Raw genomic sequence first — 288358 nt, 5'->3', positions numbered from 1 at the left:
TCTCAAATAATTCATAATTGTCTAGGAAGTATAAATAGATGATTGTCTTCACCATCGATGAAGCAGGAAAGAGCGCAGTAAACATAAGAAACATACATGATAAAAAAAAATATACTTTTGGCTTCCCATACTTAAACCACAACTTTAAACCTGAGTTTAAGTTAAACCGGACTTCAGAATACGGGCCAAAATATCTTATTATACCAAGTATGTATAATCTTTATCTGTACTGCATGCAGGTTACTATCTGGTAATGGACTCTAGTCAGCAAGGTTTGTCAGAAGGAGATAAAGCAAGATTGTTCAGTCCAGCTTATCAACAAGTCAACCAGAACAGATACTGCAGGGTAAGACTTGGGAAGTGTTTCATGTAGCATCTTGTTAAGGATTTTTCAGTGGGAAACTTGCTCTGAGCCAATCGGATGTAAGGATTTCAGTAGCTTGTAACAAATAGTCAGTGATAACCACGTACTTCATGTTTTGTGACAAGGTCTCCTTAGATGATGTTACTTCATTTCATTAACAGTTTGAAGTAGTTTTATTTCTTTGGTAGAAACACTGTAAGCTTCTTTGAAATTTCTGCTTTTTGTCAAAGTATGATGATTTGTAGTGTTTACCGGTAATAAGATTTGGATGTTGCATTAATACCAGCATGTTCCACTGATACTTCTATTTGGCTTGAAATTTGAAAAAAATTTTTTTTTTTTTCAATTTGTGAGACTCCTCAACTTCTTTCTGGTATTTCGTCGTCATCAAATTTAATGGCCATACTGCAGAAAGTTTTTTGAAAACAAGTCAATGTAATTTCCTCTCAAACTGATGGATATCAATTATTTTTTAGTCATCCCGCCCATTTAGATATAGCGTTGCACACCTCCCATTTGTAAATAAATATGCTTTGTAGACTTCAACTCTCAAATCAAATCAACTTCTCATATTTGGAAAGCCTTGAAGCTTTGTCACCAATCCACTTGATGGTGTTGTTGATAATTCTGTCCATGAAGTCCTATAAATTGTTTCAAATTGTGTTTTATGCCATTTTTGTAAAGCACTTTACTGGTCTAGATATTTCTGTTCCCTATTATTCTAACAAAGATCATGTTGAAATTAATTTCATACAAGATATGGTGCTCATATTGTTTTTTACATTGTGGAAGCGCCGTGGTGTAGCGGCCCTGACTCACACCTTGTAATCAGAGGGTCGTGTGTTCGAATCCCACCACGGCATAGCCTCCTTTGGCAAGGCATCAATCCACATATTGCCACCCTCACCCAGGTGCTTATTGGGTACCGGTAGGAAATAACTGTCATTGTGGTTGGTTTCGCAAGTGTGCACCTAACAGGCTTCTTGAAAATGCTATGAATCCAGTGACCGGGTAATAATAATTTGAAGCGCTTCGAACAGTCGTAGATTGATAAAGTGCTATATAAATGCCAATTATTATTATCATTACTCAACCTGTTACTCAAATTTGTCAAATCTTTGAAATATTTATTTCATCTCTCATTAGTTCCGTGTGTGGTACCACATGTTTGGGAGTGACCTTGGAACCTTTAACATTTACTACCGGGTCGGCATTGGAGCCTATCTCACACCCCTCTTCTCAAAGACTGGACACTCTAATGACTACTGGGAGCTTGCAGATGTTGAAGTTACATCAGACCTTAATTTCCAGGTAATATTCTTTTATATATCACAGGTATCACTCTTTATCAATCTAATGACTACTGGGAGCGTGCTGTTGTTGATGGTATATCAGATATAATTTTCAGGTGATATTTATTGCTATATCACAGATAAAATTTTGTATCACTCTAATGAATATTGGGAGCTTACAGATGTTGAAGTCATGACAGATCTGAATGTCATGGTAATATTTAATGTTATATCACAGAGCAATTCCTCTGCTAAATAAACATGTATGTAAATACTTGCTATCTGCTTAAGGATGTTACAAAAATTGCCTGACTCCAATGCATTTTATTGAGCTTTCTGCTTTATGAACTAATTTCATTTAAAGTTGTAGATACATGTATTGCAGAAGTCATAAGAAAATTCTAGGAATAATCCAAAAGATGTTTTCTACTTTAATTGAAGTAGTAATACATGTATCTTTTTTTTGTCCCTGTTGAATGTGAAAATGTTGTTTTACCCCCAGAAATGGTGAATTATGCTTCCTTCAACATACTCCACACAAATATTTTTTAAGTCTTTGTTTTGTGTTATGTTTTTCCTAAGATTGCTATTGAAGATGTAAGAAAAAAGAGTCCAGTTGGCATTCTCTTCATATGTTGCTATTCTTTTCTTTTCTCAGATTGTCATTGAAGCTCTAAGAGGCAATGGTCCAGCTGGTGATATAGCAATTGATGACACATCTATAACATCAGATTGCATCAGATCACCATGTGAGTTCAAACCCTAGCAATCTAAAATCAAGTTAACCACAGATATTATGTGCATACCGGGTGTCCGCCTCCGTCTAAAAATATCCTGTTATTATCAACACTTCTCAACAACAATGCTGATTTTTCTCACAAAAAGTGGATGAAATGCTTTTATGTTGCATGCATATAATATTAAACATATCCAATAGATAAACTTCTTGTTCCATTGATAGTGTTCTGACCTTCAGATTCAAGGACACAAGAAAACTCATATCTAATATTTTGGTAATTTTTTAGATTATTTTTACTTGTCTATGTATCTTTACATTCTGTAATCTCTTCAACCAAGTATGTTCATTTTGATGTTTAACACTTGCTTTAATTCTGTCTCTTTTTTTTCCTAACATCTTTTCCAGCTGAGCTACCACCAGGTGCAACGTCGCCTCCTATAGTTACATATGGTCCATGTGGGCAGGGCAAATGGCAATGTGCTGATCTTAGCTGTATTGACTTGGATCTCTACTGTAACTATGAGGCTGATTGCTTGGGAGGGGAAGATGAGGCTTCGTGTGGTAAGAATATGAAGAGGGGCATATCTAGGGTGGAATGGAAGAGGGGGCATAGAAAGTGGGGCTAAATTCTGTATAATATTACATGAAACATGCTCTCCCCCCAAAAAAAAAATAAATTGCATATTTGGCAAAATGACAAGGACGAAAAGGGAGTTCTTCCCATGAGGGGAGGTATAATGCACCATTTTGGGTGAAAGGGGCATTGTGCTCTCTCACCCCCCTCCCCACCCCTTCCTTTGTCCAACATTCATCCTATTGTCTTGAATGAAGTAGTCTGAATATGTAGCCTAACTGCCCTGATAGGGACGTTTGCATAGTATGTCCCTCTCAACAAGTAGTATTTGTACTAGTCTTGTATCAGGACCAACTATTTGATTAAGTTTATCTGTCATTGAACTATTTTGATTAATTTATGTTGCTAATTGTTTGCATGCCTGATGTATCATGTGTGATAGGTATGTTTATGGTAACATATTCAAATTATAAAAATGTTACTCTCAACAACCTGAAAGCTTCCTGTACTGACTGCACAGAAACGTTTTAAGCACTAACAGAGGACCTTTTACAATCAGTAATATGGTAGCGAGGCCTAATTTTCAATCAATGCATTACTTATTCATTGAAATGTTTTGACTTCACAATCCAAAAGATGTGACTAGGCTTACTTTTAACGCTCTGTTAGCCTAACAACATTTCTGTGCAACTGGGACATGGAGACTGCCAGGCATGTAGCAACAACAGGTGGGAGCCAACTAGATTCTATGCATTGTAGTTTATTCATTACTAACAGGTGAAAGAAATGCATTTAATAAATGTGGGTCGGTCAATTGGAGGTGCACACCAGTTTTGATTATTGGTGTAGCTGCATTAGCTGTGTCATTTTCCCCTGCCCCTTTTTTTATTTCTTTCTTACTTTTCTTTAAATCCCAAGTACAAACCATAAACAGAACACAGTGCACTTAGAAACATCAGTATTAAGCACCTTATAAATGTTATGTATTATTAGTAGTAGAAGCAGACAGAACTATAATCATTATGTAATATTTTTTTAGGATCGTGTGACTTTGAGAGTGGTCTGTGTGGATACCAGGATGATAGCTACGGAAGCTTTGCTTGGAGTAGAGACCAGGGGAGTCTGATCAGAGATGCTGGAGGTAAGATGATTTGATATGATTGCAATTTAGGTACGAAAGATAGGGAAGGTGGTGATGAAGAAGCAAAAGAAGAAAAATAAAAGAGAGAAGGAAGAAGAAAGAAAACAAGATGAGGAAGAGGAAGAAAAGAAGGGGAAGAAGAAGTTATCAAAAAAAGGAAAGGTGGTGAAGAAGAAGCAAAAGAAAAAGAAGAAGATGAGGAAGAGGAAGAGAAGAAGAAAAGATAGGAGGAAGAAGAAAAGAAAAGGAAGAGAAAGAAAAAGAAGAAGAGGGAGAAAAAGATGTAAAGGAAGAAGAACAGGAAGAAACAACAGGAGACAAGAGAAGGAAGCAAAGAGGGAGAAGAAAAGAAAAGAAGAAAAAGGAGTGTGGTAAAGAGAAAAATAAGAAAACTAGATGAAAAAGAGAAGGGAGAAAAATATATCTAAAAAGAGAGGTGAGGAAAAAATTGAAAGGGATACAGAAGAAAAAAATGGAAGATCATTTTTAAAGAAGAACAAGAAAAATGATCAAAAGTTTCTAATCATCAAATTTAAAACCAAATTATTCCAATAAGGAACTATTCTATGGGCCATTCATTTTTTAGAGTCCTTTCCAAGATGCAGCTTTGATGGTTGCTGGCGACCATCTTTGATGGTTGCTGGCGACCATCTGGTGTATAAGGCATGACAAGGTCTTTTCAATATTTTGTCACCATTCCATTTACAGCTATCCATTTAAGAACTTTATTATGTGTCATTTTTTGTATCAAGGTTCCTACATGACAGTTGGCAGTGGCAATGGACAGTTCAATGAACCAGCTAGACTTGTGAGTACAGTCCTCCCTGACACTGCACCAGCTTGTACCCTGACATTCTGGTACACTTATCAGGTAAGAGACTGTATATTAAGGCTATTCTTTCAAACACTTACTCGAAATTCTAAAAGCTTTACTTTAACTACAGACTGTTGAAAATAATATAAATTAGAACTGTGATAATAATTATTTGTTGAAGTAATTACTGCAACATAAATAACCTACCTTCAGTATAGCAATATAAAAAGAGCAGATCAAAACAACTACCCCTCCCCCACCCCAAAGGGACAGCAATGGTTAATGAATGGTAATATTTTAGGAGAGGTTTGTAATTATGGTGTATTGCGGAAAATTGCAGCTCCAAAAATTTTCAGAATTGCATATTTGGGATTGCTTTCGATTTCTTGAGTTGTATTCAAATGCAATGTTTTCTATAACTGACCCAGATTAGTTTGAGTTGGATTGCAATATAGATATAACATGGTTTCTCAGGGAGCATTTCACGAAACAAAATTGATTTTTCTGACTTGTTAACACCTTCTTTGAATCCTTTATTCTGATTGGATAAGCGCAAATTATGAACTTTTTTATTTTATGAAATACCCTCTTTTTCCTTTCTAAGGTGTCAACTGCTGCTAATGTCCCTCTCACTGAGTTCTACATGCAAGTTGTAAATGCTAGTGATTCTGCAGATTCTGCTGATTTATGGAGGGCTCCCTCAACGGCAGTTGCAACATGGACTCAAGCTACAGTTGGACTAGGAAGACAAATATCAAGCTATCAGGTAAGAAATGTCTTAATGGTACAAGGTAATATGGCAATACACTCCCACCCCCCTTCCCCCACAAAAGAATTATGATGAATGAATGTATAAATTGATTAATAATTGAATAAATATATTTGAAAAAATATCCCACAAAAATCAAAACAAAGTAGAAATAGAGTCCAGGGTCCCGTAACACAAAGATTAGCGATTGATTTCAAAGAACAATTCTGATTGGTTCATAATCAGTCTACTGAGCAAGATGCGCATGCAACGAGGATCTTGATTGGTCATTTCATTTAGCGAGTAATCGCTAACCTTTATGTTACGGCGCCCTGTTCCAGAATTCTTACCATTTCTTTTCAGTATACACTCATAGAATTTCTTATTAACCAACTCAAAAGTTGGATAAAATACCTTGTATGAACTGACCAAGTATTGATTACAAAAATCCTTATGTAATTTTGAATACAACTTTGTTTAATCAAGTAACTAGGCATTTTAAAAGAGTGCATTCATGAGTCGAGGGTGTGAAACCTTCAAAAGGCCTGTTGCTCAGCAATTGTGAGACAGAATTTTCGATCGCATATTTATTTCTTTCATAATTCAATAATCAGAGCCGCCAAGTAGTACTGAAAAATTAAATAGATATTGATGGTTTATACAAACGTGTGATTTCTAAAGTTTCATTTTCATGTGTTGCCTTTTTTATTTCTTGGAAAATACTGATTTCCTCATCAAAATGCTGATTTTCAGTTTCAAAGCTACTAAAATGTTCTTGTTCATGTTGCTAGCTCTTAATTAGGCATAATTTTTGCATAGTATCTAGTGTGCATTTTATTTGTTCAGTCTTTGATAGGTTCAACCAAGCGTGGTTTACTCATGCTACATGTACTTTCTCCTCCCCAGATCAAATTTGTTGTAGTCATGTCGGACGATGATGATGTCGTTGCTGTCGATGACATCATGCTCACTGGATGCAAGGTGGAATCCTATAGCCCGTGTGAGGTTCAATGCGATAATCTTCTGTGTGTTCCATTCTCCAAGAAATGTGACTACTCCGATGATTGCACGGACGGGACGGATGAAAGGACATGTGGTGAGAAAAAAAATCAGTATTTTACTGGAGTAGTATTCTGGGGCCATTTCATAAAGTTGTTTGAAGGTTAACAGCGTCTTTAAGAATGAACCTTTTTCTACGTGCTAAATCATCACCAATGAACGTTTGGTGTATACCATTTACCACAATAAATAAGGGTGACCAGTTGTTCTTAAGGTCGCTCCTGACTTGTGTAACAGCTTTACGAAACACCCACCTGGGCCCGTAACACAAAGGTTAGTAAATGATCATAGAACATTTTCCTGCGATTGATTGCATTGACAGAAATGTACAATCAATCGTAAAAATCAAGCATACGATCAATTGCTAACCTCTGTGTTACGGGACCCTGGTATCAGAAATTGCCAAACATGAGGTTGAATATAACTTTTCATTTCCCCTCAGAGAGAGTTATGTTTTGCCCAAAGCTCGAAGTGCTGAGAGAAAATATTTTTTTGGGGGGGAGAAATATAGCTTTAGAGGGAGTTGAGATGTTATTTGCATCTTTCCAGTCAATATCTGTTATGTATCATATATGTACATTCAGATTTTCCATTTGCTTTATGGTAATTTTTTTGCAGCTCTGATCCATCTGAATAATATTTTTTTTAACACAGCTAACATGTGCTTCAAGTAATCAATGTGTACACTGTAGTGCATACATCAAGCAAACTTTCAGCTTTTAAGCAGTGAGCGATGTCACCTCAGTATATATACAGTCGCCATTTACAACGCAGTTATATTCACCGTGGTGACATCAAAACTTGGAATAAAACAATTGCTCTCCTTGCAGCTATGATCATGTGATGGCATATTGACCTATCACTGATATGAATCTGAACAAGCATCTATTGATTCCTTGAATATTGGATCCCATAATTTCCATGTATAAAAGGTTTGAACATGCACCCTCAGGGTTAACAAGAAAGAAAAAAGTAATTTTTATAAAAGAGATACATAGTAATGAGTTTGTACAATCTCTAGTAGATATGAACCAATTTCTCTATACATGAGCAAAGCATGAAGCATCAGTGAGTGTTGGCTATACACATCCATATTAACTAACTACATGTATTTACATAAATAGTCTTAAAAATTATGGAGACGATCTAGGTCAAAATGAAGGATAATGGTAAAATATTATTCAAGAATTGCCAATTTGCACTTTTCAATAGTGATGATATATTTTTCATTGCATTGCAAAATTTGTAATAATGACTAGGGTAAGTCATATGGTTTTTATTTAGGAATGGCTAAAAAATTATGTATTTAAAATAAAAGATATATATCTCTTTCCGATGATGTACATCTATTAAGTGTCTTATCTGATTGTTTAAACTTTATGCTTCTAAGTACAAGCCAGTGCAAGGTGCACATAGTGTAATATCCTCAATGGTTTTTTTTTGTTGTTCTCAGATTTATATCAGAGATGTGACTTTGAAGCTAATCTTTGTGACTGGAGCCAGAACAGAGAAGATGATCTTGACTGGTTGTGGATGACGGGTAATCAAGGGGCGCAGGGTGGTGCCCCTGGTGTTGACCACACCCTAAATACTCCCTCAGGTGAGTGTTCATTGGTGATTGGTTGTGAATGAAGGGTAATTAGAGGGGGCAGGGTGGTCGCTCTCGTGTTGCCAACACACTAAATATTCCATTAGGGGAGTGGTTATTAAAGATGATCTTGATTGGTTGAGGATGAAGGGAAACCAAGGGGTGCAGGATTGCACCCCTGGTGTTGACCACACCCTAAATACTCCATTTGGGGAGTGGTTATTAGAGATGATCTTGATTGGTTGAGGATGAAGGGAAACCAAGGAGTGCAGGATTGCGTCCCTGGTGTTGATAACATCCTAAATACCCCATCAGGTGAGTGTTTAATTGTGATTGGTTGTGAATGAAGGGTAATCAACAGGGACGGGTGGCAGCCAACTGGCGCCAATCTCACCCTGAATAATCATAATGGATCTCTTGTAAAAAAGTACCATACAGTACAGTATTACAGTATTACTATGGTATTACCATAGTATTACCATAGTATCCATGGTATTCATTAGTACTATAGTACTACCACAGAAGTACCATACGGAATCGGAAAGTACTATTTGAAAATACAGAAGTACCATAGTAATACCATATGAATACCATAGTAATACCATAGTAATGTACCATAGTAATACCATGATACTGTATGGGGTTTTTTTAACAAGGGATAAGAGAGTGTAATGGAGGTGATCTTGATTGGTTGTGGATTCTGGGTAGTCGAGGGGTGCAGGGTGGCGCCCCTGGTGTTGACCACACCCTAAATACTTCTTCAGGTAAGTGTTTATAGGAGCCTATCTTGAAGGTTGTTGATACCGGTATTCAAGGGATGCCGATTGGTGCCCCTGGTGTTGACCACACCCTAAATACTCCATTGGGTGAGATACTGACAGCAGTTGCTTACACTTCAAACTTACCATTGTAACTTGCTAGGTTTCTCAACAGGTTTCCCTTTATTCTCTTTGTTATTATTTTCTTATTCTGTTTTTTCTCCCTCTTCCTCTTCTTGTTCTTTATCTTTTCCTCATTCTTCTTCTTTTCCTTCTCATCTTCTATTCTTCTGCTTCTCATATACTGTTTCTCTTTCTCTTCTCTTCCTTTTCCTTTTTTCTTTCTCAATTTTTTGTCCTTCTCCTCTTCCTCCTTCTATGATGTGAAATGGGACTAATATAAATTATCCTCTTTCATGATTGATCTTCTTTACAGGACACTATCTCTACCTCTATACCTACGACACTGATGTCAATAAGAGAGCAAGACTTGATGGTCTTGTTTATTCTCGGCCGAATACTGCTGGTGATTGCCAGGTGAGATATATTTTATGTTTCATTACTTACTTTTGAAATTCGTTCTTACCATGAGGAAATATTTTAATGGTTTCCTTAATTTTTGTCCGTAATCATGGCAATCACATAGTGGATTTCATTAAAATTGAGCCTCTTCCTGATTATGAACTGTTTATCATAATCTAATCTATTGCATCACAGTGAAACAAGAACAAAAAATACTGCTGAAAAAATGATTTGTTTTTTTTAAATGAATCTTTTTAAAATGAATTATGTAATTGAATTTTGAATTGAACTTCTTTCGTCAAGGACAAGCACACCAACGTTATGACAAAGGGCAGGGGTTGCCTTTCATAGCACCAGTCAGTAGGTGTGTAAGGTGATGACATGTCTTGCATGATTTACTTTTGCCTGAATGCTCCTGGTCAAATGAGACTAAACGAAGAAATGATTCCAACAATCAAAATATCCAACCTTTATTAGCAACATGGTGTTATCATCATTATCATAAAGCCATCTGTATCATCGATATGTGGAGCGTTGTGGCCCAGTGGATTAGTCTTCAGACTTTGAAACAGAGGGTCGTGGGTTCGAATCCCAGCCAGGGCATAATTTCCTTCAGCAAGAAATTTATCCATATTGTGCTGCACTCGACCCAGGTGAGATGGATGGGTACCCGGTAGGATTTATTCCTTGAACGCTTCAGCGCCTATTAATACGGTGTCTCAGCTACAGCCAGGGTGATAATCTGATACCAAGTATCAAGGCGCAGTTGAGTATATGCACATAGTAACTGCTCTATATAAATAGATATTTTGTTATTATTGTTATTATCCATATCATCTGTCGTTATCAATATCGATCTATGATTTTGTTTTCATCTTCCACACAGATGAGGTTTTGGTACCACATGAACGGTGCTAACGTCGGTACACTGAGGGTCATGACCCTAATATCCCTCTCTGATTACCCACAATCCATCTGGTCAAAATCAGGCCCACAGGGAGATGTATGGCTGAGAGGTATCGTTGACCTTGACTCAGGAAGTAAATTCCAGGTAAGAAATTTGTGATTTTGTTGCCCGTTGCATAAAAGTTACTATTATGGTAACTTTGTCATTCAATGGTAACCACTATGCTGCCCAATTTTGGCAAAAGGAAGCAAATGACACATCAGTTAAATTTGAGTTATTGTTGTTTCTGAAACACCCTTTGTATGTTGCACATTCAGACAAATTTCGAGGAAGAGATGATCGTTCTATGGAAAGATATTGAAGAAAATATGCTGTTAAATTGCATTGACGCCTATGTAATGACAAACACATATTGCTCATTTGCAACAAATGATACTTTTGCAACTTGCTTCCTCTTGCCAAAGCATGGTAATGATGATCAACAGCCAATCAGAATCAAGGATTTCATGCAAGTTACCAATGGATGGTAAAGTTAACATAATGGTAACTTTCATGCAACGGGCCTCGGGCCAGTATTCAATTTGATACTTAAACAAAAAATTTGAATATTTTACCCGGTATTTCGCTCAAGTAAAATACTGTACCATTTTTGGTATTTAATTGCATTGTTTTGAGTGATATATTTTGTTGGAATGGGTGAATGTATGTTCAAGTGAGATTTTCATTTATTTTGTTTTTCCCTTTAGGTTCTAATAGAGGGTGTGGCAGGTGGCAGTGATGACCACATGAGTCTTGATGATATATCATTTACACCTGGATGTGTAGTCTCACCAGACCAGACCCTCCCCATAAAGGTTACTCCTTCAAGTAAGTACTGCCATCAATTTTACAACACAATGGTGCATTACTAGATACATGTATGCGCAACTTTATGTTTGCCACTAATGTGTTTCTGAATGTTAAATTAAGATTTAGTTTGCACAGGATGTGTAGTCACACCAAATGAGACCCTACTTTTTCGAATGAATATATCCATGGATTGTACAACAATACAACGTTGTATAACTAGATATGCATATTTATGCTCTGAATGAAAAAAATATTTTTAAATGTTGAAAAGTGTGAAGTGTGCATCGGATGAGTAGTCTCACCCGATCAGACCCTACACACTCCTGCCAATAAATGTATCCATGGATTGTACAACAACACAGGCATTTCTGCTCTAAAAAAGAATTGTGAATGTTTAAAGATAAATTCCAGTTTTGGTAACGATCTCAAAATGACTTTTTGCAGAATCTAATATAATGACCACCCAAGTGTCTGTTTGTATGAATAAAAAATATGTGCCAAAGGATTCTGGAAGAAATTGTGTAATTGCTGAGAAATAAGCAAAATAAGCGCGGATTCGGCCACTTCCGTCGGGTCTTTATTCCAGCAATAATAATACACTGTCCCACGTGTGCCTATCTGTGTTGGTGATGTTCAGTGTGAACGTTTTTCAGCGTAGATTTCAAGATTTCACAAAGTTCAGTTTATGTAACTGTACCAGATCTAGATCCTCGATGATATTCTGACAATTAAGCTTGGTTTTACAGACTTTCTCATGAAATCAGCATTTACTGCAACTACTGGAATTTCTCTTTAACAATGATGAAATTTGAAGGATGAACAAGAAAAATATTATTTCTTGTTCTCTCTGTTTCAAGGTGCCCCTCACTGCAACACAGGTGAACGATCTTGTGATGATGGATCCTGCATTGCTATTACTAAATTCTGTGACTTCAAGTTTGATTGCGATGATGGCAGTGATGAAAAAGAATGTCGTAAGTTGGCAAAGTATCATTTTAGGTTAATTTGTATATTTTGTAATGTTTGTAGCTTGTTTTATATACATAAAACCTGATATTCAGTTAGCGCCATAAGTGTCACTCGACAGGATGTTCACTCTTTAAATCTGCGCCACTATTATTAATAATTTTTTTTTTCTATTGAAATCGAGTAATGTAAGCTATATAAAGAAATATATTTATTGAATTCATCATTGTTCATTCACTTTTGTTTTTATTTTTTACAGCCTTGGTGTGTAGATTTGAACATGATCATATGTAAAAATTTATTTGTTATTTATTATTGTTTTCCAATCTTGTTCATTGTCGAAGAGTAGAAGAAAAATATATACCCAAATTCAATTTTGTTTTGATCTTTACAGCTTCAGTATGTACATTTGAAAATGATATGTGCTCCTGGGAGCAATCTATAAAGAATCATTTTAATTGGCTAAAACACAATGACTACACTATAAGTATAAGGAAACAAAGTCAACCCAAATTTTTGTTTTGATCTTTTACAGCTTCAGTATGTACATTTGAAAATGATATGTGCTCATGGGAGCAATCTCTTAACGATGATTTTGATTGGCTGAAACACAACGATTCTGATTCGTTGGAATACCTTGGACCGGATACAGATCACACAATGAATAGTCCTAATGGTGAGTTATTAAATCTCTCTCATTCTCTCCCTCCCTTCCTCCCCAAACCTAGCCTTTTGACAAGGCCCTCGCAACTTTGCTCTATTACTCGTCAGGATACCCGAGTGAACGCGCGAGCCAAACGACTTGTCGTGAGGGCAATTTAGAACATGACTTGCACCGCTTGTCACCGCTATAAATTATTCATGAGTATGCTAGTTAGTCACCCTCCGAATATTCCCCAATCAGAACAGCAGCTTCGCATTGCCTTTCCTCGTGGTTCGTTCGCTAACGGGATCGGAGGTGTGAAGTCTGTGTATGGTGCCTGCGACCTGCATGCGAAGATCTTTACACACCTATGGCATACACACTGGGATGCTCACGTTATGCAAGATACGTTCGCTGATTCCGGCTCGGAAACAATGGTTAACATAAGAAATCAAAGTCAGGTTCCCAAAAGCCCAGTGGCCGTGGCTGAGCGCCGAATCCTCGCACTCACTCGGCTTCTTGCGATTAGTCTTTTCTCCAGTCGTATAGGAATGTGATGTAAATATCACAACAGACACAGGGCCTTGTTTAAAGGCTACCCTAAACCTGTCTCTTTCTCTCTCCAAAATCAAATGTGTTATCTCAAAAACAAAATTGTTGTGCTCAAACTTATGATATTCCAACACTCCTACCACAGAATGATGTCACAGACTTGGTGGGGTTTTTTACCTGATTGCTATAAGAAAGCATGAATGTTCGTAAGAAAGCAACTAGAGGATTGACAGCTTAAGGTCCTCTCAGAGTGACCTGGTAATGAGGATTAATGCCTTACCAAAGGGTACTAGTGCACCAGGTGGGAATCAATCTCAGGTCATCAGAATCTGAAGTCCCCTCTCTACCAACAGAGCTGTATACCTCAATAAATGCCAGCTATATAGTGAAAACCCTAATTTCGAAACATGCTTCTTTGAGTTATTATCAAGTAAAAGACCTTGCATTCATTATTATATTTTGTAACTTATAAAACAGCCCATAAACTTAATTGGTATATGATTTGTCATTTACACATTATATTGCTTAAATTAGGAACCTGGGCCCGTATTCCATAAACGAGATAAGCATGCTTAAGTCAAAAATCTAAGCATTTTGTCTTATTTTTCTGTCTAAGATAAAAATCTTAGCCAAAACGCGTATTCCATAAAGAATTGGCTAAGAATTTTGTCTTAGAATTTGGCTAAGAGGTTTTGCACAACTAAGACAGATATAGGATGAATGGCTAAGTAACTTTTCTTAAAACTGCAGATTCTGTATTCCATAAATACAACATGGCTAAGAATTTAGCCCTAACTTTAAGACAGCTGTGAGTTGTCTTAAGTGTATTAGTTTCAAGGTAATTCAGCCAACAAAATTTTATAATTTATACCTATATTGCATTTCGAGCTCCTACCTCATTTTTTAAACCGATTTTCATGAAATTTTGAACACACATCGGTCTTAAGGTAAGGAGGTGGAAGATGTTTTTCTTTTTCAGAAATTATGTTGCCATGGTAACAGTATATTATGGCCAAAATTTTGCCGTTTAAAATACTTCATTAATTTTCTACCAATACTCATGAAAGTTGGCTCACACATTGGATTTGAGGAAAAGAAGTGCAAGACACATTTATGCAAGTGTCGGAAATTGTGTTTCCATGGTAACGGTATATATTGGCAAGAATTATGTATAATTCTTGCAGTTCTAACTACTTCCTCAGTTTTTAACCAATTTTCATTAAATGTGGCACAAACATTAGTCTTGATGTGAAGATGTGCAAAACATATTTTATGCCTACATAAAAAATTGTGTTGCCATGGTAACAAAAAAAATACCAAAAATAAATGAAAATCTTATGATTGAAATACTTTATCAGTTTTCAACTGGTCTATTCTCCTAAAAACTTGGCATACACATTAGTCTTGAGTTGCAGCTGTCTAAGACATATTTTTGCCTGTATCAAAAATCATGTTGCCATGGTAACGAAATATTATATAACGAAAATCTTGTAGTTCAAACTCTTTCATCTTTTTCAACCAATGCTCATGAAATTTGGCACACACATCAGCCTTGAGTTGAAAATGTGCAAGAATATTTTTTGTCTGTATCAGAAATCGTGTTGCCAAGGTAACAACATATTATATAATGAAATTAGGTGAAAATCTTGTGGTCTGAAACCCTTTTTAGTTTTCAACCAATTCTTATAAAAGTTGGCTCACACATTGATTTTGAGGTATAGATCTGCAAGACATAGTCTATATTGGAAAATTTGTTACGTGAACCAATTTTTCTGTGGCCGGTCGAGACAAGTATTTCCTAATAAAACCAATGTTTCGCAATTGGTAGCAAACTGATCTACAAATAAAAGAAATGTGATTAGACATGTGAGAATCAAAAACTATACCGAGATTGCGACAAGAACTTGACAGATTTACAGTGAGGCCAGAAAATGAGATTGAGTCGATGTGGATTTTACTAAGATGTACCAGCACTTTGGAGCTAAAAAGAAGAAATTCACATTTGGCTGGATTCAACTTAATGCTAGATCCCTAGCCTGCTTCCTTTTTCAGGCCTACTGTAAGATGAATAGATCTAGACTATCCTACATTTACTATTTTTTAGAACTAGAATCTATATTTTGATAGAGTCTACAAGTCTCTACTTTAGATCTCGACCTATAACTATTAACACCTAGATTGTTATAGTTCTACTTCTACTAGATCTAGATAGGGTCTAGCTTTTAGTCTTATTTTTCTTCTAGATCTAGGCCTACGTTAGAGATTCTAGATCAAACAGTAGACTAGTCTGACTAGATCAGCCAGTCCTAACGTTAGGGCTACCGGCTAGGCTAGAAATAGAATCTAGAATGAATAGAAGAAAGTATAGCCATAATACTATAGGCTAGGTTGCCTAGACCTAAAGTAAATTTTTATATAAATGTGGGCCTAGGCCCCAGTCTAGACTGAGCTATTGGTCTAGGCTTTACTTTAGGCCTGTTTTCTAGAAACCTAGATCTAAACAAACTCCCCAAAATATATAAATTAAGAACTCCTCCAAACAAACATAAGGACCTAAAAGAAAAGTAGACCTAGATCTACTTAGAATCTACATAGGCCTAGATGTCTAGGTCAGGACTAGGCCTAGATCTAACTTTAGGCGTAGACCGTAGTTGGCAAGCAATGCATATGCCATAGCGATAGGCCTAGCAGTAGCACTGTAGACAGGAATAACCGTCGTTTCTGGGAATTTATTTAAAAGTTTCTGACAATTTTTACTGTCATAGGTATCACATTGGTGAGATTAGGGTCTAGTCCAACTTAATGTTGTTAGACTGTCGAGTGTCGTACTCGTAGTTTAGCAGAAAAAACAAAATAGGCCTACAGTCGGAGACAGAAGCTTTTGGTCTAGGGCTAGATCTAGGCCTAACTCTAAGTCAGATCTATTCTAGTCCTACATGTAAATCTATCCCTGTCCTAAGTAAGGCTAAGCCAGGCTAAGTCCTGAATGTTGTTCTAGGCCTAGACCAATACTAATATAGGTCTAGGCCTATATGATGTATTATATAGATTCAGTCTCGGTTGCTCGATCCACTATGGGCTATGGCATGCCACTACTATTAGACTAACGAAGGTCAAAGTTACGTTTTGCAGCCTTCATGAAACTAGTAAAAAAAAGTAAAAAACAATGACAATGTTTAATACTCCTGCAAACAGACGAATATTATAGATCTAATTGGGCCTAGGCTAGATCTAGGCCTAATGTTAGACCCAAGACTAGTCTCAAAAGTTACAAAAGTTTTCCCTTAGGGGGCCTAGGTCTACTTAAACTGAAGATAGAGTAAAGATGTCGAGAGGAATATATTCAATTTATATTTTGACAAACAATACATGAAAAGTAATATATGGGACTGATACACAAAAAAACTGTGCAAGTCACTCGGTTTGGGATTGAAATGTTTTGGTAATTAACAAAAATATAGATAAGTTGAATTAAAAATGCTTACCTTATATGTGTGATGAATGCTCTTCTCTTACTATAATAGTTGTAATTAGTTTCAATAAAATCCAAATTTTTAAGAAAAAACAACTTTAGTCACATTTTTGCAAGTTTGTTGCAGTGACCTCTGCAGCAATTTATCATTAAGAAGGTCACTGAAGGTCATAGAATTTGAGACTTTGGCTTAGCCATATTGCCTGACTTGAGACAAATGTCTTAAAGTTTATAGAATATTGTTAGGGAAGATTTCTTAGACAAGCAAAATGCTAAGACAAATTGCTAAGACTTAAGCAAAAAGCTTATCTTGTTTATGGAATACGGGCCCAGTTTCCCCCAAAATTATGGTTGTTCAGTAATGAGCTGAAAAGCTGCGGGAGGTGTTGACTTTATGGAGGTGACGGCAGAAACTGATATAAAGATTTTACCCGCCCGGAACCGACCCGACCAGAAGTTGCGCGATCAAAAAAAAAGGATAACTTCATATACTTCGGCCTAACCTTACTCTAAATCCATGCCCTATATACATTTGAACTTTAACTGGTAAGAAATACATATAGCAGATTTAAAAAAATAGGGTTAGAGAAAGGGTAGGGGGAAGAAATTGCGAACTTCAATATTGTCATTTAACCACGCACAGCGCGGAAGCAAATTTCATATAAAAATATAGAGCAAGAAGGAAGGAGTTTCTCTTTTGAGAAGAAAAAAAATAAAAAGGGAAAAAAAACACAAAGCTACCTTTCCTCCCTTTTCCTTTCCTTCTCTCTTTTTCCCTTCTTTTTTTTTGGGGGGGAGGCACCCACCCCCCCTGACTACGCGCCTCTCTGCCTCATAATAAAACTATTAGCCTTGCTCTATTATTTGTTTTCCTTTTTTTCTGCTTATCGTCTTGTATATAAGTTATATTATTTTGATATGCTGTCTGTATTTTTAACAGATGTGAAATAAACTGAATTAATTAAATTGATATGATTTGTCTATTTCACATTTGACTTCAGTTGTTGTCTTAGGTTTTTTGGCACAGCTATTGAATATGTGTTCTGTTTAAACTGTTTTAATCTTTTAAAGGAATTTACTACTTTGTGGATGGAGCTCAACAGGCCAGCGCACAATCAGCCAACCTATTCGCAACCCTGGTTGGCCCCAGGTTCAGCCAGGCCGGTCGTATGTGTACCGCATCGGTGTGGTATTACTCGTATGGTGTGGAGTATGGTTCGCTTGCTCTGAAGCGCAAGGTGCTGACTGACGAGAGGACGCTGATGGTTGTGGATGCCGGGAATACTGTGGAGAGCATGTGGATGAAAGCAGAAATTCAGATCCCGCAATGTCTTGTGGACTTCCAGGTATGGTGTCTTCAGGAGATGATCCAAATTTAAATGAAATGATTATGAGAATAACAGTATTAGCAATGATCAAATTACAATTTCTACTACTACTAAAAATTAAAAAAATCATAGTGATGGTGATTACAGATAACAACGAGGTTGAAGATTGCAATTATAATGCATGAAAAAAGCAAGGGAGGGAGGAAGGAAAGAAAGAAGAAGAGGGAGAAAGAAAATAAGAGGAATGATATGAAAGATCGAAAGAAAAAAGATTAGGAGAAGAGGAAGAGTGAAGGAAGAAAAAAAGAAGAAAGAAAAACAAAAATGAAGAGAAATAATAGTAAGAAAAAGAAGAGGAACCAGAAGGAAGAGTGAGATCTTGTTGTAATTATTTCATCATTTTTTTCCTTTTGAATTTAGTGGATAAATAATTTCTGAATGTGTTATAATAATTATACATGCTTATATAGTGCTTAACATGAAGGTGTTATGCTGACTGATGTCACTATCTTAACATCTTTCTTTCTCTCTCATACTTTTTAATCATGTCTCTTTCTTTCTCTCTTTATCCTTCTTATCGTAGTTCCTTATCACTGCAGAGAACCGCCAAACCCAACCCTACGCTGGAGGCTTTGCCATCGATGACATACGATTTGATAATTGCGCATACGACACATATACTCCTGTTACATGCGAGGTCGGGGAAGCGAAGTGTGGTACCGGCCAGTGTTATCCAGCTGATAACAAGTGTGATTTTACAAAGGACTGTTGTCTTGATAATACGGATGAATCAGATTGCTGTAAGTTGATTAATTAACTTAATTGAGTAAGTTTATTGAAAATATATAAATTGCTTAATAAAATGGAAAGTTGATGAAGCATATGTAAACCAAGTGGCAGTCTGCCCTTCTGAGCATGCTCAGATCAGTTCACATCTACTATAGATCCAGAGCATTGTGACATCATTACCTTTGTATGTATAGAGGGCACCCTACTGGGCATGCTCAGTTCAATTCTACTGTAGATCCACAGCATTGTGACATCATCTCTGTATACGTGTGTGTCTGTCTATGTGTATATCATCATTCTTATGAAGAATTTTCTCTTGATATTCTTTTTGAAATACATTTTTTTTCTTCAGCTCCAGACAACAGTTAAGGTATCTAAGAGTTGAATAATAGTGTATGTAAATGCAAGTATATTTGTATTTCTTTAACTGCATGCAACAGATATGATTTCCCAGAGTTGAATAATAGTGCAAAAAATACAATTCTATTTTGTTTTTTCTTTAGCCGCCTACAATAGATGTGATTTTGAGAGTGGTCTATGTGATTGGGATCAGATGACAGAAGATGATCTAGACTGGGCTACAGTCCAGGCCTCTACATCACCCTATCTCTCTTTTGATCATACGTTAGACAGCAATAGTGGTAAGGAAAGAGATGAAATACACAATGAGGAATATTGTATTCGCTGTTGTTGTTTCTTTGTTGTTTATTTGTAGTCATTGTTTGTTACTTTTATATGTATGTATGTATCTTTTTGTGCTGTGTCCTAAGTAAAACAGTGTTTGATTTACTCACGGGGCCACCCTGAGTAAACAAAACATATAGATAATGAAATAAATAAACAACAGTTCTATTTACTCCAATTCGAAAGGCCTTAATTTTCTTCAAACTTAGGCTTTGAAATTTTCTCTTCATCTTGTCACACCCATAAAACATCTTTCTTTCTTGATTCTCTCTCATTTACTCACAATTATTATATTTTGCTTGCTCCCACATTTTTTCCTCTATCTCTCACTTTATCCCTCTCTCATTCTCTCTCACTATCTACTTTTTTCTATCCCCTCACGCATTATTTTTTCTCTATCCCTCTTTCTCTCCCTCTCACATGTTTATGTCTCTCTCTCTCTCTCTCTCTCTTTACATCACTCTCATCCTCTCAGGTTATTTCTTGGTAGTCAGCCAGTACCAGCAATCATCACCAGGTTCATCTGCTCAACTTGGTAGTTTCATTATCAGTCCAGTGACGACAGGATGCTCGGTAAGTCTTCATCCTCTACCTAAGTAAAAACAAACATCCCTACACCCTCACCCTCTCTCACACACACACTCACACACACATCGTGACAAGTTGCTATGCTTAGCATTGCATTAAGATAATTTATAAAATCATAATTGTGGATTTTATCTGGATAATAGAGGAGGAAAAGCCACATAATTGGAAGTTATCGTCATAGTGCTTGTAGCAAGATAAATCTTGTTGAGATAATATTACACGTTGTTGTAACAAGATCAATAATGGTGGAAGTGTTTGAATCATTGTAGCAGGAGTAGAGATTGTAGTGATTGTGACAGTATAAGTAGCAGTGCACATTGTAGAAATAGTAACAGGAGCAGGTTTAAAATAGAAGTAGTGCTAGAAAAGGTATTAATTGTATTATAAGTAGTTGCAGTATAAGTAGTAGTAGTTGTAGTAGTAGTAGTAGTAGTAGTAGTAGTAGTAGTAGTAGTAGTAGTAGCATTAGTAGTAGTAGTAGTAGTAGTAGTAGTAGTAGTAGTAGAAGTAGTAGTAATAGCAGTAGTAGTAGTAGTAGTAGTAGTAGTAGTAGTAGTAGGGATAGAAGTAGTAATTGAAGTCATTATATTACTAATAGTATTAGTGATAGGAGTTAAAATAGTACTAATAGTATTAGTAATACATTGTTGTAGTAGAGATAGTAATAGAGGTCAAAGTAGTCATACCAGAATGAATAGTTGGTCATTTCCCAGATACTGATACATAACATCTTTCACACACCCTATCATATAGATGAGGTTCTACTACTTCATGAGTGGAAGCGATGCATCCATAGCCATTAAGACTAGGACTCTAATAGGAGGTCACATGACCGAGCAATGGGGAATGTCAGGTGACCAAGGATTGACATGGAATCGAGGATCACTCCCTCTTGTCAGTGATGATGCATTCCAGGTAAAAAGATGCTGCTGTGTCTTGAAAATGTGTGTGTTTTATTATATATGTGCCAATAACGTTGATAACTTTATCCCAAGACATAGAAGATAGCATAGGCCATTAGTAAAAATAGCCTCAATCAATCTTTAGTAGATGTGTACACGTTGGATTTTTTATATGTAATATAATATAATAATTTGTATAGTACAGAAACTATGTGCATGTATTCTTTTGCACTCAATAATGCAGTTAAATCTGTCTATTATGTCTACCCAAAAGAAACACAAGAATGGCAATTGTAGACAGGTGACCTTTACAGACAGATACTAAAGTTTGTATTACTTTCAAATGGATGACAATTTTGGTGGCTACTATAGAATGGTGTTTACTAAAGACAATTGGCCACTAAGACATGTTTGACTGTACATTTGCCACCAATATCTATCATCATGAGAGGCATATGGGTCGAAAAGTTTCTCATAAAACGTACAAGATAGCACAGCCTAAACGTTGAAGGGTAAAATTGATACCCCGCAGGATGTAAAAGCCTATGTAGTAAGCCTATGAATTGAGTCTTGGAAACCTGGTTAGAATGCTCCCCAGGGAGTGGAGAAAGTGGATCCATTGTGTGCGGGTATGCCAGGGTCTGATGGCTGGGATGGTAATAATTGCAATGTAAACTGCATAGAAACAAAGTGTAATATATGCGCTTTATAAATGAAACTGTTATTTGTTATTTTTAAAATATAGTTGATTGAATGAATCCCATTGGCAAGGAAGAATGAGGATTAAATAATACATGTAGATGTTAGATTCCATTAAGTGTTTAAGTGAGGATTGTAATCACTCTGAAAGCATGGTATTGAGTCCTCAGTGATGACCAGTTGTTCAGCAGTGGCATCACAATAAAGGCTCAACTTTTATTATTAGAAGCATGAAAGGAAGTTCTTCTGAAATAATTTAGGTCAGTTTTTTAAAGGCCACAGATTTCTTTCATTTTTTAAAGACCACAGGTGTTTCTTTTTTTTTCTAACTTTAGAGAAATTAATAGATACAAAAAATGTCTTGACCCGGGCAAATATTTGTTAAGGAATGCTAGTTTACCAGTAATTGAATGTATCAGTGTATTCTTCTTGGAGATCATTCCTCATTTCTCTTCCCTCTTACAGGTTATCTTTGAAGCAACTAAAGGCGTAGATACCAATGCCTTTGTAGCTCTTGATGATATTTCATTCACACCTGAGTGTGTCCAGTCTAGCACCCCTCTACCAAGAAGTACTACCACCCCTCCATCAACCACACCCACTACCAGAGGTATTTTTATTACCCCTCAGTTTCATGTTTACAATCCTATATTACCTTTAAAATCAAACACATCTATTACCAAGAGTATGCTTTACCACTTAGTTCCATTAGTGCTATTTAGTTATTCTTGATGGTTATCATTCACACCTGAGTGTGTTAAATCTAGTACCCCTCTAACAACCACACCCGCTACCAAAGGTAATATGATTGCATCGTTAAAATCCCCATTTTTTATGAAGGGTTATAGTCTAGTACCCCTCTAACAAGAAGTACTACCACCCCTCTACCAACCCCACCCTCTACTATAGGTATGCTATTACCCTTAATTCCTTCCCTACAATTTTCTTCAGACTATGTTTTATAAATGGATAATCTAATACCCCTCTACCAAAAAAAGTATAACCCCTCTACTGACCACACCCACTACCAGAGGCATATGATATTACCCCTTTTTTAATGCTATCTTCAAATTCCTCTCCGTACTGGTTTCAATATTGTACCCATCCACCAGTACTACCTTACCTCTGCTTACCATGCCTACTACACGTGGTATGCTATTACCCCTCAATTCCATCTATAATCCTCTTATTATCAGATTAAATGCTAAATATTTAAATTCTTACCATATTGGCATTCAAATGGTCATTCCAAGTCCAGGGTTGGGCTATACATCCGCAGAGCACCTACATAAGAATGACACTGGTATTTCAACAACTCTCACATAATGGTGAGCTATCAATAATGTGGTTTAGACCATGTTAGTGAAGTCAGATTAATGTGCGTCCCACGCCAACACCTTAACCAAATTAGAAGCTTTATTGGTAGTCAATTTATATTGCGCTTCCAACACCAGTACAACCACCATATTTGAAATCACCAAACATCAATTACTTGAACCTTTTCTGATTGAAAAAAGCAGTTATAAAAAGGCATAAATTTCTGATGATTTTCTTTTTGATATTGTCTGTGCAGTGACGTCTCCACGCCAGATTGAGACAACAGTGACATCAACTACCCCTAGAGAAAAGCCTACACCAGATAGTCAGACAGGAGGAAATTCAGGTTAGTTCTGCTAAACCCCTAGAGGTGCTCGTCTTCCATTAGGCGACACTTTAGTTGCAGTATCTCTTTTCTAGGATGCTAGCCATAAATGGTGATGAGAAAGACAAAGAGCATACTGAAAATGTTGATACCAATTCCAGTTTAATAGATGGTGCCGCTTATGAGTAAAGCCAATTATTTTCAGCTGATCCTTGAAAAAAGGTCATTGACATGATAAAAACATTAAAATCACAGTTTAAAAATTTGCAAGTTGGCAACTTTTTATTATGTATTTGCCATCATCACACAATTTGACTGATGTTTTATCAATATTTCAATGTTTTCCTTGAAAATTAATTAAAATTTTTTTTGTTGCCAATTCAAGGAGCAAATTAATTTTGATCTCATGAAAGCTTTACTCTTCTCCATCCTCTTGCAGAAACGGTTTACATTGCAGTTGGTGTTATCTCTGGGATCTTAATTATTCTTATCTTCCTTGTTTTGGCCTACCTACTAGTATCAAAGAAAAGGGGGTAAGTTAGTCACACAACTAGCATGAAATTGATCTCACCAAAGTTTAGACATCTCTTAAAAGGCAAGAGTTGTGGATGTTAGCAGGAATCTTGCAAGTATCTTCTATTTGTTTATTTATTTATTCATAAATCATTGTATTACATCTCAGATAAAAGTAAGGATTGAAAGAAAGCTATCTTTAAAGAAGCTTTGCAGGATTTCTACTATAAGACATGGCACTGACTTGTGATACAGTGCTTTCCTTGGGCCTGTTGCATAAAACTTTTGCCATAAAAAACTGGCAAATAAACAAAAACTCTGGCAAACAAATTTATGCTGTTGAAAATTACACATTAAAAACTGTGGCAACATATTTGCAAATTTTTTTATGTCAAAGGTTTTACGCAATGGGCCCCTTAAATCACACTTAACTCTTGGTGAGCATTTCATGAATCAAGTAATGGTTTTCACTGACCAATGTAATAAGCTAATGAATAGGATCCTTGCATCTGATTGGCTGAGAACGAATCAGTCAGTGAAACAGTCCCCTGATGTGACTTTTGGTGGCAGCGGTGGGATAGCATACCTGGGTCCTATGAACATAAAGCTTAGTGGTTGACTATGAGGCTAATTTCTAATTTATAGGGTCCTGATGGAGTTTAGACCTTAGCTCCACATTTCTTCTTCATGTTCAATTCTAGACTCTAAGATTTCAATTCCAACCCCACCTCCAACAAACAGATTGATCAAGAGGGAGGCCAAGGATTGAGAGAGGAGGGGGAGAAAGAGAGAAATAGATTGAGAATGACAGAGAGAGAGACAAAGTGGGCATTAGAAGAGTGTGAGAGGAAAAGAAAGACATAGAGAGTGAGAGAGAAAAGAAAAGAGACTGATAATCATGATATAACTTCCGAATCCCGTGATACACAACATAACATCATGCCATCATACTGATACAGTTAGAACAAAACGGTAAGCACTTTAAGTTAACATTCCCATCATTGTCTGTTTTTCAGAATTAAGCAACCGGTAGATGAAGTGAATATACCTGGCGCTATGGAGAACCAAGGATATGATACTGATCTTAACATCACGGCTGTAAGTATGCTAATCAGTGAATGAATAACGTGAGGGAAACGGGTCCTTTCAACCTCGTGACAGCCATAATCGCTCCTGAAATTCCTAAACTGGAATGCTTTGGGGCAACCATCTTTTCTACAGTTAACCCAAAATCTGCTACATGACCAAGCATAATTCAAAAACATTTAGAAAATAAATATTTTTCATACTGCTGAACAATAAGATATGCATTTGAAGCGTAATGACTTGTTGAGGAAAAAAAAAAGACATTGAGTGAATAGACCTAAAAATTCAGCTTTTGACCCCATGTGGCAAAAATAGCCCTTAAAAATAGAAATCTTTTCCTAGCCTGATACTAATCCAAGTAGGGGGTCGGGCAAGGGGGGGCTCATCACACTGAATTCATCTCAGTTGGTTAATTAATAGCATGCATCCTCCTGTTCTGAGGTGGGTCTGTAAAGGTTTTTCATATTGTAAGTCACTACTAAAATATGGTCATGGAAGTGCTGAAATGCAAAAGAAAATGGTGATATCATACTTCAATCATTTACCATAGAAATTGTAGAACAGTACATTATTTTGTAACAATCAATAGATGACAAATTCATTGTCATCATTGCAATTTCATTATTCCTTTAAAAGTAATATATGTGTGAATATTTATGATTTTTCCTCCAGTTTGCAATGCATGATATTGATACCAATATGTTTGGAGCAAGTGGAACATACAACTCAACTGTAAGTATAGATGAAGACGACAAGAATTAAATTCAGAATTCCCTAATTTCGTTTTTTTAAAGGGTGCCATTTCATAAGAAGTTGCTATGATAGCAAGCAAGTCTTGCTAGAATGTCTACTACCACGACAACATTGAAAATTCTCCTGGGGGCCACTTCCATTCACGAGTGGATACCATGCGCGACCATGGGGTCTCGAAAAGCACCCTAAACATGTATTTTCCATATTCTATACCCCTTAAAATGTACCCCTTAACAAGTATTGGCATGTGAAAACATACCCTTAACAAGTATTGGAAACAAAACGATATTCTTTTTTTTTTCCTGAAATGAACCCCTAAACAGGTACAGCGATATTTTATTGGTATCTCAATTGTTACGTCGGTCGTCAGTTTTACCTTTACCCTTTACATACCACACCTTGCGCACCTCATATTCTGAACACGTATCTTTTAATTTTGTTTTATCATCCCAGCAAATTTGACCCTAAACATGTAACTTTCCTAGCAAAAAAGATGCCCATTTTTTATTATATTAGTATTTTTGACACCCTTATCACGCTACGCACGTATCATGCCTTATCTTGAAAAGACATCTTTTTTACATGGTTTTTGGTCGCGCATGGTATCCACTCGTCAATGTAAGTGGCCCTCCCTAGGATATTTCCTCAGTTATTAGGGACAAGTACATTTTCACATCTTTCATAGTAATTATAACAATATGCAGCACATATATATCACTTAGAAGAGTATTTCTAAGTATTTCATGAAACAATTTTCACTGACTCAGTATAAGCTATCTGATTGGCTAAGAGCAATTTAGTCGGTGAAAATCAATGACCAGATAATTTATGAATGACTCTCCATTCTCTTCATTGACATCTATAGCTTTGGGGAGCCGGAGGGAATGATATTTTGGAACTTACATCCAACTAAGGGGAGTTGGCCTGCATAGGTATTTGGCCTTTGCCAATCCCCTACATCCACTGCATTTTGGTTTTACCATTTTCTTTTGTCATATTTCTTTTTTTATGTATTGATCAATTTTTTAATTGTTTATATTATTATTGATGTTTTTTTAATGGTCAATAAATTGAATCGAATTGAATTGAAATTGTACATATTATTGTACCTTTTAAATGGATGTGAGTAAAGTGAATTTGAATAAACCACCCTCCTTAGTCATGTATTTTAAGTTCACTAGTGATTATTCCTAAATCTTGTTTTCTTTCTTAAATTTGCAGACATCTGGAAAAGAAGGCTTCTCAAATCCTACTTATTCAAACCCATCAACGGATTATCCAATCAATAACGATACAACAGCGTAACCTTTCAAAAACCGGCACATGTCTTTTCTTATGCATCTTATGCATCAATTAAATTACTTATTAATAAGTTGCCTACTGAATTGTCCAATTTTCAAAGCTTTTGTACAGAGGCAATCTAGTTTTAGTACGCGAAGGGTTAAAAATACAATTTTTAATGACACAAAAGTGTAACCCTTCATTTACTATTATCCTATTGACTATGGAATTCTCTGACAATCTTGTGATTGTAGGCAAAGGGGTAAAAATTCCTTTACATTTTTGTTATATTTCAAGATGTGCTTCAGCCATCAAAAGCTTTTCTACCTTTTACATTGTCATTTTTTTATAGTACCCATGTACGTTTAGTATAATAATATGATAGAGATTTCTTTCACGAATCGAATCCTGGACAAATTTTTGATAATGATATTGCATGTATTTGTACAAGGGAAACTTGTTATACTCTGATGAATAACATGTCAAAGTTTATGTGTCTATATCAGTAAGTAGCCCTTAAAACAATGTAAACAACTCTGATTTTTTTTCATTTTATATGTATTTAATTAATAATTCCAGTTTGAATGTGATTGTTTCATGAAATTGCAATACGTTATGTCAATAATGATTCATAATAATTATCAAAATTGAAATTATGACATGTATGTACATTATATTTTGTATATAATAAAGCTATCATTATCATGCACAAGGCTGTATATTTTGATGTAGGTTGTATGTACTAAAAGAGAAAAGAATATGTGTGCTTTATATATTTTCATTTTCATTAGAAATTGGGCATTGCACGTATAAAAATACCAATAAAACGTTTAACGTTGACAATAAATATGTATTAATGTTCTGGGGGTATGCATACATGTATATGCGTGCTATTTTTTCATGTGCTAGATATTGATATGATTTTGATTTATAATACTTGATTTATGAAAAAAATGTAAAGATTATATGTACTCATCTAATTTCATGTAGCGATAATAGCAGCTCGCCATGGGATTTGACATTGGCAGTTCTTGTTAAAAGTACTCACCATGGAGAGGAGAAAGTGCATGATCTTGTTCAGGAGAGCAAGGATCTGATATCCAGCATAATACTTGATCTGTAAAGGGCTTATTAAAAAGATATTCCACTGCTTTAAGCAGTTTATCGTTTCTTATTCAATATCTACATTGTTGTTATTTTTGTTGTCCAGGTTACATGAATATTTACGACTATAGATTATTGATATTCTATTTTTCTATCAAGGAAATAATGATCGAATTTTCCCACTAATAAAAACCTTATTTCCATTATTTTATGTTTTTTTACAACTGTGAAATGAGAGTAAATATCAAAATAAATTTGAATATGAATAAAGTTAAGCCATCAACTAAGTTATGCACTCGGGATATGTGTCTGTTTAGAATCTACATAACTGGCTTCATATTCTATTCGGTCTAATATTCTTTGAATGTGACATCCCCCCCCCCTTTGTGGCCATGGGGGTTGGTTGGATGGTTGGTTGGTTGGTTGGTTGGTTGTGAAAGAGAGGTTTAGAAAAAAAAAGATGAGAACAAGTTAGATTAAGAATAACTGGATGAAAATCTTAGAAATCAATTGATTTGCAATTCCTGTAATTTTAATTTGAAGATAAAAATGTTTGGGTACACATTTCTTATTTTTTCAAATTTGTTTCAGTGTCGCTTTTATTCAAATGATCCACCTATAAAAAAAATCACATTTTAGAATATCAGAAGTTGACGTTTTGCAATTTATTACCGTCCATTGCCACTCGACAACAAAAAATGGGGAAATGGAGATGGTGTATGATTAGGTTTATAGCTCATGTGTAGGCCTAGGTTATTTAAAAAAGAAAATAGTGCGTGTTGGTTCAAGCTCGCATAGGCCTACTGTCGATCCCTGCTCTTGTCAATATTTTTTCCTTTAGTTAGTATCCAAAATATTGTGTGATAGATGTGAAATTGAAATCAATATCGAAAATACTGTGTTATTGATGTGGAATTCCATGAATGATGTGAAATTGCTGGAAATGTCAAGAAAAATCAGTGGCATACAGATGGGGCGGGGGGCTTGGGGCGCTTGCCCCCAACATTTTTCACGACTAAAAAAAATATAAAAGGAAAGACAGAAGAAAGAAATGTGAAATTTTCTGAATATGATGTCAAAATCTACCACCAAAAAGTCTTTCATTAATGAAAATGTTGGATATTTTGCTTGCTGATCGCTTCCTTCGCTCTCAACATTTGGTAAATTTGGTCCGATCGTTACGTTCGCCATATCTCGCCCCCTAAAAAAATATCTATCATTAATCATGTGTTACTAGATACACTGTTTTAAAAAATGATAAGGCAGGGGAAAAAAGAACATTCTGCAGAAAGCAATAACAGAATCATTCTGGAAATTCATAAAACAGGATTTTTTTTCTGCAATATCAAAACAGGTCTGTTTAAAAAGGGGAAAATTTGTAAGGTTCCATACACAAAATATCAATTAGATTAGATTAATTGATTTATTTCATTTCTTTTCTTTCCATTTTTGACATACAAGTCAAAAATACATAATTACAAATACATAAATACAATTACAAAAATGAACAAAAGTAACGACCTTACATTTGCAAAGATTGGGCAATTATACAAACAAAATACGATACTTATATCATCATTTCATATAACTTAACATTCTTAAAACCATGGGTATTCGTGTGTTTGTAAAAAAAAAAAAAAGAAAGGGATGAAATGAAATTTTCCTGTAAGATTACGCAATCTGGTACGATTACAGATGTTCTTGAGCATGGGTGTCGATCGGTATTCTTGGTTGGGGGGATGATTGACACAAATGTTCTTGTGGATGGGGATATTTCAACATTACCCCCACTTAAATCACAAGTTAGGACATTTGGGAGTGGTTGATATGCATGGTGTTCTTGGAAATCCCTTCAATTTGTTGTAGTGTACTATACTTGTATAATTTTTTTTGAAATTTCAATTTGTGTTACAAGTAAGCCTATTCTAAACTCATACCGAGAAAAAATGACAAAAATTGACTGGACCATGTACATAGTGATCTGTTTGTTGAGCATGATGTATACACAGGGGCGTCGATCCATTTTTTCAGATGGGGGGGGGGCAAAATTATGAATCAACGTTCCAAAGGCGCTCGATCACAAATATATATATATATATATAAGTAGTGAACACAATGGGCAAACGGCCCCTCATTCACTACACTGTGTGAAAGGTCTGGATTTAGAATATTTTTAATTGACTCGTGTACAAATAATTTAACTTAGTTTTTTTCTGATAAAAGTTGAATTATAACACGTATGTCTATGGGGTTTTTCAGTAATGAATTTTATTTAGGAGATATTTGTAAGGACTTTATTATTTTTCAGTAATGAATTTTATTTAGGAGATATTTGTAAGGACTTCATTATTTTTCAGTAATGAATTTTATTTAGGAGATATTTGTAAGGACTTTATTATTTTTCAGTAATGAATTTTATTTAGGAGATATTTGTAAGGACTTTATTATTTTTTTAAGACTTTCACGACTTTCATCCTCTTTCATCTTTACAACTTTCATCTTCTACTTTACAGTCAGACCGCAGGTCCCTATGCTAATGAGCAAAAAAGCCAGATTCATCCAAATCATCTCGTGGCTGAATCCTCCTCCTTGCAAAATCTCGTGATTCGTGAGATTTTGTTTCTCTAAGAATTTACCTGTTTTAACCTCAAGTTATATGAAATATTATTGCACCATCAGATAGAGTAAAAGTTACTCTTTCATATTGGTCATTTATTTTGTATACAATATTTTGTTAAATAAGTAAATTTCTGGCCTGAAAGTGTGCCTCAAAACTGAATTTTCTTCCTCTGTTTTCTTCTGTACTTTCTCACAATGGCACTCTTGATATGCGGCACCTTTTAATCGGGTCAAGATCACACTTTTCCCACCAAGGTACAAGACGAGATTTCTGAAATTTTGTACTTGCATGAAATGCAGAGTCCTGATTGGCTGGATAAGGTTCACAGAACAACAGGCGCGGGGTATTTGAGATTACCACATGGGAAGTGTGACCTTCCCACGAACCCAGGCACTGGAACCGTTGGAATTTGCCACTGGGTGGTCTCTTTGACCAATCAGAGTGCAGTATTCTTGTTTTCAAACTGCTTTATGTACTTGGCAAATGAAAAGTGTGATCTTGACCCGATTAAACCAATTCTTATTTTGAAACCTATATCATTTCAAAGCATACATATTCAGCTTTATCATGATATAAAAATCATTTGGGCTCAAACATAAATAAAGTGTGAAAATAGCAGCTTTTGTCAGGTGAAAATATTTATTTTGTAGCATATTTTAGATCAAACTTTTAACCTATGTTACAAAATCCTTGAATAAATCCAAACACATGACCTGAAAGAATGATTCTTCTTCTTTACAATGGTACCAAATTCATGAAATTCGATGCATAATTAGAGTAGCAATGACCGAATGAAAAGAGGTGTTTTGGTCCGCATCAAGCTCATTAAATATGCAAAACAACTCAGTCATGAATATCACTTGGATGAAAGAAGCCACTTTTTGGGGACCTGCAGTCTGACTGTTTACGCATTTCATCATCACTTTCACGACTTTCACATCATCATCATCATCCTCTTTCAACTTCTATATTACGACTTTCATCTTCTACTTTACGACTTTCATCCTCTTTCAACTTCTACATTACGATTTTCACATCATCATCCTCTTTCAACTTCTACATTACGACTTTCATCATTTTTCAACTTCTACATTACGACTTTCATCATTTTTCAACTTCTACATTACGACTTTCATCCTCTTTCAACTTCTACATTACGATTTTCACATCATCATCCTCTTTCAACTTCTACATTACGACTTTCATCATTTTTCAACTTCTACATTACGACTTTCATCATTTTTCAACTTCTACATTACGACTTTCACATCCTCTTTCATCTTCTACATTACGACTTTCACAACTTCTACATTACGACTTTCATCCTCTTTCATCTTTACGTCTTTCATGACATATTTTTACTCTTTTCCAAACAATGTAAAATTGATACAGACTAATACTGTAAGAAACAACACATACAATATTATTATTTTGTTTTTCATGATTTGTTATTAATAAGAATGATCAGTCATATATACATCACAATCTTAAATAACATTAGGATTCATAACACAGCATTCATATGTACATCACAATCTTAAATAACATTAGGATTCATAACACAGCATTCATATATACATCACATTATTACATATGGTTATTTACTGCATTACAAGATTCTTGATTATTATGTGAAATACTGGAAAAATTTATTTTCTCGGTATTTTTGTAGTTAAGCGTTATACCTCTGACTTTACAGGTACCTGGAACCTCTTTATTCTGTTTGGTGGACCTCAAGAGAGCAAATTATGAATTAAAATCCATATGGAATGGTATCAAAATCATCCAATAGAACACGTTTGTCGTAAACAAGATGTGTCTTGCGAACTTCAATAAAAACAGGATGTTTTCCAGATGCTTTAAAGATTGCTAAAGTCTTACCTATATACAAGAAGGGGGACAAGTCTTTGTGTACAAATTATCGTCCTGTATCCCTACTTTCAGTTTTTGATAAATTATTTGAAAAATTGATGTATGCAAAGATAATATCTTATATATCTAAATGTAATATTTTATACACTAGACAGTTCGGTTTTCGTTCTGGCCATTCTACATCTATGGCCCTTCTCGAATTTGTTAATTACATTACTACAGCTTTTGAAAATAAGAATATTGGTCTTGGAATATATCTAGATTTGTCGAAAGCGTTCAACTCAATAAATCACCATATTTTATTACGGAACTTGCCATTTTATGGGTTTAGAGGAATTTCTTTAGCATGGATACAGAGTTATTTATATAATAGAAAACAATTTGTATGCATAGATGGTATTAATTCTAGATTGCTAACACTTAATGCAGGAGTTCCGCAAGGATCCATTTTAGGCCCGTTATTTTTTCTATTATATGTTAACGATATGCAATATGTAACCCCAAACTTTCGTCCAATCATATTCGCAGATGACACAAACCTTTTTGTATCTGGTAAAAATGCCCATGAAATATCTAATATAATTACTTTGGAACTACCAAAATTGGAGATGTGGTTTTTGGCTAATAAATTACTGGTTAATTCTCAAAAAACTAATTATATGATATTCAAACCAAAAAATAAAAAACTCTCTGAACAAATCTGCGATGTTACAATCAATAATTTTAATATACAACAGGTATCAAACACCACATTTCTTGGAGTGACAATTGATGAAAATCTTACTTGGACTCCACATATTAATATCATCCTGCGAAAGATCTCGTATGCAATTGCTATATTATACAAACTAAGACACTTTGTTCCTTTGAAAATATTGATTAATATATATAATGCTATTATCCTTCCCCATCTGTCTTACTGTATTGTAACTTGGGGGCATTGTGCTAAAATTCTTCTAAATAAATTGTATGTTCTACAAAAAAGAGCACTACATGCAATTACAAACTCTCATCCGAGAACTCCATCTGGACCTCTTTTTAGAAAATTTAATATTTCAATTCTTTTTTTTTATTTCAATTCAATTAATATGCTAACTATTAATTTATATGCTAACTATATTTCAAATACATGAACTGCAAGTTGGATCATTTATGTACATGTATAATAAAAACTTGCTTCCCCATATTTTTTATGATATGTTTAAAATGACAAAGGATGTCCATACACTTAATACAAGACATGCTAATAACATGTATATTCCTCTGTTGAAATATCAAACTTCACGTAAATCTGTAAAATATTCTGGAGTAATTACTTGGAATGCAATACCTGCTAATACAAGATTCTTGATTATCAATCATATGTGAAATACTGGAATCGTAAGGAACAATAGACTTGTACTGACATGTCTGTGACGTCATCCCTTTTGTCTTCGTAAGGAACAATAGACTTGTACTGACATGTCGTGACAAATCAATATCTATCTCTTTTTACATATGATGTCAACAGTTAAGTATTAACTCTTACAACATAGTTATTTTTATCAACCAATCAGTTCAATATCTACGTGTAAAAGAAGTGTATATAAGGGATAAAGACCATCTTTAACCTTCATTAGTTACGATCACGTACACTGAGTTGAGTTCGTACGAAAATACTTTGCAATCTTAACGGAGGAATGGAAATTGCTATCAAAAATGCTATGGCTTTGGCACGTTCTACTCTGTCACCTTTTGAGAGGAAAGACGGTTGGGATGTAGATTTCTCGGATCGGGAAAACAGTATCTATTTCCACAATCATCGGACGAATAAGACGCATTGGGAAAGTCCGACCAGTGGTGTAAAATTTCCAGTTCCTAGAGGTTATGATGAAGCTGGTTGTGGTAGATTAGCAAGGAAGTACCAGGTTCCAATCATCCCCAACTTTCCTAAAGGATTGAAGAGACCCAGAACACCTGAAGCAGCAACATTCACGAAGGACATCAAGAGAGGTGAAGATAGACAGGACACATCGAAGGATGTCAAGAAGGGAGGAGATACCCAGGAAACGTTGCAGATTGATGAAGAAGAAAAGTTCAGAGGACCATTTGGGGTGAGTACTCATCTATTAAATAAATGAAAAAGAATAATAAACAGAAATAAGTTATCTATTTAATTAAATTCAACAGAACAAAGTTAATTCTTATGAAATGTTATACGAAAGGATCTAATTAAAATTCTTTTATCTCATTATTTATCACGTTATCATTAAGAAATATTTTCATATTTTTATCTTAATGTAGACTATACATGATACATCGGAAGAAGAACCTCCGAGGAAAATACAGAAGAAAGATCATGAAATGAAGTTGGATAACATCTCACTCGATGATTCAACAACCAAAACCAAGAAAGATAACATTCAGAACAACGAGAAGGAAGTACAAAACAAGTCAGAAGAGATGTTTGAATTCCCCGATGATGTCTGGTATTATCGAAATATCGGAGGTGGGCTTAAAAATGGCAGAGGTAATAATGTTGGGTTTGTATGTAAAGCGTTGTTCTGCTTACGAGCTTAAGATCCTTTCATCATACAGTCACTAATTGAAATCATTTTGGCAAGAAAATGCTTGAGTTTAGTCATATAAATGACAGAGTATAGATCTTTAATGACAAAAAACAACATAATATTTCATCAGTTTTTATAGCCCATTTCGTCGACAAAAGTCCGGTCATGGATGATATTATTATGATGTAGCCTATCTTTATCATCTTTACCTCTGCCATTATTACCTCTGCCATTATTACCTCTGCCATTTTTACCTCTGCCATTTTACCTCTGCCATTTTTACCTCTGCCATTTTTACCTTTGCCATTTTTACCTCTGCCATTATTACCTCTGCCATTTTTACCTCTGCCATTTTTACCTCTGCCATTTTTACCTTTGCCATTTTTACCTCTGCCATTATTACCTCTGCCATTATTACCTCTGCCATTTTTACCTCTGCCATTTTACCTGGCACCGTTCACAGATAGTTCATCTTGGAAAACAGATATATCCACATAAAGTAAAATATCTTCAAGAGGCTTATCACGATGCAACTTCAAAACCTTACGGATATCTTCTTATTGATCTTAAACCAGATACAGATGAACGTCTACGAACAGAGATATTTCCAGGAGAAGGACATTATGTTTATGTTATGAAATAATCGACAGAAGGATAAATACTATAAAATCATTGACACATCCTTAAGGACTTCATTTCATGTATAAATACCAACAGAGTACGACATTAAAGCTCATTCGTCATGTCTCAGAGGTTAAGGAAGAACGTACCATATTTACACGTATTGGCTCGTGGAAACATCGCTCAGAGACAAGGAATACTAAAAGGGGCAAACTCAGACTTAGTTAAATGTATCTGTGAATGTGCTCTCAATGTACTGAAAGGGAACGTACCATTATCATCACATCATAAATCTAAACTCAAAGGACATAAGAAATCATTAAGGTTTCTAACAGATAAGAAGGTGACACTCCCACGTAAAAAGAAACTGATTCAACAGAATGGTGGATTTATCGCTGCCTTAGCTGCACCTGTACTTGGAATTCTTGGCGATCTTATCATCGGTGGAATAAGGAGAGGAATTGCAAAGAGGAAACAGAGAAAACAGAGGAAAATATCATAGATACTCAACGATGGAACATACTCGAAAAATGGTACTTATTCCCCAGGAATTAGCCCATCAAGTTCAGACAAATCACTATCATGCACAAGCTCCTACCTATCAAGGTTTGAATGGCCTGGATGAGGAGATGCAAACAATACTTCGACGTCGTGATATACCTAAAGATGAGAGAGTAAAACTATATCAACAAGCATTGATATGTCTGTGAAAGTGGAGACAGAATCGACGCTAGAAGAAAATACACCAAGTATGAAGTTATGGAATTCAAGAGTGATAGATAGTGTTCCCAAAACATTAAAGAAAAAGGCCGAACAATTGATGTCATTCATCGAACAAGCACCAAATAATATTTTACACTTCAACCAAAAAGGTGAACTTGTATCACATGAAAAAACTGTGGAAGGATCTCATATAATTGATTTGGTGAACGATACTTTAAGATTAAGAAAAAACTTTAATCCAAAAGGATGGCAAGAGTTTGTAAATGCTCTCGCTCAGATACATCCACCGCAAGAACTTATAGGGAATCCCGATCGATGGAGATATATAGAAAGTCGCAGACAGAATCGATTGTTCAACAAAGAATCCAGAGACGATGTTCCATTGTTTGATGAAAAGACCGAGGACAAAAATATGTATGCCAAAACCACACACATTCCCAGACGAAAACAACGTATGTCTAGAAAGCAGAAAAACAACGCATGGGAATCTTATTAATACAGAGGTAATTGACCATAATTAATCATTTCACGTTAAAACATTGTGACATACAACATGGGTTGTGGACCACCATCCTTTGGTTTGGAATTGAAACGAATCAGATGTGTATTTGCATGTTGTAAAGCCAACGTGAATATTAATTCGAGAGATAACACAGATGGAGAAACTGTTAAAAGAGGTGTACTACGATCCAAATCATCCAGCAGGATTCGGTGGAATCGATGTTGTTTTCCAAGCCGTAAAATCCCTCAATCAAGGGAAAGTAACGAAGAACAGAGTGAAAACATGGTTAAGAGAACAACCGACGTACACATTACATAAACCTTTAAAAAAAAACGGTTTAAACGTAATCGTGTTATTACATATGGTATCGATCATCAATGGCAGGTAGATCTGGTCGATTTACAAGCATTTGCACGTGAAAACAATGGTTACAAGTATCTTTTGACATGTATTGACGTCTTTTCTAAATATGCATGGGTTGTCCCTCTTAAAAACAAACAAGGTCGAACTTTGGTGGATGCCTTCCAACAAATATTGAGAGATGGACGATCACCCAGTAAATTACAGTCAGATAAAGGAACAGAATTTACCAACAAATACTTCCAAGAACTCCTAAAGGACAATGATATCTATTTTTCACCACGGACAACGAACCTAAAGCACAAATCGTCGAAAGATTCAACAGATCTTTAAAGGAACGTATGTGGAAATATTTCACAAGTAAAAACACGAGGAAATGCATAGATGTTCTCGATGGTATGGTGACAGCATACAACCATAAACATCATTCAAGTATCAACAGACCACCCGGGGGGCCACTTACATTGACGAGTGGATACCATGCGCGACCAAAAAACACGTAAAAAGGATGTCTTTTTCACGATAGGGCACGTTACGTACGTAACGTGATAAGGGTGTCAAAAACACGAAAATAATGAAAAAAGGGTATCTATTTCGCTAGGAAAATTACGTGTTTAGGGTCGAATTTGCGGGGATGATAAAACAAAATTAAAATGTTTTAAAAAGGATGTCCTTTTTGCCCCAAAACTTCGTGTTTAGAGTCCGATTTGCGCGAGGTGTAGAAGGTGGGGTCGTATACTAAACCAAATAAGGTTAAGCCGACGACCGAAAGACCCGTAACAATAAAACATTCCTGTACTTGTTTAGGGGTTCATTTCAGGGAATATTTGCCAAGAGTATCGTTTTGTGTCCAATACTTGTTAAGGGTAGGGTTTCACACGCCAATACTTGTTAAGGGTGCATTTTCAGAATATGGAAATTACGTGTTTAGGGTGCTTTTCGAGACCCCATGGTCGCGCATGGTATCCACTCGTGAATGGAAGTGCCCCCCCCCCCCGGGACAGATCACCGATTCAAGTAAATACAACTAATGAGAAGGAAGTATGGAATACACTGTATAAAGAAAAGTCAAACGAAATTCCATACGATCAACGTTTCAAAGTTGGCGATAAAGTGAGACTAGCAATGACAACACGTCCATTCAGAAAGGGTTATTTGCCTAAATGGACTGAGGAGATATTTACTATTGATCGTGTAATCAAACGGAAACCAATCGTGTACAAGGTTATAGATTATGAAGGCGAGGAAATAAAAGGAACCTTCTACAACGAAGAACTTCAGAAGGTGATAACACCTCGAGATGACATCTACAAAATTGAACGTGTACTAGGGAAGAGAAAACGAGGAAAAGTGACGGAATACCTGGTCAAGTGGCAAGGATACCCCGATAAATTTAATAGTTACGTTCAGAATATACAAACGATTGTTTGATCATGGCTGTTACATCTTTAAAATCGTTTTACGTTACTCTACCGAGTAATAGTTCAATGCTTGACTATCCAGATAACACACTGACATCATACAAAGTACAACTTCCACAAACGATCATTCTCGATGGGGATTGGCTCTGTGGAATATCTGAAATATTTTACCCTAGAAATTGGTTGACATACAGAGCGGAAGATAATAATTCCCAAATGTGGTACTCCTTCGATAGCGGAGAAACATGGACACAACATCAAATGACGGATGGTTATTATTCCAACATTAACGATTTTCTAGAAAGATTGTTATCGGGTAGAATGGGAAATAAATTGAAATTAGACTTCGACGAAACATCTCATAAAATTTCAGCACACATTATCGATCCCTACTTCGCAGTGAAATTTACTGGAAGAATGGCAAGTATGTTAGGGTTCAAAGATGGGGAAGTACTGACAGGGACCTCTGGAGCTTCGTATCCTGTTGATATGGGCTATTCCACGGTTACTCACGTTACATTTGGAGACACCTTGACTAATACTTGGAGCTGTAACTCCATTATTATTGATAGGAACTAAACATCTCCTTTAGTTATCACAACAAAGTACACAGTCTGACTATCCTTTGTGTAAAAACAAAACTTGGGAAATTATTATGCTCCTGGCAAATCTTTGGAATGTGTCGGTTACTCACGTTACATGATTTGGACCAACCTGTGGAATTGCCCATATGTCAAGAACGCATGCTCTTTTCGTATACTCTGATATAGTGGAATATCAAATCGTTGGAAATGTTAGAGCTCCTTTACTTCGTACTGTCACAGTTAAAGAAAAACATGGACGTGATGTTAGCGTAATATACGAACAACCACACTATATACCAGTCAACAAAAAATTAATCGATACCATTGAAATCAATATAAGAGATGCCATTGGAGAGAAAATACCATTTCAACGTGGGTTAGTGGTGGTGAAACTACACTTTAAGAAAGTAGCTCCTTCCATTCTTGATCAATAAAAAGTGAAGTAGATTCAACATGGTACAAACACGATTTGTGTCACCAAAATCTTACAACGATTATTATCTACACCAAGTTGGACATGGTACACCAGTATTTTCAGGAGGTATAATACAACAAGGATATGGAATAGGTGGTTTATTAGCCAGAGGTCTTCGTGCTGCACTACCTATATTCAAACCCCTAATCAAACGTGGAGGTCAAACACTTGTCAAGAGAGCCATGAAACACGGTGCTAAAGAAGCGGTTCAAAGCACTCATTCAATGAACAAGGTTATGATATAACCTTGTTCTCACTTATATCTCCATGTGTGGCAAAATAAGGGTGGCAAAGTTTGGCTTATTTTCTCTTTTTCTTTGGGGCAAATGCTTGATTTTTTTACACCGACAGTTTCCATTACACCTATTATTCATACAACTTGGCTCTTATTTGAATTTGATTCTTTAAATTATTTTTTTCTTAATTAAAAATAGAGATCAAAAAATGAAAATTTTCTTGCCATATTACTTTCCACCAATAGAGGGCGTACAAAAAATATGCCCAAAATTCAAGTTTTTGAGTGCTCTGGTGAATACAAAAATTATTCCCAAGTTACTAATGAAAAATAAATTGCAACTGTATGGAAATTAGTAATTTTGGTCACAAAAGTGATATTTTAATGATTTTTTAAAGTGTGTGCTCTGTACAACATTGGCATACCATAGTCCTACCTGTAGATTCCCCACAGGCAGGGTGGTAGCAGTGAACAAGTGGTTCAAAGTGCTCTTGGAGCTGGGGTAGACTTTGCGGCTGATGCCATTCAAAAACGTTTAACTGGGAAATCAAATAGAAAAACGAAAAGGAGACAAACAAACAAACGGAATACAAAAAATCGAAGAATTACTATAAAACAACATAAAAGGAAACAACGTCCAAGGATAACTACCAGTCGTGCTAGAACCAGGACAGTGTTAAGATCTAGAGCTCCAGATATTTTCGACGAATAAGTCACCTCACTAAAACATGGCATTTGTACATAACGATTCTTGTGAATGTGTGAAGTCTGAATTGGACCTTTTCACCATACCTCCCACACAAACAAGTATTGAACAAGGACAGTGGATTGAATATCATCCTATAGCACAATTTTTTCGACAATGGACCGATTGAATTCCACATTTCGGGATCAGGAGGGGAATACCTGGATTTTTCTCAAAGTCAGATCTACACGAAGGTTAAGGTGACAAAGTCAGACGGTTCAAATCTTTCTGAAACAGATGAGGTGGGACCTGTGAATCTATTTCTTCATTCCCTATTCTCACAAGTGGATGTTAGTCTCAATGATCGTATCATTACACCATCCACCCCAACTTACCCATACCGTGCTATGATCGAAACCCTTCTTCAGTATGGTCCAGAGGCAAAGCAGACACAGTTAACATCCTCCATTTTTTACAAAGACACAGCAGGGGAAATGGACAATGCTAATCCTCTTGCTACAGATAATACAAACATAGGTTTACAGAAAAGACATTCATACATCAAGGGTTCCCAAACTGTGTTTAAATTATAGTCTGATCCTTGGATACACGTCGTCAACGACGCTCTATTTAGATCAATACTAAATTCCAATGGCATCTTAATAATAACTTCACATCGGTATATTCTGTAGTGTTCAGTGAAGTAGATAAATGTAACATCATTATATATATACATAGATGGTTTTTATTATACTTGTGTAGTATTTAATGATTGTAAATTCTTATTCATATTGTTTTAGGATCATTCAAAGAGTAACGATATGGAACGAGGTGGAGCATTACACCCTTCGTCTTCAACGGTTGAACACACACTCAATCAATATCAAGATGAATAGCCGATCTCTTTGGAGGTAGGTTTCACTTTTGTTTGTGTTATGTAAGAACTTGTCTTTTATTTCTGAAAATAACTTTGTTCTTTCGTGCGATGTTTCTCTGAATAAAACATCAATATGTTAACAAACTTAAATTTATGTACATCTATGTTGTTTCTGACAATAAAATTCTTGTTGAAATACTAGGGTTACATTCTTAAATCTAGTTACTAACTACTCATTTAATATAATCCACTTGATTTATTTATGATCGTTGAAAAACAAAACGTAGCTTTGTAAAAAACGATTGTGTAGTACAGTTTTTATCATTCTATATTGTACAATTTATATTCCACATATTTCAGGAGCTCATCGTGGACTATTTTACGATTCGTGATGCTGTAAATAAGAGAGTGATCAAGAAATTTGCAACAGAGGCTTCGGAATATAAAGTAGATATTAAAAGTTTGGAACCTCTTCTTCAAGAGCACCCAGCAGATAGAGTGGTCAGTGTACTTCTCCAACGGATCCTGGATCGTTTGACGGAACATTGTGAGGATCAAGATAGGGTAGGAATTACCATTTCCTCATCTGGTCTTGAGCGGGACATAGGAATACCTCTTACTCGAACGGTATTGTGATACGAATATTACGGGTAAAGATGCCAAGGGGTGGTGTGCGATCAGAAACATCTCTCCCACATAAGAAAATGGTTTTAAAAAAACACCGATTTATTGAGATTAAAAACAAGGACAATATGTGTTGTGCACGTGCATTGGTAATTGCAATGGCACGTGAACATAAAGATAAAAATACAAAACATAAGTCTCGTTTTGAAACTTTACGGAGACAAAAATAAAGGTTTACTGGAGGTGAAGGCTAAACGTTTATGTAAAAAAGTAGGGCATGATCATACGAAACAAGTAGAACTCGAGGATCTACAAAAATTCCAAAACTGTTTAGTGAAAAAGAACTTTCAAATATTGGTATATTCAAATAATATGGAGTTAAGAGAACCCATATTTAAAGGACCTCCAAAGAAGCACACCATCGCCTTAGTGTACCACAATAACCATTACGATGTTATTACTAAATTACATTCATTCATGCGAAGTAATGCATATTGTTTTACTTGTAATAAGTCTTATGAATGGACATTAAGACATCGATGTAAAGGTGATTGTGTCTGTTGTAGATTAAAAGGAGCCAAGTGTAAAATCGAGTCATCTGGTAAATGGAGATTCTGCAAAAAGTGTAGACGATACTTTAAGAATAAGGATTGTTTTCGCAATCATCTTAAACCTCAAGGGAAAAAAACCCGTTGTCAACCTGTGAAAGAGTATATAAATGTAAGAAATGTCATACATTGATAGATACCAGTAAAAGTAAGAAACGTGTATGTGGTATGATTTATTGTGCTAGATGTAAGATAACTGATACAAAGAATCATAAATGTTACATGTTATCCTTGAATGAAAAAGTGAAGAAAGAGATGTAAAGACGAAAGGTAGAAAAGTAGGTCGACCTAAAAAGAGGGATTCTCAAGATGAGATAACTAACGATAATGACAAGAAACATGACATGTTTATCTTTTACGATTTTGAATGTCGTCAGGATGAAAAAAGGGTGAAAATAAAAATGGTACTGTGTATTCACATATTCCGAATCTTTGCATTGCTTACAAAGTTTGTAAATTTTGTTGGGATAGTAAATCAAGTTGTGACAACTGTGGAGAAAGAGAAACTATTTTTAGAGGTGATAACACTTTAGATACTTTTGCGGGATGGTTGTTTACAGAACATAGTGATTGCAAAATTACTGCAATAGCCCACAATGCTTCGGGTTACGATGCACACTTCCTTTTAAATTATGTTGAATCTAAAGCTATTAAGAACAAAGTTATTCTGAATGGTAAAAAGATACTTTCATTGAAGGTTAATAATGTACATGTGATTGATTCTTTGAACTTTATCCTAATGCCTCTAAGTAACTTTCCGAGTACCTTCGGGTTTTCTGAACTCAAGAAGGGATTTTTTCCTCATCTTTTCAATCGTAAAGAAAATCAGAATTATATTGGACCTTTGCCAGATTCAAAGTATTACGATCCAGCTGGTATGACACCGTCCAAACGGACTAAATTTCAAAAGTGGTACGACACTCAAAAGGACAAAACATTTGATTTTCAAAAGGAAATTACTGAATATTGTCGAAGTGATGTTGACATACTCATGAATGGTTGTATGACACTCAGGAATATTTTTATAGATATTACCAACATTGATCCCTTTCATCAGATAACTATCGCTTCGACATGTTCAGTGATCTTCCGTAGGTTATTTCTTAAGCAAGATACAATAGGTTTAATTCCAAATGGTGGATATCGATCCAATGACAAACACTCAGAAATAGCTATGAAATGGTTAATGTGGATGATGCATACAGAGAATGTAGATTTAAAACATGCTAGGAATGGTGGTGAAAAAAAGGATAGGACCTTATATGGTAGATGGTTACGATGAACGTACAAATACCATTTATGAATTCAATGGGTGTTTATGGCATGGTTGTCCTCGATGTTACGTTCGTCGAAATACCCTCGTTCCTGGAAGTACCAACACTGTTCAAGAGGTTTACGAAAGTACTTTACAAAGGGGATACTTTTTCAGAACTGGTCATTATAATGTCGTTTCTCAATGGGAATGTGACTTCATGAAAGAAATGAATGAAAATGATGAATTACGAATGTTCATTAACAAAATAAAACACGTCGAACCTCTGAATCCTAGGGATGCCTACTATGGTGGTCGAACAAATGCTACCCAACTAGTCAGGGAAGTAGAAGAGAATGATAAAATAAGATATGTTGATGTATGTAGTTTGTACCCTTGGGTATGTAAATATAAAGAATTTCCCATTGGCCATCCACGAATCATTATGGAAAACTTCGAATCACCTGAGAATTATTTTGGTTTAATTCATTGTACCGTATCCCCTCCTAGAGGTCTTTACAATCCTGTTTCGTGCAAACAATAAATTGCTATTTCCTTTGTGTCGTAGCTGTAGTGTGAACAAATTAAGACATTGTTCACATTCAGAAGAAGAACGTTACCTGACGGCTACATGGGTAACGGAAGAACTAAAAAAAGCGCTTTCCTTGGGTTATCGTATTGTCACAATATTTGAAGTGTGGCATTACAATGAATCCTCCCAATATGATGTAGAACAAAACGAAGGTGGTTTATTCACAGAATATGTGAATACGTTTCTAAAATTAAAACAGGAGGCGAGTGGATGGCCTTCAAATTGTATACCAAACGAGGATCAATCTCTGGAATCTCCTGAAATAAAAGAAGCACGTAGGACATACATTGAATCGTATCATAAACATGAAGGTGTACTCCTCAATCCAAGTAACATCAGGGTTAATAAAGGATTAAGGACTGTTTCGAAATATTGCCTCAATTCCTTTTACGGTAAATTTGGGCAAAGAAGTAATTTACCCCAAACTGAATACATTGCAGACTCTTCCGTCTTCTTTCAAAGAATGACCGATCAGTCTATAATCATCAAAGACATCCACTTTGTGTCAGATCAGCTGGTTCGTATTCAATACGATTCTGATGAACCATTTATAGATATTCTACCAAATACTAATGTTGTGATTGCAGCGTTTACGACATGTTATGCTCGTTTAAAACTTTATTCGTATTTAGAAAACTTACAACGTAATGTTTTATATTACGATACTGATTCCATCATTTACCTCGACGATGGTACCGTTCCTAGTGTACCGACTGGAAATTACCTCGGTGATATGACCGACGAACTCGAAAAAGACTTTGGTTCTGGTAGTTATATCACAAGGTTTGTCAGTGGTGGACCTAAACAATACAGTTACAAAGTATGGTCCACCAAACAGAATAAAGAGGTTCCAGGTACCTGTAAAGTCAGAGGTATAACGCTTAACTACAAAAATACTGAGAAAATAAATTTTTCCAGTATTTCACATATGATTGATAATCAAGAATCTTGTAATGTAGTAAATAACCATCATAAAATTGCTCGGGAGAAATTAGGTTCTATTGTAACATGTAATGAAGTAAAGACACATCGTTTTGTTTACGACAAACGTGTTCTATTGGATGATTTTGATACCATTCCATATGGATTTTAGTTCATAATTTGCTCTCTTGAGGTCCACCAAACAGAATAAAGAGGTTCCAGGTACCTGTAAACATTGGCGGCGGAAGCCACAAATTTTAGGAGGGGACAACCCAACAAATTTTGACAAGCAAAAAAAAAAAAAAAAAAAAAAAAAAAAGGTTTTCAACCCCAAAATTTTAAGGGGGACGTACGAAAATAAATTGACAAGCAACAAAAAAAAAAAAAAAAAAAAAAAAAAGGTCATCAACAACAAATTTAGGGGGGGGACCGTCCCCCCCTCCTCAAATTTAGGGGGGACACGTCCCCCCTGTCCCCCCCGCTTCCGCCGCCTATGCCTGTAAAGTCAGAGGTATCACGCTTAACTACAAAAATACCGAGAAAATAAATTTTTCCAGTATTTCACATAATAATCAAGAATCGTGTAATGTAGTAAATAACCATATGTAATAATGTGATGTATATATGAATGCTGTGTTATGAATCCTAATGTTATTTAAGATTCTGATGTACATATGAATGCTGTGATATGAATCCTAATGTTATTTAAGATTGTGATGTATATATGACTGATCATTCTTTTTAATAACAAATCATGAAAAACAAAATAATAATATTGTATGTGTTGTTTCTTACAGTATTAGTCTGTATCAATATTACATTGTTTGGAAAAGAGTAAAAATATGTCATGAAAGACGTAAAGATGAAAGAGGATGAAAGTCGTAATGTAGAAGTTGTGAAAGTCGTGAAAGTCGTAATGTAGAAGATGAAAGAGGATGATGATGTGAAAGTCGTAATGTAGAAGATGAAAGAGGATGAAAGTCGTAATGTAGAAGATGAAAGAGGATGTGAAAGTCGTAATGTAGAAGTTGAAAAATGATGAAAGTCGTAATGTAGAAGTTGAAAAATGATGAAAGTCGTAATGTAGAAGTTGAAAGAGAATGATGAAAGTCGTAATGTAGAAGTTGAAAAATGATGAAAGTCGTAATGTAGAAGTTGAAAGAGAATGATGATGTGAAAGTCGTAATGTAGAAGATGAAAGAGGATGTGAAAGTCGTAATGTAGAAGTTGAAAAATGATGAAAGTCGTAATGTAGAAGTTGAAAAATGATGAAAGTCGTAATGTAGAAGTTGAAAAATGATGAAAGTCGTAATGTAGAAGTTGAAAACAACAAAACGATGTTTGCCCCCCAATATTTTCATTGGTAGGGCGATCGCCCCCCCCCCCCACCCAGGATCGACGCCTCTGTGTAAACAACTTCTCTCGTAAATCTAACCTGACTGGCAATATCTTTATTCTTCTTAATGCATGATGAAATGCAGATTCGGACCAAATAAGACTAGCACAAATTGCAACCTGCGTGGCTTCTCGTGCGCCATCGGGCTTACCGTCATTCCTTTATTTATCTTGCCACCCTTTTACTCCCTTTTATTTTCCACCCTTTTGAGTTAATGATTTATCTAAATTAATTTATTCACCACTGGTGGGATGGAACACCCTATCAACAAAAGTTGATTTTCGTTGGGGTCCTTTTATGGGTCCTTTTATGTCATGTGTTAAAAATATCAGATACATAAACATTTCATTCTTTTTCATCTTGAACCTCCACCCATCTGTTTAATAGTCCTGAAAAAGAATATTTTTATTTAATAACAATATACACAAATTGCGAGGGAAACAAACTGATTGATGGCATACTATAATCATCATGATCAAACTTTTCATTTTTTCATCATCATTATTTTAATTTTTCTACCCTATATTATTGGGGGGGGGGGGGGTGATAATACAGGCCATCCCCCCACTTGAAATATTGGGGGGATATATCCCCATATCCCCCCCCCCCCCGTGATCGACACCCATGAAATTATATGTTCCATTCACATTTTTAGAAAATGAGCAAAATGCGCTTTGTTCCAAAATCGGATCGCGAACAGTCGTAAGGTGTGCGGGCGCGGATGGATGTCAGACAATTTCAAAATGTTTGCTTGACCAAAAAGAATCTAATCCGTGTTCAAATGAGTTGAAATGAGTATTGCTCCTTATTATGTTCGTGTTACCCTATACTAGCTGGTAATAAACTAATTTTTTATTTATGAGTTACCAATAAAACTTTTATTGGTTCTAATCTCCCACTAATGATAAAAAAACCCCTTAATTTCACACAGTCCTTCAAATCATACACCGAAAGCCTGTCATTCTGAAATTCTGAGACCAATGAAAGAATCTTGAATACCAACTAATTTTGCTGTCACACAAAATAGCTACCGAAATCAAAGTGGATTAGCGCCAGCTCTTGTCGATGTGCAGCAAGGTTAATTGCGAAACTTCGTAGGCCTAGATTGTTGCAATTGTACGCTGCTTGTGTTCTGATTGGGATTCATTTGGCAATTGGATCTTGACGCACTCGCTACGGACGTGTCATTATTACTTTGGTGAGTTACTACTTAATTCTAAAAGTATGTCGTTTGTGTATAAAACAGAAGATTGTGTGTTTATGTTCTGCGTTATAAAATAAATGGGTGGCAAATATTTCCATTGTCCTGGAACTGGGACTCCTGCCCTGCAAAAGCCAGAGCCCAGACGGGTCACTGTCCCCGCTCTGCCCGGGGAAGTCCCGGGGACATGGGGGAGCGATCCGTCGTCTGCAGACTGACGTTACTTTTCATCCTGATTTCAGTTCACTCCAAATCCATCCTCCGGTTAGCCTAAGAATTGGTGAGTTAGAGCCAACATCGAGTTCCTCACACGTATAGATAATTCACTGCTGATTTAAAAACATCACATGCACCAGGGTCTGAGCTCGGATCCTCGCCGCTCGCGTATGCGTGATGAAAATTAAGAAAAAGTAAGAAATTAAGCATCTTACTATTCTTTTTAAGCTAGTTTTGGTGTAGGATTTTTACAATAAATATGCATTTTTCCCACCTTTGCCACTCGGAGTGTCAGAGCGAGTTTTGGACCTTGATGTTCGGGTAGGTGCACTCATTCAATGAACAAGGTTATGGGTATAGGTGGAGCGTAGTGTAGCGGTAGTTAAGTGGAGTGGAGCCTGCATGAAAATCACTTGAGGTAGTGAATACCTTATTTGTTGTGGATGACTCTGTTTTCTGGTGGCAACATGAATGGCACCTGTATCATTTTTCAAATAATTGTAAAAACCATTAATATCTGCCATAATCTCCATTTTCCATGGCTATTACTATTTGGCATTAGGCATATATAATAGTCAGATGTTTAACGTTAGTTAACTATACGGACTCATAATATAAAGGAACAATCTGAATCATTACAGGATCACCTACTTCCTCCTTATGATGATGATGATGGTGATGATGATGATGGTGATGGTGATGATGATGGTGATGGTGATGATGAGGGTGATGATGGTGATGGTGATGATGATGGTGGTGATGATGAGGATGATGATAATGATGATGATCATCATCCTGATCATGATGATGGTGATGATGACGAGGATGATGATAATGATGGTGATGTTGATGATGGTGATTGATGATGAAAGGAGAGGAAAGGCAAAGTGTGTTTTAAAAAACAAAGCAAACCAAATCAATGTCACAGAAGTGAGTGAGAGAAGTGAGAAGAGCTAACATTAGAGGAAACTGTTGGCTGCCCAAGATTAAAATTGTTTTTCTTTTTTGTAAGCCTTTTCTGCATTATATTTTTGTTTAAAACTTTCTTTTTCAAATCAATATTTCCATCAATGTTTCAATTTTCTATTTATATATTGCAATGTTTTATTTCAACCTTTATCTCAACAGATGGTGCTCTTGATTTCATTTTCAAAAGAAGTCTTTCTCAATCATATAGAATTAAATTGTTATCGCTTTTGTTGAATAGGTGAAATATTTTATTCATTATTTGCTGCCCTCATTGTTACAGGAAACCGTTGTGAACTATCATTCAAATCCTTAAATTCTCATCATCATCATGGGTGGTTTATTCTCATCTGAAGAGGTCAACATGGACGGCAAAGAAGCTACTTTCATAAGAGGTAAGAAAAGTAGTACAATAATAGTAGCACTCATTCAATGAACAGGTTAAAACCTTGTTTTTAGTTACATTTCTATGTGAGGGCAAAATGAGGTTGACAATGTTTGGATTATTTTCTCTTTTTCTATGGGACAAATGCTTGATTTTCTTACACTGTCAGTTTCAATTACAGCTATTCATCATATAGCTTGGCTCTTATGTAAATTTAAAAATTATTTTTTCTTAATTAAAAGTAGAGATTGAAAAATGACAATTTTCTTGGCATATTACTTTCCACCAATAGAGGGTGTACACCAAAAAAATTTGAGCGCTCTGGTGAATGCAAAAATTGTTCCCAAGTCACTAATGAAAAATAGATTGCAACTGTATGGAAATTAGTAATTTTGGTCACAAAAGTGATATTTTAATGATTTTTAAAGTGTGTGGTATGTAGGCTACAGTATAGGCATACCATAGTCCATACTTGTGAATACACAAGTGGATGTTTAGGTGTTGATCAGGTTCCTGTTAAAATAAATCTTCCTGTAAGAATGTTAACTGTCCACACATTACGGTTTCCAGACATATGTGTGTTCTGAAGTATGAACTGAAACAGTTGCAAACATTTTAAACAGATTTTACTGAAAAATCTTAAGGTGTTTTGGTTTTTTTTTTACATTATTAGGGACAGTGATTTTCCGTTTCTAAAAATTGCCTTTTCCGTTTCAGAAAATCTCAAATTCCGTTTCAGCATGTCTGAAAACGGAAATTCCGTTTCCCCATAGACTTTGTGTACAAGAAAAATTGACAATTCCGTTTACATAGAAAACCAATACGCAGCGAGTAGCGATGTCAAAATGCTAGCGCTGCTCAAAATTTGCATCTACCAATGTACTAACATCGCTTTAAAATCCATATTAATCGAAGAGATTCGAGCTCATAAAATTTTTAGGGAAACATAATCAACATGAATATATTCTCACCTTTCATATTATTAGCATTATTTTATTGTTAAATGGGATTTTATCGCTGATTTGGGGACTTTTCGGACATCGTTTTGAGCAGTCGACGACTTCCGAATATCCGCCATTTTGGATTTGATGAATCACCCGTGATCATTATACTATGACCGAACGTAGAGGGCAGCAACACACGGCCCGATTCTGCCTTCTATGCGGACGTAAGTGTAAACTAATTTGGATACGATCGAGAGGCTCGAGTGTAGTTACGATGTGTTGATTGTCATGATTGTTGTTGCAAAGTGAGATCGTGTTTTTTCAGTTGATATTCGTATTTTGTTGAGGATTTGGGATTAATTTCTGTTGCTTTTTTGTGCATTTTGAGAAAAAAACATGTTTTCCGTGATTTTCCGTTTGAAAAGCCACTTTCCGTTTCAAACAGCCGATTCCGTGAATTCCGTCCGTTTTCCGCGATCGCGGAAAATCACTGTCCCTACATTATTGGGTACTCGAAAACTGATAATAAAAGCAAACGTTTGAAAATGCTTCATTCATTAGTAAAAACGTTAAGTTGGGGCCGGGGGGGGTGTTTACATCAGAACTAAAGAATGAGACAGTTATTATTTTCTGTATATCTATATTATCAATATAGCAATATAGGCTCTGTTATGTATTATACTTTTTTATGAAACAGGAATCACACATGACAAATGTGTGGTAGTCTTCTCCAAGACTCACTGTCCATTTTGTCACAAGGTCAAGAAAATCTTCGAGGACTATGACGCTAATTATGAAGTTGTCGAGCTGGACAAACGTTCTGATACAAGTGCAATGCAAGCTGTCCTTGGGAAAATGACTGGTGCTTCTACGGTAAGAACATGCTGATCAAAAATTGGCGACCTTAATATTCTGTTGTATTTCAAGTTTCCTTTTTGAAATCACTGTTTGAATTAAAAAAAGGGAATGATAAAATGAGATTATGCAAGCCATACTTGGGAAAATGAGAGGTGCATAAATGATATTATTTTTTACTGATTCTGAATTTATTTTAATCACCTTTTACCTTTCAAATCTTCAACATGAATAAACAATTTGGGATAGTTAATTAAATGTACAAAAAAAGCCTCATTATTTCAATGGTCCCTTTGACATGCTTTATGTGTAGAGTACGTGCAATATGTTCTGTTAAAGGGATGCTCCGCGCTGAAAATTTAATCAAAATCTGATAACAAATAGCCAGATTATTGAATTTCAACGTTTAGCAATATATTGTGAAAACAGTTATATGCACGTCGTCATGAATATTTATTAGATGGGCTGATGATGTCACATCCCCACTTTCCTTATTCAGAGGTGGCGTGCATCTGTCGTCTGTCTTCCGTCCACAATTTCAAAATGCTTCTTCGGCATTTCAAGTCCAATTTCAATTCTGTTTGCTTTATATGATAGCACTAGGTGGGGGATTCAAAACTTTTACACAGAATTTTTAAACTCATTGAATATGCTAATTCATGCATATTTTTCAAAATTCACATAATGCTTCTTCTTCATTTGATGACCGATGTTGATTTTTTTCTTCCATCTGGTAGAGTTCATGAGGTTCACCAAACTTTTATATCAGATTTTGACTAGAAAATTATTTATGCGAAATTTTATAATTCACAAAAAATACTTTTCTTATGCTTTTCTCCTTCATTTGTTGATCGATTTCATTTTGTTTGCTTTATACATGTATGATAGCTCTAGGTGGGGATACAAAACTTCTACACAGAAGTTTGAAACTGCATTTTTTTTTTAATTTATGCATATTTTTCAAAACTCACAAAAAATGCTTATAATATTTAATATTTGTTGACCGATTTTGATTTTTTTTTTCCATCTGAGAGCTACATAAGATTCACCAAGGTTCTACACAGAATCTAGAAATTTTGACTAGAAAATTATGCTAATTTATACAAAATTTATTCATAAATCACAAAAATTGCTTTTTCTCTGTCATATCTTCATCAATTTCAATTCTGTTTCCTCAGTTTATTTTACCAATAATTCACTACAGTGTCAACTGGGCTGAAATTAAAAATTGTAAGATGCCGGATCAGCACCACATCATAGATGTGCTAGTCTTACATGTACATTTAGTTATTCCATGTACATGAAATCATAATCGTTTTATTTTTTCATACATGTGTGAATGAATGTATGTCTCCTGTATAATAAAAAAAGTTGAAGCAATGAATATCTAATGCACTTAATCAGTTAAATTCCAATATTTTGGGTTCTTGAAGGAAAAAATTTGAATAAACCTAATTTCATATACATGTATACGTAATAAAATATGAAAGAACAAGTGAGAATATGACATCATCAGTTTGCTCATTGATATTCATGAAGACATTCCAAGAACTGTATCACCGGAATAACGCAAATCTTCAAATACCATAACTTTGTTATTCCTTGTCTGATTTTGATCAAATTTCCAAAGTTTTGATTGTTTGATTTTACTTAATCTGTTAAAATGATATTATTTTCTGTCTGAAGTACCCCTTTAACACATCATGTGTCTCTACTTCACCAAATCACTAAAAGATGGGGGGGTACTCGACCAAAAAAGTAGTAGGTATGTGCCGCGGGCGAGACAAAAAACGGGGCCTTGGAGTGGGCTTATTTTAAAAAGGAGGGTCCTCGGAACGGGCTCGTAAAATGGGGGTCCTTGGAACGGGTCGCCTGCATGTGATCGTGCGTATGCATCCCTATGGAACGTGCATGCAGCAATCCCAGCGGCATGGGCGCCGGGTGCGCTATTACATAGGCGATGGTCGGACAGTGCTCTGCGGACGCTTTTCACCAAAATTAGGTTCATTGTAGCAGATCAATGCAGCCGGAACGGCGTAACAGAAAATGTGCGAAGCTTTGGAGTAGATTTCTTTCTTCTTTTTTCTCGATAAGAAGAAAGTGCTATGCTTTGGAGCTGCTTTCTTTGTTCTTTTTCTCAATAAGACAAAAAATGCTATGCCTCGGAACGGAAATTTGAGTGTAAAAATGGGGGTCCCCTCCGCGGCACATACCCACTATGCATTATAAATTGAGTGTGTCCCCCCCCCTCCCGTGACTCATCCTACATGTAGCCAAAAGATCACTTAATAAATGTGTACGAAAATGATCATTATTTCATTGCACTTATCGGTAACGTTACAAAATATCAAGTACCACTGCTGCATAACTGAAGATCAATATATTTTTTCAAGTATCGTAACCGTATATGCGTAGGTATATTGTTTACATACCAGTACATCTATGAATAGGACTGTGAATATTTAAAGTTTTGATAAGTGTTTGAGGAAAGATATTTTCACCATGAGTGATGTGTTTAAGGGAGAGTTTATGATCAAAATGTAGATTTAGATAAATTGAAATGAATAAAGCAAGAAAAACAATGAAAATTTTCATTAAATTCAGATACATGTTCGGATGTAAAATACATGTATGGAAGTTAAATGGCATTTCATGTAATGTATGGAGTTTTGCTAAATTTCAGTAAAACAGTTTATACACAAATGATTTTCCGAGGGGAGGAGGGGGTTAAAGTTGAATATCCAGGAGCTCTGCCCTTGAGCCTAGCCGGGTTGTTATCCTGGTCCCTGGCCATTTCATTAAATAGTTGTCCAGATTCTGCGCTTATAAATGTTGGCAGGTATGAATATCAGGGGCCTGTTTCATAAAACTTCAATTTGCAATAATAGTTAAAAGCTACTGAAAACATACAATTTGATTGGTTAGTTGTATTGAAATTGTGCACTTTTTTAAAGTCTTTGTGAAACATGAACCTGATATTTTTTCTTCTTACTGTGTACATGTATGTACATGTACATGTAGGTTCCACGAGTATTCATCAAGGGAAAATGCGTCGGTGGCTACGACGACACGAAGAGACTTCAAGACTCTGGTCGGCTGGAGGAAATGCTTCGAGATTGTAATGCCATAGAATAGCCCTGCCACGACATCCCTCAAAATGATTGTACGGCACCGACACACGAAGATAAGAACTTTTGATGATTGTATTTATGCATATTGATGGTAAAGATGTTGTTTTTTCCAGGGGAACTCCCTCAAAATTGTCGTCCAGGACTCCAGGTCCCCGTTGCATAGAAGTTACTATTTCAGAGCTGCCAAGTAGAACAGATTTTCAGGACTTACTGAAAAATGAGAAGAATACCATGGTTTCATGCAAAATATTGATTTCTCAAGTTCCAGTTTTATGTGTTGTCCTACGGTATTTCTTTAAAATACTGATTTCCTCACCTAAATACTAATTTTCAGCTTTTATTAACTGAAATGTTCCTTTTCATATTGGCAGCTCTGCTATTATATATGTAGTAACTTTGCCATTCAATGGTAATACCATGGTAAAAATGCTTACAGCCTTTCAGAATCAAGGATTTCAGGGAAGCTACCATTGGATGACAAAGTTAATATCCCAGGGGGGGAAGTGCCAGTCAAGTACAATGTATATTGATGTACACCTGCATGACCAAGGAATTTCCAAACACCTCCTAACCGAGTTTTTCTCTGAGTGCAAAATAACCCCCTAAACAAGTTTTTCGCGGGCTTTATTTACACATTTTGGCCCCTATTAAGTTGTCGCCAAAATATGACCTCGGGGGGGGGGGGGAAAGCTCAGGGGAAAAAAACATAGCTTAAACACGTTTGACCCCGCAATTGACCATTGACCAGTGTTTCAAACCACACTTTTTCTTGAAATAAGTGTTTTTGATACCATTAACGAGTCCACGCGTGGACCACGTCCAAATTTGGAAAAACACCCCTTTAAACGCATTTTTGGGGTCTCTCGTGTGTACAGCAATATATTTGACTGCCCCCTCCCCCCCCCCCAAGTTATTAGAATTGTAACTTTTATGCAATGCGGCCCAGTAAATGGCAAGCAAAGATAGATGATAGTATTATTGAAATCAACCATGGAATATATTGATGGAATTTTTTTCTGGGGATATTTTTAAATTGACATACCGCCAGTCACAATTCTTTGACTACCTCCGTTTCAATCAGAGAACAGTAGATTCATTGGACCGAATCTATTGTTCTTTGGTTGAAACAGGTAATAGTGAGTCAAAAAATTGTGACTGGTTGTGTAGTCAATTGCATTGTATAAGGTCCGTATTCTGAAGTCGGGTTTAACTTTAGCTCAGGTTTAAAGTTGTGGTTTAAGTATGGAGAGCCAATTGTTACATAAATCACTAACAGTAGAGATATCATACTTCAGCTCATTTGGCTCTCAAATCATTCATAATTGTCTAGGAAGTATGAATCAGGAAAGAGCACAGTAAACATAAGAAACATTAAACTTTTTAATAATAAAAAATATATACTTTTGGCTTCCCATACTTAAACCACAACTTTAAACCTTAGTTTACCTTGGACTCCATGGCCTGAATTCTGAAGCCAGGTTTCATTCAAACTCTGGTTTAAAGTTGTGGTTTAACTATGGATAGCCAATTGTGACATAAATCTCTAACAGTAGAGGTTCATACATGTACATGTAGTATCAGCTCATTTAACTCTCAAATCATTCTTAACTGTCCGGGAGAGTTATAAAATCAGTTTAACGTCACTGTTAAGAAATTAGGGACGAGCACAATAAACATAAGAAATAAGCAATGTAAACACATTTTTGATATGTTTGGCTTCCCACAATTTTAGCACAGAGTTAGACAGTGGTCTTTATTAAAGTTAAACCCAACTTCTGAATAATGGCCTATGGAAGCATAAAAATATAGAATACATGTACTGTATGAACAATTATATACATATATGTCCATGAGTGAAGCCAAATGAGTCAATGTCCCAGCAATATAGCACTTTTTTCATCTTTATTATCTTCAGCTACTTTGAGCTCTTAAGAGTGGGTTAATTGACTTTTCCAATATGAGGCAATTAACTGCATTACATAACATTTGTTTGTACCCTGTACAGATGGTTTCATTGTCAATTACTTCCCTACATTTATACCGCCAAATGTAATATTTTAAATTGTGTTTACTCACTTACTTGCATTTTAATTCCTGCAAAGTGGTTTTGCATGTTAAGTAATGCAGGGTACTTTTATAGAACATGGTCCACTGCTAGTATCATATTAAAAGAAAAACAAGTCATATTAATAAACTTTTTGAGTACCGTAACTTGAAGAATTTGCCTTTATTATACCAGTGAGTACATGAAAATACCACAGATATTTAAGAAAAACATGTATTGGTAGTTTAAGTATATAGCCTACACTATATCAAAGGTATACAAGTTTAAAGTGCACATTCTTTATGCTTTTTCTCTGAAATATGATTTTTAATATTTATGTTTGTATCTTGTCAATTTTCAGATTTTTTTTTCTGTATGCTTATTGCTAATACTATGTCTTTCTTGCCTTCATCTGATTTCAGTTCCTATAGTCTTTTCTAGTCAAGTTGTGTTGATTTTACATCTTCATACATGTACATGTAGCCGTATGTGGGCTGACCTTGTGATATCATGGACCTAGATCCATAGTAGAGGTGCCATGGCCGAGTGGTCTAAGGCGCCTGGCTATACGTGGAAAGTCAGGGGTTCGTTCCCAGCCGCGGCACCTATGCCCGTGAGCAAGGCATTTAATCTACAAATGCTCTTTCATCCTGCTTTCAAATAAATGGAAATGCTGTATTCATTATTGGTGACCAGGTGTGCACTTGTTTTAAAAAATAAGAAAATAAATAAATAGTTCGATCACTGTGATAGATCCATGGTACATAGGAGGTGGGAAGTGAGCACAATCAAATTGTGCAAGCTACATGTACACAGTGTCACTGCACAAAAAAGGAGAAAAATCATAGAGCACTGTCTAATGATTAATTAGGTTTTGTGTTGGTGGAGGACCCTATGGGGTGTTGCAAGAAACTTGCAATCGATCACAAGTAAATTTTGAGTCTCCATATCAATCATAAGTCATGCAATTAATTGCAACTTTTCAATTGATCCCTGGTCTGCCTCTTAGATATCAAACAATTATATTGATTTGCATAAACAAAAATGATCCAGTTAATCTGTAAATTTGTTTGCGAAATGATTTTTTTTGCAATTGGTTGCAAGTATTTTTTGCAACTTCTCTATAAAGATGTTGCCACTATAAACTAGGCTTCCCTAGCTTAAAAAAATGCTTTGCATGTCTCATACATTAGATGAAATATAATGCAATGCAGTTATTAAAAATTATTAATATGTAACGTATCCACACATGCTGGTTTGTTATTTTCCATATCTGTATCCAATATTGTAAATGTATAGGTCAATATATTTTTATGGGTTGCTCATGTTCATGTATGCCTTTATCAATTGTTTTTAGATCCTTGGCCTCATTGCCTGCTAATCTTTAATTGGCCTTGTCAGCCATCTGGCATTGGATTGTTTGTAAATCTATTTTAAACCTCATTTTATTGGCCTTAGATATAAAAGATGGGTAATATTTCAAAGTATGATAATGGTTTACAATATAAAGCCGGTCAAGGTTTAATTGTGTTACATACGTAGGTACATGTATGTTCAACTATGCTCAACACCAATGTTGGTTTGTATTATGCATGATGATACCAGTGATAATAATAATGATAGTAATAATAATAATAATAGTAATGATAACTAGAATGATGATAATAATTATAATAATAATAGTAAAATATATTTTGATCTTGGACATTAGTAGTGTAAAATTCCTAGTTGCACTTGAAATCTGTGCTTTTTGTTAGAGTTATTCAAGAAAAAATATGGACTTGATCCTGTTTAGAGGAATAATAATAATAATGAACTTGATGATATAATAATTATAAAAATAATAGTTATGTTTCTCTTTACATTTTAATGATCATAACCCGCTCATAGGATCCATCACTGTTTTACCCATTAAGTGCACCGTCTCCACTCCCTGGGGAGTATCCTGGCCAGGCAATCCTTTTGTTGGTGCACACATGCCAAGCTAATCACAGTGATTATGGTTTACATGTAGTGTTTTGTAAAGTATGTATGGTGGACAAGGATGCTAAATGTGCTGACATTATCGATAGTGGCTGATTTTTTTTAACATAACCCTTTCCCCTTGCCAAAGACACTTTCCTGTTTTTTTTTTATTATTATTGATTCAAATCGACTTATATTTTAAGTGATAACATTGGCCCATAACTAGTTTTCTACAAAGAAAGTTGACAAAGGTGTTCAAAGCTAATGAATTACAAACTACTCTAGATACATGTACATGTACATTGATCTAGTCATGTGACCTCATCATGTGACCACAGTATCAATAACATAACATGTGACAGGATGAACAGCGCTTCTGGCAGAAATCAAATCTGAGGTTTTCCTTTTAGTTTCATTTAAAAACAAGAATACAAGCTGGTAGACTCATTCATTCAATGTTTCATGAATCAGATGATAATATTGTTGGCAAATAAAGCAAATATTGATTGTTTTTCACACATGTATCAGTGATACCTTATTAAACTAATCAGATGTAAAAATTGTGTAATACTGTGTCATAGAGACAGAACTTTGTCTTTAAAATATAATTTCTTAAATTGCTTTCTAGGGTTGTCGTGTAGTCAAGCTACGCTTAAAGTGGCAATCCCTGAAATCTTTTTTGAAAAAAACCAGTGATATTCTTGTACATTAGATAACTTTTCAATTTGTATTCTTTGGAAAATACACTGTATAAATCCAGCTATTATAGTATTTTTAGGTGTTCCATACATTTTATATACATGTTTTCTAGTGGTAAACTATGACAAGCTATCTGTCACATTTGTTTTATGCCAGTATTCAGATTTTGGTGCATTACTGTACATGTACAGCAAACCCAAAAGGATTTTTTTTTATAAATGGGGTGAATAAAAAAACAATATTTCAAATAAGGATCATTTCAGATACACATGTTGTATAATGTGAAACATATAATTGGATTTGTTCCTGAAAGTTACAATCTTTCTTTCGGACAAAGTGTGCTTTCAAATTTGGTGATTGTGTGCTGGAGTTGGTGTTTGAAAATAAAAATAGAGTGCCTTGAATAACAACAATACCTAACTTATCTGAGTTTAAATAGATTCAAATCTCATAATTCATAGATTATTTCATAAAAAATGTTATGTCAAATTTGCAATAACAGTTAAAAGCTACTGAAATCCCTTAATCAGATTGGTTGATACTACGAGAATCATTTTTATAGCATGTTTAGTGGGGAAGGTCACCTGACAAAATGTTTAATGTTAAAGCCTGTGTATAGCTTTGGTAAAGGGTCAATAATGTGATTGATAATCGAATATCATCTAATATGACAGTCTTAGTGACCGTTAGATATTTTTCCAACTGCACTTCTCTGAGGAAATTTCAAATATTCAAATCTTGGATATATAGCGCCCTCTCTCGGCGATGCTTGTTTTAAATTTAAAAAATGGGCATTCAAGCACTTATCTTATAAATTTAGTGATTAGATATCTAAAAGTTACAGACAAAGAACATATCTTGAAAGTTTCAGCCCATTCCATGATTTGGAATAGGATTTAATTGAAAGACAAAAACACACAGATATTTTAATTTGATCGGGTGACCCGATCAAGTTAAATTTCCATGTAAAATCGCAAAATTTATCCTGTAAAACACATTTTCATTTCATATCCTCCACATCATAACTGTTATAGGGCATATCCATTCATATTAGCTAGCAATGAATTGGAATAGTGATAGGTGCATTTTGGTTGATTTACCAAAACTATACACAAGCTTTAAAATGTTTAAAAATGTTTTTAAAAATATTGATGAAGGTTTGAGGGAAATCCATCAAAGATTAAGAAAGTTATTAGAATTTGAAGTTCTTGATCTGTGACGTCATATACGAGCAGCTGTCCCATATATGTTATTAAGCAAAATTCATGAATTTTATTTTTTCAATAGTCCATGATGACTAATTTTTTTTTCTGCCAGAGCAAGTGTGAAATGAGTTGTCTGATGATTTACTGAATGTACAACAAAAGCCATTTTTTTAGAAAATAACATTTCATTGATTTTTGTTTTAATTCACAAGACATGGAAAGCTGCTCTCATATATGATACCACAAATTTGAAAAATCCATCTTCAAATAACTTTTTTAATTTTTGATGGTTTTCCTCACACCTTCACCAATATTTTATTTTAATTTTTTGCTACTTTTACTATAAACTTGATGTCAGGGTGATATTTCCCTTTAATTTGATACTCCATGTATATTTACAATAAAGGGGGATGATTGTCTTAGTATACTATGAATCTGACAAGTCTGTACATGTATGTACTACTTGGTATTAATGTTCTAAAGTTATATTGCTATTTATATAATCTGCATGTTATATTGGATATCCTGTATGTTATGATGTATATTTGCAATAAATTTGGTACTAACAGTATAACACAACTTAGCAGACTCATTTGTTTACTTTTTACGTGAAGTAAAGATTAACCACCAGTCCCCTCTTGCATTGTTAGGCCAGGGAAGTCTGGTTAGGCAATAATATCCCTAAGAATGGAGGTATTATTTTTCACCATTACTAATATTTCCTAAGTTACACCTAATCATGATCATACCTTTAATGTACCCCACCCCCCTTGCACCTTTCAGTCAATATCATTCCTGAAATTAGAAACGGATGCGTACTTAAAGGGGAAGTTCACCTTGACTAAAAGTTTATTGTAAAAATAGCAGAAAAAGTAATCAAAAATATTGCCGAAGGTTTGAGAAAATTCATCGAATAATTAAAAAGTTATTAGAATTTCAATTATTTGATTTGTGACGTCATATGCGAGCAGCATTTCTACATAGCGAATGGTAAAAAATCAATGAAATGTCATTTTCTCAGAAAATTGAAAATGGTTTTCACTGTAACTTTTGTATATCAATAGACAAATCATTTCATACCCGATCATAAAAAGAAAACAAAATTAAGTCATCAGGAACCATACAAAATTTGAAATTCATACATTTTATATTACATACATAACACATGGGGCAGCTGCTCATTTATGACGTCACAAATCCAAAATTTTGAACTCTAATAACTTTCTTACTCTTTAACGGATTTTCCTCAAACCTTCACCAATATTTTTTCTGCTATTTTCACAACAAAGTTTTCTTCAGGGTGAACTTCCCCTTTAAGCACATAGCCTATATCGATACTAATAATATTACCATGTTTTTCTTGTTCAGATTAACCAAAAAAAACCTACAAAATACATGGTATCAGAAATGAACACTATAGATACTAATACAACTTTATACAAATTATCTTGTTCAGATTAACCAAAAAACACACAATACATGGTACTATGAATTGACTATATGAATGTGTAGGCTGTTTTCAAAATGGTAACATCTAAAAGTGTATCATGGGCACCAGCTGTGTATTTAAGTTATTATAATCCCATTGACCTTCAGTCACTGAGGCCTTGTGATTTTTTTTTATAAGTCTCTATTGTTAAAAGCTTGGGAAGGTTATGATGAATTCCCTATTGTTGTTTATTCATGGTATGATGAAACACTTTTTGTGTTAAAGGGAGAGTTTACCCTGAAGAAAAGTTTGCTGTAAAACTACCAGAAAAAAATCATAATTGGTAAAGGTTTGAGGAATTAAAATCCATAAAAGATTGAGATAGTTATCACAGTTTCAATTTATTGATTTGTGACATCATAAACGAGCAGCTACCCTAATGTTATGAAATACAAAATGCAAAAATTTTTTCTTTTTTTTATAATATGCAGTTCATGATTTTTTTTTCATCATGAGGGGGGTGAAATAATTTGATAAAGTGAAGGTACAATAAAAATCTTTTTTTTTTAGAAAAGGACATTTCATTGTTTTTGACTGCGTGATGGGGAAGCTGCTCGCATATGATATCACAAATTAAATTCTAATAACTTTTTAAATCTTTGATGGATTTCCTTGAACCTTCTTTAATGTCTTCTAATATGTTTTCTGTTATTTTTGGAATAAACTTCTGGTTAAGGTGAACTTCCCCTTTAAATACTCTACTATTTTTCTCTTTTTTGGGGGGGGTGCTGGCCACCATACTCTTACATGAACATTCAAAATGAACCCCAATACATGTATGTGTGATCATCCATCGATCTCAAACAGAGAACTGTAAACAAGTATTTTATCATGTTGTCCCGACCCCTACCCTAAACAATGCCGCAATATTTCATGATGGGGGCTGGGGGGGGGGGTGACAAATACATGTACAAGGCCTACCCCATTATCCACTCTACTGACTATAGATAGTTCCAGTCATTTCTATACATGATGGCAGATGATGGAAAAATGTCAGAAATTGATATTTAAATCCAATATCAGAGAGTTATTGTCATATGTTGAAACAGTTTTTGCCTTTGTTTACTTGCAATTGGTATTTTCACAATGCGTTTGAGCTTTAATCATGATTATTTTTTTCACTATTGTTAAGGGCCTGTGAATGTTTCAATACCTTATTGGGTTTTTTGTTCATAGGTATGTTGGTTCAGGTCTGTGTTTATAAATAGACTTTGCTCTTTGCTTGTGTTTACTGGAATGGAATGCAGTATTGCATTTGCTAGCAACACCTGTTATGACCTTGGTGTGTCTCTTTCAATCTTTCTCTTTTTTCTATTTCTACTTCACTCTCTCTATTTGTCTCTCCCTCTTTCTTTCCTTTTCTCTTCCCCTCTCTCTCTAAATCTCTTCCTCTCCCCTTTCTCTGTGAATATGAAACATTTTGCATTTGCTTGGTCTCTTCCTTTCTCCCACCCCCCCCTCCCTCTCTCGCACTTCCTCTCCCATTCTCACATTTACATATGAAAGATTTTTCTTTTATTTCCCCCCCCCCACTCTCTCCCTCTCTACCTCTTCCTATCCGAGACCCCCCCCCCCTTTCTCTATCTTGTAATAAGAAACATTTTTTCTCTATGTATCTCCCTCTCTCGATCTCTTTCACTCTCATTTATTCATGTAAGAAGACTACATTTTTGTCTGTGATGCGTCTTTTCCCCTTTCTCCCCACCCCCCCTCTCTATCTTCTTTGTATATCATCATAACTCCGCATCCCCCATCCATGATTGTTCTAAAATCGCCCCTCCAACAAACGCATCTTACTCCAAGCCCCCTCCCCCTTTACCTCCAAATCAAACTCCAAGTTTGATACTCATAATACAATTTATTTTACAAGTAATCATACAATTTATTGTTTGATGTTTACAGTCATTTATCTTTCTCTCTTGTCATTTACACAGCTAAGCAATATACATTTACAAATATTAGGCTGTATAATGAGTCTAATAATAATTAATACATTTTTATACACTGTTATATACCATACACTTTCTCCTGTATGCTTTCAACATATTTTTTTGGTGTTTTCTCTAAAATTTATGTCTCTTTTTGTAATAAAAACATACAGGATATAATTCATATACAATACATATTGATCCTCGATTTTCTACAGCTACATTGTATGCTACTGAATGTTGCCTGGACTTGATAAACTGATCGCGATTCTTGCAGCTCCGGCAAGATCCCTACATGGTAGAGAGATGAATATCCACTAGTCTCAGAAACTGCCTCACAAGGCGGTGCTGCACCAGCCCAAGTTTGCTCAATCTTGAGATTAGCCCGATCGGCCATAATCGCGATTAATTTCGAGATTCAAGAAACCCAGTCTCCGCCAGCCTAAGAGCAATTTGTGCTCGAGTGAGGCATTAACTCTTAACATGCCACGCACACTACTAAGCCAATGCCACAGTGCTAATCCGATGCTAATCCCCTGTGCCAGCCACAAAACCCCCCTGTGCCACATTGATTTTGGGATCGCGAGTCGTATTCACTCCTTCCAATAGTCATGATTACAATTGCTTGTAACTCTCTAACGATTATTTTATCCACGAAATATTGTGTAGTAAAGTTGTAGGAAATTTCATACCCCTTATAATGATGTCCTCATTATGTGGATTGGTTATTATCTTTACCGCTAAAATATGAGTTGTATCAAGTAGTTCCATTTTGTGGAGTGTTTTGTATGGATCAAAAACCTAGGTCTCTTCTCTCTCAGAGGCGGAGCCATATCTTGTAAAAAATGTAGAAATACTCGAAAAAGTTGAATGTAAACCACGTGAGTAAGTTTATCTATCAGAAAGCAGAGTTCACACTGCACACAATAGTGCTAATTACGGCGTGCATGCGATGCGCAATACAATGCAAAACGGCGTAACAATGATTGTTATTCCGAATGTGCGCAGTCATGCACGAAGCAGGCGAGGGTAGGAAACAATGCAAGCACAAAGCAATCAATAGTAGGCGTGCGAGCACGAGTGTGGCACGTTATAGTAGGATACGTAGCGTGCACGAAGCACTCAATGAGTTAATGTATTATGAAGTGACGTCGTGAATGAATAATCCCGAGTGCGTCTGCACCTGCGAATTGGCGGGATAAATCGTAAATATCGCACTATTTTTCAAATAATCCAAAGTTGACTCGGATTTCAAGATGAATCCAGTGACCTATCCCGATGATTGTGTCTCCATTACAAATAATCTCAAAATTGTTCAGCTCGGGATAATTTGCCGGAACAGAAAAAGCACGCTAATTTGAAAACTTGGGCTGGTGCAGACGGCTCTAAAGAGTTGTGATTGTTTTTTATTAATCACAACTAAAGCAAGCCAGCAACCCAAACACCTAAACTGCATACAGATGTGCTCAAGTTAGTGAATCCCACCACAAAATGCACTCCTTCATGCTGAGTGTTGAATGGAGACAATGACACTAAAATATTTGGAGAGCCCAGAGAAGCAAACTTTATTGACTGTAATATTTTATACTTCACAATTGAATATCTAAAACATGGCAGAATTGAACACTTTCAATATGTTCATTTTATGGTGGGCTTTACTAATTTTTTGGGCACCACTGTATGTGTGTTCAAAATATTTTCTACATGACATATATTCATACTTTAACATGGTCTTGAAAATTCAGTGTGTTCCACTATGTTTCCAAAGAGATGTCTTGGAATTTCCTGAATGGATAATTATGACATTAATGGGTTTTCATAGCTGAAGTTGATCAGAACAATCATAATTCTTTGTAAGACTGGAATGAGCTGTTTCAAGGAGTTCATACTTGGTGCGACCGGTGACCATACCCAGGCAACTTTCACATGGAATGAAGTTTAGACCAAATTATACACAAAGAAAAAAAACATGAAAAAGAATAGATAATATGCATAAATCTATATTGTATGGTAGAGTTTAGCCAGACCTTTTCTTCGTATCCCTGGTTAAATGTGATAGTATGAGCTGGATTTTGACAGTGAAGTTGACTTAAGGCTTTGATTGCTTTTTTTCTTAATTATGGAAAAGGGATAAAATAAGTGGATAATAATATTAGAAATATTGATAACACCATTTTTAGGGTGCTTTCAATGGGCATTTCAAAATAACGAACTCGGCTTCAATAGAAGTTTAGTAACCCAATACCCTTTCCTCGCGACACTTTCTTAATCTGGACTACCGTAATAACCCAATACTACCCCTAACACGTATTATAATTTGTTTCTTTTTCTCATTGGCCAAATAGGCCTAACCCCAGCTAATGAAGGAGAATGCTGCTATTCTCAAACAAATATCAGTACTCACAGAGTAGTAGTAGCCATTTATTACCACTTATGTCTCATCGGTCAACAGCACTGGCTCTGGTGTGAGCTCAATAACTTAATCCAACACTATAGGTGGGGCTAACTTGTCATTTAGTCCCACCTATAGAACGGGGTTTAGGGAAATTTAGCCATGTTGCATGAGACAACATGGAAAATAGACAAATCGGGTGTATAAACATTATACAGTAACCTAACAAAAACATGAAATTATGATCTAACAATGTTAAACCACCAAATCAGGAGCACAGAACTTGTATGAAAGTGCAAAAACAACTTAATATTATTGAAGAAAAGATAGATTACATCTTTAAAACCACACAATAGAATTTTGATGGTATTCTTTTCAAATACAGATTCTGTGTGTAAGAAAATGTGATTGTATTATAATGTACATGAGTGATCTTATTCCAATATGTACATGAATATCATATGATAACCTAGATTGTAAGAATGAAGGTCAGCTTTATGCCCATAAAATACAAAAATGTTCCTTTTCTATATATATACTGTTTTATTGTCTGCTTTCAAGTATCAATATCCTTTTAATTTGTAAGATTGTTGCTATGCCAGGCAGGGGTAGTGTCAGTGTATTTTGGTAGGGAGGCAAGGTGAACTATATCCTTAAAGGTATTGTTTAACTTTGTGAGCAGCCGATTTAAAAAATTCTCAAACCAATATGAAACATGTGTACAAGTGCATGTATTACAACTAATAAACCTTGAAAACAACCATTATTGTGAATGAAAAGCTATAACTACAAGGCAAACCCCGATTTTGTAAGTAGGCGTCTTATAAACGCCTAAATAGTACACATAAGTGTATGGGATGAAATTAAGATGGTGTTTCTGGTCACTTTATATTTCAATTTTTAAAGCACTAAATAATTATTTTCGAACACAATTTTTTCTGGGCTTCATATCACAGACACAGGTGACAAGGGTGACCTTCTAGCTCAGATTTTTTAAAAGTCAAACCAATTTTATCCAATCACTTTAAGATGAATGTTTAATAAAGAAGAATGGGATGCATTGATTTACCTTCGACTCTCACTCTTATAGATCTTTCTCCTTTGAATTCTTTTCCTCCCTATACTCCTTGGGCCATATTCTGAACCATGGTTTAAAGTTGTGGTTTAGCTATGGAAAGCCAATTGGGGCACAAATCTCTAACAGTACACATTCAATATTAACTCATATGACACCCAAATTGTCTGGAAATGATAACTGAAGTATTTTTCATCATTATGAAAGCAAACGGAAACAAAATAGTAAACATATCAAATATACAATATAAACAGAATGTTAGAATTTTCGGCTCCCATAATTTTAGCACAGACTTAGACCATGTTCTAAGTTAAACCTGACTTCAGAATACAGGCCCATGTAATCGACATAAGAAGAATACAGGAAAGGCTTACAATGGACCACACTGCGCATCATGGGTTACATAATACATACATGCAGAAAATCAGATTTTTTGTTTTACTAAAAATATGTATGCAGTTACGGTTAAATATTTCTCTTATTCAAAATGTGCACATTAAACCAAACATAAACCCAACCTTCTTACCTAAATCCTAATCCTAAGAGCATTTTGAACTATAAACCCTCACTTTATATGTTTTCAGACGAATAAGCAGAGGAGCATTTGTTATATAAAGAGTGAATGTCAAGTTACCTAAAGATTAACTGAATTCAGTCAATATAAAATGATGCCTTGCCTAACATAGCATGGAAGGTATACATGGATGCTACAATTTGACCAACAAGAACAACACATTTGGTTAATCATAAATATATCAGCAAATCAATGAACTGATTGATATACAGTTATGCTCTTTTTGCCTACGTAATGCAGAATACCAAAGGCATTGAAAATAAATAGCATTTAGAACAGCGTCATATAATTTGTAACATTTGGAAACATGTACAATACAATGTACAGTAAATGTTGCAGACAGGCCCATGTTTCAGATATCAGGGCCCTGTCTCACAAAGCGTTGCTATTGATCCAATCAACCACAACTATGGAGAGCCAGCAATATCAACATCTAAAATGCATGTTTGTTCAAAAATGTTATCTTGATAATGCAAGTTTAGGTGTTCATTATTGTTTTGACAATTCACTGTGCTTCTCTTTGTTTACAAAGGACAAATTTCCCTGTAGGACAAATTATGACATTGATGGATTTCCATATATACGATCATGAAAGTTCATGAAAGATCATGAAATTCATGAAAGTTTAGATTGGAGAAACAGAACCTTCCCTTAGGACCAGATTCCTTGAACGCCAACGCCCTAGCTCCACTTCTTCTGAAGAATCGCAGCACATTCACATCGAATAACCTGGACATCACGTGGACATCAGCAAGGTACAATTGCTAGAGAGGGAGCGGCGGTACGTTGAAAGAGGTGTGAAAGAAGCGATTTACATCCAAGAAGTCAAACCTTCTCTAAACAGGGATGGAGGGCGATACAAGCTTCCAAGTGTCTACGACCCGATTATTGATCGCTATGTCACTATGTCGAATCGGGTCACTTCGGTTATCGCTGAAGAAGGCAGCAGTTAGCAGCCGAAAATTTCTAGGTAATTCTTCTAATTTTCTTTTGTGTTGTTTTAATAGCAAAAGGTTAACTTTTACTGGATTTCCAATTGAGATAGATCAAATCAATCGTAACTCTTTGTAAGACGGGACCAAGATGCAAGACTATGTGTGGACTAAAACTTTACTGACAAGCCTTGCTTTGAAGCCCCATACATGTAAAGTATTTCATAATCTATGATTTTATTAATTATATGTAGTCACTTTATTTGTATGGTACTTTGCTTATCTATATAAATCCTTTATCTTCATATTTTGTTGTTGTTACTGAGCAGATGGATATAAGTTCAATGAAAATGAAATCAAATAAAATCATGTCAAACATATTGCCCGAATCCTTCTAATAACATTTCTCTCTGCAGTTAGACCCAAGAGCTATAATACATTTACTATCACAAAGATATATTTCAACTCGAAACACATTATTCACATAGGTCTATCTAACACGGACCGAAAACACACATTTGATGTGGAGAAATTAGACAAATATATCAAAAAATATTATTTTCATTCACATAGATGAACAGAAATACAAACTAATGCTAATAGTACCCCACATGTGGCAATAGTCGAACTAAGAAATATATTTCAAAATATTTCTTTCAAGAAACCATGTTTTCCCCCGATGAAAGGTCATTCCCTCTACCCCTGTTTTTAGTCTTGAAATCAGGCTGCTTTACACAGCTTTAAAATAGCGATGAATGTGGATTTCCAAGGCTCGTGGGGGGGGGGATTTCAGGGACTAAATCCCCCACCCCCTTGTAATTTTTTCCCCTGCTTTAAATTGAAAGCCTAAAGAATGTTATGTCTTTCATAATGTAGTCTAAAACTGTAAGTCCACTATCATAATAATATCAGTAATAATAATATCAGAAATAATAATAACAGTAACATTTATATCGCGCTTTATTGTTTGTTTTTCTAAGCGCTTTACATGTAACTATTATTATTACAGTCATAAATAATTTTCTGCTATTTTCATACATTATTTACTAAGAAACAGAAAAGAATATAGAGAACTTTTCCAAGCATCCTTTTCAATGATGAAGATCAAATAGTATTCATCATCTTTTCAATCAAAATGTAAATAAATTTCCCATAGATTTACGAAAGGGTATAGGTATCAAGACTAGGCTATAAATGTACATGACTCTACGGCAAGAGGTTACTGTGTACTGGGTCTCCTTAGGTTTGTAATTCAGTCCCCATTGAAGACAACAGGGGTCCAGTTTCATAAAACTTGTTATGATAACAAATTTGCCATAACAGTTTGAAGCTACTGAAATCCTTCAATCTCATTGGCTGATGGAAAATTAATTATTATAAAAAGTTTTCATGAAACGGAACCCTTTTCTTTAGCTTCATTAGGAAAAGATTTTAATTTGCCGACCCCAAGCTGGTGAAAAGAACTAAACTAGAGGTAACAGTGTTGGGGTTACATTAATGGAGCCAGCGAAAATTGCTGTCCAGGCGAAAGCATCTCTTTAGCATTCATGGGAAGATAACATTAATTTGCTGATCCCATACAGGTGAAAAGAACTGAACAAGAGATAACATTTTAGAGTAACGTTAATGGAGCCAGCTAAAACTGATATCCTAGTGACAGATATTCATCACCTATCACTTAGAAATGATTAGAATTTGCCAACTCCATAATGTTGAAAAGACCTGATCTAAAGTTAACAGTTTTAGGGTTACATTAATGGAGCCAGCGAAAATTGCTGTCCAGGCGAAAAAAGCATTTCTTCGGTTTTCGCTGAGAAATGATCAGAATTTGCTGGCCATATACTACTAATGGAAAAAAAAAGGTTTAACAATGGGAACCAGCTAATCTTGCTGCCTCATCTAAGGCCAGCTTTCACTGTAGTCCAAGCTATTTGTTACAAGCTACTGAAATCTTTGCATCTGACTGGCTGAGAGCAAATTAGTCATGAATAACATTAGATGTGTCATGGAATGCTCCCTTGACCTGCTCTCCTCGAGAGATGTCAATAATACCCCGGTCACATTTGCTCTACGGCGGACGTATGGCAAGTCGAAGACAGCCGATTCATTCATCTTAATTCAGATCCCCTACATGTATAAGTAGCTGGTACAAAAAGTGTTAAAACGGCTGTTTTCGACTTGCCGTACGACCGTTGTAGATCAAATGCAACCCAGGTATAAGTATAAGGTGAAATACTTGGCAAATTTATTGAAATTAATTCCAAAATCGGCCAAATATCTTATCAAAGCCCAAAATCAAAGTGAGATACTAATTTGCCTGATAAAGCAATGAATGGGATACCCGCCCAGAACAGTACCAAAGCCCCCATGAATGCTTTCATACAATCATATTGCTCAAATGTCTGGTCAAATAAATGCACTCTTTATGTACAAATTTCATAAAAGATATTCATCTCGGCTTGATATTTCAATCTTGATTATGGCTCGTCGTGAAGAAATAAAAACAATATATGATTCCACGACGGTCCTCGTACCTCACGCGGGATTCTGAACAAACAAAAAACGAAAACATGAAAATAACTCTAGTTACTCTGATTATTTTGTACACTTGTTAGGCTCATCCACCTCACCATTGCAAATATAAAATCTGTTAAAAGCGCATCATGGTACACGATTCTTTCGATACAAATAATTGCCTGGCTAGACAACGACAGTAGAGGGCACTATGCTACTCGTCTGAGTTGGCTTCTGGTTTGCTGTTTTGCGACGGCGAGACAAAGTGTTGCATCTGTTGTTTCTGCATTTGGAGGGGCTTCTTGACCTTGTCCGCTTTTCGCCACAGGGTCACTTCCTGTGAACAAAAAAAAGCCCGAGGGGGGGGGGCAGAGTAAAAATTGTAAACATTGCTAACATTATTCAAGCCAAGATTAAATTTGTACCTAGATAGCATTATAATCACTAAAAAAAAACTGAAACCAACAAAGAACGAGATGGAGCCAAGTGGCCAAGATCTAGGGTTCAAATCCTGGTTCGAGGTAGTGTAATTTTCTCAAATTATTTATGAATGAATTTATTTATTATCCAATGCAATGATAATACCAATTTACAAGTTTACAGACAATCAGTTATGAATACATAAAAAAGCAAGAATAATAGGAACCAGAAAATAGCATGAATGCTAGTCAAGTCTAGCCCCTTCTAGTCTAGATAGATAGAAACTTATTATTTAAGAATGACCAATCTTGAGTCTACTAAATATACTTTGTAATATATAAACAATGACTACATAACAATTAATCTGTGATTATTTTCAATCCTACTATTCATACCAAGTTATTTGAAGCATACTCTTATCACAAGCTATCTTTCTACAGCCTGTCTGTCTGTCTATCTCTAAATCATTCATAGATTTTTTTTTCTTAAGTTTAATTTACATTTGTTCACCAGCAGGTACTAGGTTTGAAGACCAATATTTTTCCTCATTTGTCATTTACCCTTCCTTGTACTTCTCTTACTTCTCTTGACTTTTATGCTTTGCTCTCTTCTACATGTAAGTGCCTTGAGCATTTAATAAAAATGGAATAGGCACTATATAACTCATATTATTATTTCCTGCATCTGAGCAGTTTAACTAAAACAGCAAGGAGTATATTTAGGTTCAATTCCTGCTCGTGATGGTGATATTTTCTCACATTTTTTATTTTCTATAAAAGATGGAAGAAGACAAGCATTACAGAAGAACAAAAGGAAGAGTCACAGAAAGAGAGAGAGAAAGATAGACTGACGGACAGAAAAATACAGACACAAAGACAGACGGACAGGGGGAAAAACAGAGAGACAGACAGACAGAGATACAGACAGGGAGAGAAGGGAAGTTTAGATGACCACATTATTTTTTCTGACCTGCTGTTTGAAGTACCGTCTCTCCTCCTCATCAACAAGTACAAGGTTAAGGTAATAGCGAACAGAGAACTTCTTGTTGACGTCTCTCATCGTTGGCGTCAGCTCGTACCCCGACAGGAACAGCCTGATGGGTATTGATTCACCTGAGGTCAAAAAGATATTTCAGTTCCATTGACCAGTCATAGTTGTGAGATGAGAATGGTTTATCAAATAAGAAGGATCCATATCACTATCATCTACATGTGTGGAACCATGGTAACCAGGCATAAGTAATTACCGATGCATGGTCAGCCATGCATCGGTAATTGCTTATGCATGGCAAATTTTCCAGATGCATCGGGAATTATTTACGCATGGTTGTAAAAAAAATTCCATCGTTCTATAGAACAAAGGATACACAGGATTGTTTGCACATTGGTAGGACAAGTGAGCATGCAGTAACATTGGAATCTAGCCTAGACCCTCACGGTTGCACCTTGTGGGTTTAACAGTTCCATAGTTTCCTTATGCTAACAAAACCTACCAATGTATGATGGTGGTATCCAAGTCTGCGCACTTAACAACTTGAGTTAAGATTTCACATGAATTTCTTCTTATTTCACAAAGTCTTTCAGATAATGATGTTCCTTATATTATCATGAGTAAGTGTACCAAATATTTGAAAGAAATATAGTATTTTCTTCGAAAAAATCTCAGGCAGTCATCAGATTGAAAAAAAATGGTACCCCATGTCTGCGCACCCATTCATTTGCACACAGTTCGGGGATTTTGATGAGAAAGGCTGCATTTTGAGACCGTCACATGATATGCCCAAAATTAATTATTTTTTCCACCATTTTGAGTCGGTTTTTTAAATGAATACATGTCTACATATTGCATGTGTAATGTCTGTGTTCGTTGAGTATCTTCTTTTACTAGAATCGGGCAGATACGCTTGTGTGCAGACAAGGGGGACCGCGCAGACTTGGGGGAACTTGCCATAGTCACATCTGTGCATCCTTTGTAGAATAAAACATATAATACACATCATTTTGCTGGTGCCTTAGAAAAATGACCCACATTTGTAAGACCACAGCCTCCAGAGTACCAAAGCGATGACGTCAGTTGCCATGGTGTCATGGCAGCCAGGTTCTAAACAAATGAACCAAGCGGGTGTTTCACGCAAGACTGGAACATCTTCTTAGGTCATAAATCAATTATATAGGGATATCACATAGCACAAGAAAGGATCACACGTCATGCATAAAGGCATTTGTATCGTACGAACAGCTTTATGGAACACCCACCCGGAGCGTGTTTCTGATAGGAGAAAATGGCTACTATCAGAATTTCATCATTTGCAACCTCAGAATGATGGTAATTTTTGCAAAGAAACATGTATATAGACGATCGTCAGCTGCGACTTTGTTTAGAACCAGCCGGTTCGTTGTCATGACAGTGACGTCACACTTCGTTACTCTATACACCCTTGACTAAGTCTCAGGCGTGTTAGAACTGTTCCAAAGGTACCTCATGGGCATAATTATTACTAATGCCCTAAATGATGTGCATTATTTTATACTATTACATATCAATGCAAAGCAGACACATACCTCTGACTGGAGCACCGTCCATGATTTCATATTTTGCTATGGTTTCATTTTCATTGAATGTGTTGGGACCTGAAAGATAAACAAAAGAAAATATCAAAATTGTATATCTGTCTCTGATTCTGATTGAAACCTCGGATGAATTTGTTTGGGAAGTCATGCAAGTGATGCTCAAATAAATGTTCATGTTGCATTTCTACATGTCATAATATTATAGGGTAGTGTTTATCCTCCATCTTGAATATTCATGACACTTTACAGATGTAATGTAACAAATAATTCAGCAAAACATTTTATTCCATAATAACGAATAATAATATTAATAAATAGTTCTTGTTCTGGGCATTTCATGTATAATTAAACCTCTCCTTCTCTATGTGGGAGCCTGGTTTAGTTGGTCTGACTTTTCTTTAAATGAGAAGGTCATGGGTTCCATTCCCAGCTATGGCATATTTTCCTTCAGCAATAAATTTACCCACATTGTGCTGCACTCGACCCAGGTGAGTTGAATGGGTACCCAACAGGATTCATTCCTTGACAGGATTCATTCCTCGAATGCACTAGGCACTGAAAACAGCAATTCAAGCGAAAGCTGGGGTAATACATGCCCCGGGGACCTCGACACGAACGTGTGCGGGCTGCCGCAGTAAGGGTAATACATGACAGTGCATCTCATGAAAGATTAGTGATAGATCTATGGTGCATTATCATTACAACGACGCATTTCCAAAAGGTCTTGAATATTATCATCCTATTGCACCACAAAAGAATTTGAAGGAATGAATTCCTTTCAGGTACCGAGTTACCTCAACTTGGATGAGAGCAGCGCAATCTATCATACCATCAGTTTCCTCTGACATAGCTCTGACATCTTTCCTTGATTCTGATTGGCTGAGAGGCACTGTTACTTTGGTAACTGTCGGATAAAACGTCCGACAAGTCCTTTCATGGAACGCCCCACTGATTTCATAATCCTTTTTTTGCTGCAGGATTTAAGTAAATCTGAGATACCAACGAATAGCCTTCCACAAATGTATGGACTAAGTTAACCTATAGATCTAGTGGTTCTGACTCTCTCTTTTCAAACAGAGTGTCGTGGGTTCAAATCCTAGCTATGGCATGTTTTCATTCAGCAAGAAATTTATACACATTGTGCTGCACTCAACCCAGGTGAGGTGAATGGATGACCTGCAGGATTAATTCCTTGAATGCATTGAGCACCGGTGATTGTAGCTCGAGCTAAAGCCAGGGTAATTATAGCAGCGCTTTGTATCCTCAGGCAAATAGCACTATATAAATCCAGCTATTATTATAATTATTGTACAACGCCTACTTAGCTTGTACGCGATCAAATGGGAGGCTGAATGTCACACATTCGTAACGTTGCACACAAGACGTACCATCCAAAATGTACCATTGTACAGCTTTAGGTGAAGTCACAATGCGATTTCATTGAATAAGGTGACAATGCGCGTACAACCCGCTGGCTAAATGCGCAATGCTGTCTAAGATCATGTGCGCTTGTGGGCAGCCCGGCTTGTGGGATTTTGCTTTTCGCTTTCAATATTTTTGCTCCCTTTTCATAGATTACTGGAGAGAAAAACTCTTGTTTTTTCCTATTTTCGCTACATTCCGAGGCGTTGTACAACACAAATAGCGAATATTCTTATTTGTGCAATGGTGCAAGATTTCGCACCATCGCATTCATGCCTATTCGCTTTTTGTATATTACTAGTTTTAATTAAAACATAGTTATGGGAATACCTCTGAGTTTTCACAGGAAATATCAATTTACCTGATCCAGTTGTTTCTCTTTTGATGATAGCTAGTTCCATGTGTTTGATCTTAATCCTTACTAGAAGGAAATAGATTTTACCAACGATAACATCTTTGAGATGGTATCTGTAAATGAAGAAACAGATGAGAAAGAAAATAGCAAAATTGAATTGACAATCATTTATATTGATTAGCTTGTAATGCCTTTGTTTTCTGTCTGGATGCTGCCATATATATTTTGAAAAGTGTAGCCGTGTCTTGGTTCCATACCACAAGATGGCACTATCACAAAAAGCAACATTATTGGCTGTTGATATACTGAAGTACAATAAAAGATTTTGTTTTCTCTCATTTTTTTTAAATGGGATTTTTATTGACTTAGTTTTAATTCATGATAGTTGATGTATGCAAAGCTGCTCGCATATGATGCCACACATAAAAAAATTAAACTTCTTATAAATTTTATAATCTTTGATGTGTTTTCCTCAAACCTTCCAAAATATTTTTTTAATCATTTTTTCTTCAGAATGAACTTCCTAATTAAGAAAAGGGACTTTTTCATTTGCGTGTTCACTAGTTGAATGCCATATAACTGTGAACGCCACAATATTCTATTTTGTGTTTGCAACATACAAAGTCTGAAGAGTGAGGCAAGACAAGACACTGGAAAAAACACTGCCTGACATATCAACTTGAAGAGACAGCATGTATTTCTCCTTAATCAAGTATATCACAAGGATACTGGACAGGAAGTGTTGAGTAGCTACTAATACTCCTACATTGCCATAGTCCTCAAAGAACCATTATCATTCCCATGCATGTTTTTTTTTTGCCATGGCAATTCCACTCACTGTCCAGTTCTTGTTATAAAATAGGTGTATTATTTCAAGCATTGCGATTGGTCAATATGCATCACATGACATCCAACTTTTTTCGTGCACTGCACAGCAGTGCAAAAGGTTCGCAACGAAAATTGACATTGCATGCTCAAGGAAACCAGGGGCGGTATTCTGAAAACGTTCTTATCTTAATTTTGTTCTTATCTACGTCACTTTTTTAAATTGGTATTCTGAAAACGTTCTTATCTTTTTCTTATCTTTTGTTCTTATCTTTGTTCTTATCTTGCTCTCCACCCCCAATGCTGAGCGCGTAAATTTACAACTCGCGCATATAATACCAAAGCGGGCTAAAAGATAAGAACAGAATGTAGATAAGTGGTATTCTGAAAACGTTCTTATCTTTTTTCTTTCTTATCTTTCACGATATTTAAGATAATATTTAAGATAGCTAGAGGGTTATCACATCTCACAATGTCCGCGTTTTTTCTTGCTCAAAATCGATGGCCTCTAGTAGTAACAAGTACCCACAAGTATTCCTCCCACCATTTGTTTCATTCACCCTTTATTTTGCCCGTCTCTTTTTTCTATCCCTTCTTTCTTTTCCATTTTTTATTCCTTTCTATCTGTCTGTCTTTCTTCCTTTCTATCTGTCTGTCTTTTGTCCTTTATATCTGTCTGTCTTTCTTCCTTTCTATCTGTCTGTCTTTCTTTCTTCCTTTCTATCTGTCTGTCTTTCTTCCTTTCTATCTGTCTGTCTTTCTTCCTTTCTATCTGTCTTTCTCCCTTTCTATCTGCCTGTCTTTCTGTCTTTCTTCCTTTCTATCTGTTTGTCTTTCTTCCTTTCTATCTGTCTGTCTTTCTTCCTATCTGTTTCATTCTTAATTTATGTCTTTACTTTTGTTCTGTTTGAATCTTTTAATTTCTTTTTTTCTTTTGCTTTGTTTCATTTATACTTCATCTTTCTTCCTTTTTATTTTCCCTTTTCGTTTTATCCCTTTTTTTTCTTTACTGAGTCTTTTTTCTGCTTTCCCCCCGTTTCTTTTCCTTTTCTTTTTTCTTTCTTTCTTCCTTCACTTGTTTGTAATCTTTATTTTTCTTCCATTCTTTCGTTTTTATACATGCTTTTCCTTTTTTAATCATTCATTTCATTTTCCCCCTTTTTCTTCCTTCCCTTTAATAATTCTTAAATTTTCTTATTTTTTTTATTTCTGCTTTCTGACACTTTTGTGTCTTTTTTTACTTTCTTTCTTTTTTTTCTTTATTTTGCTCATCCTTTTTTCGTTCGTTCTTTAGTTACTCTTTTTCTTTACTTTCTTTCTTCTCTCTGTATTTCTTCTATTAACTTTTTCTTTATTCTTTCCATTGATTTTTTTTTCGTTTTTTTTTCCCAACTTTTTATTTTCCCTTTCGTTTTCTCTTTCTTTCTTTCTTTCTTTCTTTCCTTCTTTCTTTTATTCTTTCTTTCTTTCCTTATTTCTTTTTTCTATGAATTTACCTTTCTTTCTTTATCTTTTTGTAGTCTTTATATTTGCGTCAAATTTCCTTTCATTTTTTTTCTTTCATCCTTATTTCTTTGTTTAATTTTCTTTTTTTTTTCTCTCTTCCTTCACTTTTTACATTTTTATTCCCTTTTTTCTCTTTCGTTTTATTTCTTTCTAACTTTCTTTCAGTCGTTTTTTTTTAGCCTTTTTTTTCTTTTTCGGTTCCTTGTTAATTTATTTTATCTTATATTAGTTTGACCTTTTTCTATTTTTGTGTGTATTCCTTTTAGTTAATTTCTTTTTTTTTCTTCATTTTTGTTCCTTCACTTTATCATGGATAATTGTTCTATTTTCTTTCTTCCTTTTCATTCTTTTATTCATTCTATTTTCTTTCTTTTTTATTTTTGAATTCTTTTTGCTTGCTTTCTTTCGTTTACTCCTTATTTTTTCATTTATTTTCTGCTTTGTCCCTTTCATCTTTTTTTTCTGCTTCATTCTGACTCTTTTCTGTCTTCTTTCTTTCATACCTACTTACTTTCTTTCTTCATATTTTGTTCTTTATTCGTACCTGCTTTATTTACTTTTCTTACTTTTTTTTGCACGTGGACGTCTAGAAATAATAAAATCAGTCAGTGCGTATAAAATGCCTATTTCGCGCAATGCGCCAGAAACGGTGAACGCGCAGCGCCCATGATATTCTCTTCACATAAGGAACGCTTCTATTGGTTAAACTGCCAATATAAAGCGCATTTTGATTGGTAAAATCTTAAAAATGGGCGTGTTGGAGATAAGAAGGGGGCAGTCCTTACAAAGATAAGAACGCGTTAAGAAGATTTTCAGAATACCGATTTGCAATGATTTTAGCGTCTTCTTATCTCAGTGAGATAAGATAAAAGATAAGAACAAAGATAAGAACGTTTTCAGAATACCACCCCTGTGCGGTATCCTGGGAGAAGTCCAACAAGCTGTACTGTAACTTTTTAAGAATTTGTTTCTGCGTTGCTATTTTAGAAAACAAATAATGCACTTGCTCGTGCACAGTGTGGCACCTATCTAAAGAAACCTTGCGTGCTCTGCATTTCCACTAACGCACTCAGCTGCATGCATTATTTGTATGATATATTCTATCCATCCTGTCTTCCTCAAACCTGGCTTGGCCTTTCCGTCTACTTCTCCCTTCAACAGTCATTTGGACTAAGCAAAATAAATTGGCCTATCACGATCATCGTTCCATGCGCACTTTGGTCAGTAGACTGGCTAGGAACCAATCAGAATTGCTCTTTCAAATTAGCGATTAATTGCCAACCTTTGTGTTATGGGACCCCTGCAGCTTGATGCATAAAACTTTTTACCTGAGAAAACTCTGGTAAAAACTGAAAACCAAGGTTAGTCTGATTTCTGCCATTGACTTTAACACAGGGCAAAAACTGCGGTAAAAACAACCTGAGTTTTCTCAGGTAAAAAGTTTTATGCAACGGGCCCCTGGTCGCCTTTTCCAATGGCTGTATTTAGAGATTTCTCTTCTTCAGCTGCATGAGTAGGCCTTCACCTTCGGGAACTCTTGACTTTCAAACTCAAGGCCACACAACAAATAGCATACTATAACAAAACACTACAGTAGTCAACTGGTGAACATGCAAATTGACGAGTCCCTAGTGACCCCCAAGAACTCACTTTGATTTGTTGTATTCAAATTCTATATGGAGGCAGTCTTCAATACCAACTTCCATCTTGATGGATGAGTTGACCTCGGGGTAGTGTGACAGGGTGTGAACGACGAGATCCATCTCACGCACCGTGTCTGTCAATCTCTTGGTGATAGTTACTCGTAGAAAGTATCTGCAAAGGGTCAAAGGTCGCAAGTAAAAAGTGCAAAAGCATATTAGTTTGAAAGTTAAATCATGAGAATCTTATTAAGGATTTGGTTTATGATAGGGCACAGATCCATCTCATGCACTGTGTAAATCTCTTGGTGGTAGTTACTCGTAGAAAGTATCTGCAAAAGGTCAAAGGTCACAGGTCAAGTTTCAAAGTTTAATCCTAAAACAATTAGAAAGGTTTAGTAGGCAGAATCTGCAGGTAAGTTTTCAGATCTACACAAAAGTGTTAAGGAGTTTTACAGTGTCATCATTTTTAAACATGTTTAGACAATAGCTGGTTAAGTGATATGAGGGAAGTGGATAATATTTTAAACAATTTCCAACCAATTTTATGATTGTCACTCTTAGAATGCCTCTACACAATGTTAACGGTCAAATATTAACAATCCAAAGAAAATAAAGCTCCATTGGCCCATATCCTAAACTCAGGTCTAATTAAAATCCTGATCTAACATTGTAGTTATACTATGGAAAACAACTGTGATGCCAATATCTTCTAGCAGAGGTTACTGAGGTTAACTTTATTAGCTCATTTAATACCTAATTTATAATCATTAAAAACTCTCTGAATAACCTGTTTCTTCACCATTAAAACATCAGTATACACGTCATTGGATTTATGAGCATACAGTGTAACTACATTTCGTGTATTTTTTTTAATCCAAGAAATGGCCTATTGAGAGAAATGTGTGCCACAGCTAAAACCTGATCAAACAAAGTGTATAATTTATATGAATGTAAAATAGAAAATGAAATGATACTTTAAATTATATTGCACACTGGTGAAGTGAAAACAGACAGAAGTAGAACACAATGGTGGACTTACCTTAACCTGACATTAGCACCTGTGTATGACTCGTATGGTTTTTCTACATTGAGGAATTCAAAGGGATAACTGGTTGATTGCGTGAGCTCTCCTGGCCTAGCAAGCTCTTTGACAAGCGATGTGAATTCATGATGGTTACCTCTGTCGTAATACAGCTCTACAAAAATAAAATGATTTTGAACAGCGAAAACAAATAAGAAAGTTACAAACCTAAAAGTAGTAAATACCAATAGGTACATTTGACAAGAGATGTGAATTAACGATTGTTACCGCTGTCATAATACAGCTCGACAAAACTCAAAATATTGTGAGAAAAAAATTGAAAGTTAAAGAAAGTGACAGCAACAAAGAAGTGAACGTTCTAACACACAATCTTGTTTATACTTTTAAGATGAATGCATTTGCACTAAACACTGACCTCATGAGAAAGTCTATATACATATAGTGGTGTGACCTTAATTCGCGGGTTACCTAATTTTGCTCATGGTTGAATATCTCTTTATCTAATAGATATCTTGAAAATTTTATCACCAACAGAATGAGCGACTCAAAATTATTCAGTATAGTAATTTTCTTGAAGGTAAGGTCTCAATTTGTGAAAATATTGGCAATACATTGGCAAATTTTGTAACCTTTTGTGTCCACTCCGGGGAAAATCCAATCTTCTCGACAAGCATCAAGAAATCACCAGTTTGCAAGCAGAGGTCTCCAAATAAGTAAAATGTGATACCAACCAGATTTATGGCATTTTAGCCTCCATCTGATACAATATCTTACCTTTGTCGGCTTGATTTCTTTTCTAAAGCTTTGCAAAGTGATCGTGCGCAAATTAAGGTCACACTTTTTTATGACACTTTTTCAGCCGAGTGCGCACTAGTCGATCGCCATGGAATTTTGAGATCGCGATACCAGCGAAACCCTTGACTTACTTTGTAATTCTGTCAAGCGAATTTGACTTTGGGATCTTTCCTTCCATTTGGTATTTATGATTTTGATATAATTTTGTGATAACTGTAAGAACGTTTTTATTGAAAATCAACTTCATAGCAATTTTTAAAATGTGTGCAAACTATGGCCACCCCATCATAGAACAAAGGTTTATTGTCACTATATCTGGCTGGGATTCCATGCTTATTAAGCTTTCTTGCTGCAAATCGCTATTGTTTTATCCATGGACCTATGGAGAGATAGACGATGAACATGAGCATTTCTTCGATCCATTGATAGTCACCGTCACCTGGCTATGTGCATCTTAATAATAATAACAATAATCCGCTTTTATATAGCGCTTAATCCATCGGAACGACGTTTCTAAGCGCTTTACAGATATATTATTACCCCGGTCATCGGATTCAATCAGTCATTCCCGCACACAATGTGTGCACATCCTCCACTCCCTGGGGAGTATTCCAGTCAGTCGCCTGTGAGGCGCACACAATACTGGACAAGCTACAATGACTTTCACATCCTACCGGGTACCCATTTAGCACCTGGGTCGAGAGTGGCAAAGTGTGGATTAACGCCTTGCTAAAGGACGCCAGACCGCGGTGGGATTCGAACACACGACCCTCTGTTTACAAGGCGAGAGTCAGAACCACTACACCACGGCTCCTCCTTAATAACATACATGTGTTGTGACAATAGCAATTACCATGACTACCAAGACGTATCTGATCACTTAAAGACGGAACAGTTTCCCGGTCTTAGTTTTGTTGGCTGACACCTTGTTTCGGCATGTTCCTTTCAATCAACATGCTCCATATGTGGAGCAGCATCAATTTTCCATGATTAAAGTGATTTGTTATCAACTTCGCATACAATCTCTGAAATATAAAGTTCCAATCATGAACTGCTTCAGGCCCTTCTCACGGTAACAATCATAGGACCAAAGTAGACAAGGATGAAGAGAATGTTATTCAGATGACGATAACAGTAACCTGTTAGTGACTTGACTATTAAAGCGATGAATGTCCATCCCTTCATAGGTCCATGCTTTATCTATGGTGACTGTGATAACTTGTAATGGAAAGGTGCTTGCAGGAAAGAAGCTACTCTTACTTTTGACAAGGTGTCTTATTCATTTAACCAGACCTTCATTTTTGAGGAGCGCGATTGCGCTGGCGCTCCTACCGAGCTCCTAAAAAAAAGTTTAGGAGTGAATGAAGATTATTCACCTCTTTCCGACTCTGATTTGATTTGATGTAGATTTTCATGGCAATAAGTAGAGTGAAATTACAAACGTGAAGGACTGTTTAACATGTTATATGTTCTTGTCTTCTTACCTATTTGACCAACAAACTCAATTCGGATGCCTTGATGTTCAAGTTTCTTGCCTTTAAGAGTGACATTGACCTTCAAAATGAAAGAAATTATAAAGAATAGTTCATTTATTTAAATTGAAAGGTCATATCAAGGGAATGAAATGGTTCAATTAAAATTCAATTCAATTTACTATTATCCTTTTGATTTACGCAATCATGATGTAAATATTTACAATCGTACGTATACCTGGAGTATTCAGGGGCCTCAGATCAGTTTTGAGAGTAGGTAGGCCGACAATGCAAAACATAGAATCAGATGGTAATTTATATGTTTCTGTACATGGCCTCCCCTTTCCCACAGCCCCTTGTATTCATGTTTACATATTTCTAATAAACACAATGTCAGTAAGCAACATGTACAATGTAAGACTATCAACTATTTGAAAATACTAAAACTTTTTCAGATAAAGGCTCGAACAAAACTCAATTCTATGTGAACATCTCTATAGCATGCAGCTGAAGGGCAAACCTTACCAAAGATAAGAAAATCAACACGAGTCACATAAAGCATATTGCTTAACGTCTCAACACCCAAGTAAGTAAGAGCAAATGCGATTCTTCAACTTTTTTATTTTCTATGTATTCTATAAACAATAAATATGCAAATTGACAACTATTTTGTTAAAAAGTGTTCTTTTATCATCATTGAGTTCCCTGTCATTTTCAAGTCTAAATTTCATTTCCCTATGATCTAATTTTCATAAATTATGCAAATGAATCTAGAAAATTAATGGCCGTTGCCAATTAAAGGAACAAAATCAGATTAAATTCGATTCCATAAAAGCAACTATCTTACCCTTCCTGTTAAGCTCTCTCCGTCATAGAAGAGATAGAGTTTCTCTTTCCTGCCATCATCTGTCTTGATCTCAGCTTGCTTTCTCGTCGCGGCATCGTCGAGCGCGATGTCAATGTCGGCCCCTTGGCCAAGCCCAAAAAAGCTCTACACATTACACAGAAAAATACAAACAAAATAATCCAAACTTTAGTGAAAAGTCAGGCAGTATACCAGAAATACATGTAGCAGAATTTGAATACATAGTTTGACTGAAAGAATTATAAAAGTTCAAAAAGCTCTACACTATAAGAAAAAACACAAATAAAACAATCCGAACTCTAACGAAAAGCCGAATAGTCCGGCAGTATACATGTACTACAATTACCTTGACTGAAAAGAATTATAGAAAATTCGCTCCCAATTCATTTGGCCGATTAAGGGGTAAAATGCAATAATCAGATTTTTTTCCTGAAATTGATAATATCCGCTCTTAATCAGCTATATGTATAGAGACCCCTATGTGTAAGTAAAAAGTGCTTTGCTTTTAACTTACCCGTCCGAATTTTACATGTTTTTTAAATGGCATGATTATTCCTGAATAAACCAATTCCACACTTTTCAGAAGAATTACTAAATGTAAGAATGATGTATATGCCAACAGTTAAATAAGCGAGAATGAAACAGAAGGAAATGAAATTGTTTCAGTATAAACCACTACCAGTAGAAGTTCCACAAGTACGTCATTAATCATATTATAATAAATTAGCTCAAAATTATTAAATATATAATATCTCATATTACATGGCATTATTTAATTTGGGACAGTAATTTATACTATCATTTGTCTTTATCTTTATTGATAAAATTTTGTTGAAGTTCAATTGACAACAAAAATATTTCTCAACTCTTGTCATACGTAGTTCAAGTTCAGTTTACGGGAGGGAATTAGTAAGCTATTTTAAGAGGAAAAAGATAGCGTTGACTATTTAAAAGCACTCATTGAAATTGGCAATATCGCCCTACTGTAAGCTTGTGTGGAAAAAAAAATCTTTATTTCTAATTCTAGTGCACCTTACGTACATTAGCCCCATGGGCTTAGCTTAGCTCTTAGGGGGTGTTGCAAGAAAATATTTGCGATCAATTGCAAATATTATGTTGCAATTTTACAACTGATAGATCAATGTTAGATGTAGCAAATCAGATTACACTGCTTGTTTCAAAGAGCAAATTAGCTATCAATCATAAATTTGCGATTAACTGCATGACATACGATTGATTTAGGTACCGAAAATAGACTTGCAATTGATTGCAAGTTTCTTGCAACACCCCATTAGACTGACATAGCCAAGGTTTTTTTTAACACTCTGATTTCCTTTTGTCCTCCTACACAGATGGATGTCTGCCATTGAGCTTGTGATGGTGGAGGTTGGACCAACGCTTAAAGGACAAGTCCACCCCAACAAAATCTTGATTTGAATAAGAAGAGAAAAACTCAATAAGCATAACACTAAAAGTTTTATCAAAATCGGATGTAAAATAAGAAAGTTATGACATTTCAAAGTTTCGCTTCATTTCACAAAAACAGTTATATGAACGAGCCAGCTACATCCAAATGAGAGAGTCGATGATGTCATTCACTCACTATTTCTTTTGTTTTTTATTGTTTGAAATACATGTATGAAATATTTTGATTTTCTCGTCATTGTCATGTGAAATGAAGTTTCATTCCTCCCTGAACACGTGGAATTCCATTATTTTAACATTTTGTGCTTCAGGCAAGGAGGTCCCAATCGTCAAATTCGTAAAAATTGAAATATTGTACAATTCAAACAATAAAAAACAAAAGAAATTGTGAGTGAGTGATATCATCAACTCTCTCATTTGGATGTAACTGGCTCGTTAATATAACTATTTTGTTGAAAATAAGCGAAACTTTGAAATGTCATAACTTTCATATTTTACATCCGATTTTGATGAAATCTTCAGCATTGTGCTTGTCTGATTATTCTCTATTGATTCAAATCAACATTTTTCTGAGGTGGACTTGACCTTTAACTAACACAAGGTGCTACATAAGCAATTGCCCTATTGCCCGGGGCAAGTAAAATTATCACAGCAGAATGACCAAAATTAGGGCCGATATAATATTGACCCTAATTATGGTCATGGCAGGCAAGATAAAATCACTTTGGAAAAAGAAATGCAACAACAAAGTAGATTCATCATCATCATCATATCAGCCATGTTCAGCCCACTGCAGGGCGAAGGCCTCCTCAAGTTGGTGCCAAAGGTGCTTGTCTTGTGCTGACATAATCCAATTTATACCAATGAATTTTGTGAGCTCGTCACTCCATCTCAATTTCTGTCTACCCCGATTTCGTGATCCTACATGTAGCCATGGTCTCCATTCTGTGATGCGTTTGGTCCACCTATTATCATGTGATCTTGCAAGGTGGCCAGCCCATCTCCATTTCATTGATTTAATTGCTTTGATTATGTCTATTACTTTAGTCTGGTTCCTAATCCATTGTATGGTTTTCCTATCACGTTTTGATATCCCTAGCATTATACGTTCCATACTGTGTTGAGTGGTTTTTAATTTCTGTTCCATTTTCTTTGTTACAGACCAGGTTTCGGAACCATAGGTCATTGCCGGTATAACACATTGATTAAAGACTTTTCTTTTAAGGCAAATTGGCATATTGCTCTTCATAAAGTCATTGAAATTCCCAAAAGCGATCCATCCAGCTCTTGTCCTCCTTTTAACTTCTTCCAGTTGTTCATGATCCATTCTGACATGTTGCCCAAGGTAGATATAATGATCTACTCTCTCGATTTCAGAATTATCCATTATGATTCTTTGCTCTGTAGCAAATTTGTTGAACATTACTTTTGTCTTTTTCATTTTGATCTTCAGCCCTACTTTGTTACTTTCAGTGTTGAGATCGTTAAGCATATTTTCTAGCTTGAGGCCATCATCAGTGATTAGAATGATATCATCGGCAAACCTTAGGTGATGGAGACACTCGCCATCAATGTTTAGCCCTGTACTTTCCCAGTCTATTTTACGTATTATTTCCTCCAGTGCAGCGTTGAACAGTTTGGGTGAAATAGTATCTCCCTGTCGCACTCCTCTGTTAATGGGGAATTCATCACTGTCTTTGTGCAGTTGAATGGTTGCAGTTGCTTGGCTATACATTTCCTGAATTAGTTTAATGTAGCTATGGTGCACACCTTGTACCTGTAAGGCTGTTATTACTGCCTGAAATTCTACACTATCAAAAGCTTGTGCAAAGTCTACAAATGCCACACACAAGGGTTGTCTGTATTCGCAAGTCTTCTCTAATAATTGGTTTAGTGTGTGGAGATGGTCTGTAGTAGAGAAACCACTTCTGAATCCGGCTTGTTCCCTCGGTTGATTAAAATCTAGAGTTCCAGTGATTCTGTTTGTTAGAACTTTTGTAAATAATTTGTAGGTGTTTGAAAGTAAGCTAATTGGCCTATAGTTTTTAATATCCTTTGTCTCCTTTCTTGTGGATGAGGATTATGATTGCATTGTTCCAGCTGTCTGGTGTTTGTGTTTTTACTAAACAGAGTGTAAACAGCTTGGCCAACTGTTCTAAGATGACATCGCCTCCATAAAGTAGATTAGTTCATGTCAAAAGAGAGAAAAGGGTCAATGGTTTATAAAACCGCAAAACTCTCTTTTGGAGAGGTAAAACTTTTTTTCAATGTTTCTTCGGGCAAGTGAAATAGATTTTTGGACAAATATATTCCAACTGTTTAAAACTTTACTTGCCAGACTTGGCAAGTGCTTCTAAAAAGTTATGTAGCACCCTATTAACAGTGTCTATGGAGAAAAGGGTGCGCTAGCGGACCCTCCTGGCAAACGCGCCAGCCAATCACATTCTCGAATGACTGGTGCATTCAAACACTCAGCTGTATTACAAACATGACGGCAAATGATCGAAAAATAACCTGGCTGAACATGAATGTTTGTCATAAAAATTCTGTATTTCCCAGCATATATTTCAGAAAGATGGTAAGCTGATTTTTTTTAACACTTTCTGATTTTTTTGTCCTCCTACACAGATGGATGTCTGCCATTGGGGTTGTAATGGTGGAGGCTGGACCTTTCAAGCTGAAGGTGCAGTGTTTTTAAAGCTTCGTTTTTAAAAGCTTCAGTCTGGTTTTTAGCTGCACATAGAGTCCATTGTAGAAATTTTTTACTTGCACTGTACACTCAACACTTGACAAGCACAAGATACGATAATACGTCAGTGGTGGACTGTACCAGACTGGAAGAAGATGCTTAAAGGACAAGTCCACCACAACAAAGAGTTGATTTGAAAAAAGGAGAAAAATCCAACAAGCAAAGCACTGAAAATTTCATCAAAATCGAATGTAAAATATGAAAGTTATGACATTTTAAAGTTTCGCTTTAATTTCACAAAAAAGTTTTATGCACATCTAGGTCAGTATGCAAATTGGCACACTGATGATGTCACCAACTATTTCTTTTGTATTTCATTATATGAATTATGAAATATTCTAATTTTTTTCACCTTGTCAAGTGAAACAAAGTTTTATTTTTCCCTGAACATGTGGGATTACCATTATCTTAAGTTTAATGTTAGGTTAATTTGGTCCTTATTGCCAAATCTGTAAAAATTGAAATATTATATTATTCAAACAATAAAAAACAAAACAAATAGTGAGTGATGGACATCATCGACTCTCTCATTTTTATATTGCTGAGTTGTGCATTTTAACTGTTTTATGAAGTATTTAAGAGAAACCTAAAAATGTCATAACTTTCTTATTTTACATCCGATTTTGATGAAATTTCAGTCATATGCTTGTTTTTGTTGGGGTGGACTTGTCATCTAAGTACATGTAAGTGTCTATTGCCCCTCTTTACCCATCAAAAGGAGGAATTAAGCAGTAATCATGGAGAGTGTGGCACCCTTTTCTCCATAGACGCTGTAGTTAAGCATCAGTTGAACCTCCACCATAACAAGCCGAATGGCCGTCATAGGTCTATTGATGGAAGGGATACTGCAGAGTCAAACGAAGTCTAAGCGGAGCATATCTATCCCTGACAAATAGGTCATTTCAATCAGGGATATGCTCCGCTGAGACTTCGTCTAGCTCCTGGACATCCCCTCCGTAAACAGACCGATGATGGCCAATGGGCTCGTAATGGTGGAGCTTGGCGACGGCACGCAAATCGCGCGATATGCGTGAAAAACAATGAAATCAAGATGGCGACGTAAACACGGTGGCAAGTTTTCCATTGTGTTTTCATAACATTTTTCTTGTTTCTTGAATGAATTAATATCGTAGAAATGTCGGAAATGAAGTTGTTTCCCATCTCTACATGATTTAGGGCTAGATCTTTTAGAAGGAAAGTACATGTAGAAATCTCGGGGGCGAAAGTTTCAGGTTTTTTGTACAAGATGAACGGGAAGGAATCCCTGGCTCCGTTGAGAGTACACAAATGTTAGTAAATGATTTTTACTCTCAAGGAGCCTCCTGGCTAATCACACTTTGATTCTTGAGGCTCCTAGAGAGTAAAAATCGTTTACTAATGTATGCTTACTCTCCACAGAGCCAGGGATTCTATTGCATTCATCTACACGTATACCCAGTTGTTTTGTGTCCAAACAGGTTGTGTGTCCGGATGATCAATTTTAGAAAGTCATTTGGAAAAATTTACAAGGGAAGTTTCATCAATTTTTAGTACAAAATGATAGGAAATATCATAGACAACAAAATGGGAGATGATTACAAGTATTGAATTCATATTTTTAGTGTAATCCAAAGACAAAAAAAGAAGGCTTCAAAAGGATAAAGTGTCCGGACACCCGACCCCCATCCTACCGCCAAAAAACCTCAAACTTTCGCCCCCGAGATTTCTACTATCCTTCTAAAAGATCTAGCCCTAAATTATGTAAATGGGATACAACTTCATTTCTGACATTTCTACGCTATCGATTACATTTTTAAAAAAGAATTCATTTAAAAAATGAGAAATATATTATGAAAAGACGGGAGACTTGCCCAAATGTTTACGCTGCCATCTTGTTTGTCATTGTTGATCGCTAACGTTATAGCCTACATGTACGAAGCTCCAAACGCGGTGTCCGTAACGTTGGCGATCAACAATGAGGAACAAGATAGCGACGTAAACATTCGGCAAAGTCTCCGTCTTTTCGTAATATTTTTCTCATTTTTTTAAAGAATTCTTTTTTAAAAATTAATTCGATAGCGTAGAGACTGAGAAATGTTGGAAATAAAGTTGTATCCTATTATTTTTAGGCCTAGATCTAGATGATCTTTCTAGAAAGAAAGTAGACCAAAAGCTTCAGTCTCTATATATTGGTTGTTCCGCTGAACTTCGTTGGCTCCACTCACCATACATAGACTGAAGTGGTTGGGGGTCCGTGGCTCCAGACAACGTATAGTGAACTAGCATTTTATAGATCGCGATTTAAAACTGTTTTTTGAGCGAAATTTAATGACATTCAGGGAAATACAAATAATATAAGTAATTGCATACCCTGGACCGGATTTATTGAAAAAAAATCCACTGGATGATTGAGAAATCTGTCATCTAAGCCATTTTCTCCTGACCTGACGGTTTATCTTGCAAGTTGCCATCTTGAATGACGTCATTATCGTTAATGTCTCGATATATCGCGATTATTTCTCTATTATCGTTTGTCTTCGCGAGTGTATCGTATATTGCCTTGTACTGTAGGTGTGCTGGTGGAATGCAATATCGATATCACATTCGTACATTGTTGACGCCCTCTCCGTTCGTTTGTAAATATTTCATAGTTTGGCTGCCATTTTGACCTGTTTTCCTGTGTCGTACCCAACTAAACATCGGTAAAGTATAATTTTCAAGAATTTTCATCTATATCGTTTAAAGTATTATAAAATTGAATAATTAAATATTTTGAATTTGTAAATTACATATCCTTATATTGTAACCTCGATGTGTTATAGAACCTCAAACTTTGGACTCTGGTCGGACAAAGGTGCTGGTGTTATAACAAATGGGAGCCCACACTGACACCTTACCGTCGGTGAATGGGGATTACAGTAAAATGTCAGAAATTGTTGAATAAATCCCCAGAAACGACGGTTATTCCTGTCTAGAAAGAAAGTAGAAATCTCGATTCTCAATCTCGAGGGCGAAAGTTTGATGTTTTTTGGCAATAGGCCTACATGTACATGTAGACCCCTGCATAGATGAATGCAATAGAATCCCTAGCTCCGTGGAAAGCATACGATAGTGATTTTTACTTTCTAACGTTACTTAGAGCCTCCTACCCTGGCCTGGCTACTCTTAGTAACTTTCTCAATCTCAATCGGACATCACAGTCTCACAAACTCAATTCCATCTGCAATTGCACAACGCGCAACGGCAGTCAAGTCAAACGTAACACTTCATTCAATTCACTCAGCTCACATCAAATCCATTTCTCAAGCTAAAATTCTCACAACCAAATTTTAATTGTCAGTGATACTTACCATTGTTCTATAACCAGAAAGTGCGTCTCACAGTTGTTTGGTAGTGATTTTATTGTATTTACCCTCGTTTTTCCGCGAACAGTCTTGCAAAAATGGGTGGATATTTTTTGGTCACGCGAAGTCTATAGAGAGATTGTTATCACGTCTATAAATAACTGTGACATCGTATTTCACACAATCCGCTCCCAAGATCTCATACAAACCATCGAGAGAAATGCTTACTTACCACTCTTTTTATTTTCGCCACTAGTTTACGAGCGCCATCTACGTTAATCGTTATCTATGTGTCGCGAACGATTTTGCGTAGAAAACACCAATAGAAAATGCTTCAATCCAAGGAAACGATGTCCAAATCTAATTATTTGTGATTTGTAAGTTATTCTTTGTTATGAACTCCATTATCTTCAGTTGATTTCAAGTGATAAAATATTACTGATCTGTTATGTTTTAACGTGTTTTATGTTTATTAGATATCGAGCAAAGCTCGCCAGCATTTTTTGTTTTGGATGGGACTGAAGTGAAATGGGTCGGAATTGTGTTGCGTGAACTAAAGAAGCGTGTGTGATATTTATTATGTGTGTGTGTGGACAGTGGAGATTTTATTAAAAAACACATCACATGCTACAAATGTAGTCTAATGTTAGGCCTTGTCTAGACTCCAGTCCAAGTGTTCTCGCCAGGATTTTTCACATGCCATGCCCATGGTTATCAATATCAGTAGAGGCGCACGGCCAATATCATGAATATTGGAGACTGTCTCCCATGAGAGAGATTATCTCCAATATGATATCAGAGACTTTCATAAAGAATTTTGGTATCCAATTTCAGAGACAGTTTCCAGTTTTGGAGACCAATTTTCTTTGTTTACATTTGCTTAAAAAGGATTACCTTGTTACCCCTTTTCACCGTCTACTTTAAAAGGTTCCCCCTTTAAAAATCCACCGTCTACTTTTGTTTTTATAAGGATTTTTGTTGTCATCCACACACAAAACAAATGGGCTTCTGACCTTAGTGGGACAAAAGTTTGGGTGGAAAAAATCATGCTTTTGTTGGTGTTTCTTTTGTTCTTTTGCAAAGCAAGTCTCCAATATGGGAGATTGTCTCCCTTATTGGAGAGAGTCTCCCATATTGGCCGTGCGCCTCTACTGGTTATGCGTGTAAATAACCGTGTTGGAAACCTGCCGATTCGTAGGACAAGAATAACCGTCGTTTCTGGGGATTTATTCAACGATTTCTGACATTTTACTGTAGATCTAATCCCCATTCACCGACGTTAAAGTGTCCGTGTGGGCTCGCATTTATCACACCCTCACTTTTGTCAATCCACAGTCCACAGTTTGGTGTAATTTTACACATTGAATTTAAAGATAAACTACAAACTATGAATGCATGATTATTCATTATGAAAATACTTTAAACGATATAGATGAAAATGCATGAAAAGTATACTTTACCGATGTTTAGTTGGGTAGGACACAGGAAAATAGATCAAAATGGCAGCCAAACTATGAAATATTTACAAACGAACGGAGAGGGCGACAACAATTTATGAATGTGATATTGATATTGCATTCCACCAGCACACCTACAAGGCAATATACGAATACAATAATACGATACGATACACTACACAAAGACAAACGATACCAGTTATAGTCGCAATATATCGAGACATTTATAAAGTTAAAGGGGAATGAAACCTTTGGAACAAATAGGCTTGTGTAGAAACAGAAAAATCAAAGAATAAGACTAAAGAAAGTTTGAGAAAAATCGGACAAATAATGAGAAAGTTATGAGCATTTGAATATTGCAATCACTAATGCTATGGAGATACCCCCATTGGCAATGCGACAAAGATGTGTGATGTCACTGATGAACAACTTTCCCTTTGGTGGACTATAAAATACCCTCAAAATGTCTCTTTTTGCTTTTTCTTTGATGATACAAACTCTCCATCCCTGATGTATTCTAAAAAAATTATATTCATAGTTTATTTATTCGAAAAAACAATACACATTGGCAGCCAATGGCTGAAAAAAAATGTGTTTACAAATGGTTCACATATATATACATAAAAAAAAAGATACAAATTTAAAATGATACATGTATTAGACCTCGTAGACTTAAAATTGTTGATATGATGACAATGTTGGGTCCGTTGAAAGTAGTGAATATATTAATCATAATTTGCCACAAATCCTTCAAAAGGAAATGCTAATTAAACACCAGTACAATAAATACAAAATTCAGTAATCAATGCCCTCATGTAGAAAGAACACATGATCTATGGATAGATGTGATAAAAGAGGCAATTCAAGTGAAATATATATTAAAGTAATGGTGAGAGTTGTTCACAAGTGACATCACACATCTTTGTCGCATTGCCAATTTGCTATCTCCATAGCATTAGTGATCGCAATATTCAAATGCTCATAACTTTGTCATTATTTGTCCGATTTTTCTAAAACTTTTGTTGATCTGTTTCTTTGATTTTTCTGTTTTCACACAAGCTATCTTGATCCAATGGTTTCATTCTCCTTTAATGATATTGACGTCATTCAAGATGGCAACTTGCAAGAAAAACCGTCAGGTCAGGTGAAAATGTCTTAGATGACAGATTTCTCAATCGTCCAGTGGATTTTTTTCAATAACTCCGGTCCAAGGTATGCAATTACTTAAGTTATTTATATTTCCCTGATAATGGAAACCATGAAACTGTAAATTTCGCTCAAAAAACAGTTTTAAATCACAATCTATAAAACGCTAGTTCACTATACATTGTCTGTAGCCACGGGCCCCCAAGCTCTTCAGTCTATGTATGGTGAGTGGAGCCAATGTAGTTCAGTGGAACAACCAAAATACAGAGACTGAAGCTTTTGGTCTAGCCGATTTGGTGTTGGCCAAAGTCCAGTTTCATTGCCAATCCATAAATTTCAATTTCCCGTATGGGCACTAGTATTCAACCCGGCATAATTAAAAGATTTTGACATATTCCCGAAAATATTTAGAAATAGGGAATTTATCTTAATTTTATTTCCAGGGTAATCTGTTGTCGGTATATTCTTTATAAATCTGTCGACTGTATGCGCGGATGATCAGATTATGCCGCGATGGCCTTTTGTACTGAATGGCATAGTATTCAACCTAGTGAGAATACTATAGCAAATCTCGGAAGGGTTTAGATTGCTAAATTAGATCTAGATCTATGCAAGACTCTGGCTTTGATTAATTCCCTGTTTGGTCTCCTCTCAAATGGTCTAGTCCATAGTCGGATGGGACAAGGGCAGAAATCTCGAGAGACAGGGCCATCTTTCATCGCTAGATTGAATACAAGTGCCGATGGATTGAATACTAGTGTCAAAAACCATCGCCGTATAATTTGATCGCCCGTGCACGCAGTCGACTGATTGAAGAAAACAAAAACGGAAAAAGAATAACCAGCATTTGCTCTTCAAAATAAGTCGGGTCTGAAATTCAGGAAAATTCTATATTTCTATATATTTGAGGAAACTCTCCAAACGGGTTAAATACTAGTGCCCTTACAGTACCATAGACCTAATGCTGTTTTGGTATCGTCAAAAATATTGGAATGTAAAGTTGTTGTTTATCTCAAAATTTAGGTTTTGTCTTATGTCTTGACATGTTTTAACACAGTGAACAATTGTGTACAAAGGATAGCGGAGCATGAACGCTAGCGGTTGTGTACATTTTTGCTTATTGCATGACGTCATCCAGCAACTGCCGGGAGCCGATTTATGAATGAAAATATAGTAAGCATGCGCAGTACAAGCCTTCCATTTCCCCACACAATATTCCACCAAAACAAGTGTGCAATTCTCTATCACCTCGTACCAAAATCGACCTAGAATTTCACTTTCCTATATTTTATATGAATTATGAAAGGTATTTTCGGAGGATCTATTTTCTCACCGATACCGCAGAGTTAAGCGATTTTCGATTACTTCTTGCTCTTACGAATGAGTGTCTATATGGCATCGTGTTCGTTGGAATTGTAGAGTCTATCGCAACATGCACAAAGTCAATTGGCTTCTGGGTTTCGGAGCGTCGCGTGAATATGCATGAAATTGCAGAGTTTTGATAATTTTTGTCGATATTGGAGCGTTCCGATCATGAACCAAGACCATTTCCCGCGTACACAACGTAACAGGATATCGTTATCGCTATCGATACTTCTGCACGCAGCCGAAGGAATTATTTTGTGGACCACGTGGTCATGACGTGATCTGCACGATTGACCAATCAGCGATCTTCAAATCGCTGTGTGGAGAGGATTTATCCATTGTACACAGTCTATGGACAATTGTTGTGTTTAAAGTGTTTTGAGGTGTTAATGAGCATCTATCTTTTGTAATGGACCCCCCGTTCTCCAACAAGAAATATGAATGACGCATTATTCTGACATTGGCGGAAAAGAAAATAAAACAAAATAGAAGTCAATTTGGAGTGTTTTAAAATTGTTTTGAGGAGCTAACGAGTTAAAATATGCTTTATATACCTTTTGCTATGAACTCTCTAATACCTTGGTCACATTTGTTCTATGGCGGCCGTACGGCGAGTCGAAAACAGTCGTTTTATTCATTTTTATTCAAACCAAATATAGCCGTACGGCCGCCGTAGAACAAATGTGACCAAGCCATTATCGATATCGCTAAGTGGTAAAAACAAGTAATTATCGACATGACTATCGATAAAGACGATATCGATAACAGCCCTAGTGCCCATTGACTTTCATTGCAGCCTGAAAATAAGATAAAAAGACCATTTCAGCAATCTGATTTTTAACCTTTCTCAATTTTTACCCAGATTTACTCTCCAGGCCAAGAGTCAGTTTCTGGAAACTAACCTTCAGACAAGCCTGTTCACCACAGAGTCAGCTCCAATCTCCCTTCCATCACTCCCGGCTGACCTTTGACCTGATCCCCCGGTGAACTCCGTCCTCTTGTGAAGTAACGTACCACACCTGAAGAGCCAGCATGACTAGTCGAGGGAGCAAAGGGGTGGAGAGGGTTCCTATCCAGAGCACAGCAGGTGCTATACCCGTAAAAAATGACAAAGGTAAGTTCTGGGCCCCGTCTTACAAAGTATTGCATTTGATCCAAGCAACCACATCTATGGAAAGCCAGTGACGTCAACATCTAGCTTGTTTGTTGTTGTTTTTTAATAATATTTTCTAGATCTGATGTATATTCATGCATTCACTGTTCTCTTGACGATTCAGTGTGCTTCTCTTTGTTTTCAAAGGGCATTGTGCAAATTTCCTCAAGAAAAAAATTATGACATTGATGGATTTCGATATACGTGAGGTTGATCGGATCAATTGTACATGTAACTCTATGTAAGACAGGGGGGCCCTTGGCAGGTTGCATGAAGCTTAGTGATTGATTGTTGGGTTGATTTTTACAATTGATCATACACAATAATCAGTACAATTAATTGTAGAATTAGCCCTAAGATCAATTGCTATACTTAAATAAAGGTCATGTCCACCTCAGAAAAATGTTGATTTGAATCAATAGAAAAAAATCAGACAAGCACAATGCTGAAAATTTCATCAAAATCGGATGTAAAATAAGAAAGTTATGACATTTCAAAGTTTCGCTTATTTTCAACAAAATAGTTATATGAACGAGCCAGTTATATCTAAATGAGAGAGTCGATGATGTCACTCACTATTTCTTTTGTTTTTTATTGTTTGAATTATACAATATTTTAATTTTTACGAATTTGACGATTAGGACCTCCTTGCCTGAAGCACAAAATGTTCAAATAATGGAATTCCACGTGTTCAGGGAGGAATGAAGCTTCATTTCTCATGACAATGATGAGAAAATAAAAATATTTCATATTTCATATAATAAAATACAAAAGAAATAGTGAGTGAGTGATGTCATCAACTCTCTCATTTGGATGTAACTGGCTCGTTCATACAACTATTTTGTTGAAAATAAGCAAAATTTTAAAATGCCATAACTTTCTTATTTTACATCTGATTTTGATGAAATTTTCAGTGTTAATGCTTGTTGAATTTTTTCTTTTTTTATTCAAATCAAGTTTTTGTTGGGGTGGACTTGTCCTTTAATGTAACGGCCTATTTTTTCCCTCTAAATTCAACCATATCAGAATGAGACAAAGGCACTAAAAGATTTAAGTCTGAATAAATATTTGCAGGCAACTGACAAAGACGGGGTGCATGTGGTACACAGAGCTGCCAAGTAGTACGATTTTTCCGTATTTCATACGGAAATCAATTTAAAATACGGCAGTACGCTTTTTCATGATAAAATACGGGAAATAACAAATTAGAGAAGAAAAGGTATTCCGTGTGTTGCTGCCCTCTACGTTCAATGAGTTATGCTTTCATCAAGGCTTTCCGATTAGAATTTTCGATATCCTGGCGAATCAATGCGGGTGACAAGTTCCGAGCGCACGCACGTAGTTTACAAGCGCAAAGCAGCGGCTCAAATCGCGATATTTTGCGACTGGTAAATACGTCTGTAAGGATGATGACGTCATCCAAGATGGCAACTTACGTTGACCGACGGAAGGATCGAAGATGACGATGTTTCCGAGTCGATCATAATTTGTAACGGATTAGCCGTAACTGCGGTCTAAGGTACGATATTTCTGAATTTCATATATTTTTTCGTAAATATGGATGCAATTTCTTTTTCATAATGTGATATTTTATGATTTTATGTGCAAAAAACGATCGGAAAAAACCCAGGTTACCGTCGAATGTTCGATCTAACGTTACTGCTAGTGCTAATACGTTGACTGTACTTACGGGCCTCCAAATTCTTCAGTCTATGTATTGGTGAGTCAGCCAACGCAGTTCAGCGGAACAACCAAAATCTAGACTGAAGCTTTCGGTCTCGTGTGCGACGGTGTGGGGCGCAAAATAATGTAAGACTAAGAAGTGATCGAACTTTGCCATTATGCATGCATATTTATCTCATGGTAAAAATACGGATTTTTTGGTCAAAATACTGATTTTGGGGGATCAGAATACTGAAAATGCAAAATACAACTTGGCAGCTCCATGGGTACATGTAATTAACTTATTGTCACAACGGTCGTACCATGTTTCATAGTATGGGTTGCACTTGAGCATGATTTTCACTCTGACTAAACAAACTAGTATCATGATTAAAGAGAAATGCCAGTAGTTGCAGTAAACACTGATTTCATGAGAAAGTCTGTAAAACCAGGCTTAATTGTCAGAATATCATCGAGGATCTAGATCTGGCACAGTTACATAAACTTAAAGAGAAATTCCAGTAGTTGCAGTTAACACTGATTTCATGAGAAAGTCTGTAAAACAAGGCTTAATTGCCAGTATATCATCGAGGATCTAGATCTGGTACAGTTACATTAAGTGGACTTTGTGAAATCTTGAAATCTACGCTGAAAAATATTCACACCGAAAATCCCCAACACAGATAAGCGCACGTGGGACAATGTATAATTATTGCTTAGGGCGTCGGGCCGACGCCCTACCCGAATCCCGTGCTTATTTGCTGATTTCTCAGCAATTACACAATTTCTTCCAGAATCCTTTGGCACATGCGTTTTATTTATACAAACAGACACTTTAGTGGTCATTTCATTGGATTCTGTACGAACTCATTTTGATATCGTTACCAAAACTAGCATTTACCTTTAACTTTGTGAAATCTTGAAATCCACGCTGAAAAATGTTCACACTGAAGATCACCAACACAGATAGGCACACGTGGGACAGTGTATTATTATTGCTGGAATAAAGACCCGACGGAAGTGATCGAATCCGCGCTTATTTTGCTTATTTCTCAGCAATTACACAATTTCTTCCAGAATCCTTTGGCACATATTTTTTATTCATACAAACAGACACTTGGGTGGTCATTTTATTAGATTCTGTCAGAAGTCATTTTGAGATCGTTACCAAAACTGGAATTTATCTTCAACATTTTTTTTTTCATTTTTTTTATTATTCAGGTCAAATTAGTATGCAGAAGGTAAAAGTCAAGAGATATGTGCCTGGTAAAAGGTAAGCAAGAGTTATTTTTTGTGGGGGGGAGTTCTATATCATATGAGTTCTGTCAAAGTAATGATGATCTTTAGAAATACCAAGTTGTTAAACCTATCGCATACTGTTTCTGTTCTGTTTCTGTTTATGGTATCTCCCATAGGCACTTGGCAGGGCAGCGTTTTGCTGGTAAACGCCAAGCTGGTATATAGCAAATTACCTAGGAAACATTTTATGTCTAGGTTAATAAGTCATAATGGCTAACCTTATAGACGACAGATATTACTCTCGGGCCTTTTTATCAAGATGGAGACAATGACAGAGTGGGGATTCAAACTCACAACCTTGCAATTATGAGTCCATTGCTCTAACCGCTGGACCACACTGGTACCATGTTGACAATGTGCAATGCCTTTGGAGATCACAGAACTCAGTAGTCAGTAATAAGTAGTCAGTGGATTAATTACCTCTTTTTATTCAATTTTTGTTTAACCTATATCATACTGGTACCATATGGGCCATGTGCAATGCCTTTGGAGATCACAGAACTCGGTAGTCAGTGGATTAATTACCTCTTTTTAATTCAATTTTTTATTTCCAGACCTGACTTTGCACCTCAGTTTAGTAGTGATGAGGATGAGGAGGCCGAGGGACCCTTCATTGGGAGACGCAAACAACATTATCAGTCGTCAAGGCTCGATGCTGAAGACGCGAGAATCAGAAGGTTACGCGTCAGGCAGGAAGATGATAGCGATGACGAAGAAGATGAGAGGTTAGTGCATATGGTTGGAAAGATGAAAGAGTACTTTAAAAATTGATACCATTCCAGAAACTGTATGAGGTGCCGTTCCAGATAAAAGCCAAGTAATTTGAGATAATCATTACACACTTTAAATTGGCAACATGATAAAAAAATCACTGTCTAAAAATTCAAATTCGCAACTCTTCAATACATGTATCCCTTCATAATTTCATGTTCAAAATATAATGAATAGGAAATTCACGATTGTTGCAAATTTAATGAGCAGAGGAAGCTTAGTTTTGATCTTATGAAAGCTGTGTTGCTCTAGGAGTCTGGAACCGATAACTAACTATATTGCTCAATCTGTGTAGGATTGCACGTCACAGGCATATCCACGGTCCAGAGATTCTTGACGAAGTCAATGAGGAGGAAGAAGAGAACGATCTCAGTCATCGAAGCCGGGACCGTGGTCGCAGGCTACACGAGCGGCGTGAGGAGAGCTCCGACGATGAAATTGTCGCGGAAAGAGAAACTGAGGTGTATTCGAGAAGCTTCCGGGAAGTGGACCGCCGAGAAGCAGCACCCAGCAAGGTGTATCGGATGGAGGTGGAGGAGAGTTCTTCTGACGAGGAGGAACTCGATGAGGAGGAGATCGAGAGGAGGAGAGCGGCGATGAGGGCTCGAGCTAGACAACGTGTCCAGGAAGAAGAGGAGGTAGGATTAAGGGGTAGTCACTGACCAACATGCATTTTTTTTCAGGGGCCACTTTGCATGACCTACTACCTGATTTGCTATAGGATAAGCTTTGAAATTAAAGTAAATCATTGTTTTCTTTTAAATATCTATTCATTTTGATGCTTTAGGAGTTTAGAATAATTTTCTTCTGGGAACTTATGAATACAAGCTATGCTTTTTAATACGTTCTTTGTATTTCACGCTACTCAATTTAATAACTTTGTTAAACAGTGAATGTAATTACTTTCATTTTGTTCTTAATTTGTTCAAGATGTAAGTATTGTGTGGAATGTGCATCAAATCAAACCAGAATTTCTAAGAGTTCATCTCGACATCACAGTGTTCTTTTCGCTCCAAGCCTCATGTAATTTTTTCCCTGCAGACCAACAATGAGTTTTGTCTTATATGGACTGTGTGTTATTCATAATTAGTCTGGAAGATACCATTCGAGATTACTTTTAATGATACAGAGAATGAATTAGCCTATAATTTCATATGTAGAGAGAAATTGGAATATTGTTTTGAGAGGAGAAGTACTTGTTTAGGTAATTGGTAGCATAATTATTAACTAATGATTATTCTGGTATGAATGCATTGAGTAATGAATTACTGTGCTATCATTGAAGCGGGACTGTATACATTGTTCAGAATGATGCATTATGGATTGGAACCAGGCCAAATATGAGATGGTGCTATGCAAAGCTGCTGGTTGTATTAACTTTAAACTTCCTTTAAAGATTTGTTAACTCATAGGCCCAAATTCACAAAAGTGGTTTTTAAAACCATCGGTTGAACCCATGGTTTATGCAGATTTCCTGTATAAATTACTATTATTTACCGCGTATATTAAGAAATGTCTAATGCTGATGAGCGCTTTTGTCATATTGCGCCAAATTGATGCCTGTTGCCGTGGCTATCCACGCTATTTTATTCATGAATCCACTGTTTGAAGAGTGGACTGATTAATTAAAAACAATGGACTTATAAATAAACACAGCACCAGGCGTCAATTTGGCGCAACATGACAGAAGCGCATCAGCATTGGACATTTATTTGATATACATGGTAAATAATAGTAATTTATACAGGAAATCTGCATCAACCAAGGGTTCAACCGATGGTTTTAAAAACCACCTCTGTGAATTCAGGCCATAACCTTTCAACTTTGACCCTTTTAGGTGCTTGGGGTGGACGATGAGATCAAGAAGGAGAAAGTAGATTCAGAAGAAGAGGAATCGTCAGAATATGAGGAGTATACAGACTCGGAAGAAGAGGATGGACCAAGGTTAAAACCGGTATTTGTTGCCAAGTAAGTGATTTCAATTCAATAGCACGTATTCTGAAGTCAGGTTTGATCTAAACTCTGTGCCCCGTCTTACAGAGAGCTGCGATTGATCCGATCAATTACAACTATGGAAATCCTGGAACGTCAACACCTAAAATGCATGTTCAAAATATTCTCTAGATGTTGTTTATCCATACATTCATTGCTTTCTTGAAAAGTGAAGGTGCTACTCTTTGTTTACATAGGACATCATGCAAATTCCCTTTAGAAAAAAAATATGACACTGATGGATTTGAGGTCGATTGGATCAACCATAACTATTAGTGAGACAGGGCCCTGGTCTAAAGTTATAGTGTAACTATTGACAGCCAATAGTGACATACATAAAAGTGTTTCAATGTATCAGCTCATTTCACTTTCGATTCACCCTTCTTTGTCTGGAAGGATGAATAATATAGTTGTCTTCACCATAAAAAGAGCACGGCAAACAAAAAAATACCATGTGAGCATTTTTTTGTCATATTTTGGCTTCCCATAATTTCAGAATATTTAGACATAAACCATGGTCTAAATCAACCCTAACTTACCCCGAGGGCTTTCAGTCGGGTACAATGCATCGAAGACATGCATTTTATGTACCTAAGCGCTTCACAGATATATTATTACCACAATCATCTGATTCAATCAGTCATTCCCGCACACAATGTATGCACATCCTCCACTCCCTGGGGAGTATTCCAGTCAGTCACCGGTGAGGCACACACAGTACTGGACAAGCTACAATGACTTTCACATCCTACCTGGTACCCTTTTAGCAGCTGGGTGGAGAGTGGCAAAATGTGGATTAACACCTTGCCAAAGGACACTTGGCCGCAAATTCACATAAAATCATATGTTTATGAGCTACTTTACCATTCTATCACGATTTTGTAATTTTATTGTTTTCAGGAAAGATCGTGTCACCATTCAAGAAAAGGAAATAGCTGCCATGAAAGAGCAGGAACTAGAACAAGATGCCAAGCGCAAGGCCGAGGAAAGGAAAAGAGAAACGATAAGAGTAAGTGTCATTCTTTCAAACGTTTATCAATCCAATCCAAAAACTCTGGCATCAGCGTTTATGTGAATTCAACGTCATTTACCCGGTACAAGTAGGCATCTACCCTGCGTAGAAACCAGGCCAATAATACATTGACTTCAATGGGGCTTATTAGGAATTTGTGTGGTCATATATCAGACATTGTACCGACTCCCACCGAGCTCATGTGTGATGTCATCAATTTGTTTGGTTCTCTATTATTTTTATTATAAGTAATAGTAGTAGTAGTAGTAGTAGTAGTAGTAGTAGTAGTAGTGGTGTGGTAGTGGTGGTGGTGGTGGTGGTGGTAGTAGTAGTAGTAGTAGTAGTAGTAGTAGTAGTAGTAGTAGTAGTAGTAGTAGTAGTAGTAGAAGTAGTGGTAGTAGTAGTGGTAGTAGTAGTAGTAGTAGTAGTAGTAGCAGTAGCAGTAGCAGTAATAATAATAATAATAATAGGCATTTATATAGCGCCATCTATCTAGAAATATTCTATTCCGAGGCGCGTTATTATTATTATTACCCCGGCTTTAGCTCGAGCTGCCTCTCAGCGCTCATGCATTCAAGGAATTAATCCTGCCGGGTACCCATTCACCTCACCTGGGTCTAGTGCAGCACAATGTGGATAAATTTCTTGCTGAAGGAAATTACGCCATGGCTGGGATTCGAACCCACGACCCTCTGTTTCAAAGTCAGAAGACTTATCCACTGGGCCACAACGCTCCAGTAGAAGTAGTATTAGTAGTAGTACTAGTAGTAGTCGTAGTACTTGTAGTAATAGTAGTAGAAGTAGTAGTAATAGTAGTAGAAGTAGTAGTAGTATGATTATTATTATTAATATTATCTTTATTATTATTATTATTATTGTTGCTGTTGATGCTGCTGTTGTCAGTATTATTCTTGTCATCATCGTTACCATCATCACCATCATCATCATAGTAATGACGATGTCATAATCATCATAATCATCGTCCTCATCCTCATTATCACCATTATTGATATGATTATAATTAATTTTTGTCATTGTCATTGTAGATGGTGGAGTTAGATGCAAGGCAGATCCAGCAAGCGGAGGAGGACGTTGGTTCCAACGAGCCCAACCTCTTGACGGTAAACACCGACGACGAGAACGATGAAGTCGAGTACGAGGCTTGGAAGGTTCGCGAACTCCGCAGGATCAAACGGGACAGGGACGAACGTGAACAGTGAGTAGAGTTTCTTGGGCCTCGTCACAATAACATTAGTCATTGATCGTTGGTTTGATTTTTACAATTGATCGTACACAATAATCAATGCAATTAATTGTAGAATCAGTACTAAGATAAATTCCTATGCTTTATGTAAATAGTCCCTGGTATATGTATGTGTCTTGTTCTACAGTTGCATGTCATCATTGGTAGAGTGCAATAGAACCAGGTCGGTGTTTCATAAAGCTGTTCGTAAAGTTACGCACAACTTTACGAGGGACTGCAATATGTTCTTAGGTCCTAAATCGTTTACATATTGACATCACATAACACAAGAAAGGATCACCATTCGTGCGTGAAGTCATTTGTATCTTCGAACAGCTTTATGAAACACCCACCTGCACAGGCCTCTGGCAGTCACTCGCCAGTTTAAAATCCTCTCAATTTTAGTGAAAAGAAATGAAATAGGTGAGAATGTTTTCAAACACTTGATGCATAAGTCAAGAAGATCATGAAGATGACATCTGCCAAACAAAATTGAATTTGGGTGTTTAATATTAAAATATTTCTTACATATGAATTTACATTATTCATGTTAAAGAGCGAGTAGCAAGTATTCAATTCATCATTTTACTCTGTAATTTATGATATTAGGAGTTAATGAAAAAAAAATCTTATGCCTTGTTCCCACTGCCATGTGATCCTCTACAAAAGCCACGATTGGCCTTTTGTAACTGCAAAAATTTTTGGACCATTCAAAATTTTTCTACGATCAGTATGATTGCCACAACTGCTCTGATATGAACTGATACAATCTGATATGACCTGATATGATCACTACGATTGTGCTACGATTAAGAGGACATTTTTAATCATTGTGCGAATCATGAAAGTGGGAACTAGGTATTCTAGGTATTAGCCAGAAAACAGTGACCTAGCCCCTTCCTCCAAAATAGCCCAATTAGGGTAAAACTTATCTTCTTTTTATTATGTGATTCCAGGATTGAGAAGGACAGACTCGAGACGGAGAGATTGAGAAACATGACGGAGGAAGAGAGAAGAGAAGAACTAAGGGTGAATCCCAAACAGATAACCAACAAACAGAGTAAAGGAAGATACAAGTTCTTACAGAAGTATTATCACCGTGGAGCTTTCTATCTGGTGAGTTTTAAACATATCCAGCCTGGGAGGAGGCTTGTTTAACCCCCCCCCCTCAACATTTTTAGCAAAAAATCTTTAATGCAAGATGACTGTGTTGCGATGTCTCATTAGTTTGTTTGTTTTGGGGGTTTAGCCATCTTTTCAAAACAAATTTACAATGCCCTGTTACATGTTTTTAAATTGATGCTAAAAACATGAAATATAAAATAATAAGAAAAAAATGGTATTACTGGCATTCATTAATGAACATTTGATAATGATCCTAAAAAGAGTGTCCATAGTCTATTTAGTAGTTTTGTAGCTTTATTTATAGATTAACACCTGAATTCAGATTTTTATGCATTGATAAGCATAATTCAATTCAATTCAATCATGGTTTACTTCATATAAAAAACAATACATGTTACAAAGCCAGAAGGCTGAAATTAACATGTTTACAATAAAACATTCACAAGTCACGGATAAAAGCAAACATTTACAATTTACGATGTACAAAGATAATAAATAAATTTCAAAGAGCAAGTGTACATAAAAATTCATTAAATATAATAAAATAGAATGAAAAAGGAAATACAATATTAAAAAGTGAGGAATATTAGACAATTAAAAATTCAAATATCAATTGGATTGAAATGGAGACTAAAACAATGGCAAACATTTGAGTTGATTTAGTTGATTTCAAAATATGAAAGAAAAAATTATTTAGAATTTAGTAAGTCAATGAAATATGGTATTGCACTTTTTCTAAAGCGATCTGTTTTGAATTTTAACTGAGCAAGGTTTGGACCACTCCTTAATGAGACTAAGACATTTTTCCTTTTTGGTAGCCAGTTATTACAGTGAGGGTTTTTTTAAAGAGATTTAGCAAACTCCAAACACAGTCTTTTTTGTCTTTTTTCAAGACATTCTAATCCAAATTTTGTTAATGCATTTTCATAGTCTATAAAATCTGAGCCAAGAATTATTTTGCAAACTCTTTTTTGCATTTTTTCTAAGTCTTTAACCTGTTTAGCAGTTAGTGCTCCATTAAAAACCGGTACACAATACTCAAAAATTGGATGAATATATCCAATGTAAATTTGAACAAGGTCTGACATAGGGAGTTTATATTGTTTGACAAGTCTGAACATATACAATTTTCTGTTACACCTTTTTATAATATCTGAAATTTGTTTATCCCATTTTAAGTTTGACTGAATATAAACACCAAGTATTTTAACAGTTTCTGAATATTGCAGAGAAGTGTCACCAAAATGCAAAAGATTAGGTAATGGTGGATTTTTAGAAAAAGTAACTCTGATTACATTGCATTTATTCGGATTTAGTTTCATATGATTGTTAGATGACCAGGTAATGAGTGCATTTAGATGACATTGTAACACAGGAGGAGTTTCTATTGAACGATTCTCAACTATAGTAAGATCGTCAAAATATTTAAAGTGCGGTAAAGAATCATTCTGACACGCATCATTAAACATGATGAAAAATAATATCGGGCCTAATTTTGTTTCTTGCGGCACTCCAGCATGATTTGTAATATACGAAGACAATACGCCCTGATATCTAACAGATTGTCAACAATTTTCTAAAAAACTAACAATCCACTCAATTATGCAAGGTCTTACGTTATATCCAATTAATTTTCGAATTGAGTATTATGGTCAAGTCTATCAAAGGCTTTGGAAAAGTCTGTGGAAACTATGGTGGATACTGATTTAGATTTTTCACAGTTGTCCAATACACAATGCAATAATTTTACCAAATAATAGGTAGTTGACAGACCTTGTCTGTTTCCGTATTGATGAATGTCAATATATTTAGAAATATCTTCCAGTAACCATTTTGTAATGAATGATTCTGCAATTTTAGCAAATTGACACGTAAGAGATATAGGTCGAAGTTCTTTAATATTCGGTGGTTGTGACTTGGGAATGGGAACAACCATTTAGTTTATAATTAAAATAAATTTGAGAAATTTTGGTCTAGTTCCCTTTCCAATTTTGGATATTACTTTGCAGGTGACATGCCTGCCGATTTTCGTCGCAGTCGACAGGCATGATCATTTCTTTGTAGATTTGACTGAGTAGTTTATATATATAAATGGGCCAGATGTAGATATATGATGATTTGGTGACGATTGACGTTGATTTTGAAGAATTTCTTATGAAAATATTGTTTGCTGAGACTACATTAGTTAAGATCTAAATTGTTTTCTTTGACGTTTCCTTACAGGACGATGAGAAGGAAGTTCTTAAAAGAGATGTTTCAGGAGCCACACTGGAAGATCACTTTGATAAGACTGTCTTGCCTAAAGTCATGCAGGTAAAATAACTTTTGACCCCAACTTGTCTTGAAGTTAAATAAAACATTTTGAAAGCTTTTGTTACTTAAGGAGTATCCTATAGATTTAACTTTGTATCATTATGTTATGTATACAAATTGATATATTTGTTAAAAAGAAATGGAAGAAGAAAAAGAAGAAAAAAAAGTATGAGAAGGAACAGAAGGGGATCAGGAGGGAAAGAAGCATTAGAATAAAAGAAGTGAAAGGAGAAGGATGGGGAGATTAGGCAAAAATGAGAAAGTAAGGAAAGAGGACAAAAAGGGTGATAATGAAAAAAGGAAAGAATGAAAATTTGTAGAAGCAAAAGAAGAAAGAAAAGCAGGAGGAAATGAAAATGAGCCAAGCAGAAAATGACGCATTGCAATATTTCTAATAAGATACATCAAACTGTACCAAAGACAGCGAGAAACCATACCAAATTTTGATGATCCAAAGGACTTTACCAACGTCAGTAGGGTGTCCGCTTTTGATATAATTTACACATGGTAGAGCCCTCGTAGATCAGGATTTGTGACGAGCAGACATTATGCAATGCCACTAGAAAATAAGTTATGGTAAAGTCATCATCTCACTTTCTGTCACCCCGACACTTGCCCAAGACTTGGCTGACAATATCTTGTTGGCACTCTGAGTTTGCTTTCCCCAAAAGATATCTTTGCTACTGAGTATTTCCAATATTATTTCACAAAGTCAGGGGTCAGCAAAAGACAATCCATTTCCTATGAAAGCTAATGCCCCATTGACTTTAATAAATTTCCATTTTCTTAACCTACTGGTACAAATATTTTGTCTCTTGCTCTTCAGGTCAAGAACTTTGGACGGTCTGGTCGCACCAAGTACACCCATCTTGTTGATCAAGACACCACCTCCATGGACTCACCGTGGACCAACGAAACGGCCCTCTCCAGGAAGTTCCAGACCTCTGTCGCCGGAGGCATGAAGCAAACCTTCGAGAAACCTACCGCAAGGAAATCAAGAAAGGCTCCGATGCAATGAGATTGGCCACTCTAGAAGAATGGCTGTCGTTACAGCTGAAAAATACATTTACTTTACAGTGGTAAGTTTCCTCAAGAATGTTTCAGACCACTATTACAAGGGCATGAAGCAAACCTTTGAGAAACCTTCCCACCACCACAAAGAAATCAAGAATGGCTCCAATGCAATGTGCTTGGAAAAATCAGGAAAACTGGCTATAGTTACAGCTGGAAATTCATGTACTCTACAAGTGAAAGACTTCCCAATGACATTCCTGGCCACTATCTCTGGCACTATGAAAATGTCTTTAAAGAACATATGAGGAGAAAGACTGAAAAGGAGTCAATGCGGTGAAATTGGAAAATAAAAAATTGGCTGTGGTTACCTCAAGCCGTGTGCTTTACAATTGAAAGATTTCTCAAGGAAATTCCAAGCCATTGCCTACATCAGGAAATGCTCGAAAGACTCTAAATGCAATGAGGGCCCCATAACAGAAAGGTTAACCATTCCAGACCATTTTCTCTTGCTGCTTGAAAGTTAAACAACAAAGTCTTGAAAATTATAGTTGCTTTACTGGGAGACATTGTAAGGAAAAGGTATAACAGGAATAATGTGAGTGCACCTGGTGGTTAGAGATATGACGGGAGCAACCGAGCTGCCAAATAGTACGGATTATCCTTATTTAGTACTGAAAAATGAAAAGAATACTGATGGTTTCATGCAAAATACTGATTTCTTTAGTTTCTGTTTTATGTGTTGTCCATTGTTATTTCTTTGAAATTGCTGATTTCCTCACCAAAATACAGATTTTCACCATGAAAAATAACTGACATGTTCTTGTTCAGGTTGGCACCTCTGGAGCAGAAGCATTTTTAAGTTTCTGGAGTTTGAATTAATGATCCTGGGGAAGATTGAACGAAAGAGAATTGCCAAAATCGAGGAAAGAAGGAAATAAAGCGTGAACCAATTTTTCTGTTTTAATCAAACCGAGTAAAGATAAACTTCAAGATATCCTGGAATAGATTTGTATTGCAAGTTAATCTTGATGTACTGCTGGGTTCGTTGAGATTCCTTCATTATGAAAAATAGATATCAAATATTTGTGGTTACTTTAACTCACAGCCTATACATGGGTCTGAAATTTAAAACTACATGTATTATCATTCATGTGCTAGCACAATGGGCACATGAGCAGTCTTAAAAGCAAACAGTGTCATTGGGCTGTATGGCTTATTCATATCCTGAACGATAGAATAAGGTCATGTTGGGGAATTAGTATTGTAAAGGAACTCTGAACTGAGTTCTAGTCTAACCTTGGTGTGTATCGTCTAGGTTTATATCCAATTAGTGTACAATCAGATATTGCTAATACTCTTGAACACCATTTTGGCTAAACCCACTGGCCCGTATTCTGAAGTCGGGTTTAACTTAAACTCGGGTTTAAAGTAATGGTTTAAATATGGAGAGCCAATTGTTACATAATTCACCAACGGTAGCGATATCATATTTCAGCTCATTTCGCTCTCCAATCATTCATAAATGTCTAGGAAGTATAAATAGATTAGTATCTTCACCATCCATGAATTAGGAAAGAGCATAGCGAACATAAGAAACATACAACGTAATAAAAATTTTGACACTTTTGGCTTCCCATAATTTTAGCACAGAGTTAGACCATGGTCTAAGTTAAACCAGACTTCAGAATACGGGCCACTTGGTCTATTATCAGTTTGGTCTTTGAACTTTGGTCCCACCATCACATGGTATGAATGTCATTTACAGGGATGTGAAATTTCAGCTACTTTTTCTTTTGATTTTCAACCTTAATTTCAGCTTATATTAGTTTTCCTCTTTATGGGAGCTCTTTCAATTTCAGCTTTTTTCAGCTTGAAGAATTTGTGATCACCCAGACTCCTGCATTTATACCTCAATCACATTTGCTCTACGGGGAGTCGAAAACAACCGTTTTAACAGTTTCTGTACCAGCTGCATAGGAGGTTTGAATAAATATGAATAAAAGTTAAAAAACAACTGTTTTTTACTCACCGTACGGCTGCCATAGTGCAAATGGGACTGAGGTATTAGTCTCATAGTCCAATTCCCACTTTGTCTATTATTTTTCACTTTGTCAAATGAAAATTTTGTTAATTTGTTCATTCATCTATTTGCACAGACAAAGTGATGTTATCCCAAGTGGCTTTTAGATGAATTGGTATAGCCTTGACGGAAATTAGACAAAGTGGTTTATAAGTAAATGGCACTTAATCAAGGTATTGATGTAGAACGTTCATTGATCATGTATGTTGAGTGCTCCAGACTTTTCTGTAAACTCCTTGAAATAAGAGATATGATTCAATTTTGTGCAACAAAATTGTTGCAAGGTGTATATATAGCTGTATTGAAATAATCAAGACTTGTAAATAAATTCATATTAAGACAAAACCTGTCTTTTGTATTTCTGTGTGTCAGTGTGTGTGTGTGTTGGGTACTTGGTTGATTGTTCCTCTAAAGGGGAGTTTTAACTGGAGATTGTTTTGATTTGAAATCAAGTGTTTTTAGACTTAAAATAAAATTGAGGAAGCTTAGTAAAGAGAATACGACAGCCGAAAAAGAAGTAGATATTAGAGTGAATGAATGAGTGAGAGAGACAAATAGCGAGCGAGTGCATGAGTGAGAGAAAGAGCGAGTGAGTGAATGGGTGGGTGAGTGAATGAGTGGGTGAGTGAGTGAGTGGGTGAGTGAGTGGGTGGGTGGGTGTGTGAGTGAGTGGGTGGGTGGGTGGGTGAGTGTGTGGGTGGGTGGGTGAGTGAGTGAAGGGTGAGTGAGTGGGTGGGTGGGTGAGTGAGTGGATGGGTGAGTGGGTGGGTGAGTGAGTGGGTGGGTGGGTGAGTGTGTGGGTGGGTGGGTGGGTGAGTGTGTGGGTGGATGGGTGGGTGAGTGAGTGAGTGAGTGAGTGAGTGGGTGGGTGAGTGAGTGAGTGGATGGGTGAGTGAGGGAGTAGGTGGGTGAGTGAGTGAGTGGGTGAGTAAGTGAGTAGTGAGTGAAAAAGAAGACTGGAATGAAAAAAATAGCAAAATGATGAGAATGATGTACATGATACATGAGAGAAAACAAGCATCAAGAAAACTAGTATGGCTAAAAAAATCAACAAGAGACATTTAATGTACATATAGGGAATAAACATAAAAACATGGGTGGAATTGAAATTAAATGAAAGAAAATATAAAGTGGGAGAATTTCTCGAAACTATAATAAAAGAAATACAATAAACTCCCTACAACCCAAATGGATGCTATTGCCTAAGTGAAAATTAAAAAGAGGCTCCAAAACAAGGCCACAATATTGAATAGTACTTAATTCCCCCGCCTCCGATACGGTCATTCCTAGTTTCTTTAATGAATGAACGATGCAATATATTTCGGTGGATATATTTCGTTATCAGACGATTGATGCAGTCATTCATGTCGGCATTTATGTATGATTACGACCGTTGATTAGGGGAGAGATCTGCATTTATGTATGATTACGACCGTTGTATGAGAAACTGTGCTGTTTATTGTCACTAGATGGCGCTTCAACCTATGGTCTAGTGGCTCTCGTCGACCATGAGCGCATGCCATATGCTAGACAGCTGAAATCAGCCTGTTTTGGAGGAGGCTAGCCAGGAACGGAACATCAAAATAGTATTAGAATAAATTGTTGTTAAAATGACCCACATACAATTAATTCATCTTATTTTCAAGGATTAGAAGAGAAGCAATCTTGTTTGATAAAGCGTGGACCTATCACAAATAGGTCCATGGATAGAGTAAACTGAGCCGGACGAACAATTTATGGACGTTTAAAAAGTCTTTTAAAGTACTTTCCATTGGGATCCTCAAATTGGCACACGTGCTTCGGAATCGCAAGCGACAACTCTTCTTTTGTTTTGTACACAAATTGTCAGATTTTCCCCAATAATCTTTCAGAAGCATCTTTCCTCCTTCTGAGCATAAAATATGTCATGGGGAAAATATCAAGGTCAGGAGGATGTAATGTGAACCTATTTTTTATGAAGTTTGTTTTAAATTGTTCCTCTCATTTTACTCTATCCAATTAAGATTGCTTCTCTTCTTGTGTTTGGTGGAAAATCTTTAATTTGAACCAGAAGAAAAAAAATCAGAGAGCGGTGTTGGCTCAGTCGGTAAAGCGTCTGCCTGTCGAACCAAAGATCGTGGATTCGAGTCCACCCCGGGAGGATGACTGAAGCCAGTGCGTTGTGTGTAAACGTCTCTCCCATGTTTCATAGATGCAGGCTATGTTACAATGGAAAACACTCCGTCACTCGGATAGGACGTTAAATGGAGGCCCCGTGTAGAGGAGAGTCACCTTTGCACGTTAAGAACCCACTGCTCTATTAGAGTAGGGGGAACCCCGGTGTAGTGGTCCTCCTGCATTCTCCAATCAATTATCAGGAGGAGAGACCTGCGGGTCATAGTCATTCAGTTTGCTTTTCGCCTCCCAGGCACAGGTAACACCAAACAAATAATAATAATAATAATCAAACTAACGAAACATTAAAACTTTCATCATAATTGATGATGTATGGTTATTTCGTCTTTTTTGTGTAACTAACTTGTGTTTATGTGATTTCCAATCACCTAATATTCATTTGTAAATTTTGTGATTTATTCTAATTTGCTATAATAAAAACAGAAATAAAAAAAATGACAGGAAATACCAATGTTATAACAATAAAGTTAATGCATGTCTTCATGAATATGCAACTAAACTGGTTAAAAGACAAGTCCAACCCAACAACAATTTAATTTGAATAAAAAGAGGAGAATCAACAAGTGTGGTACTGAAAATTTCATCAAAACTGGATGTAAAATAAGAAAGTTTTGACATTTTAAAGTTAAGCTAAATTTCACAAAACAGTCATATGTACATCCTGTTCGCTATACATTATGAGGAGACTGATGACGTCATCCATCACTCACGATTTCTCTTGTATTTTATTATATGAAATATTATAATTTTCACCTCATTGTCAAGGGAAAGAAAGATTAATACCTCCCTGAACAAGTGGAATGAATATATATTGGTTCAGTCAAGTTGGTCCTTATTGTAAAATCTGTGAAAAAAATGAAATATTTTGTAATTCAAACAATAGAAAACAAAAGAAATAGTGAGTGAGTGACATCGACCGTCCCATTTGCATTGACACTGAGTTATGCATATCACTGTTTTGTGAAAAAAAATAAGCGATGTTTTAAAATATCAGAATTTTCTTATTTTACATCCGATTTATCAGCGCTATGCTTCTTTTATTTTTCTCTATCGATTCAAATCAACATTTTTTCTGGGCTGGACTTTACCTTTAATGATGTCATGTCCCCATTTCTACTTTGTGCTTAAAATTCACACTTTCTCCTTCAAGCATGTAAATTACAGCATGATTGACTTCTGAGTAACTGTGTAAGATAATATTATTGCTGAAACTTATTTTTTTCCGAGAGACAATTAATGTTTCATGAATTTTGTAATAAATAAGAAAAGGGACACTGCCTTCAGAAGGTACATATTTCCGGGATTGTCAAAATTGTCAGATTTTGATGGAGTATCCAGTATGTTGCTTATTATCCTTAGTATTTTGTTGATACCTCTTTTTGTTTCTCTCCTCTTATTTAAGGGGTTTGGTGTTATTCCTATTTGTTGTACTGTACACCCCCTCTCTTTCTGTCTCTCTCTCTCTCTCTTGCTCTCTTTCTTTGCTGTCTCGACAAAAGTTTCTCCTTTGTATATAAACCCTTTTCCTCATTATTATTATTATTACTATTATTACCTATTATTTTTACTGCGCTTTTCCCATTAGACACAAAGCGCTTACAATGAATTGATAAAATGTAATATATAAAAAAAATTACAAAGTATGAAACAGATGAGTTTTTAATGACTTTTTGAAGATTGCTAATGATGGAGACTGTCTAATTATTAGTGGCAGGCCATTCCAGGATTTTGAAGCCGACACCGTAAAAGTTCCGTCACCAGCTAATGTTTTCCGAGAGATAATTAATGTTTCACGAATCTCTTTTTCATAATCTCTACCTTTTCTTTCCTTTTCATAGCTGTCATTTCATTTTGTATATAAATTCTTACTCTATCTCCATTTTTTTTCATTCACTGGCTCTTTAAATAATTTATTTGTGTAATTCATTCTTTCCTTCTCTTTCCATATGTTCATTTAGTTTTGTAGTCTTATCCAATGTAATATATTGAAATATTATTCAAAATATCTATAGTATAGATAGTGGGGACCTTGTCTTGACAAGCCTATGTTTTTAAAGGTCTCCCTTTTCTCTTAAAATGTAAATTTTGTGTATCTTTTGCGTGCGAAATCCTACTCTTTAATGTAAACATGATTTATGTAACGACTTAAAGCTCGAAGATAGTTTTCGTGAAGGGTTCACAAAATCCAGTTTTATGGGTCATTATTGTTTGAATAAGAAGAACTGATCATAATGCAATATGAGAGTGACAATCTATTTTTTTATCTTTATTTTTAGCTACTATTATTTTTTATGAAAGAAATAAATGAACATTAAATTTTATTTCATATATCTATATACTGTTATTTTCATACTGGTGTACCTCTTTGATCCTACAATATAACATAAGTTATGTTATTCCAAATCCCGGGTTCTGAATGTCTATTGTACTGGACGAATTTTCCGAACAACTATATAGCGTTTAACTTTATTTTACCGTTTATCAATACCCAATGTGTTTTTCCATGAAAGTTGCCTCACTCAAAAGGATAAGTGCCAAATTTCTAAGTCCTCCCCCCCTCCCATCTCTATAAATGTCATGTTCAACTTCCCTTACCTACATGCTTGAACAAATTTATGTATATACAGCCACTGATCTCTCCCCTAACTGGATATGCGGGGAGGGTCCTTTGTTTGAAGCCCGCGAGTTCTATTGTCCGCCATACCAGTTCCCCCAAAAGGAACGCGATCGCTCCATTAGCATGTGCATTGTGAGCGATATGCTAGCTGTCTGCACACTGAAGCACTCATTGCTTTTTATACAAAACTTCATATATTTAAGGTGCCAGAATTCGCAATTTTCTTGAAACCATGGTACTTTCCCAGTATACAATTCGGAAACATAATTTTGAAGGGGTTGGTGTTTTTCTCATCTACGGAAGAATGGATGAAATCCTTGACTTGTCTAGGGGTATTTTGGAGGTTTTCCAGATAACCATCTTAGGATCGATATGGCGAGGACTTTCTAGGTTATGAAGGCTTATAACACTGGGCTTGAACCCCCCTTTAATTTAAGTCTACCCCACCCCCCAAAAAAAAAATCAAACAAGTGTAACACCGAAAAATTCATCGCTTAAGTGAAACTTTAAAAATATAACTTTCATATTTTATTTCTGATTTTGATTAAATTTTGAGCATTATTGTGTGTTTTTCTCTCTATTCAAATAATCATTTCATGAGGTGGACTCGCCCTTTAAAGAACAAGTCCACCCAACAAAAACTTGATTTGAATAAAAAGAAAAAAAATCAACCATGAGCATAACCCTGAAAATTTCATCAAAATCGGATGTAATATGAAAGTTATGGCATTTTAAAGTTTCGCTTCATTTCACAAAACAGTTATATGCACATTTCGGTTGGTATTCCATTATTTCAACATTTTGTGCTTCCGGCAAGGAGGTCCAAAACGTCAAATTCGTAAAAATTGAAATATTGTATAATTCAAACTATAAAACACAAAAGAAATAGTGAGTAAAATCAATGACTCTTTCATTTGGATGTAACTGGCTCGTTCATATCACTATTTTTTTTAAAATATGCGAAACTTTGAAATGTCATAACTTTTTATTTTACATCCGATTTTTATGAAATTTTTAGCATTGTGCTTGTCTGATTTTTCTCTATTGATTCAAATCAACATTTTTCTGAGGTGGACTTGACCTTCTCTCTCTCTTTCCTTCTGTCACAACGATCGACCCTCTTCAATTATCCTCTACCCAGTTTGTTCATATACTGTATAGGCAGCGGAAGCGGGGGGGGGGGGGGGGGTTCCTGGTCCCCTAAATTTTAGGTGGGGGACTGACCCCCCAAAATTTATGTTGACAACTTTTTTTTGTTCTTTTTGCCTGTCAATTGTTTTCCTGCATCCCGTAAATTCAGATGGACCCCCCTAAAATCATTGTGGTCCGCCCTGAAATTCTGGTTGATAACCCTTTTTTGATACTTGTCAGATTATTTCTTTTGTTTTGCATCCCTTCCTAAATATGGGTTGATAACCTTTTTTTTGCTTGTCAGATTATTTTCATTGCGTCACCCCCTAAATTTCTGGTTAATAACCCCCCCCCCTTTTTTTAATTGCTCCACCCCACCGAGACATTTTTTCTTTGAAGACATTCGGCATCTCAAAATAAGTTCTGTGAAATTTCTGAAGTCTGTAAATCCGTCTCTGTAGCTTAATGTCTTTTTTACGTACTTAAAAAAAGAGTTCTTGGAAAAAATAATTCGATCTATTGTTGACAGAGAAATATCACAAATTCACATGCCACAAGTTACATAAGCCCCCTAAAGTCCTAGTCCTATACTGTACATGTACCTATAGCTTGTAAATTTTATTGTCCTTTCACAAATAAAAGATAAATAATTTTCAGAATACCTTGTAGATCCAGTCCTTGTCCCAAAAATCAGTCTATTTCGGTCAGGATCTATGCTTTGCAAAAAATATTTTTGTTTAACTCCTCCGAAACGGCAGATTTTCAGTCTTAACTTAAGTTTCACAATACATGCTATACACGGTCAGTATTTTCGTGTCTCAGTCGTGATATTCTTCTGTCCAAACATGATTGATAAACTCATAAAACTTGGTGACATTTGTGAATATTAATAAACTGAATATTTATTTGAATCATGGTTTGAATTCATCACGCTTCCAGAGAAATCACAACAATCGATAACCCCCCCCCCCCCCCACTACGACGAAGGTCTAATAACGCTTGCGGAGTTTACCCCCCCCCCAAAAAAAAGATAACTTATCGTGACATCAGTGCCGGATCTACGGGAGCGGGGATGTTAGAGGGTTTAGCCACCCCTCCCCCTGGGCTGGCAAGTAAAAAAAAAAAGGGCCAACATTTTGGAGTGAGCCCCAAATTACCTTCGGTTTATTGATTGTATATTCATGTCATTCGTTGCATAGTCATGACGTTATATACGAACAACTGTGTTATAACTGAGATTTGTTCCTTTTCTTTCAATGTGATTTTTTTCTTCTTCATCTCAACGGACCACACGGGTCGTGTGGTCCAGTGGTTAGAGCATTGGACTCATAATCGCAAGGTTGTGAGTTCGAATCCCAACTCTGCCATTGTCTCCACTTTGATAAAAATGCCCGTGAGTGATATATGTCGAATATAACGTCAGCCACTATGATTGAATAACCTAGACGTAAAATGTTAATTTGTTATATTATAGACCAGCTTATAGCATTTACCAGCAAAATGCTGTCATGCCGAGTTCCTACGGGAGTTACCACAAATTAATGGAAACAGAAACCCATCACGGGGAATTTTATTATTTTGTAAACCGTGACTGGGCTGATAAAACCTCGTGTCTAAAAAAAAAAGAGGACAGCTTAGAAAAGACCGTATAGGCAGTCTTATATTGTCTGAAAACAGTCTTAAAAGAAAATCATGCATGGGCCATGATTTGTTTGCTGTATCATTTGATTTCTTATTTCATTACGATTTTTCTCAAACTTTGGTCGTTGTCATTCCGCTTCTACAGTCAACGTATTTCCTTTCTTAATCATAGCATACTACAATCGGGGGATTTTACTCCAATAGATTTTACGGATTACTATCGCCTATTTAATATCTAAAAGGTAATTCGATCATGTAGAGTTAAATTACCTGATTATTTTTTTTCTAATTTCCCTGTTTAGTTCCACTTCTCTATTTTCAAATCATGATGATTTAAGAAAGTCAAGGAAAATTAAGATAAACATCCAATCCGTATTATGAAACTCAATTGTGGTTTCAAAGCTTACAATGTTGAGGCTAATAAGACCGCTTTCATTAAAAAATACAACATACACGGAAATAGCAGTTCGAAACCTGTCACAATTCCAAAACCAAAACAAACAAACGACGAAATTGCGAAAATAATGGGCCAACATGCCAAAATTTCGCTTGCTACAGTCGCAAAAGAAAATCGCGGAAATAATAAAGCCTATGTATCTTATCAATCATAAATCACTTCATAAAGGCTTTGCTCAACATAATTACTACAAAACACGTCAACTATTTCACGTAGCTGATGATCTCATCATGCTCATGGTATGTATCCGTTTGCACCAAAATGCCCATTTCGACATGATATACATAATATGTGCCCATTTTTGGTTTTGCCCCCTAACGAAAATACGTTTCGCCATCTTTGCCTAATGGTATCAGTTTTAAAACTCCCAGATTTTAAGGTGTAAAATGAAACTGTAATTTATTTCTCCTGAGTTTAATTATACCTGACTCTTTACCTGGTTTTGATAGTTCGTTTTGTCGATGGCGGCGAAATTCTGTTTTCGAATAATTCTGTACTGGATAAAAGAGTACGAAGTTTTTTTTCTCCATTTGTAGCGATTATTAGAATTCGAAAACAGAATTTCTCCTCTGTCTAAAGAACATTATTATTTTCCATCCGAGTATTCTTGGCATTCGAACAAATGACATTTTCATTTAATTTGAAGTAAAACTAATTTTACTATTAAAGCATTGGAATTAGTCCCATATATAGTTTTGAATATAATTGTACGAGTTTGCTGAAAGATAATTGAACACTTAATAATATTATTATTATTCGAGCATCACTTGAGGATTTGGATTAAAAGAAAACACTTCTTAATTGAGGGGGGGAACCTGGGCCTTCATTATCGATTGAACCCCTTTTTTTGCTTTTCAAATTTATCGGCACCAATTTTTATCTTCATCTTGTAGTGACCCCCTTTTTTTGTTTTTTCTTTACGTCAGCACCCCTAGTCCAAAAATCATTCCCACGGCCCTGGGAGGGGGGGGGGGGGTAGAAAGAACAAAAACCCTGCGCATATCTTAATGCCATATTAATGGTAAAAAGACATAGAATTTCATGCAAATATATTTGCTTTAAAATTTCAGATTAGGTTAAAAGCTACCAATTTCGGATGAACCGGTAAGGGATCAAGGATTTCTTAATGATGAGGGTGGGGTGACTGTGGATCCCCCTCATTTCCATTTCAATTTATGATCTATATGATTATACTGTTGTGGTTTTTTTTACGAAGTAAGAATGCCCTTCTGTAAAATTGTATTTGATTTGGATTGTTTTATATTACTTTGTATTATGTTTTGAATGGAAATGAAATAAAAAGAATTGAAAAAGAATTGACTGTTTCCCCTACTTGTAAAGGGAGGGGTGGGGTGAGATAAAATAACATTTACATGGGGAAACGGGTTGAGAATCTAGGGGTCGCACCCCCCGATACCATTACCATATAGTATAGGCCTGTCCTCGGTGGTACCTCCAACCATCAAACCAATTTGGACCCCAAATAGTTTCAGGGGGTAGGGGTGAAGAAAGTATACACTTTGCCCTCATGTGCAAAGTTTGCAAGTAAGGGCAAAGTGAACCCCCCTCGATCTTAACTCCGGCTTGCAAGTGTATAGATAATGTCCGTTGCGGACTGCTTAGTAATATTCGTCGAATATGTTCCAAGGAGTGGACTTAAAAATCGTCCGTCAACTGTTTTTATTTTACTTGTGTCAACATGTATGAAATTTCGATTATTAACATGGACACATTTTTAAATGGCCCTATAGTTCCTTGTCTTGATAAAGTTGGCATCACTTGAAATAATTTATTACGGCGGTAGTGTTGCGTTTCCTTATCTCATTATCTCACATTGTTTATGCGTTACTTTTTTTCTAGAAATGCCAAATTGTGTGGATAGTTTGAAGCGAAAACAACAAATAATAGGCGGCGGCGATGTGCGAAATTTTCAAGAAAGTTTGCAAGTGCCCCACCCCTTTCTAAAATCCGACAGAGGCCTCGAGATGGCGCTAGTTTACAAGGTCCCTTTTCGCTGTTACTCTCCCTATTGTATTTCAAGGCTTACAGTTCAATAGAGATTGCGCCCTATTCCCGTTAATCGCAGCGAATGAAAGCCCGCTATGGCAAAACTGTGTTGAAATTTTACCACTCAATTTTGTACGCCCAATGCGAGACGCCGTGTGTTGCATGCATTGCAATGTTGGATAGTTATTTTTAATTTGTTTCCGTGATTATTTGATAAGGATAGTTTGCTGACAGTTCGGATTATAAGTACTGGCAGTTCTTATGAGGTAAGTGAAATTATTTAAATTTAGTTTTTGTTCATTGGAAGAATGAAATTCACCTGAATAGGAAGTTGGTTCTCGATCATGTCGATCTCTCTTCTCGCAGTCGCACTGTGTCTTTACTTTTTTAGTACCGGTACGGTACCGTACTGTCTCAGTCTCGATCGACACCTCACCTGAAATCGAGAGAGATTGAGAGTTGACTTCTCAAACTCATCTGATTGTGTTTGCGAGTGTGCCGATGTTTTTCATGTGAGATTGATAATCATGGTAATATCAAACAATTAAGAAATACCAGGAATACATGTCCAGTTGACAAGCCGTGCGTTTAACTATTTTGTTTGAACTGTTTCACAGCATGTTGATGTTCAGCTGACCTGGCCTGGTAGTAACTCAGTCAGACTCAGAGTCCGCGCCCGGGTGTGCAAAAAATGAAATGCAAGTTGAAGTGGACGGTGGTGTACGTGTATCAGTTGCGTGTGGATGTCGTCTACACTCTAGAGTATTTAGAACATGACAATGTATGTCAGACTTGTGCAAATGTGCATTTTTGGAATTATGATTTTGCTAATTTTGTCCACTCAGAATTTATTCACTTTGCCGAACAATGTCAATGTTCATTGTTTGAGCTTAAAAGCTCGAGGAGCTGTGCCACCTAATGAGTGTTTTTAAACTTCTATGGCATTGAATCATCATCTTCTGTCTCACCATCATCATCTTCACTCACTTCAGCATCATCACCATCACTACATCATACATGTATCATCATCACCATCTTCAGCATCATCGTCATCATCATCATTATCATCACCATCTCCATCATCATCATCACTATCATCAGTATCATCTCCATCATCATCATCATCATCCTACATGTATCATCATCATCATCAGTATCCTCTCACCATCATCACCATCATCATCATCACTACATGTATCATCATCATCATCATCATCTTCATCCGATTTTGATGAGATTTTCAGCATTATGTTAGTTTGGTTTTTCTCTTTTTATTTAAATCAACATTTTTCTGGGGTGGCTGGACCTTTAAAATCAACTAGAAGTCAACTTTAAAGGACAAGTCCACCCCAACAAAAACTTGATTTGAATAAAAAGAGAAAAAATCAACAAGCATTACACTGAAAATTTCATCAAAATCGGATGTAAAATAAGAAAGTTATGACATTTTAAAGTTACGCTTCATTTCACAAATCAGTTATATGCACATCTCGGTAGGTATGCAAATGAGGGAACTGATGACATCACTCACTCACTATTTCTTTTGTATTTTATTATATGAAATACGAAATATTTTGATTTTCTCGTCATTGTCATGTGAAGTGAAGTCTCGTTCTTTCCTGAACACGTGAAATTCCATTATTTTTACATTTTGTGCTTCAGGCAAGGAGGTCCTAATCATCAAATTCGTAAAAATTGAAATATTGTATAATTCAAAAAATAAAAACAAAAGAAATACTGAGTGAGTGACATCATCGACTCTCTCATTTGGATGTAACTGGCTCGTTCATATAACTATTTTGTTAAAAATAAGCGAATATTTGAAATGTCATAACTATCTTATTTTACATCCGATTTTGATGAAATTTTCAGCATTTTGCTTGTCTGATTTTTCTCTATTGAGTCAAATCAACATTTTGCTGGGGTGGACTTGACACAAAACTCTCTGTAGGTGTGTACGTACATGTACATGTGCATATTGTATGTGATCACTTTTATAATGAACATATATTCACAGTGGAGTCATGTGTAGTCTACACTCTGCAAAAACAGACCCTTACTATCAATTACTGTAAAATCGGTCTTTGATAATAGATTTCTTGAATAAACTTTTGATATCTGGGCCCCGTCTTACAAAGAGTTGTGATTGATTCGATCAACCGCAACTCGGTAATTCCATGTCAATTCACCCAACGAGTTAAATCGCACCGTCTCAGAATTCGTTCATTTTTGGTATATAGGGAGTTTGACATGGCCCATGTCCACATATTTTTTTTTAGCGCAATCGGATGCACGGTTTTCCCGTTATGACACGCCCAATTTTGTTGATTTGGCCGAAAATGGGCGTGGCCGCCAAGTTTTAAGCGACCATAGCTCGGTAACTGATGGACCAAAATCAGTAAAAAAAGGTATCAGTGGATAGAAAATTGAATGAACTATCTGAAAAATGTGATATCTTTTATGTAGGGGTAATATAATGAGTGATGACCTTTTGACCTTTGCATTGACCTTGAATTTGACCCCCGGGGTCACACTATTTTTAGTCAATATTTTTATATCTGAATTCCTAACATTATTTTTACACAATATCAAAAAATTGGAAGTGTATTATTTTTTCTCTGTCTTAAAACCACTCTCAAAATATGCTTTCTTACTGCAAAAATTCTCATTACAGTCCCACACATATCTATTTGTGCTGGGTCAGTGAACGTGCATTCAATACTTGTGATGCAATAAGGGATGGATGCACTCTTTTACTGAAGCTGTACAATTCATGTCTTTCCACTGTTCTTAAACATATAGTTTATGTCCAGCCAAACTCAGTAAACAGTAATAACATGTTTTATCATGGAGGAATAGTTCCCTGCCCATAATTACCATATGAGGCAGATACATGTATGACCCACTGTAATTTCTTTGTAATGTAAACAAATTTTCACTGTGTGGGTTTCATGTACTGGATTGTTCCCAAAGTGTACAATGTATACAAATTGATCCATTGAGCTGAGCCCCTCCCCCCCCCCCACCAAAAAGGCATTTCATAAATTGTAATGTATGTAGAATTACATGTAACCAGATTCACTGATAAGATAAGACACTTGTTCCTGCTGAACCAGCTCTTTCCTCAACTTACAGCAGTTTATTTGTTTTTTGCTTTTTTTTTGCTTGGACACTTGCCTAGATATCTTATGCTATAGATGTACCATTTCATGAGTGACTATTCAGATAGCACATGTTTTGTACGTAATTTGTCCAACTTATCGAGGGAACACATTGGTTAGTGATCAGAAGTTAGACGGGGGGGGGGGGGGGGGGGGGGACTTCCATTGACAAGTAGATAACATGCGCAACCAAAAAACGTAAAAAAATATAGATCTCTTTTTCAAGATATTGCATGTTACTTACATGAGTAATAAGGGTGTCAAAAACACTTAAATAACGAAAACAGGGTACATGTATTTATTTCGCTAGGAAAGCTACGTGTTTACAGTCCAATTTGCGAGGGTATAAAACATTATAATAGTTAAAATGATTAACCCTGGATTAGTACGGTAGATGAGATCTCCAAAGAGTTTGGAGACTATCCTGTCAAATTTATGCATCCTCATGGGCTAGCAAAGGAAGATATGTGTTGGGTCGGAGAAGAAAACATTGTGCTAGATTAATGCTCTGTCTTTTCATCATCATCTCAGAAATATGTCATCTCAGAAACTTATATTGCAAAAATATACCCACATTGGACACATTCTCTTGAGCTCTGATCAGTACAAGATTGGTCCTGGGGTAGGGGGGGGGGGCAGTCAAATGTAGCACTGTACAGTTACACACGCGAGGCCAAATTATTTCCAAACACCACCTAAACGAGTTTTTCTCTGTGTGCAAAATAACCCCGTAAACAAGTTTTTCACGGGCTTTATTTACTATTTACACTTTTGGCCCCTAAACAAGTCGTCGCCAGAATATGACCTCGGGGAAAAAAAACATACCCTAAACACGTTTGGCCAGTCTAATAACAAAGCTTTGGGAAAATAATACCCTAAATGCGCTTCACCCTGCAATTGACCATTGACCAGTCTTTCAAAACTACCCCTTTTTTTAAAATTGGTGTTTTTGACATCCTTAACGAGTGCATGCGTGGCTTGCATCCAAAACTGTAAAACCACACCTTTAAATGCATTTTTTTGTCACACGTGTGTACAGCAATATATTTGACTGCCCCCCGGAAGATTGGTAAAATGTATTAAGGTAGTGTAATTCATGTTTCTCATGGACCTACCTCATAATGCTGATTTGCAGGCATGCACATCATTACATACAAGTTTTGAGATACTTCGTATCAACATACATTATGTGTATTCACTATACAATACAGAAATTAGTATGTGTGGGACTGTAGTAAAAATATTTGCAAAAAGTATGCCTTCTTCGAGAGAAGTTGGAACAAAAACAAAAAATAATACACCTCCAGTTTTTTAATATTATATAGAAATAATGTAAGGTATTCATATATTGAAATATTTACTCAAAATAGTGTGACCCCGGGGGTCAAATTCAAGGTCAATGCAAAGGTCAAAAGGTCATCACTCATTATATTGCCCCTACATAAAAAATAACACATTTTTCATATAGTTCATTCAATTTCCTATCCAATGATACCATTTTTACTGATTTTGGTGCATCGGTTACCGAGCCACGGTCATTTAAAACTTGGCGGCCGCGCCCATTTTCGGTCAAATCACCGAAATTGGGCGTGTCATAACGGGAAAACCGTGCATCCGATTGCGCTAAAAAAAAATATGTGGACATGGGCCATGTCAAACTCCCTATATACCAAAAATGAACGAATTCTGAGATGGTGCGATTTAATTTTAATTTATTTTTGGGTGATTTGACACGGAATGACCCAACTATGGAAAGCCAGCTATTAAAGTCAACAAATAAAATGCATGTTTGCTCAAAACTTTTTCTAGATATGAATGTATATCCATAAATTAATTGATTTCTTGACAATTTGGTGTGTTCCCCTTTGTTTACAAAGGACATTTTGCAAAGAAGAAAAAAAATGACACTGATCTGGATTTCCATACAGTTACGATTAATTGGATCAATTGTAACTCTTTGTAAGACGGGGTCCTGGTATACCAATTTTAGACCTGGCTTTAAGGCAACATGTACAGTACACAATCCCCATTCAAGTCCAGTAATTTTGAAAATTCTGACCACTGTAATATGTTTCAGCAAACTAGGGTTTGTGCCTGTAGACTAGTTCGGTCATCCACTATTCAGCTGTCGTACTGTCTGCTCAGATGGTGTGTTAGGCTCATTAGAAGGAACAGATAAACATTCCAACCTATTAAACAGGGCCTGATTGCACCAAGATAAAATCATGTTCTCAGATTCTACATGTATGGCAAGTTCCCCCAAGTCTGCGCAGTCCCCCTTGTCTTTGCACACACGTATCTGCGCAATTCTAGTAAAATGAAATACGCAACAAACACAAACTTTACATTATAAGCACCACATAGACAGATATTCATGAAAAAATCTGACTGTAAATGATGGAAAAATAATGAATTTTGGGCATTTCATGTGACGGCCTCAAAATGCAGCCTTTCTCATCAAAATACTGAATTGTGTGCAAAGTGAATGGGTGCACAGATATGGGGTACCATTTTTTTTTCAATCTGAAAATGACTGCCCAAGGTTTTTTCAAAGAAAATCCTATATATTTTTTTCAAATTTTAATGAGATACATGTATTTGGTAAACTTGCTCATGATAATATAGTAAGGAACATTAATAACAGAAAGATTTTGTGAAATAAAAAGAAGTTCATGTTAAATCTTAACTCAAGGTGTGCAGACTTGGGGACCACCATCATACATGTACAATGTATGTTGAAGGGAAAAAAAATCATGGGGGCTGGGGGGGGGGGCGATTCAGACCCTGAAAGTGGTCCAAAGATCCCTGGAAAAGAATAAAAAAAGGGAACTACTTGTACACCCTGTAGAAATTTCCATGCATTGCAATGTTAAAAGCTTATGCAATGTTGCAAATTGAGGCAGGACACATTAGTTGTGTAAAGTAGTCCCTTGATAAAAAATATCATTATTTGGCTGCTACATAAAGTACATCCTGTTCTCAGTACACTTTTTCTTGAACAAAGACCCTGTTCTCATTACATTTTCTAAAACTACTTCTGCATGTACATGTTGATGTAGTTTACTGGAAACCTGTTCAGGAAAACAGTTTGGAAGATCGCTTTGCTAGCGTTCCTATTTGATCACCCGAAAGTGGTTTTCGAAAACCATTTCAATGTAAACTGATCATGTTGCTATGGGAATGCTCTCAGTGGGGTGACATGTTTCATGCAAAATTTGAAACTGCAGCATTGGCATTCTACATGCAGTGTGTGGAGTAGTGTGTTCAAAATGTGCAAAGATCGCTTCCTGAAGAACTGCTGTGTTTTCATTTATGCTAAAATCAGTTTAACAAGGCAAAGCGATCTTCAAAACTACATAGCGAGGTGGTTTTCTGAACCGGTTTGGAAAATCCCTTCAAAGACCGCTTCTACCATTCTCATTGCACGTTAAACTAGTTTCCACTAAACTAGTTTCCAGTTTTAGGACAGTAGTGAGAACATTGTCTTTATACAGTGCGTCCCAAAAAAAACTATACACTTTTGAAATGGCTGCCAAATAAGAAACGTAGCACTTTGGGGGAAAAGACTTATAGATATGGAAAGCCAATAAAGTCAACTTTCAAATGACACCAAAAAGTTGGAAAATTATTCATGCTTGAGCGAGCACTGCCCACTGAAACAGAGGGTATGCAAATTAGGGTGGGCTGGAATTAGCCTTCAAATTTCTTTCAGATTTTTTGTTTGGTACTTGCAAAGTTGAAGGTTATTTGGTGAGTTAAAGATCAGATGTTATCAGTTTGTTGTTTGTGAAAATTCATACGTTATTAAATTGAAATTTAATGCATGAGTGATCATGAATTGCAATTTTTAGTGCAGCTTTATCATGTGGATCATGTGGATCTTAACAATGTGTTCATGACACTGGGTCATGACAGTCAGGAGAAGAGGGGGTAATATGACTTAGGTAGGTGAAGTAAGTTGATGGGCTTATAAAAGGTCAACAGAACATTTAGCAACCCCTCCCTCCATCTCTACCCCCTCCCCCCACTTCTCTCCTCCTGGGAGACTAAGCTTGGCTAGGCTGGGCAGGAATTAGCCATACAGTTTTTTGAGAGGTTAGTCCTTTTGAACTTACAAAGCTAAGGGTGTTCTGCTATTCATGAGTGGGATTAGTTTTGGTTTTAATAGGCAAATTTCATGAATTTCTCAATTGAAATGTACTGCATGAGTGAACAGGAATTGCAATTTTAGTGTAGCATATTCATCTTGTGGACATCAGAAGTGTGTTCATGAGAGTCAGAGTAATGTGATGGTACATGTACCTGTTACAAGCAAGAGGTCGAGGTATGCTAAGACTTGGTTAAAAGGGCATTCCTCTTCATTTTGTCCTTTTACAAATTAAAATTCATAGGTACCCTCCCCTCTTCACCTCCATTTTCCAGCCCCCCCCTCTCTCTCTGTCTCATCTCCTGGATTGTAGCCTTTTCAAAACTTAACTGCCAAGTGACCGGTGGCTGATGGTCAGTTTGAATGATTACCAAAAAAATTTAATGATTATAATGATTAATGAAATAATTTATTGGAAAAAAATGAATGTTTTATTGATCACATTGCACATTGAATGAGTTAATGTACTGATAAATAATTGTTGATTGAATGATTGATAGGAAAAAGTTGATGCCCTAATTCAGAATTAATCATTAAACCAACATTCTGCTCTGGACTTCACGCGTACATAATAGCCATCAGTCTCTCAACAGGAGGGGAGGGTGGGAAAGAGGGAGGGGGTGGGGCTGAATGTTCTGTTGACCCTTATTCCATCAACCTACTTCTCCCACTTAAGCCCTATCTCACCCCCTATTCTCCCGACTGGCCGACTCCCATGAACACATTGCTGAGATCGCCATGATAAAGTTGAAATGCTGCCCCAAAAGAGATCCAAATGATAAAGCTGAAATGCTGCTCCAAAAGTGTAATTTGTGTTCACTCATGCATAAAAGTTCAATTTAATAACTTAAAAAAATTTGCTTAAGCTATCAAAACTGATCAAGGCTGATCATTAATTTATCACAACGCCCTTAACTTTGCAAGTTCGAAATGATTTGCCTCTCAACAACTGAAATAAATTGGAAGGCTAATTCCAGCCCACCCTAATTTTCATACCCTTTGTTTCAGTGGGCAGTGCTCGCTCAAGCATTAATATTTTTCCAACTTTTTGGTGTCATTTGAAAGTTGACTTCATTGGCTTTCCATATATGAGAGTCTTTTTCCCCAAAGTGCTAGATTTTTTATTTGGCGGCCATTTCAAAAGTGTATAGTTTTTTTTTGGGACGCGCTGTAGTTTCCAATAAAAACAGATTTCCAGTAAAATGATTTTAGTACTGTAACGAGAACGAGGTACATGTAGAAATAGAAGGAAAGGTGAACTGTTCTTCAAAAAGGTCTAGCATAGAGCAAATCTCCTACAGGTACATGTAGGCCCATTTGTTTTGGGAGTCTTAAAGGTCAAGTTCACCAAAACAAAAGTTGATTTGAATTTTGAATGAAGAGAGAGATAGAGAGAGAGGAAAATGCACATGTTTGTAAGGCTGATAATTTCTTCAAATCGGATGTGAGAAAGTTATTACTTTAAAAATGTTGCTTTATTTCACACAACAGTTAAATATATTATGCACATACTGGTGTACATGTATGCAAGTGACCCACTCCCATTCTCTATTTGAATATAAAATATTTATAAATCACGTTTTAAACAAAGTTTTATTCATCCCTGAACATCTGGCATTACCATTGATTGATTTAACATTTTGTGGTTCAATCAAGAGACTAACCAAGTACATGTATTTTCAAATCTGTAAAATTCAAATATTGTTAATTCAAAGTTAAAAAAAAAATATTGAGTGAGTGACATCATTGGCTTTCAGGATTTGCAATTTTGCATCATCAAGTTGTGCATTTTACCATTTTGTGAAAAGAAAAACAAGCAAAATTGTAAAATGTTAACATAAAATCTTCATCCCATTTTGATGAAATTTTATTCCTATTTTGATTTGTATTTTTCAGGATTTAAATCAACTTCTATTTTCTTGGGTGGATTTGTTTAAAGCTTTTGAGAGCTTGAGCTGTAGGGTGTTTAAAAAGTGAAACTGTACATGTATGTTCATTGTATGTTATACACACACTGTACGTTGTACATTGCATTTGTAAATGTGCATGTACAAGCGGTGGATGTTACAATTGTACATCCACTGATGAAATAGTTTATTGTACAGGTATCATTCATTTTCATTCTATTTCACCTCTTTTATTTACTGTGGATGTGTACTTATCATTGGTCCTATCATTAGTGCTGTTGTCGATAGGCCTCATATCGACATTGATGTCGACATACGAAGGATTTTCAATGTTTCCGACATGTCGACATGCACGCACCCACATCGACATGCAAACATAAAATAAAAAGGGGTCTAGCCGAAAGTCACGAGTATAAAGCTTAGCTGAAAAGTTGGAATCTTTTATCCACAGTAAGTGGCGCGATTAAAAGGTTTATTCAGCAATAAAGCGGCACATTAAATGAAAAAAGAATACCTGCGAGCTGCGCGGCAGCAAAAATACGTCAGTGCCTGAGCTGAGTCGAGTGTGGGCCGGCCTGCCCGATCGAGCTGCCGCGCCCCTCGACGATCGCGAGCGTAGCGTAGCCGTAGTACTAGTAGCATTCACGGTATACCCATCCATATGTACCCATCACTATTCACCGTGCTTGATAATACGTTGCTCCTCAATGCATTACTTTTCACATAAACGTTTTTGTCAAAGTTGTGACCGCCGCAATTGAGCGCTTAATTCAAATCACGAAGTCACAGAAAACTTCCTTCGTTTGGAGATCGTTGCACGGATCGCCGCGGAATTGATACTGAAATTATCGGTCGATTTTTATTATTTTTTACTGTCAATTTGAGGAGCTTGCGTTTGCAGCACATGTGTACCAGCGTATAATACGCAATGATCACTATTGTAATTGGTGATTCTCAAATCGGCTCCGAGTGTTATTGCGCAATGCTTTCGAGACCGGATCGTGGTACAAAACTTGATTCTCCAGAAAAAGATGTGGATTAAATCGGTGATTTTGAAAGTGAATTCACTCTAGCTTAGTGAAAATATGTTTTCCCGAACTGAGCCTGTATTAATGTATATAGATCTAGATCTAGTGTGGGGATATTCTTCGTGTCAAGGTGAATACGTTTGATTGAGAGTGTTATGTTCCACGATCGAATGATTTTTTTTGTTAGGGAGCCTAGGCTAAATTACGGTCCCTTTTTCATGTCGACATTGTCGATGTCGGGATTAATTTTTAAGCGACATGTCGACATGGATTTTTGTTCCCGACAACAGCACTACATATCATCATCATCATCCTCATCAACTTCATCATCATCATCTTCATCATCATCTTCATCATCATCATCATCAATTCAAATCATTATCATCGCCATCATCATTATCATCATCATCATCAATACAAATCATCAACATCATCATCATCACCATCATCATTATCATCATCCTCATCAACATCATCGTCATCGCTATCATCATCATCACCATCACCATCACCACCACCACCAATACCGTCATCAGCATTACCATTTTAACCCCCACTACCACAAAAGGGTATTTGCAAGGACGTGTACATGTACATGTACTTGTATCTTCCACATATGGGTATAAAATAAAAGTCTAATAGTGGAAACATCATCGTCATCATCGCTATCATCAATGATCATCACCACCAATACCATCATCATCATTTATCATTTTTACCCCCATTACCAAAAAAGGGTCTATGCAAGAACGTGTACTTGTATCTTCCACATACACATGTATTGGTATTAGAAGTATAGTCTGATCAGGGAAGTGTTATGTAGAAGGAAATGAAACTCGAAAAGTTCCCTTTGTAGCATGCGCGGAGCCGATGTTATTCTCCATAATTGTCTTAATCTCAAAGCTCGTAAAATGATCCCCTCCGGTCGGTCGTAAAGTCCGCTCACGGTCGCGACAGCTGGGGGAAGAACAGGACCCGCGCAGTGCAATATGGGATAGGCTTATGTGCTAAGATGGACGCCAAACATAAACACAGTGACATTGACGATATTCTCGACGAAGAATTGCTGTTGGAGCCCTCCGTTTGGGAAGTCAGCGACTTGGGGTCCATCGTTTGTACATGTGACATTCCGTCTACAGAAAATTTAATTCAATGTCGCGGACCAAGCTGTCCAATTGCTTGGTTTCACCGGCAATGTGTCGGACTCGGAGTAGACTTAACCAAGCCAGGTGTAGATCTAGCCTCATCGTCGACTGACTCGCCGGCCGAGAGTCACGGGGATCAGGTAGTAGGAGAAGAATGTACAAGAAGGTAGCTGTGCAGCCTGAGCCGCACGCAAAATACGGTAGTTCCCATCGAAACTGAACTTAAAATGAAACTTCCCAAAGCCCACCAAACACAGCATTTAATGATTTAATAATGGAACATAAACTGAAATATATAAATCATGGTCATTTCCATGCAATCCTTTACCATTATTCAGCTGCACGAAAGTCGCTTCCCAGGGGGGGGCACTTCCATTCACGAGTGGATACCATGCGCGACCATGGGGTCTCGAAAAGCACCCTAAACACGTAATTTCCATCTTCTGAAAATGCACCCCTTAACAAGTATTGGCGTGTGAAACCCTACCCTTAACAAGTATTGGAAACAAAACGATACTCTTGGCAAATATTCCCTGAAATGAACCCCTAAACAAGTACAGGAATGTTTTATTGTTAGGGTCCTTCGGTCGTCGGCTTAACCTTATTTGGTTTAGTATACGACCCCACCTTCTACACCTCGCGCAAATCGGACTCTAAAAACTTTTGGGGCAAAAAGGACATCCTTTTTAAAACATTTTAATTTTGTTTTATAATCCCCGCAAATTCGACCCTAAACACGTAATTTTCCTAGCGAAATAGATACCCTTTTTTCATTATTTTCGTGTTTTTGACACCCTTATCACGTTACGTACGTAACGTGCCCTATCGTGAAAAAGACATCCTTTTTACGTGTTTTTTTTGGTCGCGCATGGTATCCACTCGCCAATGTAAGTGCCCCCCCCCCGGGAGTCGCTTTCCATGCACGCTTGGCGCTCGAATCAAGTCGATCGTCGGCCAAACTGGAGATTTCAACCAACTTTGAAGGACCATAACTTTTAGGCACGCGAGAACACGCCAATGAGACAACTACTATCAGAAAGATTTTTTATTCCTCTTCAATTACATATAACAGAAGATTAGCCAAGATTAGCGGGTCATACAATGAAATCTATATATCATATTATATACAAAAATGTAAACAAATAGATAACAAACCTTGTTACTCCGGTATACGAAGGGTGAATTTGATGAATGAAATACCGGCTGAATCGTTAGAATACACTGGGTGCGAATGTGATAACTGCGCATGTCTCCAGCAATCAACAGGGTAGTGCGCAGCCAAAACGTGTACATATAACTTTTCACTCTGAACTCTGCTATTCAGAAATCATGTAAATGACGTCATGTTAGCGGCTCCGAGGTAGTGAGATCAAAAGACGAAGTCGTTTGGCTAGGAGAGCAGAGATTAGAGAGCGAGGCAGGGAAAGCGATAAAAGTAAGCCTTAGTTGCGTAATCATCGCGGCCTCCGGGGGTAATTTGGGGGCTGGTGAGAGAGTTATCAGCAATTATCAACAGGGTGTCCCCTCTCAATTTCACTTCGGATTTATCTGAAGGGGGCAATAAAATCTTACTTTTCGAGTTTCATTTCCTTCTACATAACACTTCCCTGGTCTGATAGTGAAGACTAGCTGTACATATTAATGGTGGCTGGTAGTGACAGCCAGGCATCAAGTAAAAGCCTGTATGATCAAGTCTAAAACATGCATGTGGCCTGAAACACCTGTAGACCTGTTCATCTTGCACTCAAGGGGATTTCCCTGGTGAGGAACCATCCGCATTCCATGTTCCTTTCATGCTAAACATTTCCCCCAAAACAATGTCTCAGATATCAGGAACGATTCTGCTGAAAGGAGATGGACGGGCCAACAAAACCCCACAGCTATTTTGAACTGCACCTGGGGCCTGTTTCATATTATAAAGGACTTGCAACTGTTGTAACTTTGCCATAGTGGCAACTACATGTACAGTTGGTAACAGGGCTTAGCAGCCTATCAGAATCAAGGTTTCCATGGTAGTTGCCATAATGGCAAAGTTACAACAGTTGCAAGTCCTTTTAATATGAAATGGGCCCCAGCTGAAGTCCCAAACTACATGTACATGTACTCGACTCATAGGCCCGAATTCACAAAGGTGGTTTTTGTCTCACCTGCGAAGCAGAGTGAGACTATAGGCGCTGCTTTTACGACAGCGGCGACGGCGGCGGCGTCAACATCAAATCTTAACCTGAGGTTAAGTTTTTGAAATGACATCATAACTTAGAAAGTATATGGACCTAGTTCATGAAACTTGGCCATAAGGTTAATCAAGTATTACTGAACATCCTATTAAAGTTTCATGTCACATGACCAAGGTCAAAGGTCATTTAGGGTCAATGAACTTAGACCATGTTGGAGGAATCAACATTGAAATCTTAACCTGAGGTTAAGTTTTTGAAATGTCATCATAACTTAGAAAATATATGGACCTAGTTCATTAAACTTGGACATATGAGTAATCAAATATCACTGAACATCCTGTGCGCATTTCAGGTCACATGACCAAGGTCAAAGGTCAATGAACTTTGGCCGAATTGGGTGTATCAGTTGAATTACCATCAAAACTTTGAAAGTTTATGGATCTGATTCATTAAACTTGTACATAAGAGTAATCAAGTATCACTGAACATCCTGTGCGAGTTTCAGGTCACATGATCAAGGTCAAAGGTCATGTAAGGTCAATGAACTTTGGCCATGTTGGGGTTTTTTGTTGAATAACCATCATATCTCTGTAAGTCTATTGGTCTAGTTCATAAAAAGTGGACATAAGAGTAACCATGTATCACTGAACATCTTGTGCGAGTTAGAGTAGTATTCAAAGACAGCACTGCTGCTACATGTATATTGAACCGCGTGATGCAGGTGAGACGGCCAGAGGCATTCCACTTGGTTTTTGATTTCCTGTATCAATTACGTTTGATCGAGCACGTATCAGGCCCGTGTGTATAAACAATGTCCAATGCCGATGCGCGCTTTTGTCATAGTGCGCCAAATTGATGCCTGTTGCCATGGTTATCCACGCTATTTTATTAATGAGAATGTGTTGAAGAATACATACATGTACATGTAGTTTATAAAGACGAACCAACTCAACCAAGTACTTCAGCTTGTAATTGATTTATTTGATTAATGATATAATGGTTTACATGAATTTTGGAAAGAATGTACACAGTGTGTACATGTACATGTACAGTAGATACAGTATTCATCAGACCACCAATTGATATGAAACTGAAAATTTTGAAGAACAACTAGAATTCTGTACAATTTTAAAGCCCTTGTATTCAAGCAGTTTTGAAGAACAACTTGAGTATATCTACATGTATAGAGCCTGCTATTGAAGGCTTCCAAATGTTTTGTTTGTAATTTTTTGCTGGTATTTTTATGTATGCAGTCGGGACAGAGCTTATCCTCCCTCCCGGAAAAAAATTTACATGGGAGGGGGGCGGGGCTTATGGCAATTTTGTCGGAGAATTGCTTGAAAGAGCCCTGGAAGATCCCCATTATCTGATATTGCAGATTTAGGCATTAATTTGTGAAAAGTAACCTCCAAAAATAAAAATTCATTTTTTTTGCCTGTCTTCCCCCCAATTGGCAACATTTATAATTTTTCTTGTTGCTGCATTAAATGGGAGATGATCCTAGAAATATGATTTGTATGAAAAAAGTGAAATTTTCATCATAGATAATCCCAACTTCCCAAGAGATCCCAGCTACTACGAACTTAAACTTAATTTTTCATTCTATAAATAGTCTTTTTGGTTTTACGTTGTGAAAATAATACCTGCATATTTTATACGAGAGTAATTTCAATCTGACACTGACAGTGAATTCGCAGACTGACTACTACTACTACCCGCATACATTCAATGGTTCAGAAATTCAGATTTCCAGTGAGCACGATACTGTACATACATGTATGTGTACATGTACGTACAGTACCGTTTTTACCTGGATACCAAAATAATATATAAACCACAACTTAAAGGGATGATCCAGGCTGGAAATATTTGTATCTCAATAAATAGAGTAAAATTCACAGAGCAAAACGCTGAAAATTTGATCAAAATCGGATAAACAAATGTTAAAAGTTATTGAATTTGCATTATTCCGGTGAACCAGTTCTAGGCATGTCTTTATGAATATTCATTAGCTGGGCTGATGATGTCATATCCCCACTTGTTCTTTTGTATTTTATTATATGAAATTTATAGGTTTATTCAAAAATTTTCTACCAAGAACTATTAAACAACTTGATTGACAACTGACACTGCATTTATGATTTTTTAGTTATTTTATTGCCACAACTTATCTCATCATAATGGCGACACATCATTTACACAATACACAGCATGAAAAAATGAAACATTTTGATTTCATGTAATGACATACATGTACATGTAATAAAGGAAAGTGGGGATGTGATATCATCATCAGCCCACCTAATGAATATTCATGATGATGTCTGATGTGCATAGTATATTCTGTTTTCACAAAATATTGATAAACCTTTAATAAAATTCAATAACTTAACTTTGTTATTTGTTATCCGTTTTTGATGAAATTTTCAGCATTTTCCTCTGTGAATTTTAGTCTATTTATTTAGATATAAATATTTTAAGCTTGGACCATCCTTTTAACGCGGGCCCATGGTTTTAGACATGGGTTTCAGTGCCACATGTATACATGTACTTGTATTCACTGTAATGCAAATATGGTTTCGTATTTTGGTTTTGGTTTTTATATCTTTTGTTGTATGTAGGCTAATGGCACTGAGCACAGTATTAACACTTGAGATGAGAGACAATCAAATTTTCTGAGCTATTCTTAAAATAATTGTCAAGAACTTCTTTCTTTTTTTTTTCAAACTCTTGTGAGAGCCAGTTTCTGCCATTGTTTGTTTTGGACAACTTCCATATTCATACACATACAGAATACAGTGTGTGCCGTATTTTATAGAATCTAATTTTGAGAAATGCATACATGGCAAGTTCCCCCAAGTCTGCGCAGCCCCCCTTGTCTGCGCACATGCGTATCTGTGCGATTCTAGTAAAAGAGGATATGCAACAAACAGATACTTTTTACATACATGTACAATACATAGACAGATGTTCATTTAAAAATCGGGACTGGAAACTGTGGAAAATAATTTAATTTTGGGCATTTCATTTGACTGCCTCAAAATTCCCGAATCACCTGCAGACATGGGATGGGGTACCATTTTTTTTTCAATCTGAAAATTACTGCTTGAGGTTTTTTCCAAGAAAATCCTTTATTTCTGTTAAATTTTTATGAGATTTGGTACACTTACTCATAATAATACAAGGAACATCATTTTTTCTTTGTAAAATAAAAATAAATTCATAAATCTTAACTCAAATTATGAGGACTTGGGAACCACCATCATACTGTAATTCTCAATCACTGGACAGGAACATAATATACCTGTACCAGTCTTGCCAATCATGTACATGTACATATTGTACAGTGTTGGCCTACATGTACATCATGTTTCTCATGAATTTGTAAGAATTGGAGAATTTATAACAGAAGCTGATACAATTTAAAAGCAAAAGAGAAAAATCAACAAGCCTTGAGCCTGGGTACATGTACTGTACATCGTACATGTATACATGTAATGTTGAAACATATTCAGAAATGAAAATTATGATATTATTGAGCTGAAAATTTGTTTACAAATTGCTTTGAGAATATTTCATATTTGCACACAACAGACTAGCTTTAGTCACCGTGTTGTGTTTACACAGAAGTAGTGTACATGTAGAACCCTATTTCTAGTTCATTCCTGACCTTGCTGGTCAGTCTTTCCATATTGCATGTTGGCCTTTATATACACTGTACAGTAGGCCAAACTGTACTGTGGTGTAGGCCTATTTGTGTATAAACCATCAGTTAAGGTGTAGGCTAGAGCATTACTCTTGAAATTGCATGTAAACCCATTGGGACTACAAACGGAACTGAAAGTGAAATGGGCATTGTTTATCAGCCTGGATCTCTAGTCATATCCTGGGCTATTATGATTTCCTCATCATACATGTACACTGTAAGTGGCCTGATTGCCACTCATGCAAGGTACTTGTTAGTGTTGATTGATTGATAAATGTGTCCTTACCTGTTTGCCACTACTTGGCCTCGTCTTACAAAGAAGGTGGTTTCAAACCGCCTCGATCATACATGTACATGTAAGAATCCCCGTTAAATTACGAGAATTTTTTTTAGGCTAAAAAATACCCATTAATTATTCCTGCATTCACACCGCCCCGAAACATATCCTTTGGGATAAATTCCTAAAGTTACGAGCATGCGCAGTATGGTCTGATAAGCAGGCAAGGCGCAAGGTTCAAAATCACTAGCCCAGCAGTCACCCACGGCGCCCGCGCCCAACGACACGCTGGGCTGAAAGTTCCTGTAAATTGCTTTCAAATTGCCAAAATACCTGCGACCTTGGAAAAATCCGCGCGAAAGTTCTCGTAATTTCGCCAAGTACCTACTATTCAGCGGGTATAACTTTTTCGGGGATATTATGCGTAGTTTGCTTTCACATTACCAGAATACCTGGAACTGACGAACTTCGAGGCGGTCTGAAACCACCTAGAGTTCAGTAGATTGATCTGATCAACCTCGAATATGAAAATCCATCCATGACATAATTTTTTAACAGGAAATTTTATACACAATTGTCTTTTTAACAAAGAGAAACACGAAGTTGAATTTTTAAGAAAGAGATGGATTGCTTTTAGATATTTTAAATAAACATGCATTTTAGATTGTTTTGACATTGCTGGTTTTCCATACAGTACATGTACATGTATTTGTGATTGATTGGATCAATCGCAACTCTGTGTATTACAGGGCTCTGGGCTATTATATTTCCTCATCATAAATGGCCTGATTGCTAGGTATTAGTGTTGATTGATTGATAGAAATGTGTGTATACCTGTATGTCAGTTTCTGGTTTTGATTGGATTGCTCAACAATGCTTTTCTCAAGATTCAGTGAAGAGCCTTATTCAAGTTTGATTGTTTTGTTTTCATTCAGGTATTTATATAGAGATCTGTAAAATTATATTTTCATGTACATGTACATGTAGGATTTTGTATGGATGAGATGAATTCACAAAGGGTGTACGGGACATGACTGTCGTAGAGATTGGGAGGGGGGGTGAGGGTATGGTCTCCCAAAGTTCCATGACCAAGAAAAATAAAGTTGTGCCCCTCAACGTATTGGGCTCAATTGGTATTCAATACACATGTGCAAAATGACAAAGAAGTGGACATTTCATTGAAAATTTTTAAACAAATTTCAGCTTCTACACTACAGTATGTACACTCATTCTCACTAGTGCCTTCCTAAAACTGCATTTAGTGGAAAATAGATTAACGTGTAAGTAGAACGGTTGAAGGGATTTTGGAAGCGATCTTCCAAACCGGTTCATACAGTTGTACATGTAGAACAACCTCGTGATGTACATGTGTAGTTTTCAACATCGCTTTGCCTCATTAAACTGGTTATAGCGTACAAGTGAGGACACAACCACTCTTCTGGAAACAATCTTTGCACATTTTTGAGTGGGCTACTCTACACACTGTGTGTAGATCATGCTTACGATGCGGTTTGGAATTTCGCAATACCGGTATGTGAAATGTTTTTGAAAACCATTTTCAGTTGATCAAATGGGAATGATAGCAACGTGATCTTCCAAACTGGTTTCCTGAACCGATTTCCAGCAGGGCCTGTCACATCCCTGTTTCCAGTAAACTAGTTTTGGAAAGTGTAATGAGAATGGGGTCTTAGTTCTACTGTTTAATAAGAGATTTATGCCACTATTGGCTATCCATAGTTAAACCACAACTTTAAACCAGAGTGTAAATTAAACCCGACTTCAGAATACTGGCCTCGTTGTTCAAGGCCTGTAGAAGGCAGGTTGTTTTATCAGACCAGGGACCAGACCATGCTGAGCTTGTTGCTCATGTATTGTACACTGTTGTACAGGTACAGTGTATTTATATTTGATGTGTTTTACATGATGTACTGTACATTGTACATTGCCAATATGATACAGGATATGGTAGGCCTATACATTTGTCTTCTACTGTAGGCCACAAGTAGGCCTACACTGTCCATGATGCCCAGCAAATTCTGTATGCAGGTGCAGTTGCTGTCAATTCTGTGTCCTAAACACCCAGTAAATACCTGTTATGATGCAAAGCGAGAGGGAAAGAAAGGAAGGAAAAAGCGAATAACCGTTAAAGATGAGGTGTGTAATTGTCCAATATCCTTGACATTAGTTTGGTGTGCAAACAAGCATCGGAAGAGTTTGGTCATTTACAATGGACTCTTTCCAGTCTTGCTCATTTTTTGTTGTTGATACACTGTACATGCACTTGGTGGGTGCAAAAAGCTTATTTTAGTTTACAATTGGATAAAAATGCATGACTGATGACCCTGTTCTTGCACTACATGATCTATATATGTACATGTATGTAAAGTATGTCACTCTCAGATTTACATGTAGCATGTTAGAACATGTTCCAGTCTTTCTTGACTTGTACAGTTGTAACTTTACATGTAGGAACAGCTTTACGGACAGCGTTGTGAAACTCCCACCAGGGGCCCGTAACACAAAGTTTAGCAATGATCGTAAATCTACGATTGATTCCATTGACTACAATGTACAATCAGTCGTGAAAATCAAGTGTACGATTAATCGCTAACCTTTGTGTTTTGGGACCCAGGTGACTGTTTCATAAAGCAGTTTGTATTTAATATAGTTACAAGCAACTTTACAATGTTGTGGTCATGTAGGTGTATACCTGTACTAGGTGCTCGTCTACATGTAGGTTGATTTTAGTTCCTGACAAAGGGTTCATATGTCGTTCTTAAAGTTGCATACCAACAGCTAATCTGAAACCCGGAGGGGCCACTAACATTGACGAGTGGATACCATGCGCGACCAAAAAAACACGTAAAAAGGATGTCTTTTTCACGATAGGGCACGTTACGTACGTAACGTGATAAGGGTGTCAAAAACACAAAAATAATGAAAAAAGGGTATCTATTTCGCTAGGAAAATTACGTGTTTAGGGTCGAATTTGCGGGGATGATAAAACAAAATTAAAATGTTTTATAAAGGATGTCCTTTTTGCCCCAACACTTTGTGTTTAGAGTCCGATTTGCGCGAGGTGTAGAAGATGGGGTCGTACTAAACCAAATAAGGTAAAGCCGACGACCGAAGGACCCGTAACAATAAAACATTACTGTACTTGTTTAGGGGTTCATTTCAGGGAATATTTGCCAAGAGAATATCGTTTTGTTTCCAATACTTGTTAAGGGTAGGGTTTCACACGCCAATACTTGTTAAGGGGTGCATTTTCAGAATATGGAAATTACGTGTTTAGGGTGCTTTTCGAGACCCCATGGTCACGCATGGTATCCACTTGTGAATGGAAGTGGCCCCCCCCCCCCCCCCGGGTCTGCAACACCCACCAGGCCGTTGTATAGTAGTCATGGAAATAATGTACTGTACAGTATAAATGGCTATGTATGTGACAGCATGTGACATTACTACACACAGACTGTACACATACATACATGTATGTACATGTACGTGTGCATACATGGAGAAAACCCGGCTTCTGTACAGGAACAAACTCACACATTACATGTACAATGTACATGTACATGTATGTACCCAGACGTCTGGCAGAAAGGGGGAAATCCCCTATTGTTTTTTGGACATTCCCAAAAGGTCAGCACAAGGCAAGGGGGTAGGCTTGGGAAAACGATAGGGGGCGAAAACATGAATAATGCCTACTGTTACATTTGCATACTTATGAATGTGCACACCATTACAATGTACAAGGCAGGCTACATTACCGTGAAGGATATGTTGCACACATTTCTACACCAAACGTGTATCAACAGTGTTCTTGTTTGAACAAGTGGTGTACCATAGTGTGTAGATTATGAGTTTATTTGCTAACCTTCATGCTTTTGTAATGATGATTCACATGTATAGTGTTGACTACTGTTTGAAAACCTTGGATGATTGATTCTACAGGAGCTACATGTACATATACATGTAGGCCTACATTGTAGATACCATATCAAGTATGGCAGTGAATGTACATGTACATCAGTGTTCACTACTACACTGTAGGATGTGCAATGTACATGTACCCCAAATAAATGGGTATTTTGTTGTTAACCCTATTGTTGTACAGCCTATTACTCCAGAATACAGGCTTCAAACATTTTGCATGCTTTGATTGATTGATTGGTGGTGATTTTTTACCTGATTGCTAAGAAAGCATGAATGCTTTAAAGCAGGCAACCAGAGGACCGACGACTTAACTTCCTTAAGGTCCTCTCCGAAGGACCTGGTACTCAGGATTAATGCCTTACCAAAGGGCACTAGCGCAACAAGTGGGAATCTAACCCGGGTCACCGGAATACGAATCCCCCGCTGTACCGACTGAGCTATTGCGCCTCCATGTATACATGTAGGTGACCATTTTCTTCAAAATCATTCGCCAGTTTTAGATTTTGTGCTACATGTATATGTACAGTGTGCAAACAAGTCTGTACCCCAGAAAGCATGTATATTTTAAATTTTTTTATTAATTTATTTACATGTATTTTGTGTTGTTTGTTCGTTCGTTCATTTATTTGCTTATTTAATGAAGAATAAAATTAATAGGCAAAGCTTTTTTCAAAACTACATTGTGAGGTGGTTTTTTGAACCGGTTGATGAAGATTGCTTCAAAGACCGTTCCCATTAAACGTTAAAATAAATTTATTTGTTTTATTTTTTTATAAAGAAAAAAATTAATAAGGGGGGGAGGGAGCTTTCAGTGGTCATGTACTTTGCAGGAGGATACAGTCATGCAATTGTACATGTAGGAGTGTAGGACCCACATGTAGTACATGTACCGTACAAGATTAGTGTCATTTGTTTTTTACCATCTGTACCAACTGTTAAATTTTAGTCCTTGAACATTTGATTTTGTGACAGTCGTTATAGTATTACACTGTAGGCTGTCTATTAAATTTACTTTAGTTTTTTTTTCTTTTTCTTTTTTCAGAATCCCTTGACATCTTTGAAGTTGTGAAAGTTTTTATGTAAGTATTGAATGTACATGTACAGCAATGTTACACATTTGTATTTTATTTTTGTTATAAAATACTACCTGTATTTGGAAAAAAAGATATTTTGGCAGAATATAAGAAACTCATTTTTTTCCAAAATTATTTTTTTACTCATAGTTTAAAGTAAAGAACATGTATCATGCAGTTGTATCAGTTATCATTGACCAAGTAAAAGATATACATGTTCCTTTTTAACATTGGTTTATTTCCAATTCGTCTAATGCCAATTCGTCCAATTGCCAACTCGTCTACTATCTTTCATCAGTTTGTCTACTCACCACATGGTCTACTTTCATTTATAGTCTAATGCCGTTCAGTTTAATAACCAGTTGGTCCAATAGCCATTTCGTCCATATACCATTTGGCCTAATTGAACTTAAGTGTTAATTGTGCAAAATGAATGAAAAGAAAATGGGTGTTAGACCAACTGGTTATTAGATGAAATGGTGATTAGACAAAGTGACGATTAGACCAAATGGTTGTTAGACGAAATGTTGATGGACGGAATGGCATAAGACTATGACGGTAGACCATGTGGTGAGTGGACGAATTGGCAATTTACCTTTTTATAGCGACCCATTTCATCACAAGTAATTAATTAAATGATGGCATGGTATTTGGTGATACTCGGCAAATGGACTCTCGTAAATTTGCGCCGATCTCCAACGAGTTGCAGATGAATGATGTGTCATGGGGGAATAAGGAATAGAATTGAGCCCTTTAAAAACATGGACAGATTAAATTGAAGTCTCCTTTCTTGAGATTCTTTGGCTTCCCATTTGGTACTGTACATTGTACATGTAGCTCTCCATGGGTCCGTTGCAGAAAGAGTTGCAATCATCGCAACTCTAAAAAATCATGCGCAACTCTAAAAAATCATGCGCAACTTGACTTTCAACCAATCAACAGCACGCATTTGGGACTTGCGATGGATTTTTTTTACTTGTGTTTAAATGCAACTATTTCTGCAATGGGCCCCATTTTAGGGTTTTCAGGTCTAAAGGAAGGTTTGCAAAGTTTTCTTTGCTTTGGAAATGTACATACATACATGTACATGTACATATACGTGTTCATGTACCTCGTCATCACATGGCAATAGAAAGCATGTTACACTAAAGTGTCTAGTGGGCTTTCTGTTAATGATTAAAAATTATCATACCTACAAAATCAAGAAAATTTAAAGTAGATAAACAAATGAATAACCATATGGATCATTGGCTATTAAGAAATAACCTGGTTTTATAGGGGAAGTTCACCCCTGAAGAAAACTTTGTTGTAAAAATAGTAGAAAAAAATAGTAAAAAATATTGGTGAAGGTTTGAGGAAAATCCGTTAAAGAGTAAGAAAGTTTAATATTAAAGTTCAAAGTTTTGGATTTGTGACATCATATACGAGCAGCTGCCCCATGTGTTATGTAATATAAAATGCATGAATTTCAAATTTTGTATGGTTCCTGATGACTTAATTTTGTTTTCTATTCATGATCGGGTGTAAAATGATTGATAAACAAAAGGTACAGTGAAAACCATTTTCAATTTTCTGAGAAAATGACATTTCATTGATTTTTTTACCATTCGCTATGTAGAAATGCTGCTCGCATATGACGTCACAAATCAAATAATTGAAATTCTAATAACTTTTTAATTATTTGATGAATTTTTCTCAAACCTTCGGCAATATTTTTAATGATTTTTTCTGCTATTTTTACAATAAACTTTTTGTCAGGGTGAACTTCCCCTTTAATGTGTATTGTTGAGTACACATTGTGCTGAAAAAGTCATGAAAATAACATTTTAAATGTTGTAATCGAACATTGTACCCAAACTTCCAAGCCATCCACTTGTATTTTCATGGACTATTAAAAGTTGGCCTCAAGCACATGGAGTCATGAACATAGGCCTACATGTAAATGTAGCAAGACCAATTGTGAAGTTGGTGAAATTTATTGTAATCTGTCATTCAGTGACAAATCTCAATGATTTCACAATCATGTGAAAAGCCTGTACAGTCTATCCACATGTAAGCTGTATCAAACTCCAGGGGGTGTTTCACAAAGATTTAAGTAATAAGTCACTCTTAAATGTTGAAGGGTACATGATATGCAACGTGCGATCTTATTGATAGATACGCAGTAGTGCACGTCCGCATGACATGATCTGACCAATGCGGTCAAGCCTTTCATTCCGAACGCAACTCGGTATAATTTACATGTTAAAGTGTGACTCTAAGGCATATAAATCTTTGTGAAACACCCCCCCAAGCTTCCCTGGCATCACTCTCTCTGGCCCTCTTTCTTCTGAAATTTGTTTTCATTGCTTTTAAATCCATAAAATTCATCATTGGCTTTCTCTGGGATCACTAGTCTCTAGTGGGCAACAGGTATATAATGTATATATTTCGTTCGTGAGCAAAGTCGTGACATGGGCAGGGAAGGGATGGTTGCATTGAAAATTCTTCATTCTCCGTTGCAATAATGTGTCCATTGATGATACAAGTAATATCTTGAAAAGATGAAGTAATCAATTATAAAAGGCAATTAATATGTGGGTAGATTACACAGATGAGATGACTCATGAATGGAGTCATAGTTGTAAAGGGCTTTCACATGGTTTATTAGGCTGCGTTTTGATCTTTATTGCTATAAAGCTTTATGTTCAAATCCCAGCCATGGCGTAATTTCCTTCAGCAAGAAATTCATCCACAGTGTGCTGCACTCGACCCAGGTGAGGTATTTAAAATGGGTGCCGGCAGGAAGTAATTTCTCAAAAGCTGTGTGCACCTGAATAGGTAGCCTAGCTTAGCCGGTAATAATAATCTCAGGGTACGCTGGGAGAACAGTTTTCAGAACTAAATTGGTGGTGATTTTTTACCTGGCTGCTAAGAAAGCATGAATGCTTGTAAGCAAGCAACCAGAGGACCGACGGCTTTAGGTCCTCTCCGAAGGACCTGGTATTGAGGATTAATGCCTTACCAAAGGGCACTAGCGCACCAAGTGGGAATCGAACCCGGGTCACCGGAATACGAATCCCCCGCTCTACCGACTGAGCTATCGTGCCTCCTGAAGTAGTTTCCCTGGGTAAAAATACTGTTTATTATTATTATTTCCATTGTCCACAACTTGATGTTCTGTTGTTATATTAAACAGCAACCAGACTTATTCCAGAAATCTATTATTACTACTATTATTATTATTATTATGTTGTTTTAGGTCACAAGAATTATTGATTTTGAAGAATAAAGATAGGATGATCTGATATTCTGTCATCTCAAGGCTTCTGAAATTACATGTATATGTACTGGGATCTCTATGTTACATTTTCCTGATATTTTCTTGTTGGGGTCAGAATTCCTGATCAGGGGCCCATTGCAGAAAGAGTTGCAATCAAACGCATCTCTAAAAATCATGCGCAACTTCATTTTCAACCAATCAACAGCGCGACTTGCGATTGATTTTTTGACTTGCGTTTAAACGCAACTCTTTCTGTGCACAATGGATCCCAGAATATGACAGTGATCTGGTACATGTAGTGTGGATGTGAAGTCGTCATTATAGTCTCTACAATGAACTTGACAACCTTTAAACATTCTCCTTTATTATTTTCTCCAAATACAATCTATCAAGGAAAGTACTTTCAGTTCAGTGTCCATCTGTCAAGTCCACCCCAGAAAATGTTGATTTGAATCAATAGAGAAAATCAAACAAGTATAATGCTGAAATTGTCATCAAATCAGAATTCATATGCCTTTTTTGAATTTTCGCTTTATTATTTTTCAACAGTTTATAGCATGACTCAGTGACCTTCAAATAAGAGAGTCAATGATGTCCCTCACTCACAATTTCTTTTGTTTTTTGTTTGAAATTTAATCAATATATTTAATTTGTTACACAATTGACAATAAGGACCGACTTGACTATTAAACTTAAAATTATAAAACACTGGTAGTTCCATGTGTTCAGGGAAGAGTGAAATATTGTTTCACAGGAAAATAGGGAGAAAAGTGGAATATTTCATATAATGAAATAGAAAAGAATTACATACATGTAATGAGTGAGTGATGTCATCAGTCCCCTCATTTGCATACAGACCAGGTTGTGCATATAACACATGTATTTAGTGAAATTACATGTAAGCTAAACTTGAAAATGTCAAAACTTTTCTTATATTTTACAACTGATTTTGATTAAATTTTCAGTTTTATGCTGGTTGGATAATTTCTCTTTTTATTCAAATCAACTCAATAGGGCCGTCTTCACCATCCCGAGTTTTCAAATTAGCGCGCTATTTCGTAGGATTAATCTGGAGATTGCAATCCCAAGTCAACTTGGGATTATTTGCAAAATAGCACGCTATTTCACGAATTATCGCGCTAATTCGTAGGTGCAGACACACTCGGGATTATTTATGCACGGCAATGCATCGATGCCTCGCTCGAGCAGGAATTGCTCTTCTTGCGATGGTTGAGACGGGGTTTCTTGAATCTCGAGATTAATCGCGAAGAGGGCCGATCGGGCTAAAATCTCGAGATTGAGCAAACTCGGGATGGTGCAGCACCGCCTTTTGTAGAGGTGGACTATAAAGAACATACATATACATACTGTATGTACATACATGTATGTAGTCTACACATTTGAACGAGCAGATTCTACAACATGTTGTAGCATGTTAAAAATGAGTGTAAAATTACCTTTATTTCTGTAAATACTATATTAATATTAAAGCCTGTGTATAGCTTTGGTAAAGGGTCAATAATGTGATTGATAAACGAATATCATCTAATATGACAGTCTTACAAAAGCGTAGAGACCGTAAGATATTTTTCCAACTGCACTTCTCTGAGAAAATGTCAAATATTCAAATCTTGGATATATAGCGCCCTCTCTCGGCGATGCTTGTTTTAAATTAAAAGAATGGGCATTCAAGCGCTTATCTTATAAATTTAGTGATTAGATATATCCAAAAGTTACAGACAAAGAACATATCTTGAAAGTTTCAGCACATTCCATGATTTGGAATAGGATTTAATTGAAAGACAAAAACACACCTGATATTTTAATTTGATCGGGTGACCCGATCAAGTTGAATTTCCATGTAAAATTGCAAAATTTATCCTGTAAAACACATTTTCATTTCATATCCTCCACATCATAACTGTTATAGGGCATATCCATTCATATTAGCTAGCAATGAATTGGAATAGTGATAGGTGCATTTTGGTGGATTTACCAAAACTATACACAAGCTTTAATATTCTTCTTCCTTGCTTTAGTACATTTGAAACATGTACATTTATGAGATCCCGCCCAATACTGTAGGGGCCTTACAGTACATGTGTGCCTATGAACATGAAACATGTTGCAGTGTATTAATGTACATCATGTACAATGTAAGCAATGCGCATGGTATGTATATTCGTCATCAATAGCAATTAATATACCATGTAGATAATGGATTGTCTGTGAGCAGATGGGGCTTGGCAGACGCTCCCGTTCGCATGTTGGAAACTCATTGTAGGTTCTGCTTCGTTGGTTGCCCCTCCCCCTTTCACTCTGACCTGGGCAAGCATAAAGATGTTTGGCATTGATTATGGGCAACTACACATGCACATTTACAGTATCTGTGTATGTTTTATGACTTACACTGTAGCAGGGGCGGATCCAGGATTTTCCAAATGGGGGGGGGGCACATTTTCCCCGAGGAAAATTTGACAAGCAAAAAAAAGGTTCCCATATTCCTATTAAAAATATAAGCGGTGACTTTCAAAAGCAGGGGCACTTGTGTTTAGAATGGCATATTTGCATTGATTATGGCTCTCAAGAGGGGGGGGGGGGGGGGGCATGGGCCCCCTTGTATCTGACACTGCACTGTAGAGTATACATGATGTGGTGAAGTAAATTTAGCCACCCCCAAACGAAAATCACTCCAAAATTGATTGGGATTGCCCCCCCCACCATTAGACAAAGAAAAAAATGCAAGGGGGGGGGTACCATTTGTAATAAAACTGCCTGGACCCCGCCTGCATGGTCGACACTGACATTCATTCTGAAGAAATGCAGGTTTACATGTAGACATGAATAAGCCCTACACATACATGTACATGTACAGTGTATGTAACACACAATGTAAATACAGGGAAGTGGTACATGTAGTTTGCAAGCAAAGACTCTCTGTTTGAGACAAAATTGTGAAATCTTGAATGGATGAAATTACATGTACAGTACATGTACATGTAGACCACTTGGATAGTGGACGAACTGATGGTAGACCAAATGATAGTAGACGAGTAACGAGTTGGTAATGGATGAATTGGTATTACATGTAGACCAACCAGTTAGGCCTCTCTCCGTATACATGTACATGTTGGTACAGAAATGACAGTTATCAGCACTGCAGATAAATTTGATGATACTTCATGTCGATCAAGGAGTTAACGTAATGCATGCAAAACATTGTACACTGCATACACCCTACGGCTTACCTATACTAGCCTCCTAATGTAAAACGCGATGAGGAGGGCCATGGATGGAAATAAGAAAAAAAAAGTGATTTTCCATACCTTCTCCTAGCCCCATGACATTAAAGCTTGATGTTTCGTACAGCTTTTACCCCCCATCAGATTGCCTACACAGATGCTATTTAGGAAGTAATATTAAACACAGTCAGCTATTTAGCCAATAGGAGAGTTCTTGGTGTAGAGTGTATAAAGGAATAGTGAAAACGATGTCAGTTTTGAAGTTATTTTCAAGATATTACTTGTAGGCAGATAAATGGTCCGTGAAAAAGGCTTGTTCTTCGGAAGCTCAATTGTAGTCAGTTCAATGGACTGTACAGTACATACATGTACATGTAGATATGCTTTTCACACTGCACTTTTTGTCCTAAATTGGTGGGGCTAAGGGGGGGGTCTTAGCCCCACCAATTTCCCGGGGATTAAGCTTAGCCCACTTCGTTTTCACACTACGTTTTAATAGCAAAGTGGGCTAGCACGGTGAATAGTACGGTACTATCTGGCCCTGCAAAAAAGCAGGGTTAGCCGGCTTATTGTGGTGCTAGCACCACAGTTGCGGTGCTAAGAGATGCAGTGTGAAAACGAAACGGCTATTATTATCAAAGGAAAGTGGGGCTAAACATTAGCCAGTCACAGAAGTAAAATTGCATGTTAATCGCGCTCTCTATGGTAAAATCATCAATTTTCATGAGCTGACTGATAGTCCGGGTTAAAGGATAGTATGGGGTTAACGAAATGCAGTGTGAAAAGCATATTAGAGATGCCTATTAATGGATAGTACATTTTGGCCAAACAGTTGTGTGTAGTGCATGTGACTTAACATTATATTTCTCATCATTTTGTGATACTCCAGCGTGTATTATCACAAGACTTTTAAAATTTTTATCTTACCTGCATTTCCTAATCACTTTTTGCTTTAATTTCGATCTCGTGACGAGACATTGCATTTCTTTTGTCAATAACTACAGTATGAGTTCAGACAGGTTGTGATCTTTCTGAAATTTAAAGATAAATGCCAATTTTGGTAACGATCTCAAAATGAGTTCAAATAGAATCCAATAATATGACCACTCAGGTGTTTAGATATAGAATATGTACCAAATACCTCTGGAAAAAATTCTGTAATTGCTGAGAAATGAGCTAAATGAGTACGGAATTACATAAAATGTCAGGTATTATTCCAAGCAACATTAATACACTGTCCCATGTATGCCTTTTTGTGTTAGTGATCATCAGAATTATTGGTTTTCAGTTAAGATTTCATGATTTCATATTAAAAAAGAAAAGTTGATTTTTAATGTACCAGATCTAGATTTATGATACATGTTCTGTAGTGGCAATTAACCATGATTTTAAAGACTTTCTCAAGAATAATTGTTTGTGCTACAACTTTTTTCTTTCACATTTAATGCTTCTTCCCCCACCTGAAGAGTCAAGAAGTTTGAAGTGCAGGTTGGGACCTTCTTGAAATTTAATACTTGTTTCTTGAATCTGAAGAAGTCAAGAATATCTGTAATGATTTTGGTCAACATATAAAGCACTTTCACAGTGCTACATCTCAAGAATCATTAAAAGTGTAGGCTACTCATTGAATTTTTTGCATGTGCAACAACCTGAACAAAGTTACATTGCATCATTATCACACTGTTTGAAAATATTCATTAATAATCGATTCCTATTATTAAAGGCGTTACACTAATTTATTTCTTGGTGGCCCGATCGTTCCAAAAAATTAACAATTTTATATTTTTGATGGCCCGCAAAGCAAATATGGTGGCCCTAAACAATAGAAACATTGCAATTTATGAAAACTTTGGTAGACAAACTGGGCTACCAAGTGTGGGCTTTTTAATACTGAAACTTGGTGGCTCGACTCTATTTTTTGATTGCCCTGGGCCTGGGTCACTGATAATGTCGAGCCCTGCCTTATAGCTCAGATTTTATTCATGTTATTTTTTTTCGTGCTAATGTTCATCAAGGAATATTGTTTGAATATTGTTTATTTGCTCTCAAAATGTGAAAAGTTCCATACACGCACAGAGTGCGTTTATCTTCATCATTTTGAAGCAGCACTTTACTCTGGAAGAAGAAAATATATCTCCTCTACCACTTATCTTTGTTTAGTTTAGTTTTACTCCAACGATGTTATAGGACTACCCTGTTCATCGATCAAAGTAGAATGTCTATTGCTGCTCTCCTTCAGACAAAACTAGATGTGTTACTTATGTTGGCACTTGGCAGGGAGGGGTGGCAGGGGTATCGTAGCCAGCAAAAACTTCCATGAAAACACACGAGAATAGAAAATCTCTCAAAATAATAAGCAATCTTCTCCCAATGCTTGTAATTTCCTTTATTTTTTGCTTCTCTTTTCTAATGGGGCAGATGTTTTGCAATATGAACGTACATGTATATGTACATACAAACTCAACAAGTGTGGTGTAATTGGATTGAAGTTTATAAAGTGCAGGACCAGGTAACACAAAACCTAGTGATTGATTGTATGGCTGATTTCTGGGATTGATTGCATTGGGTATTGTGTATAATCAATCATAAGAATCACCTCAATGATCAATTGCCAAGCATTGTGATACAGGGTCCAGAACTTCTTTTGTCCTTTTGTGAGGTGCAAGCCATCCCCTGTCAAGCAGAGCTGCCGCCAATTGTACGTTTTGTTTGGCAATTGTGTACGTTTGTGAAGAAATCCAATGTTTGCTTGTTTGATCTTTATTGTATTGGGTCTGGGAGGCGCGTTCAGACATGCCACTTAACCTTGAAGATGATGAAGCCTGTTTTTAGGAGGTAGGGATAGAATCCTAACAAATCCCTTGTTGTATTCTTGGTACATGCACATGTATAGGCCTCTTGACCCTGTTTAAGATTCTGTATAAAAGATTCCAAGGAAAAATTGTTTTTTCTGAAAGGAATTGTATCTTCTTTTTGGAACAGTAAATGGTGAGAATGGATTTTTTTCTTTGTATTAGCCCTGAAGGGTTTTTGTCCTTGTGTATTATTACGGGGGGGGGGGGGGGGGGGGGGGGGGGGGGAGGAGAAGAGTTTTCCATCTTAAATCAAGTATTATTGACTTTAAACCTAAATTAAATGTTTTTTTCACCTCCAAAATGGAAAATGGAAAAAAAAACTCATTTCTCTGCAAAGTTTAGAAGTTATTCCAAAGTTGCAGATTTATACAATACTGTACAATGTAGGTTGCGATAAATATGGGTAGCCCCCGAAAATGAAAATGTATTTTTTGCTTGGACTAGTTTTATTTTCTTTCCATGAGTAGTCTGCTCAGACAGTGGTACTTACTCTGGCCCTTCCCCCACACACTATCTGGCAAAAAATCTTTTTTTTTTTGGGGGGGGGGGACTTTTTCACAAAAATTGCTGCCTAAATCGTCAAAATCTGTAATAATTACAGATTTTGACATTGCAGTGAATGTTTTTTTTTCCATGGTTCTTGTCTTTGAGCCTTTGGGGGCAAAATCACCTCAAGCCCTCTTGTAATTTTGCCCCTCAACTAAAAATGTGACCTGTAGTACGTACATGTAGTCTGCAGGCACAGACCCTGATTGAAACTATGATCAACAAGTGGGTCTCCATGCAAAGACTAGCACATGCAAAACTTATAAGAGGCCTTCAGTACATAAGGCATTTATTGTAGGCTGTACATCCAGACCCTTGATTCGAGTGAAGGGTTTTCACAGCAGACTAGGACAAACCTATAGAACTTGCAGGAATTAAAAGCGTGTTTGAATGTGTCTTGTGAACACACCACTTCTTAATAGCACCAGGTGGCAGCCTATGACTACACTGGGACAATAGATGTCATATTTTTGCCTTCAATATCTCTATCAATCTTACCAATGTTTATTACCCATTTAAACCAGCAATCTTCTGTTTGCTGCGTTCGATCACTCGTGACTGGTCAAAGTTTATGAGTCTAGTCAAAGTCTGGGAAAACTATTCAATTGGAACGTTGGGCCATCATACATGTATGTAGCCTACATGTACATACAGAATTCATTTGATTTGGGGAATTGCCTCTACGTCTGATGCCATTTCGTTCAATGACCATGTCGTCTAATGCTGTTTGGTCCATAATGATTTTGTTTATTTTTAATAGCCATTTTGTATAGCAGCCAGTTAGTCTAAAGAGCCTCCTCGTCCAATAGGCACTTCGTCTATTAAAGAGCCATTTTTCCCAATAGCCACTTCGTCTAAGGTTTTGAAATTTTAACTGTCAGAAATTGCATTCTAAATGGGAAAAATAAAAAAAAAGTGCAACACATCAAGGGATAATCATCAGGCCTATGATGGTTTGGATAGCTTTTGGCCTGGTGAAAAGATGATGATGATGATGATGGTGTTGATGATAATGGTGTTGATGATGATGAGGATGATGATGGGGTTGTTGATGAGGATGATGATGGTGTTGATGATGATTATGATGAGCATGATGATGAGGATGATGATGGGGTTGTTGATGAGGGTAATGATGTTGATGGTGGTGATGATATGATGATGATGAGGATGATGATGATGACAATGACAATGATGATGGTTTGTTGATGAGGATGGTGACGGTGGGGATGATGATGATTATTTGGGCGGTGGTGATGATGGTTATGGTGATGATGATGGTGATGATAATGACGCTGGTGATTATAGCCTACATGTACTGTTTATGTACGTGTACTGTAAAGCCTTCTGTGATGATGTTGATTGACATAGTAAAAATAATGATAATAAAAACACAACTAAAAAAAAAAAATAATGAAAATGATAATACATGTACATGCCTAGACAGCCCTAGACAATAGATACAATAATGTACATACGTTTCTCACGGAAACAGATATTGTATATTTCGTATGCGTAGCATTCATGAATGAGTAAAAAAACACAATTTCTATGAAGGTTATCGATCATTAGTTCAGCCAGTCATCCGTACATTTAACTATGTTTTACAATCAGTTCAAAGTGTACACCATAGTCACACATTGTGCACAATGTCAAAAGACCTTGATCCTGTTACACAAAGGTTACCGATTAATCGTACGCATGATTTTCATGACTAATTGTACATTGTAATCAGTGAAATCAATCGTAGGAAAATTCTCTATGATAGTATGATGATTGCTATACCTTTTTGTTACGTGCCCATCCTTTTTGTTTAACTTTGTGAGTAGCCGATTTGAAAAATCCTCAAACCAAGAAGAAACGTGTGTACAATGTACATGTATTAGAACTAATAAACCCTGAAAACAACCATTATTGAGAATGAAAAGCTAAAACTACAAGGCAAACCCAGATTTTGTAAATAGGCATCTTATAATAGTAAACATAAGTGTATGGGATGAAATTAAGATGGTGTTTCTGGTCACTTTATATTTCAATTTTTGAAGCACTAAATAATTATTTTCGAACGCTATTTTTTTTGGGCTTCATTTTTGTAACATATCGCAGACACAGGTGACAAGTGTGACCTTCTAGCTCAGATTTTTTAAAAGACAAACCAATGTTAACCAAATAATAGTAGCGGATAGGGGTGAGTGGGGGTGAGTTGACCCCTGACGTAATGTTAAGGGCTTGTCATTTTTTTTTTTGGGGGGGGGGAATTTTATGTGTCAGTTCAGATATTGTGGCTATTTTATTACCTCTAACCTATTCTTTTATTTTTTGTTTGGTACAAATTTCACAGCATAATTGCTTGAGTGAAAAAAAATCAACTGTGAAATGAAAGAAAGCCCCCTTTATAAAAGTGATGCTCAATGTACACGTACTGTATGAACCATGGATCCAGTAATAGGGGCACATCTGGCCATGCACCGCTTTTGAGAGCCATAACAGATATTTGTTAGGGGAATATGTTGTGAATATGCAAACGAGGACATTGTTTTAGCTTGTCAAAGTTTTCCCGACATACGCCCCATTATTTACATAGGAGTGAAGAACTCTTTTGGGATGCCTGTTACAATGTACTTTATTTTATTTTTTATTTATTTATTTCATTTATTTATTTATTTATTTATTTATTTATTTATTTATTTATTTATTCATTCATTCATTCATTCATTCATTCATTCATTCATTCATTCATTCATTCATTCATTCATTCATTCATTCATTCATTCATTCATTCATTTTTTATTTATTTATTATTATCATTATCTTTTTTTGGGAGGGGGGGTAAAAAATGCCCCCTTCCCCCTTTAGGAAAATCCTTGAACTGCCCCTAGTATGAACAGTCTTGTTGATACTGTACATGTATTCTTGTGTTGAGGGGTCTGATTGAATTATCACTGCATGTATTATTGACTCTGTCATGATGGGTCTATATCATGTTCGACTTCTCCTTGTATTCCAAAATTCAATGATGACTCATGCATGCTTGTAGTACAGAGAACTGCGAACGGGGTAAAAAAAAATCAAGCTAGCGATCAAGACAAGGGGTGGGAATACGTGAACAAAAGCGCCAGATTCCAGTCGTTAACGACCCAAAATTAGGCGTGCAAATTACCCACGCTTTTCACTCAAAATGTTCGACACTGTTGGCGGTGTTTTCCCTGGAGTGAGATTTGTGACGGGATGACCCGATAAGTATGGAAATTGCTTTGCATACAGTCTGTCTGACAATGTAGTGATCTCAATTTCTCAAGTACATGTATATTGTTGGTGGTTGGTGTCTGGGGAAGTATACATGATCCACCATTTATGATACCAAACCTAGAATATTGTTACATGTACACTGCAAAAACCGCTGTGTTAAAACTGACACCAATTGATGTTTATAATAGAAGACCCCACCCTGAGGTGTTAAAATTACACCCTAGAGATTAAACATAACACCAAAGAGTGTAAATGTAACAACAAAAGGTGTTGTAATAACACCTATAGGTGTAAAACTAACACCACCAATTTAACACCGGTGTAAAATAACTGGTGTGGTCTTCTATGTACACCGGTTAACACCACAGTTTTTGCTGTGTACATTCAGATACATTATCATTGCTGGGCAGATAAAAACTTGTATATCAAAATTTAAAAATGTTCAGGGCAGCTTTAATAGAAAAGGCTGTATTTCAAAAATAAAGCAATGGTGGCAGTCTCATATTGCTTGAAAACAGTTAATCCCACCAATTTCCCGGGGTTAAGCTTTAATTGCCCACTTCGGTTTTACACTATGTTTTAGCAAGGTGGACTAGCACAGTATAGTACGGTGCTATCTGGCCCTGCAAAAAAGCAGGGTTAGCCGGCTTATTGCGGTGCTAAGAGAAGCAGTGTGAAACGAAACCGGGCTATTGTGGGGCTAAATATAAGCCAATCACAGAAGTCCAAATTGCACGTCAATCACCCTCTGTGTGGCAAAATCATCAATATTCATGAGCTGTGCGATAGTCCGGAGTTAAGGTGTTAACCCCGGCAAAGCAAATAGTATGGGGTTAAGAAAGACAGTGTGAAACCAAAAAAAGATGGTGTGGGGTTAACGATAGTCCAGGGGCAAGGATAGTATAGGGTTAAAGCCAAGGAAATGCAGCGTGAAAAGCATAATAGAGTTTGCTTTTGAGAAACAGAAAACTGGAGACAAGCCTGTATTTGATACTGCATGTACATGTATTTTCTTTATGACCCAACTTCAATTCATAGAATTTCTGAAAATGAAAACCCTTGAGAATGTGACATTCTTGCACGTAGGAAGCAGGTGATCTGTTCATACTAATTCTTTAATCACAAATGTATCATGTTTAATGACGTAAATACTTTGACCCCACCCCGATAAATTGTTTGAACACACTGCTTATTTGTTGTTAAAAGAGGAATGAGGAATATATATTTATTCTTAATCTGACCTTTATAGCCTATTTCAAAGGCCATTCCAGTGATGATTTTGATTTTTAATCATTAATCTACTAGTGTCTTTGAAAATCATTACTTACATGTACTTTTGACTTCAAATTATTATACATGTATGAACACAACATGAGCTAAAAGAGGAATTAGGAAGATATTAATTTATAATTCCAGCTTGAAGTCAGAGACATGTTCTTACAAAGGTCATATCAATAATGAAATGAATTTTCAATCATTAATCCAGTGTGATGATAACAAAAGCTTGTTTTCTCGTACAATTCTTTTTACAAATCCCCTTCATATTAGGGGGAAAATCATGGTAAATCATGATGAACTTCGGGTGCGTTTATGCACCACTTTTTACCTTAGAATCATGATTAGAAAGACGTTTCTGCAGAATCATATAAAAATGAGCATACTATACATACATTTAATAGCACTATAATCAGTGATTTGAATCTTGATTCTGTGACATCAGTGTATAGGAGACCAAATACCAAGTAGAGCCAGAAAAATGGTCGCCAAAAGGATCCTGATGCATGCTGGATACCTGATCTCTCTCGCTATAATTCTGGTAGTGGTAAAAGGAAATAATATTAACAGTTCACTGCCCTTTCTGTAAAGTGTAAAGTACAGTAATATGAAATCAGGGCAAGAGAAAATATTTTGACGAGGAAATTAAGATTTTATTGAGTCCTGACATAGTAATGTACAAGTACTGAACATCCTTCCTTTCCCCATGAAGCCCCAAAATGTACTTTACATTATTTATTTTGACAGTAATTCAATTTAGCTCAGTGCCTACGTAAACCCGGACATTGTGTCTTGCCCCTGTGGGGAGAAACCTATTCAGGAAACAACAATTCAAAACACATGAGGGGTATTATCAGGGGCTTTTTGCCTAGAAAATTGAATGAAAATCTGGTTTCCCAGTAGAAGCTTTTTATAGAGGATTTCAAAGTTCAGTCAATATATAAATGGAATACACAAGTACAGTGTGCTGTGGAAGCGATCAATGTCTGCTACTTGTTTGTTAGAAATTATGTGTTATTATGATATTGTTTCTTTGAAATTTAGATTTGTTTCCTGATTTTTATTTGCAAGTGAGAGATTCAAACTGAAACTGAAAGGAATGTTTTGATCATTATAACTGCCAATTTTGTTGGTGTTTGAATTTTCTTTTTCACTGTTGTTGCTTGTGTGCGTTTGAATATAGGCCTATATTATTTTTTCAGGATTATTTGTTTCCCTGTATGAAGCCAGGCAAAAAGTATGCTCGAAGAATTTTAAATAGTAAAAATTATTGTAAAGGCTAAATTCCAAAAAGACCACTACAAGTTGATTTGCAAAATTGCATGTATATATATATATAAAAAAGTACCACAAAGTCAATTGAACATTAATGCTGACCAGTAATTGATGGAAGTGTAATGTGCATGGAATAAGCCATAGGATTTTGAAGTTTCACAAGATATGACGAAATATGTAGGGCCTACATGTATGTAAATTAGGGAGGTGATGATGATATTTCTTTCATATTTTATCATTTAGAAATAAAATATTTTGTATCACATTGGCAAACATACACATTTATGAAGGGCATAGACCAGGGTGAATTTCCTAATCAATGAATGCCTGGTATTGTCATTTCTTTTCTAGTTTATCTGAAAGCAACACTACTGTATTTTGCATATTCTCATTGCTTCTTAGATTGTGTGTCAGGTGTGGCATTTTGAAAGAGACAAAGATCAGGGGCCCGTCTTATAAAGAGTTGCGATTGATCCAATCAATCACAACTATGGAAAGCCAGCAAAGTCAACATATAAAATGAATGTTTGTTCGAACATTGTTCTACATGTAGATAAGATATGAATGCATATCCGTTAATTGATTGATTTCTTGATGATTTGGCGTGTTCTCCTTTGTTTAAGAAGGACACTGCAAATTTCCGGTAGAAAAAATTATGGCACTGATGGATTTCCGTAGAGGTACGATTGATTGGATCAATCGTAACTCTTTATAAGACGGGGCCTAGAAGAGTCCCGTCTTAAAAAGAGTTATCACTGTCCCTAGGTGTCTATGTTTACAAAAAGACATTGCACCAATTTCTTGTACACTGTAGGAAAAATTATGACATTTACATGGCTTTCCATACAGTTGGGTAAAGACAGGACCAAGCCCCTCAGAATGAATCCTGTATCTATTTTTCATCTGTAGAGCAAGAGATGATTGAATCATATTCCATCGGGTTGACAAATTATCATTCCATGCTAAAAGCCTCCAATTCTTACTGATTATTTTGATAAATTATCCCGCCATTTAGGCCCCTTTCATCTGAAAGTGACACCCATACTTCTTGAAGCGGAGGATCTCATTAATGAGTTTAGCATCTTGCTAGAGAAATGCATGCACAATTCCATGTGTATTTTTCACATTGATTCTTGGACATGGGTGTGTTTATACATGACTTTAAATGCATAATTCCCTGTGTCATTTTTCATATTGATTCTTGGATATGGGTGTGTTCATACATGAACTTTAATGCACATTTCCCTTTGTTACTGTATTTTCTTGATTCATCAATATGGGTGTGTTCATACATGTACATGACCTGTAATTCACTCTTTTCTTGATTCTTAGATATGGAGGTGTTCATACATGAATTTTAATGCACTCTTCCCTGTGTTATTTTCTTGATTCTTCAATATGGGTTGTTCATACATGAAATTTAATGCACAGTTACCTGTGTTATGTTCCTGATTCTTGGATATGGAGTTGTTCATACATGAATTGTAATGCAGTCTTCCTTGTGTTATTTTCTTGATTCTTGGATATGGCTGTGTTCATACATGAATTTTAAAGCACAGTATTATTTTCTTGATTCTTGGATATGGCTTTGTTTATACAGGTATGTATGTATGCCAATCCCTTTTGATTTCCGATTTGTGCAATATTCATGGGAGGATTGCACAAATGTACAGTAGGCCTACATGCATGTAAATTGCTCTATCAGTCAGAATACTGCAGGAGCTACTGCTACATAATAGACATTTTCAGGACTGCAAAACTTGCTGAAACGATTTCATGAATTCATGGATTTCAACTTGGAAATACCATGTAAACCTGTATACCTGTACATGTATGTACTGTAGGCCTACATGTACATGTTCATACAGTTGAGGCCAGAAGTTTACGTACACTCAGGAAATTCAAAGAAAAGTTGACACTTGCCAAACATAAAATTTACTGTATGTTATATAAATAATATTTGTGCTATCATGACTAATTTGATATCAAACAAATGAGTATATCATGCCCCTTTATCACATTGCTTTGTCATCAGGAGCTTAAAACAAACTTTAGGCGTCATTTTCCCCCAAACATCTTAACAAAACTTGACAAAACATTTCATATTTGTGCTACATGTAGTTACTTTTCATTACAAACATTTCAGATTACACTTTTTTGGTTCAGTGGTGACACACTGTAAAACGATAGAAAATGTATGGATCTGACATTTGTGTATTTCTATTTAATAAAACGATGTTTGAAAATATAGTGATTTCACCAGTCACTCTTAAAGTCGCTCTGAACTTATGAACAGCTTTATGAAACACCCACCTTGTAAAAGAATATTCTAGATTGATGCAGATTTCTGATAGACGTTTCTAAAACTACCAGAGATCGCTCTTAAAGATGAATTTTTCCGATATGATTTCCATTTTGCTATTATTTTTGAGGAGGGAGCAATCTTGGAGGTTATTAATGCGTTACCCATCTGCTGTGACACTGATGTATATGATGGTGTCATCTTACATGTGCTCCTAAGGCTGATAAGGGTTTATACCCCTAAGCCAATTCATTCACTTAATGAGGTTGCTAGTCTTGCCACTTCAGACCCAACCCTGCACCATTATTATTCATCATGAGCGTTTCTATACCTTGGTCACATTTCCCCTACGGCGGCTGTACGGCCATTCAAAGACAGCCGTTTTAACATTTTTTGCACCAGCTACATATGCGTGGTTTGAATAAAAATGAATAAAACAGCTGTTTACAACTTGCAGTACAGTCACTGTAGAGCAAATCGAAATGTGACTGAGTTATTAGTCTACAGGCACAGACCCTGATTGAAACTTTTATAAAAAAAGTGTGTCTCCACGCAAAGACTAGCACATACAAAGCTTGTGCGAGAGGGCCTTCAGCACACAAGGCATTAAAGGCTGCACATTCAGACCCTTACACTCGAGTGAAGAATCTCGGTAATAGTGTGGGGTTGAGAAAGACAGTCTGACTCCCTCCTCCTCCTCTTCCATTAAGAAAGAGAAGATAATATAAAGGGTATTTTTGGTTTGGAACAGTTCAGGGCTAATCTGAAAAGCATAAATGAATGAAAGTTTTTTTAACTGTGTAGAGTCAAGCATGAACCAGGAGTTGAGGCAGACTTGTTGAAAATGGTAAAGAAGAAGTCTGTTCAATCGAACAAGGAAGGAAGGAAGGAAAGAGAAAAAATGTTTAATAGTGTGTAGGCTTTTGCTATTTTAAGCAAACAATGTACATTGATTTAATACAGTTATATGTAGAACACAGCCTTTTACATACATTGGATTATCATTACTCATCATTATTGTTTACATTGAAAATAGGTTTTGATAACCAATTTACAAAGGGGCGTTGGTAATTACATCATTTGTTTTTATGAAACCAAAATGAAAAGTGTGGTTTGCAAATACTGTACACATAGCAAGAAAATTATTTTAAGCACTGTTTGCAGAAAATGATAAATTTATTTTTTCTTGGGGGAAGGGGTGGAGGCACACTGTCCTTGATTCAAATCAAATAATAATGATAATGTTTATGATGGATGATAAATTCTATTCTATAGACTTTATGGTACATCATGTATTCTTTTTAATATGGGCATGTTTCTGATCCTGAAAAGATCATCTAAACCCATCACTTCAACAAGTACTCTACATGTATGTCTTCACGAGAATGATTCAAAGTTTATTTTGACACGTTTGTATACCGTAGTCATCAATTTTTATCAGGGGCCCGTAACACAAAGATTAGCAATTGATCGTTAAACATTTTCTACGATTAATTACATTGACTACAGTGTACAATCAATCATAAAAAGTAAGTGTACGATCAATCGCTAACCTTTGTGTTACGGTACCCTGGTCTCATAATGTCATGTACATGTACCGGTATGCATCGTGACTGCAAAATATGGTCTTGACATCCTTCAAAAAGTTTTTATTAATTTGCAAGAACAGATGTGATTTCTTATTTTGAATATTAGATGACAAAAAAAGAAACATTTAAATGCAAATTTGATACTGGATTTATTGATAGTAATTATCTTTCTTTTTCTCTTTTTTTTACCCAGATTGTTCCAGTTTTCCATGGTGAAGAAGCAAATCCTTTGATTATTCCACATCCTTAAATTGGCAACATTCCTATGCGAGTGCATCGTCCATCCAATCTCTGGTAACCTGCGAAAATGATCACGTAGAGCTACTCGACTAGCACTACAAATTTGGCTTGGAACATATTCCTGGAGGGTGTGCTTTTGTGTGTTCAGTCGGACTTCCTTATATGGACTTGACAATAGTTTATAGAAGGAATAGGCAGTATCATTTCAAGCGTCAAGAAATAGATTGTTAGAGTGCTACATCCTGCGTTGTTTCAGTGTTTACGCTTGCATTTCGCCTGAAAAAAACCTTGTAGACATATTGTATACCTCTGCACCGAGAGTACTGTACAGATTGAAATAGCAGTGTATTTCCATCAGACAACCTCAGTACAGATATCCTTGTTCGCTTTGAGGAGGTGCACTCTGGACATCTAGGACACCTGAAGTCCTCAGGACACCTGAAGACATTAAGGACATCTGAAGACATTTAGGACACCTAAAGGATCAGAGAGAACCCCTAATTATGTTCTTCAAGTTGTTGTGAAACTCTTCCCGATACCACACCAACCCTTGATGCAGAGCATCTGAGATAGAACCGCCGAGAACGAAAAGAGGACAATGGCGCGCCAGAAACCGGAGAAGATCTACCACATAGCCGTGGTCGGGATGTCGGGGACAGAGACCGAGCGTGGCGCTACGGGAGTCGGCAAATCTTGCCTCTGCAACCGCTTCATGAATCCCCATCAGGACAAGTATTACACAGACCACATCTCCGTCATCAGTTCAAGCGATTTCAGCGGGCGCATCGTGAACAACGACCACTTCCTCTACTGGGGTGAGAATATAAATCTTTTATTTTTTAATTCTTAGGTTGAAAATAATCATTGTTTGCTCCTCAAATTGGAAAAAATCAATTTTTGTATTCATTTTCATACTTTGAAAAACAAATGTACATGTACTGTGAGTCAAAATGATTACAAATTTAAAAAATGTCAATTTGAATTTTTAAACTTTTATTTTTGAACAGTTTTCATCAGATTGCCAATTTAGAGTTCATACTGGTGTATTTTGCAAAAAAAGCAACATTTTTATTCTATTCTTGATTATTTAAATTTTTCAGTAAATACACATTAGTTTTCTTTCTTTTTAATTCATTTTAAGTGTGATTGATAGTACTCAAGAGAAATGTCAATAGTATCTCCTAAAATGAAAAATAATTAAAAACTGTTTAAAAAAAATTGAATTTTGTATCCTTACATTTGATGTCTTTTCAATTGTCTTTTATAGGAGAATGCACAAAGAAGTATGATGGTGATACCATGACTTTCCGAGTGGTGGAACAGACTGAGTTTATAGACGATTCATCGTTCTCACCGTTAAGAGGGTCTAACACTCATCCGTACTATAAAAGGGCTGCGGTAACCAAGCTCCAATCGGCAGAAAAGGTCATGTATATATGCAAAGATCAAGTGGGTAAGTGTTATACATTGGGTGACTTCAAGCTTTAAACACTTTTAGTGCTGTGTTAAAGCTTTACATACTTTATAGTTTTGGTGTTTTAAGCTTAATACACTTGATGTTGTTTCTAGCTTTAAACACTTTTAGTTCTCTGGTACAGCTTTAATACACACTCAGGTTTGGTGTTTTAAGCTTGATACACTTGATATTGTTGTTTCTAGCTTAAACACTTTTAGTTCTGTTACACATTTAGGTTTGGTGTTTTAAGCTTGATGCACTTGATATTGTTGTTTATAGCTTAAACACTTTTAGTTCTGTGTTAAAGCTTTATTACACATTTAGGTTTGGTGTTTTAGGCTTGATACACTTGATGTTGTTGTTTATAGCTTTAATACTTTTAGTTCTGTATTAAAGCTTTAGTACACATTAACAGACCTGCCAAGTAGTACTGATTTTCCGTATTTAGTACTGAAAATGGAGAAGAATACTGATGGTTTCATGCAAAATACTGATTTCTTCAGTTTCAGTTTTTGTCTTGTCCTATGGTATTCCTGTGAAAATACTAATTTCCTCACCAAAATACTGATTTTTCAGCCTTGAAAATACTGAAATGTTCTTGTTCAGGTTATCAATTCTGCACATTAAGGTTCGGTGTTTTAAGCTTGATACACTTGATGTTGTTTGAAGCTTCAAACACTCAAGCTCAGTGTTTAAAATTTTAAAGTTTTGAAGTTCAGTGTTTAAGCTTGAAGCACTTACATTTGGTGTTTTAAACATTATATCTTGTTCCTGAAGCTTTGGGCACTGACACCATAGACTTTATACACATGAATTGACCTGAGGCCTGCAAAATGTGACCTTGTGGCTGGTCTTTACTACATCCCTGATAGACAGTCACAGAATGTGTCGTCAAGGACAAGGAGGCACAATAAGGCACAATGCCTCTAAAGTTGGTCAAGTACAGGGGCAAACTGCCGATTCGTCTATTGCCAACTCTTCTACTCATCACGTAGTCTACCTTCATTAAGTTTAATGCCATTCTGTCCAACATTTCGTCTAACAACCATTTGGTCCAATAACCATTAGGTCCAATAATTACTTTGTCTAATCACCAGTTCGTCGATTACCACTTCGTCTAATAACCAGTTGGTCTAATACCCATTTTCTTTTCATTCATTTAACTCCCAATTAACACTTATCCTCTTATACCAATTAGTTTATGGACTAAATGGCTATTGGACCTACTGATTATTAGATGAAATGGTGATTGGATGTAATGGCAATTAGACCATATGTGAAAGTGGACGAACTGATCAATAGACCAAATGATAGTAGATGAGTTGATAATTAGACGAATTGTCATTGGACCAATTGGATATAAACCTGTACAAGTGGGTGTTGCATAAAGCTGTTAGTAAGTTGTGAGCGACTTTGCCAATGATTGGTGATCCTTTCTTGTGGTAAATGATTTATACTGCAAATTCTAATTGGTTTTGATTATAAGAAGGGATCACAAGTAGTTTGTAAAGTTGCTCATAACTTACAAACAGCTTTATGAAACATCCATCCATTCTTGGATATGGAAACCAAGGTTGAAACAAAGTCATGGTGCCATTGACATAATAAATCATGGATTCTAATTGTCAGGTTCCTCAGTAAGGAAGTAAAACAGTTGGTCTTTCTAGTGTTGTACTCTCTAACCTACATTTTCAATAGATTATTAACTATTCATTTTGATTTTGACTGTTTGAAATTAAAGCAAACTTCTGGTTTCATGGCGAATTGTTATTACCCAAAGTTTATTTTTATGAAGGTCTATTGCATCTCCAGAAGAATAGCAAAAGAGAGAAAAAAAAGGCTTTTTCTAATAGCAAATTTGATCTTTATAAATCTTCCTTTCCTTGAAGGTGATGAAACTAACTTCCCTCAAAAAATCCTCCCCGATGGAAAATTCCCTGTGGACGGATACTTGATCATCTACGACGTTTCACGATCACCCGGACACGAGAAACAAATTGAATGGCTCACAAAACTCCAGAGTCAACTCCACAAGGCGAAGCGACCAGTCGTCGTTGTCGCGGCCAAGTTCGACGAGGCCTGGGACCAGTACGTGCGGGACGCCAAGGCCTTCGCGATGAAGATCAAAGCCCCGCTCATCGAGACGTCTTCGCAGGAGGGAGTCAACGTGGATCTGGCGTTCGCGACCATCGCGAGCAAGATCGACAAGCGGGGTGGGCCAAAGGAGCTGCCATTCACAGCTGGCAACGAACAGCGGCAGAAGGTGATCACACGGGCAGTGGATGAGTATGAATCGATGCTGAAACTCGAGGTGACCAACTACCATGATCTGTGGACGTCGAGAAAGAAACAATACCAGAATAGGGATGTCTTTCGAAAGGTTAGATACACTCTTTAAGCAGCACATTTAAAAGTCTATTCACTGATTTGTTTCATTGGCCCCAAATCGACAGAGGAAGTTTTGAATCATCGGTTTGAAATTGTGGGTTTCATGCCTTGATTATGCTTAATTCTAGGGCTGAGTCAATGGCCCGTATTCTGAAGTCAGGTTTAACATAGACCCTGGTCTAACTCTGTTAAAATTATGGAAAGCCAAAAATGTCAAAATTGTCCTTACATTGTATGTTTCTTATGTTTAACTGTGCTCTTGTTAAAATTTGTGAATGGTGAAGAAAGCTATCTTAATTATTCTACCGAAACAGTTAAGAATTATTTGAGAGAATAAGGAGCTGATACATTGAAATTCTGCTGTTAGAGATCTTTGCCACTATTGGCCATCCATACTTAAACCACATATTTAAACGAGACTTCAGAATACGGGTCAATATGTTTAAATGCCGTTCAAAAAACATATTCCAGGTGGTATTCTGATAATTAACCTGAGTCTAAACTAGAATTTTAAAACACACTTCTATGGAATGCTCGGCTTTATTTTTTTCCATATTCAATACAATAAAAAGTTTTCAATTCCTTAAAGTTTTTTTTTCATATTCTTCCCATTTCACGTCTCAATTATTCATTTTTTTACAACTTTTTGTACCAGGCTAACAATGATTTTAATTGGTGAATGAGTCGACAATTGGCACTCCATAAAAGAGTGGTCTAAGTTAACCCAGCTAAACTAAACCAGAATACCACTTTTGTTATCACGACTGGTGATCCTTTCTTACGTGTTAAATAATCACCAATTAACATTTCAATGGTGAATATCATTTACCACAATAAAGGATCACCAGTCATTCTGAAAGTCGCTCTTAACTTATGAACAGCTTTATGAAACAGTCCCCTGATATGATAACAAAAAACTGCATTTGAAAAGTGAGACTCGGTACTTACCACAAATATGAAACTTACATTAACGGGCACCCAAAGCACTTTAATATGCAGTTAACAGGTACATATATTTACGTTCTTTTGTGTTAGTGGGTAAGCTTATATGAGCTTCTTCCTATTGCATTTTTATGATAGTACATCTGTAGCAGTGAAAGTTGATTTATGAAGCGCATCGTTGACAGCAATCTCTCTATGCCCTTTACAGAGTTAAGATATTTCATACATGTACTTTGTGTGTATTAAAAACAAATATTTGCAATTATTACAAAAACCATTGTTAAAGGTACAGTCCCGGTGGGGTCACTCAATATGACTTGGGGACCGCATGACCGTTACCAAAATCGCGGGAAAAGGGGTCAATTTCATGGAACGTCCGCGGACAGAACACTCCTCGAAGTAGTGAAAATAGGGGTGCTCACCAGGTGCTTTCCGTCCTCGATCTGATGGAAATAGGGGTCAGGAAAAGGGGGAGCCCCGATCACGGGAAGTAAAATCCGTCGCCGATACACCGGCCGCTGAGGGCGCGCTCATATTAATGTCATCATTATGAGAACAAAATGGAGAACAATGTTTCGATATAAAGAGGTAATTTCTCTGGTCCCAAAGACCTCATTATAACAAGGTTCAATTGTATTTGGTCATGGTCTGACAAAATGCTCCTAACTGATCATGCTCTGTATCTTTATGTGGACAACTCTACATTTATTTTTACAAAGAAGTATACTTTTCTTCATTTTCAAGAAAAATAAAAGTTCTTTTGGATTACTGTATCAGTATGACATTGATCTTGGTCATCTATAAGGACTGAGCACTCTGATGCCTGTGTTGCAATTTCCCCTAATGAGGAAAGGGTATAAATGCCCTGTCCTTTAAATGTGGTAAATAGGGGTAAATTTGCGAAATGGGCAAAAGTGTCCTTACAATCTTATAATTAGGGGTGTTTCAAGGTACCATTTTACCGCAATTTTGTCCTTGTTTTGCATGAAAATAGGGGGGTAAATTTCACAAAATGTCCTTGAAATCGACTGAAATAGGGGGTCACTTGCATTTGTGGTAACGGTCATACGCGTCCCCCTCTGTGGGTGAGTGACCCCACCGGGGGTACAATGTGGATGATCACTGATGGTGAAACATAATTGAACAAAGGATAATTGAATTTAAGTTGGGAACCCAATGCTAATTCATTTTTACAACATCTTTTATAACATCTTTATTAACACCGGGGGGGGGGGGGTGTTTCACAAAGATTTAAGTATATGTATATGACTTATAGTCGCACTTAAATACCGAGTTGCAGGCGGTATGATAGGCTTGACCGTATCGGTCAGCTCGTGTCATGAGGACGCGCACAACTGCGTATCAATAAGATGGCGTGTTGCATATCATGTACGCGTTGGCATTTAAGTGTGGCTTAAGAAGTCATACTAAAATCTTTGTGAAACACCCCCCATGGTGTGTGTAACATGATGATCAATGCAATTGATCAAACATAAAAATCAGCCATCCGATATAAATCGATCGTAAAAATTAGCAATCCGTTAAATCTCAAAACTTTGTGACAATAGTGGGTCCAGACCATGAATACATGTACCTAGCCAGAGTGCTTTAATTATTCATTGATAGTACCATTGTTATGTCCGATGTTATTGTTCTTTGAAAAGGAAACCCGATGTCTTATATTATTGTTCTTAGAATTCTATATCCGATCATATCAATATAAGTTCACCGCAGGGTATTGTATAATTTCATTCATATCATTTACAATACTGTAACATGATAGATGAGTGTACTTTCTGGGTCGTGAATTATCAGACCGATTAGATGACATATGTACCAGCAAAAAAAAAATGTCAATTTCTGACAGGAATTAAACTCTCACATTACAAAATCTCACCATTGATAAAAATAGTATCATGGTATGTGCATTATATCTTCTTCTTCTTCTCCCTAATCTCCTTCTTCTTCTTCCTCTTTGTCTTCTTTTTCCTTCTTTCAATTCATCTTTTTCTTCCTTCTTTTGTCTTCTGCTCCTCTACCTCTTCCACTCCACTCCTCTCCTCCCATCTCCTTTTCTTTTTTTTCTTCCAATTTCTTATTTTCTGTAATATTCACTGTAAATTGCACTGTTCTATTGACAGATGCATACAATTAAGTTTCTACAAAAGCTTCAGCCCATGTGGCTAAGAACCGTTTTTCACTCGTCTTTGTCATATCGATCCACAATTATTGTGTTAATTGTAAAATAACTAGCAATAACTAATTTATGAAATTACGTATTTTCTCTTCACCAAAATTCAGGTTGTTGAACTAATTGGCACAAAGAACGCAAAGAACTACTTCACTCGGCACACGCAACGTCTTCGCCAAAACCACCAGCAGAATAAGATGAAACTCTACCTAGGAAGGCTTCCAGATGCGCTGGAGACTATATTCCCAGATTTAAACTCCATCAGTGGAAGGTAAGCTTACTCCCCCCACAGCAGCAATGGAATATGTCCAATTTTGAAGCAGTTGCAAGAATCTAGGGCCTGTTTCATATTAAAAAGACTTGCAACTGTTGTAACTTTGCCGTTATGGTAACTACCATGGAAACCTTGATTCTGATTGGCTGCTGAGCTCTGTTACCATGGTAGTTGCCATAATGGCAAAGTTACAACAGTTGCAAGTCCTTTATGAAAACGGGCCCCTGGTGGATAAGTTAATGACAGGATGCAATGTCGTGTTTGAACAAAAACCACTACAAAACCCCACTAATCCTTGCTGTAATCCACAACATGTACCTTTCTCCAAGCACTTACAGACTCTCTAAAAGTTTCCCTGAAGTGCTGTGGCATAAACCCTGACACCTGGGAAGAATTACCCAAGGACCGTTCTGCCTGGCGCACCAAGGTTGGGGCGGGTGGATCTGGCTACAAGAAATCACAAAAACACCAGTGTCGAAAGACGGAGCAAGCACCATTGCTGTGCCTGCCCCAATGCCGCCTCTTGTTTGCCCACACTGCAACAGACTTTTTTGGCGAAGATTGGTTTATTCGGCCCTCTTCATACCCACAGAAATTTTTGAAGTTGTGGTCATCTTAAACACGATGCAACGCGATTGCACCAAAATCCAATTCAACAAAATTAGAGTGTGTGCCAACCTACAACGTGCTGTAACTGTGATCTGCTATGTTGCAGTAGGATCGCAGAACGAATCTCTGACATTTGACTTGTCAGATCTTGCTGCGATGTCTCTGCGATTTTGCTAATTTCAGCTGATCGGATTTGTCCTAGATGATGACGTCATGGCCAATGTTCTGCGCTGCTCCAGCGCAGACAACACACTCGCCAAAGAAGAGGCACCATGAGATGCAGAGTGCTGGGTTTAGGATGGTTGGGTCTCAACAAAAGCATGGAAGGATTATTTGACATAAAAAACCACTACCCTTTCCATACTACACCACAAAACCCCTTCAGATAATTGTATACCAAATTAACACCTTTTAAACTGTCAAATCACTGTGAATGCGGTCGATAGTGATACGGTTACGATTTATCATGAAGTCAGACATTTCCTGAAAGTGAGCAATATGATATTAACATTTATAGTTCATTAGTTTTTATTGACCATAAAACCACTTCATTGCTCCTGGGCAGTAAATCAATCATGCACGAAAGTGAAACAAGGAGTTAAGATTTGGATTTATGTTTTGAAGAGTCTCAACTTTATTTGTGTTTTATAGAAAGATAGTTTTGGGAGAAAGAAGAGTTCCTGGAAAAAAAATGTTCAAAATGAAATATAGCTTTTTGGAGACAAGTGCTTGTTTTTATTGTAATCTAGAAACATGACCTTGGTGGGAAAATACATTGTGTGGGGTGAAGGGTTGTTATTCTGATGAGGGTAATTCCCCTTCTCCCTTGAGTCACAATGGAATATGCCTGCTTTTTAAGCAGTTCCAGTGTAGAGGAGACCATTCCATTAGAATTGTAGGGATATTTAGCTAAATTTTAGTGGGGGGGGGGGGACTCTCCTCCTCCCTATAGTCTTAATGGACTATGCCTGCTTGTGAACCAGTTGCTGTGTAGAGGAGATCATTCCATTATAATATGTAGGGGTGTTGAGTTTTATTTGCATATAATTTGCAAGAAAGCCCCTGTACATTGCTTTATTTTTGGATTGAATATTTTTATATGAAATCTTGTGTCCCCAGTTACGCAAAGCTAACAGAAATTTAAAAAAAAATTCATTCAGACTATGGATTTTCCAGAATTTCACAGAAAACACATTTTTTTTATGCCCAAATACTTGAATTATTAAAAAAGAGTGACAAAACGCATGAAAATAAAAACACAATTCATGTCAATGAACTTTGCATATTAGTATTGTGTTGGCATGTTGATGGATGAAATGTAAAAAATAAAATGTGTCTCATATTAGTTCATTGATTTTTCACACATATAACTTCATAGATGTTCAAATATTATAAAGGTCTGAAAAACTAATCATTATTGATTTCGGTTTCTTTGATTTCTTTGCAATCTCAAAAAAGCATCAATAAAATTGCACATGTGGAACTGAAGAATAATGAATGAGTCTCTAGTGTACATGTACCTGTAGTCCCTCACTTACTCTTTTAATATTACTAGTCCATGTTAATTTCAGCATATCCCAACCACTTTGCAGTCTTTGCTACAGACCACTTTGAGACAATTTCCTACACAAATCCATCTTTTTCATAAAATTATTTAAAGGACAAGTCCACCCCAACAAAAACTTGATTGGAATAAAAAGAGAAAAATCCAACAAGCGCAACACTGAAAATTTCATCAAAATTGGATGTAAAATAAGAAAGTTATGACATGTCAAAGTTTTGCTTATTTTCAACAAAAATAGTTATATGAACGAGCCAGTTACATCCAAATGAGAGAGTCGATGATGTCACTCACTATTTCTTTTGTTTATTATTGTTTGAATTATACAATATTTCAATCTTACGAATTTGATGATTAGGACCTCATTGCCTGAAGCACAAAATGTTAAAATAATGGAATTCCACGTGTACAGGGAGGAATGAAACTTCGTTTCACATGACAATGACAAGAAAATAAAAATATTTCATATTTCATGTGATAAAATACAAAAATAGTGAGTGATGTCATCAACTCTCTCATTTGGATGTAACTGGCTCGTTCATACAACTATTTTGTTGAAAATAAGCAAAACTTTAAAATGCCATAACTTTTTTATTTTACATCCGATTTTGATGAAATTTTCAGTGCTATACTTGTTGAATTTTTCTCTTTTTTTTCAAATCAAGTTTTTGTTGGGGTGGACTTGTCCTTTAAATAAACAATTTAACTGTAACAGTTAAAAGCTACTGAAATCATTCATTCTGATTGGCTGAGAGTAAAGTTCGTTGATATAGAAATGCATATTATAATCAAGCCTATATAGAATGGGACCAAGAACCTATTTTATCTTTAAAACCAATTGACTATATGATATCATGCCATTAATCACCCACCTGACTTTTAACTTCTATAATTGATTATTTCATCATTTTTCTATGAGGAAGTGTAATACTCAAATATCAGTTTACATACCACTTTAATATCATCTTGAGACCTGAAAACACTTAGGTAGGAAATCCACTCTTGACTGATGTTTACACCAGGACAAATTGTCTTTAAAACAAAACTGTAAGATTGTTTTTACACAGTGTGAACGTACACTTCCTTGTCAGCTATAGCTTTTTTCCTATAACTAAGGATGTAATATACAAATATAAATGTTTATGAGTGCAATGGACAGAATACTTCATGAGGTGAAAGATGAAATGATCCATTCAACGCGGCGTAGCTGAGTTGAATGGATCATTATTCCACCTTTCACTAAATGAGGTATTCTGTCCATTGCATGAATGAAAAAAAAATCATTATTTGGTTTATATGACACCTCCAAATTGATTTTTTTTTCATATTAAATTTATGAATCTCTACATGTATGCAAAACATGCTTGTGCAGTGCGCGTTTGGTCTCTTGATTGTTACGTCATTACAACATGCGCACTGCTGGTGCCTGCAGCTGCAGTCTCGGTGCGCGCGTGCAATGGACATAAAAGTGGATCCAAAATTGAACGATGAATGGATAATGCATTTCATACATGTTGACTTTGCTTGCTTTCCATAGTTGCGATTGTTCGTATCAATCACAGCTGTTTGTAAGAAGGACCCATGGTGTGTACCGTTAAAGCCTGTGTATAGCTTTGGTAAAGGGTCAATAATGTGATTGATAATCGAATATCATCTAATATGACAGTCTTACTGAAGCGTAGAGACCGTTAGATATTTTTCCAACTGCACTTCTCTGAGAAAATTTCAAGTATTCAAATCTTGGATATATAGCGCCCTCTCTCGGCGATGCTTGTTTTAAATTTAAAAAATGGGCATTCAAGCACTTATCTTATAAATTTAGTGATTAGATATCCAAAAGTTACAGACATAACATATCTTGAAAGTTTCAGCCCATTCCATGATTTGGAATAGGATTTGATTGAAAGACAAAAACACACTGATATTTTAATTTGATCGGGTGACCCGATCAAGTTAAATTTCCATGTAAAATTGCAAAATTTATCCTGTAAAACACATTTTCAGTTCATATCCTCCACATCATAACTGTTATAGGGCATATCCATTCATATTAGCTAGCAATGAATTTGAATAGTGATAGGTGCATTTTGGTGGATTTACCAAAACTATACACAATCTTTTTTTTTTGTGCAATTGTTCTTATCACCATGCAGACTTTCAAGCATTTCACAATTTAAATAAAGTTCATTTTGAGACAATATTTAAAAACAATATTATACAAATAATGCATGCAGCCGAGTGCGTGAGTGGAAATGCAGAGCACGCGAGGATTCTTTAGATAGGTGCGGCACTGTGGCGGCGAGTGCCCAGTGTGCACCATCTGAAGAAACCAAGCTTTCTCTGCATTTACTTTTACGCATGACAGACCAAGTGCATTATTTGTTTTATGAAATAGCAACACAAAAAACAAAGTCCTAAAAAGTTACAGTAGTTTTATTGGACTTCTTCCGGAACTTCTACCGCACTACTCTGCTTGAGCGTGCAGTGTCAATTTTCGTTGCGCACCTTGTGTGCTGCAGTGCAGTGCACAAAAAATTTGGATGTCATGTGATGCATATTGGCCAATCGCGATGCTTGAAATAATGACTTCTGGTTCCTGTTTAGTTTGTCTTCAATTTCCTTGTCAGATTGTATTCTTTGGCTCGTATTCTGAACTTGTTTTTTTTTTAAACTCTGGGCCCCGTCTTACAAAGGGTTACCATTGATCTGATCAACCACAACTATGGAAAGCCAGCAACATCAACATCTGAAATGCACGTTCATAATATTTTCTAGATATGATGTATATTATTCATACATACATGTACATGATTTGTTTGAGAATTTAGTATGCTTCTCTTTGTTTATAAAGGACATTGTGCAAATATCCTGTATAAAGAAAATATGTTATTGATGGATTTCCATAGAGTTGATGGTGATAGGATCAATTGTAACTCTTTGTAAGATGGGCTCCGGTCTATTGGGTAATGGAAAGCCAACTGTTACATACATTTGTAAATGTGTAGCAGAACAGGCTTTGTTCATCAACTCAATTGTCATATTATTCATTCATAATTTTCTAGGAACCTTAATTAGTTTTCCTCACTTTTCTTAAAACATCACAAAAGAGCGCATTTGATATAAGAACAATTTTTCCCTTGATACATAGATTTAAAATCTGGTATTTGATCACATAGCTGATACTATTTTAACTGTATCTTTTCTCTTCTTCGTCTCTTTCTCTCATTGTCTCTCTTTGTCTCTGTTCATCTGTCTCTCATTATGTTTTGTGTCTTCACCACTCTCTCATCTATCATTCTCTGTCCTCCTCTCTCTGTATCATTTTCATCTTCTCTCTGTCTCCACTACTCTTTCACTGTCTGTCTGTCTGTCTCCCTCTCTCTCTGTCAGGGACTGGACCGAGTGTCGTATGCTACTGCCTCAGATGGCCCACTTTGACGAGTGGTTCATCATCCTACCCCAAGATCAGACCTGGAGGGAGAGCGAATACATCGATACGGACGAGCTCCGCATCCCTTACGACCTTCTCGAAGGCTACGAAGTGGAGTGTGAGAATTGCTTCCAGGATCACGTCAATAGGCTCAATGCTGCGAAGAGGAAAGAGAGGTAAGTCTTAGGGGGAAATGCATGTTTGGGGGAAACAGAGATGAGTGCGAGGAGGGAGGGAATACATCGATACGGACGAGCTCCGCATCCGTTACGACCTCCTCGAAGGCTACGGAGTGGAGTGTGAGAATTGCTTCCAGGATCACGTCAATAGGCTCAATGCTGCAAAGAGGAAAGAGAGGTAAGTCTTAGGGGGAAATGCGTGTTTGGGGGAAACAGAGATGAGTGCGAGGAGGTGCGAATACATTGATACGGATGAGCTCCACATCCTGTAAGACCTCCTGGAAGGCAACGAGATGGAGTGTAAGAATTGCTTCCAGGATCACGTCAATAGGCTCAATGCTGCGAAGAGGAAAGAGAGATGAGTCTTAGGGGGAAATACGTGTTAAGGGGAAGGAGTGGTGTCTGCTAGGGGTAATTGTGCATTAGGGAGAAAGTAGATTGAGTGTTTTGGGGAACGTGAACTGAGTGCTCTGGGGAAATTGAGATGAGTCCAAGGGGTAAAAAATGTCTATAGGAAGATAGACCTTTTCTTTCATTCTGAAAAGCGCTGAAAGGCAGCTCAAGCTAAATCCGGGGTAATAATAATTACAACAATGTGACGTGGAATAGATTATTTCTAGATAGATGGCTCTAAATAAATGCCTATTATTATTCTGCTAAAGATGACAAGAACAAACTTGCCAAAACAAGTTTGTATACAGTGCGTCCCAGAAAAAACGAAACCGAGATTTAGCGATCATTTATCATTACTTAATCATAAATAAAATAGCCAAATGACCTACCAATTTAAAGCTTAGAATCTCCTCTTTCATCTGATATTACTTAGATTATTTCTCATTCACGCATGAGTGAGCAAATGCAATTTGAAGAAAGGATATCAAAATCTCATTTGGCGGGGGGTATCTGCGTTTCAAAAAGAAACCCACATTTTTGAAAAGTTCAATATCTCCTCTTTAATTTGATACCTAAATTACAGAAAATGGTCACGAAATAACAAAGTTCTGGTCATTTGAAATAAGGCTTGAATTTCAATAATTTCATAAAATGAAGAGGTTCTCCAGGATGGCTTTCAAACTCTCTCGACACTCTGTTTTGTTGACGATCAGCCATGCATTAAATCTTTTGTTCACCATCGAAAGCTTCTGTGGGAAACCGGTGAAAACACGTTTATCTCATGAAATTATGGAAATACAAGCCTTATTTCAAATGAACAGAACTTTTTTATTTCTTGACCATTTTTTGTAATTTTGGTACCAAATTAAAGAGCAGATATTGAACTTTTCAGAAATGTGGTTTTCTTTTTGAAACCCAGATAACCCCCGCCAAATGAGTTTTCGGTATCCTTTCTTCAAATTGTTTTTGCTCGCTCATGCGTGAATAAGAAATAACCTAAGTAATATCAGATGAAAGAGGAGATTCTAAGCTTTAAATTGGTAGGTCATTTGTCTATTCTATTTATGATTAAGTTATGATAAATGATCGCTAAATCTCGGTTTCGTTTATTCTGGGACGCACGGTATAATGGTCTTTACTGGCATCAAACATGTTCCCTTGGATAAAACATACACGATGTACCACAAAACCTCTGTTTTTATTCATTGATCATCTTTCCCCATGCCATCTCGTTTTAGAATGAAAGCGGAATTCAAGAAGCTCCTGGAATCTCTCCCAAACATCGTCCTCCCTTTCCGTTCCATGGATGAAGACGTTGTCATGGAAGCAATCTCCAACCACGAAAGCTACAAGGAGCTGGACGAAAGCACAAAGATAGCCATTTATAATGTACATCAAGAGGACATTCAGGCGAGGGCACAGTCTGACTTTATTGAGCTACTCATGGAGAAATATGCTCTGCTTGCGGGTGTGGATATCACGCAAAAACCAAGCAGAGAGGTGGAGAAATTGGTCAAACAACTGGAGCATGAACCTAGGTGAGATATTGCTTTGAATCTTAATTAATAGTATGGAGTTTTGAATTCACGTCGTATGGAGGATTCAAGGACATGGGCCCGTATTCTGAAGTCTGGTTTAATGTAAACTCAGGTTTAAAGTTGTGGTTTAAGTATGGATGGCCAATTGTTACATAAACCCCTAACAGCAGAGATATCATATTTCAGCTCATTTGGCTCTTAAATCATTCAGTATAAATAGATGATTGTCTCTACCATCTATGAATCAGGAAAGAGCACAGTAAACATAAGAAGCATACAACTTAATAAAAATGTTGACACTTTTGGCTTCCCATAATTTTAGCACAGAGTTAGACCATGGTCTAAGTTAAACCCGTGTTCAGAATACGGACCAGTAAATGTATTGCAAAATACCTGTCAAATGACAAAGTACAGCTGAAAGGTCTTTGTCGAATATTGGTGAACCAGAGCAGCAGTTCCGTCTTGCGTTTCTGAGCTGACCAAGCAATTAATAAGTCGTTTGTCCACAGTGAGGGACTAAATCAATCTTTTGATTCACCAATTTTTGTCTCACCTGCGAAGCAGAGTGAGACTATAGGCGCCGCTTTTCCGACGGTGACGGCGTCAACATCAAATCTTAACCTGAGGTTAAGTTTTTGAAATGACATCAAAACTTAGAAAGTATATGGACCTAGTTCATGAAACTTGGCCACAAGGTTAATCAAGTATTACTGAACATCCTATTAGAGTTTCATGTCACATGACCAAGGTCAAAGGTCATTTAGGGTCAATGAACTTAGACCATGTTGGAGGAATCAACATCGAAATCTTAACCTGAGGTTAAGTTTTTGAAATGTCATCATAACTTAGAAAATATATGGACCTAGTTCATGAAACTTGGACATAATAGTAATCAAGCATCACTGAACATTTTGTGCAAGTTTCAGGTCTCATGATTAAGGTCAAAGGTCATTTAGGGTCAATGAACTTTGGCCGAATTGGGGGTATCTGTTGAATTACCATCATAACTTTGAATGTTTATTGGTCTAGTTCATTAAACTTGGACATTAGAGTAATCAAGTATCACTGAACATCCTGTGTGCATTTCAGGTCACATGACCAAGGTCAAAGGTCAATGAACTTTGGCCGAATTGGGTGTATCTGTTAAATTACCATCATAACTTTAAAAGTTTATGGATCTGATTCATGAAACTTGGACATAAGAGTAATCAAGTATCACTGAACATCCTGTGCGAGTTTCAGGTCACATGATCAAGGTCAAAGGTCATGTAAGGTCAATGAACTTTGGCCATGTTGAGGTTTTTTGTTGAATAACCATCATATCTCTGTAAGTTTATTGGTCTCGTTCATAAAAAGTGGACATAAGAGTAACCATGTATCACTGAACATCTTGTGCGAGTTAGAGTAGTATTCAAAGTCAGCACTGCTGCTATATTGAACCGCATGATGCAGGTGAGACGGCCAGAGGCATTCCACTTGTTATCAATACATGAAAACTGATTACTCACGAGAATGTGTCCTTTATTGCTTTCACTTTGAAATTATTGTAGACAATATGAAATTTATAAGTAGTTAAACTGCTTTTCTTGTGAACTATGGAAGAGCCGTGGTGTAGTGGTTGAGATTTTCAGCTTGTAAGCCGAGGGTCTTGTGTAGGATATGAAACTCAGTGTAGCCAGAACTGATTGTAGCTTGTCCAGTACTACGTGTGCCTCACCGGCGGCTGACTGGAATACACTCCAGGGAGTGGAGGAAGTGCACACATTTTGATTTGTGTGAGGGAATGACTAATTGAATCTGATGTAAATATATCTGGAAGCGCTTAGACATGTTCTGATTTATTAAGCGCCATATAAAAGCGGCATATTATTTTGTAAACAAATTTTCGGCATTACTCCTAAGTGTTTGAGATTGCATGCTCGATCTGTAATGAAAATCATAAGTCAGAAAAAATTGGAACCAGTTGTATTAGAACCTGCCATCTACTGCTTTCCGGGCAACGACTTAAACACCAGGCTATTCTGGTTCAAATCACCTGGCTAAATCACGATGAACTGCAATTCAAATACCCTCGATCCTCTTCTCTCTGACTCATTAACATGCAAATGCTGTCTGCCGTGGACAATAGTAAATAAAGAGGCTTTAATAGGAGGAAATTATGATTTGTAAATTTTCGGCACTACTCCTATGTGAATATTATTAATATCAAACTTCATCAATTTTTCTCCCTTTCTCTTCCAGGTGGCAGAAGCTATCGGAGATGAGTCTCGAGCGATATATCATGTTGATAAAGCAGCTTGCTTTTGTACATAATCCTACCACAGACAGCTGCTACTATGGGGAAAAGTGTATGGAAAAACTAACGCAATCCTGTATAGAACGAACAGTACAAAAGTGAGATTATTTCAACTTTCATTTGAAGACTCCTTAATATAGCTTTAAATATAAGTCTCATTATTTTAAGGAGTGTTAGGAAATACTGACCCAATCCTTTCAATTTAAGCTGCCTTTAATATAGCGTTAAATATTAGTCTCCGCTTTAAAGGGGGAAGTGAACTGAATGTGGTCTCTCATTGGCAGTGTGTTAAAAATACATAGTCTTAAAATACATGTTTTCAGATATCTACTATTAATACTACAGAGAATAAATTGACCTAAAATTTTATTTGTAGAGAAAAACTAAAATGATTTGAGAGAGAAACTAAAATGATTTGAGAGGAAAAGTAATTGTGTATTGCAGTATAAAGTAGATGATTAGCATGTTATCATTCAAGGTCTATACTACTCGACTGCACTAGCATTATGGGTCAGGAAACTGGCCCCGGGTCCTCAACTACTCATACTTGGTGGCTGTTTCATAAAGCTGTTCGTAAGATAAGAGCTACTTTAAGAACGACTGGTGATGCTTTCTTATGCGCTTAACCATGGCCAGTGAATATATCATTTACCACAAGAAAGGATCACCAGTCGTTCTTAAAGTCGCTCTTAACTTACGAACAGCTTTATGAAACACCCGCCACGTATGAGTAGTTGAGGACTCGAGATGTCGCTATTGGTTCGTATCTGCTTTAAGGTCATCTCAAAGGAACCAGGGGCCGATTGCACGAAAGGGTCTGTCCAAGGACCGTCTTTCGTGTCGCCCATCTTTTATGATACGCAATAAGCGGGGTGTTTCTGAAATTTATGATGAAGAATAAGATTCGTTAGCTTGCTTTTAAATCAAATTTTATACAATTTCATGATATATCACATCATTTTATAAACAAATATATTTTTTATTTTAACGGACGAATGAAATATGTTTGCAGGTAATTTATTTAAAATGCATTCACATGGCGCATCATAAAAGATGGGCGACACGAAAGACGGTCCTTGCAAAGACCCTTTCGTGCAATCGAGCCCAGAGATCTTCAACCATGTATATTTTTCTTCGCAGGTCACCAATCAAAGAACTGGGCACGTGGGATGACTCAAGTAACCGACTCAATATAGTGGTAATAGGCGAAGATGGATTAGCTGATGAGCTAGACACAGAAATCAAGGTATGGGACTGCACATTAACAGTATAGGCAATGTATATGTTTGCACCCTACGTGGTAATAAAACTTTTGTTAAAAAAAACCTAGTGTACTATGGAATGTTCGTTTCTAACTTGTGAGAAAAATGAAAGGTCACCTGGGCCCCGTTGCATAAAAGGTACTATTATGGTAACTTTGCCATCCACTGGTAACTACCATGGTTACGATGATTAACGGCCAATCAAAATCAAGGATTCCATGCAAGTTACTATTGCATGACAAAGTTACCATAATTGTAAGTTTAATGCAACAGGGACCGAGACTGAATCATATGAAGCGAAAATATCCAAGTGAAATCTTGCAGGAATAACTGACAAATGTAATGTTTAAATGAAGCTTTGATTTTTGAGAGATTTGGAATCTGAAATTGCATCGTGATCAAAAGCTCCATGTAGACAAAATCTGAAGAGCCTTTAAAAAAATATATGTATACTGTATTTTGGTATTTTTCAAATGAATCAATTTCAAATGATACAACTCCTTGGGATACAAAACTCATGTAGGTTGTATGTAAATGTTTTGTTGAGTGAAATTATATTGCAGCAATAAACCTATATTAAATAGGATAATCTTCCCCTTTAGATAGGATCAATCACTTCTAGATAGGGAACTTGAATAAGAGAGGATATATAACTTAACTAATTATTTAGTAAATGTAATTAACCCTAACCCCCACCCCCGGGGGGAGGGGGATATGAAAATAATAAAAATTCAAATAAAGAAAGGTAACTACATTTATATATCTTTATTCCTTCAACCAAATTTTTGTTCAAACAGATCAGTTGTTTTTTGTTTTATTTCATTCATTTTTCTTTATAAAGATACAGTGTTTCTTGTTCTTAACAAATATTTATCTGTATTGCAATCTTTTCTGGTTTTTCTAAACTTTATTGAAATACTGAACCCTTGCATGCCTTTTGTAGAATTCACAGGCTAAACAGGGCAGTGGAAGAAACCTTTCCCAGGTACGCGTATGATGCACACCCTCAAGAATTTGCTAACAGATCTCATTAATATTCACCAATATTCTATCAAATGTCATGGTATAAACTGACTGATTATGCTATCTTTTGATGAATTTACTCATAATTCCACATTATTCATTTATTTTCCATGATAATATTCTTTAACAATTTCATTTAAATAATAATTTGAATAATTCAATAATTGACAGATTATATGGGATATATACCTCATTATATTCAATGGTTGAATTATGATTGGAATAAATATTCAATGGAAACTCATAATTGATAATATTAATATAGGAAATAAACAGTGTGTGTTTTTGTGATTTGTTGCATATATATCTTATTATTTTCAAAAAATTAGTTTATTTTTTGTTTTTTCTGGATCACCAAGATCAAAAAATTTAATTCAAGTTTGCTGTGAGGCACACGCACTGCACACACAAATATTTCACTTGTTTTTGTTTGTCCTATTTTGAATGTCAGGGAATAAAGGGAAATTATGGATGGTAAAAGATACAAGATATTCTATTGTGTCTTTGCAACATGATAATTACAAATCAGTTTGTGTTCCTCTGGAATAATGTAAGATTATAGACATGCTTGAACAAAACAAAACATAAACAGTTACACGGGTATGAGTAAATCAAGCAGATATAATGATTGTACATCTATGAAAGTTTGAGTCGTCCAAAATACTTATTATTAACATCATTTTTGTTTATGAAGCCTTGAATACTCTTATAGCAAAGGAGACTTCCCTGCAAAAGCAGGGATCCCGTCCAAAAGTGACCAGCTACTTGTCGACCGAGTCAAAATGGACCATACTAAGACTGGTTTATTTTTCAATTGGTGTACTGCCAGTTCGTCCAATTGCCAGCTCATCTACTATCAGTTTGTCCATGATCCCCATGGGCTAATTGCCATTGCCTCCACTCACCATTTTGCCTAATTATCAGTTGGTCCAATAGCCATTTAGTCCATATGCCATTTGGTCTAATCGGACTAAGCAAAATTAATGAAAATGAAATGATATTAGACCAACACATAATGAGACGAAATGGTCATAGACGAATTTGTGATTAGACAAATTGATGATGGGACCAAATGGTTATTGGATGGTTGTTAGACGCAGTGTTGATTGACGGAATGGTCTTAGACTAAATGAAGTAAGACCATTTAGGGACTGGACTGGTTTACCCTAAAACCCTTTCTAGTAATGGAAATATGCTGTGATGTGTTTGCACCTTTTCACATCTTAAATATAATATCAACTGTCATCTTTATTTTGAATCCACTCTTTCCAACCAATAATTTTATTAGGCCCATAACAACAATGTATATTTTTAATTTTCTAATATGTCATGCATGTACACAAATATTGTTTAAAACATCAACTTAATTAAAATCCATACAATTCAATTTTCTGTAAAGTCAAATACTAAAATTTTATTATTTACATGTAGTTATTCAATTTCAAAAGTATTGATTTTTTATCATTCATATTCCCACTCCATGGTGCCCAAGTAATATTTCTAAATTAACAATCATACTGTATTTCAGTTCTACAGTTTTAAGTAATAGCAATATTTTTGTTTCTTTATTATGAGATATACAGGGAATAATTTTCCTGTTTTTGCATCGCAATTTGCTCCAAATTTTCGAAAGTCTGCTATACATTACGTCATTAGCATGATGTCAGGGACTTTTGCTGACAAATTGTGTTTCTAAGCCAATCACATTGCAAGGATCTTAGTATGGGGGAAGGTTTCATAAAGCATCATGCGAATGATTTTTACGGACAAACCGTTTCAAAGCCAAACAGATACGGTGATTTCAGATTGGAGGAGGGTTTCATAAGGAATCACATCTGGGATTTTTTTTCCCAAAGTTGTCTCTCAAGCGGTCAGATAAAGGTTAACATTGGGAAAATTACTCATAAAAAGTATGATAAAATAATCTGCAGGTCATTTGTTTCATGACGGCAAGACCCCTGAGACATGAAAAAAAATGTGGGATACTGTGAGAAAAGGAAGAATTAGAGCAGTACCTCCAGCCAACTGCAAAGTGGTGGGAATTGACTCTAAAATGTCCTATTGTATTGAGCTCTCTCAACCGTTAAAGGCCTGGTCACACCGCCCGAGCGTCGTTGGAGCGGTCGTGGAACGGAGAGAAAAAATCATCAAGACCAGGAACTCAATGGCCCAAATTCACAAAGGTGGTTTTGAAAACCCAGGGTTGAGTCCATGATTTATGCAGATTTCCTGTATAAATTATGCTTAATTTAGCGATTATATTAGAAAATGTCCAATGCTGATGCGCGCTTTTGTCACAGTGCGTCAAATTAACGCCTGTTGCCGTGGTTATCCACGCTCTTTTATTTATGAGTCCACTGTTCTTATTCATGAGTCCACTCTTCAAACAGTGGACTCGTGAATAAAATAGTGTATCTAACCATGGTAACAGGCGTCAATTTGGCGCACTGTGACAAAAGCACGCATCAGCATTGGAATTTTTTGCACACACGCCCGATATGCATTAAATCAAGCGTTATTTTAAAGGGAAATCTGAATAAACCATGGATTCAACCATGGGTTTTCAAAACCACCTTGGTGAATTTGGGCCAATAGATTCAGATACATAAGAATAGTTCTAATCTTATATATCTCCCATCCTTTGCAGTCGCAATCATATGACGGTGACTACACGTTGGATAAGGTATTATACAGTCTTGATCTGAAGACTATAGAGGGCGACATAACTCATCCTGGTAATCAACTCCAAACGGAAAGCTTCACTCCGCAAGGTAAGAAAAGTGGCTTGTCATTGGGCGATTTCATGTCAGGTGTTGGTGTTGGAAGGACATTTTGGTTAGCACTAACACCTATCCTTAGTTTACACATAAACATGTAATCTAGATCACAATATTGACAGCTCAATACCTAGTGAGTGACTTTTCAGGACCATATTCATTTTTTGATTGGTGTTATACTCATGTGAAAACTGACCACCAACACCAAAAGGTCAACACTGAACTTGAAATCACCCAATTTGCCCTGTGACATTATCTTATAATCTTTGGCAATTCTATTGCATTTGTAAGAAAAAGGATAACAATCGATTGAATAATTGAGTGTAATTGTAAGTCTATGGAAAGCCCTGTACAAAAATATACAATCAGTTATAACTATCAATCGCATCTCTTTGCATTAACCCCCACCCCCCAGGTTGCATATGTGTCTTCACGTCACTAGAGGGTTTCCAGTACGTCAGAGATTGCCTGGAACGTACCATTCTCTCTGATAGGGAGGAGTACAACTCATCTACCCTGAGGGACCTGGCCGTGGTGCTAATGTTCGGTCGGAGTACCAGTCCGGAGGCAGACACGGCCCAAGTCAGGGAGCAAGCCGATAGGTTAAGTAACAGGTATGGTGTCTTTGAAATACCTCAAGTAAAATTTGAAAAGAAAATTATCATATCATGGGCTAAGAAGAATTTTGGAATTAATATAAGGTAATAATAATGGAAAAATTCTACTGTTATAGTAGAATAATAATAATAGTGATGTTGAGTGCACACACCGTCCAGAGACGCTCATGGCGCTAGCGCAGCAACAGTTTCTTTGGATACAAAATTTTATACATGTACATTACAAACAGCTACTTAAAGGGGAAGTTCACCCTGAAGAAAACTTTCTTGTAAAAATAGCAGAAAAAATAGTAAAAAATATTGGTGAAGGTTTGAGGAAAATCCGTTAAAGAGTAAGAAAGTTATTAGAGTTCAAAGTTTTGGATTTGTGACGTCATAACCGAGCAGCTGTCCCATGTGTTATGTAATATAAAATGCATAAATTTTAAATTTTGTATGGTTCCTGATGACTTAATTTTGTTTTCTTTTCATGATCGGGTGTGAAACGATTTGTCTATTGATATACAAAAGTTACAGTGAAAACCATTTTCAATTTTCTGAGAAAATGACATTTCATTGATTTTTTACCATTCGCTATGTAGGAATGCTGCTCGCATATGACGTCACAAATCAAATAATTGAAATTCTAATAACTTTTAATTATTTGATGAATTTTTCTCAAACCTTCGGCAATATTTTTCATTAATTTTTCTGCTATTTTTACAATAAACTTTTTGTCAGGGTGAACTTCCCCTTTAAATATCAAAAGAAATCTTGTATCACTACAAGTACCATCCTGCATCTCTTTGCGAACAATACTGTCACTGTCTGGTAATTTGTAAATATTTCATCTCCTATGCTGACAAGGTATGGCGTCTTATTGCTAACTGCATCTCACAGAATTGGCGCTTTATAAATATGAACTATTATTATTATTATCGGAACAACGTCGCTAAGCACGTTATAGATATATCATTACCCTGATCATTGGGTTTTGGCAGAGATGCCAAGTTCAAAGACCAGCTATGCATGAGATTTTCTGTGAATCTGAGTGAGATCACAGACATTGTGTACAATGTATATGGGGATAGGCTGTGATAGTTGCGTGAGACAGAGATTTGAGGGGATGAATAACAGTCTAAAATGCTCGAGTCTTACGCATAATGCGTGAGGCTTGGTAGCTCTGTTCTGGCATGCACGCACACAGTTAATGCACTTTTTCCACTCCCTGGGGTAGGTTAGATGCGTCTGTGACGTCATAATGGGAAACAGATATGACCTCGTGGTCAGTGTGATCCTAGAAAAATTTGAAAAATTAAAACAATCTTCCCACAAAAAATTCATTCTGCCTACCTGCTTTATGAAACAATTATTGCCTACATTTTAAAACTTGTGCTTGTTGCACAGTGTAAATACCCTTGAATGTGCTGCATTGCCACCACACACTCTTAAATGTGCATTATTTGTTTTATTTTTATTATCCACTTTCTGTAGATTGAACAACTGTCAAATCGTCAATGTGCCTCCCGACAACACCACCCTATGGCAGGGGAAGAAATTCAGCGAATCTCAGATACAGGAGGCCCTCAGGTCTGTGGTGGCTGGTCAGAAATACCGCAGTGGAACCCCCAACCAGGCGGAGAGTGACCGAGGCGAGAACGGCGATAATGCTTTCAGGTTTGAACTTTGAGTCATACAACTGCTAGTTTCTTTGTTGTGAAATGAGCTATAAAATGGATGCTCATTAACCTGCTGACACATCATCTCTGATCTTTCATTCACATTCTATTTTCATCATATTTCCGGGTGTTTTACAAAATTAATTTTGGCATCTGGGCCCTGTCTTACAAAGAGTTGCAATTGATTTGATCATTCATAACTACATGGATTGCCAGCAACGTCAACATCTCTTATGCATGTGTGGTCAAAATATTTGCTAGCTTTGATGTATATTCATGCATTCATTGTTTTGAAAAATCCACTGTGTTTCTTTGTTTGCAAAGGACATTGTGCATATTTCCTGTAGAAAAAATTATGAAATTGATGGATTTCCGTAGAGTCATGATTGATTGAATCAATCGTAACTCTTTGTAAGACGGGGCCCTGATCATGTGTAACTGCCAAAGATGTGCATACGATTATAGCTGTGAAACAACCCCTCCTTGTTTTGATGGAATTGGTGTGTCGTTGCTTTGAAGTCAGGACTCATCCACCTATTTTTTGCTTCTTTCTTTTTGTTTTCTGTGTCTCTCTGTCCCTCTCTGTCTCACTTTCTTTTCACTCTTTCTATCTCTCTTTCTTCCCCCCTCTCTGTATTTGTTTTGCCTTCTATGTATAGGGCTTGTGTCTCTCTCTCTGTCTCACCTTTTCTGTTTGTCTGTCTCTCTCTTGCCTTCTCCGTCTTTTCTCTGTGTTTCTCTGTCTCAGTTTCCCTGTCTTTCTTTCTGTTTCTCATTCTCCCCTGTCTCATTGTCTCACTCTGTATCCGTGTCTTACTGTTTTTGGCATTATTTATGGCAGCTCTTATTTTCCAACATTTTCAGGTTGTTGTGTGTTAGTACATTTATATATAGCTGATATAAAGTTGACATGAACATATTTTTTCTGCAAAAGCCTGTTTCATGCTTACATGCTTTAAATGTTTTTCTCACCCTTTTCATTGGTTATTATAACTTTCTATCATTTACCCTTGTCAATGTTGTATATTTTCCACATTTACTGGGTTTGGTTAACAATTGTATGACCATAATTACGTTATCAAAGTTTAAACCATTTTCATCTCCCATCTCTTTGCAAAGCTAATTTCATTCTGCAGCAAATATTTATTTTATTGTATTTTTTATATCTTCCTTGCCTGCTGATTCTTGTATGATTGTACACGACTTGAACACTCTTTGCCTTCTGCTTGTGTTTATTCAATGTGTTTTGATTTACTGATTCTTCCTATTGTTATATCTCTTCCTATCTCCTTCTGTGTCACTCTTCTCTTCCACTTCCTCTTCTTTTCCTCTTTGCTTTCCCTCTTGTTCTCCCTCTCTGTTTATGATGCTTCTCGCAATCTCTTTTCTCCCCCTCTTCCACTTTATTTCTTTCTTCCCCTCTATGTCTTTATTCCCCGTTCTATCGTTTTGCTTTCCCTTCCCTCTCGTTGTTCACTGTGCCCCCCTTTTTCAATGACTTTCTTCACAATCTCTTCTCATTCTATTTTTCTCTCTCCGACTCTATATCTCTTTATCATACTCTTATCTTTCTCTTGTATTCGTCGTTTCATCTCTCTTTCCTTTATTTCTTTTTTTCCCCTTCCTATGTTATTCACTCTTTTTTGTTTTCCCTACTTATTCTTTGCTGTGCCTCCTTTTTTTATTTGAGTTTGTTCACAATCTCTTCACCTGCTATTTCTCTCTCTCTTACTTTTTTTTTTTTCTCACTCTCCTATTCCTCTTGTTTTGCTCTCATTCTATCTCAGTATCCCCTCTCTAACTTGCTTCCCCTTTGTCATATCTCTTCTTGTATTTTCTCTTCATTCTCCCCTCTCTCAATTTTGCTTTCCTTCTCCAATCTCTTTGTCTCTTTCTCCTTCTCTTCTGTTTGTATTCGCTCATTCTTTCTTTCTTAGCACCCCCTCTCTAACTTGCTTCCCCTTTGTCATATCTCTTCTTGTATTTTCTCCTCATTCTCCCCTCTCAATTTTGCTTCCCTTCTCCCCTCTCAATTTTGCTTTCCTTCTCCAATCTCTTTGTGTCTTTCTCCTTCTCTTCTGTTTGTATTTGCTCATTCTTTCGTTCTCAGTATCCCCTCTCTAACTTGCTTCCCCTTTGTAATATCTCTTGTATTTTCTCTTCATTCTCCCCTCTCTCAACTTTGCTATCCTGCTCCAATCCCTTTGTCTCCCTCTCCTTCTCTCCTGCTTGTATTCTCTCCTAGTACCCCCCCTCTAACTTGCTTCCCCTTTGTCATATCTCTTCTTGTATTTTCTCTTCATTCTCCCCTCTCTCAACTTTGCTATCCTGCTCCAATCCCTTTGTCTCTCTCTCCTCTCCTGCTTGTATTCTCTCCTTCCTCTCTCTGCCTTTCTTTGCACCTCACCTTCAATCCCTTTCCGTATCATGATGCATATATGCTTATCACTACACCATCTGATCATTTGCATGCTTTTCCCATCTGCTGCTTGCACACACACACACCCACACACACTTATTTTCCTTCACCTATGGTAGGATTGGCATGTGCATAGCGTGTGGTGATCCCTTCTCACCTGAATTAGTACTGCCATTTCTCAGGACGCACAACTGCAGCCTCTCTGCTTTAGATAGGTACACCACTCTTTCTCATTCATGCCACCTTTTTCATTTTGCACACCATCTTATGGTGTCCAACAGAAGTGAGCACACTCTTCACAAAAACTAACAAAAACAAACATTGAAAAAAAAAAATCAACATTTTGTAATGTAACTCTTCCCAAAGTTTTTTCCAAAATTCAAACAGTATGTGAAAAGCAAAGATGACATGACAGGATACCTATTTTATCATGATCATAAAGCATTTGGTTTAAATGAATCGGAATACAAAGTTATGCATGTTTAAACAACATATCCCTAAGGGATGTCCTAACTTCTGTTGGCTACTATATTGCACATTCACCTTGCTAAATACCTTATATTGCTATCTTTTATTACTATACATGTACCTTTACATTACTTCAATCACATTTATATTTGGAATTGTCTTCAAATATATGATGTTTGGCTTCTAATCATTATTTTTCCATATTCCATAAGACTAGTATTTTTCTGGTAAATTTCATTTACTTTGAGAACTCTATCATGTGTAGATAAAATTCTGGATACATAATATTTTGCCATGTTTAAGTTTTTATCAAGTTGTATTAGATGTATTTTATTAGAAAAAAATCCAAAGATACTGTCATACTGAGATTAAATGCACTATTGATTTTTTGTGCTTGTAATGCTGACCAATAAATATCAACATTTCCTATGGGATGGTGTCCTCAATTAAGTGTTATTATATATGTATAACATAGAAAGTAAAAATGTAAGTTATTGGCGAGATAAAATGTGTATAAAATAGAAAATGAAATAACCTGGATAGAAAACAAATGTTTCCTTACAATTTAATATTCAAAGTCGGAAGGAATACTCAATTACTACAAAGTAATCTTAGTTTCAAAATATGCATACAATTTTAATATCTTAGTATTAAACAGGTCTTGTCTAAAATGAGATTCCTGATTTGACCTCAGTTTGACCTCATTTGCATAACTCCTCCCCCCTCACCCTCTCACCACCACCACCAATATCACCAACACCTTCACCCTTCTCTACCCCATCAGGATCGGCCTATGCATGACTTGCGGTGACCCCTTTCAGCCCGACCTCGTCCTGTCACCGATCACGAGCCACAACTTCATGGCCACGCCCAACGAGAAGAACTGCATCACGTGTGACTTGTTCCTCATCGATACCAAGTGCCGGGTGGACTTTGAGATCTCTTCGTATCATCTCAGCGAGAGCCTACGGGACCAGCGGGTTCACCATGGCTACATCCTCGTCTATGCAGCTCAACGGAAGGCATCACTGGAGATGCTAAGGTAGGTTGAAATACAGTCAACTCTTAGGACTGTTTCATGAAATGTCTTTTCTGACATTTCATCTGACAAGTCCCATTTTATCTGGCAGTTACCATAGTAACCATGCTTCTCAGCCAATCAAAACCAAGGAAAGTTGTCAGATCTGACAACTTGTCGGACAAAAATGTTGATAAAGGGTTCCCTTGTGTGTGTTTTTCTTAAATCTGTTTGTAATATTACCTTGAATTTTTCAAACGACTGGACTTTGTTCTTAGGAACTAGGTCAGCTACATAGGGATATTTTATGTAGTGTAAGAATGAGTCATTAGTCTTGTGAAATCATAACTTACAAACAGTTAATGAAATGGCCTCTTTGTGTATAGAAGGTCTAACTTGCATTATCCCTGATGCTGTATACTATTCTTACCTTCATGCTATCAGAGAAGTTATAGGTCACACAAGTATTAAATACCCTGGGCTGTTTCCAGGAACTTATAGTCATTGTCGGTAGTGAGAATTACTACTTCTTCCGTCATACTAAAACTTAAACAAGAAGTTTTAACTACAATATTATCTTTTTCTTTGTCTCATTTCAGGTGGTTCATGAAGCTAGTGGAGCCTATACCGACCCTAGTGGTGGCCGTGTGTGAAGACATCAACTCAGCTGCGGACGGCATAGCGGAGGGCCAACGTCTTGTGGATGGGACAGCCACTGCAAAATTAGTCCCAGCCAATTGCTCATCATTCAGAGAACAAAGTATGTATTCATTCTGGGGACCCAATGGGAATTTATTCCCTCAATTGCAGTGTGTGTAGCGGTGGTGACACAATATTTGCTCTTGGGACAATTGCGTAGGGCTTAATTTTGTTCCTCCCTCAGTGGCTAAGCTTTATTTTAAGGGGCCGTAGACTTTGTCTACCATTTACATATGTGCTACAGTGTAATTTTACTCTCACGAGAATAAGGTAATCATTTCTCCAAACGTTAAAAGGCAATAGTTTTTACTTTGAAGTTGGTCCTTCGATTCGTGTGTGGAATTTGGAGCAGAACAACTGCTGCCGGAGCAAATGTTATGGAACAGTAACAGCTGCCATCTAGTCATGTCATCTATGTTATCTAGCTTTTGATGTTTGTTGGATGAGACTCTCTCATAGCGAATGTGATGTGGATGTTTAAAATGTACCTAAGAAGTGTTTATTTTAATACAACTCTGTCATATTTAACACCCCCAGGGCCCCATCTTACAAAGAGTTACAATTGATCCGATTAACCTAATGTATATTGGAAATCCATCAATCTCATAATGTTTTCTTTAAGGAATTTGCACAATGTCCTTTGAAAACAAAGAGAAGCATACTGAATTGTCAAGAAAACAGCGAATGTTTGAATATACGTCATATCTAGAAATACTTTGAACAAGCATGCATTTTATATGTTGACTTCGCTGGCTGTCCATAGTTGTGATTGATGGGATCAATCCTAAATCTTTGTAAGACGGGGCCCAGGTGTACTTGTGAGCAATATGAATGCCCTATATTACTTTTATTAATTCATTATCTTTCTTTGTTGTTTAATTTTCTTTCTCTCAGCTGTGATCTACAATAGTTTCTTGAAGGAAGCCCACAGGAAGAGGAAAGAAACAGAGAAGCTTTACAAGGCAGATGAGATCGCTAAAAGACCTCCAATGGAGTTACCATCTCCAAGGTAAGTCTTGTTATAAAACCAAAATTGAAGTCAAATTATCAAACAAATAAAATCATACTTGCCACACACCAGGGAACCATACCTTTATTTTTTCCTCAGGAAATTCGTAAAATCTCCATGGTTAACAAAGAGAATCACTCTTGAATCTTACGACTGTTTGCGATCCGACTTTGGAACAAATCGCACTTTGCTCATTTTCTGAAAATGGGAATGGAACATATCATTTTATTTGAGGTTTAAATTAATTGAAAGAATACTAATATAACCATTTTGAAAGATTGCAAACCTTTATTTTGGAGTAAAGGCCAAATTAGTTTCAAATCAAAGCCAACCGTACGACTGCTATAACGTCATGACTGGATATTAAATTCGCTTTTATTCTAAGAAGGATGATAGCAAACATGTAGTCACAGATTTTAACATACTGTAGGTATTCATACGATGATTTCGAATATTTCACACTAAGATATTCCAAGTCTCAATATTAGCATCAAGTTGTACAACATTTTATTCTGAAATCGGGTCGCAGGCCAATCGTAAAATGTGCGGTCGCCTTAATATATACATCATATCTAGAAAATATTTTGAATATTTGATGTTGACGTTTCTGGCCATCCATAGTTGTGGTTTATCGGATCCTGGCGGGTGTTTCATAAAGCTGATTGTAAGCAACGAAAGACTGGTGACCCATTCTTGTGCTACATAATACATCCCTTGTAACTGACCTAGCACCTTATAACATGTTCCAGTCGAGCGTAAAGTTGTGCATAACTAGATGATAAGCTTGATGAAACACCCACCAGGGTCCCGTCTTACAAAGAGTTACGATTAATCCAATCAATCGTATCTCTATGGAAATCCATCAGTGTCATAATGTTGTCTACAGGAAATTTGCAGAATGTCCTTTGTGAACATAGGAGATCAAACCAAATTGTCAAGAAATCAATTAATTTATGGATATACATTCATATCGAGATTTGTTTTTGATCAAACATGCATATTATATGTTGACTTTGCTGGCTTTCCATAGTTGCGATTGATCGGATCAATTGCAACTATTTGTAAGACGGGCCCCAGGCAATCCTGTATGATAAACTGATAAATGAGTAATCACATGAGCTTGTTAATAGAATTTTAACGAATGAAACATGTCAAACAAATCTACTTTTATAATACATTTATTTAGTAATCCTTCAACAGGTGTGTTGAGTTTGATTGGTAGAGCATCTGTCTCACAACCGGGAGGTCGGGGGTTCAAACTCTGGTCGTGTCAGACCAAAAGTCGTTAAAAGATTGGCGTTGCTGCTACCCTGTTTGATGTTCAACGATGTAATGGATAGAGCTTCGTCGATCTGGTGCTGCTCAGTGGCTGCCGGGCCAATGATCGATTGGGCAAAACAAATTTCTGAGTTTTTCTATTTCAGATATCTATTTTGAACAATAACATATGGATTTTCATTTTCATTAAGCCATCCATCCATAGATCAGGGGCCCGTCTTGCAAAGAGTTGCGATTGATCCGATCAGTCGCAACTTTGGAAAGCCAGCAAAGTCAACATATACAATGCACGTTTGCTCAATTTTTTTTTCTAGATATGAATGTATATCCATAAATCCATTGATTTTTTGACAGTTTGGTGTGTTCTCCTTAGTTTTCAAAGGATATTTTGCAACTTTCCTATAGAAAAATTATGATGAATTATGATGGAATTCCATAGAGTTATGATTGATTGGGTCAATTGTAACTCTTTGTAAGACGGGGCCCTGTAATTCATTTCAATATTTTTCTCTTGCTTTTTAGTCGAGATGCCTCTGTGGATGACGCTCAAACACCTACGTCAGGTATGAAACAAACTATCACCTTCCCCTTAACACTTAATATCAATATCCATACTGCATGGTATGCCCTATATATATATTGCATTTTGTAGTGTCTTTGGTATATTCACATACACCATACTCATTGTTTATATCGTATAGGAGCAGCTTACGTATATGATGTTAGAATTGTTTGTCGGCTGTTTAAACCTCATATCTCAAAATTTAAAAGAGATTGAGTACAGCTCAGAACAAAGATGTATTTTAGAACTGGCGATCATATTGTCTTAATACATTCCTATCATTATAGGCAAAAGAAGTTTGCCTCTTCTGTTATTACTCTAAAAAATTTATTTTTTTTAGCTGTCCTAATTCTAATTCAAACATTTGATCAGTTGCCAATTTTGTGATCTTGGGCCCTAGGTCATCAAAGATACTAACAATGTTGATCTTTCTTTTGTATGTCTTGAATTTTAACCGACACTTTGGTGGTAAAGGTTCAGTAATATTAGTTATATTTAACTTTATCCACAACATTACAATTTTCCAAACTATAGTGACTGTTACATCCCACTTCATTGACAATTTTTAAATGAATATATGTGTATGGCTTGAAAAACTGCAGTAGTTTTAAACTGTTTACTGCTCTACTATTACAGCTTCCTTTGTGTAAGGCATATGCCTCACTCCGTCCATGTGAATGAAAACATATACCTCTTTGTACCCCTATAATATAGTAAATGTACCCATTCCAGACCTAGTACAAGACAATGGTTTAACATGTGGCATGGATGTTATAATTAGACGGAAATTGTCTAAATAATAATGATAATAATGTTCAACCTTTATATGGCATGGACTGATTATTCCAAGTTGTCCTAGACTATAGATCCAAGAACTTAATTTCTTTCACTGTTATCTATTTCCTGTTTCTTGTGCATTCTTGGAATGCAAGCATAAAACAGTAAATGAATTGACGTGGGCATTTTGTCAGATGTCTGTAGCACATCTCTTGGCCGTAATCTGGCTTGAATATTATTGAGGCATCTTTTTATAGCCACTTTCCTACATCCACCATCATGGCATGTGAGGATTGGTAGCAAAGAGTGGCTTGCCAGTTTCCTGTGTGAAAGAAGCCACTTTGACTTTTAATGGGGTGGTCCAGGCTGAAAGTATTTATAGCATAATAGAGTAGAATTCACTGAGCAAAATGCCGAAAATTTCATAAAAATCGGACAACAAATAGCAAAGTTATTGAATTTTAAAGTTCAGCAATTTTTTGTAAAAACAGTCGTCATGCATAGTCATTAGGTGGGCTGATGATGTCACGTCTCCACTTGTTCTTTTGTATTTTATCATATGAAATTTAGGTTTATTCAAATTTTTTCCTCCAAGAACTAGAAAACTTGGATTGACAACTGATTTAGTGCATTAGATATTTATTGCTGCAACTTATTTCATTATAAGGGAGACATCATTCACACAAGTATGAAATAATAAAAAAATTATGATTTTATGTAATAACACAAGAAAATGGAAAGTGGAGATGTGACATCATCAGCTCGCCTCATGAATATTCATGACGACTGTTTTCACAAAATATTGCTAAACTTTAAACTTCAATAACTTAGTTATTTGTAATCCGATTTTGATGAAATTTTTGGCGTTTTGCTCAGTGAATTCTACTCTGTGTATTAAGATATAAGTATTTTCAGCCTGGACCACTCCTTTAATGATGTGCCTTACGCTCTGTCTAAAAAAAATTCTCAACGAAACAATAGTCAAGATTCACATGTATTCATATACTTCCTGTATACACTATACTCCAAGACTATGGCCCGTATTCTGAAGTTTAGTTTAACTCAGACCATAGTCTAAATCTGTGCTAAAATTATGGCAAGCCAAGAGTGTCAAAAGTATTTATTAAGTTATATATTCCTTATGTTTACTGTGCTCTTTCCTGATTCATTAATGGTGAAGACAATTATTTATACTTCCTACACAATTATGAATGATTTGAGAGCCAAATGAGCTGAAATATTATATATCTACTGTTAGTGATTTATGTTTCCATACTTAAACCACAACTTTAAACCTGAGTTTAAGTTAAACCCATCTTCACAATATAGGCTTTATTTATGCATGTTTAGTAATGCATTAGCAATGGTAATCTGTATACCAGTATGTACATGTATATGGGAATGGCTTTTCGTGTTAAGCAGTGGGAAAAAGTGAAAAGGTAGAATTTTTTGGATATGGAGTATTATAACTAGAAATTATTTATTAATCCAAGAGTGGAATTACAAGTCAGAGTAATTTGATATTGGGATTGGTAAATGGAATTCAGCTTGCTTTTACTGCTTCATGGATGTAAATTTGCTCCCAGTTAAAAGTTGCCCAGTCTGGGCCCTTTTGTATAAGAGTTACTGGTAGCTTCACCATTCAATGGTAATTACCATGGTAACAATGCTCTACAGCCAATCAAAATCAAGGATTTTATGGAAATAACCAATGGATGGTAAGGTTACAATAGAGGCAACTTTTGGGCACTTCCATAAAATGATCAACCTTTTTTTTAATGTCATGATCCATTAAGAACATTACAGACTGTCAAAAGAACAAGAAATGAGAGACAGAAATTTCATGATGTACATATTTTATGGAATTGCCTTTTATAGCAATTGGGCCCTCTGAAGTACTTTGAATCTGTATTAGTGGTATTATGAAGAATGAAATAACCTTTATACCATCCATACCCAATTAGAAATTCTATTTAAGCTGTATGAGCGTAAAAAGAGTGTAGTCCTTGGAGTACATTACCTTTAATTGCCTTTAATGCCAATTCATTTTGAGATTTCAATCTTAAATTTTAAACAAAAGGGAAATTTTATCGACAATTATATATGATGAAGGGAATTATGATTCAAAAGAAGCACAAAATAAGTGATACTGGCCCAGAATCTGTTTATGATGTCCGAATCATTTTAATTCATATCATCCTCCTTGGCTTAATAATTATGAATTCTTGCCTTTGTTTCTTGCATACACCTATTTTTGTAATGATTCAACAATCAGCATAAATTTGTCTGATGTCGATTATTTCCTTTCAAAGCTGAGTGAAATTCTTGTAGAAGTTTGCTCATTTAGATTATGTCCTTTCAGGGGCCCGTTGCAGAAAGAGTTGGGTTTAAACGCAAGTCAAAAAATCAATCGCAAGTCCCAAATGCGCGTTGTTGATTGGTTGAAAATCAAGTTGCGCATGATCTTTTTGAGTTGCGATTGATTGCAACTCTTTCTGCAACGGGCCCCAGAGCATAGTGAATTTTATAAAAAAAATGAAACAAATGGAATTGGTCAAAGTGCATTAACTTTCCTGACTCTTGTTCTAATTTATCCTTTCTTCATTTTCCACCCTTCCATCCCTCACATGTTGGCTTCCTATTCCTCTCCTCAACCCCCTATTCAATTAATGGTATCTCCCTATTAATGCAATGTGTGTTCCTTTTTTTTTTTACTGAAATGAATTGTATTTTTTTTTCTGCTTTAACTTCCTGTACATGCAAACATGTGTTTTTCCTGTGGTGTAAATATACTGTATTTTTTTAATCCTTGTAATTGTTGGCACATTAAGTGTTATTTTCATCTTTTTTGTTTTTATTGTACATTCCTCTTTCTTTTATTGCCTTGATAAACTGTCTTTGTCTTCAATGGATCCTTGATTTTATAAATGGATCTGTTATTGGTTTCATTTTTTGGTCTCACATTTTTTTGTCTATTGTCTGCATCTTTGTCTTTATATGGCTTACTAATTTGTTGTCTGATTTTCTTAACTTCAAAATTTTCCTTTGGCTTATATCATTTTAATACATTCATTTATTGCTATATAAAAATGTTCATTTCAACAATATCTGTGTCACCATAATTTCTTTTGGATATTGATTGATCTTTCATTTCAATTTAATTTAATTTGTTTAATGTAACAAATAATGAAAATTACCAAATTCTTTTACCATTATTTCTTATGAATTGGAACCTTGGTATATCTTTTATGTTCGAACACTGGATTTGATTTTCAAATTCTTTGGCTTCAAATTTGAATCGAACTTCAAAATTTTGTGTTATTTACACATCTTCCACTTTCCCCCTTTTCTCGTTTGAAAAAAAAATGAACAAATCCTCTATTTTAATAATTATTTCATTTTATTATTATGTGGTCCCACATGCTCTGTTTTATGTTGTCTATGTCTCATAACGCATCTGCATCCCTATGATTTTATGTATATTAATCATCATGACGTGCGTAATATATCCAAATATTGCTAAATTGTATAAATTCCTCTTGATGCATATAAATTTCCCATTATTGTATAAATTGGTAATAATCTCTTGCCTTGCATCTGATTCAAATCCCCCCTCTATTCCTTGATACCTTTTAATTCTATTCCTTTTCTACTTTGAATACATCTTGGTAATTTGCATAAAAATGGAATACCTTGACTTTGATTTGATGATATCCGAACGGTCTGCATGATGTGGATGGTCTCAATATATATGCATACATGTTGCATGATGCACCGTGCCCCACCCCACCCAGCCCCACCCCCCATTACCAATGGTGCCACCCCACCCACCCCCCTTCCAATAGGCTTCACCCCCGAGTTTGTACCCCGCCAGAGATCCGTTTCTTCGGAAGCGGTGGTCCACGATCCCCTGGTTAAGCCCAGTGAAATACGCAACCGCATGAGGCTACAGCAGCAGTCCCATTTTAGCTTCCGAGGTAAAAGAATGAACGTGTCGTCTTCGTATAAAATATTTAAAGGGATAAATATGGAGAATAAACTCCTTTGTTGAATGTTGAGTATAGAGTGTTTTTTGTGAAATTATAGCGCCCACAGCGTCATGCCTGACTGAGTACATAGTACTTAGTGTTCTTGAAATTCGAACAAATTAAATTAGTGAATAAAGCCTTTTTGAATGCAGAATATTGCGAGATTCAGGAACTCTCTGTTTCAACAAAGAAGTGGAGGGGCAAGCATCATAAACCTGTAATGCTTTGCCCCTCTAATATTTTTGTCTGCTCAGAAAGTTCTGTCGCCATTGAATTGAAGGCACTCTTTCCCTTAAATTATGCCCTTAAAATTCCCTCATCTGAGTCACTTAGGTTTCTGGGTATATACCTATCATTCTATACTTATTCAGTTATAAAAGTAATTATGAGGTAAATGTATATTGCATACAGGTTTGATGTAAGCATAATTCTTTATACCTACATGAATCTAGTATCATGGATATTACCTTTTTTATTATTACCCATTATTCATTCAATATTTAATCATTCTCCCCTTCAATAATAATGAACTTGTGATAAACATGTTTTTAATATTTCTTCAATTGAGTGCAGATAATCTGTTCAGTATATATCTTATATTATTTCATTTCTAATTTTCGTCCATTCAAAATCCCCAAAATATATGTACACATCTTGGTGCCAATAATGCTTATAGCATTTAATTTGACTGTGATATGAGAGCAGTATACACACTGATAAAATGCCTTTACTGAATAAAGCATAAGTGGTAGACTGGGGATTGAACCCTGGACTTTTTATTGGTTGAGTGGGTGCCCAAGGCAACATGACCTCTTCACCATTGTAGATGTTTTTTCGTATTCAGCAAGAATTGGGGATCGGGGATCTTCTTAAGAAAGATTTGCGTTTAAATGTAATCAAAATATCAAGTGTAAGTCTAGAATGAGCACTTTTGATTGGCAAAAAACCAAGTTGCGTTTGATTTTCTGAGTTGCTTTTGATTGTAACTTGTTCTGAGGTTCTGCAGTAAGTTCCAGGGTTCTGTTAAAATAAGAGGGTCGTGCAAATAGGTCTGATTAATTAAAGGCAAACTCAAAATGGCATTGGTGTTTATAGTTATATATGAATGTAAAAGAAAAAAAATGAATCAATTGAATGAATCTCTTTGAGAGAAAGGTTCCTAAGAGTTTAGATCCTTCAAATTTTTTTATTCAGGTTTGGATTTATTGCAAGCTTTCATGAGGATTTCTCCTTGGCCCTCTTACCCAAACCCTAGTGATTGATTATGGATCTAATAAACAATTGATTCCATTGATCATAGTATACAAGTCAATAATATCAATCAACTATATGATCCATTGCTGAGTTTATTGGACCCTTGTGGGTGTTTCGTAAAGCTGTTGGGAAGTTACAAGCAAACAAAGGAATAGTGACCCTTTCTTGTGGTAGATGATAGACACAAGATTTTCATTGGTGTTGATGAAGTACCTAAGAAAGGATCACCAACTTACAAACAGCATTTTGAAATGACCACCAGGGGTCCGTTGCAGAAAGAGTTGCATTAAAACGCAAGTCAAAAAATCAATCACAAGTCCCAAATGCGAGCTGTTGATTGGTAGAAAATCAAGTTACGCATGATTGTTAGAGTTATGTTTGCAAATCTTTCTGCAATGGGCCCCTGAACTTGTGTTTAAAATGGCTTTCCTCATAAACAAAGAAAAAGAAAGACCGAATTCATGTGAAAAAAACCTTACGTAAAATGAATAGCCCCCTGTCAAGTTCAAAATAAAGAAGTTTCTGTTATTTTCTGCACAAAAGATCACCAGTTTTCTTATTATTTGTAATAATATTTTATTATTATGTATCTGTTTATTATTTCAGGTGTTGAGGACCAGGTATACGATGAGATCGGTCATCAGCAATCTAGATGGGCACCAAAACCCAGTAATGAAGGTGAATATATATATATATATATATATATATATACTTGAAGATTAACGAAAATGTGATAGAAATGCACGTGTCATAATGATGAAGAAAAATAATTTACAAGATTCCATATTCCAATGATAAATCTCAACCTAATTAAGATAAAGTTTACATATTGGTTAATGACATTATTCCATATTCCCTTTACGATTATTAAGATGAAGATACATGTAATATCGATTTTCAGTATTATTTCAAATTCCCTCTGATATTATTGTTTATTATACCCCTCTTTATGGTTAGGATGCCATCCCTCTCATGATAAAGATTACAAATGATTTACAGAATTATTCCATATCCCTATGACTGAAAAATATGTTTCTACCAAAATGATAGGATTAATTCTTTTTTTTCTTCATAATTGAGTGATAAAGATTAGTAATTGATTTACAGCATTAATCCACATTCCTTCTGAGATGCAAAAATATCATACCCCTTTTGGTAAAGAATACAAATAATTTACAGCATTATTTTGTATTCATATGACTGAAAAATATATTACCCCTGAAAAAAGGGAATATTATTCCCATCATTGTGATAACAATAACATATTGATTTACAGCATTATTCCATCTCCCTTCTCAGATAAAAATTACAATTGTTTTTCCATTAATCGAGTAATGAAGATCACAAAACTGATTTACAGCATAATTCCATTTTCCATATTATGTTCATTGGTATCATTGGCTTTGCTTCAGAGGGTTAAGGCAATTGTTTTGAATATTAATATCACTTGCAAATAGGTACTCATATACGTGTATCGCAGACGTTGAATGAAAAGCTGCTCATTGCGATTTTTCATTGGTTTGAATCGATTCATAACACTTACTACGGATATTACATAGCTTACAGTATTCACATCTGCCAATTGATAATTTTCTCATCCCTTTTCAAGTCATGATAAAAACCACATGTACCATCCTAGTTCCAGGTAAAAAAGTGTGAACTGATCTTTTGCCTGGAGTACAGTGTGCTGGTTGTGTTCAGCCTTTTGCTTGATCACGTTTTAATGAGCGTTTGTTTAATGATTGCGGGACCATGCCATCATTTTCATGCTAGTAGTTTCACTCTGCTTAGTGTAGCTATGTAATATGAATAGAAGAAAAATGAGGGTAACTTTGCTCAAAGTTTAATTTTGAATTAACAATCTTTTTTTTTATATAAAACTCATTCTCATGGCCCTGCGCAAAGAGTTCATGCGATTTTATTAACCATGTAGGGTAGATCATTAATTTCATCATAACTTTGCATTAATTGCTACTGATCTTCTCAAGTATTTGTTTATTACTCTGGGTCTGAGAGGGGCCATGTGGAGTGCTTTTTAGGGTTGATTTTACCCTGCATGCTGCATTTGAAAGCAAGATTTGCTATGATGGGGTTAAGTTTGCAGTGTTGACATGCCTGGATAGAGGGAAATCAATAAAATTTTGATATTCTTTTCCCTTTCATTTTTAAAAAATTGACTTGAAAGATTCAAATTTTTCCTGAATTTTTTCCTAATCAAAGAAGCTTCTTTATGATTAGGGGATTTTATTCATGTGCAATTCAGCATAAGCTTAAGTTTTTCTACTCGTAATTGGCATTTAAGCAGTGTGAACCTTATTGATACAATATCGTACTGTGTATCATTAATGAGCAAATCAGGGTTTTAGAGGTTTGCTGTGTCCGATATTTTTATTCATTTTTTTGTTTGATGTAAAAGAGGGGAAAACCAGCTTTTTGATTTTGCAAAATGATACGGGCAATGTATGACAGTCACTGTTCTCTTTTTCATTAATGTAACAAAGTATGAAAATTTCTGTTTCTTAATGGTTTTATTGATGTGAGGATTTATTTTGTTACTATCATTTCTTTTTTATTACCTTTTCTTTTCCCCACATGCTTGCCGATCTGTGCTTCAATATTGCATTATCCTACCCTATAAAATTACCTTATGTACATGTATGTCCTCCCATGGCTTTTCCTCTCCCTATAAAATCCCATTAAACCATTACCATATATCACATGTATCTCCTATGACTTTTCTTCCCTCCCTCTACAATTTCATTATACCATTACCTTCTATGTATGTCCCCTATATGCTTTTCCCCCTCTCCTTATACGATCCCATCATGCACCTTATGTAATGTCTCTTCCTTCTTTTGCACTGAATAACATCCCTTATATATAATATCGTACTTCCTTACATCACTTATTTCTCTTATGTAATTCCTGTCCTTGTCTTTGCCCCATGCTACCTGGTTTTGTCCCATACATTTCTTAATAACCCTACTGATCTTATTACTCCTCCTGATACAAACCCATTACACTCCCATTATTTCCCCATCAATCTGATGACTAATATACTCTCTCTTATACATCTCCTACCACTCCTTGTACTAATCCTTGCACCACTCCTTATACCAATCTTTACCAATCTTTACACCAATCTTTACACCAATCCTTATACCAATCCTTATACCAATCCTTATACCAATCCTTATACCAATCCTTATACCAATCTTTATACCAATCCTTATACTCCCCTTTTACCATATCTTATACCTATCCTCATACCATCCTTTATCCTTACACCGATCTTTTTACTAATCCATATACTACCTCTCATACCTGTCTTTATACCATCCCTCATATTTCTGTTATATCCTATGGTGTCTTGTACTACATTATTTCACTTCCAAAACTTGTGATCCCATTTTCATATATCATTTCCAATCATACTTTTCAATTTCCCTCACATTCTTATATCTCTCTGCCCATGCCCCTATTTCATGACCAATACCAAACCCTTATGCCATGCACTTCTACAAACCCAATGTCTTATACCCCTTCCCTGGTAAGCAGCTCGTATGTACCACACAGCCAACTATGAATCCAGGCAACGGCGATGGGGCTCTGAGGTGAGGCGAAAGCCTAATTTACCGTTGCCCTCGACACCACAGAGCACTGGGACAGAAGGTATAGGTTTGGTTGATGAATATTTCTCTGTCTCTGTATTTGTGCATCGTTCGTATATGTACCTGTTCCTGTGTTGTGCATTGTGTTGCCTTGGTCTATCAAACCAATATACCTTATACTCTCTCAATATCTTACACTGTAAAAGTGGGACAGAGGGTTAAGCTTTCATTAATAAATATTTCTTTGTGTCTGTAGTTGTGCTTCATTTGTATTAGCATGAACGTCCCTGTACCTGTATGTGCATTGTGTTGTCTGAGTCTGTGAAACTATTATACCTTATACACTTGTACTCTCTCAATATCTTATACTGTAAAAGTGAGCTTTTGGTTTCAAGTGCAATGTGAAAACAGGTGCTTCTTTTCTGTAGCAAATTGATAAAGATATCAATTGAAAATACAAAAAGGTGAAAAAGGATGAACATAGGAAAAGAAAAATAATTGAAATTAGAAAGCTGAAATTAAAGCAATAAAAAAAGTATATGAAGTTTAAGTTGAATCATCTATAGAATCACTTATAATGTGAAGTATAATTTGATCTTTGCATGAAATATATAAAATTTATAGGATTTTGAAATTAAATTTTGCCTTGATTGAATCACTTTTATCATATATTTCTCTTCTACTTTTATCTTGGGGTTATTTGGGAATATCTGTTGCCTTCCTTCATAGAACTTATTATTCCAGTTATCCTCGGTGAATGGAAAGTATTAAGAGATGCTGTAGAAATTATGGCTTTGTATGTAAATCATATATACCCTTTTGGGTATTATTTCTGTCTTTTTGTATTCTGTCTGTCTGTCTCCTGTCTTATGTCTTATTCTCTTCATGTGGGCCTAAATATTTTTAGATTCTGAGGCCTGTATTCTGATAGCAGGTTTTACTTAAACTCAGTTTTAAAGTTGTGGTTTAAAGTATCCAAATTTTTTATTAAGTTGTATGTTTCTTATGTTCACTGTGCTCTTTCCTAATTCATCGATGGTGAAGACAATCGTCTATTTATACTTCCTAGACAAATATGAATGCTTTGAGAGCCAAATGAGCTGAAGTATGATATCTCTACTGTTAGTGATTTATGTAACAATTGGCTATCCATACCACAACTTTGAATGTGATTTTAAGTTAAACCTGCTATCAGAATTATATACGGGTCTGTATCTCAACTTGCACTCTTGACTTCCTGTCAGGGAGGACTCCCCTTTTGGTTGAGTCTTATTTTAGTTTTTAACAAATTCCTTCTAATATATATTTTTATTATCATTATTTCACCAAGTCAAAGCTCTAAACTCTGAATAGATAAACAATACTACTATTGTGTTTGCCCAATGAAAAGAAGAAAATATATATTTGTCTATATCCTTTCTCTACCATTGATTTTATTAGGTTATACACATTAACTTATTCACATCCATGTGTATTCTCCATTCAAAAAGTTCATTTACAATTTCTTCCATTGTTAATTGAACAACCTTCAAATTTGTACATGGAGAGACCTTTTAAAGACCTGTTCTGGCAGTGGGATCATGTAGTGTTATTTTTTTGTTTTTTCACTGTTCTGTTATTTGGTCATATCTAAAACCTATGTGAAGCATGCACCACTGTCTTGTATGATAGCATAATGTGTCTATTATCCACCATCTCAAAGCCATTATTATGCAGTTTTACTTGTAATGTATATCACATGGTGACACGACCTTTGCTCCTCCCACAATTGCTCCGGTCCTAATGTCTCAGAAGGCATAGGATTAGAGTTAGGATTGTTATTTTTTTGGGGTCTAGATTATTGTATAGATTACGATTAGGGTTTATTTAGTTTTGGATGTAAGGTTTCATGTTTCACTTAAATAATGTGTAGATTTTCCATCTGAGCAATTGTTGCAGGAGCAAATGTCATTTAACCGTATTACATGTCTATGTGCCTGACATATTTGAATTTCATGCCCCCCCTTTTTTTGGGGGGGTGGCTTCATGGGATGTGGAATTGGTAGAACGAGGTTTAAGCATTAACTGGAGAAGAGGGCTGTCCGTGTGGACACCCATGTGGACATGATTTACACACTTATAGATCCACTTAATATTGCATTGAAGTTTTGTAATATTTATTTGAATAAATATGAAAAAAAAATCGCATTAATCATTTTAATTATGCTTCAGTATTGCTCCATAATGTTCATATAGCTTATCCTTAGATTGCCTTTTTCGTTCACCTTAGAACTTCATACAACTTCACTGAAAGTATTCATATCAAAACCAAAATTTCTTCCTAGAATTAGGGGAATAATTTTTCGCAGCCATGTAGATGCTATTGGCAAATACTGTTTTGTTAGTGACTAGCCAATTTCTTAGAGACATTTTATTTTGGTACTTGTAATATTGCGGTAACTATCTTAGAAATCTTGATCTAGATAAGCTCCTGAGCGTGGTCGTCATTAAGTTAACGAGTTTCACTAATCGTAAAACCTATATGTAATAGGCTTTATTTGCTCAGGATAAGCTCAAGTTCATCATAGCCTCAGTGGTTGGTGTGGTTTAAACACACATTCCTATAAGCTGCATACCTTGGAAATGTGCTCATAGCTTAGTTTTTTTATAATGCACATCTTTCTCTATTTTTAGATCCACTGTGTACTATTAACTAATTATAAGCAGTAGCTTATGCGCTCGTTCATACAGTAGGGTATCAATAACATCATGTCTTCATCATTTTTTTTTATTCACTGTGTACTTATCAGAAGCCCTACTCAATGCAACATACTCATTCAGAATTTCATTCACATTTTTTGAGTCACTGTGTACAGTTCGTAATGGTGGAGATATACTGTAAGAGGGATGTAGGGTGTAGTTGTACATTCATATCACATCTTCATTATTTCTTGATCCACCTTGTACTGTTCATGATGGCTTCCATTTCTGCTTTAAGAGTGACGTAGGGGTAGTGCATATTGTATCCTCACTATCTTGATCTACTGTATACCATTCATTCAAGATAGTGTGTTATAATGATTTCATGATGACATAGGAGACATATTATATCCTCATTATATCTTGATCTACTGTATACCATTCATTCAAGATAGTGTGTTATAATGATTTCATACAGATTTCTTCCTCCATATGCCCTTAAACTGCCTTTGAATTTACATGTACTGTATATTATAATAATTGTCTGAACTATCTCAAAATCCATATATTGGCAATTAACATTTTAAGCTTACATGTCCATGGAATTAAGTACATGTATGTGTATGTCGAACTGTACATGCTCACAGAGCTGTATAATTATTATGTTGTAGAGTAAATGTAGCTATACATGTAAGTCACATTTTTGCCATGGCTATCTGAAGTTTCGCTTAAATGCTGTTATTACTAACATTTCTTTACTAAATCAAATTCTCTTTGTTTTCTTGCCTATTCATTTTCTCTGCTCTCTTCTTTTCTTTTCTCATTTCTTTTTCTCCTGTTCACATTCTCCTGATCATTTCTTTTATTATTTTTTTTAATTTTTCCTTTCTTTAAATTTCTTTCCATCCATTTGTTGCACCTCTTCATTTTTCTCTGTCATTATTTTCCTTTCTCTTTCTTCTCATTTTCTTCTTTCCTTTTTCCATTTCATTTTTCTCTGGCATTTATTTTTCTTTTCTCATTTCTTCTTTTTCCATTTCATTTTTCTTCATTCTATACTTTTGTTTCTCTTCCTTTGTTTCTCTCTCCCTCCATATGTTTCTCTTACTCTTTTTTTATCTGTAACTTTATTCTTTTCTCTTTCCTCTTTCACTTTTCTCTCCTTTTCCCCCACTTTACCTTCCTTCTTCTTTTCCTTTTCCATTCCTTTATTTGTGTCCATTCAAAACCCTTTATCCCTTCATTTGTTCTTTCCCTCCATCTGTTCCTGTTCCTTTTTTATTATTCTGTAACTTTATTTCTCCCTTCTTTCCTCTTTCACTTTCTCCCCATTTTTTCCCCACCTTACCTTCCTTCTTTTCCTTTTCCATTCCTTTATTTTTGTCCATTCAAAACCCTTTATCCCTTCATTTGTTCTTTCTCTCCATCTGTTCCTGTTCCTTTTTTATTATTCTGTAACTTTATTTTTTTCTCTTTCCTCTTTCACTTTTCTCTCCTTTTCCCCCACTTTACCTTCCTTCTTCTTTTCCTTTTCCATTCCTTTATTTGTGTCCATTCAAAACCCTTTATCCCTTCATTTGTTCTTTCCCTCCATCTGTTCCTGTTCCTTTTTTATTATTCTGTAACTTTATTTCTCCTTTCTTTCCTCTTTCACTTTCTTCCCCACTTTACCTTCCCTCTATCCTCTGCTCTGCCCTTTACATCACGCTTCACCCGCAACCATCTGAAACAAAATAAATAAAAACTGCCACCAATAGCACATTATACTCAAGTTGAGAGGAGAGGTTCCGAACCAGTGCGACCGACGGTAGCGTTGACGGCCCGTTCGCATCAAGGTTGGTCCACATGCATGCTTGCTGAATTTGCTTCATCCGATTGTAATTGACTGTTCTTGTGAGCTACTGTTGTGACTGTTTTGTGTTCCCGTTCACTGTGTCAAGAGGGTCATGTCTTAATACGAAGAGTTGTGATTGATCCAACCAATCTTAGCTATGGAAAGCCATTAGTCTCATAATTCTTACTGGATATTTATACAATGTGCCTTTGAAGACAAGGAGGAGCATACTAATTCATCAAGACAATGATTCAGAGCCCAAGTATACTTTGTGTATTCAACGTTTTGAATGCACAAATCGTGGCTGGGCTGTTAAAACCTTGTATCTCAACATTTTTAAATGTTGAGGGCATATTTAAATAGAAAAAGCTGTATTTTAAGGCCACCGCACATGACTTCGCGATCCGATTTTGGAACAAATCGCATTTTGCTCATTTTCTGAAGATGTGAATGGAACATTTTATTTGAGGTTAAAATTAATTGACATAATAATATTATAACCATTTTGAAAGATTGCAATCCCTTATTTTAGAGTAAATTCCAAATTATTTTCAAATCATATAGCCAATCGTATGACTGCTATGACGTCTTTATGACTAGATATTAAATTTGCTTTCATTCTAAGAACGATGATAGCATAGTCACAAATTTGATCATAGGTATTCGTAAGATGATTTAGAACTTTACACAGTAGGATATTCCAAGTCTCAATATTATCATCAAATTCTGCTACATTTTATCCTGAAATCGGGTCGCAGACCAGTCGTAAGGTGTGCGGTCGCCTTTATAATTATAGCAATGATGACAATCTCATATTGTCTGAAAACAGTCTCTAGAAACCTATGATGAACTCTGTCGAGGCAAAAGATGGTTCACTACCCATGATATCACTCTAAAATCAAGCTTATTCTGAGTTGTAAAAATATTGATTTTTGAGATACAAGGTATTAACAGCCCAGAGACGAAATGCATCCTCAGTATTGGACTTGCTAGCGTTCCATAGTTGTGATTTATAGGAACAATTGTAACTGTTTGTATGACAGGGCCTCAATGTCGTTAAATCCACGTGTCCCCATAAAAGTTTCCTTTCTTAATTTCACGATGTTTATTCATTGTATTAACAACAGAATCAAACTGCTTTGATTTTGCTTTGATTTGCTTTATTCATTCTTATAATCATTTCATTCTACTTGTACTTTTTGCATCAGAGACGCCTGATTTTTTTTTTTGCCATAAAATCAATCCCAGGCACTGATCAGGGGGAGGGGATAAGAGGGGATTTTTTGATAACTTTCATTTTGCTTGCCAAAAAAAATCACAGGAAAGTTATTCTTTTGAGTGCTGATAACCTCATTTGAGGGCTTGTCCATGTTTTTTTCTTACACAGTGCCATCTGGAGAAATCCTGAATTTGCTCCTTCCCCTAAACTTTTTGCTGTTGATTAATTTCTTTACTAAATCTAACCACTTTCAAGAGTGTTAGTGATTGGAATGAGATGTTTCACATTTTGTGTATTGTCATGACATTGACTTGGGGGGTTCTAATTCACTTCATAGCTGAATTATAGCAACTTGACCATTTTTCTTCATTTGCCCATTTTCATGAAATATTTGCTGGATTTATTATTTCGTTCATCCATTATCATCCTGTATCAAACGTGTTCTATAGTTCTCATCATTTTTTTTTCAAGTTATCATAATTTTGTTTTGCTTTCATTTACAATTGATCCATGCGATCAAGTACTCAGTGTATATTTATTTCATTTCCTTTTTTTGTTTTCTTGTTTACATTGTTTACTATTTCTGCTATTATATTTTATTTTTATAGACAATCATAATCCATCTTGTCCAATCATCATTTTTTCTCAGTTTTGGTTCCAATTTGATGCCTTCTGCCGAATTGTGACGATAGCCTCATTCATGAGTGTGCAGTTGATTTCCCCCATGCACTTTTGAAGGACATTTTCACAGCCATACGAAAATGCGTATATACATTTTCATTTGTTTTTATGTTTGTTGTCTGTATTTATGACTATATTGACTTATTGCGTACTGATTGAACGAGATTGATTTCTGGATCATTTCCGCCTTAAATAGATGTGTTTTTTTTCTGAGCATCTAACATATATGCTAATAGTTGCTGTATTTCTTTCTGATAAATGGCTATTCTTGCAAATAACCTCTTGGAAGGGAGCAAGGTATCTAAAATGCTATCTCAGAATTGTTATACTGTACAATCATAAGAATTGCAAACTGAAGTCTGTTCACGGTTGTAAACTGCGCATGAGCAGAAAAAGGTCATTTGAGATAAACCATAAAGGGGGCTTTCAAATTCACTGACATAGGCATTTGTGATTTGATGATTATTCATGTATTCCTTTCAAAATATTCATTTTATCGCATCCAAGCTGAAGAGTAAGAGCCTTCATAATCACTGGTATTTGACAGTAGCCTAAACAATAGTCAAATGTGCCAAAGGCAGACAACAAAACAGATTTCCAAACTTTATCCCTGATGTACTATTCTAGTCACCTGGTCTATACAATGCCTTTTGTTCTTAGAATTTGAATACTCTACCAGTAAAGTTTACGCAACATCTACATTTGAAAATGATAGTGCTTATCCTAATGAAAAATCACAAAGGTCATTTAAGAAAAGTTGATCATGAGCTAACCGTGAACTGGCTTATTGCAAACTTTTTTTTCTATTTGGGGGTTGAAAAAAAACTTCTTTATCTTTTCTGTATCTTTAATGAATCCTTCACAGTCTCATTATATATATAAAAAAGTTTTACCTTTTTGATGAAAAGATAAATTAACCATTCCCTAATTTCATCGCACTGTTTTATAAATGTTTCAAAAAGACTTAACATATTGAATAAATGTTTGTACTCTTGGTGGAAATTTAGTTTACCTTAACAATGCTTTCATGATATTCCTCTGCTTTAGAATCCATAAACGAGAACTGCGTGCATAAAACTTGTACTTTCGGGTGAGAAGTTTCCTTAATAATTCTTTCTTGTTATTTCTCCGAAACGCTCCGACAAGACTCCTTCCATCCGCCGAGTCCCACTAAACCCAAAGTTAAACCCAAACCGCCGGTTAGGAGCAGCAGTAGAAAGCAAGAGTATTCGCCAGGTTTGTTTGTGGTTGCCTTCTTTAATACTGCTGTGGGCCCATCATTTCTCTGCAAAAGAAAATAATTGTGTTTGTGTTAACCGATTCGTTCTATTCATTTCTATTTGTGCCATCTTGCTCCAAGTAAATGAAAAAAAGAAGAATAAAAAATGTATAGGTGCTAACACCACATCGCATCGCCATGTTTTTATATCAACATGGCATTTATACAGTAAAAAGTAAATCTTAGTGTTACTTGGGGCAATATGGCGTTTGTCGTTTATGGTGCTTGTGTAAATTCAGGCTTTCTTTTTGTTCATTGCTGCTGGTGCTTACTGGAGCTGCTATCAATGTAAGGTTTTGGTGTTTATGGCTACATTGTTAATGCTTGAATCCAGACACCATAGTCATTCATTATGAGCGATGCTTGAGAAAGGGTGCTTCTTACTATGTTTTTTTATGGCTTTGGTGCTAGGCAGCTGATAAAAACCACACATTTTAGTGAAACTGATGACATAATTTTCTCACAGATTTTGATGGATTTGGGGTATTTTGAAGATAAAGCATACCCGATTTTAATTAATTCTCACCAGGTATGGAATATGACCATAATCCCACATGGAATCTCTCCCCCCCCCAAAAAAAAAAATCTTGATAATTCAAACAAATAAAAAATAAAGTGAAATTTCAAGCACTATTATGTATAAGAATTTGAAATCACCAAAATGATAATACAGGTATGTCATGTACATTAAATTTTGTACCATTGAATATTAAGATAAAAGCGGCAGTTTTAATACACAATGCAAATATCGCCAAAACTGAAAGAATTGTTTGAACATGTGTGCGCAATTTTCCTTTGTAACCATGTTGGCAGGAATTGATTAGTTTAAAGAAAAAAAAAACCCTGCTAAAAAGAGATGTGCGATTGGTTTGATTCTCCTGTAAAAGCTCTATTGTATTGTTTTTGTCACAAACGGTGTGCTGTGTTGTGAGGTTTCCCTTTCTTCTGGAATCGATGTTTTAATTTTCTGATTACTTTAATTTCTTCTGTTGAAGCTATTTTATTTCCAAAGTTTGTGGAACAAAGCAAATTTTTTTGGTGAATTATTTTCAAGTTTAGTTTGCACTTTTGTTCCCTAATTTTCCTGCACTTACAGTAAGGGATTAATGTTGAAGCCTTTTGCGTTGATCAGATAAGAATTAAGGGGTTTTGCAGATATAATTTCAAAGTTTAATACTTGATTTACGCTTTTATTAAATTCTCTTCAAGTTGCATTTGCACTTTTGTTCCCCAATTTTCCTGCACTTACAGTAATGGATTAACATTAAAGCCTTTTCTGTTAAAGGAATGGGATTGCAGATATAATTTGAAACTTTACTGATTTACGATTTTCTTAAAATCTTTACTTTATTATTCTGTCAGTGTACCATCTACTGTGTCTTTATCAAATATCTACTTCTATCTAATCAACTTGCACAATTCATCCATTATCTAAAGTTTTGAATTTAGTGTACAATATACTTTTGTGTGTTACCAGCAAGTATGCCCTTTGTTTTATAAGAAAATATCAAAGTGATTTAGGTTTTTATTTTGTCTTTGTTGTTGCCTTGTGAAACCTCCATTGTGAAGTATTTCTGTTCAATGTCTTTCTCTTCCCTATTTTTATACATGTACTTGGAAAGGTTACCTCAACAGTTGAAAAAAAATCTTCATGAATATTACCTTTTCTCTAATTCCCCCTCAGTTTTATCCAGTCTATCTGGTATGAGCCAATTTCAATGTCAGCTAACTTAAATCATCAATTAAAAATAAATTGTGGTTCTCTTGTAGGTACATGTTGTATGGGTAGCATTCAGTTGAATATACTTCTACTCCACACAAGTTATGACAGATGACACAAACTGACTGAACAATGAGTTATTCAAATCTGAAAATTTATAATGACAGATGTCGAAACTGACTGAACAATGAGTTATTCAAATCTGAAAATTTATAATGACGGATGTCGAAACTGACTGAACAATGAGTTATTCAAATCTGAAAATTTATAATGACGGATGTCGAAACTGACTGAACAATTAGTTATTCAAATCTTAATTATCTTATACTTCTACATTGCTGAGCAAATACTTGCTTCCATCTTCTGAGATCACTTTGTTGTGTGTCGCTTTTCATAATAATAACAACGCAGTTTTTGTATAGCGCTATCACATGTCATAATGTCCCTATGCGCTTCCAAAGGACTTGGATATTATTACCCTGGCTTTAGCCCCGCAGCCTTTTAAAATGCAGTACCCATTCACTTTACCTGGGTTGAGTGCAGCACAATGTGTATGAATTTCTTGCTGAAAGAAATTACGCCATGGCTGGGATTCGAACCCACGAGCCTCTGTTTCAAAGTCAGAAGACTAATCCACTGGGCCACAACGCTCCACATTAACTAATTGTTCATATATGAATTTGAGTTGATAGCAACCTAATGCACATTTTTATGCACAAATAAGTAACAGGTTTGATTTAATGTACATGTATATGCGCATCTTGATTTTTGTAAAAAAAAAAAAAAAAAAACTTCTCTGTCTGTAGAAATCTTTTGGTGGCAGAATGTGTCTGATTTCTGTGGAAAGTTTATGTAAGTGTATTTTCATGATCTAGGAACTGCCCTAGATAAAGTGAACCATTCCATTATATTGCTAAAAATACCTTGCTATCTATGTCTTTGGTGCTAACATATTGCAAGCTGTGGTGGAAAAATGTGCTTCAGGTATACACGTTGAGTACCACAAGGCTATGTTAATGGGCCCATCTTATTCTCTTGATGTCTTTTAGATCTGCAAATCATCTTTCAACAGGCTTTGAGTTCAAATGGTCCTTCTACCTTTCACTGTGTTTCCACCAACAAAACCTATGATATGTCAGTGAAATATATATCAATATAGGCTTATGCAGATGTTTCATCAAGGATGTGTTCTTGGTGAATGTTCTCTTTCTATGTACCTTGCGGAAATGCTGGAGGTTGAATAATTTCATTGCTATTTCATTTTCACCTGAGAGTTTTGGTGATGATGGTGTCAGTGCTCTGCCTGCTATGGTATTAGCCTAATATATTTAGGTTCATGTTGGTCCATGTATCTATTTATGTATGATTGTACAGGTAAAACTTAGAAGGGGTTTTAGATGGTAGTTTATTCAGCAACACCTACAAAATAGCATGTTAAGCTCATGTCTCGCTGAAAGTGTGATTATATTTTATCATACTTATGGTATATGTATATTGATACTAATACTGCAGACTCAATTCCATGCCTGCTTGCCTCTACGATAGTTGTCTTCTTGGTAGATACCTGTGTATTGCCATTTGATTTAGGCTATAGTATATTGGTTCATGTGGTTGTGCAGCATTTAATGTGAAGCTTTCATGATAATTTAATTAGACATAGCAAGGTATAGTCTGTCAGCTGTCCTGCATCATTGTGTCATATTAAATACATCATGGATTTTTTTTCTTCTAATGCTTACATAGAAAGTGTTTTTTAAACACAATTGAAATATGTGTAACTCGATATATGCTCCTGCAACTTTTGTGTCTGTCTTCATATCTCAGAGGTCATAGGGTTAGAGAGTTTATAAGGTTGTAAAAGAGTTTATGGGTCAGAATGATAGCAAAGATAAGGACTAGGGCTCATTTGATTTTGGAGGTTGGGTTTTGTGTTTGGCTTAACGTTCAGATTTTCCATCAGAGCAATAATCGCCAGAGCAAATGCCATGGAACTCAAATATGACCTCAATACATTAAAGCTCTCTGGGCCTTCTCTGTAACCATCTTTATTTCTGACATCTTTTGATTTGGTATTCGGAATCAAAGATCACATATGAAATTAGTCATTTATGCATTTTAGGAATAAAACATTACAAGGGCTTGAATGAAGAATTCAAAGGGGCATTATCCATTTTAAAAATGGCACTTTTAGCTTGTGGAAGATTAGCTTTGGATACCACAAATATCAAGGGGCATCAGGGCAATTCTAAAGGGCATTTACTCTGCAACTTCTCAGTAAATATCTTTGCAGTTTTCTTTCTTACATCTCGTGATTTGGTATGTGGTATCAGAGCTCACATATGAAATCAGTCATTTATGCATTTTAGGAATAAAACATTACAAGGGCTTGAATGAAGAATTCAAAGGGGCATTAGCCATTTTTAAAAGGGGCACTTTCAGCTTGGGGCAAAGTGGCTTTGGATACCACAAATATCAAGGGGCATCAGGGCAATTCTAAAGGGCATTTACTCTGCAACTTCTCAGTAAAAATCTTTGCAGTTTTCTTTCTTACATCTCGTGATTTGGTATGTGGTATCAGAGCTCACATATGAAATCAGTCATTTATGCATTTTAGGAATAAAACATTACAAGGGCTTGAATGAAGAATTCAAAGGGGCATTAGCCATTTTCAAAAGGGGCACTTTTAGCTTGGGGCAAAGTGGCTTTGGATACCACAAATATCAAGGGGCATCAGGGCAATTCTAAAGGGCATTTACTCTGCAACTTCTCAGTAAAAATCTTTGCAGTTTTATTTCTTACATCTAGTGATTTGGTATTTGGTATCAGAGCTAACATATTGAAGTAGTCATTAATGCATGTTAGAAATATGACATCACATAAAACTAACACATAAACACCTTCATGTCTGAGGTTACAGAATCATTCATGTCGCTTCGCTGTGTATAAAACATCAACATTCTTGTATAAAAAGAAGGAAGAATATAATCAAATTGTATATGTAATGTAAACTTATCATTGATCATGATCTCTTTTATCAACATTCATTTTCATTGAGCTCCAGCTGTCACCATATATATATATATATGGATAATTCATTGCTGTAAAGTGCTAGAATAGTGACACAACATGCATTTCATATACAGATTTCGATCAGAATTGGCATTTTTATTTTTTTTCTGTAATTTCTTTTATGAGAATTACATTGTTCTCCTTATACAGGTGATAATGAATCTGCATTCCCTTCTTCACAAGAACAAGAGGGTTTGTTCATACTTATATTATTTAGAAATTAATAAAGATGTACAATTGAAGAAAAAATGTAAATCTTAGCCCTGAATATCATGAAAAATACATAAAGATGAAGGAGTGGAACATTTCGATACACAAAAATAAGAGAGCTCTACTTTTTTTAAGGAGTGTTATGAAGATTAATTATCACTGAATATATGAATTTTCAAACAATTATTGAAACATATTGATCAATGTTACCCACGTGAATCTGCAATCAGAATACGAATTTGTATTTATTTGTGGTACATTGACCCTTATGAAAAAAATGCAGTAATAAAAAGTATAGAATTTGCCAATTTGTGGAATAAGAGCTAATACAAAAAAGGCTTTGATTAATTCCTAATTCTGAATAAATCTATAGTTGAGGGATAAAGATAAATTAATGACACACCTCTACTCTGAGATTTCTTTGTAATTATTGTTATTTTTAAGATTTAAATCATTTGTGTAGAGGTGTGTGGAAATGGAGACGGTAAAAACAACTATTCAAATATTGAGAAAATATGAAATATGTTTTACTAGCAGGATGTTTTTAATCTTTTTCAAAAAAAGTTGTTATTCGTTTGTTTTATTTGCATGTATTATTGGATACAGAAATAAAGGCTTATGGGGAATTTAGACCACGGACAACTCGTGTCGAACCTGAGGGTAGGTCCATGAATGATTATAATCAGTTATCATTTTCCTTTCCCAAATGAGAAAGCAAGCAAGACTAGATTTAGTTTGTATTTTATTACTTAGGAAAAAACAATATCAGGAAATTCAAATCAATTTTTAGTACATGGCCCATTTCAGAAAGATTTGCAACTATGGTTACTTCCACAAAATGGTAATTACCATGGAAATGGTAATTACCATGGAAATCTTGATTGTGATTGGGTTCTGAGCCCAGCTACCATAGTAGTTGAAATTACCATAATGGTAAATTAACTAGTTGAAAACCATCATGGATATACAGGCTATTGCATGAATTATTATATATGTATAACTTAAAAAAATAAATTTTCCATGTTGTGTTTAACCTCAATAAATCCCTTTAAAGAAAATACCATTTGACATTAAAAAAAAGTTATTGACATAGGCCCATATTTTGAAGTCGGGTTTAAGTTAAACTCGGGTTTAAAGTTGTGGTTTAAGTATGGGAAGCCAAAAGTATCAAATTTGTTATTAAGTTGTATGTTTCTTATGTTTACTGTGCTCTTTCCTGATTCATCAATGGTGAAGCCAATAATCATTTTATACTTCCTAGACAATTATGAATGATTTGAGAGCCAAATGAGCTGAAGTATGATATCTCTACTGTTAGTGATTTATGTAATAATAGGCTCGCCATACTTAAACCACAACTTTAAACCTGAGTTTAAGTTAAACCCGACTTCAGAATACGGGCCATAGTGTGTTCAACCTTGCATTGTCTCTTGAAATCAATAATAATGCCCGTTGGAATAGATTATTTGTAGATAGATGTCATTATATGAATACCTAGTATTTTTGCTAGTATTATTGTCATTATTAGTATTATTTATAAGTAGTAGTATTGTTAGCAATTTATATTTCACTATTTATTAAAGAAATCTTTCAAATAATAAGGACACTTTAATTGATTTCATTGGCAACAGAAATAGCTGCATATGGAGAATACCGCCAACAAACGCCTAAGCAAACGGAGGGTATGTCTATAAACATTGGTTCGTCTAAAATTCATTAGTCTTCTGAACTTTCAAAAGGACATAGTCATCAGCTATTTATTATCTCTGCAATTTTGAATTTTTATTTCTAAGATATCTAGCAGCCTCATTCACTAATTTTGAAATCTTTCATTAAAAAGGGCCTCTGGAACATGTGTCTTTGTTTGAAATTTAGTGAATGGATAACGGAAAGCTACATGCAACAGATGATATCCCAAATTTTTAGCACACAATGCTTTAGAAGTCCTTTGATATCAAAATAAAAACGAAACAAAAAGTGTGTTGTGCACCCCATGAAAATAAGTTTTTACGTTAAATTTCGTAATTCATCTAGTTGAATACATATTTAGTTCATGCCCTTTATATCATAGCTGTTAACAGGGCATATACATGAACTTTCATATATCTAAATAGATCAATTAGATATACCAAAACTTATAATAGGTTTCAGGTAAATTTTACTGAATGACTTTGCCTTAATCAAAATCCTTTGTTTTCTCTGCATTTCAAAGTCATATTTGAAACAGATTTGAGTTCAACAACAAATTTTGCATGCATTATATAAAAAAACATCAGGAGATCAATATAAGAGTTTTTACTGCTTCATCGTTCATATTACTTTTGAACACATAATAAGGTATCACTTTTTCGTACGAAAATATGTCATGTAATATTTTGCCCACTGATCATCTAATCTTATAATTTCTAAAGTATGAACGGTTACACAAATCAAGAGTATTTCAAATATAATTCTTATTACAGAAAATCCCGTGTACGGAGTTGTTGATAGGTCTGCTAAAAAAACTGCTACCAAACCTGCTCAATCTGATGGTATGTGTGTCTATGTCCATGGGGTTTTACACAGTTTAATAAGATTATTTAAATTGATCTTAACTAAATTTAGTGAGCAATAGAAAATCAATAAAATGAGATATGTATACCAACAATAGGACATCCCTTGGCCCCAAGGGACAGAGAAAAAAGTCTCACATTTATATAAGAAAAAGAGATTGAAGAAGTATTGTCTCCCCATTAAAAATGAATGATGAAAAATACCAAGTAAATCATTCTCAAATAGATATATGTAAAATGAGTATACTTTTATTTACCAGGAAAAAAATATAGCCCCTGATTTAGAACCTACAGCTTGACACATGGATCATATATATTAAATTGCACTTAGAAATATTAATTTTGTTTGAACAGAAATTCCTGAATATGGAGTGATCGATAGATCTAGGAAAAAACCTGCTGCTGAACCGGCTCCTTCTGATGGTAACGTGTGTTTCATTGTCTCGGGGGAGGTTTCACAAAGCCAAATATTGACCAGAATTAAACTCAACTATATCATGTCAATACAATGAGGACACAGTCTGATCATAGAGCTGATTAAAATGAAGATATGATTTAGTGTATTTAGTCAGGCGACACGCCATTTGTTCCTCTAACCATTGCTCCGAGCTTAATTTTGTCTGAGAATTAGGGTGAGGTTTAGGGTTGAAGTCAGGTTTTATATTAGGTATAGGGTAGGGTGGAGTGTGGAATTCAGAGTGGAGCAATTGTCGCTGGAGTAAATGAAACCATTCATGAAACCATTTATGATTCTCTGTTCTGTTTCTTTGTTCCTATTTCTCCCATGTCACATGTGCGCCTTGAGCGTTGACCTGATCGGACCTTCTCACCCCAAGAGCTTTTTGCCTGAAAGTTTGGCCTCACATGTTTTGCCTCTTATATGACTCATATGACATATGTTTTGCCTCTTATATGACTCTGAGCTAGATCATTCTTATATCATCACAGAGTGGACATGATGAAACCTTTTGAGTACTCTGTTGATGGACTGAATGCTGAATATCTTTGTACAAATATTGTGAACAATCAATATGAATACAAGATAGGACTCATTTTCAAGTGCAATCCATTGCTAGATTATTTTAGACTTAAGGATCTGGGCCCGTTGCATAAAAAGTTTCCATTATAGTAACTTTGCCATCCAATGGTAATATGGTAACGATGATCAACAATCAAAATCTAGGACTCCATTCAAGTTACCATTGTATGACAAAGATACCTTAGTGGTAAGCTTTATGCAACAGGGATCAGAATTGATTAATAGAGAATGATCAATCGGTAGAACAGCTGAAAACATAACCCCTATACGTGTACTTGTGTACAATGGGTTAAATGCAATTATGTAAACCTTATCTAATGTCATGTGTGTTTGACTAATTGAATAATTCAATTTAATGATGAGATGAATAAAGTGACTTCTTGTGTGTGCAAACAAATTGCAGAGTTTTCTTGTGTAGGGTCTCTGCTTACGCAGAGGCTATTGGATTGCAGCTATTGGATAGTCGCTATTGGATTATTTTGATGCAAACACTCATTGTTTATTGTGCAATGGTATGCAATATGATAAGGACGATTACATATGTTCATTACATCATATGAAGATGATAACTTATGCTATGCATAGGAAGTGGGCACTGCCGTACCCCAAGTTTGGGATGCTAGTTGGGATGCTAATTGCTTTCAGGGATTAGCATTTATGCATAAGAAATAAGACGAAAATTCCTTAAACGTTGTATTCTTATACAATGTTGGAAACCTATGTATGTAATGGGTCTAAAATTGCATGCATAGGAAATAAGAGGGAAAACCTTATGCATTTATGGATATACATTGTTGAATATGCATGCAAGCAATGGGTTAACATTTAACAATGGCTTATTTGCAGACCAACCGCTATATGGAGTAGTGGATAGAGCAACTAAAAAGCCATCAGTTCCAGCACCAGTTGAAGAGGGTAGGTCTCTTCGAATTATTAAAATAATAAAATCACCACATCTGATATAGCAATAAATCTTTTGGCGTTAGTTCATTAGTTCATGTAATTTGCCTAAGTAGATGGCAGATGTATTGTTTGCAGCGTTTGAAAGGGTAGATTGCATATACCACTTAAGAAAATCTAGCGTTAGGATGTATAGCAGTGCATGCCTCCTCATAAGTGTTGTTTGTATAAGAACTTGTGTGGAGTATACACATTCATTTCCATCATGGAGTTCTAGATAAGCTCCTATACATCATGTGCATTGTATTGAACATGACATCTATGTAAGCATGTTAGGCATGGTTTACTCTTTCTCATGCCTATATGTGGATGATGTTGTTTCATTTTCATCATTTGAGTGAATTTTAAAAGTGACACTAAAAAATACTTGAATTTTAAGTAAAAATCAAGACTGACTTATCTACTCAGAATGTTCACTTGAAATATTTTGTGTGTGGGTGTCTGTGTGTGTGTAACCCCTTATTAATTAGTATTTGTGTTCAATGTTGCATATCTTTCCTTACTGTTTATTTATTCTGATCACTATGAACAATTTGATTAATAACACATGTATATCGATCTTGCCAATTTTGAATATGTTTGCCTGTTTCTACACAGTGTCGCAGAATTTCATCTCGTAAGTAGTGTGAGACAATGTGATTGTAGATCTAAATAGAAAGATACTAACTTCATTTTCCGATACCATGTAATAAACCAGTAAGGAACCTTGGGGGTGTTTCACAAAGATTTAAGTATGACTTAAGTCGCACTTAAATGCTGATGCGTACATGATATGCAACGCGCGATCTTATTGATAGATACGCATTAGTGCGCGTCCTCATGACACGATCTGACCAATGCGGTCAAGCCTTTCATACCTTACACAACTCAGTATTTAAGTGCGACTCTAAGTCATACTTAAATCTTTGTGAAGCACCCCCCTTATTACTACAAATGTGAACTAACTCTTAAATTTCCTTTTCAGGATTGTATGGAGTTGTGAATAAACCAGCTAAGAGCCCTAAGCCGAAGGTTTTGCCGAAACCTGATGGTGCGTTCGTATTCACTATATTCTCCTTTCCATCTTTGTAGCTAGAGGGCGACATACATTTAACCGATTTATTCATTCTCCTTGTATTACTTAAGTGGAAACCAAGAAGTCATTTTGAACAGTGTTTGTGCCAACATTAATATAGTGGGTGATTATGTATAGTATGGAAAGAATGAAGCAAATCACCTTTGTTTACATGATAGTGTAATTTTACTGTTACTATGAATAAATATGTACTTGTAGACCTTGCATATCTAGTCTACCTTCCAACTGTCAAATACTTGCCTTACTCGAAACTTTATTACATACCATTATATGAGAAATATGAGTGATTTACATCGTCTCAGTTGAATTTTGCTTCAGTCGGACAGATGTTTGTAGTCCCAAGCCATCAGGGAAAAGTATTTTACTTTTTTTTCAGTCAGGGAAAAATGCCTCAAATGAGGGAAAAATCAGGGAATTTTGATCAGCCCAAAAGTCAAAAGCATGGTAGTCATTCAGACTCTGTGTTATATTTTGTTACTTAACAAAACAACATCCAATGAATGACTGGTTATGGTGGTACTAATTAGTTTAACATTGTTTTTATACTGAAAATACATGTAACTCACTGCAACAACTTAGAAAAAATGTGAAACTGGGAATGCATTTAACTACTTATCAGGGAATTTTAAAACTTCATCGGGGGGGGGGGGGGGGGAATCAGGGAATTTTGTTTGCTTGAAAAGCTGGGAATTTTGCCTTTATTTATGTATGGAAATGAATGGAAGTCCAAGTGTTAACATTTTGTTCAAGAAGTTTTCATATGTGTTCACGTGTGTGTACGCTTGCCAAATAACACTAACTTCTTGTAACCCATATAAATGTTAATTATTGAAACGTTCGCTCTCCCCATGTGTGCAACAGCGGTATATGGCGTCGTCAACAAGCCGAAAAAATCTCCAAAACCTTTACTATCAACTACTGGATCTGAACTTGAGGGTTTGTCAATTATTTGTTACTTTGACTCTATCATACAACCCACAATGCATTGCAAGGCATACCATATCCTCATTCTGTCATTCGTATTGTGATCATGTGTTGATATGGCAGACAGACTCATATTTTTTGTACACAAATATTCCAATATTCAAGAATGGATGAACATCTTTACTCCAACGATGTTGCAGGTCTAAGCCTGTTAATCGATCAAAATAGAGATGTCCATTGCTGCTCTCCTTCTACGGAGCCTTTAAAGTGCCATCGACTTGATGACATGGCGAGATACGTTATCTCACCAAATCTACTTATAAAAGGTTATGTGTCAACATGGCGAGATACGTTATCTTGCCAAGTTGACTTATGAAAAGTTATACGCCAACATGGTGAGAAATTTTATCCAGCCAAGTCAACTTGTAAAAAGTAATGTCAACTTGGCGAGATATTTGGACTCTCGCCAGGCCTTGGACACTTCATATCTCGCCATGTCGACATGGCAAGATAAGTATCTTGCCATGTCGTCAAGGCGATGGCACTTTAAATGCTCCGTACCATCAGTCAAAATTAAACAGATGCACTACTTATGTTGGCAGGTGTGCACTGGTATTTTACAATTGATCGGTTGTTTTATTCTTACAGTGCATACATTGGGTGATTTCAAGTACGGTGTTGACCTTTTGGTGTTGGTGTTGGGTCAATTTTTACACGATTATAACACCAAACATAGAAGGAGGATGGTCCCGAAAAGTCACTCACTACTTGTGGAGATGTCAATAATGTGATCTGGATCAGTTTTACAAACTCTGAATAAGTTTTGGAGCTAGGGGAAGCAACCGTAATTTCAACACTAACACCAACACCAAGGCCAACCCCAAACTTGAAATCACCCAATATCTTTGAAAATGAGGCAAATTTGAACCCCCCCCCGCCCCAATTAGACATTACCACACACACTGAGCAACGTCGTGCATGATGGACCATATTTGCTGTTCTGTACCCATTTCGTTTCCTGTTATGCGGAGAGAAATCTAAAGGGACAAATTTTACCATTTTCTGACAGCTAAAAATGGCTTTAAAAAGGAGAGAAAATAGCTGGTTGCTCTTTGTGATAATTCCTATAGAAACCTATAAGTTATATTCTACTGGAAAGAAGGAAGGAAAAAAATGCAATTTATTTCACCATGTGCTTTCTTGCAATGCATTGCCATGTAATTAGATATCACCTTTAGCTCGTTTGTCTTTGGTTATTTTTCCAATCTATGTTTTACATGTGTGTTTTGTTTACCTTTATACATGGAAAATGAGACCAGGGAGGGGTTTCACCAAGATTTAAGTATGACTTAAATCGCACTCAAATGCCGACGCATATCTTAAATGCATTGCGCAATCTAATTGATCAATACGCAGTAGTGCGTGTCCTCTTGGCATGATTTGACCAATCAAAGCGGTCATGTTTTTTTTACACCACACGCTAGTAATAATTTAAGTGTGAATCTTAGGGGGTGTTGCAAGAAAATGTTTGCAATCAATCGCAAAATATTCTGTTGTAATTTTACAGTTGATTGATCACTTTTAACTTAAGCAAATCAGATTACGCTCCTTGTTTTTTGCATGGAGCAGATTAGCAATGAATCGCAAATTTACAATTAATTGCACAGCATATGCTTTATTTTGGGAACAAAAATAGACTTTAGACAATTTTTGTCTCACCTGCATAGCAGAGTGAGACTATAGGCGCTGCTTTTCCGACGACAGCGGCGGCGTCAACATCAAATCTTAACCTAAGGTTAAGTTTTTGAAATGACATCATAACTTAGAAAGTATATGAACCTAGTTCATGAAGCTTGGCCATAAAGTTAATCAAGTATTACTGAACATCCTAATAGAGTTTCATGTCACATGACCAAGGTCAAAGGTCATTTAGGGTCAATGAACTAAGACCATGTTGGGGGAATCAACATCAAAATCTTAACCTGAGGTTAAGTTTTTGAAATGTCATCATAACTTAGAAAATATATGGACCTAGTTAATTAAACTTGGATATTAAGTTAATAAAGTATCACCAAACATCCTGCATGCGTTTACGTCACATGACCAAGTTCAAAGGTCACTTAGGGTCAATGAACTTTGGCCGATTTAGGGTATCTGTTGAATTACAATCAAAATTTTAAAAGTTTTTGGATCTGATTCATGAAACTTGGATATTATCATAATCAAGTATCACTTAACATCCTGTGCAAGTTTCAGGTCACATGACCAAGGTCAAAGGTCAATGAACGTTGGCCATAATGGGAGTATCTGTTGAATTACCATCGTATCTTTGCAAGTTTATTGATCCGACTTTTAAAACTTGGACATAAGAGTAATCAAGTATCACTGAATATCCTGTGCAAGTTTCAGGTCACATGATCAAGGTCATGTGAGGTCAATGAACTTTGGCCACATTGGGGGTATTTGTTGAATTACCATCCTATCTCTGTAAGTGTATTGGTCTATTTCATAAAGTGTGGAAATAAGAGTAACCAAGTATCCCTGAACATCTTGTGTGAGTTATAGTAGTTTTCAAAGTCAGCACTGCTGCTATGTTGAATCACGTGATGCAGGTGAGACGGCCAGAGGCATTCCACTTGTTTAAGACAATCGCAAGTTTCTTACAATACCCCATAAGTCATACTTAAATCTTTGTGAAACATTCCTCCAGGAATTTCATGAGCTCCTTTTTCATTCCCATGCTTTGGCTTTGACATAATGCTGTGAAGTGTCTAATGTGAATCTTACATGAAGCGTGTGTGGAGTGTGAAGAAACGTACATTGTAAAACATGTGAACGTGGCTCTTGCTGTTGCTTCTACACAGGTATTACAGGTACAGCAGGAATGTGGACGAAAGCAGACGAGAACCCAGGGAATGGTGTGTTCACATTTAAATTTTTGTTGCTTCTGCTCTTCTTGCTATTCTCCCTGCACATCTCTTTATATTTGAATAATGATATAAATCAAATATTAGATGCAGCACTGAAAAAGTTTATCAAGGGCCTACTTCATAAAACTTTTTGTGATAACTTATTTGCAATAACACAACAGTTTAAATCTTTCAATTTGATTTGTGGAGAGATAATTTGTTGAAATTGTCATTTGTTATTAAAGGACAAGTCAACCCCAACAAAAACTTGATTTGAATAAAAAGAGAAAAATTCAACAAGCCATGTGAAATGAAGTTTCATTCCTCCCTGAACACGTGAATTTCCATTATTACAACATTTTGTGCTTCAGGCAAGGAGGTCCTAATCATCGAATTTGCAAAAATTGAAATATTGTATAATTCAAACAATAATAAACAAAAGAAATAGTGAGTGATGGACATCATCGACTCTCTCATTTGGATGAAACTGGCTTGTTCATATAACTATTTTGTCAAAAATAAGCGAAACTTTGAAATGTCATAACTTTATCATTTTACATCCGATTTTGATGAAATTTTCAGCATTGTGCTTGTCTGATTTTTCTCTATTGATTCAAATCAACATTTTTCTGAGGTGGACTTGACCTTTAAAAACAAGTCTTTATGAAACTAGGACCTGATACATGTACATGTAGGTGTTTTGACATGAGAGAAGGTTCTCGTTTCATAATCATGATATTTTACGTTTTCAACTTACAATCTCATTCTTACACGTTGCACTAACAGGGTTCCCAGCCCATCAGGGAAATCAGGGTGAATTATTTTACTCTTTTCAAGTCAGGGAAAAATCATGGAATTAGATAGGAAATACCTCAAATCAGTGAAAAATGCCTCAAATGAGGGAAAAATCAGGGAATTTTGATTGGCCCAAAAGTCGAAAGCACTGTAGTCAGTCATACTCTGTTATGTTTTGTTGCATATTGAAACAACATCCATTGAATGACTGGTTATGGTGGTAATGACTAGTTTTGACATTATTATTTTTATACTGAAAATCCATGTAATTCACTGCAACAACTTAGAAAACATGCGAAATTGGGAATGAGTTTTAATAATTATCAGGGAATGTTTAAACTTCATGAGGGAAAGATCAGGGAATTTTGTTTTCTGGAAAAGCTGGGAACCCTGACTAAGATCAAATTGCTACACCTTGTGAAATTGACCTTGGGCGAATCTTTCTTTTCTTCACTTTCAAAGTAGAATAGCTTTATTATTTCTCAAGATATTTGCTTTTGGTTGGTGAGGTATTTGATATAATTTTCCACATGCTTGTCATGCACTTAATCATTCTTCATTTGCAGTCATGGGAGTATGCATCATTTGAATAAAGAGTTTTTGAAAGCACATTGAAAGATCAAGAGGACAAAGCCTTTTGTACTGATCCAAATCTCTGCAAAGTTGGGACGGAAGCATAAATTAATGAACTGGCAAGATTCGGCTGGTGCCACCATCCCTATTCCTACCGTTGTGATTTCAAAAACTCTCAAATAATTATGATTTCTGTTTTAAAATATTTTCTTTTAGAACTCTATTATGAAGACATCTCCATCATTTGCATCTGTCATTAAATGTACATTTTATTGCAGTTATTGATCTTTCATAATAACTTTTTTCATCATTCAAGAAGTTTGGAAGTTGATGTTCGAGTGTGGAACGATTTATCACCGACTCTGAACGTACAACATGTCTCTTTCTCCACTGTAGCATGCATTACTCCCCAAGCATTATTTCTATTAATCATTAATAATAAGATTTCTTTTTTTTCTTGCTGTTTCATTTTCTTCTAATTTTTTTTTATCTCTAACCGTTTACAAACATCGATTCTGTTGAAAATTTATCATTTTCTTTCCCCTTGAAACTTGACTTGCACTTACATTTCTGTACTTAGTTTCATCTATCTCTTGAGTATAATTATGAAAATGTTCAGTGGTGCTTTGGTGTGGTGGCATTTCATTAACTTTTCCCTTGTTTCTTATATTCTCTTTTCTTCGAAAAATTGATGATTCTGAACGAAGCTGTTCATTCAAAGCTACACAGGTTGTGAATGTAATATTAAATCTATTCTTGATCTTGGCTACCTTTTAAGACAGGTGTTTCATTAACTTTCTTTTAAAAAAAATTCTGTATTTTTTAAATAGCGTGAACGAAGCTATATAGTAAAAAAAACACACAGGTTGCACATGTTATTTTAAAATCTATTCGTGATCAGTGAATGCCTTCCTGAAGACTGGTGTTTGTCATTAACTTTTCTCTTTATTTCTTTTCAAAGTTCTCTCTTTTCTTTTTCATAAAATAACATTCTGAAAGAAGCTAGATATTCAAATCTGCAGAGTTTGTGTCGCTTATTTTCCAATAATTCTTGATCTTGGAATGGCTCTTCTGCAAAGAATTTGCGGAATAATCATCTTATTTCATCAAATAAAAATTAAAAAAAGGAACATGCACTGTCAATTGTCTAATGTTTAAAAAAGTATAGATCTATTCTCATCTTATCCTCTTTTGATATAAGCAAGAAGTTGATATGTGTATGTTTTCTCATCATACATGTATTTCTTTGATACATTTCTCAACGACAGTATAATACATGTATTCTCTTCATGTACATATAATACAGGTATTTGTACCTTTGTTGGTTGGGGGAAAAAACCCACAATGGTTTGCTGCATGTGCTTGTTTTGTTTATGATTTTTGAAATTATTAAAGGTTGGCTAGTTAGAATATTATTTCTATTTGTTTCAATATTACCTGTGAAACATGTTTACATGTCTTCAAGCATAAACAAAAACACAATTGAATCATATATTTATGTTCATTTTAAAGCAATAATATGACATTTGTATCGAGAGCAGTAGTTATACCCTTTCAGCATTTGCATGAATCAAATAAAGCTACTATTTTCATGATACACCCTGTACACCTGTATACATGTAATATAAGTTACTATTATGATAACTTCGCCATTCAATGGTAACTACCATTGTAATAATGCTGAAGCACCAATCAACATCAAGAATTCCAGACCAGTTACCATATGATGGCAAAGTTATCACAATAGTAACTTATATGCAACAGGGCCTAGTATACATGTACAAATAATGAATGTTTATAAGTGCAATGGACAGAATACTTCATGAGGTGAAAGATGAAAAGATCCATTCAATGAGGCGTAGCTGAGTTGAATGGATCATTATTTCATCTTTCACCGAATGAAGTATTCTGTCCATTGCATGAATGAAAAAGACATTCATTATTTGGTTTATATGACACCTAAAATTGAGGGGTTTTTTCATATGAAATTTATGAATTTGGATGCAGAACATGCTCATGCAGTGCGAGTTTGATTGTTACATGTATGTCATTATAACATGTGCACTGCTGGTGCCGACAGCTACACTGTAGCTGGAGACTCGGTGCGTGTGCAATGGACAAAATCGTATGGATCCAAAATTGCACGGTTGATGACGTCATTGCAAAATGGGCTGAATGAACGATATCAAACAACCAATCAAATCACCATTATCTATCTAGGTGTCATTTAATATCTTTTATGCAACAGGGTTTTGGACTCTTTATACCTTGGTCACATTTACTCTATGGCGTCCGTACGGCGAGTTGAAAACAGCCGTTTCAACATTTTTTTTGTACTAGCATTGCATACATGACAGGTGGCTTGAATAAAAATGAATAAAACGGCTGTTTTTGACTTGCCGTACGGCTGCCGTAGATCAAATGTGACCGTGGTATTAATCAGAGGGCCTTGGGTTCAAATACTACTTCAGAAATCGATTTCTTTTAATGAGAAATTTATCCATAATGTACTGATCTGCTAGGTCTAGGGTCACTGCGCTTCATTGTAGAATACTTCATATATTTATGAGAAAGAAAATGAAGACTATTGTCAAGTATAATTGAGATTGAATTACATGCATAGGCTGTACTTCTGATGGAGGAAGTGAAAAGGTAGATTAAAGCCAGTATCATTTTTGTTGAAAATTAACTATGTACCATGTAATTTTCAAGTGTTTCTAAGTGGTAAGTAATTTAAGAGCTTTGACTTGCATCCAATTAATTGCACGTTTTGAGAGACAGGAAAGAAAGAAGAAAAACTCTAAGAAAGAAAGAAATGTTAAAACAAAGATCACATGATGATTTTTGTTGTTTGGAAGGTCAACTTAAATTCACGCTTAACCTGTGACCTTTAACCTTTGAGCTGAAGAAACTTTGAATTTATTTTTTTGTAAATTCATGCTCGACCTTTAACCTTTGAGCTGAAGAAACTTTGAATTTATTTCCTGTAAATTCATTCTTGACCTTTATCTTGTGACCTATAACTTTTGAGCTGAAGAAACGTTGAATTCACGCTTGACCTTTAACCTGTGACCTTTCACCTTTGGGCTGAAGCAACTTTGAATTTATTTCCTTGTACTAGATATCTACGCCGTTGTAGACAAATCTCGTAAGACTGAAGAAGAGGAGAAAATAACTGAAGATACGCCTGAGCCTGAGGGTGCGTGTTATATACAGCATCATTTTAAGTTTTGCTCATATATATACATGTGTATACACACAAAGTGGGAACGCATGATGCTTTAAACTTATTTGCAGGTTTATACATTGATTATAAAATTATATTCATCATGTATGTGGATGTATACGAAATAGGAATGCATGATGTTTTAGAAATACAGCTTTATATAATATAGATCATGAAATTATATAGACAGTTGACATGTCTGGAATAGGAAAGCGTGATGCCATAGAATAGCAAGATTGGCAATAGATCATAAATTAATGCTTAAATTAATTATGCAACCCCTCCCCAGTAAGCTGTTTTTTTATTAATTCTACATCCATGTATATTGGAAATGGAATGCATGATTTTGGAATTAAATGTATATTAGTCATAGAAATATGTGGGGAATTGAACTGCATGGTGCTTCTGGGGTTCCATGAGATTTGCTCCGGCAACAATCGCTCCAATGGAAAATTTGCACGTTAAAAGCTAAACATAAAACCTAATAACCAAAACTAAATAAACCCTACTCTAAATATCTGTACGTTATCCTGAACAAAAACCTCTATCACAATCCTAATGCTAACCCTATGCCCTCTGAGGTTTTAAGACCGGAGCTATTGTTGCAGGAGTAAATGTCTTGTCACCGCTTTGGGATGGCAGGTTTATATAGAGTTCATGAAATTGTATAGAACAGTTTTATTAAAGGACAAGTCCACCCCAAAAAAACTTGATTTGAATAAAAAAAGAAAAATTCAACAAGCATAACACTGAAAATTTCATCAAAATCGGATGTAAAATAAGAAAAGTTATGGCATTTTAAAGTTTTGCTTATTTTCAACGAAATAGTTATATGAACGAGTCAGTTACATCCAAATGAGAGAGTTGATGACATCACTCACTATTTCTTTTGTAATTTATTATATGAAATATGAAATATTTTTATTTTCTCGTCATTGTCATGTGAAATGAAGTTTCATTCCTCACTGAACACATGGAATTCCATTATTTTAACATTTTGTGCTTCAGGCAAGGAGGTCCTAATCGTCAGATTTGTAGAAATTGAAATATTGTATAATTCAAACAATAAAAAACAAAAGAAATAGTGAGTGAGTGACATCATCGACTCTCTCATTTGGATGTAACTGGCTCGTTCATATAACTATTTTGTTGAAAATAAGCGAAACTTTGAAATGTCATAACTTTCTTATTTTACATCTGATTTTGATGAAATTTTCAGCATTGTGCTTGTCTGATTTTTCTCTATTGATTCAAATCAACATTTTTCTGAGGTGGACTTGACTCTAAGTACATGGAAATGGGTGCTTTGGAATATCTGGTTCATTATTCATAAAAGTAATATAGTTTTGTACTATGTTTACATGGGAAATAGAAATGCATGCTGTAGAAATAGCAGGTTTATTAATACATGAAAAAATATTATATGGGCCATAAAGGATATAGAAACTGAAAAGGAAATGTGCTTTAGAACAGCAGATGTATAATTCAAGTATATATGGGCAATTCCATAAAATTATCAACCTTTTTGTACATCCAACCCCATTTTTGCTCAAGTTTTAGTTCACTTCATAAACCGACCAGGTCATGGTCATTTGAGAGCATTACAGACTGTCAAAAAACAAGAAATCAGAGACAGAAAATTTCCTGAAGATCCCACATACATGGGGTCGGAGGTACATATTTTATGGAATTGTCCACATGGGAAATGATCTTGCATGCTTTAGAATATTAGATATATTAATAATAACCAAATGTAGGACACTGACAATATACAAAATACAAATTCATAATGCTTAAGAATAGCAGGTTTATAAATAAAAAAATTGGTACATATATGTACCATATACAGTTGAGTTTAACTACCCTTTTAAAGTCAAATATTCACCCATATCAACACAATTTTTTTATGCACAAGATTATGTGTTTTATAACTCTTTCTTTCAAGTCAAATTTCTCCTAACTTGTTCAAATTTCTGTGGGCCCCCAAAAATTTGACTTGTGCAAAGAAACCACTATATACTGTAGATTATCAAATAATAATTTTACAAAGGAAAGTGATATGCTTGCTCTGGAAAATCATAAACTAATATGGTACACAAACTTTATTTACTTTAAATAAAAAAAAAATTAAATGCATGATGCTTTAGAATTGCAGGTTTATGAATCAACCAAGTGGAGATAGGAATGCGAAATATTCCATAATTGCAGGTTGAATGATATGTTATATTGTAGATGGAACGAAGTGTGCTTAAAATTCATATATAAAAAATAACCAAAAGTTCCTGGATGTTACTTGTGTGACCCTGTAACTTTCCGGAAAGTTGTTTGAGTCACACATCGCTGAATAAGAAGTAGAATGTCTAGTTCCGCGTGCAAAGTAAATGGCAAATTTAAGCTGTGCGCTGCATCAAGGAACTTTTGGTAATTGTGGATATAAGAATTGCAGGTTTTTAGAACTAACACCTTACTGACTTTCAACTCGTCCTCTCATTGTTGTCATTCTCACTATTACCTTGACTCTTTCTGGTTTGATATATATTAGCGCTAGTGTTTAATTACCTCTGATAAATATCCTACTTCTTCAACAAGGGGATGTTTCACAAAGATTTAAGCGTGACTTAGAGTCGTACTTCAATGCCCAGTTGCGTGCGGTATAAAAGACAACACCCCATTGGTCAGATCATGCCAAGATAACACACACTACTCTGTATTGATCAGTAAGGCTGGGCATTTCATATTCATGTGCAACTCTAAGTCATATTGCGTATATACTGTATATTCGTGAAACAAACCCAGGGGCCCGTTGCATAAAACTTTGCCATAAAAAAATTTGGCAAACAAAATTACGCCATTGAAAATTACGCATTAGAAAACTGGCAAAAAATTTGCCAGAGTTTTTATTGCAAAATTTTTATGCAACGGGGCTCAAGAGTGTCTCTTTTCAACGTTTTAACTCTTTAACATATTAAGGTTTTTTTCTTGCCTTGAATGGAGACTCTTCTTTATAAAATGTCTCATCCTTACCATTTTATTATTTTCCATATCACATATTACAAATTCTTTCCATATTTTACTGATGCATGAAATAATAGAAATATATAAAAATTATTTGCAATTGTTATCTGATTTTTATATATCCCATGCATGTAAACAATATTTTAATAAGTTTTAAAAGTTGACATATATATTTGCAATTTCTTGTGGCATTTTTTCTTTGCTATCTAGCCATTAATTTCAGTTATACATGTAGATTCTAATGACAAATGTGTGCTCTTATGCTCTAATAAAAGGTTCAGCTTACATAGGTACATTATGCTCTCTAAATCAGCAAGGCCTGTGGACAATGATACCACTATCAAAAAGTGCAAATTGGCAACACTTCGTTGAAATGATGTGATATTAATCAATTAAAATTAAAGGGGAAGTTCACCCTGAAGAAAACTTTGTTGTAAAATAGCAGAAAAAATAGTAAAGAATATTGGTGAAGGTTTAAGGAAAATCCGTTAAAGAGTAAGAAAGTTATTAGAGTTCAAAGTTTTGGATTCGTGACATCATAAACGAGCAGCTGCCCCATGTGTTATGCAATATAAAATGCATGAATTTCAAATTTGGTATGGTTCCTGATGACTTAATTTTGTTTTCTATTCATGATCGGGTGTGAAATGATTTGTCTATTGATATATGCTGCTCGCATATGACGTCACAAATAAAATAATTGAAATTGTAATAACTTTTTAATTACTTGATGAATTTTTCTCAAACCTTCGGCAATATTTTTTATTATTTTTTCTGCTATTTTTACATAAACTTTATATCAGGGTGAACTTCCCCTTTAAATAAAATTTATATTCATTTTTTTTTAAATATGTACACATCAGAGGGTAGAGGTTACTTTTGTAATTATGAGAAAAAAAAAGTTTTATTGTACAATTTTTTAATGTAATTGTAAAATATATTTTCATAATTATAAAAATCATTGCCAATTTGATGAATGAAAGATTAATTTAACTCTGAGAAATGTTGCAACCTCAGTGGGTTGAAAGCGGTTCTATGAATCATCATTGACCAGGTAATACAATGTCAATTCATTTGTTCCTATTATAGATGTGTATGCTACGGTTGATAAGCAACGCAAACCGACGGAGCAAAACCCTTCCCCGGACGACCCTCCTTCCGACGGTCTGTTTAGATCTTTATTTTAATTTAACTTTACTAGATTTATTAATCTCATAGTTTTCTATCTCTCTGTAATATCACTCTAATTCCCTTTTCTCATAATAGGTTTTCTAAAGATTCTCATTGCTTCTTCATCTCATCATACTTCAGTGGCGGATCCAGGCAGGGGGCGCAAATGATGCACGCCCCTTCCTCTGTATATTAAGCAATGTCCGTTGAACATACCTCAATTAATGTAGCTAATTCTAGTTTCAAGTTTCAAAAAAATATTGATTGAAATCCACACATATTGGATCATTCTCAATTTTACAAACACTTATATGTACAATTACAGTGAGACACAAAGTTACAAATCAAATATGTATATACATATATATATATAAATACGAAATACAGAAATATTATGGTTAACAATTTTCATGTTGAGCCCTGAAGTATATGCGATAACATATTCAAAGCAATAATTGACCTCTTATAGCATAGGTAAAATTATATTTTTTTCTTTTATGAAATCTATGAAGAAAACCATCATCTGTGCCCCTACTCCCCTTTTTAAAACCCTCCTGCATTCCAAACAAGAGGGGAATCGAGGGAGGGAGACGAGGGGTGCATGCCTCCTCTAATTTGGAGGATTGCCATTGAAACATACCTACTAATGTAGCTTGATCTCTCAGAAAATTGTCATCTGCACCCCCTCCATATTTGCTTTTTTGTGCTCCCCTATCTATTCCAAGATAGAGGGGGATTTTTAGAGGGTTTCAAGGGGTGCACCCCCTTCTTAAGGTTGAAAATTACCCATACCCATTAGTGTATCTAGATGTAATAAAAGTGCATTACGTGCCCCCTCTCTATTTTCCAAATTTGCTGATTGCGCCCCTCCCTCTATTCCAAAATCCTGTATCTGCCACTGTCATGCTAGATTTCTTGAAGTATCTCGCTCTTCTTCATTTGAAATAATATTTAATGTGTAATGCCTTCATCTTAGATAGATGTTAATATCTCACCATATAAAATAGCAGAGTGAAACATCTTTTTTAAAGTATATATCCATTTAAAACAAAATGCAATGTGTCATGCATTTATCAAGAATAGATGTTGATCTCTCGCCATATTATAGAACAGCTGGTTGAGACATCTCAGAGCATTTTGATAGAATAGAATTTGTGATGATGCTGTACCTGCCTAATTCTTACACTATATGAATATACGATGACCTGCCACCGCTTGAACTGGTTTCAACTGGCTTCCTCAAGTTCGATCCAGCTCAAAGTGGTTTTTCCATGCCATACTCATTTCTCAGTAAAGCCATTCATGTGCATTGGCATGTTTCATTAGGCATGTTTATACATGTAGATATAAACAAACATTCTATTATAGATGGCCTCCCACTGCTTAAACTGGTTTCAACTGGCTCCCACTGGTTGGATCCAGCTGGAACTGGTTTCTGCTACCCATTTTTCTCTGTGCAGCCATTTTGTACAGTAATCGGCATGAACCTGTCTTCTTTTTATCCAATCAAATGTAAAAGCACAAAGTGTAATAGAATAATCTAGTTTTTACAAGTTGCATCATAAAACTTGTGAAGTCATGCATGACTGTATTAATTCATTACATACTGGAACCTAATGATCCCTTTACAAAATCTGATTATTACAGAGTCTTGTACAAAAAGAATGTTCATTACCGATAAAAATTGGAAACAAAAACATGAACATGTGTGCAAATACAGACCTTGATTCTTGCTCACATTTCAATGAAAATTAGTTCACTGCGTGCAGCCATTCTGGATAGATAAGTCTCTAAGAGCTTTTATATTCATGGAATTTGAGATGGCATAGGCTTATTCCAGTCCATGCCTTCAAGTTTTAAAGCAGTTGTCGTATTTTGATAAAATATTACCCAAAACTCTGGAGCATCCCACTTCTGCATTTTATACTCAAGTCAGTTATTCCTTCTTTGTAACTTATGACTTGCTTCTTATGTCTATTCATCCTTACACATTATTGAACATCTTAGTAAAATATACTGCTACTGATCTTATGTGTGAATCTTTCAATAATGCAAATTATGTTTTTACTCTTGCGCATGAAGGCGGGGATCCCATTTACGGGGTCGTCGACAGGAAACGTGATAGAAAGCCGTCAAACAGAGATCTGGGTGGTCGTATTGTGGGCAGACCGACCGAGGTTGGCGACGATTCCGTCTTTGGGGGTAATTCAGTTTGATTTGAATAAAAACAAGCAAACAAGCAAGCAAGCAAGCAACATATATAATGATAAAGAAATAAATGGCAAAAACATACTCATGCAGCTTTCTCCAAGCTATCTTTAAAAATGGAATTTTGATGCATCCAAATGCGTCTTTGGATAAACGCTCTTGTGTTTTTGAACGAATATAGAACTCCTTAAGGCTTAGAGAAAAAAGATATGAATGTGATGATAAGCTAATGACAGTGTGTTTTGGTCTGATGCTAAAGATGATGGGTTATTCAGTAGTGTCAGCGTTCAGATTTTGTTTTGTTTTGATTTTCAGCTTCATTTACGCTTAATTTTGGCTTTCCTCTGTACAAAAAGTATGGGAGCTCTTTCTATTTCAGACTTTTTCAACACATTTCAGCATTTTTCAGATCTTTTTATTTGTGACCACTCACACCACTGGTTATTATATACCTGAAACTATCCCATTTTCGCTATAAGTAAAGAACTGTTCAAGGGATCACCTGCAAACTTGGACCATATTTGAATATTTTGACGGCTATGATCATAGAGTTTTTTCTCATGAGAGATAATGAAATAATACAAGAATTGCCAAAATATGAAATTAGGCTTTCCAACAAATATATATGCTTAGTTCACAAATATATCATGATTGTTGTAAGCATTTAGAAGTTATGCTACATGTATATCATCAAGTTTTTTTTAAATTCAAGAAGCTAATTATGTAATATATTTTGGCTCTTGCTATTTAATGGCATATATCTAGCCATGGTATTATAGGTTTCATTTTACTTCTTCTTTGGCTTTCTGTTAAAACTAGCTATTAATTTTATTATTTGACTGCTACATGTAAATATAACTTTTTTGTGCACATGAATACAAATTTCAATTCATTTTAAAAGCTGAGATAATGAAAGTTTGTAAAAATAAGGGCAATAGATCAAGAGAGAGAGAGAGAGATGGGGGATGGGATCAGAGAAAGAATGAAAAGAGGGTATTGAGGCTGAGTTATGAGATTTTCTGTCTTCATTCTTTAAATACATGGATGTTTCTGCTATTCGTTTTTGCTTTGCCGGGGATAATTTCTCAACTCTTGTGCAAGAGATATAGAAATTATTTTCTCTAACATCCACTTTGAAAATTATTTTGCAAATAATGTATGCTGTGATACTTATTTTTACATGTACAAAACTGATACGTTGTAATAATGAGGCACAGCGATTCTCTTTTTGAGTATACCATATTAAACTGATAAGATAAATTTGTTAAGAATATACTCTGCATGCATAATATGTTGGTATGTCAGTCATAAGCCTTCTTTGGAGTGCATGAGAGAATTCTTAAATTTGTTGCATGGAATTTGATCATAAATGCAAGGAAACTTTGATAATTTGCTTGTGGAACTGAGGATTTTGCATTATGATCAGATACTATTTTGGTTTTCATACAATCGTGAAGAAAGAAAAATGGGTGATGAAACAACCACTAAAAAGATCATTTAGTTGGTAATGTTTGATGCATCATTTGTTGTCTGCTGAGGTGTGCACGCCAAGACTGAAGAATCCCTCTTAAATTCCCTTCTGGGTGCAGTATGCTATGTAACACCATATCATTCTTCAGATCATGCACATGAAATGCATGCTACTGAATGTTAATCAATGATACTTTTGCATTGAATATCATGCTTATTGGCAGAAAACTTCACTTTTGGCCCGGTCACAGCGTTCCATGCAAGCCTTGCGTGCGATTTGCGGGTGACTAGATTTGCTACCCGCAGGCTGCCTCCAGGCTAACTGCATTGACAGTATCTTGCTCCTATTGCACAAAATTTTGTTGCGGGTGAGTTGTGGGCGATTGCCAGCAAGTTTCCCGTAAGGCTTGCACAGAGCAAGTGACAGGGCTGTTTGATTTAAACTTAAATCTTTTTGTGAAGCACGCACTGGTATTTAAACAGGGCTAAGAAAGTAATGTCTTCTCTTTCTATCTCTCTTTTTCTCTTTCTATCCCTCTTTTTTTATCTCTCTCTTCCTCACTCACTTGCCTTCTTTTTTGTATGTCTGTCTTTTTGTCTCTCTGTTTTTAATAATGTTTATATGTTTCTTTGTCCCAACAGGCATATTCAACTATATTTCTTGGTAAAACAGTGTATCTGCCATGTCTTTTTTTCTGTTGCATATCTCTTGAAAGTTTGCCATTGATCATTTATCGATTTCACACTGATGTGTTTTTGTGTACCCGTATGTGAAGTACTCTCATTTTCATTATAACCGACTTGCAGTTATATGTATAAGTATAATGCGTGTTATATAAATGATACATATGTATATCTAAATGTATCAATGATATCTTTATTAATGTTTTGGTAAGTATACACTTGATAACCTTGCAGAATAATAATCATTATTTTTTAATCATCTCATTCAATGGACCCTCATAAATTGAAAATAAACTTTAAAACTTCAGAGCGTGATTATGGTAGATGGGCCCCAATCTCCCAGCCAATCAGCATTGTCCTTACCTCAAATAAGCCAGTTCGTATATAGTTCCTTTCTGCGCATGATCAAAAGATTCTACGCATGATCAGAGTAAGGTCATTTGTACTAAAGTGACATGGTGGTTTAAAATCTGATGAGATAAGCACCAACTTTGATGTCTTGATTATTCATATATTCTTTTGAATAGTGGTATTCATTTTACATCCACAAAAAACAACAATGCGTCCACGAACGACTGGTATTTCACAGTTTGCCAAGTACATTGTGCAACATGCAATGATGTGCATCCAAAGTAGGAATGCAACAAATGCCTTCATAAAGTGGTAATTGGTGTGCTATTCTAGTCACCTGGTCTGTTTCTTCATCCTGCTATGTAAGGCAAGCTTACTTAATATCTTGCTTTGAAATCTGCCTATCATAATGAAAGAAATGAAAGGTCATTTGATCAAAATTGTCCATGAAGTAACTACGAACTGGTCTATTGTCTTGAATTTGCTTCTGATCAAATCAACAGATCTGCAGACATTCTTGGTCTTGCTGCATAACAGACAATGGTTCATATATGAACAAAGGCCGGTAGATTAAGATGAAATAATTGTTACGAACTTTGAAGTTTTTGTCTTTTGTTTGTAAACAGCTCTGTATTCAGAGGTCAACAAGGGTTTCAAAACATCCACGCCAGATACGAATCGTTCATTGGACGGCTCAGGTCAGTACCCTATTCATTCACATACATTTATATGTCACTGCAATCTGGGGAACTGTTTCATGAACCCAATAGTGACTTTCACTGACCAATCTCTTCTGAGCCTGTCAGATGCAAGTATTTCAGGAGCTTGTATCAGTTGTCAGTGAAAATTAATCACTGGTTATTTCATGAAAGGCTCCCCAGATTTTTCTAAGCTCTATTTCCTATCCCCCTCTCCTTGCTATTGCTCATTTCTCTTTTCCATATTACACTGTTTTATCTCTCTTGTTCTTTTTTCTGGGTTCTTTTTTCCGTCTTTCTCTGTCTTTCTCTCTGTCTTTCCCTCTCTGTACCTCTTCCATTTCTTTAACTTCATTAGTCAGTTTGGCTCGCTCTCTCTCTCTCTTTCTTTGTCTTGCATTCTCTTTCAATTTCTTTTTTATGCTGTGTTATTTATTTATGTATTCATTCATTCGTTGGTTCGTTCATTCATTCATTCATTTGTTTCTGCATGTCATCACAATATACACAATGTGACCACAAAAGTAAATGTAATACTAGTAGATTTTACATGAAAAGATATAAATGATCATTTACATACATTATTTTATGTAAGAGGCAGACGTGCAGACAATATTAGCAAATGCTTTGAATGTTGTAACGCTTTTACTTTCTTAATAATTGATATATTTTTTTCTTTTCTTGTTGTATCTTTGTCTCTATCGCTTTCTATTTAAGTTTATTGTTAATGCTCCTCCCCATGTATGATGATTTAATCATTTTTTTTTATTCATATTTTCTTATTTCTCTCTACCTCTTTGTCTTCTATCTTCTTGTTTAGCTCCCTTGCTCCAATTTGTATATAAATGATTGTCATTTTATGTTTTACCTATCCTCTTTCTCTCCTCTCTGTGTTCCGTGTATGTGTAATCCCGGGCCCCATCTTACAAAGAGTTGTGATTAATCCATTCAACCACAACTATATTGAAAATGCATGTTTGTAAAAATATTTTCCAAGATATGCTGTATATTCATACATTCAAAGTTTTCTTCACAATTCAGTATGCCTCTCTTTGTTTTCAAAAGACATTGTGCAAATTTCCGTAAGGAAAAATTATGACATTGACGGATTTCCATATACTTGAGGTTGATTGGATTAATTGTAAGTCTGTGTGACGGTGCACTGTGGTGGGTGTTTCATAAACTTAAAGTTTCACATGATTTTATCCATTACTGGAACATGTTCTTACATGTATGTGCCAAGTCAGCGACACATGGATATGTCATATAGCCCATAAAAAGGATCACCAGTCGTGCCTTAAGTCACATGTAACTTATGATCAGCTTTGTGAAACAACCACCTCCTCTCTCATTCTCTCTCTTATACTCTCTTGCATAGCTTTTGATCTTGTTGTGTAGTCTTGATCTCCAGCCATGTTTCAGTCTTAGAGTTTGTTTTATTTGCTTCTTTGCTTCACTTTTCATTTCCATTTTTGCTTTAGTTTATTAAATGTTCTTCTGTGTTAGTTCTGGTGTTTGCAAACTAATTATTTTGAGTCAGATTTAAGGATTAGAAAACCAGTCATCTCCAAATAAGCACTATATAGTTGATTGCTGATTTCCTAGAAAATAAGTTCAATATCTTTAATCCTGGAGCTGCATCACGCAAAGTGTCATCATAAATTTTAGTTTTATTTAAATCTACTCTTTGTATTAAGGGGGCTAGGAATGCATATATTTCCTGAAGCAGTTTTTCACTAAATAAAGGCCTAGACGCATTGTCCCGTGCAAATCTTGTGTGTGACTTTCCAGGCATTTTTTCTTGTTACCTGCAAGTTGCCTACAGGTGGTCCACTTTCACAAAATCATGCACTTATCTTGCATACAGTTATATGCCCGCAGGAATGCACGCATTATGATATGCCCGTTTTGAACAAGCACAAAACTTGTTGCAGTGAGTGTGCAAGTGATTGCTTGCAACTCACTTGCAAGGCTTATAATATGGAACACTCATTGAATGCTCTCAACTTTAAAACCTTTATAGTTGTGTTGAGGAGAGCTGATCAGGGGTTTGTTGCAGAAAGGGTTGCGTTTAAACGCAAAATCATTCGCAAGTCCAAAATGCGCGCTGTTGATTGGTTGAAAATCAAGTTGCACATGATTTTTTGAGTTGCGATTGATTGCACCTCTTTCTGCAACGGGCCCCAGATGGCGTTGTTTAAATTAAAACCCAAGGCAGGAAAACAAACAACTTGGAAAAGATGGATACACAGATGAAAATGATATCATTAATTATAAAATCATATTTTTAATGTTCATTACAAAATGAAATTAAGTAATTCAAAACAGGTTGCCCATTAAGAATCTCGAAGCTTGTCTACTCCTGGATATTTTATCCTGACATCAAACAACCTATGTGTATGTGCTCTCATAAAGTAAAGGCACCATTAAGTATAGTATGCAATCTATGATCTGACTTGCATTTCTGGCAATTATCAGTGTGAACTGCTATACACGTATGTGACCTACCACCCTCAAACCACCAATAAGTCGCAAGGTAAGGTTCTCTGTCAATAGCCAAAATAGTAATTTAGTCTCTAAAATCCAGAAATGAAAAAAAAAATAGCTTACCTGAAATAAACTATGGAAAGCCAGCAAAGTCAACATACAAAATACATGTTTGCTTAAAAAATTCTCTACATGTGAATGTATATCCATAAATTCATTGATTTCTTGACAATTTGGTGTGTTCTCCTTTGTTTACAACATATTGCAAATTTCCTTTAGAAAAAATGACACTGATGGATTTCCATAGACTTAAGTTTGATTGGATCAATCGTAACTCTTTGTAAGTCACCAGGTAAGGTTCTCTGTCAATAGCCAAAATAGTAATTTAGTCTCTAAAATCCAGAAATGAAAAAAAATAGCTTACCTGAAAGAGCGATTCAGTCACGAAGTTGAATAAAAGAAAAGATACAAGGGTTTCTTGGACACTACTTTTTCAGGCTGCTTGGAAGTTTCACTAAGATTACACAGTATGCACATCTTATGCTTGAGTGAACCCCAAACTTCAAACCTTGTTTTCTCATTTTTTCAGCTCTTGCTGAATTTCCTTTGCATTCAATGAAGTACTAGTAAATGGTTATTGTTGGTCTATTTGAACATACTATATATCATTGTAAAGCTTAGGAAATGAATTTTCAAACTCAATAAAAATCTCAATATTCATTTTGGTCGGCTTATTGTTGGTTTGGGGTGGCAGTTCACATATTGATCAGCTGCCACTCCAGGGCCACGTCTTACAAAGAGTTACGATTGATCTTATCAAACTTAAGTCTATGGAAATCCATCAGTATCATTATTTTTTTCTACAGGAAATTTGCAAAATGTTCTAAAGTTGTAAACAAAGGAGAACACACCAAAGAAATCAATGAACTTATGGATGTACATTCACATGTGCATTCACATGTACATTCACATTCACAATTGCGATTGATCGGATCAATCGCAATTGATCGGATCAATCGCAACTCTTTGTAAGATGGGGCCCTGACCATCATCCATGTTTCTTTCCTTATTGTCCAGTTTACCGTAAAACCTTCAAATTTCATTGATATTTCATTATACATCTTACACAAGCAGAAAGATTAATAATTTACAATCATCCATTATACACAAAAATGAAAAGATTTCCCTTTAATTTTGTTTGGTTTTGATGAAAATATGTAGTCAGCATGAAAAAGTCACACCAAATGACAGTAGGCAATAAAAGAGTATGGCTTTTAATATGCCCATTATTAAACAAACCGTATTTTCTTCCACCCCCATATATATATATATATATATACTTAATATGATTGTAAAGACTTCAGGAATCACTGTAAAGCTATGCCTCATGAAAGCATTGGATTTATTTTTGGCCTTTTATTTTTCATTTCGCTTCATCATAAGTTTTGAAAAGGTCTTATCATTTTTGAGGTGTAATGGGATAAGTGAAAACTATTGAGACTGTTTTTTATTACTTGAAAACATTTGCATGTCATAACTGCAATTTTCATAAACACAAGTACTTGTACAACACTGAAATTTGCCAATTTTGAAATAATTGCATTTTTTTGGTGTTCAGGTGTGGCACAATGGCTGTCACAAGTGTGGCACAATTACTGTCACAAGTGTGGCACAATTACTGTCACAAGTGTGGCACAATTACTGTCACAAGTTTGGCACAATGTCTGTCACAAGTGTGGCACAATGGCTGTCACAAGTGTGGCACAATGGCTGTCATAAGTGTGGCACAATGGCTGTCACAGGTGTGGCACAATTTCTGTCACACTTGTTGCAAAATGACTGTCATAAGTACATTTGCATTTGATATTTATAATCTCACATATTTGACATCAGAGTCAAGTTTTAGGTGGATTGACACACCAAAACAGTTGCTCCCTCTTTTGCTTCCAGCCCACCACTCTTACTTTACTTTCTAACACTGCCAGTGATACGCACTACATTTATGCTTTTTTTTTTTCAGAAATCTGCATAAAAAATTATTTGGATGAATCAATATCACCACATCCTGAATGGATTTAAACTCATGCAAACCATGCAATAAAATTACCACGTAATAAAGAAACTTAATAGAAATGATGCTTTTCAATAAGACCACCATATCTCACCAGCTTAGCACAATTTTAAGATGCCTGCACAAGTCAAGGGGAATAATTTTACTCAAATTTGACTGGCAGTTTTGATGAGTGTGAAAATCATTACCAAATTTTTGTACCATCCTATGTAAAAATCTGCTTCACATAAGAAATGTTCACTGTCAGATATGAAAAACCCATTGGAAATTGCAATGGATACCTTGTTCCCATTGTATAAAAGTTACTATTATTCTATTTGCCATCTGATGGTAACTACCATGGTAACAGTGGTCAAGAGCCAATCAAAATCAAGAATTCTATGAAAGATACCATTAAATGGCAAAGATACAGTAGTAACTATTATGCAACAGGGTCCAGGAAAGCTTCTCCTGTACACGCTATTAGAATAATGAAAAATTGATATTGACCGAGTGCAATAAGTACAAGCAATCTCCTGACACATTATGGCTTTATAGAATCCCATTGCTTTGTATCTGAACTAGTATACACTCTCAAGAATTATGATCGATCAATGCCTATGAGGCCAACATTGGACCAAAGCAATTTTTTACTCCACCAATGTGATAATCAATTTTCAAAAATGAATCTGGTGTGGATTTGGTCCATTGCTGAGCCTCTGAAAAAAAGTATAAGATTTATTGATTTGACAGCTGTGTTTGGCCCAGAGGAAAAATGGAAATTACCTGGCCTTGCTTCAGATGGTATCGATGAAAACAACATTTCTATACCAGAGGAAGAGGCAGAAACTGAGGGTTTGTATAAGAAATACACTATACTATGCATAAGTTTTGATTAAAATATGCATAAGTTCAATGGCATAAGTAAACAGATTTTAAAACCTGTGGTAAATTTTTGTTTTATGGTATTATTGAACAGAGATGTGTAAGGCTAACTTCCATTCTTAAATTTGCCTAAGTTTAATCGGCATCTGTAAACAAAAAAGTCCGCATTTCTTATGTTTGTATAAGTTTATCGTGACGTACATGTATGAGGTAAAATTGCATGGCGAAAAATTGCATAAGGTAAATGTGCATAATTTCTTTAAAAACAAATAGCAAACAGAGCAAACTATTCAAATAATGCAAAAGTCTAACATAATATGTCCAACTATACAGATAATTTGCTAATGTAGCCTATTTACATACATATCTCAACATAACACATTATCTCAAAATTATACTAAATTATCTCAAAATTATAACACATTATCTCTACATTATAACACAGATAATCCCCAACTCCTTTAGCATATAAAGGCAAGTTTTAATAAATAAGTCTCTTTTTGTTATATAATTTGTATAGATGGTTAACTTCCCCTTTTTCCCGAAAGTATTGTAATGCGCAGTTATACATATATAGGGATTGCGCAATATAACTGTACTATTATTAATGTTATTATTAAAAGCAGTTTAACGGTCAGTATTGTTCTGATGGTAGCTGATAAGAGGGCCTGTTTCCTGAAATTTATTGAAATAACAAATTTGCGATGACAGTTCAAATCTACAGAAATCATTAAATTGGCAAGTCTTTATGAAAGATGGGCTTCAGGGCCGTCTTACAAAGAGTTACGATTGATCCGATTAATTGTAACTATGGACAGCCAGCAAAGTCAACATGTAAAATGGACAGCCAGCAAAGTCAACATGTAAAATGCGTGTTTGCTCAAAAAAAATTCTAGATATGAATGTATATCCATAAATTCATTGATTTCTTGACAATTTTTAGTTTTCCCCTTTGTTTACAAAGGAAATTTGCAAATTTCCTGTATAAAAAATTATGACACTGATGGATTTCCATAGAGTTACGATTGATTGGATCAATTGTAACTGTTTGTAAGATGGGGCCCAGGTCTCGAGTACTAAGCATTCACATACAATTTAAGCTGCCGGATTAAGATTTGGGGGAAAAGGGAAAATTTAGCAAAGCAGATGGATGCATTCAATTAGAGTATGTTTAAAATGATTAAGCTGGTATTTTTTGATAATTTAATTATTTTGAATTAAATATATCCTTGTCTATTTCCCACCATGTTTCCTCTTCTCATTTTGATATTATTTGTGCGCTCTTAGAGTAGCTGTTATTTTTCTTAATATTTGGTGTTTCATTGTTACGCTGTTATTGGGACAAATTCTCTCTTATCAGCTATTACCTTTTCTAAACTAACTAACCTTTTTCTTTCCCCAATGTTGCCCCCCTCCCTCTCTCTCTCTCTCTTGCCTTCCTCTTGTACTTCCTTGCTATGTGTCTAGGGAAGTATGTGACAAGCCCATATTGAGCTTCTGGTTTTTGAATAACTCTTGTTCAAATATGACATCTCTTCACTGTCTTTACTTTCTTAATATCCTTTTGTTTTGATTTGCTGAAAAACACTAATGTCTGACCAATACCATGGTAACTTGTTAAAAAACAGATCTGCTGAAAAGGACTGAAAAGAAAAATGTGTTAGTGCCAGCAAGCTGCATGAAATCCTTCCTTGAACTGCTCTTAATAATTTCTTTGTTCAAATGTTTATGAATAGGTATGGTAGAAAACGTTCTTTATGAACCCTACACGAGTCAGAAGTCACCGGCTCCATCAGGTAAAAATCATTATTGACTTACTCATGCATAAGTAATTACCGATACATGGCCAGCCATGCATTCAGGTAATTCCTTATGCATGGCAAATTTACCGGATGCATGGCTAGCCATGTGTCTGTCATTACTTATGGTTGTAATTTAGCCAAAAAATTCCACCATTCTATAAAACAAATAATGCACAGGATCGTTTTTGCGTGGATAGGACTAGTGATCATGAGGTAACAATGAAAAGCAGTCTATAATAGAAAATATGCAATAGCAGTTAATAGCTACTGAAATCAGTTGATTTGATTGGCTGATAGTAAATTTGTTATTATTATAAATCTTTATGATTTAGGACCCTGATCTTAAGATTAGGGTGATTGCCAGTAATCCATTCAGATGATTGACTTCATATATTTGAGGTACATTTGTTGAATTTCAAATTGATTCTTGCATTGAAAACAAAAATTCATCATAAGCAATGAAATGATATCTTCTTAAAGGTAAAAGAAAGTAATTGCAGCAAACAATTATTTTATGAGAAAGTCTTTTAAATCAGATCTTAATTGTCACCATATTATTATATCATCCTTGTGAAAGCATGTAATATTGGCTCTAACCGATAATTCTGATGATCACTAACACCGATAAGCATATGCGGGACAGTGTATTTTTATTGCTAAGATACCTGAAAATACCTGACATTTGATGAAATTCTGTGCTGATTTTGCTATTTTCTCAACAATCACACATTTTTTTCTGAGCCATTTGGCACATATTTTATATTTATACACACAAACACCTCGGTGGTAATTTTATTAGATTCTGTTTGAACTCATTTTGAGATTATTACCACAGCTGTCATTTATCTTTAATGATGGATAAACCTAATGACATACCTTGATGTGATTTTTCCCTATGTAGGTATGGTAGATAATGTACTTTATGCACCCTATTCCAGTCAGATGTCACCAGCTTCACAAACAGGTAAGTATTGTAAGAAATATTGACTGCTCATGCAGCTAACTGTATCTTTCCCCGAGGTGCTTTTTATACTCTGTCCTTTTATCACCCCTCGGCTAATCAGGGGTGGGATGAATATCCACCATCAACAGATACTGAGAACAGTCAATATTTGTTTGCAATTTTTTTCCTTTTCCAGTCAAATGTCACTTGGGTTAGTAAAGTATTTACAACTCGGATCTAAATCTGATTTCATCGGTCAAAATTGAATTTGGAGCTTTTATATCAAGTGGAAAAACTGTTTTGTTTTACTTCAGCTTGTCATAAGTTTTAAGTGAGCTTGTCAAAAGTCATCAACTGGACCCGTATGCACCACTTATTTGAAACCATCTAAATATAATGCAAAGAATAAAAGAAATTTTGAGTCTCTGTTTTGGCAACATGTGAACTTGTTAACAAATTATGAAAGGAAAATTAAGTCATAAAATCATTAAATTAATAATGTGCTATGTTGAAAAGCACCTTTTCCATGAAGTACGTTAATTGGCAGCAAGTGACTTTGTAGTGATCTACCTTCTATTTCCTAGGTGATTAAAAACCACATTTTTCCTAAGTATGTAATTGGCAACGTTTGAAAGTTGTAATCATCTGCCTTCAATTTCCTAGGTGATTCCATGACCTATGCATCAGTGCAGGACCACAGACCTTCAGAGGACCCTAATGATGGGATGATGGACAACATCCTCTATGCCCCTTACACCCCTCCTGCAGAGAGTAGACCTAGACAGCCACCACCACCCACAGCTCCTAAACCAGGGGTAAGTGTCCCGATCTTAGAGGTCTTTGGACAATGTCTTGTAGCGAAACCACATTCAAGGGGAGCATTTCATCAAGATTTTTGTCCAACAAGTTGTCAGATCTGACATCTTTCCTTCATTTTGATTGGCTGTGAGGCAGTGTTAATATGGTAACTGTCGGATAAAATGTCCAACATGTCCTTTCATGAAACGCTCCCCAGAATACAGGTCAAACTCTGTTGCCTGTCCAGCAATCTTACTTATATTGCATATGTGTGGAGCTTTTCTATGGTGGGTCTTATATTGCATATGTGTGGAGCTTTTCTATGGTGGGTCTTATATTTCATATGTGGGGAGCCTCTCATGATGCAATTTCTTTTCTGATTTTGGCAAAGTGTTAATCTACATTTACCATACTCTTCTTAGATGAGGTAAATGGGTGCCCAGTTTGAGTTTATTCCTTGGAATCCTTGTAGTGCTTTATTGGCAGGTATGCTTAAGTCTGGGTAGTTAAATTTGGTGCTTAGAAACATTTTGTGTTTAAGTGTTATGGAAATGTTGCATATTGTTAGTAGTGTTATTTTCAGTGCCAATTGTATACTGAAATGCTTGCTACCGATTTGCTGAAAACAAAAATATCAGTGTAAATTACAGACAAGGTCCTTGGAAATATTACCTGATCATTATAAAAAATAACTTTAATGGTTATTATTTGTTTCAGTTCAATAAATTACCCACTGACCTTTAACCTACCCTTGACATTTAGTCATAAATTAATTTTATTGCTGCTAATGAGGTGAAAGGGCTATTTACATTTTTCTCTGTTGCTAAAAAGTTTAGTTAAGACTGGTGCTTTTTTCTTGGTAATTTTATTTGTATATTTATTCAAGATCTGAAGCATGCTCTGTTTTTCCTCATTTATTTTTCCCCTGGGAATAAAGGACAGTTAACATTACGATGATGTATTTTATTTTTCCCCCTTTAATTGTTTCCTTTCCGAAATACCTTGCTTGCTTCATTGACTTCATGTCTCATTCATCAATAAAAAACAATAAAATAACAAAATGCTTCATTTAATTATCAAATGCTACTTTCAATTCTCATATAATTCCAATTCTCAAATCCAATTTTTATTTTCAAATCAAATTTCAATTATTTTTGTTATCCTTCACAATTATGGTTTGAAATCATTTACGATTCGTTTCTATCATGACCAAATAAAAAAACTACTTTGCTTTGATAAATGAATTGTTTGGGTAATATCTTGCTTTTGGTAAAATCATGATGCCGAAAAAATTCAACTGAAAAATTATCTATCCTTTTAAACCTGAAAATGAATTATAAATACACATGCATGAATACCACAACTTTACATTTTTTAAAATCACATCTGCCAACACACTTCCTAAACCTATGTGTGTGTGTATATATGCATATGCACTCCCTTTACCTCACCTGCTACACCCATGCTATCCCGACCTACCCTCAGAAATTAGACCTTAGCAAATTCCCAGTTCGTATGGAGGGGTTGATACGCCCCATGGGGAGCGTGAACCGCCCCAACGACCTTCCCGTCTGGCACCACCGTCGCACCCCTGCCCAAAATAACCACCCGCCCCCCTTTGCTAGCCCTGAGAGCGACGAAGGGGCCGGCTACGCCAGTCCGGCCGACGCCCTCCCCTATGATCAAGTCCGAAAGGTAATCGGAAGCAGCTTTAGGACCGGGAGTAGCGGAGGAGGGGGTCCCCAGTCGGGAATTTACTCGCAGCCCCACGATCACCTGCCTCGCGGCACTGTAAGTTGGCTCTGTTTTGCACTGCTTTTGGTTTGCATTCTGTTGATCAATCAATCCATACATTAATTGAGAGAAAGACAGGGAGAGACGGATAATGAGATACAAAGGCAAGCATAGACGGGCAGACAGAGAAAGAGAGAGACAAAGGGAGAGGGAAAGGGAGGGAGAGAAAGAGAGGAAGAGAAAGACAGATATACTGATAGACACAACATGCAGAAGATACACACACAGAGACATAGACAAAGACAGATAGTAACAGAGAGACATAAAGACAGAAAAACACAGACACTGACATGGGCAGACAGATGGAGAGAGATACATTCAGAGAGACAGACATGGACAGATTGAGAGAGAAACAGAGGATATACACAGACATGGACAGACAGACAGATAGAGAGGGAAAGAGAGAAATGAAGACAGACAAGCAGACAGAGACAGAGAAATATATGAATAGAAAGATTGCAAGAGAGTAGAGAATAAAGATTGAGAAGAGTGCGAGAGAATGAGCATGTGCTTTAATTTTCTTAGCAGTTTCTGTGTGTAGTGAGCTATCCTGTGTTTCAGCAGCATCTTTGTGTGTCCTCTATTAGAGTGCTTAATCTTATATCTAGGTCCACAATCCCCATGTAGCACTGTACACATTATATCTGCCATTAGGGTTTTACCACATAGGTTTTATGATGATAATATCAGATCATCTCCTATATGTAATAGCACCATTGATTATAGGTTGTCTCAGCACAATATGCATATGTCCTGTGTTACTGCGCTTAATCTTATATCCAGGTCCACAACCCTATTAACACCTTACACCTTATATCTGCCATCAGGTTTTTACCACATAAGTTTAGATTATGTCAATATCAAATCATCTCATATATATATAATAGGTCCATTGAATATGGGTTGTCTCAATGAAATACCCTGTATGTGTGTGTCCTTTCTTATCGTACTCAATCTTATATCTAGGTTCACAGCCCTCATTTAGCTCCATACACCTTATTACATCTGCCATTAGGTTTTTACCACATAGGTTTAGATGATTCCATTTTCAAATCATCTCTTATTTGTACATATACCTAGCACCATTTAATGTATGCTTTCTCAGCACAATATGTGTGTATCCTCCGTTAACCTTAAAAAGACAGGGGGGGGAGGGCTGATTCGGCCCCCCTCGACACTTTGTTTGAAAAATCCACCGCGCAAATTTGTTTTACCGCCTTGCAAAATTTATAAAACCGTATCATCATTATTTTTTTCCTTTTACTGATTGAAATCAGTTAATTTTATCTTGTATATGGTAAAAATAAAGTCCCTGACAATTTTCCTTGAAAAAAGAAAAAAAAAGTAAAAAAAAATAGAGATACTTAAGAAATTTAGAAAACGATACATGAGAAAATGAATGTGATGTTGAAAATTTTGAAAAAAACTTTTGATCAGATTCCTATGAAGAGTCTGTGAACCAAAAATAAACATTTTGGCGAATTATTTAGTAACAATATTATTAGAGCAAACTTTTTATTGTACGCATAAATTAGCACAATGACATTTTTCGCAGAATTTTATGTTTTTTTTGTGGATTATGCCATGGGTAATGTACATGTCAAGTTTCGTCGCAATCGCGCTATTGACCACCAAGAGCATAGGGGGGGGGGGGTGAATCAGCCCCCCCTAGTCTTCTTAGGCGTTGAAATAGCCCAGTATATTTAGGGTTAAGCATGCGTAATCTTATACATAATCGTATGTATGCCAAGTAAAGCTCTCCCACAAACTTGCCATTAGGTTTTTTTCATCACATGAGTTCAGATGGCATCATGTACCAAGCACCATTGAAAAGGGGATTTCTCATCAACATATATGTATGTCCTGTATTAGGGTGTCCATCTAGGTGCATAATTTCCACCTAACACCATAAACTTGCCATTGGGTTTTATCAAACTGATTTCGAAGATGCCATTGTCAACGATGTCATTATCAAACCATACCCTACCTAGTGCCTTTGAATAAGGACAATCTCATGAAATACTTGGTTGTACCTGGGTCATATAAATGAAAGGTTTGCAACACCCTTTAAGCACCATATTCCTTGAATATTTAGGGAATATGGGATGGCCTTGAGTGGGATGTGAAGAAATATTGTACGAGCTAAAGAACAATATCGGATGATTCGGAGACGAATCTAATATTGTTCTTCAGCGAGTAACAATATTTCTACGCATCCCACGAAAATTGGTCATCCAATATTAAATTATTTAGATACCCCCACAAATAATAAAGCAAAAAAAATGTTTTTACTAACCATCATTCATGGCAATCCTGGCATGGCGCCTGAGTATTGTAATTTTTATAACGAAATCTCTCTAAAGATGTGCTAGCGTATAGTGCAAGCGCATTTGAGTTAAATAAATTGACACAATCTCGCTCTGCTCCTTTAGCACATCTGCTGGCAACTAATACGCGATGGAATTTCATTTTGACGTAACAATAGATTCATGTGCACAATTATTAACCAATGATAATCTTGTGGGCGGGGCAAACAAAATCACTTCGTCCAATATTTTCAATAGTGGATGGTTTTCATAGGCATGCACGTTAAAAATAAGTTTTGATATTTTGTCTCCTTGAAGCAACCTAGCAAGGCGTCAAAAAATATCTGTGCCTCTAAAGCCCTACATCTAAATAATTATACATAATATTTCTCATATATGCTATAGCTATGGCTTTGTCACATAACACCTACTTTAGCACCATACACATGTCTATGATCCACAAAGGGTCCAATAAACACACATTGAGAGACTTTGGGCTACACATTAAGGGACCAGGAGAGGTTAAGAGAAGTAGCGTTTATGATTATCATGGCTTATTTAGTAAGCCTTGATTACCCTTGTAGCAATGGAGGACATTACTCTATGTTGCAATTGGACCTTTAGCACTCTTATCATAGGGTCTCAAACACTCACTTAGCACTAAACACCTCATGCCAACTATCAGGTTTCTTCACTCATATTTTCATTGCCTTGTTTGTCATGCTAACATGTTCTTAATATCCTTTTAAAGGGAGTTTAACTCTGTTCATTTGAGAGTGCTGCGCGTTCACCTCAATATGGAGAGTTTGCGGTCAAATCAAATTTGCAAATCTCTTCAAAAGTAGCTCTATTTTCTAATTGCTCCATACACTCATTACATTGTTAGATCTTCAACATTGGCTTTTAGAATTTTACATCAATATTGTGTTCTGGTGTGGACATATCAAGTAATTTAACTCGTTTGAGACTAAGCATGCATGTATGAGCGTTGGAGTGTATAGAAAACATGTGTTATAGCAAAATCATTCAGTCTTTAATTGGTGAAGGCATTGCAATGGGGTCACATCTTGCACTCATAAAACTAAAGTCTGTAAAGAATAAGAGAAAATAGAAAGTAGTGATGGCTTTTATTATCATTTTTCTTTTGAAAGTACCATCCCAGAACCAAAAGTGAAATTGACAAATTATATACAACTCGAAAGTATATAAACTACAAAAACAGCTGTAATGCTATTACTAAGCAAAATAATCAGCTGAAAAGCAGTGATATTGCATAAACCAAGGCTCCACACTAACTTTTTTTCTTGGTGGCCCAAACAATCTACCAAAATCATCAATTTCATATTTTTGGTGGCCCTAATACAATAGAAAACATTACAATTTATAAAAACTTTGGTAGCCCAACCGGGCCACCAAGTGTTGGCTTTTACAAAATTTTGGTGGCCCGACTCTCATTTTTGGTTGCCCCGGGCCACTGCTAATGTCGAGCCCTGCATAAACCATACATTGCTGTGATTTATATTCGATTGGTACCGGTTATATGATTTGTTAATTTCACTTTTGGGTCCGGTTCGAGTCTTTAAAGATAAATGTCTTTCCATAACCATTTTTGCAGTGTATATTGGTCATAATCTTTCATGATACTAACACACCATTTCCTTTTGTTTTTACCAATCCCCTTTTCACATTGAGTAAATGTGATCAAGTTTTGTTTGGTTGACTTTTATTGTGTAATTTTCCTTCAAGGGTGCTATTCAGTTTGGTGCTAATATTCTGTGTAAAGGCTTCAAGGATGCTTTACAGTTTGGTGCTAACACTCTGTGTAAAGGCTTTGAGGGTGCTAACACTTACACTCGATTGAAGCCCATTTGACTTCATAGTTCATTTTTATGTCCTAACATTTTTTCATTCACATTGTCCATTGTCTGTGCATTTCTTTGTGTGGAGTATACAAAATTATTGTATGAATTTGAACAATGATGATCTTTGACATGTCAAATCTATAAGACTAAAAATAGTGGAAAGTGGAAGTACATGTATGAATACATCAATACCCATTTTAAAATAAAATATTCTTTTAATCTGTCAAGTGAAATTTGTGAGTGTTATGTTAGTGAATCAGTTATTTCAGTTTCCAAGTGACTGAATAATTGGATTTATACATCCATATTTTAATCTAAACTATGTGAGATTAGAATTTGTATTTTGAACCATAGTAAATGCTGTTCATAGCAGAAGCTATTTGCATGATGAATCCTTGGATGTTCTTATAGCTTTCTCTAATTGTTCATGTTCCATATGAACAATAAAATGAAACATTATATGATCCAAACAAAAACTCAGGGCTGCAAAAAAATGTGCTTTTAACTTTAATATGTGCCTCTTACATATTTTGCTCTCAGTTGTGATCTTGTTTGAGTTAGAATAAGTTTCAGCTGTGAAAATGTTATATTGTATTTTGTTTTCATCAGACCAGCCTTCATACCTGTCAACTATCCCTCTTGATAGGAACAGACAAGAATTTTTGGGGAAAATATATTTGCAATTGTAAAACTCTTCTGCGTCCCTACTTTCAGCCCCCATCTTCCCATTTGTTCAATTTTTTGGGGGAGTTTCTGGATCGGCAGGTACTGTACATTTAGGACTCACTTGTAGTTCACTTTTAATTTACCTTCTTCTCTAATCCACTACACCAGGTTCAGAAGATCTCGTATGGCAAACCGATGGTTGCCCTTCCGCCCCGTCCAAGTGGGCTACCTGTTGCCAATGACAGCACTCCGGAGGCCTTGTCTGCAGACGTCAGTCGGTCAAGAGAGACGCCAAGGCAGACCCCGGTCAAGAGACCACTGGGGACGGTGGACGCCAGGAACAAGAAGCGAGAAGATTTCCTCAAGGGTTTGAACAAACTTATAGAAGGTATGTCCAACTTTGGAGTATCTTTGGGGATCCTGAGTTTTATCACTCCTTAAAAGTATGTTGGGGTGGAAATTGAGCCTTTCAATGATCTAAAAAGTAAAAAGTGATTCAATAAACTGATAGAGGATAGATTAGGTCCAACTTGTTAGGATCTCAAAGGTCCTTTGGGTCGTATCCTGATAGAATAAAACCTTGAAAATATGTAAGGGATAGCCGAGCCTTCCGATGATCTAGGAACTAGGTGTCAGGTGTCCAAAGTCATTCAAAAAAATTATGGAGATTAGGTCCAACTTGAGAGTGTCATCCAGGATCCTTAATTGTATGAAACCAAACCTTGAAAATGTGTAAGTGGATTTTGATGATTTAGGAACTATGTATAAGGGTTCCAAAGTGATTCACGAAATTCATGGAGATTAGGTCCAACTTAGATAGTGTCTTCTAGGGTCCTTGGGTTGTATGAAACTAAACTTTGAAAATATGTTAGTGGAAGTGGAGCCTTTCGATGATCTAAGAACTAAGTATCAGGTGTCCAAAGTAATTCAACAAACTTATTTTGGGTAGATCATTCCAACTTGGGAGTGTCTTTTGAATCTTGATAGAACGAAACCTTGAAATAAGTGACGATGTAGGGAGATTGAAAAAGATTCAGCCATCTTAACAGTTGTACGTGCAACTTCAGAATGTCTTTTGGGTTCCCAGCTTCTAGGAACTAGGTTTTCAAAAGTACAAGGGGGTCCAGATCTATGTGAAAGGGATCCTGATATGTTTCTTGATGAAGCATTGGTAGGCACAACTTCAGAATGCCCTGAGTTTTGGGTTACAAATATCTTGTGAGATCACCTGTAAACTCTCCCTCCACTTTGCACGATTCAGTGAATCCTTCATCAACCCATCCCTCCTACTGTAATCTTTGTCTGTCAGAATACCTTTCAGAGTTAGCACAAATATATTCAAATACTCCTGTATGACTGTGAATGCTGAAAAATTATGTGTTCATACTTGTGTTGTCTTTACGTTATCACAAACGTGTAGTTCCCATGTATGACCCCAAAATACATGACGAGCAGCCCAGCCAGGGTGAGTGAGAATGTGATTAAGAATGGCATGCGAACGCGGTGCTGCACCTGGGGAGCATTTCATGAAACAACTAAACCAGGATTTTCACTGACTAATTGTTATAAGCTACTGAAATCCTTGCATCTGATTGGCTCAGAAGAAATTTGTCAGTAAAAATTACCAACTAGTTGCTTTATGAAACACTCGCCACAGCTTCAGATGATTGATGGCATGCAAATACGTTTATGCACTTATATTGTTCTTGTTTTAGATGTTGTTGAAAAAGCAGAAATTAAAATGATTTCTTCATTGAATGCTACATCATTTTTTTTCTTTGGAGGGGGGGGGGCATGGAGATCAAATACAATTTTCGCATGCATTGATTTTTAGAGTTTCATTTGTTAGTGTTTATTTCTGTTCACTCTTAACCCTAAAAAGACTGGGGGGGCTGATTCAGCCCCCCCCCCTCAACATTTTTTGCAATAAATCCGCTGTGCGAAATTTTTTTACCGCGTCGCTCTCTGACTTTTTACTTTCAAGTCTCGCGCAACTTTTGAGACCAAAATTGTGACCCCGGGTACGCGGTTCCAAAATTACGCAACATTTCGTAAGTGCATGCAGACCCAAAATTACTCAAAAATGTGAATTTGTGTACAAATCCAATGCAAATAGTGTTCTTAGCCAAAATTCATAAATGTTTCATTATTTTTCCTTTTACTGCTTAAAATCAATTAATTTTATCTTGTTTATGGTCAAAATAAAGTCCCCGACAATTTCCATTGAAAAAACAATAAAAAACAAAAAGTCGAAAAACAGAGAAATACATAAGAAATTTAGAAAACAAAAGAATACATAAGAAAATAAATTTGATTTTGAAATTTTTTTAAAATAAATTTGATCAGATGCCTATCTAGAGTATGTGAAACAAAAATTAGCATTTCAGGGGCATTATTTTATTAATTAGAGCAAACTTATGATTTTACGCATAAATTAGCATAATTAATGAGACATGAGATTTTTTGCCAAATTTGATGTTATAGTTTTGTAGATAATGCCATAGGTAACGCGTGTGCCAATTTTCGTCGCGATCGCGCGATCGACGGCCGAGATCATAAGGGGGGGCTGAATCAGCCCCCCCCAGTCTTTATAGGCGTCGAAATAGCCCAGTCTATTTAGGGTTAAAAAAAGAGAAGTTCAGTGAGAATTTTTTGCTTCAGTGTTGATATGATTGCACAGAATGTTGAATGATAGCATGTATGATCATACTGGAGATGTTACCAACATAGTGCAAATTGAACAATCACAAGTTCAGAAGTTGGATTTCTATGCATGAAAATTAATGACACAATTCTAATGAAACTTTACATATTTTGGGCACTTATGAGTGCGGTGTTGCAATGTTAATACCTCGGTACCATTTCCCCTATGGCAGCTGTACGGCGAGTCAAAAACAGCCGGTTCAGCATTTTTTTGTACCATCAACATACAGGTGGTTTGAATGAACAGTAATAAAACGGCCGTGGTAGGAGTAATGTGACTGAGGTACAAATGTAGTTTTATTGTCAATTCATTCATACTGTGCCTAACACCATGACTCTCTTGATGGTGACTTGACATCTGCTCCTGTCTTAATTTTGTCTGAGATGTAGGGTTGCAATAGGGTTTTAGGGTAGGATATAGTGTCAAAATCCATGGCTGAAGTTACTAGACTAGTGTATGGAATTTATGACGGAGCTGGGGAGCATATGTCAAATTTTATCTTGATGCCATTACTGATTATCATTAAAAGAGAATGAATCCCATGGGACAGGTTAGCTTGTGTGAAAGCAGAAAAATCAAAGAATAAGGTCAATGAATGTTTAAGTAAGATTTGATGAATAATAAGTAAGTTATGAGCATGTGAATGTTGAGATCACTAATGGTGTGGAGATCCTCCCATTGGCAATGTGCACAAGGTCTGCGATATCACACATATAAAACTCTCCATTCCTTTTTTTGGGGGGAGGGGGGATGGCAAGAAATTTATTGATATTGTAGGGTGAGTAGGAACCAGGTGGGTGTTTCATAAAACTGTTCGTAAAAAGCAACAATAAGCGACGCTAATACCTTGGTCACATTTGATCTACGGCGAGTCGACAACAGCCGCTTTATTAATTTCAATTCAAACCACCTATATGTAGTTGGTACAAAAAATGTTGAAACGGCTGTTTTCGACTCGCCGTACGGCCGCTGTAGAGCAAATGTGACCATGGTATTAATAATCACCAATGAACATTTAATGATTAATTTCATTTACATGTACCACAGGAAAGGATCAGCAGTCACTCTTAAAGTCACTCTTAACTTACAAACAGCTTTGTGAAATGCCCCCCCTGGGAATCATTCTTTGAATACCTTAGTGCCTACATGTACATTGGAGCTCAGCTACAGTGGGGGTCATGATTCAAGGGTAGTATATATATATTTATATCCTATGAAAGGGCGAAGTTAATGAATGGGTTTATTCCATCATACCATCATAATACATATATAGACGTAAAGACGAAGATAGAGGGCGTTAAGGCGCATTATGAACAATGGAAGAAGACAAAAAAATTTGCCTTAATCACAGATAAAGCATATATATATATATATATATATATATATATTATATAAATAGTGTACAATCTATTGTACAATATACTGGATTATATGTACGACAAATATAAAATTATCCCGAGTGCAGGTTTATTTCACCGAGGCCGAAGGCCGAGGTGAAATAGGCTTGCACGAGGGATAATTTTATATTTGGAGTTCATATAGTCCAGTAATATTGTATGATAGAACGTTCACTATTTATTATAGTAAATAGATCCCTTAATCTAAGCCCCCCATCATGGATTTTGCCATCCAAAAATCGAAAGTTATATTGTACATATGTACAATATAACTTTTTGAAGGGAGGTCACGTGGTACAAATCCAGCCAATCACAGCTCGTATTTTACTACCACTATTTACTATATATATATATGTGTGTGTGTGTGTATATATAATTTTTTTTTTCTCTCTTTCTGTAGATTCCATGGATAGTTCCTTCCAAGATGAGCCAGTAAGTGCTTATAAATCTTTGTTAAATCTTTGCTCAGAATTGTTTATAGATAAATGAAAACACTGATTTTGTAATGAATTCCTCAAAGCAAGGTTCATTGTCACGGCTGTAAATTTATCAATCTCTTCTGGTTTACAGTCATTTTCAGGACTACATTCAAGAAAGATTACTCTACTCTTAAAAATGTTCACTTTCTCGTCTATCCATTTCTTTTTTCTTCTATCCACTGTTTCTATAACACTCCACATGGTGTACCATAAACCACATCACCAAAAATGTAAACAAGACTATCATACACACTGGTTAGCAATGGAGTAGGTGGTTTGTAGAATGCAACTTCCTATTAATAGCAGTCTGGTAATAGAAATAAATAGGCATGTACACTGCAAAAACTCTGGTGTTGATTCAACACCAGCCTGGAATCTATATATGTCCACACCAAAGTATTAAACAACACCAGTTTGGAATCAAACCAATGCTGTTTTGATAGTAATTGGTGTTGTATTAGCACCTTTCTGGTGTTAGACCAAAACGAAACTGGTATAGTTTAATACTTCTCTGGTTTGGACATATATAGATTCCGGGCTGGTGTTAAATCAACACCGGAGTTTTTGCAGTGTAAATGTCATCACAAGAACTAAGCATATTACAGTGACTTCAATGATTCTCTGTCAGAATAAATAGCACTTATTGTAATCTTTCATTTATTCTATTTTGTCTTCTCTTTTTGCTTTAGAATACACCTCGGGATAAGCCTAAGCCCAAGAAACAAAAGGGGGTAAGTTTTGTCCCGCCTCGCTTGCTCAATCACCACATTGTCTTGATAACCGTTACATACCTTGTCAAAAGTCAAGATTCACTTTTTTCGCACGTGAATCCCGCAAGCGTCCTTTCATTACCATTCCTCATTTTTCATCTTAGACAAGAAATGTAGGAATGCAGGAAGGCCACTCTGAAAAGACAATAATACCTTATAGCGGGAATCCTGCCCAAAGGCATGGTACAGACGTCTGACATGGTACCTTAAGGCCACCGCACACCTTACAATTGGTCTGCGACCCGATATTTGATTAAAACATAGTAGACTTTGATGCTAATATTGAGACATGGAATATTTTACCCTGTAATGACCAAAATTATTGTTTGAACACCTATATTCAAATCTTTGACTATGCTATAATCCTTATTAGCATAAAAGCGAATTTGATATCTAGTCGTAATGACGTCATAGCAATTGTACAAATTGCTATGATTTTAATGTGTGATTGCAAATACACTGTATGTTATCCCAGCTGTCAGAGCTACAGTGTATGTTAGGCTGCTTAAGACGACCGTACACCTTATGATTTGTCTGAGACCAGATTTCAGAATATAATGTAGTAGAATTTGATGCTGATATTGAGACTTCGAATATCTTACTGTGTAATGTTCAAAATCATTGTACGAATACCTTTGTTCGAATCTGTGACTATGCTACATGTATTATCCTTCTTAGAATAAAAGCGAATTTAATATCTAGTCGTAATGACGTCATAGCAGTCATACGATTGGCTACGATTTGAAACTAATTTGGCCTTTACTATAAAAATAATGGCTTGCAATTTTTCAAAATTGTTATATTAGTATTCCTTCTATTAATTTTACCTCAAATAAAATATGTTCCATTCACATTTTCAGAAAATTTGTTCCAAAATAGAATCGCGAACAGTCGTAAGGTGTGCGGTGGCCTTTAGGCATCCTAATTCACAACACCGACGCTTACACCAAAGTTGACATTTGTGGTTTTATTTAACAGAAAGGGAAGAAGAAAGGCCAACCATTAGTACCCAAGAAGCCAGTGAAACCGGCCCTTGAAACGCTGATGGTGACCGAGAATGGTGTCCCGTCTTTCATTGAACAGTGTGTGCAGAAAATAGAGGAGGAAGGTAAGGATTTGACAATTTTCCTTTTTAATTGGGGGGGGATGATGAATGAAAATGATGATGATGATGATGGTGGTGGTGATGATGATGGTGATGATGATGATGAATGATGATGATGATGATGATGAGGATGATGATAGAAAATGATGATGTGGTTGGTGCATGTAGTTATAATAATTATGACAGTGATGATGATGATGGTAGTGATGATGATGGTGATGATGATGGTGGTGGTGGTGGTGGTGATGATGATGATGAGGATGATGATGATGATGGTGATGATGATGGTGGTGGTGATGATGATGGTGATGACGATGATGAAAGATGATGATGATGATGATGAGGATGATGATAGAAAATGATGATGTGGTTGGTGCATGTAGTTATAATAATTATGACAGTGATGATGATGATGGTAGTGATGATGATGGTGATGATGATGGTGGTGGTGGTGGTGGTGGTGGTGGTGATGATGATGATGATGATGATGATGGTATTAATGATGGTGAGGATGATGATGATGATGGTGATGATGATGATGGTGGTGGTGGTGATGATGATGATGGTGATGATGATAATTGACTAGGGGAGAGGAATGAAAGAACCTGATGATCATCATCATGGTGAAGTTGTTGGAGATTACGGTGGTGGTGGTGACGATGAAGATGGGGGCGGGGAGTAATGATGATAGATAGTGGTGATTGTGGGAGGGTACTTGATGACGCGAGACGTTGATGATCTTTACGGTGAAGTTGTTGGTGATTATGATGGTGGAGCCTTGTATCATGGTGGTGAAGAAGAGGAAAGAGGAGGATGTGGATAAGATAATGAGTTGGTAGTGATGGTGACGGTGGTGATTTACATGCTGCAATATGCAGTCCCACATGTAAGCTTTCATGTAGGCAGACCGAGTGTAACATCAACTGAAAAAGATCTTTCAGAGTCTAGAATGAAGGGAATTTGAAACAACTTCAAGGAAATATCGAAAACTGGTAGCCATTTAATGGATGTAAGGATGTGAAATATGAAAAGGAGGATGAGGATAAGATGGAGAAGATAATGATGAGTTGGTAGTGATGGCGACGGTGGTGATTTACATGCTGCAAAATGCAGTCCCACATGTAGGCTTTCATGTAGGCAGACCGAGTGTAACATCAACTAAAAATGATCTTTCAGAGTCTAGAATGAAGGGAATTTGAAGCAACTTCAAGGAAATATCGAAAACTGGTAGCCATTGGATGTAAAGATGTGAAATGTGAAATTTCAGCAACTTTTATTGGAAGGGTCTTCCCCCCCTCATGAAGTCAAACAGTTGTCCAAATAGGGAAACGTTTCTTCTATTAGCGGTCATTTGAATGGCATCGAAACATTTTGACTCGGCCCTGGTTATTTTTCCCATGGTTATTTTCATCATTTTTCCAGGCATTACTCAAGAAGGTATATACAGGGTCTCTGGGAAAGCAGCTGATATTGAAACCATCATCAAGATGTTTGACGAGGACCAGAACGCCGATCTGTGCTCGTTGGAGAACCTCAGTTCCAACACCGTCGCCTCTGCCTTGAAACAGTTCTTCAAGAATCTTCCCGAGCCTATTATACCGTACAGTACACAAGATAGGATGATTGCAGACTACAAAGGTATGATGGTGATGATGATAGTAATAATGATAATAATAACAGTAATAATAATAATATGAATAATAGTAATTATGATGATGATGATGATGATGATAATAACAATATAAATATATGGAAATCCATCTATGTCATAACTTTTGTCTTTAGGAAATTTACACAATGTCCTATGAAAACAAATAGAAGCATACTAAATTGACAAGGAAACAGTAAATGTATGAATATACATCATTATCTAGAAAATATTTTGAAGAAACATGTGTTTTAGATATTGATGTTGCTGGCTTTCCATAGTTGTGATTGATTGGATCAATCGTAACTCTTTGGAAGATGGGGCCATGGTGATGTAATGATATAACTCTACAACCCATGCACATTTTCTATTCTTTGTCCACATTTATTCTTAATTGAACAGAAGTCAATAACGAGGACCTCTTTGTTGAACGATTACCGGAATATCTAGTTGGGCTATCGCAAGTCAAAAAGACTGTTCTTACTTATATGATGAAACATATGAAGAGGTACGTATTAAAGCTTAATGCGTTCACACTTGACATGCTATTGCCCTGGCTGTTTGCCATTTGCATTCACACTTTCCACCCATAAATCAGTAACAAAATTCATTTGCTGCACTCACACTTGTTTCCCTGTCACATTATATACTCAAAAACTGTGTCTAAACTTGTTTTCCCATGACATAACAAATTGAGTAGCTGTGTCTGCACTTGTTTTCCTATTACATAACATATACAGTAGCTGTGTCCACACTTGTTTTCCCATTACATAACATATTCAGTAGCTATATCCATACTTGTTTTCCTATAACATAACACATTCAGTATTATGTCTACGCATATTTTCCCATTATAAAACATGTTCAAAAACTGTGCCCACACTTTTTTACCTATTACATAACACATTCCTAAGTAGTGTCCACACATGTTTTCCTATTACATAAAACATTCAATAGCTGTATCCACACTTGATTTTCTATTCCATAACGAATTCGGCAGCATTGTCCACACTTCCCTTTTATATAATTATATTAAACATCTGTCAGATTCACACCTGGTGAAATTTACCACACAAAAATTGATGATTTGCACAAGCTCAGTTACATTTCTATAGGGTAAGCCTAGCAAATGATTTCTTCCCCCAAGATTGTGGAGGTCAAATATGTGATTTTCGGCCCCATTTGATAAAATTCACTATTATGGAAAATTATGCAATCAATTACCATTGATGACATGAGTTATAGAGGTAAGTCTTTAGCTTAGCATCCTCAATGATGAACACTATAATTAGTTTTTAAAATAGAAAATGGGACTTAGATGACTAATTTGCTATTTGATTGTATAGATAGAATTCATAACCAAGAAATAAAGCATCTCTTGCAGCTGAAAGATAGTTTCATAATCCGCCCTAATGCTTACAAGTATTTTGATTCATGTAATAGAAATGTAGGCTGCGCACAACCTGACCATTTTTTTTATGTCAATTGTCGACATTTTGATGTGTTGCACTGAAAGACTGAAAGAAGGATGGCACTTACGAAATTTATCAAATTTGTTTCCCCTCTGAATGCCTTGCCCTACCTGTATGTAAAATGGACCAGCCCACCTACCATGCATGCTTGCACACTATAAAGACACCCCACCACCTTTCTCAGTCTATATTCATTGTGTGATCAGGGGCCCGTTGCAGAAAGAGTTGCAATCAATCACAACTCTAAAAATCACGCCCAACTTGATTTTCAACCAATCAACAGCGCGCATTTGGGACTTGCGATTGATTTTTTACTTGCGTTTAAACAACTTTTTCTGCAGCAGGCCCCTGCTGTAAGATTTTATACCTATGCACCTATGGTTTCCTTTGATTTACCTGAATTACCTGCTTGCCAAATGAATTGTGTCCTTATAAGGAAAATTTGTAACTAAGCAAAATATTTAAATATCATTGATAAGTAAGGTCACTATGAAGGAAGAGTATTGAAACTTAAATAACTGCAATATTTTTTCACAATGTGTAGCTGATATTCCATTCTTAAATTAATTTTATTCCTAGGATAAATCTTTTGGTTTTATCTGTATTTTCCTTACTTTTTGCTTAGCATAGTATTATCTCAATCAACCTTTTTTCTTAGTTACTTTCAGAATTAGTTTATTATGTTAGTTGGATATTTGATAAAAAAAAGCTGAAGCTTATTGTTGAAGAATTACTTTGTTAATTCATTTACTTTTTCCTCTCTGAAATGTTAGGAACATTTTCTTGGAAATATTTGATATGAGGAAAAATTGGCTTGTACGTTTATTGTTGATTCTAGTTAGTATTTTATATGCAAAATTGGAAATATGTCCTTAGATATGAAAAAAAATTATTGAGTATTTGATGTGTGGAAAAGATTATTTTCTAATAATACTGTAGTATTACTGCAAACATATCTTTTATCCTTTTATTAACTTCATGAATATTGTAGGGACTGTCCATGTGATATGATTTGAAGAGAAAGAGCTTGGGCTGCATGCAAAACTGAATTGTTTGAAATAATTATTTTGTTGAAATTTGAATGTAAATTGACAGAATAGATTATCAAGAATATTTACAGCATGAGTAGAATTTGCATGGCATGAGAAAAACTTTTTGAGTTTCACTTTTTGGTTCCAAATTTATACTAGCTTATTTCAAGTAACGGTTTATATGGTTTAATAGACATCTGGGCAAGATACACAAAGATAAGTAATTGATCGTAGGGTTTATCTTATGACTGTGCATTTGAGGATACAAAGATTTGTGTTACCTGCCTCAGTTTATGGAACATTCAGTAAATTTATGAGTTTTTACGCTTTGACGATTTCCATGTTCGCTTAAAGGTATTGTTTAACTTTGTGAGCAGTCGATTTAAAAAATTCTCAAACCAAGATGAAACATGTGTACAAGTGCATGTATTAGAACTAATAAACCCTGAAAACAACCATTATTGAGAATGAAAAGCTAAAACTACAAGGCAAACACCGGTTTTGTAAATAGGTGTCTTATAGACGCCTAAATACTACACATAAGTGTATGGGATGAAATTAAGATGGTGTTTCCGGTCACTTTATATTTCAATTTTTGAAGCACTAAATAATTATTTTCGAACGCAATTTTTTCTGGGCTTGATTTTTGTAACATATCACAGACACAGGTGACAAGTGTGACCTTCTAGCTCAGATTTTTTTTAAAAGTCAAACCAATGTTAACCAATCACTTTAAACTTAAAGGAAACCCAAAGTTTTGGTCGTGTGATGTATATGAATGAGGATAGTTGTATTGCTGTCTAATAGCATGAAATTTGTGAGGTCAACTACACTTAATTGTATGCATTGAAATAGCCTTTAAAGATTTTTGTTTGTGAATACTAAAATAATGTACGTGAATTAGAGCATCTGAGATATATATAGAATGTAAGCCTTCATTTTACATTTTCAAATATTGACACATATTTACCCAGAGGTCACATTATTAGTTCTGGGTTTGATAAAATGATTTTTATATTATAATGCTAATAATAAGAGACCTTTATACATTTCTGCTTATTGATATTTAGATAAATCGATTCCTGGCTCACTATTATTTTTCCTGGCTCTAGTACGGTTATTGTGGGTTATGTTTAGATTATATATTTGAACTAGTGTTCGAAAAAAGAAAAAAAGAGCAAAATTGATTTTTCTTTCCATGTTGATCAAAAGACACCATAGAATGATACATACTGTTTATGTTGACAGTTGTTACTTAGATGTCACTTGCAATGGACAGAAAGTGGGAAATGAATAATAAGGTGGTCATTCTAAATGCACAAATAGCTCAAGATATTTACATTTATTAGACTCCTTTCTTTACCTTATGAATTTTCATGAAGATGGTGCCTACTCGAACAGTTTAATTTCATAATGCACAGTTGTACAGTTCTCAATCATGTGTATAATTTTGACTATTCCACTTTGCCCAATAGTTAAACTCAATGCCCACTATTAGTGTCATAATACACAGGCTTACACCGTTCTGTGTATAGTTAGGACTATTTCACTTTGCTTAAGAGTTAAATTCAGTGCCCTCTATATAGTGTCATAATGCACTGTTGTGTGTATAATGTGGACTATTTCACTTTGCCCAATAGTTAAATTCAATGCTCACTATATAGTGTCATAATGCACAGGCTTACACCATCATGTGTATAATTTGGACTATATTCCGCTTTGCCCAATAGTTAAACTCAATGCCCACTATATAGTGTCACAATGCACAGGCCTACACCGTTGTGTGTATAATTTTGACTATTCAACTTTGCCCAATAGTTAAACTCAATGCCCACTATATAAGTGTCATAATGCACAGGCTTACACCATCGTGTGTATAATTTTGACTATTCCACTTTGCCCAATAGTTTAACTTAATGCTCACTCTATAGTGTCATAATGCACAGGCTTACACCATCGTGTATAATTTGGACTATTCCACTATATAGGATAACCCAGTGCTCCGAGGAGAATCTCATGACCGCCGAAAATCTGTCCATATGCTGGTGGCCTTCCATGCTGCACCCGCAAAGCAAATCATTTGACGACCTCGCAAACGAAGCACTTCTCGCGGCAGTCTTCAAGCTCATAGTAGAACACTCAGAAACGCTCTTTGATTTTTTCACGTGAGCACGGGTGCCCCATAGACTTCACGCACACTGAACCACCGACGTTCAGTTTAAAGTATAGCCAGCCTTAATAAACTGCAAGATTATACTATTATATATAGCGAGGTATTTCCAGCGTCTTATCCGCGCCTATATGCAGCGGAACAGACTGATGTATTTCTACTTTATTTTCTACACTGTATTAAAATAAGGCACCCACAGTTATATTTGTTATATATCGAGCACTGGAGGAGAGGATATTTGTTATGATTTTAAAATGAATTCTGCCCTCGCTTGGTGATGGAAGGAAGATAGCCCTCGTTTCCTGATTTCGGGGATGTAGCACTATTGAATGCCATCAGTTGGTGGAAAAAACTTCACTTATGATTAAACCGGAGACTCGGTGATCATTCTCTGTGGAAGACGATCTTCAGTGGCTGAGGGAATGGCCGAACCGGAAATCGCTCTGGCGCATCGATGAGGGAATGAATCTAGTTGGTTCAAATAAACAGATATATGTCATTTTTTTCCATTAACCAGGGTTGTCAAATGTGGATAGATGTCTTGATGCTGTAGCTTTTTGAATGACAGAATCTCTTTGAACTTATTCACTCATTTGATTTTTAATACAACGGCATCATTTATGGATTCCAGCCATCTCTAACTGTTACAAGGATTAGTGCATTCAGTTATCAGCACTCATCTGCACTCATGGTTATCAATCATTACCACCATGCGATCTTGATTACCCACAATGCATCACTGATTACCCATGATGCATCACTGACTAACCTTGTCACCGAGCGATGTTCACTCAACACCAGACACCTCAGAAAATATTGAGAAATATTTAGACACTGTCCTAGCAAGATTCCTGGGTAGTGATTCACAAAGATTTACGTTAACAAAAAAAATACTTATAAGTTACCGGTAATGTGTTCTAGATAACGCAACACCAGAATGGTCAGATCATTGGATGTGCTTTACTGGACATTAATTAATGAGATGAAATGTCGAATTTGATGTGCGTGTTGGAGCATGATTTTTCCGGAGACATAAATCTTTCTCAGACGCCTTCCAGATCAAGACAATTTTACTATTATATCATGAAATATTATTACTATTATTAATTTGATTTAAGATGAAATGAGTGACGGTGAGAAACTATACTACTGTATGTTATCAAATGGGGTCTAGACACTTGTCCACTTACGTAACGTCATGACTGATATTTCTGAAATAGTCTTGGCTTGGTCAAGATTTGTTTTACGATGGGCAATTAAGAGCAATGACTTTTTACATTCACTCTTGAACTTAATTCTATTATCTTTTTAGCCTATATTGGTAATTTCAAAATAAGCAGTGTTGTCTATATAGGAAAGAACTAGTATTGACTTTTTTTCTTGACGGCAAAAATGAGTAAACTTTTAACCTTTTTCGTTATTCGGATTTGAAATCATGAATTGAAATAGGTCCCCATGTTGTATGTATTGTCAGTTAAGTTTATTTCAAATTGTTATATTTTTCACTTTCTGTGAAAAAGGTGGCACTTACATTGTCATAAAGGTACTGCTAAAAACAGATCAAATCTGTTTTGAAATTATATGGAGGTATATTTTGTTGAGTAATCATTGAGTGTTTATTCTGCCGCTGCCTTTTTGAATCGGTTCAAAGTATTATATTGTTTTCAAACTTGTTTATATGTAGGGGTAATACATGCCTAAACCTTAAGACAATGGTAAATCCAGATCTATATATATTTCAGGCATTGTAAAGAAAACATGCAAAGTAATGCCTGATATCGAGTATTTTGAGAAGTTTTCAACGTCATGGTGATGAGTATTAAATCTTGCTTTTGAAGAAATTTGATATTCTATACATTCCCAGTTATGTAGGATTTTTTTTACAGTGATTGAACTGTATACATGTTTTTATTGCTCATATCTCTTGGTAGAGTCATAGTAATGGCTTAATGTATTGTTGAAATGAAAAATAGAGGTCCAATGAAGGATCCTTGTGGCACACCACATTTTGTTTCAAATTCCTACCTGTATAGCCTCATATATACTGGTTATTGTTTCTGCCAGGTCTTATGTTTGTCACATTTCTTTTAAGGAAGAAAGTGATACATGCTTTGTTAGATTTGGTGGCATTTGTCAATTTTATAGTTTTCCAAATCAACTTCAGGTATTATTTTCTTTCTTAGCCTCGATTCAATTGTAATTGAACTAATATAATTGTATATGGATTATTAATGCTTATTCAATTTTGTACCATCCATGGCTTAGCAATTCAATTTTCACCTGTTCCAAACAAATTTCACTATGCTTAACTTCTTACATATTTTTCCGCTCATTACTTTAGAGAAGTGGTTATTGTTCAACAGCATTTGTATATTAGTCACCAAAGTTTACTTTGAATTATCATTCATTATCTTACCATACATTGTATTTCTTATTCATTTAACTCTTATTATTCATCCATACTCCTTCATTACACTTGGAAATATCAAAAGCTCTTCCCCATTTCTGTACTCTACTTCATCTTTACCCTGGGAAAGTTTGCTTTAAAGTTAAAAAAAAACTCGGTCGGCCGGTAACATAAAGCTTCGCGATTGATCATACATGTAGGGCTAATTTCTATGACTAATCATACACAATAGTCAATGCAATCAATCGTAGAAATTTATCGCTTAGCTTTATGTTACATGGGCCAGATGTGCAATCCTTTTCTGCTTTTCTCAAGTTTTTAAAAACAATTTGGCTTCCATCTCAGCAGGACACTCCAAAATACCCCTATGAATAAAATGGAATCATCCAACTTGCTTCTCCCTGTTAAGTCATTGGGTGATGGATACACATAAAGTCACTGGCCCGTATTCTGAACTCGGGTTTAAATTAAACCCTGGTTTTAAAAGTTTTGATTTAAATATGGAGAGCCAGTTGGGGCACAAATCCATAACAGTACAAATCCACTTTATTAACTCATTGACACTCAAATGGTTCATGGTTGTCTGGGAATGATAAAGGAAGTATTTTTTTTTCTTCATTATAAAAGCAAAAGGAAACAAACGAGTAAATATAAGAAATATACAATAAATACATAATTAAGAATTTTTGGCCTTCATAATTTTAGGAGAGTTTTGGACCGGGGTCTAACTTTATTAAACCTGACTTCAGAATACAGGCCCGTTGGTCATGTTACAAAGTGTTTAGTGACTAATCATATGTTAAGAATTTCCGATTGATTCTACATTGTGTTCTTGCGATCAGTTGGTAAGCTTTGTATGTGTGGTTTCTGAAAAGACAAAAATAGTACGGTAATTGTAATTACATCAGCAGAAGTCAGAAAGTTACAAGCATACGTGTAGATGAGAATTGTTTGTATTGCAGGTTCCACTAATGGCTACATGTATAACTAAATAATTGAGACATTCCGTAAATAATCAACCTTTCTGTACATCCGACCCCCATTTTTACTTCACTTCATAGACTGACATGACAAAAGTTATGGTCAGAGCATTACAGACTGTTAAAAGAACCAGAAATCAGAGACAGAATATTTCATGAAAGTCTCACCTATAAAATGGGGTCCAACATATTTCACAGAATTGCCCAATTATGATAATAGGGATATATATGTAATTTGTTCGAATTTCTGAGAATTTGCGAAGTTTTATTTTCTTCCACATCATTTATTTTTTTTTTTTACATTTAAAGATACTCTCTCTCTTTCTTACCTGGGTTCTGTTTCATGAAGATTGATTTCTGTAACAAATTTACCATCAGCCAATCAAATGGAAGGGTTTTGCTAGCTTATAACTGTTATTGAAAGTTTGTTTTTGTAACAAGTTTTATGAAACAGGCCCCGTTACACACCTATGTAGTGAGACCATCACCATACATGCATGTAAGATACTTTTATACCAAACATCAAAATCTATCAAAGTGTTATCCATGCTTCAGGCAGTTTGTACCAAAAAAAAAATCATTTACACTTATCTGTTTTCCTCTCCATTTTGATTTACCTGTATAAGAAGCATATAAAATCATTTACTCCTCTGAAACAGGCAGTGTGATCGATTGGTCATTTCATTTTCATTGATAGATAATTTGATGATACTGATAATGCTCATAATGATGATAAAGATAATGGTATAATGGTATTGGTGATTATAGGCCCTATTTGTAATGACAACTATGATGATAAGGATAAAGATAGTTATAATCAGAATGATAATAGTACTGATGATATTAATATGATGATTATTAATGATGATGATGATGTTGTAGTAGTAAAAATGCAGATATTCATTTATTATGGAGAGTCATCAAGGCACTAATTTTCTATATTACCCTGACTTTACAGCTTTATGAAGGCAATAAGTAGCAAAGTTAATTGGTAAATAGAGAGCATGGATTAATTATCTATTCTGTGCATTGGAAGGATAGTGTAGCCAGTGCTTCCACTCTACCTGGAATCCAGGAAATTCCAGGAAGTTTTCCAGGAAGTATATCATTTTCGAGAATGATATATTGATATCAAAATTTTTGCTCGCTCGTAACTATTTATAAACTTTGCCCGTTACGTCATCTTTCGTCCCCTCGAAATTTTTTTGCTCAATTACGGCACTGGGCCCTATATTTCATTTTTTGTGTGTGTATAGAAGAGAATTATAACTTATGGAAGACTGGAGAACTGTTCAGAATATTCCAGGGTATTTTGTAAAATTCCAAGAAATTTCAGAGTAAAATCCAGGAATTTCCGTTTTGAAAAGTGGAAGCACTGGTATAGCCATTGCTCAAACAGATGAGGATTTCCCGTTACATGTAGATGATCCTAATAGAAGAAAAGCGCATTCCATGGAACAAACAGTTTGTGATTATCACTGACAATGTCATTCTGAGGCAATCAGATGCAAGGATTTCAGTAGCTTATAACAAATAGTCAGTGAAAAACCACAACCTTTTGTCTATGAAATGCTCCTGTGGTGTATATGATCTGGGCTCCGTAACACAAAGGTTTGCGATGGATTGCAAATATGAAAGAACCGCACTGGTTGGTTCCTGGTCAGTATTTTAAACCAAATGCGTGTGTAACATTGATGTTGATTGGTCAGTTCATTTAGCGATTGATGGCTAATCTTTGTCTTACGGAGCCCAGAAATCATGTGGATAGCCTCTGAATAGAAGCTGGTTGGTGTATGGGTACTACTAAAACCTGAATACATGGATTCAATTTAAAAAGGTACATGCAATGATGCATGTGGGACTAACCTAAAGCCACTGCACATCTTACAATTGGTTTGCCACCCGATTTTGGACTAAAATGTAAGATCGTATGTAAATATTGAGATGTGGAAATATCTTGCTGAGCAAGTTTCTAGATCATAGTGTGAACTATTATGTTCGAATCTCTGTCTAACCATCCTTATTAGACTAATAACAATCTTTTTAATGTCATTATAGCAGTTTGGAATTGATACAAAGGTTCGCGATTAATTCGTCGGCGGTCATCCGAACCGTCGTATCACTCATACGATGGTGAAAACCTATGTCAGAGAAAATAGAGTTCCAAGTTTACTACAATTTTCACACTTAGGTCCCCAGCCTAACAATATATTCATTGCTAGAAAAATACATGGTTGGAAAGACCAAGAAAATTGCTTGACATTGGTATCTTTATTTTTATACAAAAACTATTAAAGGATCCGAGAAAAATAACGCAAAAGGGTTACCTGCTTGTAATTTCAGTTTGAGCGGCTTAGGTTTTCCCTGTACAAAAATGCCATAGGGAAAATACAATTTTTTCTAACGTTTTGACTCACCGCGATTTCAATGCGCTCGATCAGTCAAAACTTTGTATCGCTTTTCACATGCAAAGTCAAAGCAGTGCCCAGTGCATTGAGACCATGGTCAGTCAAAGCATTGTATCGCGCTGTTACAGTACACGTTTCCTATAGGATTTGCGCATTTTATTAAAAAAATGTATGGCATCTCCGTGAAAAATTCTCTCATATTTTAGAAAATAACATAAATTGCTGCCTAGAAATTTAGTTATGAATAGAGTAGGACTTGTACTTTTTTTTAATGTGAAAATCTCCAAATCAGTTTTTTGACCAAAATTGACTGATACGACGGTTCGGATGCCTGCCGAACGATATGTACACTTGACTTTCATGATTTATTGTAAATTGTATTCCATGCAATCAATCATAATGAATGCTAAGCTTTACTCCAAAATAAAAGCCTACAATCATCCAAAATTGTTATATTTGTATTGTTACAGTTAATTTAAACCTGAAAGAAAAAATGCTTTTCATTCACATTTTCAGAAAACAAGCATAATGCAATTTGTTTCAAAATCAGATCATGGACCAGTCATAAGTTGTGCGGTGGCCTTAAGGTTCATACGCAAGCAAAAGCCTGAAAAACTGCAAAAAAAGATCTGCTGGTATGGCAGGCAGACCTGTGCTATAACGTGGATCGTTCCATTATTCCTGTAGGGTGACAGGTCACCATGATGGAAACAAAATGAAGGCAGAGAACCTGGCTATATGCTGGTGTCCATCTATTCTCCAAGTCCCCCCGGAGGACTTCCATACAAAGTGGATGACCCTGACACGAATCCTTCAGCTGATGATTGAGAACCAGGAGAATATCTTTGATACTGCCGAATAATTCTGCTAGAATTGGTGGTTCGGTAATGAGCTTGCATACTGAGGCCTGTATTCTGATAGCAGGTTTAACTTAAACTCAGGTAGTTGTGGTGTAAGTATGGATAGCCAATTGTTATATACATGTAAAACACTAACAGTAGATATATCATACTTCAGCTCACTTGGCTCTCAAATCATTCATGATTGTGTAGAAAGTATAAATAGATGATTGTCTTCACCATTGATGAATCAGGAAAGAGCACAGTAAACACAAGAAACATACAACTTCATAAAAATGTTGATACTTTTGGCTTCCCATACTTAAACTACAACTTTAAACCTGAGTTTAAGTTAAACCTGACTTCAGAATACAGGCCTGAGGATTTAGTCTTCACATGCATACGTTTATAGACTGTGTTGTCAGTAATACAAAGTGGATGATCTCGACAAGAATCATCCAACTGTGGTTGAGAACGAGGAGAATACGGGGGTCTTCAATAGACTTATGTAGCAAGGTGTTATTCTTGATGTACTTAAAGGCCTGGTCCCACTGGCCGATGACACGACGTATTCATAACGGATACAGCGGACAAGCAAAATTGTAGGGTGGCTTCATCTGTTTTCATCCGCTCCAGACAATGGACAAAATGGGCGAACCATCAAATCACAGTGGACGGATGCTCGATGGATATAGAGCATATGAAACATGTATGCAAGGAGCACACAATGGATACAAAATGTTTTTAACAGATGGCAAAATTATTTTCCATTTTATCATACCTCTCTGCATCCGTTAGTGCAGTGGGACCAAGCCTTAGACTTTTGATGAGTTAACTTAAGATTGTATTTTCAATTATTCAAAGAATCTATTATCCTGACATGAATACTCAGACCGATGTTTGAGATGAGGATCTTTGACATCGATGATTAGTTCTGATAAAATGGTTGGTGATCTGCAGTAGCCTGTCTTGTACAGAGGAGTCAGTATTTACAGACATTAATTCTTATTTTATACAGTTTTTGATTGTATTGTCAGTTATGCAAAATGGATGATCCTTATACAGATACTGTAACTGATGCTGAAGAAAGAGAAGAGTATCTTTAATAACACTGATTAATTCTGATAAAATGGCTGGTGGTCTATAATAGGCTTGTGTACAGAGGAGTGAGTCTTTACATAAAGACATTATTATACAGATTTAGATTGTATTGTCAATTATACAAAATAGATGATCCTCACACAGATACTGGAAATGATGTTGAAGAAAGAGAAGAGTATCTTTAATAACAATGATTAATTCTGATAAAATGGATGGCGGTCTGTGATAAGCTTGTATTCCGAGGCGTTTATAACCTTGATATACATGTATATACTTTTCAATACAGTTATGAATTATGCAAATGGAAAATACATAAATACCCAGAATACACTAAGTGAAGGTAGAGATAGATGAGAGCTTCTTTAATAACACTGATTGATCCTGAAAAGATAGATAATGGTGGGAAATTCCATAAAATATGTACGTCCGACCCCATGTACGTGAGACGTTCATGAAATTTTACGTCTCTGATTCTGGTTCTTTTGACAGTCTGTAACGCTTTCAAATGATCATGACTTGGTCAGTTTATAAAGTGGAGTAATACTTGGGGGTCGGATGTACACAAAGGTTTATTATTTGACGGAATTGCCCTGGTGTATAATGGGCTTGTGTACCAAAGTGTTAGTCCTGACTGATGTACCATTAAAATTAAATGGTACAATTCTAAATTATGCAAAATGGAAAATGCTTACCCAGAATACACCCAGAGAAGGAAGAGAAAGAGGAGAGCATCTTTAGCATCACTGACTGATATTGTTGCTATGTTACTCTTAACAAGGTATTTGGTACCTTGATGTTCTGTAATAGACCATGTGGAACGGTTTCATAAAACTTGTTATAAAAGCAAACGTGCAACAACTGTTTAAAGCTATTGAAATCATTCAATTTGATTGGCTGGTAGTTAACTTTCTATCACTATTTACAAAGGCAATTCCTTGTGAACCCCACCCCCCCTGAACTAGAATGAATGCTCCTTTTTTCAAAACAAAAAAGAGGAGTGCCAAAATGACAAAGTCAAGTGAGTATGAGTCCGGCTATGTAAATCATTTGAATATTATCATTTGACCCATTAATTAAGAATACAGTTTTATTTATGCATAACTATAGCAGTAATCATGAATGTACATGTAAAGTGTCTTGTGAAACACCATGCATTTGATTATTGGGCTCATTTTCAATGTACAGTAGTTAAGCCCAGAGAAGCAAACTGTATTGTATGTTATATTTTTTTTACCCAACTTCACAATTTTCTAAAACATGGCAACATGTGAAAACTTTAAATATGTTGTTTTTCTTGTGGGGTACCCTAAATTTTGAGCACCATTGTATATGCTGTAGCATACAGTGTAAATTGGTTGTGAAATCTGTAATGTTGCATGTTCTCAGAGCAGGCTTTCAAAACCGCATAAGGTGATTTCAAGTTCAGTGTTGACCTTTTGGTGTTGGTATTGGTATTGGTGTTAGGTCAATTTTTACATGATTATAACACCAAACATAAAGTCACTCACTAGTTGTTGAGATGTAATTATGTGATCTGGATCAGTTTTACAAACACTGAATAAGTTCTGGAGCTAGGGGAAGCAATCCAACACCAAAGCCAACACCCTACTTGAAACCACAATCAGGTTGTGTACTTGAAACAATTGTTTCATGTAATGCTGTGTATGCTTTGAAAAGTAGATTATTGTCTGTGTTTGTGGGGAACTCGACATTGTTATGATATGAATCACCCAGACTAGAACAAGATTTATGACAAGAACAAGATTTATGACAAGGAGTTGTTATCTTATGACATTGAAAATGCCTTATAGTAAGGTCATTATCTCGCATTCCCTGGCTTGACAGTTGCCCAAGGCTAAAGCAGGCTTGACTGAACAATTTTTGAGGGGCACAGCACATTTGCTGTTCCCCAAAAGATGTATCTGTTGCAGGTATTTCCAATGCTTTTCACAAAGTTAGGGGTCTAATATAACAATCCACTCCCTATGGAAGTTAATGGCCATCAGACTCCAATTGCATTGTGGTCCTTTGCATGGCCCATGATGCCCTTCTCAAGTCACCGTTCTTAGTAACTCACTGTCATTTGACTTTTCATTCAGAACACTCTTTAATCAATATTAATTCCCCAATCACACTAGGCCTCATTAGTAGCCATTAGCCAGACCATCACTCATATTAAATATATAATTATCTTTAAGTTATTTGTAGATATCATAAGCACACACAGCTAAAGCTAGATGGCATTCTCAACAAATAATTTCATATGATTATTATAGATGATGATAATATGCAACATTTTTATAGTGCTTAATACACATTTTTTATTATAAATATTGCATATTATTACTTTGTCTTTTGCATGGTCAATATGATCTGCCACATTGAACATTCTTTCTGTAGGTACCCATTTCTTTCCAATATAATTTGATTTCATACCAGTTGCCTTTGTAATGATTTTTGAAGATTATAATGACATCACCTCGGTGATTTATTTTAATGCCAACATGTTTCCTTGATTTTATTTACAAAAAAAGAGCTAATTGAAAATTGTAGATATTTGGTAGGTCTATTAAAAGTGACACTGCTGGCCATGATGTAACCACGGCCCTGATTAGTTGTTACTGGAGGATGTCCCATAATGGTTGGGGAAAGGTTTGATGCTTTCAAGTTTGGTGATGCCCTCTTGGTGTTGGTGTCAGGCTGATTTCTGTGCCAGCGCAGCACCGAATTCATTGTGAAGCTAGCCTTGGGATTAAACTTGTGAGGTGTTGGGAAAAGGCAATCAAGATTGCGATTCCAGCACCAACACCAGCACCAAACCGTTAACTCACATCAGGTGTTGAAGCTGGAAAAGACAGTCTAAAATTTGCTTCAAGCACCAACACCAAAGTTTAAGCTATGAAGACATTCTAAATTGTGCTTCCAACACCAGCACCAACTCTGAACCGTTAACTCACATTAGGTGTTTGAGCTGGGAGAGACAATCTAAATTGTGCTTCAAACACCAACACCAAATTTAAGCTATCGAAGACCTTCTGAATTGTGCCTCTAACACCAGCACCAACACTGAACCGTTAACTCACATTCGGTGTTTGAGCTGGGATAGACAATCTAAATTGTGCTTCAAACACCAACACCAAACGTCCAATCACCCCTTAGTAAGATCACCTTTACTTTATTTGGATCGTTCCGCTGTTCCTAACGTAGGGTGACTGATCAACACGAAGGAAACAAAATGACCGCAGAGAATCTCTCTATATGCTGGTGCCCGTCTCTCCTACAGCTCTCCTTGGAGGACATGCGTACGAAGTTGATGCCTCTAACCCGTATTCTCAGCTTGTTAGTTATTAATGAAGAGACTATTGCGGATATTATAGGTTGGTAACAACGTTGTTTCTCTATGTGCCAGGAGCAGATCTAGCCAGGGTCCTATTGCTTAGAAGTCACCATTATGGTTAACGTTGCCATCCAATTGTAGTTACCATCTGGGGCCTGTTTCATAAAGAGTTACAACTGTTGTAACTTTGCCATTATGGCAACTACCATGGCAACAGGGCTCAGCAGCCAATCAAAATCAAGGTGGCCATGGTAGATGCCATAATGGCAAAGTTACAACAGTTGCAAGTCCTTTGTGAAACAGACCACTGATGGCAAAGGTATCCATAATGATAACTATTCTGCTGCTGGAGCCAGGTTGGACACAATGCCATTTAAGGGCAATACTGTTTTTGCAAAATAGGTGGCCTTTAAAAGTTATTGTGTCTAATCCAGCTGGATCCGTTCTTGCTATGGATTGTCCATTCTTTGCTGGAAATTGAAAGGAGATTATTATGTGTTTTAATTTTAATGTGGAATCTATTGAACACCATAAATATACATTGATACCCAGAGTAGAGCGAGATTGATGACCAGTGGACTCTTTGTCTTTGTAATGCCGCTGGGAATCGCACTGTGGTGAAGTCATTATCTCACTGTCTTTGACCCGATGGTTGTCTGAGGCTAAGCAGGCTTGGCCAAATGTTGTTTCGGTGTTTTCGGTTTGCTGCCTCCCAAAGATGTCTGTGTTATAGGTATTTCCAATGCTTTTTACAAAGTATTGGATCAGCAAATGATAATCCATTCCTCATGAACGCTAATGCCCATCTGACTTTAATGATCCATTTTGTTCCAACTTTAACTTTTCTCTTAAAAAAAGTACGAACCTATTGAATCATGAATTTTATCTTTCCGTTTTCAGTTTCTAGCAGGGTTATTTAACAGGGTTTATATCGATGAAAAAAAAGTTTGATAAATCAATTTGAATTATTTTGTTTTAAAAACTTGTTGGGAGTTAAAAACTTGTTGGGAGTTTATAAAAATGGATCATATAGCAGATGAGGGGGCTGTTTCACAAAGACCTATTGTAACTGGGCCATTGTAGTAACTTCCATGGAAACCCTTGATTGTGATTGGCTGCTGAGCCCAGTTACCATGGTAATTACCATAATGGCAAAATTACCACATAGTTGTAATTCTTTATGAAATTGGCCAAGGTTCCCGTGACACAAAGATGAGCGATTAATCGTACGCTTGATTTTCACAATTAATTGTACATTGCAGTCAATGCAATCAATTGTTAAATAGATGTTCTATGATGATTGCTAAGGTTTGTGTTACAGGTTCCAGGTATTGGTCTGTTCTCTGGGTTTTTATCCCACCGCTGCCACCAAAACTATTTTCATTTTTCCAATTTTGTTTTCACTTTTAACTTTTCATGAAATGCTCGCATATGAGGAGCATCTAAATCCCAAAATGACAAAGTAAAGTGACATTTAAAGAAAAAAAAGATACTTTGGGCAAGCCCTAATCAACCACTAGCTGTATGGGTATTAATCCAATTGGCACGTAGAGAGTCTAATGGTTGTTCATGTAAAAATTTATGCAATGTACTAAATGTAGAACGTTTGAACTGAAATATACTGCATCCTACAAAGCTATCGCTGTGCGAAGAACAAATTCATAATTTGAGAGAGAAACCTTTCACTGGTGTTATTTCATCCAGGATACGGTTTAAAATGTCTATCCAATCACTTCATGAAACACCCCCCCCCCCTCCCCTGCCATAAATCATTGTTTATGGCAATTATCATGCAACTTTGGCTCATTTACAATATGCTGTATTCCCGTCGGTTCCAATGCATGTGAATGAAACCTTCAGTTATTAATTACCTTGCTTAGCTGTTCATACACACAAAAAGCTGCCAAGTTTAAAATATATGGAAATGTAGCTTAGTAACTTTGCATTCATAGAAAAAGCGAGGTATAAGATTATTTAGATTGGGACTATATTAATATATAATTGGGAAATGTGACTAAGCTATTTTGTTTGTATGCAAGGTAATTTATTTCAGTACATTTATAGCTGCTCTAAAGACTCTGAAGGTTTGAAAGTAAGGTCAGAAAGGCAGAAAATTTAATTTCTTTCAGAACATTGCCTACTCCTATTTGGATGTTTCTGTTTATTTTACATGTATTTCATATTTGTTTTGCCCTGTGGCACTGTAATTGTTATCAGTCTCAATGAGATGATGAATCCAGCTCATATTTGCTTGTGCATTTTTTCCCAGACTATTAACTGACCAGGGCCGTGTTTCACAAAGATTTAAGTATGACTAAGGTCGCACTTAAATGTCGACGCGTACATTATTATGCAACGCGCAATCTTTTTGATCAATACGCAGTAGTGCGCGTCCTCTTGGCAAGATCTGACCAATGCTGTCATGCCTTTTATACTGCGCGCAACTAGACATTTAAGTGCAACTCTAAGTCATACTTAAATCTTTGTGAAACACCCCCCTGGTCAGTTAACTGACCAGGGCCCTGTTGCATTAAAGTTAATTTTATGGTAATGTTGCCATCCAATGGTAACTACCATGGTAACGCTGATCAACAGCCAATCAATATCAAAGATTTCAAGACAGATACCACTGGATGACAAAGTTACCATGATGTTAACTTTTATGCATCAGGGTCATGGGGTGTTTTCCGGGGGGGGGGGGGGGCAGTCAAATATCTTGGTGTACACACACCTGACCCCCTAAACGAGTTTTTCTCTGTGTGCAAAATAACCCCCTCAACAAGTTTTCGTGGGCTTATTTACACATTTTGGCCCCTAAACAAGTTGTCGCAAAAATATGACCTCGGGGGAAAAAGCTTGGAAAAAAAACCCCTAAACACATTTGGCTAGTCTTAAAATAAAGCTTTGGTGAAAAAACATGCCCTAAATGCGTTTGACCCCGCGATTAACTATTGACCAGTCTTTCAAAACCACCCTGTTTCTTGAAAATCTGTGTTTTTGATACCCTTAACGAGTCCACGCGCGGACTGCGTCCAAAACTGAAAAAACACCCCTTTAAACGCGTTTTTTTGGTCACGCTTGTGTACAGAAATATATTTGACTGGCCCCCCGGGGATGTTTTACAAGCGTAAATGCACCACTAGTTGAACAGTTTGGGACAATTTTTTTTTAAAGATCCAAACTGATCCTTGCTTGATAAAGATGCTCTTTCAAGATAATTCAATTGAATTTCAAATGAATTCATACTATGATTACATTGTGAATATGCTTATTCTGAGAAGTGTTGACTTACAACTGGATTGTGTGTATATATGTATGTATTCTAAACCAATGTACTTATCAATTCAATAATTCAGTATACCATGACGTTCTTTCAAAAAGAAAACAAAAATTGTTATCAGTATCTTTTGTCAAACATATGCCAGGTTTGTAAGACTTAATTGAAAGCATTCATTTCAATCAAATTGTATGAATTATGACTACCTTTTAAAAAAAATCTATTTCAATGCATTGCCTTTCAGCTAATTTTGTCTTTTCTTTGATCACCATGTATGTTGACTTGATCAATAGCTTTCAGACTTGGAAAACACATTTTCTGTCTCCAAATCGGTCATTTTTTCTAGATGATTTTCATGCTTATTGGAAAAGAAATTTTGAACTTGGCACCCCTGACATGGCGACATTTAGTCATGTCTTGATGTTTCCCCACAATTTTAAAGTGACTCTCCATTCATGCCAATAGCGCCATCTAAGGACTAGATTTTGGATGTGTGCCATGATAGGTACCCACAATGCAATATTTTCCCCTTTTCATGATAATTCATCTTCAAATTACCATATTTCAAAAAATTGATTTGAAAGAAAGATCAGTGATGCAAGGTATATTTATAAAAGGAATAATGGTGCATAATGGGTGTCTGTCTTGGGTCTTTCTTTCTAAACCTCAACTATAGTTGGCGCTATTCAATATGTGTCAGTTTAAAGTGAGAATATAAGAGTAACCACTACCACAAAAAATAAAAGTTTGATAAAATCACATCTGATATGTTTGTAATATTACTTGGTTCAGGATAACACTGGTGTTAATGTTTTAAACATTTTAGCTTAGGTATCAATCAAAGATGCTATATCAGTAGTCATAAATGTCATATGATTACACTCTTGCTATTCATGCATACTTTTTATTGTGTATGATAAGTTTTCTTTCATATATCAATACTGGTTGCTGACATATAATTGATTGACCAAAAAAATCACTCTTACCATCTTGATTTTTCTTTTATTACCCTACCCATATCATTTCTGTTTTGAAATACTTTGAAAATATATCTTGGGGTTTTTTTTTCTTTCAACTTTAGCAACTCGGTTTTGTTTTCATTTGTGTTCAAAAGCTTGTTCTACAAATCCAAGTTATTCAAAGGGTATGTAACATTGTGGAAAACGATTCTTCATTGCAGAGCTTTCTAATTGAGTCATGTTTGCTTTCATTTGCTTTGAAGAGCGAAGAAATTGCAGGAAATGTGTTTATGTTTAAGATTTTGTTTCTACCTTTATTCCAACCATAACGTGATTGTTATAGACCATTTTGAAAAAAGGGATGAGTTCCCAACATTTTGTGATCATCCCCAAATCTGGCTCTATAGATAGGTGTGCAGTCCAATAATACAGTGCTTATGTAGAAACAAATTTGATATGTTTGAACCTGGTACAAGTCTGTTATTCTATGGCTCAAAATGCTTTCTTTTGTAAAATATGATTGTTTTTGTAACCCATTGAGAGAAATTTATTTTATGTGAACTTGCAAGTTTTTTCTGATGCTTGATGTTATCGCATGACAGAAACTGCAATGTCACTTTCGTATTTGGTTGTTTTGTTTTATTTGCTTGAAATATATTTTCATACTCTGAGCTTATAGTAACTAATTCAGGGGGGGGGGTGGGCTTGGCTAGAACCATTTGTGGTAACGATTGTTTGATGGTCAACAAGGGTTTATGTAAGATTGTACCTTTTGGAATTCTTTTTTTAATTCCTCCGAGACTGAGATGAATATATACCTGTGGGGTTATGAATCCTATGTTTATACTTTATGATTTATGTCTATTTTCAATATAACCAGTTGCGAGATTTATGATATATATTAACCAATACCGGATGTTCTTATAGTAAAAATGTCTCTTTCCTCTTTAAATCTCATAGGTATGTATTATGTGAATATCAATCTATTTCAAGATGTAAGTTATCCTACCGGGGAGTGTTTCCACTTATTAGGAAAACACATTAAAATGTGCATTTACATGCAAGGTAAAATGTAATGTACATGTAATTATGGAGTAAGGGAATGTATTGAATATATACGATTCGTATGTAAGAAACTTATAATGAAACTTTAAAAAAAGAAGAAATAGAAATGTGTACCGAGTATTTCCTTTTAGTTTTGTGAATAATTTGTGAAATGTTTGTTTAATCTTGTGTTTGTGAGTGTGATTTATACACCAACGTATCCTGTGTGTTTCTGTAGTTCACAATTGTACGAATAATTTTGAGCATCGTTTTGTGTTGGTTGAGTGTGAATTGATACAGCCTGTGCTGTATTGTGTGAATAATGTTGTTGAGTATCTGTTAAATGCTCATGTTAGTTACCGGTACGAGTGTGAACTTATACTGCAAAGTCCCGGGGGTGGGGGGGGGGGCACTTACATTGGCGAGTGGATACCATGCACGACCAAAAAAACGTGTAAAAAGGATGTCTTTTTCAAGAAAGGGCATGTTACGTACGCAACATGATAAGGGTGTCAAAAACACAAAAATATTGATAAAAGGGCACTATTTCGCTAGGAAATTAAGTGTTTAGGGTCAAAATTGCAGGGATGTTAAAACAAAATGTTTTATAAAGGATGTCCTTTTTGTCCCAACACTACGTGTTTAGAGCCCGATTTGCGCGAGGTGTGGAAGGTGGGGTTGTAATAAACCAAATGATGTGTTAAGGTAAAACCGACGACCGAAGGACCCGTGACAAGATTATTATTTTGTTTCCAATACTTGTTAAAGGTAGGGTTTCACACGCCAATACTTGTTAAGGGGTGCATTTTCAGAAGATGGAAATTGCGTATTTAGGGTGCTATTCGAGACCCCATGGTATCCACCCGTCAATGTAAGTGCCCCCCCCCCCCCCGGAGCATAGGATTCGGGATGGCAAGTATGCTATGCGTTTCTTCTTGTGTCCACTGTTATGTGAAAGTACTTTAGTTGAATATTTGTGTTATTGTTGGTTGTGAATTTATACAGCATAAATTGCAAAAGTCACATGGATGAATCTGACTTAGTATAGCCCAGCCTCTAATGGAAAAGTACTTTACAGTGCTTTGATGTTTATACTACAAAGATTAATGCTTTCCCATGCAGAGATGGGTGTGTGTGTGTGTATCAGGGAGTGCACAGATAAGAATTTTTTGCTCTGCAACCTTAAAGGACAAGTCCATCCCAACAAAAAATTGATTTGATTAAAAAGAAAAAAAAATCCAACAAGCATAACACTGAAAATTTCATCAAATCGGATGTGAAGTAAGGAAGTTATGACATTTTTAAGTTTCGCTCAATTTCACAAAAC

General features: G+C 35.9%; 6 protein-coding genes and 2 long non-coding RNA genes across 22 annotated transcripts in view; 7 read left to right on the top strand and 1 right to left on the bottom strand.

Moving 5' to 3' along the window:
• The window catches only part of LOC121416844 (MAM and LDL-receptor class A domain-containing protein 2-like), a 66146-nt gene extending 41244 nt beyond the window's left edge, over window positions 1-24902 (top strand). Inside the window, exons 35-57 of the mRNA XM_041610361.1 lie at window positions 240-346; window positions 1511-1675; window positions 2315-2405; window positions 2801-2956; window positions 4009-4110; window positions 4863-4981; window positions 5529-5690; window positions 6579-6768; window positions 8185-8331; window positions 9514-9614; window positions 10486-10650; window positions 11253-11373; window positions 12213-12329; window positions 12857-12997; window positions 18060-18334; window positions 18900-19116; window positions 19609-19746; window positions 20265-20362; window positions 21131-21292; window positions 22444-22588; window positions 23552-23641; window positions 24060-24153; window positions 24875-24902. Coding sequence (XP_041466295.1) covers window positions 240-346; window positions 1511-1675; window positions 2315-2405; window positions 2801-2956; window positions 4009-4110; window positions 4863-4981; window positions 5529-5690; window positions 6579-6768; window positions 8185-8331; window positions 9514-9614; window positions 10486-10650; window positions 11253-11373; window positions 12213-12329; window positions 12857-12997; window positions 18060-18334; window positions 18900-19116; window positions 19609-19746; window positions 20265-20362; window positions 21131-21292; window positions 22444-22588; window positions 23552-23641; window positions 24060-24153; window positions 24875-24902 — 3131 coding nt within the window. The remainder of the gene's footprint in view (window positions 1-239; window positions 347-1510; window positions 1676-2314; window positions 2406-2800; window positions 2957-4008; window positions 4111-4862; window positions 4982-5528; window positions 5691-6578; window positions 6769-8184; window positions 8332-9513; window positions 9615-10485; window positions 10651-11252; window positions 11374-12212; window positions 12330-12856; window positions 12998-18059; window positions 18335-18899; window positions 19117-19608; window positions 19747-20264; window positions 20363-21130; window positions 21293-22443; window positions 22589-23551; window positions 23642-24059; window positions 24154-24874) is intronic.
• A 242-nt stretch (window positions 24903-25144) lies between these two features.
• On the top strand, window positions 25145-28071 carry LOC121417026. The gene is made up of 3 exons (XR_005970298.1): window positions 25145-25231; window positions 25892-25951; window positions 27194-28071. It is a non-coding gene; the product is annotated as an uncharacterized LOC121417026 (long non-coding RNA).
• A 6457-nt stretch (window positions 28072-34528) lies between these two features.
• LOC121416842 lies at window positions 34529-36521 on the top strand. The gene is made up of 3 exons (XM_041610360.1): window positions 34529-34942; window positions 35133-35358; window positions 36355-36521. The coding sequence occupies exons 1-3, from the start codon at window positions 34529-34531 to the stop codon at window positions 36519-36521; spliced, it is 807 nt and encodes a 268-aa protein (XP_041466294.1).
• A 2089-nt stretch (window positions 36522-38610) lies between these two features.
• Window positions 38611-46105, top strand: LOC121417025. 2 transcript variants are annotated; one of them, XR_005970297.1, is made up of 3 exons: window positions 38611-39003; window positions 41805-41915; window positions 42242-46105. It is a non-coding gene; the product is annotated as an uncharacterized LOC121417025 (long non-coding RNA). The 2 variants fall into 2 exon arrangements; XR_005970296.1 differs by lacking the exon at window positions 38611-39003 and adding an exon at window positions 40756-41306.
• A 2323-nt stretch (window positions 46106-48428) lies between these two features.
• On the top strand, window positions 48429-55223 carry LOC121417024 (glutaredoxin-like). The gene is made up of 4 exons (XM_041610577.1): window positions 48429-48472; window positions 49941-50052; window positions 51684-51859; window positions 54863-55223. Exons 2-4 carry the CDS (start codon window positions 49989-49991, stop codon window positions 54974-54976), a joined length of 354 nt encoding a protein of 117 aa, XP_041466511.1. The 5' UTR covers window positions 48429-48472; window positions 49941-49988; the 3' UTR covers window positions 54977-55223.
• Window positions 55224-71957: 16734 nt separating this feature from the next.
• Window positions 71958-92375, bottom strand: LOC121417023 (vacuolar protein sorting-associated protein 26B-like). The gene is made up of 9 exons (XM_041610576.1): window positions 92208-92375; window positions 84687-84830; window positions 83852-83921; window positions 81570-81726; window positions 80538-80702; window positions 76563-76669; window positions 74771-74839; window positions 73179-73321; window positions 71958-72126 (listed from the first exon to the last, which is right to left on the bottom strand). The coding sequence occupies exons 1-9, from the start codon at window positions 92208-92210 to the stop codon at window positions 72004-72006; spliced, it is 981 nt and encodes a 326-aa protein (XP_041466510.1). The 5' UTR covers window positions 92211-92375; the 3' UTR covers window positions 71958-72003.
• Window positions 92376-92480: 105 nt separating this feature from the next.
• LOC121417022 (microfibrillar-associated protein 1-like) lies at window positions 92481-109921 on the top strand. 2 transcript variants are annotated; one of them, XM_041610573.1, is made up of 11 exons: window positions 92481-92578; window positions 97032-97283; window positions 100206-100257; window positions 100838-101008; window positions 101350-101692; window positions 102892-103022; window positions 103947-104055; window positions 105105-105274; window positions 106258-106417; window positions 108650-108739; window positions 109566-109921. In XM_041610573.1, exons 2-11 carry the CDS (start codon window positions 97202-97204, stop codon window positions 109755-109757), a joined length of 1500 nt encoding a protein of 499 aa, XP_041466507.1. In that variant the 5' UTR covers window positions 92481-92578; window positions 97032-97201; the 3' UTR covers window positions 109758-109921. The 2 variants fall into 2 exon arrangements, with proteins under 2 accessions (XP_041466507.1, XP_041466508.1); XM_041610574.1 differs by lacking the exon at window positions 92481-92578 and adding an exon at window positions 94853-94870.
• A 12040-nt stretch (window positions 109922-121961) lies between these two features.
• LOC121417020 (rho GTPase-activating protein 35-like) lies at window positions 121962-277453 on the top strand. 13 transcript variants are annotated; one of them, XM_041610559.1, is made up of 48 exons: window positions 121962-122127; window positions 144391-144427; window positions 164207-165068; window positions 165521-165706; window positions 167599-168089; window positions 171341-171501; window positions 177065-177280; window positions 178915-179214; window positions 181456-181608; window positions 182651-182756; window positions 183716-183757; window positions 186443-186566; window positions 186988-187186; window positions 188663-188845; window positions 192519-192776; window positions 193352-193512; window positions 194346-194460; window positions 196261-196301; window positions 200923-201054; window positions 202966-203037; window positions 205918-206031; window positions 210407-210526; window positions 213530-213619; window positions 218602-218643; window positions 219268-219321; window positions 220293-220343; window positions 221124-221192; window positions 221568-221636; window positions 223099-223167; window positions 224177-224242; window positions 225149-225223; window positions 228076-228129; window positions 232610-232687; window positions 236819-236893; window positions 238982-239101; window positions 242239-242310; window positions 247601-247702; window positions 249469-249528; window positions 250436-250498; window positions 251141-251292; window positions 252761-253066; window positions 258072-258291; window positions 262405-262436; window positions 263173-263214; window positions 264232-264361; window positions 265781-265996; window positions 266409-266514; window positions 277162-277453. In XM_041610559.1, exons 3-48 carry the CDS (start codon window positions 164852-164854, stop codon window positions 277334-277336), a joined length of 5979 nt encoding a protein of 1992 aa, XP_041466493.1. In that variant the 5' UTR covers window positions 121962-122127; window positions 144391-144427; window positions 164207-164851; the 3' UTR covers window positions 277337-277453. The 13 variants fall into 13 exon arrangements, with proteins under 13 accessions (XP_041466493.1, XP_041466494.1, XP_041466495.1 ...); XM_041610560.1 differs by lacking the exon at window positions 277162-277453 and adding an exon at window positions 270498-273946 and having other exon boundaries at window positions 210407-210484; XM_041610561.1 differs by lacking the exons at window positions 210407-210526; window positions 277162-277453 and adding an exon at window positions 270498-273946.
• Window positions 277454-288358: the final 10905 nt, after the last annotated feature.

This window comes from Lytechinus variegatus, chromosome 6 (assembly GCF_018143015.1).
Source record: "Lytechinus variegatus isolate NC3 chromosome 6, Lvar_3.0, whole genome shotgun sequence".
In the NCBI taxonomy this organism is placed as follows: domain Eukaryota; kingdom Metazoa; phylum Echinodermata; class Echinoidea; order Temnopleuroida; family Toxopneustidae; genus Lytechinus; species Lytechinus variegatus.
The sequence above is the reverse complement of the archived record's forward strand: the minus strand, read 5'-3'. Positions and strand labels throughout refer to the sequence as shown.

Bases quoted from the DNA above. Each gene is read 5' to 3' on its own strand.
- LOC121417020 (XM_041610559.1), top strand. From the start codon at position 164,852: ATGGCGCGCCAGAAACCGGAGAAGATCTACCACATAGCCGTGGTCGGG. The intron at 258,292-262,404 runs GTATGTCCAACT...CTCTTTCTGTAG, and splicing joins TTTGAACAAACTTATAGAAG to ATTCCATGGATAGTTCCTTC. The intron at 263,215-264,231 runs GTAAGTTTTGTC...TTTATTTAACAG, and splicing joins AGCCCAAGAAACAAAAGGGG to AAAGGGAAGAAGAAAGGCCA.
- LOC121417024 (XM_041610577.1), top strand. From the start codon at position 49,989: ATGGGTGGTTTATTCTCATCTGAAGAGGTCAACATGGACGGCAAAGAA. The intron at 50,053-51,683 runs GTAAGAAAAGTA...TTTATGAAACAG, and splicing joins AGAAGCTACTTTCATAAGAG to GAATCACACATGACAAATGT. The intron at 51,860-54,862 runs GTAAGAACATGC...ATGTACATGTAG, and splicing joins AAATGACTGGTGCTTCTACG to GTTCCACGAGTATTCATCAA.
- LOC121416842 (XM_041610360.1), top strand. From the start codon at position 34,529: ATGGAAATTGCTATCAAAAATGCTATGGCTTTGGCACGTTCTACTCTG. The intron at 34,943-35,132 runs GTGAGTACTCAT...ATCTTAATGTAG, and splicing joins AGTTCAGAGGACCATTTGGG to ACTATACATGATACATCGGA. The intron at 35,359-36,354 runs GTAATAATGTTG...GGTTTCTAACAG, and splicing joins TGGGCTTAAAAATGGCAGAG to ATAAGAAGGTGACACTCCCA.
- LOC121417022 (XM_041610573.1), top strand. From the start codon at position 97,202: ATGACTAGTCGAGGGAGCAAAGGGGTGGAGAGGGTTCCTATCCAGAGC. The intron at 103,023-103,946 runs GTAAGTGATTTC...TATTGTTTTCAG, and splicing joins AAACCGGTATTTGTTGCCAA to GAAAGATCGTGTCACCATTC. The intron at 104,056-105,104 runs GTAAGTGTCATT...TTGTCATTGTAG, and splicing joins GGAAAAGAGAAACGATAAGA to ATGGTGGAGTTAGATGCAAG.
- LOC121417023 (XM_041610576.1), bottom strand. The intron at 83,922-84,686 runs GTAAGATAGTTG...TTCATTTTGAAG, and splicing joins GAGAGAGCTTAACAGGAAGG to GTCAATGTCACTCTTAAAGG. The intron at 80,703-81,569 runs GTAAGTCCACCA...GACCCTTTGCAG, and splicing joins GGTGCTAATGTCAGGTTAAG to ATACTTTCTACGAGTAACTA.